Genomic DNA, 239,789 nt, shown 5'->3' with positions numbered 1-239,789 from the left:
ATTAATTTTCTACCTGTTCTGGTATTCTAGGGAGTTTCTGTGATAGTGTGTGTCTGTATGTGTGGGTGTGTGAGTGAGTGAGAGTGTGTGTGTGTGTGTGTGTGTGTGTGTGTGTGTGTTCTGCAGGTATTTTCCAATGGTTCTTTGTTAATAGAGCCTCCCTCAGTAAGTAAATCAAATCTAGTATGTTTACATGCAGACCAACACTGGGAGTAGTCATCTTAAGGCAATATTTCAGTTACATTTAGTAGCACAATTTCTCTAATAATTGGTCTACTGCTCAATGCTCCACTGTACTGCACCATGTTGTTTACAGCATCTGGGCTGCAAAAACTGGTTAAAAAAACAAACAAAAGGAATCAAAGGCGTTTCATGCCCTAATAAATCCATAGATTGAGTAGAAATCTGTGTGAAATCTGTAGAAATCTGTGTGAAAAGTGTGTTAATCAAGTTATAGTTAGTCTCATTATGACCTTCCTCTGATTAAAGGCGTTAACATGACAGTTTCAGTAGTCAGAGTAATATCAGTGTGCAGGTAAACATAGTCAAGATAATCAGATAAAGGTGTTTACATGACAGTCTCAGCAGTAGGGGCTGATCACACAGAGAAGCACCGCTAGGGAGAGACATGTTGCACTCCATGCATTTCAATGGAAGGACGCACCTGCTCACCTTATAGTGGCCTGGTGGGGTAGTTGTATGAGGTGCCACAGCACGGATCACCTGTCAAACTGCAACAGGCGACCAATGAATGACAAGGGAAGGAGCAGCAATGCGGCTAAAGGGGCCACATCTAAATTCACCCAATGTTTTCTCTTCGCTCAAGGCGACGACAAGGCGATGTTATCCTTTGTGTCAGGCGGAGTTTCAAACTTGTAGCAGAAGAGATCGCTAGAATATAGCTACCATGGTGCATCAGTCAACCTGCATCAACCTGCATCAGTCTGTGTTCACTGTTTAGTGGCTGGTTAAGTAGCTAACTAGCTATCAATTGACTCTGATTCTATGCTATTTGGTTAGCAAGCTAAAGTTAATTGTATTCAGTCTGCATTACATCAGCAAAACCATGAATGTACCATCTATATTATATAGTATCTTGGATTCCTCCATGTTGGATATTTTTCCTCAGAGGTCAACACGGCCAAACAAGTGTCCGGTTATGCAGTATTATTTAAAGGTGCTACACTTAGTATTTCAATAAATCATTACCACATTCATTTTGAGACGATCGACAAGACCATCTCTGAGAAGATCGGCAGCCTCTACCGGCCTCTACACTACATTTTAGATCGTGTTCCATCGGGTCGGATTTCATAGGAAATCTGCTGGATTGCTTTATGGCACAAAACAGTGAGAAGTTGCTGTTCTTCCAGAGCAAACAGAGCTAAAGCTTTCAGAGTTTCTGGCAGCAGATGGTGGAACAAGTGAAAGACCGATGGAGAAAACACTTCCAACAGGTTTATCCTCTTCAGTAAAGTGACGAAACACCAGGGAGGGGGAGGGGGGACAAGTAGTAACATCCTCAGTGTTTATTGGAAATGTGGCTTTCATTTTGAGAAACACCAGCAGTAACAATACCACTGGTGTGAGACAGAGGCTCCCAATTGTCTTCGCCATGATCTCATTTGTTTACGGTAGTTTCACCAAGGAATCACAATTGACAATGATATATTGATATTAAAAATGCAACACGTAGCACCTTTAAACAGCGACGCAAGACCAGATCTTTCATGCGGTCGTCATGCCGCTCAGTCACACTGGTGGACATTTGTCTTTTTCATCCACGCTGCCTCGCTGTAACATAAAACCGCTGCTCTCAGGACGGCGTCTGGGTGGCTTGGGAGGGCGTGGCGTAAACATTTGATTTGATTTCCAGTAGGAGGATGGCGGGACGAGGGCGGACAGCGTGTTTTGAGTTCCCAGGCCAAATTGAAGAGAGGGGTTCGCCGAAGCTGCACTAACAACAGAGCAAGAGAGAGATACTAACATTTACACAGGGAAACCACACACAGTCTAACACACACACACACACACACACACACACACACACACACAAGGGTATGCTGCGTAAGAGAAATCCTAACATTTACACAGAGAAACCAGATACACACACATGCATGTATAGAGAGGTGTACATTTACAACACAGGAAAGGAAAGATGCCAGCATTTATACAGAAAAAACTCACACACACACACACACACACACACACACACAGATGGTGGCAGCAGGGCAGACCCCCTAGTCTGGCCGCATATGGCTGCAATTGACCGGTGGGCTGGGTGGATAGATGGCAGTCGACCAAGCAGCAGTATAATTATCTGACCAGCCTCTTTATGTAGCCTTTAAATAGCGGCCTTGTTTGCACTAAAAATAAACTGTCATTTCAAACTCGGCGACCTTTGACCTCCGACGCCTGACCCCCGGGCCAGAAAGGACAAAGGTCGGCCATCTTGGACTTGCCGCTAAAAATAGCAGACGGGCCTCTTCATCCTTGAACCTGAGCCCAAAAAGAGCCATTCACTGTTGGACAAAAGTGACACCTCCTATTACGAATTAATTGAAAACACCTTTGTAGCTTAAGTCCTTGGAGAGGAGGTAACTTAGGTCCTTACAGACTCTGTCCTCTATACTTTAGATATACTGTATGGCATAAAGAAAGCAAAATAATATTATGTTTTTGTTCAAAAATGCTATATAGCACTTTGGAATACAAAAGTCCACATAATTGTTCAATACATTTGTGGTAAGAACAGGTAGGTGGCAAATGTGGATAGCGTCACAACTTTACAGATATGGGAAGTTAGGCTCTCTCTCTCTCGGATACATTGTGATCTCTCTCTCTCACCACACACACTCGCTGTTTGAACACCAGACCACCACCTGCTTGCTCTCAACACACACTCTCTCTCTCTCACACACACACACACACACACGGAGAGGAGAGTTAATGACCCTGACCTCTAATTATGGCAGCCTACGGCGTTCACCTGCAGCTCTGCTCCAGACACACACAAGCTGTGGCTGCAGAGACCCAGCAGACCCCTGACCCAGCAATAACACACAGGGCCAGATGTGGTAGCGAGAATCACACACACACACACACACACACTACGTCCCCTCAGAGAACTTGACATCTATGAGTTTAATTCCAAAATCAGGTATCATCTCCCATAAATGATGCAGGCAGTAACAAGATGCATCATTCCTCCAAGTTTCATCGGAATCTGATGGGTGGTGTAGCAGTTATGGCTTTTCGAAGATTGAAATTTTGACCATTAGTTAAGTGCCCCCATAAGGCCAATCAGCATATTTTTTAAACTTTTTTTAAACTGGAAAACAGTGCGAAAATGCATCATCCCTCCCAAGTTTCTTCAAAATCAGACCAGCGGTGTCTGAGATATTACTTAAGATGTCACTTTTGACACTTAGTCTCATAGCAACAATTAAGATAATCAAGCTAATCAAATTATGGTATGAGATAGAAGATATTAGGGATGGGACGATGTATCGAAATTCAATATATCACAATACAAAAATGGGACAATACGTATCGTGGGGCAGAAAAATGAATTGCGATATTAGCTATTGTAGCTAATATTGCTACATATTTATTCTGCTGTAGTAATCACAAATGAGCAAGCTCTACACCAAAATTATATTATATGAACTTTGTAAAGACATTTTTAAATTATTGTTTACATTCTACCAACTACCCACTGCTAGATTATGTAATTTCTAGATTATGGCAGGGTACTGAACTGGCCATCTGCGATTGGCTGATCTTTGGTCACCACCTGTTGTACTCTGTAGAAGGTGACATCACCTGGCACCAAAGACCAGCCAATAGCAGATTTCAGTAGCATGCTTTTTACCATTAGATGTCAGGCTTTACACAGATTTGGGTTTGAGGGTTTAGTTCAATTCAATTAAATTCAAATTACTTTATTTTCCGTGAGGAACTTCGTTCGCAGTGTACAGACAAGACAAATGGGCCAATCACAAAACAATCATGACTCAGTCATCAACATAATAGGTAGTCCTTGTCTGTGACCATAAAAATACTAAAAGAAACTAAGAATTTAATACACAATACTACTAAGAATAAAATACACACTACTGCTACAGTCGTAGGGGCAGTAATGGTGCAGTAGTCCACGGTGCACTAGTGCTAGTGTCTGAGTGGGCATGTGTGAGGGCGCAGGTTGTTCGCCAGTTACTGTGTTCAGTAACTGAATATTAACACTGGTAAAAATGATTGATAGTGATCAAAATTTCAGAGTAAATAACTGGCATTAGTTACCAGTTACTGTGTTACTGGCGAATGCCATTTTTACCAGCGTTAATATTCATTTACTGAATGGATAGCTGTTTCTGTACATCATAAACATTATGGGAATTAATTAAAAACACTGAACAGTTCCCACTTGCAGCCACAGGTGCCGCCAAACTGCAACACTTACAGAGCGCAGATTTAAATTATAGAAGGTAAAGTACTGTTGAGCTTTGGTAGTACCTTGGGTTGTGTATCTTCCTGGCCATAATATAACCCCATTATCAGTGATTCTGTTATCTGTTGCTCCTGTAGAGGAGGTTGGAGAATTGTGTTTTTTTCTCTCTCCATTCACTGCCATTGTATGGAGGAACAGTCTGAAAATCACACTTCTAGCACATAAACAAAAGCAAACAATTCAGATTCTGACAATATATATATAAAAAAACTAGTCCTGTCACTGAATTGTGAGTAAGTGAATCACTTTCTTTATGTGTATTAAACATTTCAGCTTGAACAAGTGTAACACCAAACTCCGTTGGGAGGAAACTATTGTCAGAATCTGCTTTGTCACAGTCCTGTCTCCTACCTTTTTGAATGTGAATATGAAGGTTTCTAGGGATAAACTTTTCTTATGAATGATACTTCACAGTTTCTAATCAGTTCTAAGAGAAACATGCTTTGTGCAGCACAGCAGCAGAAATCTTGAGAACCATTCTGTGTGTGCATATTTGGCTTTTTGGTGTGGTTTTCCACGTCTGTCCTCTGGGCTTCAAACAAAACACCTTTCCTCCTAAATATGTACTTTATATCGATACGTTTGGTGCGTCTGCTCTGTTCCACTCTGTTGTGAAGCTGCACTGGATGTAAAGCAGCCCAGACACCGGAGAAGGGAGCGGAGGGTAAAGTAGTCTTTCAACAACGTCACATTGGATCAAAAATGACATGGAAATTGCTCTTTACAGAATCCCTGCGCGGCCAAAGAGAACATTACAATACCACAATTTCAGTCCAAGGTTGAATATTTCTCTTTTTCTCTCTTCTTCCCTCTTTTTGTGAACCCAGCTCTCTTTCATTCATCTGGACGATGAGAGAGAGACAGTGTCCGGCTCCGATTTCACACACACACACACACACACACACACACACACACACGCACACACACACACACACACACACACACACACACACACACACACACGCACACACACCACAGGCAAGCACTGTTACAACTGTTAATGTAATTACTCCCCATTAATGTAATAAACCAGCTTCACTTTTAATAAACTTGTAATAACTTTTTTCCTGTCAATGTGATAATTATTACATTATTGGGTTTTATTACATTAATGGGAAATGTATTACATTAACTGGATTTTTACAATGTCAGTTGCAAACTGTTTTTATAATAATTAGAGACGGGACGATATATCAATATATCAATATATCGCGATACGAAAATGTGACGATGCGTATCGTGGGGCAGAAAAATGAATGGTGATATTAGCTCCATTTTATTCTGCTGTAGTAATCACAAATGAGACGCTTGACCATCACAATTTCACAAGCTCTCCATCCAAATTATATTATTGTCACTTTGTAATGACATTTTTAAATTGTTGTTTATATTCTAGCAGACAATGCCATCGCTGGAAAGACTTGTGACTCAGAAATAAACAGAATTCTGCACTGTCAGACTTTGTTGTCATTGAACTTTTATTTATTACACCGTATCGTGGTTGTATTGAATCGTGAACTGCATATCACACATTGAATGGTATTATGAGATATGCATATCACCCCATACCTAATATTAATGGTTTATTACATAAATGGGAAGCTATTACATTAACAGTTGCAAGATGCATATCCATTCATATCTGCTTTATTCCCTTTTTCTGGATGCACCTCCTCCCCTCCTCCATATTCCCTTCTATACTCTCTGACTTCCCCCTCTTCCTCCTCCTCCTCCTCCTCCTCCAGAGAGATATCCGCCCTCGCCACCTGCGACACAACTCAGACATCTAATGAGTCGATCTCCTAAACAATCTCCAGATTTGCCTTTATTTTATCTCCATCGTTTAGGGGTCACCTCGCGGGTCCAATTCCCCGCAGCGTGCAGACGATTGGTGCAAGGGGCCCCAGCGTTTGGGGACCGACACACACACACACACACACACACACACACACACTTAAGGACAGATGTCTACACACACACAGGCAAGAGGAAGCTGGGAAAGGAAAGGAAGCTATGGTGACAATCCATTTCCCCTTTTCAACAATTACGGACCATTCAACTCTGCACTGAGCCTCATTACCTCCAGGCCTGGAATGACATTTGGAAACGGTTGAGGGGCCCGTCCAGCGCCGCGCTTTGTTGTTGTTGTTATTATTGTCTCTGGTCAAAGCGGGGCCATTAGCACATATTCCATTCCTCCCTGTCCCGCTTTACCACCTGCACGTTTTAAAGAAGCACATGGAAGTCGTTCTCCCAGATATCTAGTCTTTACTGTACATATTGGAAATCCTGTTAGAGTCCTCAGTGCTATTAGAAATTAAAAACCTGCATAATAATGACATACATTTCAATACAAAAAGTGAAAGAGGTAAAGAAAACTAAATCAAAGCACAGTAAATGATCAAAGAAAAAATGAAATACACAAATTCCAAATGAGTCAACATTTGAGGAACCATATTTTTTGTTTGAAGATATTTATGAGCATTTAAATTGACTAGACTAAGCAACATAATACAATGAACAAGTGAAGAAAGGAAAAAAGTATGAAATAAATAAAAGCAAAAAAAACAATAAAAATGATACCCCATACAAGAAAAAAATCAAACAACTTTTATTTATTTATTTATTTATTTTTTAATCTATGAGGTAGAAATGTTTGGGTATACATAAATAAGATGTGTTATATTTGTACATGTACAGTTTCACCATCAAGCACACTAAATTGTTGTTTGTATGTGTATAAACTGTCCCGAGATTGCAAAAAAGATAGCTTTCCTTTGATGATGAATGTCAGTTTCTCCACAAACAATGTGGCTTGGTGTTTCTGTTTTTATTTTTATTTATGTATTTATTTATTTTCCATTGAATGGCAAAATATTTGGAATGTTTTTGGCCAATTATTTTTTTTTTTTTTACATTTTTACTCGCTTTATAGAGATTTATAGAGATATCTACATCACATCAGTTTAATGTAAAAATACTTTGAGTTCTTCTCCTTTCCATCTGTATGAAAGAGAGCTGGAGACAAAATCTTTCCCAGCTTCTCACTTTAGGAGAGATTTGTTCACCTTCACAGACATTAAGTCGGCTGTCTGAGATCATAGGAATAAGAAAACATTTCAGAACAGTTCATTCTTCATAGCAGGAGCAATAGCAGGAAACAATATCAAGTGGGTGAAAACCAAAGAACTCCATGCAAACAACTGCTTTGCAATACAACAAATTCTGTTTTAGGGTGGATTTCTTTCTTTCTTTCTTTTATTTATCTTTTCAAAGATAATCAGCTAGCAGCATTCCTGACTTCTGTCTTCTTACACACACACACACACACACACACACACACACACACACACACACACACACACGCACAGATTACTGACTGATCTAACTGCAAGGCAACATTTAGACAGTTAGGATGTAGATATATTAATAAAGTCTGAGAAATAAGACAGATGCAACCAAGGCCTCTTCAGTTCACCACTGCAACTGTTATCATTTGTGATAGTTATATTACATGAGGGATGATCATTGAACTGATTGATTGACACATAGTACTGTGAATAAAAATATTTGGTACTGAGGCTGTTTTGACTACTGATTACTTTGGGTGTGTTGGCTATAACATTTTCAAATTTGACATGGTGCAAAAAATGAAAAGACAAGACAAAGAAAAATGTAAGCAGCAATGTTCCAGCCCACCAGACCATCATCACTGCTCTGGTTGCTTCACATTATTATTCTTGGAGATACTCATCATTCTCCAAGATGTGTCTCTTGAAGACAAAACTGATGTAACTGTCCAGGATCTCAATAATATTTTTGAATTTTGTTGCGGGGGGAAAATATCCCTTTATGTTTTTCTTATCATTCTATATTTTATAGCTCATACTGCTCAGGTTCACATGAAAAACACACAACATGCAGCTATACAGACCATCATACAGACATTCAGCTGTGATATTGTGTGATGGGGAAGCTCTGGTAATGGCTACTAATGACTTGCCCAGCTGTTGAACTATAATTGACTCTAATGGTGATGATAGATTTGCATGGACAACTTCTTGAGGAGTCTGATGTGCAGATGGAAAATAAGCTTTTGGGAACTTTATTAACCCGACATAACTCAAAATCCAGGATTTACTGCTTTATTGTAAATGTAAATAAAGCTTTTCCAGCCTCAAGATACAGGTGTGAAGCATGACTTTCTGTCCCATACTGTCTGTCCTTGTATGAAAAACTCAGACAGTACATTTCAGAGTGAACAGAATGTTTTCAATCCAAAAAATCACAAGACAAACAAAGCCAGTATTTCAACAGGTGACAGATTGGGCTTTTAAAAACACTGCTGCTTGTTTCTTATTGCTGAACAGAAAGCATGAATGATACACAATCATAAAGACATGCAAACACGCACATTAACAAATACAGATAGCCTCTTTTTTTTTTTATTCATTCAAGGAAGATTGACTTAGTGAACACACCGTTACACACATTTAAGGTTCGACCAACATGGGTTTTTGAAAGCTGATACCAATATTTTTGTATTGAAGCTTCTTATACAACAATACTGTATGTTGTACCAGTATTCAGTATCTTTAAATTTGGTAATTTTTTAAATTTTCATTTCATTTCTCCCAGAATTTTCTTCTTGTCAGGGTGGAAAAGCCTCTGAAACAGCATTCAGACCATCATGGGACACTAAAACTCTCCACTGAAACCCAGGATGATGAAATTCATTTAGAGTTTGTTAGTAGCTAGATATTTGGTTTATAAGTCAGGGTGACCCACCTCACCTATTCAATGATAGAGAAACTCTGGGATACATTACTGATTTCAAATGAAGAATATTATTGAACAATCAAATGAATAAATAAAATGTGCCAAGAAAAAAAATCTAATTTCATTGCAGGTTTTACCGACTGTTTTAATGTAGCTGTGGTCAGGGAGGAACTTCCATCATATCAGCAATGGACAACACTGATTGGCCAATATCTGATATTTAATAAAAGGCCAATATTGGCAAACTGATATATCAGTCTAACCCTATACATACATTCACAGCTGGGAAATTCATGGTACAAATATAGTTTTCTACTGTTCTACCAGAAAAATTGGGGAGGTAAGTGCCTTGCTCAAGAGCACGTTAACAGTAGTTTCTCATTCATTTTTTCATTTTCCCTGCCTAGATTTTTCCAGTCAGCAAGGAATACACACATACACACATAAAGGCAGAAAATTCATAAAATATAGCACAATCGCAAAAAGCCATCAACGTAATTCAGTATCGATAATTCCTGCAGCAAACAAGAACGCAAATGGAGTCTATTCGGAGTCTGCATACACACGCACGAACGCACGCACGCACGCACACACACACACACACTCTCTCTCACACAGACAGGCCCAGTCTAACCTCAGGAGGGAGTCGGAGGCTTCCAGGTTTCACAGCCTCTTTTATGGAAGGAAAGTGTCAAAATTTCCCCCCAGCTCTTTCCACTGCTGACACACAGGGCCAAGACCGACCGCAAACACACACACACACACACACACACACACACACGCACACACACACACACACACACACACACACACACCTGCACATACATGCATGCAGACACACACACTTTAATATTCTTATAAGGCAAACACTGTTATCCATCCTACAAACCTCGCACCACCTCGATAGAAACTCTCTCTCACTCTCTCTCTCTCTCTCTCTCTCACACACACACACACACACATACCAGGCCTGTTATAATAGCAGCGGGAGAACAATATCACAGACACTGAAAAATCAACAACAGTTCGTAGGAAGACAGTAAATCTAGGGAAGTAGAGGTCGGAACAGCCAAGGTGTGTGTGTGTGTGTGTGTGTGTGTGTGAGAACGAGAGAGAGAGAGTGAAACTTTGGCAAGATGGCGGCCCGTGTTTACGTCTTGGGAACAGTACAGAACAGCTCCAGTTTGTTTGCTACTGCTGGTGAGAACATAAAACCTCACGTTCACATTTTTTGTTTGATTTATGACTATTAGATCTGGCCAAAAATGTAGATTACAGTTTCAAATGCTTACTAGTTCACACACACACACACACACACAGTAGGAATCAGCGCGCCACATCAACAGTAAACAGAGTGCACCGTCAGATCTGATCTGAACTCTACAATGTAGTTCTGGTCTGCTGACTCTATGGCCAGGAGGGATGTGTGTGTGTGTGTGTGTGTGTGTGTGTGTGTGTGTGTGTGTGTGTGTGTGTGTGTTGCGTAGTTTGTACTGTATGTCTTATGTTGAACCCAGACTGTGTGTGTTTGTGTAACCCAGACAATTGTTTTGCGTATGTGTGTGTACGGTATGCGTGTGTACGCATCTTTGCGTGTGTGTGTGTGTGTGTGTGTGTGTGTGGTGTGTGTGTGTGGTGTGTTCCATCTGGGTGGTCAGCCAATACAATAACCGGTCCAGATGTAAACAACAACCAGCTAATGAGGCACAGTAGCCAAGAAACTGCTGTTTATTTGTGCGGCGATATATCAGAATGAAGCCTTCAGATGCAGAACCATATTTTCTGTAACCATTTTTGTTTTTTTAATTTTTTTTTACATTACCTCTAATGTCAATAACTAGTCTAGAGGTTTGGCTTGTGCAGGTTTGTGACCCAAAGGCCACCAGTTTGAATCTCTAACCCGCTGGAAAAATCTGGTGATGGAAGGTGAATGAGGAATGTTTCCATTGCTGTGGTGTTTTTGCAGCCATGGTGGCTTTCACTGCTCATGCTAACTACCCAGTTCTTCTTCTTCTATTTATTCAAAACAAAGTGGAAATGTAAAACGCATCACTTCCTGTGCACCAGAGGATTTTTCTCTGGAAAGAGCTACCAGACACCGGCTGTTTAGAACAGACAGTGTAAAAGCTTTATGAACTGAGTACAGGTTGGATCACTGTTTCCTGTTGACATTTTCCGTGCAAAATGTTTCTTTGCATGTGAACTTAAGTTTTCACATGTGAAACAGATATTGACATATCTAATGGCATGTGAAAATGTGAAAAAAATATCACATGTGGAACAAAAACACTTCATCTATAAATTTAAATTTTTTACATCATTTTTACATTTTTACATCATCTAAAAACATGGCATCAGAATGCAATGTGAGAAAAATTGTTCACATGTGAAAACCAACATGTGCTTTGAAATGACATATGGGTTTTCACATGTGACTTTTTTGTGAGGGAGAGTAGATGCTAGCAAAATGGGCATTCAATTATATAAAAATTATTACTTTAAGGTGGCTTTAGCTTTAGGTTTAGCTTTAGCAATGACCGCAGAAAACCAAACCATATCCTCCAGTTTCACCTGGTTCTCTCTGATTGAAGAATCAGTTTAATAACATAAGAAATAAACAGGAATTATTCTTTTATCTTGGTGGTAACCTGCTTCCCTGGTGTGAATGTGTGTAATTGTGTGAATATGAAAAAAGGTGTTGTTTAAAAATAACTTGCATGTTCTTCAGTCAGTCTTACCTGGATACATAATGGATAAAAAATGGAATATAAACACAAAAAACTCAGAATTGAACCTCAAATTTTATGAGATCACATTATTATTTAAATCTGCTTGCATTACTTTATCCCCTGCTCTCCCCATTCATGTCTTTACATTACTTGTATACACATTGTGGCTTGATTGTGTCCAGATGAATTTGTGTATTTTGTGTAATGATGCAGCACATGAATCGTGAATTGCATGTCATCCTCTCTCTCTCTCTCTCTCTCTCTCTCTCTCTCTCTCTCACTGTGGTATAAACTGAATGAAAAATGGCCCAGAGAAGGTAAACAGGCAGACTGATTGACATGCATTTCCCACACCCAACTTCAATGAGAGAGACAGAATAAGAGAGAGATTGAAGGAGAGAGAGAAAAGGGCAGAGAGCAAAACAGAGCTTGAGGGAGTAAAAGCAAGAGAGAGGAAATCCTCTCTCTCTCTCTCTCTCCCTCTCTCTCTCTCTCTCTCTCTCTCTCTCTCCCTCTAATGTGCTCGAGTTAATCGTCAAATTAAAAGATTAGAGAAAGAGAGGTGAGATTACTGGAAAAACTCTGGGCTTAAGGTGCATGAAGATGAATGTTAACCAAGCTGAGGATTTATTGAACATCAAAACATTACTTGGCGCGTTGCACATAACCTTTCCAGTCACACTTGACAGGAAAACACTGTATATACAGTACATTTGATAGTTATACTTAAAAACTTCAGTGTAATAATAATTAACAAAAAGTACATTTTATTTTACCTTTTCTGGTAATTCAGAGAGACTTTACAATATATTCCAAAGCATTAAATCTCTTTGTTAATGTGTGTAAATTCCCAATCCAGAAGTTTTGTGTATCTCTTATGAGTATGCATGCACCGATATTATATATGGAGGGCATTCTCGTTGAAAATTATCAATTTGCATATACCAGATGCCGCCACAATTCAAAGCCATTTTGCTTACATGGTTACGAACAATAATTACATTTAAACCTCATGTTTATCTGTCACATACTGTCAATCCTTTTATACATTGATGAATCCAATAAATCAAAGTGTAAACAAAGTAAGCAGTGGGGAGACAATGACAATGCAAACTGTGTAGTGGGGCTTTAATCCTCACTGGAGCAAGTCCAAACATCTTTAACCCAGATGCTTCTCAGCCATAGAATATTGAATGTTGAATGTACATATGCTTAGTGATATGTAGTTTACTGTCCATAGTTTGTCTTACACTGTTCCTTTGTATTGTACAAGACTCATCAAAGAATACATCAAAACTATTAAATAGCACAAATGGAATTATGCAGTGACCAAAAAATGTGAAAACTATTTTATATTTTAGATTCTTTAAAGTAGCCGCCCTTTGCCTTGATGGAAAGGCAAAGGCTTTGGAAAGAAATTCATACATAGGCATCAACTTCACTATTTATATTTGACTAAGAAACACATTTCAAGCATAAGCCTTTAGATCAAAATGCTTTTAAGAGAATGAAAAACATAGTACATTCAATCAGGTGGGTCCAGTGTGTCTCTGTTCTATTATCATCAGGACACTTTTCAGTATTTCTTTCACTTTTGGAAGCTGTGATTTTGGTAGATTTTTACACCATATGGATAGTCCTTTATGTTGAACTGTTGCGTAAAATGACAGTAATGAGAAAGGGCAAATAGTGCACAGGCTATCCTCACTCCTAGACAGCAGGCAGGCTGAGTCTTGTCTCCCCACCCTTTACTTTGGGATTTAAAAGGTGACTGCTTCCATAAATTTTCTCACGGACACACAGAAACACTACTCTCTCTCACACACACACACACACACACACACATTAATGTATCCCGGCATTTCTGCTTCAGGGTACTCAAACTTTAAGCACATGACATGGTAACAATAACTCACACTAAAGAAGGTAGATGGAAGAATATGATGCGTGGATTATTCTCTTCCATGGAGAGTTCTTTGAAATCCTCGGCTTCTGGCACTAGAACAGTTGAAACCATCCGAAAATCGAATCATCTGTTTCTCAACCGCACAACTTGAAAGGCAAATACGCCGTCAGGTTTGTTTTATTATGAGTTGATCAATCACCATAACAACAAAAGCATGTTGAGCGTGTTAACAATAAAAGCGTCAACTGGAATTATGATACCGCATGCACATACACATGTAGTTGTGAATTACTCCCCCCCATTACATAGTCGATCTATTTCTATCAGTTGAGTTAGAATTATGAGGTGTTAGGTTGTACTGTACATAGGTGTTAGGAAGGGGTGGGTGTGTGTGTATGTGTGTGTGTGTGTGTGTGTGTGTGTGTGTGTGTGTACGTGCGTGGCTTTGATGTCATCTGACAGCAGAGGAGACAATTTGGGCGCTGTCAGCTAATGGATGCACTCATTCACTCACTCACTCACTCACTCACTCACTCACTCACTCACTCATTTATTCATCACTCACTCACTCACTCACTCATTTATTCATCACTCACTCACTCACTCACTCACTCATTTATTCATCACTCACTCACTCATTCACTCACTCACTCATTTACTCATCACTCACTCACTCATTTACTCATCACTCACTCACTCACTCACTCGTTCACTCACTCACTCGTTCACTCATCACTTACTCACTCACTCGTTCACTCATCACTCACTCACTCATTCACTCATCACTCACTCACTCACTCACTCATCACTCACTCACTCACTCATTTACTCATCACTCACTCACTCACTCACTCGTTCACTCATCACTCACTCACTCACTCACTCGTTCACTCATCACTCACTTCACTCACTCACTCACTCACTCACTCACTCGTTCACTCACTCACTCGTTCACTCATCACTCACTCACTCACTCACTCGTTCACTCATCACTCACTTCACTCACTCACTCACTCACTCACTCACTCACTCACTCCTGACAGCATGTGAGACAGCTTGATTTGTATCTGATCTGTGCGCCTCAGAGTTCAACTGTGGACAGGCTGATGAATGACGGCAATTAGTGCTTTCTCATTAATGTTGTTTTTAATTCGGTCCATCCACATAGGGTATTCATCATCTCCCTCTGGTACGCCGTGTGCATGTGCGTGTGTTTGTTTATGTGTGTGTGTGTCCGTGCATGTGAGCATGTGTGTTTTGATAGTGAAAAAAGAGACAGGGAAGAAGGAGACAAAAAGGAGAGAAAGAGAGAAAGAGAGAGAGATCAAGAGAAAGAGAGACAGACAGAGAGAGAGAGAGCGAGAGAAACAAATGTCATCCGTCTAACTCCTGGGTCTGTTTCTTTTGGCTTGATGTCTGTTACTTGAGTGGAGTGGGAGAGAGGAAGTGAAGTGTGAGGGAATTGCTCCATTTGAACAGACACACATATGATCGCAACTGCACACACACACACACACACACACACACACACACACACACCTGTTAATGTTGTGTCTGTGTTATGGTTGGAGGTTCAGAGAAGGAGTTTCTTTTTCTCCTTCTTCTGATAGGTTTTCAGCCATTTGGCACTCTGCAAAGGTGATCCATCTAAAAAGAACCCATCTGCATTCAGGAAGATAAAGTAAGTTCTTCCCATTTTGGTAGGACCTTGTATGATTCATAATGCATGATTATGATTATTATCATGATGGTTAAAGTGATGATGGGTGATGGGTGATGGTGATGATGATGATGATGATGATGATGATGATGGTGATGGTGATGATGGTGATGATGACAACAACAATCATGATCATGATGATGAAGAGGAGAAGAATGAGGGGATAATGATGATGATGAAAAAGAAGAAGAAGAAGAATGCATATGTATGTAAAATTTATGGTTATTGTTGTCATTGACGTAACAATATTAACAAGCATCAATACTTCGATCCAAGTGTGAGTTTGAGAATACTGCATAAAAACATGGGTCATGTAAACAAATTAATCTGATGATGTTTCTTCTATTTAGGTAATGTTTAGAATTAGAGAGTTGTTTGGAAATGTATAAACATCTTAATCATATTGTCCTCATAACAAAATGAAGGGCATATACAAGTAATCTGTGTTTAGCTCCACAACTACTCTATTCTGTCCGTCCTTTCCCCATTAGAACGCACTTGGCTGTGGAATGTCTTCTCCTCTTTATCTTCTCTTTAAACCAATTAACTAAATCTGCTCCACAAAGTGGGCACGCCTACAGCACCCCTCAGGCCGCGAGCATAGTTCAGAGGACAAACACACACACACCCACGCACGCTCACACACGCACACACAGACACACACAAGCATGCATGGACCCACACCTAAAAACATCAAAGCAAACACACCCAGAACCATACACGCCTGTGCGCACACACCTTGACACAATGAAAATGGTAGGAATGTGGAAATAAAATAAATATTTTCATACACTAAGCTGTGTGCTTAGTTTAAGAGAGGCAGGCACTGTGGGTGACTATATTACCTCTAGTTATTTTAGATCAGATATTGCTCCGTGACTCACTTGCCAAGTTGACAAGTTGATTGCAAAGGACATTCACCTAGGATGAGGTTTAGTCATTGCACTCCAGCCATGTTGACCCATGCGAATTTCCTCACATCGAGGAATCGCGACTGCAAAATATCTGGTTTGGGGGATGGTGTCCACACTGTTTCATTTCTGAGGGGCAGGGGCGGACATAGTGATTTGGGGGCCCTAGGCAAAGGCAAACATGGGACCCCCTGAGTCCTAACATTCACTGTTTTCAACCCATCCTTTCTATATCCATATTACCTTCAAGTTGGGGCTGAGCTCGCAGGCAGTGGTAATATTGCTAGCGGTAACACTGGCAACAGTTGGTTCTTTGATGAAAAAATGTGTCTACAAAACTTCTATTTTCCTCTCTCTTTTGTATTTCTGCACCACTTTGCTTGAATTTTTTATGTCTTTTGCAGCAACTGGTCCAGTGTTAGGAAACTCAAAGTCAAGAGGCAATTGTGCTAGAAGTGGAATAGTCCACTACCACTGTAGCCTGACTGAGTATGGGGGGTGGCAATCGCCTACCTTTGCCTAATGGTAAGACCGCCCCTGCAGCAAGGTGAAGAACTGAGGAGGGAAACCGCCCTTTAACTGGAAGACACGCATTCAAGCCCATGTGTCAGCAAGCATCCGCCCTGCTGAAGTGTCCGTGAGTAAAACACTGGAACCCTACCAGCTCCGCAGGTTCTGTGTAAGCAAAAAGAGGATTACGCCCTGGCCTCATTCCCAATACCACTTCAAAACAGTTTTACCACATTGGTCACAATGATGATTATGTGATATTTCATTGTTTTGAAATGGTATTGCAAATGAGGCCAGAGTTTAGTAGAGAGAATACACAGGCAACTCCTCTACATAATCCTGTGGACTGTTGAAGGATTACCAGATTCTCTGTGTACACACGCTCCTACATGTGAATGAAGAGATGCATAAAGAAGCAAACACCCATATGCACGTACACACACCGCAAAACAGGTCCATCTGAATAGTAGTCTTTTGGTATGTTCTAGTCTTCAAGTCTTGTTTTGGGAATTTTCTTGAAACAGGTTTCTTGAAAGTTTCATTATCGTGAAATAAGGCGGATCGCATCGCTAGTATCAAGACAATGTCATTTGATTTAAGAAAATTCTGGAAAAATGTTGATTTTTTATTGGAAACAACCCATTATCTGACCCCGCTGAAATTGTTTAATATACTGATATATTTGAAAGACTATATTACATTTTTTTCTAAGATTTTATGGCTCCATTCTAGACTGAATGACTTGGTAAGGTGGATTTTTATGTAGTGTAGAAAGCATACAGACAAAGAGCATACAGAGTGCATGGTCAGGCTGTACTATGGGTGTCATTTTCTTGCCCATGCTAATGAATTAAGACGTGTTGGCTGTAAATTTGTAAAGATGTCCTCCATGACATGACTGTTGGTGAGATGCCAAACATTATCAAAGATCAGCCGGTATGGAATGACAAGTAACTTGACAACAGCCAAACTGGCACGGGATTGCGGCGCTAACATGCCTGCCACGTAAAAGTAGATTGTAGTTTTAGTTATATAAACATTTCTCGGAGGCAGAGCTGCTCTGAAGGCAGAGATGGTCTCATTTGAGTTAAACAACATTGGGCGGAGCCAAAGAACCAGTTTTTTGTTGTTGTTGTTTTTTAGTTTTTTGAAGTTAGCTAACTGGCAAACTTGAATGCCAAAGAAGGAACTCTGGTCGAAATATAAATGGCAATGCCTTCATTGACCATGGCATTCAAGATCTTGGAAGGTCAGCTAACTAGCTTTCCTAGATAGCAACAGGCTTGTGTGGCTAGTTTGAACTTGGAGGGTCAGCTAGCTAACTAGCTAACCTAGATAACTTAGTATGGCTAGATTGCATTTTTCAGTTAGTAGCAGAGCGCTAGGCATCCTCCTCTCTTTTATCTCCTGTGTTTTTCACTGGGCTTCAGTCTAATGTTACTCAGGCAGAAAAATTGTGGTTCTTCGGCTCCGCCCACTGAGATTTAACTCAACCAATGATCTTATTTCTGCCTCCAGAGCAGCTCTGCCTCTGAGAAATGTTTGTGGAACTAAAACTCCAATCTGCCACTGAAAAAGGCAATGGCCAAGCTCTTTTGATCAATGGCTCGCTCACATTCGCAGTCAAAAAGGCAGTGGGAAAAGCTTTCTGATGAACAGCCAGCACGTCACGGTTACAGAGGCACTGCATCTGGTCCCTCTGTCAGCTGTGCACAAGGACAATTAGGACATAAGCTACATTTCCCCCCAGACATTTTTCAGTATTAGCAGACTAGTTTAATAGGATGATAAATACTCAAGGGTCAACTGGAGGGTAAGGGTAAGATCTAAGAACACAGCTGGTGAAACCGCTATCGTCTTTTCTTTTTCTTTCTCTTTCTCTTTTTGTAGAGTGTTCAGTTCAACCAGTGGTCATTGTGAAGGTCATTGAACGGACACTTTCAATGAGTCAATGCCCAAAAAGAGAGGAAAAACAGAAGTATTGCAATATCAGAATATCAGTGAATCATTGCCCTCATCATTAACTTGTGGTGGTTTGTGAATTTATTTCTATTTTCAAGTGGTGACACAGACATACAGTTCAACAAGCGAGCAAAGAAAAACTCTTTTTACATGAATTTGAGTAAATATTTTTTCTAAATATACACTGATTGATTTATACTAAAAAGAAATTAATACATTATCATTATGAATACAGCTTATAAAACTTGAAAGTGAATTGACATTGGACACTCATAATTGAGCTATCTAGCTTCTTTGTGTTATGTTAAATAATAATTAAATAATTTAAATGAAACAAAGCCAAGAGAACCCGCACATCGCCAACTTATTACATTGTAAAATGCAATCCATGAAATGCGAACACTTATTTTGTCGCATAAACGCCATCAGCTCACATGTTTCAGATCAGCAGCACTTAATGCCAGCCAGGTTTTACAGAATATGACTCTAAATAGAGTATAGGTTATGTATTGTAATGATGCATAATCCTTCACAGGGGAATTCACTATACATTGTGCCATTATGGTGGTGAGTGCATATTGTGGAATGAAAGAAGACTAACGTTGCTAATACTGTGCTAGGCAGATTTCAAGACTATTGTAGAAGTCCTTAGTGCAGAGATGAGGTTCATTTTTGGGGCGTTTTTTTGAATTTCCTGTCTTGTGCTGGTTTTGGCTGAAGCAAGGTTTTCACTCAGAACATAGTTTTTGTCATTAAAGCCCCAATCAGGAATTTTTATCCTGATTTTTCCAGGTATTCTCACATAGTTTGTCGAAGGATTTAACTTTTTGCAACTTTCAGAACCTTTAACTCAAAATTGAAATTTCCCTTCATTTTACTAATGGAAATAAACCTTTTGCAGTTTCAAAATACATGCAAAACTCAGGTTTAGCTGATTCATAGATTTTTCCAATCCTAATCCCTCCCAGGAGGTTTCATTACACACTCTGCCAGTGTAGTGGTGATTGCATTTTGTTACAGTTGACTGACATTGCTCCAGGATTGCAGTGGGCACATTTCAAAAGACGGCATTAGAGTGGTTGACATCTGACATCTCTGTCTTTTGCTGCAAAGTTTTTTTCACCAAATCAAACATACTCTTTGATTTTGTGTCAATTTTGTGTCAGTTATTATAATAAATAAGCACTCAAGGCTGATTTTGTATGGCAAAAGTATGATCCTCAAGTTACTCTGGTTTCAAGATTAGTTAATTAGTTAAGTGGTTACTGGATGAACATGCTAATCCATATTCACAATATCATAAAGGCATATAAATGGACTATTTGCTTTTCTATTTGCTTTTCCTCAAACCAATCTGTGGTGTGCTTTGAACCTTGAATTTTCTTCCAACTCTCTCTCTCTCTTTCTCACATACATACAGTACACACATGCACACCCATTACAGTCTCTCTCTCTCTCTTTCTCTCTCACACACACACGCTAGAGACACACGTGGGAGGGTTGACGCCGCGCTGTCTGCAGTGCGTTGAGGAGTATTGTTATTAACTGTGGTGTGAATAGAGGCAGCGGTACATCCCCTGCTCTCTGGCTGCTGCAGGGCTGCAGGGCTCGGCTTTGTTCTGCGCTCCATAATGGCACGCCATAATTACAGTCTTAGCGAGAAGACACACAGGCAGCGTCTGCCTGATCCCTCGCCTCACCTCACCTCACATGGTAACAGAAGTACACACGGGCACACACCTCTTTCATGTGCGCCCGTGTGTACTTACGTTAATACGAGAGTCGTCGATATGTCAATATAAGACAAATACTCAATGGGTTCTCGTAACAACGGTCATTTGGATTTTACGAAAAGTTACTTTTGAACCTTACTTACACATGGCTAGCCACATTACCTACCACTGCGTGTACGCTAAGATCACATAGAAATACTTACATATATACGTATATACTATACCATCATCAAAAATACTTTGATTAAAGGCATACTGAGCAGGATTTTCCCCCTTGAAATAGCATAAAGTCAATCATTACTTATGGCCCATTGGTAGTGTGTGACAGTGTGTGTATCTGCAGAGAGCCTGCCTTCTGCCTGGATTTTCTTATTCCTGAATGTTCGGGAAGTTTCTGGGCATCAATCTTTTGGCAGCAGGTGTGTCCTGCAACCAAAACCACTAAATCGTTTTATATGTAAAAGCCACGCTGGCTGCAGTAGCGGTCCTGAACTCTAATACAGAGTACCTGGAGTTCTGGTCAGAGCTAGTGTGTATCGTGAGCTGGCAGCTAGCTACTGTTGTTAACGTAGCTTCTTTGTAGTAGAAACGCTGATTGCTAGCTAGCTAGCTGAGCTAACCGGCACCTACCTGTCCCAACAGAAAACAGGTCAACTCTTCATCCCCATCCTCTCCTTCAATACTTGCCAACAGGTGAAAGCCAACACCAGATTCACTCTCGTTTTGGAACGAGGCTTGTCTGCTTGGCGTTTTGCCTCGCTGTATTTGAATTTTTTACTGTTCTGGCAACGGCGTTCAGGAGGCATGTGCTTTGTGTCTTGTTGAGCAAGAGAGGAGGGGTCAACTTTGAAGGTTGTGTTTACAAGCCACAATGTCTTGAAGGTTAGGCAACTAAAGCACTTTGGTTAAAAATTATCAAATCAAATATAGTATACCATAATCAAAAATACTGTGATTAAGGTTAGGCAATAAAACAACTTTGGTTAAGAATTGAGGACCATAGGACTGTAGAGCTTCTTGGAAAAAAGCAGGTGCGACTAGAAAGAAGGTTCTCTTTGGCAGAAGGTACAAATATTCCACTGTAGAGAATGAGAGGAACCAAGTCACTCAACTTGGAAGTGAGTGAAAAAAATTAAAATGCCTTTATTTCATTGGCAAGTTCTATGTACAGAACATGATTAAAAAACGAACTCCGACACTTTTTGGCGTCTTGCCTTCTTCAGGGACTTAAAACAAAACTAAATGGTAAAACATACCTGCTTGAGAAGTTCACTTTCGGGGAGTGGCTGCCTGTAGAATGCTAAAGAAGAACACCTGTTTGACCTTTGTCTTTCTTTTAAGTATGTTTTACCATTTACTTTTGTTTAAACTCCCTGAGGGCAAGACGGAGTTCGTTTTTTAATCATGTTCTGTATATAGAACTTGCCAATGAAATAAAGGCGTGTTAACTTCAAGTTGATTCCTCTCAGCCTCTAAAGTGAAACCATGGTTAAGGTTAGGTTTAGGTTTAGGTTTAGGTTTAGGGTTACCATAGGCAGAAATGTGTGTTGTTCCCAAACTAGAGAACCTAGACACTTTGTCACCTGTTATACCCATATTGTCTCTGCTCTTCTGACTCTCCTGTACTTTGAGCTTTTTCACACATCACCTGAAATATGTCAATACTACATTCATGTTCTCATTAGCGTTTGTTTGTAATTCCTCCTACTAAACACATATTTTCTCCAAGTAAATGCAAAGTGGGCTTTTCCTGCTAACTATTTAATGCATAACTCCGACCCATTTTCCCATCATTTCCTATCATACTGATCGACTGTGACCGAAACCTCATCAATTGCTTCACTATAGAGCTGCTTGTCTTGCTTGCCTGAAACTTTGCTCTGTCTCTCTCCTGCTTACATTATCACACTAGGCTTAATATGATATTCCTGAACAATAGTTTTACATGCCTTGGATTTTGTTTCTCATTTTCTCCTCAGAATGTACTTGGGCACCAAAAAGGTTGAGCACTGCTTTATCTTCATCCTAACTTCATGTCTTCTTCTTCCTCTCCTTCGTCACTCTCCCCTCACCCACTCTTGTATATCCCTTTCTGTCTATCAATCTACAGATGTATCCAGCACTTTTTATATGCGTGGAAAGTCCTGCAATATTGTAGCAAAGTAGATGCACATTGGTGGGGACAGTGCTGAAAATGCCTGAGAATAAGGGATAATTTCGAAGTCTTTGCGGAGAGGAAAGGAGTGGGAGTCAAAGTGAGAGGAGGAGGATTTGAAAAAGAAGCGAACCGGAGAAGATAGAGGTGCAATGAACATGGCTGAGGATTGGTTTTAGGTACCTCTGCTGCACAGGAGGTGATGCGTTTTATGTTTCCGGCAGCGGCAACAACGGTTTGTTTGGAATAAACAGAAGAAGAAGTGGGTAGTTAGCATGAGCAGCGATAGCCATCATGGCTGAACAGACAAAGAAAAGAGAAACTCAAACTGCATCAACAGAAAATCCAAGGGAGAAGACATCACAGTACTGGACACACTGTTTGATTGACAGGTGATCTCTGGGAAGAGCAGTGTGGAAATCTAAATCACAGATACTGAGAAAAGTTTTTGAAATGTACGAACAGATTTGATCTTTCTCTACCTCCCTTCCCATCCTCTTCCTCCTCGCTCAGACTATCCTCGCTCTCCCTGAAGGTGTAAACTGACCTGCACGTCTTCCCACAAGCCACTGGGTCATAGATGGGCTCTACCTGACGCTCTCAGGCAGTAACTCATCTCCCCTTTCATTGGTTGACAAATTGACTAATTGCATTCCAACAGTCACGGCGGTTGTCGGAACGCAATTAATGCCCTCCATTACGTGTCATTCAATCGTAGGTGTCAGTGAATGCAAGCTAATTGTAGGTCATCCATATCAGAGAGGTGCTTCCACCCATTTTTAACATTCTCGCTCCACTCCCAAGAAGAATTGTTTGGAAATGTAATGCAAGATGGACATCTACAATGGCTCACACTATTGCAATTATATAAAAATAAATAATTTGTATGGGAAACCAGTTGGTGATGTTGTGATTCAGCCATTGTCACAGTTACATGTCAGGGGTAGGATAGAATAGAATAGAATAGAATGAAACACCAACACAAGAAACATACTGTACATTTATAGCATAACATACAACACATCAGGCAAACAGTTAGAGGTCCTATGAAAAGTTGCAATTCCATAAGTAAAGAATATATTTTAAATGAACAATTCATGATTAACACCTCATAATAGTCTAGGCTGGTTATTTCTTCCAAGACTGGTGGGATTGAGATTGAGACTTGGAAATGATGGCTTCATTGAAAGAGTCATGTTTGCAGAAAGAAAGAAAGAAAGAAAGAAAGGAAGGAATCCCCCAAATGCCACACAGAACCATCAATTTTCAGACAGTTGAGATTTAGGAGAGTAATCGTTTGTTTTCATGTTATACCTCCATCCTCATGCCAGCTGACCGCTTAACCTTTCGGTTTGTGCTGGAAAAAAAAAACTGACGACTTGGCAAAATTGCCAGTAAATAACAGCATTCACCCAACAACAGGGAGGGTGTGCCCGCCCGCCCTCCTGCCCACCCGGTGGTGAGAGGTGAAGTCAGGGAGAGGAGGAATGTTGGCTGCAGATGAAAGAGGGAGACGCAGGCTGGGATGTGTAATAACTCCCGACACATCAGCCTGTCGCTATAATAACCCCCATCCTACAGGCCACAACATCTCTCTCTCTCTCTCTCTCTCTCTCTCTCTCTCTCTCAATTCAATTCTATTCTATTCAGTTCAATTCAATTCAATTCAATTCAATTCAATGTGCTTTATTCCCTAAGAATTAAAGTAAAAACTGAATCAACATTTAAGAAAATTAATCCTGTCCCTTCCCGTGTGTGTGTGTGTGTGTGTGTGTGTGTCTGTCTGTCTGTCAGTGGCTCAATACATGAAGGATCTAGGTTGATGCTCTGTGTGTGTGTGTGTGTGTGTGTGTGTGGGTGTATCAGTAGCTCAATATGAAGGATCTAGGTTGATGATCTCTCTCTCTCTCTCTCTCTCTCTCTCTCTATGTATGTGTGTGTGTGTGTGTGTGTGTATCAGTAGCTCAATACTAGGTTGATGCTGTGTGTGGATCTAGGTTGATGCTGTGTGTGTGCGCGCGTGCGTGCGTATGTGTCTCCCCTTCTCTCATTCCAATTACTGATATTCCTCTTTCAAATTTGTGCTATTTTTTTTTTTTTTCTTTTTAGCCAAAAACAAAAAGTTCCCCCATTTTAATGAAACTAAGCTCCATCAAGACAAAATGTGACTCGGGGCTAAAACCCAGCCGACATAGAAAGTCATCATACCAGTTTTTATTTCCACACAGGAAACGTCAAAGTCAGCCTAAAGGAGAGTTTTCACAGCCAAATAAACTTTTTTTTTCTACTTTTTTTTTTTTTTTACAGAGTGACAGCAGAGCCTTCAAAGAGATTAGCGCCGAAAACTTCAAGGCGGATCCGCGCGGGCCTCGGGGCGAATATGAAAAACCCGACATTGTCCTTACTGTCCCCTGCCTTCACCTCCAACTGACACCGTTAAAACCTTAAATAACACCAGTGTATCCAATAGGAAAAAATCAATAGGACCTGGTTGGGTTTTAAGAAGAGCCAAGTTATAATTTAGACTAAGTCTTGTATTCACTGCGTTTTATTTGGACTTTTCTGTGATGAAAATCAAAGGTCAATGTAATGGATTAATTGCTTTGCTTTGAAATATTTTGGCAATCTTGGTTTCTTTCCATTCATGCCAATAAAGCTACTGGAACTTAAGGGAATTTAGACTAATTTGGTGAATCATTAATTATTTAGAATATGAAATGAATCTTGAATATGAAGCTTGGTTATTATCCTCCATATACACTCAATGGTTGATTAATTGGTTGACTTTATTCGGTTTTTATGCCTCTCATCAAATTAACAGGTCACTTGAATAGTCGCTGTAATAGATGGGCATTTGTATAATTTAAGCCCAAGATACATAAATAATAAACTTATGAAAATACATTTGATTTGTATTGTCTTTGATTTTGTTGTTCATCATCCATGCGCCGACCTCTTTCATTACAGTCATTACAGTTATTGGTCACTGGTGGAAGTGTGTGTGTGTGTGCGTGTGTGTGTGTGTGTGTGTGTGTGTGTGTGTGTGTGTCCATTGGAAACAGTCAAAAACGCCTTTGAAATGACTTTACCTCGTTTTACATGTATTTTTGTAATTCTAATATGGGTAGAACAGGGTTTTTTTTGTCTTGTTTAGTTTAAATTTGTATCCGGGCCCACAGTCCGGGATTTCCACGGAGGATCGAGGGACATAATGAATTGATACTTCACTGTAAATTACAGTGTCGGACCCTCCGCTTTGCCAAAATCACAAGTTTGGAGTTACTTTAGAGAGGCGATGTTTATTGTAAATTGTCCCTCGGTTTGGACCACAGGCAGCGCGCTGTGTGTGTGTGTGTGTGTGTGTGTGTGTGTGTGTGTGTGTGTGTGTGTGTGTGTGTGTGTGTGTGTGTGTGTGTGTGTGTTGCCATTTGCACACTCCTATCATTTCTATCAAGTCAAAATTGAAGGTTCACGTCCAAAATTCGCGCGTAAAATCCAGTTGATTGAGTCTAGATGGGAATTTATGACGTTAATTTGGTTTGATCTGCCTGTAATTTCACATTTGGCAGGCGGGAATAAATTGATTTTGGATTCATGCGGTGCAGTCAGTGAGCCAAGCTGTGCGTATAGCCTCATCATCTGTTTTTAAATTCATACGCATTCATACTTTTTCCACTTATTTTACTCATTGTGTTCATCACAGATCAGGCAAAAAAAAAAATCAACCTTTCGATTAATTATGCATGGGAACCAGCTGGTATCTGAGCCTGAGTGAGTCCAGATTTCATCTTGATTTCATCAGATCCAGCAAAACATACCACAAATCTATTTAGATTTCTGGTCATTTTCTTTCTTATATTTCTGGTAGATTAGGAAAAAAATAAATCGGTGCATTCAGGACCAAGATTCCCTCTAAGCTGATATATAGGTTGGTGGTCTATGATGATTTATGATTAATAATATCTGGTCAGTCATAAGTTATTAGCAGAAATTTAGTCCGTTTTGGAAGTGTTGGTGCCAAATGATACCAGATGCATTGCTTTTAATTTAGTGAACTGACGCCCCTGAATTGTATTCCCTCTCCATCAGTGGGTTGAACTTTACGCTTTTGTCCAGAATCTGACACCTTGTGATTTATAGTTAAGCCTCTAATATGATTTCAGTTAAGATCCTTAAAAAAAAAAAACATTTGGGCCATTTATTTTCCGCCAAAAAACCCCAAGAAGAGCGAGCTCATTGTCGTGGAGCCGAACGTGATTTGTGTGACATGGTAAACCGCTGCAGCCAATGAGCGCGCCTCGTGCCAAAGTGGAGGCAGAGAATGGTCTTTCCATAACGCACAGTGCGCTCTGGTAGGGGGAGGAACACACACTCCTCTCTCGGTGCCAAGTTCCTCTTCGCAAACCTCCCCCGAAAAAAACGATAACAAGAGCCGACTTTTTGGACGAGGAGAAGAAATAAGAAAACAGCACGAATTCTGGAGGATATTAAATATTTGTTTCGGCTTCTTTTCTCCCGGAGCTCCTGTTTTCTGTCGCGGAGTGCTGGCTTCTCTTTTGGGGGATATCATGCGTCGGCTGCGTCTCTAGTTGGACTCCATGGTTGTGAAGACAGAGCGTCGCGTTTATGGACCCTTCAGCAGGGATGTAGCGGAGGCTAAACCCACATAAACCCACTCTACCCGCCTTTTTATTTTGCGGGAACAGCCTTTTTGTAGGGCTGCCATAAATCTTAATGAGGTAAATTCACAGTAAATGGTATCAAACTGGATGGAAAAACGGTCTTTTAAGAAAACAAAGCGTAAATTTAATGCTTTTCTGAACGTCTAATTGATACTTTTTATACCAGCGGTGGTTTGCCTTATGATGATCCCATAGTTTATTTCCCACCGCATCACCGCCCCTCACCCCAATGATGACTATGAGCTCAATGTCGGACAGCTTGGTCCCGTCCGATCCGTCCAAATCGGCGTTTCTGGAGTTCGGCGGCCACGGCTACCCGGGGCACCCCGGGCACCAGCAGCCCTCCCCCGGCTTGTCCCACAACCACTACCCGGTGCACGGCTTGCACGCCGTCGGACCCTCGCAGCACGACGGGCCCTTCTCGTCCGGGGCGTCCTCCTACGGGCGCCCGCTGGGCTACCCGCCCTACCACAGCCCCGTGAGCGCGCACCACCCCGGGGCCTACCTGCCCTACCAGCACGGCGGGCACGGCGGCGCGCTCGGACACACCAGATTGGAGGATGCGGGTAGGTGGGGAGAGGTTGTTTTGATATAAAGAGTGGAAAATGGAGCATCTTTCTATGGATTATTATTATGTTGGGGTTTTTTTTGTTTGTTTTTTTCTATTTTACCAACAGAATGATTATGATATGAATTCCTACAGTGAACAGCATCAGATTTATCTAAGTTGCACGGAAAACGTGTAAAAACCGCAAAATATTTATTTTAACAAGTCATTTCAGCTGGTATTGAGTTGAAAAAGCAAACAAAACAAATTTAAGAAATTCTGAAAGAAAGGAAAAGAAAAGAAAAGAAAAAGTCTTACATTCCGCCTTCATAAATTACAATAGACTATGGATCCCCTCTGTGCTTTAAACCCTGCACACGGTTTTTACTGAAATCAAGCAAAAAGGGAGCCGCTGTCAGCTCAGTGGGAAATCCAGACTCCGTCCACACTGTCACGGGTTAGTTTGATTCCCACCCGTGCTAAAAAATGTGTATGGGCCTCTGATTTTTTGGTATTGTAAGGATAAAAGCGTCTACCAAAGCGCCTAAATGTTATTTTGAAGTCCACGTTTACCTACGCATATCTGCTCTAGCCTACTTTATCTTACTTTGGATATGTAATTGGTGCAATAAAAAATAATGTTTCGTGTACCATAAATTTACAAGAATAATTTAAGAACAAATTTCCTCTGTTCAAAATCATAGATGCCTTGTTTGAAGGAGTTCAATAAGAAGAAAAACAACAACAAAGTTGGATTGTTCTCAGCTCCACTATAATCAATGGTTTGTTGGCAATGCACAATAATTGGATCCACACACAGGTCGCCCACAACATGATGTTCGCTGTGCTTTGGGGTTGGACGGAGGGATGGTTTTAAGGCCGATGGAGACTTTGGGCCACAAGAAAACTAAACTACCCAACATCGGCCCTGCGGTGTCCCGCAAGAGCCAGCGAGGAGGAAACTGCCTCCAAACCATATTTCTCTCATCTACACATGCACGTTATGACTTACCGCGTGTTTCATCAGTGGAGACTTTGAGGCCGATAGGTTCACCAAACGAGGACAGAATAAAATGTCCATTACCCGTTTGATTCCGTTAAAAGTTAAACCAAAGTAGTCTTGTTGAGAGTAAAAATATATACTAAAAGATGAAAGGTTTCGTTGCAAAATTAGATATCTACCAACAACAAAAAAAGTAATTTTACAAAAGCATCAATAGCACAAAATGATAATAAAAAATATAGGATAGTTGGGAGTTTAGTTCTTGATTGACAAATGTATAACATCTTTACCAACTGGATCTTCTTCTTATATTTAGGCTATATTATTTATTTTATTATTTTTATGATAATTATTGATTAATATCTAGTGACTGTTTCCCCCCTAATAATGGCTATATAACGTTTTAGTACTCGTCAAACACATTGCAATTTATTTGAATAGTCACACTATAGTTATATTAATAGCCTATAATAAAATGTTATAATTCAAACTAGGTCTAGAGAGCAATGTGCAGCCCCATAAATTCTAAAAATTCCCCATTTTGATTTTCAGAAATTGTTGACAAGTCACCACTATTTTTCCCGAGAAACATTAAAAGAATAAAAAGCAAACGTATTAAATTTGAATAGTCCATTGGATTGCTGCGTGATTCCTTCACTGCAGCGGCTCCATTTGCTCCCTGCATGGCATTATAAAGTGGAATATCAGATGTCCTGCAGTGAAGAAGACCATTCTGCACACTGCACTGTGTCAGCCATCACATGTTCCCATGTTACCAGACTGCACCACTCACATTATATAAACACTGGCCTGCACACAATCCCTCCATGTTGTGCTTCATTGTTGCAATTGGAAATACTACTACTACTTCTACTACTAATAATAATAATAATAATAATAATAATGATAGCCATCATAATCATAATAACATATCATTTAGACATGCCCTGAATTAAGAAAATAGGAGCAAACAAATGGTTTGCATCCCAGCTTTCTATTCAAAAACGTGTCCATTTTTTTCTTTTTCTTTCTTTCTTTCTTTCTTTCTTTCTTTCTTTTTCTTTCTTTCTTTCCCCCTTTTTCTATTTAGTATCTAATCTTTTCCTATATGGTTCTTTACTAATTTTCTACAGTCTAACACATACATATTACAGTTAATTTTTTTTCTTTCTTTCTTTTTTCTTTCTTTTTCTTTCTTTCTTTCTTTCTTTCTTCCTCCCTCCCTTAATTCCCTCCTTCCATTCTTTCTCTTTCCCTATTTACTTTGCAAGAGCCCACTCTTTTTCCCTATAGCTCCTCACTCAGTTTCTTCAGTCTAACACACACACACACACACACACACACACACACACACACACTCACTCCAGTCCTGGTGAAGTCCCAGTCTCCTCTCAGTTCAGCAGTGTTTCTGCCGGTTGCATCAGGATCAGTTATCTGAACGTCTTGTGGGGCCGTGGCTTGTCCACAGCTGTTCTCTCCTGCCACTGCAGGCTATGAGCTCATGTCATAACAAAGATCAGCGTGGGCCAACATACACAGTTGTTGTATAGCTCTCTCGTATAGAAAAAAAACTCACCGCCTATTGAAACGAGGCAAAAGGTTCCAAGCTTTAGAGAGAACAAAGTGGATAAACACTCATCTTTCTCTAATAGGCATTTCACCTGCACCTACTGCCATATAATCAGTTCTTATATTCTCATTGTATACACTATATTTATTCCAATATATACACTGTTTATACCATTCTAGCTCATGTGCAGCTTTTATTTTACCCTTGTAATGTTCAAAATGCCCAGAACTCAATGCAATATTCTCTAGATCTGTATATATTTCTGCTAATTTTTTCTATTACTTTGTTTTTTTATCACATTCTATCATTGCAATCAGTCAGGCTCAAACAGAGAACCATGTGCATGTTGTATAGAAAAGAGAGCTATTTTTGTTTTTATATCTTCTTATTCATTTGATATACTCCTTACTTATATAATACTTGCTTTTATGTACTAGGCTACTTCTATAAGAGGCCTATTCCCTAAATTCCTACTTTTAAAATGTTTTAAATACTACTTTTATCAATTTTGTGTTGTGCTATGTTAAATTTCTTTGTTTGTGCAAACTTGCTCGGCCTGTAAAACTCATTAGGAAAATGGCGTTAAAGGTTGGTGTCGTGCCGATGCAACAAAATGGCATTTTGCGAAATAAGGATGCTTGTCAAAAATAGTCAAATCTACATGAAAAATCCCACATAGTGAAGAAGACAGCAACTCCCAAGGATAGATTGCCACCACAATTGTTCCTTTTTTAAAAAGCCAAAGACTTGAGACAAAAGCCTTGAGGAAGACACAATGTCAAAACGCGTCAGTTCTAAACAATAGTGAGCATTATGCATTAAAAAGGAAGATTGTGGTCGGCAGTCTATTCTTGGGAGTTGCTGTCTTCTTCACTGTGTGGGATTTTTCATGCAGAATGACATTGAATATGTCATACATTCAGGGGTAGAAAGAGTACGAAAACATTCTACTCCAGTAGAAGTACTGTTACTTTGCTGATGTTTTACTCAAGTAGAATTAAAACTACTGGTGTCAAAATCTACTGAAGTAAAAGTAAAAAGTATCTCATTTAAAATGAGTAAAAGTCACTGAGTTCCTTTTTAGAAAAGAGAACGTTGTTAGCTGTGATCTTTTCCATGCGATTCTAAAAGGAGAGAGGACAGAGTTCAAACTAGATTCTTTTAATTTGAAAAATTAGAAATTACTAAATAAAGTGCACAAAAAAGCTGCTCAATTACAGTAACGTGAGTAAATGTAATTAGTTGCTTCCACCCTTGCATACATTTCAGATGGGCTAGTAACATTATGGATTTTGTGTCCAGTTCAGCTCAAGCACACATGGCTGTTGATGGACCACTGGCTAAAACAGGGATTGGACCTGTGAGCTTTAGGTTGCAGGACGGTCTCTCTAACCACTAGAATAATCTAAAGCCTTAGGCCCCATGAAATTCCCCATTTAACTCAGTAAATGACTATGAATTAACATTGTTGAAAGAACCCTAACCCAATGACCGGAGACATGTTCTTCCATGACGTTCACTCCCGCTCTCTCACTCCTCCTGACCCAGAGCACGACAAGCCCACGGCGGTGATCGAGAACGGGGAGGTTCGCCTGAACGGGAAGGGCAAGAAGATCCGGAAGCCCCGGACCATCTACTCCAGTCTGCAGCTGCAGGCACTCAACCAGCGCTTCCAGCAAACCCAGTACCTCGCCCTGCCGGAGAGGGCCGACCTGGCCGCCAAGCTGGGCCTGACGCAAACCCAGGTAACCCTAACCAAACATGATGAGAGGGATGGGAGGATATGCTTATCTCACCATACGATGCGATATACAATATAGGGTTCACGATTCAATACAACCACGATATGATGTAATAAATAAAAGTTCAGTGACAACAAAGTCTGACTGTGCAGAATTATGTTTATTTCTGAGACACAAGTCTTTCTAGCGATGGCATTGGCTTTCCAGAATGTAAACAACAATTTAAAAATGTCATTACAAAGTGACAATAATATAATTTGGATGGAGAGCTTGTGAAATTGTGATGGTCAAGCGTCTCATTTGTGATTACTACAGCAGAATAAAATGGAGCTAATATCACCATTCATTTTTCTGCCCCATGATACGTATTGTCACATTTGTGTATCGCGATTTCAATATATCGTCCCATCCCTACACAAAATAAACCGAATAGATCTATAATTTCATCAGTATCATGAACCCTCTTTATGGCACACTTTCCAATAATAACCCAATTTATTTTAGCCATTTTTTACATTTTAAGATGAAGCAGAGAGAGAGACATAAAGTCCTAAACAAACCCAAGGACAAAGTAATGATAATCAACGAACAAGGAAAAACATTCAATTGCTGAAGGCTATAATGATAATACCGGTAGTCAGGAACATTTCAAATATTAACAAATTGCTGGCTAATTTCTCTAATTGAGGGTGTGTTGCGCAACACTGTGCCCTAACTGCCAATGTCTATGTAACATATGAAACAGAGTTGCCTACAACATATGTGTACCTTTTTTTTTTTTTCACAAATTTTGGGGAAAATATCCACTTTTAGGGACTGCAACTGTGTTACAAGCATTCTTGTTCAAGCATCAGCAAAACTCTATAATCAGAATATATATATATAACTATTAGACTGATTGTTTCACTGGGTTTGTAATGTGAGAGGGCGATCAAGTCAAAATTATCACCCAAAACAGACACTGCCGCATTCTTCTTCACAGGCGTCACAGAGTGTTCCACTGTTGGTGTCAGCTATGTAATTAGATATTGTTGTTTATCGGGATATACTTTAACGTCACTTAAAGTTTATTTATAGAACGTTTGTCACAAAGTCTTTTACAGAAGACAAAGGAGATGAAACGGATAAAAACAAGGAGAAATAAAGAGGTAGAACAAGTATATCGCAAAGTGAGGCCAGAACCTGTGTGTGTGTGTGTGTGTGTGTGTGTGGAGGTGGCACGGCGTCCCCCCTTGTTAGCAGAAATGATTAAATACCTCCCCCTCTTGTTAAGGAGATATTTAAGAGAAAATGTAAGGGAAACGGTAATTGTCCTGCCTCCAGTTCCCCTTGCTGAGTATAAACTTTAAGTGGAAAAGTGAAGGAAAACAATGATTTACCTGCGGACCATTCCGCTCATTAAATTGGAACAAATCACCCTCTGTGTGTAGTGTGTGTGTGTGTGTGTGTGTGTGTGTGTGTGTATTAGTAGGGCCCACTGAATAACTGAGCCTTGATCTGGTGTGACTCTCGTGGCAGAGTGACAAGAGTAGAGGGTGGAGAAAATGGATCCTGTGTGTGTGTGTGTATGTGTGTGTGCTGGGTGTGTGTCTTGTTTTGCATGTCTATGCATGTCTAAATGTGTATTTATATGTACATTTATATGTCTGCATAGTTTCTGAGATGACTGGCTGAAAGTTAAGAGGGGCGACTGGCTTTGTTTTGGACGATCACTGGTCATCTCTCTCTCTCACACACTCTTTTTATTTGTCTCTTTTCTCACAAATGTACACACACACGCATGTACACACACAGAGTGGCAAATAAAACATAATGGCAGCCATTTTGTCTGTCAGATAATTGAAACACCAACTAGTGACATGCCTGAGGATCATAAGCTTTGAGTGCTTTGAAATTTAAAGTAAGAATTTATGACATTTACATATAAAATAATCCATTTTCTACTCTCTATGGCTGACTGATAGAACACAATAGTGATTCAACCTATTTCCATTGGCTGTTCTAAACAGCTGGTGTCTGGTAGCTCTTTCCAGGGAAAAATGCTCTGCTGCACAGGAAGTGATGCGTTTTACGTTTCCGGTTTGTTTGGAATAAATAGAAGAAGAACTGGGTAGTTAGCATGAGCAGCGATAGCCACCATGGCTGAACAGACAAAGAATGTATGTAGCAACGTCCTCTTTGCAGCAGGAGACAATGGGGTTAATTGGAAATGCTGTCTTAGTTTTGATTAATTAACTATTACTATTAATTAATAGCATGTTTAAGAATAGGCCCATCTTACATATATCAAAAACATACAGGGAAAGTTAAGTAGGATTGCGAGGGAACACCTCAGTTGAGATACAAATGAGTTGTGTGCAGTATGTGGTGTGTGTGTGTGTGTGTGTGTGTATGTGTGTGTGTGTGTGTGTATGTGTGTGTGTGCGTGTTTGCTGAGAAAACACACACCAATGATGTCATCAAATGTGCTACCCTAATCCCGTACGAATTTACTATCACAGCACTGTTTGCACTGGGAGTAAGAGATCATCCGTTCGTTTGCCTTCGCCTCTTGTAGTGGAAAAGTGGCTTTGAATGCGGTCGGCCCGAAGTCCTCCCCGCGTGTACAGTATGATTACAAAAGAAAAACACAGTCATTGTTTGCTTTTCCTTTTTTTTTGTCTTTTTGTTTGTCTTTTCAGTGGGTTGGTTTGGAGCGGTGAGAGCGGGCTTTGACTGATTGCATTACAAACTTTATGTAATAATAATTCGGTTGAAAGTGAGAGTGCAGTTAAAGGATGTCTTGGTACTTAGTTTCAGGACTGTGCGGAAACATTTTTGGGGAAGACTTTTTGGAGGAGGCAGGGTGCCTCTTTTTCCATGCAAATGTTGCCCTGTTTTAAGTTAAGATAGTAGTACAAAACACATTTGGAAAAAGAAGACATTTACCTACAAATTGGAGGTCATTTTGCCAGTGGCAAGGTAAAGACCTGCAGTATAAAGCCCCGTTTAAACTCGATGACTTTATTTGAATTTAAATACTCAATTCAAATATTTGTTTTGGTTCAGAACATTATTTCACCTCACTCATGCATTCTTCACATTGAGTGTTAACAAACGTTTTTGCATCCAGGACACCCAAGTGGATATTCATTCATTCATTCATTCATTCATTATGTTTTGTCCCAAGGTTTGGCATCTATGAAAATGTTTGGTTTTACCTATGATTTAGCGTTGAATTCTATAACTCTTTACACAGTATGTGGGGAGATAAGAGTGAGGAGAGTGCAACCAAGTGATCGGAATAGTCTTTCTAATTTATTCTGTCATTGGACAAACTGCTGATAAATGAATTAAGAGTGAAATGAAATTAATTCTTCATTTACCTGGGGACACGCTGGAACCTCCTCAATGTACTCAATGGTACTCAATGGTACTTTAACCCCACTTTGAGAAGAATTACCTTATTTTGAGAAGAATTACGTTATTTACAGTAATATGTTTTATAAGTAGTGGAAGTACAGCATAAGTAGTGGAAGTACAGCATCTTTTCAATTAAAAACTATTAATTCTATGTTCTAAAGTCTAAAGTTTTGGATCACGAGACTAAATTCTGATTGACTGCATTATAAAATATAAAATGCATACAGTCAGATTGAAATATATATTGTAAAGCTTTCCTAAGTGGATAGTATGACAGTGTAGAGCTTATTTTCTTTTCTGGTGGTGGCATAACAGCTGAAGTGGCTGTAAGTGATTTAATGTGCGGCTGTGAGTGGATGGAGACACAATGCAGCTTGTATTGAAACACACAGTCATGTGGCTCGCAGTCAGTGGTAATTAGGCTTTAGTTGCTGGCCCAGTGTGCGTGTGCGACTGTACAAGAACACACGTACACTCGCATTCCTCACATGCATGGATACCATTTTGCGTGCACGGACACACACACACACACACACACACACACTTGAAGATACCCATCATACACCACAAATTTATCCTCGCTGTGTTGCTCCTGCCTCCATGCCATTACACCGCCAGCCAACCAGTGACCACTTTCCCTCCAAGTCTCCTTCCTGCTGTTCCCTCCCATGGATGCAGCTGAGAAATGGCACGTACCACTTCTCCTTGGAACAATTTGACCACTCTCTCTCTCTCTCTCTCTCTCTCTCTCTCTCTCTCTCATATACCACCCACCAAATTGAAACCTCCTTTTTTGGGGGGGGAAAACCACTGTACGGTCAACTGAGTGGTTTCACCTAATATTCGAGAACACACAGACACACAGCAAAGCTTGGCTTGAATATGTGGCACTCTCACACACTCACTCACACACACACACACACACACACACACACACACAGTGGCACCTGGCCTGCCTCTCAACCATCCTCCTTCCCTAATGCCGGTGTCATTAGCTGAGCTCTCAGGCGAGCTGTCAGCTCCATGTTGCTGCTGGAATATGAAACCAATAATTACAGCAGAAATCCTCTCACTGAGGCTGCATTAACTTAACGCACTGTTGATTGACTACTGGGCTCATAAGCCAAGCTCCACATATTCACTTTGGTTTCCATGTGTGAGCTAACTCTGTGGTGAACCACTCCAGGTAATTATTGCACTGTAGGCTCTGCGGTTTGGTAACTGTAATTGTTATTACATTGGTATAGAGATTATTATGAAGAAGGGATGGCAATTTGGTCTCAAAACTGTAACTATGCCTATACAACTGGCTGTTTTGTTTCTTAGATATGATTTTCTTCAGATATGTAGAGATAATAGGCTAAATGAATTTGAATGGTGAATTTGGTGGGTTTGAATCTTATTACAGTGCAGCTGCAAGTTAATTGCTAAATAATAACATTATGAGCTGTAATTATAATGAACTTGCTCATTTATGAAGTGATAGTTCGGGTTTATGCGTTTGCCACCCTCCATACTAACTTCAAACAGGCTGTGATTTACGTCACCAGAGATTATTGGAAGAATCAAATGAAATATTGTCAAATGTTGCATTACTTATAAACTGAAAGCTGGCTGTGAATGGAATTGCCTTTTTGATTATCGGGTCGTTTTTTCCACATATTTAGAGTCAATTAAAGCAGGCTGATTTCTTTTTTTTTTTCTTTTTTTTTTTACGAGAATATCTTTTACAACACCGTTGTCGCAGTTCCATAAACCACTTCAACCATCTCCATAAATACCAATAAAATCCCAAAATAATAATTCCCAGGATTGTCGGTGTGATGGAGAAAACAACCTTCGCGCCAAGAGTGTTTTTCTCTCCTTTTATTTGCTCTTTTATCTCTCTACGCTGCCGGCCAGGCCTAGACTATATTTTTCTCCAAGCGGCACCAAATCCTTTGGGCGTTTATTTTCCTTTATAACGCGGTTAAAACCTGTTTCAGACAAAACTATTGTTCGCTGACTGTGTGTAATTATTTATGATTCATGTGTTCCCGCAAAGCTGACATGTTGCCCGAGAGGCATATTCGTGTAATTTGACGCTCAATTTGCAAGCATGCTGGAAACGCGGAGCATGCCAGTTATTGCAACATCAATAATATTGAATCATCTATAACCACAGGGAAAAAAATAATCTGACGGATATTTCATGCCAGCCTAATTAAGACTTAGAACTATTCTGAATATGGGGCTATCGGCTTATCTAAAATTGTGTATTTGCTTATAATTTCTATAGTAGCCTACTTTTGACATTATCAGTTTATTAAGCTGAGCCTCACCATCAGTGTTGGATTTAGGCTATTTCTTATAATTTCTCAAAATGTATTGAATTACTAATTTACCTACTGTTTGCTCAATTAAAAAGCAGTAATTCGTTACACTACTCGTTACATTACTTTTCCGTTGCATCTCTTACCGTCAGCCCTATCAAAAAATTATTATAATATTCCTATAGCCTAATATTCCTATAGACTAATAGTGGTAATGGTGAGTTTACAGTGACCTTATTGCACTTTATGGTATTTTTATCTCATGTGGTGTCACTATAATATTCCTATATGGACTTACAGTTTGTTTATGGTACCCAATAATGAGGTTATACTGACCTTGCTGATCTTTAATGTTATTTTATATCTGCTTTTTTGTATTACTATAGTTCCTATAATATTCCTATAATATTCTTACAGTTACTTATAGTGTGTCTGTGGTAGGCTAGCCTCATAATGACCTTAGTATTCCTATAATATTCCTATAGGGACCTAGTGTGTCACATAGTTTACATAGCGTTCTGTCATATCTGCAGGCCTATTCTAAAATTAGCTATAGGCCACTACAGTTCATTTCAGTTCCACTAGTCCTTACTGTGGAAAGTAATGGCTCTAATAGCAACCGGCACTGCTCACCATTAATCATCTGCAATTCTTTCCCTCTCTTGTTCCTCAGGTGAAAATATGGTTCCAAAACAAGCGGTCCAAATACAAGAAGATCATGAAGAACGGGCCCTGCGGACCTGAGGGAGACCACCTCGCCCCCCCGCCGTCGTCCTCCTCCTCTCCGTGCTCTCTGTGGGACATCACCATGGCCGGTAAAGGCGCGCCGGTGCACTCCGGGGGATACATGAACAATTTCGGACACTGGTACCCCGGACACCAGCAGGACTCCATGCCGAGGACTCAGATGATGTGACAGACAGGAAGAAGCGGGAAGCGACGCGTCCGGGACAATTATGGATTTATACCGCCGAGCTGATTGGCGTTTTAGTCGCACAAACTTTTCTCAGAGGCAGAGCCGCTCTGGTGGCAGAAATAATCTCATTGGTTGAGTTGTACCGCAGTGGGCGGGGCCAAAGAACCGCGGGTTTTCTGGCTAAGTAACTTTAGACTGAAGCCCAGTGAAAAAGACAAGAGGTAAGAGATGAGGAGGCTGATATGTAGGCTAAGCGATAATGTGTTTATTACAAAAAAAACCTTACAAGCTTCTGTCAAAAAAGTAGTTCAGCAGGACTGCAACCATAGAAATGGTTAGCCTAGTGTTTGTCTGCAGTAGGCTTATAAAGGAGTAGCCTAATGTCTTTTTGGCACAGGGTGTCGCTAGTTAATTGACTAGAAATCAACAAAATGGCTCTGACTTATTGACTGCAGTGTGATAGCTGTATGTGAAATGAGTCTGTAGCCTAATTCAGAAATAACAGACCTCAGAATTCATTGGCCAATCAGAATTGAATATTCAACAACTTTGTGTAGCCTAATAATATGAAGCTCAGCACTCTTGCTACTAACTGGAAATGTAATCTATAATTTATAATAAATAGGCCTATAATTTCTCTAGGTTAGCGTGTTAGCCTAACTAACCTAGCTTCCAAGTTCAAACTAGCCATACTAGCCTCTTTGTCTATTTAAGATAGCTAGCCTGCTGACCCTGAATGCCATGGTCATGGATGAATGAAAAAAATAAGTCATGGCCATTTATATTTCTTATTTATATTTTGACCAGAGCTCCTTCTTTGCCATTCAGGTTTGCCACTTAGCTAATTGCACTCTGAAAATCTGTGGTTCTTTGGCTCCGCCCACTGAGGTTTAACTCAACCAATGAGAATATTTCTGCCTGCAGAGCAGCTCTGCCTCTGAGAAATGTTTGTAGAATTAAAACTCCAATCTGCTGTAGCCAATGCCAGGCCCGCATCTCTGATTCTGGACATTTCAGGTTTTTCTGCTGCATTTGCATCATGGGCATCTGTTTGGTACACAAGGACAAAGAAGTGTTTTTTAAGGGTTCTTTGGTTAGGGTATAGTGGTTCTATATGGAACCATAATGATTCAAAGAACCCTCTATTTTGCTATAGTAATAACTGGTATATCAGAGGAAAGAACCACGTTTTTAAAAAAGTTCTTTTAATTTTGAGGATTTGGAGCATTTCATTCATTCTTAAAGGCTTGTAGCACCATAAAGACAATAAGGCCTATGTAGAACCATTGTTTTGCATGGTGCTATAAAGAAGCCTTATAAAACGGTTCTGTACAGCACCAATAAAGGGTTCTGCTAAGGTACAAGACTGAAGAACCATTTTCCGGTACTATATAAAATCCTTTTTGTTCTGAGTGTATGGAAAATGGGCCCTCAGCCTACAGTGAGTCCAAATTGAATCTCGTTGTTTTTTTTATTATTATAATGAAAGATCTAAAAGAGCTAAAAGATCAAGGCTAAAAAAAAAAATGCTAAAATTTATTTGAAAGATATCTTTAAAAAATAATCACATCAGGGGAACATTCAGGACCAATGTTCCCTCTATGCTGATTTGATGTCCTCCGTCCAATAATTTATCAAATTGACCAAATAAAAATAATGATCTCGTTAGTCATTATATTGCTCCACTTTTCCCCCAGAAATTTAGCCGACTGAAGCGAGGTTTGGAAGTTTTGGTGGTAAATCATATCAGATACACGGACTCCATATTATAGGGTTTAATGAATTGCAGTTCTACTCCTGATTCTGCACAACATTTCATTTTGTTCTCTCTTTTCGTTCTCCTATGGATTTTCCTGATGGTTTTTGGCGGGTTTTCTCTCCCTTATTGCTCAGAGAATGATCTCCAAACGTTTCCTCCCAGCATTTCGACTTGTTTTATTCTTTATTCTCTGGACTTTGTGGGCCTGAGGCCTTTTGAACTGAGACAGACTTTACAAACTTTTGTTTCACGACTCCTCCAGTTTACAATGTTATATAAGACAACTTCTGTTGACTAGAATTTATTCAAGATCCTAATAAAAAAAAAAAAGTATTTTGCCAATAAAATATTGGCTATGGGTCAGGATACTGTATGCTATTTGAAATAAATCGCCAGTGATCAATACTATTCTATTTTTCTATCTTCTTTTTTTTTCTTCTTTTCTTTAATTCAACTTACTATACACAGGAAATAATGAAATATCTGTCCTAGAAAATGTGATTATTTCAGAATAGCCTACATTTTACCTTTCAAGTCAAATTGAAAAGGAGAGAAAACAAATAAAATAGGCTATATATTTTTATATATTTTTTTAATCTCTAATCCAGGCTACAGTAATATACTGTATTGCTAAAGCCTGTTGTAACAATATATTATATTACTTTTTCCGGTTATGTCTCAGTTGCCCTGAGGCATTTGTGTTTTAAAAATCTCCGGCGTCGTAAATCAGAAGAAACGGGTCACGTCTTTCCCCCCTCAAACATCTGGAAAAGCGAAAAGAGTCGTCAAACATTGTCAATGATTTTATAAAATGACCACGTCAATTATAGGCAATTTGGGACACAGCTTGTTAAATAAAGCTTTCACTCCGACGCTGTAATTATCTGTAATTTGCAGACAAGGGAATATCCCTCTGCCACGGGACCTTTGAAAAGGCCGGGGAGTAGTGGATTACATGGAACTGGATTACAGCCGGCTAATCCTCTCACAGCAAATTGGTAACTGTAATCCGTTACATGAATATTACAAAAAAAAAACGAATTAAGCCGTTTAAGCATAGGCCTATTTCCAATTAAAATCCCGATTACTTGCTGGATTATTTCTATTTAAACATTATTTTACTTAAAATTGTAGCTGGGTAATGATAAACTAACGAAAAAGAATGTTATATTTTTATAGGGATTTATGGTGTGTCTGTGAGTTTATAGTGACCGTATATCGTATTTAATGGTGATATTTTAATATATATATTCATATGGTAGGCCTATAATTTCAGTAGTCCTTTAGGATGTTATAGTTCATAAATTCTGTATCGTATCCTTCTAAAATATATTATAGGATTACTATAGTTCCTTTCCGTAAGGCTAACACAATTGGAATTAATTGTCTGTTTAACTTGGTTTTATTTTATATTATTTTATTTTATTTCGTTTTGAAGCTAGTTAGATTCCATCTAATCCAGTGGTTGCTGGTTAGACTGGTCAGATGGACTAAAAGGACAAACGGACATTTGGCCAAATTACTTTCAGGTGTAGCAGCGCAATTTAGTGTGTGTGTGTGTGTGTGTGTGTGTGTGTGTGTGTGTGTGTGTGTGTGTGTGTTTTGTCAGTGGACTGAGTGGGATTAGTGGTGAGTCTATTATGGATTGTTGGGTGTTTTTAATTAAAAGTAAAAACGTACTTTTTAATTTTAGTTTTAATGACCTGTGTGTGTGTGTGTGTGTGTTCTTGATTTTGGAGACAACTTTTTAATTTTTGTGACAGATCTGAAACAGTATCCTGTGGGTGTGTGGAGGGAGAGGAGGGCGGTCGACCTCCCGATTAACCACCAAACACACACACACACACACACACACAAGTCGTTGAAACACCTAACAATCCATAATACACTCACCACTAAGGCCATTCAACCCACAGACAAAATACACACGCTAATCCATGTACACACACGCACACACACACACATTATCTCTCCACACACACAAACATACTCTCTTTCTCTCTCTCTCTCTCTTTCTCTCTCTCTCTCTCTCTCTCTCTCACACACACACACACACACACACACATTATCTCTCCACACACACAAACATACTCTCTTTCTCTCTCTCTTTCTCTCTCTCTCTCTCTCTCTCTCACACACACACACACATTATCTCTCCACACACACAAGCATACTCTCTTTCTCTCTCTCTCTCTCTCTCTCTCTCACACACACACACACACACACACACACACACATTCTCCTTTCCACATCTTAAACACAACGGCCAACTCAAATGTAATGGAGCAATCTGTTCCACTGCAGCAAAACACTTTGGTTACTATAGCTGTTGAGAAATGTATCTGGTTAATATATGTCGAATAACACACTGGAGTACAAAGTGAAATAACATTTTCCATTACATTTCACACATTTAGCCGGCAGGAATACAAGACCCATAATGCCCTGGTAATGGATGTAACAGACTATCCATGTGACTGAAGAATAATATAAGATAGAAAAGTGCCAGGAAAGTGCTGAAAATAGAAATAAACCCAATAAGAGCTGAGGAGAGAGGTAGGAAGGTCCTTTTTAACAAACATTCTCCTTTTTAAATAAGTTTAAAAAAAAATCGTCTGGCACACAGGAAGTGATGCATTTTGCATATCCAGAGTAGGGGTATAGCATATGGATGCTGAGAGTGGGCAAATAAAGAGTAAATGTTGATAACAACATGGAGCTTAAACAAAATACACATAACAAACACAGTAAGAATGCTTGGGTGAAATGTCAGGATCTGGTGTGGGGCATCAACAGCAGCTCAGTCACCATCATCGGAAGAGTCAGACAGATATAGTAGGAGACGCACCGGTACACATAAAAGATAAACTCATTTGGTCACTCCCACTCACACAGACACGACCAACATGAATGAACAGGTGCATGCAGACCGGGAAAACAGGACAAGCGAACCTCAGCTAGCACTAGTTAACTTGTCTAACTAGGTTTTATGCCTGGATTTAAAGACATCAGTAGTTGTCTCTCTTATTGCAACTGGGAGACTGTTCCAAAGAAAGGGAGCGTGGTAAGAAAAAGCTCTGCTACCTGCAGTTTTCTTTTTGACTGCTTGGATAGATTGGTAGCCAGTGTCTTGCAATCAGAGGGTGTGTGGCGGTATATACGGTGTATATATGGTGCAATGAGATCAGCTAAATAGCACAGTGCTAGCCCATGTAATATTTTACATGTTGGCAGAACCTTGAAGTCACATCTGGTGAATTGGGAGCTAGTGTAGGGTGGACAGGATAGGCGTTGTGTGGTCAAATTTTTTTGTTTTGGTCAAGATTCTGGAGGCAACATTTTGTACAAGCTGGAGATTATTACTGTAATGTTAGCCTTGGTTAAACTGGAGAACAGGATGGCGCAGTAATCAAGTGTCGGCGGTACAAATGCATGTTCTAAGGTTTCCATGTCTGACGTCGTTAATATGGGTCAAATTTTAGCGTTATTTTGCGAAGATGGTAAAACACAGTTTTTGTAATGTCCTTGATGTGCGACTCAAATGGGAGTGGGATTGAATGTAACAAGATTTTTGATAGCATTATCTATAATTTAGAGTAGTGTTCTCAAAGAGATACCTGTGTCTAGCTTGACTGATAACCAACATCTCTGTGTTGTTGGCATTGAGGAGCAGGACGTCTAGGGACATGCAACGTTTGACTAAGCACGCCCTAGGTTCAGGAGTTGGGAGCGGTCAGTTTAACAGGTATAGAGTTGAGTGTCGTCAGCATAGCAATGAAAGTTACAGTAATGACAAATTTATGGTTAATTTCGGTAGCAGTATCATGTAGGTAGACAAAAGCACCGGGTCCAGAACAGAGCCAGACCAGAGTCTACACTACAATACTTTGAGGTCATTCTTTCTAGTAGATAGGACCTAAACCATGAGAGCACTGATCCTTGAATACCAATGTAGTTTTCAAGACGATTTATGGTTGACTGTATCTAAAGCTGCACTCAGGTCAAATAGTAATAGCACTGAGGTTGAATCAGAATCAATAGCTTGCAGGAGATTATTGACCACCTTTGTGAGTGCGGTTTTGGTAAAATGAAAAGATCTAAAACCTGAAACGGTACAAATAAATTGTTGTTAGGTATTCAGTGAGTTGGTTGGCTACAATCCTTTCAAGTAATTTGGGAAAAAAAGGGGAGGTTTGAGATCGGTCTATAGTTGTAAAGGACTTTGGATCAAGATTTGTCTTTTTGAGTGGTGGCTTAATCATGGCTGTTTTAAAAGTGGAGGGCACAATTCCAGTAGAAAGTGACGAATTGATAATATCAAGCATTGAAGGTCCTACAATTGGAAAAAGTTCTTTGAAAAGTTTTGCAGGGAGGGTCAAGCAAGCAGGTTGTCTAGACTAGTTTATTTATATGAAATAAACTAGATTGTCGTAAGTTTAGAGCTGAGTACTAACTTGGAAAGAGTGTCTAGGGAGAACTGGGAGAGTATACAAACAGCCTGGGAAACACCAAGTGAGCTTTCCAAGGGGGGAACACCATTGTGATTGGAAAGTATGGTCATCTCTAATTAGAGTGATCTTACGAGTGAAAAAAATTGATAGCCATGGCAGACAGCCACTGCTACGGAAATGTTTTTGAGTGAGATTCATTACCAGGTCAAAGAGAAACTTTGAGTTTTCTTATTGGCACTGATTAGCTTAGAGAAATACGAAGTTTGCATTTATAATTCACTATCTATCACTATCATTCATTCAAGCAAGACGGAAAACTTCAAGTCTAGTCGAGCTCCATTATGCTCTAGTTTTCTGCAGGCCAGCTTAAGTGCACGTGTCATCAATAAACCACAGCACTGGTTTCTTAAAATTGTTTTGCTCTAGTTAACTATGCGACCGAATCAAGTGTTAAGTAGGGCTGTGTTTAGTTCATTAGTAAAATAATCAAGGGTGCCAATATGAACAGAAAATAGAGCAACAACTTTGGGCAGTTGTTCAGAGTGTTGCATAACGCCATGATTACTACGAGGACAGGTGAATTCAATTTGGAATTTAAGAAAGTAATGGTCAGATATGGCTGGTACACAGTGGGAGACCAGTAGATCAAAGACAGATCATCATGTTGCCGCTGTGATGGGAGGGTTCACAAACAAACTAACTGAGTAAGACCAAAGGTATCTGTAAGTGCTGAGAAAGCCTTGCCGAGAGGATGCTAAGAGGAAGTGTTCTTTATGGGAATGTTGAAATCACCAATGATAAGAACCTTATCAGCTTGAGCCACAGAAATTAGATTAGGGCCCCGGCAGGCTGTAAAGCATTAACAAGGAGAGTGATAACTGCAAAATATTGTGAATGCATAGAGTTATTCACAGCTGTAAAAGGACACAAAACAAGAGCCTCAAATGAAACAAATTTATTATTAGTGTTTGGATTAAAATGAATATTAGAGTTAAATATTAAGGCAATGCCCCCTCCTATTTTTGTTGTATGAGTGACGTGAGAACTGACAACCAAAGAATGTAAGGGTCTAATAAATAAATGTAGCAATCTGACAATAGGGTGTGACAAAAAGTTCTAGCAAGGCCTAAGGAGGTAGACTTTCGATACACTAGGCAGCGTTTACACCGGAAGCAGTCTAGAGCGGCAGGAGCTGCTTGTGATTATGGGATTCGCAAATATTGATGTTTTCTACTGTTGCACTTACCCTAAATTGCTCTGGATTAGGATGTCAGCTAAACGGCTAAATTGTTTGGAAAAAGGTTCAGCGTAACAGTGGAACCATTTATTCACAGTCGACCTCACATGGGAAAGTTGCTTCCTCTTCCTCTTAAATCTGGCAGAGAACAGTGTCTTTTTAAAGGGAAAGACATGGTGGGGAGCCTGAACATTTTGCCACAATACAAATATACCACAGAGAGCTGTTACTATATAACTTATTTACATATTTGCTGCTTTGAGGCAGCACAATGTAGCTTTGGTAAGAAACTATGGTTTATGCAATAATGATTTCTAAATTGAAGAAGTTCTACTCTCAAACAATGTTAAAGGGAACCATATTTTTTTCTTTTGGGGCACTTAGTTTATTAGTACTGGGTGAAGAGTTCTGTTGCAAAACACTACATATACATTAAAAAAAATAAATAAATAAATGAAGTCCTTCATATTCCTCATAATTTACTTTTTTGCTTTGCTTTGCTTTGCTTTGCCTTGCTTTGCTTTGCTTGTGTTTTTCACAGGTTCAAATATCCCTCCCAAACCCACACACTGGAATTTTAAGAAGCCCCTGATTTACTTAATGTGCTATGGGAAGCAGCATCCTGTTGCCCCTGGTGCAGTTCACACCGTATAGTTTTATGGAATACTTTGGTTCACAGACTTCAGACACATCGTATTGTCCTAATGAACTGATGGGAGCCCGCCTGGGGCTGAGGACACATTGCAACGCAAATGTCTGCAGAGAAGAGGAGAAAGAGCGAGAGAACAAAAGAGAGAGCGAAAGAGAGCGTGTTAGAAAGCAAAGGGCCACACACAGAGTACATTGCTCAAATGACAGGAGAGTAGTGGTAAAGTTAGTTTTTAACTTAAATACCCAGAAATTATGCAAGGTGATGTTTACCAACCCGGCCGGTCTGTGAGGCTTTATACCAAAGATACCAAAGGGACGAAAGAGGCAAAAGATCTAATGTTGGTGAGTCCAGATTTCTCTGGACGGAGCGCTGCTCACTGCTGTTTAGGAGACAGTTTGTTTTACGCTCTTAAGTTTCAATTTGTCACTTTCTGTGGCTGAAGAAGTGTCCATACCCAACACCAGGATTTAAGTTGGGGAAATTGGGTGGATCTAAAGCTCTAAATTCAAGGGGATGTGACGCTCTTGTCTAATTTTTCTACCAAGGGCGGACTGGAAAAGAACAGAAGAAATTAGTTTAATAGCAATTTTTACAGTTTATCACAGAAATGTTATTGGGGCTTCATGTTTCATTTTGTCACTATTAAAGAATTCAGGCTTGGTTATCCCAAAAACTGAATTCATGCATACTATTCCTATGATCTTGGACAGTAAACTTGATGTGTGAATGCTAATTTAATGTATTTAGTCATATTAAGGACAAGGGAAACCTGCTGAAGACAAGAACAACAATAAAAAAACATTCATGAACAAGTCAGAAGCCAGACATCAACTTATATCATAAGGTGAACTGCAGCCTTTGTGTGAATTTATTGGGTGTGGGTAAGTATATTACTGCTTTTATAGAATAATGGGTAAAAGAAATAACAACAATACGGGGAAAATAAACAGGAAATGGAAGAGCAAAATTGTAGACCTTGCGTGAGGACAAAATTTGACTAAAAACTGTGAGACCAAAGACTTCCCGGAATATTGCATGTAGCGCCATATAGAAAGCAGAGAGAGAGAGATACAGAGAAAGGGAGAGATAGGAGAAAGAGAAAGAGAGAGATTGAGAGAGACTGAGTAAGAGAGAGAGACATGGAGAAGGAAAACACATTAATTAAAACAAGTCCTAAACAGCAGGGGTCACTTTATATTGGCTTGTTAAACTTGACCCATGCGGTGTGAAAACACACACACACTTAGTTGTAAGTGCAACTGAGATATTGCAGAAACGTGCGTGTGTGTGTGTGTGTGTGTGTGTATGCGTGTGTATGCATGCATGTGTATGTGCACGGACTGGGATACTAAGTGTGTTTTAGGGTTAGACCGATATACAGTATATGGGATGGGGGGGTTGCCCTGCCTTAAAGAGCTACTAAACCTTAAAGAATTTCATTTGTATGAGTTTCAGCGGAGCTTTTTAGTGTCCCATGATGGTCTAACTGCTGTTTCAGGGGCTTTTCCACCCTGACAAGAATAGAATTCTGGGGGAAAACACTGAATTCTTGTTACTTTATTAGCATGAAAATGGTCACATTTAAAAACCTCTGCCACCATGCCGGTCTCACCAGTGGTTCCATCATTACAAACACTGTTGTTGTGTGGCCAAGCTTTGTCCAAACCGCAGAACTTTAATTTAAATTCTAGCCAAGATCCCAAAGTTTTCCCATTTGATGTAATGGTGCAGCCATAAAAAAATGGCATCCTGGGTTTGAATATTTCACTCAATATAAGCAGCAATAGCTCCAATGAAGCATTGGAATGAGCAGATACAGAATATGGATGTGGCATTGTCGTACAGTATAGAAATTTTCCAACTTTGAAACTGCTTTTTTAAGGCAAAAATCAGAGTTCAAGGGGTTAAACACGTTGAATACCGGCACAAAATATCAGCTATCGGCAGCTTCACTCCTACAACACTGGTATCGGTATCGGCCTTCAAAAACCCATATCAGTCAAACTGTGTGTGCGCAGATCATTGCTGGAGGCAGGGAAAGGAAAGTAACGTCAGCCACCGATCTTTCAAGACGTTGTTATAAACTTTCCTTCCGCCGCTGAGTTTTCCTCTCCGCTCCGCTCGCAGCAGTTGATGTCATCACCTCGCCTCGCCTCGTCTCGCCCCCCTCAGCCTCCCTCCTGCCTCAGAATACCAAAGAGCAGAGATGTAGCAGAGGGTAGAACCACCTCACCTCACTTTACCTTCCATAGACGTAACCCCCTTCTCCTGTTGATATAAATCTGCCATGCATTCATTTTCTCTACCCGTTTAATCCTTTTCAGGGTCAACAGGGAGCTGGAGCCTATCCCAGCAGGCATTGCGTAGAAGGCAGGAAAACACCCCGGTCAGGTCGCCAGTCCATTCTAGATAGACAGACACACACTCACATTCATACCCATGGGCAATGTAGAGTCTCATATCCACTTGATTTGCATGTCTGTGGAATCAAATTGATGTAAATTGCATGAAAATAAGGTTTTTCCAAGATAATGCATAAGTCCAAAAATCCGCTTTATATCCATTTTGATCAAATGTTTCATTTACTGTTTAGTCTAAAGATCTCATTCTATTTTTAGTTTAAAAGCATGTAGAGTATCACTCACTTGGCTGAGAGTCTTTGTTGAGGTGCCAGAGTTACGAGTCAAATCCACTGTGAAAAATATTTTCCGCACACTTGGATCCATGCAATTTACGTTTATTACGCCAAGCTTTAGGTAGTGTCTGGAAGATCTTTTTCACTATAAAACCAGTTTAAGAAATGATTGTTGTAAGGCATTGTCACTTGTTAAAAGAAAAGACAAGAAAATACAAGAAAAGACTAAAAGAATCCACCAATTGGCATACGTTTGTGTGTTTATGTATGTTTCTTTTCCCTGTAATCTGGCCTATCCTGTTAGATTGCCTGTTCAGTTGTACGCATAGATGTTGTTTACCGTAATCTGTTACCTAGAACCCACAGCAGCTTTGGTGAAAATCGTTTTTCCTGTATAGTGCCCTTTACAGGTCGTTACAAGTCCCTGTTTGCCCTCTGTCTGTTCCTCTGTGATGTTGAGGTGCATTCTTCTCTGACACCTGGAAGCTGAAGGCTCAGCACAGGAAGGTAAGAGCCTAAACACTTCTGAAAACAAACATGGAGCATGTCCAAGTGGATCGGCGGTTTAGGGTGCACACCCTGTACACTTGACTTTGTGGGTTCATATCTACTCATAGTCCCCCTACGTCCTTTCTGTGTGACTTTTCTTTCCAGACCCATTTCTTACCATGCTGCCCTACTTCTTACAGTTTAGCCTATCAAAGCATATTGGCACCCTTGCTTCAGAAAACAGGCTTAAATACCCACGAGATACCCTTTTCAAAGGATATACCATGTTTTTGGGAGACTGGCACACTGGTCAACTTATGTGTTAAGTGATGTTGAGAACATAGACACCGAAATCATCGATGTGTCTCCAGTAGATCATTGGCCCTGCTGCTCCATGCTAACACTTTAGCATACGCCATGTTGAGTGATAGTAGGCTCCATGCTAACACTTTAGCATACACTATGTTGAGTGCTAGTAGGCGACTAGCATTATCCAAGGTAAGACTGACCCTTTAGTGATGAAAAGTTGCAAAACTGCAAACTTTAACACTGTTCCTCACTGTTACTACCTGATTATGACACCTGACCTGACATGACCTGACATGTTCATGTTGTTTGGTATTATATTATGCTCCAGCGTCATATTTGGAATGGATATGCCTCTCATAAACCACATAACCCATATTTCATTGCCACCTAAACCACTGCCTGACCCCAATGAAGCGCCATTCATGTGAATGCAGTCGGAAATGTAGCAAGAGCAGTATGGATTCTGTTACAGTGCATCTGTTGAAATCATAACTTTTCTTTGGAAATCATACCCATCAATATATGAGGACATGCGTATACATTGATTTCAAACTTTAGAAAAAGCTTTCATCTATGTTTCATGTAGTTTTGAGTTATTGAGTAAAGTTTTCACATCTCTTGGAATCAAAATAATGTTTTCCATAAGACTTTCCATAACTTTTTACCTCTTTAAATTAACTTTTTTTACTTTAAGTTTTACTTAAGCCACGTGTAAACACTTACTTTGCATGAATAACTCACTTTTGACCAAAATATCTGCTAGAACCTAATTTCAAAGTCACAAAGAGAAAAGTTCACATCTTTCAAGTTAATTTTATGCCAATTTACGAGACTCTTATTCTCGTGTTTTGGTCTCTAACATTGTTTGAAAGTGTTTCTTTCTTTGTTATTCTTCCTTGTCACTCCCTCTTTTTGTTGGCTAACCTGTGGGTTTGGTTGGCTGTCTGCTTGAGAGCCTGGAGGGAGGGAGAGAGAGAGAGAGAGAGAGAGAACTTAAGATGGACAGCTCGTTTGTCACGCGTACACACACACACACACACACACACACACACACACACACACACTTCTCTCCTCCCCTTTCCAACTGTGTGCCACATGAAAGGAGTGTACACCCGTCTCTCTCTCTCTCTCTCTCTCTCTCTCTTTCATCTGCCGGCGGTGTGTTATTAGGATCCAGAGACTCCAGAGTGTCTGCTACACTGTCACCTCCCACAGCCTCTTCACACGCACTCTGTGTTTGTGTGTGTTTCAGCGTGTGTGTATATGTGTATGTGTGTAATATATAGATGGGCGCAACCTGCATCTGTATTTGTCTGACTCACTCACTCACTCACTCTGACAGGCACACCAGGAAAGCACCATCAGCAAACTGCCTATGCAGTGTGTGTGTGTGTGTGTGTGTGTGTGTGTGTGCGTGCGTGCGTGCATGGGTACACTTGCAGGAAATAGAATACAACAGTAAGCGATTCAAATACAAACATTTTATTTTTTTTACTCAAAATTACATATAGTTTTTTCAAATAAATGCTCCTAAGGCACCAACTGTCATGCCACTTTTGATCTACAGTTGACACTATAAATAAGACCTGAGTTCAGCACATATATAGTAGAATATATATACAACTTCTTTTTCAAATGTTTCAGCACCTACTCATTGTAGCACTTTTGCTCTTGAATGCTTTTTTTAATATACAGAAACTGAGATCCGGGCTGGGAAGTTTTTGTGAGCATAACCTAAGAATTCCACTCTCTATAGATGCATTCAGGGAAAATATGTTGGGGACAAAATGAATTGTGCGCCGCAGTTAAACATAACTGACTTTTGAACTGATTTGCATAGACAATTCAAAGAAGCCGCACAGACAGAATCATCATTCATTCAAATGCGTACCAAAGTTCTCACAGCAAAGCCTCGTGTCGACAGTTCAGACCGATTGAATTTCTTTGCTACGTTCACACCACAGGCCTTCATGCTCTGAATTGCTGCTCGTATCTGATTGTTGAATGACTGCTCATACCTATTCTGGGATGTAAATCATATCTGACAGTCACTGACAGTGATGTCAAAAAGACGTGTTCGCAGAGTAACAACAACAAGAGATGTCACGTCAGTTTTTGTACCTACGCTTCTCCAACTTGTTTCGACACATTTCGGTTACAGTATGCACCTTCAAGGCTATTTGGCTTTTTTTCCATTGATGTATCTCGTCATCCTCCATGCTAACACTGGCTCAGCCGAGCCGCTGTGGGCGCCGAAATTATGACATTTGTCCTAATTTGACAAATTCCCATTTGAGCGTTCAAATACGAGTCGCATGTAGGCCGCATACCTCCGAATCTGATTTTGTACCACATCTCCATGAAGTCCAGATCGGCACTGGAAGAAATGTGACTCCGTGAAGCTTTTTGCTGTTCACACTGATTAGAAAACATCAGACAGATCTGTGTTACATGTGAGGGAATAAATCAGAATTGGGACATTAAGCTGTAGTGTGTACGTAGCCTTTTGGGACCCAAACAAGAAAAGGTACTCTCACACCTGAAATCACTTTAGTAGAGGGACTCTGGTATCCTTTATTAGTAGGGGAGCTCTACTTTTATCTGCACCGTGTTGTGTTTTATGGGAAACGAAAGCCTTTATACAAAAACAATGCTTGGATGTAAACATTAGACGGTGCTTTGTGAAGGGCAGTGAAAAAGTGCTAGAACTACCTTTGGACCCCTGTTATTGTACGGCTTCTTAGAAAACACAGAAGATTCACTGATGTGTTCAGTTATGTTTTCTGTAGATTAATTCTTCATTAAAAGGCGTAATGTGTCCCAGAATTTCCCTACCATAGGTGTTTCATTAATCTGGGTTTCAGTGGAGAGTTTTAGTGTCCTATGATGGTCTGAATGTTGTTCCAGAGTGTTTCCACCCTAACAAGAAGAAAATTCTGGGGGGGAAACTGAACGTGTCATTCTTTGGCATGGAAATGGTCAAATTTAAAGATATTGAATATCGACAAAATATCGGCTATTAGCGACTTCAGTCTGAAAGCATTGGTATCGGTATCAGCCTTCAAAAACCCATATCGGTCGAACCCTAATCTCCATTACGATTTCTATGTTCTGACATCTTAATCTTGGGAGAATAAGTCATCTGCATCAGGTTTTACAGTCACGACTCTTGTCTGGTGATCATTGCCAGGTTTTTCTTTGGTCACACTACCACTCCAGATCCTGGTGTTGAAGCTCAGAACTCCAGTCAAAATGCTATGTAAAGTCTTTCCCGGGTGTTATGGCAGTCAGTAGACGGCTCCCATGCTCTGTGTAGACGGCGGTGCTGGTGATGACGTGTGGTGCGTCGGACCCGACTGCGTCAGTCCTAAATGCGCACCCTGCTGCTGGAACCAGTTCTGGTGCGTGTACTCGTCCATGTACGCCGGAGAGGAATCGACTTGCGGCTGATAGAGACCCTGCCCCCTACTGGTAGGATCCAGCACTGTGTTGTTTTTGTTGCTGCTGCTGCTAATGTTGCCGTTTGTGTTGCTGCTGCTGCTGTTGTTGTTGTTGTTGTTGCTTTTGTTCTCCCAAACGGCCGGGGATGGGGGAGAGTTGCAGGCCATGGAGTCGCTGGCGTCCGGGCTTTGGTCCACAGGGATTTCCCCGAGCGGAAACTCTCCGTTCTTGTAGAGCTTCTTGAACTTGGAGCGACGGTTCTGGAACCAGATTTTGACCTGGAGGGAAGAGCGTCATATGTTGAGAAAACATAAAGATGTTTCAGAAGACATTTTCCAAAGCCTACTGGCCTATTTCCTCAGCTGGATCCCTACGTGCTGTTACAATAGCATATAGCCAACATAAAAATTATTTAGCAATAAGAAACAAGGCAATAAGTGAGATTTTTACCGCTCCATAGCACAAAATGACAATAATTTTATAGGGTTGCTGATCAATACCAATCACTCAACGTGCCAGAGACTTGTGTAGGAGAGCAGTTCTTGCAGTTCCTACTGGTCGCCAATAGAGGTCACTAAAGTTCATAGATTACTTCATGCCCTGGTAAATGTGTGAGAGCTGTTCTAGGCCTTTTAATTCTATAAACAATATCAAGTCCACAAGGCTATCAAAACAAATGACTTATCACCAGGATTAAAATACAATAGCACTTGTTAGCACAACACATGTTATTTCCTTTTCCTTTTGTTAATGTGAACCAAGCATAACACTGAACAATGATTTGCTGCATCTGCATTGTCTCACACTACAGGTTTTGTGTTTTATCACTCAGGCGTCATAAAGCATGTGGCAATAAATCATTATGGCAGAGAAATCTGACTGACTAAACCAGACTGTCAGAACAGTGGCAACTCTCGTTAGGGCGCTGATCCAAAAAAGGTTGAGAACCACTGCTCTAGTATATTTGATTCTAGTGTATTCTATTATAGCATATTCTACTAGTTTCTAGTAGTTTTAGTATAGTGTAGTATATTCTTCAGCTAGTGTATTCTACTCTATTATACTCTATTCTATACTATTATAATCTATTGTACTCTGTCACCAAATGTATAACATTGTATTGTAATCCCCTTGTATTGTATTGTATTGTATTGTATTGTATTCATTGTACTGGATTGTACTCTGCTCCCCTCCCTCCTGTGTGTCCCACCTGTGTCTGTGTGAGGCCCAGCTGTGCGGCCAGCTCAGCCCGCTCCGGCAGGGCCAGGTACTGGGCCGACTGGAAGCGTCTCTGCAGGGCGGCCAGCTGGTAGCTGGAGTAGATGGTCCGGGGCTTCCGCACCTTCTTGGGCTTCCCGTTGACCATGCGGACCTCCATTTCCGGTTCCTCTTTCACTGGTGGAAGAAAAAAGTGAGGCTGAGTAAAGGACTACATGAATTAGGTGAAGAGTAGCTCCTAACTGTGGTTGTTTATCATTCATCATTCATTCTCTGGCAAAGAATATTCTGATAATATTCCTTATGGTACTTTGTGGTGTTTATTTTTATCTCCTATGGTGCCACTATAATGTTGTTATACTATTCCTATAGGGACTTAAAGTTTGTCTGTGATACTCTATAGAGAGTTTATAGTGACCTTATGGTAGTTTATGGTATTTTTATCTGCTATGGTATCACTATAATATTCCTATGGGGACTTATAGTGTGTTTGTGATGCTCAATAGTGAGTTTATAATGATAGTTTATGGGTTTTTTGATCTTCTATGGTATCACCATAATGTTCCTATAATATCCTCCTAAAATGTATCACAGCACTCATATGGCTCTTTTCCATACCGGTTGCCTGCTTCTCATTTCCACCAAACAATGCCATGAACAGCAGCTTGTATTAGGTCCACGCATGGCAGTTTGTGCAGAGATGTTGCAGCACCAAAATAGACGCGGCTGCTACAACCCGAGAGTTTCAAAGAAATTCCGGGCAGCACTCTGAACTTATAATTTTGGTCTGAGTGTCTCCCACAGACGTGGAGAGAGAGGGAGATTTATAGGTGCTTTTCATGTAGCCTGGAGGCCTGCTTGTATATATCTCCCCTGTTTTTCTTATAGCAGATTTGTTTCTTCTTTGAGACATAAAACCCACAATACACAAATATATATGTAGCCTATACACATTCATTTTAACATATTATGTATTGACATGTATAGAAAAAACACATTTGAAAGTCTTGTCTTTTAACCATATACACAATACATGAAGGAAATTGATGTCAATATTACAAAAACTGCCACTTTCGTACATCTTCTATATGCATGGTACAGAAATACCACATTTGACATGGATTATATTTAAATGCATTAATATATATTGTTTAAGGAATAGAATTATCTACTTATATTTTAAAATGTATGTGCTGATCACATTAGACATAAATTGCTTATATGTAGCCTACTTTGTTTACTATGTTTTCAAATAGCTTGCCATGTTATATTATTGTATATATTATATTATAATATATTATATTATGAAAGACATATCAGACTCTATATGGACTATACGGCCATATATGTAGTGATTGATTGATTGATTGATTGATTGATTGATTGATTTATTTGCTTATAGCCTATATATATTTATTTATCTATCAATTCATCAATTTATCTGTCTACCTGTCTTTTTATTTATTCAGCTAGCCTATTTATTTAGATATGTGTTTATTTGTATCTATATGTCTATTTTTGTTTATATCTTATTATTTTATTTACTTTATTTAATTTTACTAATTTATGTAGGCTATTTTTACATTGCATATTTATTTATTTGGTCGTTGCACGTATGACGGGCGTGCCAACAACAGGCATTGCGTGATAAGCAGCCGTCGTCGGAGCTGGATGATTCAACGCGCGAGACTGACTGACATGCCGTGACACCTGACGCGCGTGGCCGTGGGCCAAAGTCCCCCGGGGCCGTTTCCAGGAGTCAACTCCCAACTGGAATGTCAGAAGCGGTGCACCAGTCTGTCAAGTTTGTTTTTCTACTGTTGTTCACACCGAGACACCTTCCAAGCTCGGAAGGCAAAAAAACAACTCTTAAACACAAGTCTAGCTGTACAGAAAACAGCAGAGAGGGAGAAGAGGATATTACAATATTCCTATAATATTCCTTATGGTATTTTTTTTTTATTTTTTATTTTTTTATCTCCTATGGTGTCACTGTTCCTATAGTATTCCTATAATATTCCCATAGGGTCTTATAGTGTGTTTATGTTGCTAAATAGTGATCTTATGGTAGTTGATGATGTTTTTAATCTCCCAAGGTATCTCTATAATATTCTATAGGTATGCATAGTGTGTGTGTGTGTGTGTGTGTGTGTGTGTGTGTGTGTGTGTGTGTGTGTGTGTGGTACTCAGCAGTGAGTTTATAGTGACCTTATGATACTCTATGATATCACTATAATATTCCTATAGTGGTCCTATAATATTCCTATAGGGACGTTTTACTGTTTTATTTCCACAGCATCCTTCTAAAATGTATCATCACACTATAGCTCTGTTAACATAAACCTATTCGGATATGCTTTAAGGTCATTGCATGTGTGATGAATCACAACAGCAACATAATAAATATCCCATTGGAGGTGAAGTTGAAAGGTCACTGACTACAGCTGATATGCTCCAGTCCTATAGGCTGCCCTCGATTTCGTTATCAATAATTAACTGAGAAGGGAGTTATAAAGGACTATGAACAACAGGCAGATATAGGCTATATAAGTCTGTGTTTACCCTGAATATAAATGTGGCCATTAAATCCGCCATTAAATCAATAACTGGACGAATTTACCTCCATTGAACTTAATGGACTTTCTCCCCAAACTCCCTGTCTTTCCAGGCTGAAAACTCATCTCTTCAGGAATGAGCTCATGTCGCCTTTTTCCTGCATGAATCACACCCCCCTCTCCTATATCTTTCTCTCCACTTCTTTCTCTTATGTTGAAGTGAAAATCCCTTCTACCTCTCTCCAGAGCTTTTACTTTAGTATTTATCTCTTATATATCCACAGGAATACAGTCAGGGAACTCTGCTGACCCTTGTAACTCCTTACTATTGGTCGTCTGTAATGATGGTGATAATTGAAGCTTATTCTAAGTCACTCTGGATAAACAGCATCAGCTAAATGCCCTAAAAATGTAAATGTAAACCGAGATTTACAGAGAGTAAACTCATTTAAAGCGCGTCATGGGACAGTTCAGGGAACAGTGGAAAACTTTGACCACTGGCACAAAAGGAAAACCACTAAATTTTCCCGTGCGTAAAACTCATCGGGGACAATGGGTAGCCTATATATGGCAAGACATGGGCACTCAGCCTGAGGGAGTCCCGATTCGATCTTGTGGGTTTTCTCATTATAATGAAGAGCAAAGACCAAGGGAAAATGGCTGGGAATCTATAGACTGTAAAAAAAAACAAAAAAACAGCAGGTTGGCACTGCAGTGCCTGCTCGATTCACTTTTGCCTACAGAAGCGAGTTTGTAAGTTTTGGTGGTAAATGATATCAGACGCATGGACTTAGTGAATGGAAAACTTACCGACGTCTTGCAGCGCTGCCTGGACCTCCCTGCTGAACGGCCCGTGCTGTCTGTACGCCGCATGCGGGTACGGGTATTCTGCCTTGCCGACCGGGTAGGCGCCCCCTGCCCCCATCCCGTTCAGGTTATAGTGGTGGTAGGTGTACGGGTTCATGGGTTGAGTTGAATACGGCTGCTGCGCCTGGTAGAAATCCTGCGGGCTGTGGTGCGCCGTCTGCCCGCTGTAGAAGCCCATGTCGGTGGACGAGGACTCCGGGAGGGTCGGGGAGTCCTTGGCGGCCGCGATGGAGCTCCCGGCCGCGGGGAGGGAAGGCTTCTTCTCCTCGAACACCGGCACCGGCTGCCCATTCATGTTCACACTCTCAGATCTTGCGAGGTTTGAAAAAGTCAGCTCGAGCCCCGAAAAGCCTATCGGGAATGTGTTTCGCAGGTTCTCAGCGCGCAGGAATCCTCAAAGTCTGTAGCTGGCGCAGCCAAAGTCCCTTGACGCAGCAGCCAGGCTGTCCACCGTGGCGGCGCCCAACCCAACTAGAGCTCCTAATTACAGGGCGCGCCGAGCCGAGCCAAGCCGGGCAGCGCAGAGGGAGTGGATGGCTCTCTCTCATTGGTTCGTCTCCCCGCTCCCTGCCTCTGCCCCGGGGCCAAGACGGGCCCGACTGTCGCCTGTCTGGCTCCCCTCTGCTCCCCACAGAAACCTCCAGTAAACCTCTCCTCTGGCCTGCACCAAAGCGCATAAACAGTCGGCGAGCCTGTAAAGTCTCTAACTTTATACCCGGAGATATTTCTACGTTTTTGCGGACCTACACGTCAACATGCAGTGCAGTTGACGATTTAGATGAAGCGTAGGACAAGTCATGCATAATGGGGTTGTGATAAGGAGTGTTTACGCATTAGCTTTTGGTGCTGCCTCCCATTCACATGCAGATACACAGCCTCGACCCACGTTGCGACTTGTTTACAGTTAATCAAGACTTATTTAAAAAGGCTTTTCCCTGTTTACATGTGATAGAGACTTCGCCTTAGGAAAAAGACATGTAGTAATCCTATAATAAACTTAGATTGATACTATATCACAAAACTATACAGTATATCTAGCAATTAGGAATATTATAGGCTACTGATACCATAGGGGATAAAATTACCATAAGGTCACTATACTGAGTACCACAGACAGAAGTCCCTATATGACTATTCTAGGAATATTATAGTGATTTTTACAGTCAGCTCTAATCTTAAACAGGCATATATGACTAAATGAGGTTAGAGTAATTGACCTCTTTGTTAAGTAATATCAAGATGAACTAGAAAAGCACACTTGCCACAGGCAATGTGTGGGTGAGGTGAGAGCAAGCGTGATTGCTTCAGCTTGAAAGGTTAAAAAGTTGAATTCATTCCAAATGCAGTTTACAATTTGACCACCAGATGTCAGTATTCACTCTCCGCCGTTTATTTCTTAGGGAGAAAAAAAATAAAAGACCTCTTAAAAATGTCATAAAGTTGATTACATCCAATGCACCTCAGCATTTTATATTGTGAATAGCATGAGCTTGCAGCTAAACCACGAATACCACCAGTTGCAAGAAATGCACTCTTAAAACTGATCTGTCTTATGGTTGAAAAGTGATTAGAAGCGAAATCCAACCCTACAAACTCACCATGTCCTTGCAACGTCGTGATTGTGACGTTTCATTTATGACGTTAGAACGTTAGAAATGTTACAACTCAACCCCAAATTAACATATTGTTTCAAGCTGAGTTAAAAACTGAAGTGATGTTCTGATGTCTTGGCACAGAGCTGACCCGGTAGCTTTAAATATAAGAGCTGACTTAAGAACTACTTGATTTAATTAGCTTATCCTACAATACATTCCATATTGTATTGCACTATTTTGGTAATGCATAAATACTTTTCTCTGAAGCCTCTAATTGCGGGAAACAGAATACAAAAGGGCAGTTAAAGGATAAGTTTGATGACTTTGGAGCTTACATACCTGTAGTACTTGGACCCGCGGACAATATCGACTCCAGAGTCAGCTGTCAGTTGAAACAGCGAGCTCCAAGGCCTCAATAAGTCCAAATGGGGTTTGTCAAAATATCAACTAAAAAACATTTGTAGGCTCCACCGTGCAGTTGAGAGTAAACATGACTCAATTCCTCCATGACACACACTTTCACTAATCAGGAATTCACATAACTATTTTTCTCTAGCACAGCAGACTGCTGTGGGGAGAAAGTGTGTTACTGGCGAAGTGATCTAGTTTTGGACGGTCAGGTCAGATTGTAAACAGTAGAGTTTGGTAGAAGATGATCCACTGAGTGGAAATGGTGCGGTGCCGCTGCTTTCCGGGCCAAATACTTCAGTTGGTCGCCATATTGTTTTCACTTTTTTGAATATATTTTGACAAACCACATTTGGACTCAGCAAGAGACCTAGCAACAAACCTAGCCGTTTCAAGTGACAGCTTACTTAGGAGTCAATATTGTCTGTGGGTCCACCTACTACAGGTATGTAAGAGACAAATTATATATAGATCCAAACTCACCAAACTTAAACTTTAAATGCATTTCAAGTAGTGGAAACAGTAGCTGCCAACAGGTGGCGTTGAAGCCTCAAAGTTTCACTGATATAATCAAACCTCAGCTAGTGTGAGAGCATAATATTCCACCATTACTATCCATTAATCGATTCCAATCGTATCCATTACTATCCAGCCCAGCCTTTATAGTACTTAATCAACGCAGACAGAAAGATAAATCAAGGCAATAAGGGGGAAAACACACATTCTGATCACCCTTAAAATCACACACCTTCAGGTTTCAATTTTTTTTTATTAGCATTTGTCTTTCTCTATGTCATATATGGTAAACCCTGGAGTCCTTGCAAAGATTAAATCCCCGGAAACTTACAGCTTGATTTTTCTCCGGCGAAACCTGACCCCGTTCTTACACAACAAAAGCATCTCATAATGCGAAGAGTTCTCTCCGGTCGCGTCCCGTACAAACGGAGAGCGTCGAAAGCTCTCCGCGTGACCGACCAAGCTCTCTCGGCGGGGAGATCGACTCTGTTCTTTAGCATTATAAAAAAAGGGGGGGGGGCAGTGTGAATACATCGGGGCCTTGGATGAACGGAGGCGCTTGGCAACATTATATACAAACAGGAGGTGGGAGAGCAGGAGGAGGAGGGAGGTGGGGGTGTAACCCGACACGGTGACGGACGTCCTCCTCTCCTCGCCGTGTGGTCCCGGAGGGGACAGATGGGGCGCGTCCCTGTCCGCTCCACAAATCCCAGAATGCCTTGTGAGTGAGTGAGACCGCTGGAGGGGGTGAAAGGGGGGTGAGGGGGGTGAGGGGAAGGGCAAAGTTCACAATGATTTAGTGGTGAGGAGGGGATGGGAGGGGCTGATTTTCAAAACCGTTCTTCAAGGTGAGCTGGTTGACCAGCGGGAGGGTCAGTTCTTCACAACCGCAAACGAAAGGGAAAAAGAAATGCATAAAAAGGTTGAAGGGAGGTTGGCAAATTGAACAAGAACAGAACCGGCAGAGTCCAGCGAGAGACAAAGACCGACCAAGCCACCTTTACCCCCCGGTTACACTCTGAGTACACACCGAGCATGTGTTTCTTTTGTTTTGTTTTGTTTATCATACATGTATGTATAAGTACTGTATATGTATTCTTTATTGTTATTTTACAAGATTCCCTGATGGCCAGCGCAGAGAGAAACAGAGAAAAAAAAAGAGGGAAAAGGCAGGCTGCCCAGTTTTACATAGAAACCAGTGGTGGGAGAAGAGGAGCGCAGTGCCTGGATTTGTCCATAGGGAGGAGCACTTTGTGTCAGATCAACCCCAGTCAGATCTGAAGAAAGGGGAGGATGAAAAGGAGGGAGGGAGAGCAGAGAGGAGGAGGACGAAGAGGAGGAGGAGGAGCGGCGTAGCCCCCGCCAAGTTTGTTGCTCCGTCGGGTCATTTTCGGTGGATCAGCTGGTTTGTTTGCTTGCTGGGTTGTAAGAGTCTGTAATCCCCTCGGACCTCCTCCCCTCTTCTCTCCCAGGCTGGAGTGAGCGATCAAAAGAAGTCTGACTGGCCCACGTCGCTCCGGACAGGGGGACTGATGGTCAGCTCTCTCTGAGGGGGAGGACAAAGACACATTGAGAAGGGCAAATACAGAGAAGGGCTCAGATATTACAGAAACACATTGAGCTTTCAGCAAATAAACTCTAAGATCATCTTACCACTGAGCAAGTAGTTCAGGTAATAGTCTGATATTTTCATATAAATAAATGTCCGGTAGGCGACTCACTGTGATTGATACAACACAATAGTGATTCCTATAGCCAGTTCATTAAATCTTTTACATTTGCTGTTCTAAACACCCGGTGTCACGTTGGTCTCTCCCGGGAAAAATCATCTGGCACACAGGAAGCGATTATATTTCTGACAAGCAACAGTGGTTTGTTTGGAATAAACAGAAGAAGAACTGGATAGTTAGCATGAGCAGTGATAGCCACCATGACTGGAGCAGTGATAGCCACCATGACTGAACAGACAAAGAAAACAGAAACTCAAACTGCATCAACAGAAAATCCAATGCTAATAACACCACAGGAATGACAGCTTCGCACCAAAATGAAAATGAGAATCTCGAGGATTACCACTTTAAATAGCAGTTAGACCACTGAGTGTTCAATATTTAATGTGTTACGCTGGGTTTGCTAATGCTCAGCTAGCTTGTGCTGTTCGCCAAACATAAACAGAGTGCCACAGGTTAAGTATACACTTTAGCGTACTAAAATACTGGACCCACTTAAACTGCAACCAATCTTCTCATTGCTCAACAAAAATGTTACCAAGGAGCTTAATGAGGCGTACATAAAATATGTAATATATTAACACATAACCACTTGTTGATTATATATTAATATCCCAATAAATGGCAGAAACCAGTCTCTGTGGCACTGAGGGTCTTTGATGAATACAACTTCTAAAAGGGCCATCTAACATAAGCGTAGCACTTAAGCACGTTTTATGGTAATTATAGTTTCACAGGAGTTTCAGCTTGTAAGCTTGTATTCATTTGCAATGGAGACAATGACATGGAAAACTTGATTAAATTGGCTTTCCAATCAGTTGAAAAATAGCCAATGACTGTCAATTGTTATTGTGTACAACATAGGAACATCATCATTTCTGTCAGGACTGACCTATGTTAGCTTCTTGGCTTTGTTGTAGAGAGAGTCAACCACTTTGCTCATGTTCTGAATGGTCTCCAGGGCTGCCTCGTATGTCTTGTCCACCAGCGGCTCGTCGAAGATGATCAGCACACCTTCGCCTTGGTCCAAAATACCTGTGAAGGAGGGTGGGATGGTAGGATTAGAGGGAGGGAGGGAGAGACAGAGTGTAAAGTTATTGAAGGATCGTCAACTAAGAGCGCAATCACACCAAGCATGTTTGGGTTAGTGATTCATTTGAATTCTGGAGCGTTTACTCCTTTAGTTTGGGCAGATGAGAATAATGCCATTCGAACTCAGGTGGTGCCAAATAACCGCGACACCTGAAAATGAAAGTCTCGGTTGTCTTCCAAGCAAACTGCAGCGCAGTTCATGTGAAGTGCAAACATTATCTGAACCAACTACAGGAAACTACTCCAAAACACACGGTTTTATGGGTACAACGAGCGCTTATATTCAGCTATTTCTTCATGTGTTCTTAACTGGTTTAAACACCAGAGAAGGTTAATTATGTCAAAGAGCGCAGACAAGTCCATCACGCTTAACTCAAGTTACAAGAATTACAAAGTTGCAAGGTTTTGTTTGAAGAGTGTTTGAGATACCTACCGTGAAACTTCTCGTCCAGAATCATCTGTGATAGTTTCCTCTCCACATCTCCCTGCAAGGCAGAGACATAGAGATCTTAGGTCTTTTTATTCTGAATACTTCCTTACCTGTGTCATGATCTATAGCTTACAAAGTGAAAACCAAAAGGAAAACATTGAACGGGGGCAAAATCTTACCTTAGAGAGTTTGATGAGCGTGGAAATGTGTGCCATCTGTTAGGCGAGAAAGGGAGGAAAGTACCATGATTAGAAACACTAAAGTGACAAAGTTTGGTATGCTTCCATGGCAATATACATTATACTGAGACCCCAGAACAATAAAAGAAACTACTATTTGTGGAAAGATGCTGGTGGAATTACCTGGACCCTGGAGAAAGGTTCAATGACCCTGATGAGGTTCTGCTCCAGCAGGTTGTCATACAGCTTGGTCAGGTGGGTGCTGATGATGGGGTCGTCCCTCAGCTCTGCTTTGTACTCTGTTAGCGCCTTGGGGAGGGTGGGAACAGGACGTTTTCATTCAAAAGAGCGGATGATGTAAATGGCGGGCTAAAACTTTATCCAGATATGAAACATGCGGGAGACAGACGGTCTGAAACGGAAAATCCTAGATATAGGATTTCCTCAGTAATGCATTTCTGTGAAATTAGCTGTAATGACACATTCCCATCCTAGAAACAAAAGCAACTGACAGCAGCTCCAATGACCATTTTTGTACTTTTGCTGAATATGAATGGATGCACAAAACCAGTCAAAAACTATATATATTTTGACACAGCTGAAAAATATTGTTCAGCCACAGCTTGTCCTCAGTCTAAACCAGGTCAATATACAGCAAGATCATTACTCTGGACACCTACCTTTTCAAAGTCTGCAAGCGACCTGTTCTTGCTGGCTTGTGCCACGCATTTCAGTGAGTCTGTCTGTAAAAAAAAAAAAAGAGAGGAATGATAGAAACAACAGGTCATGGGTACATTCGACAGTTAGTGGATGAACAGTTTTTAACTATAAGAGGAGAGATAAGGCGGGAACTTAATTCCTGAAGATTTAGTACAGACACAGGTATTTTGTACGCCGTAAAAAAAACAGGGAAAAACCACCTCAGACAATACAGCTAACCAAAAACACAAATTTAAGGGTGCATGGCTCATTTTTCCTCAGCAGGACTAGTATCTGTAGAGTTCAGTGAGTTTGTGTTTCAGTGTGATCAGGGAATAAGGATAGATACCTGTCTGCCGGCGTACCGCAGCGCTAGTTTGCCACTGATTAGAGCCTGGACGTCCTCTGGCCTGAAATAGAGAAACAAGATACATCAGACCCGGCAGAAAAAAAAGCCCATGACCCATATTGGGTCCTGACCCAGCAGTAAAAAAAAAAGAAGCTTCCCTCTAGACTGAACCAATTTTCTCAAGTTCTGAAAACTTTTTTCGGATACAAAGTTTCTGAAGGACAATGTTAATTTGGATAAACATAAGCATTTGTCAAAGCAGGGCTGCAGGATCATAGCTAAAACGATCAATATGTCAAATCGATAAGAGTGTTGCATTACTTTTTTTTTTATATATTTGTATTTGAGTGGAGTACTGCTTACGCATTGAGCATGATTTTGCAGAGCAGCATGTATTTGAGGGCTGTGATGGCTCTGGGGCTGTCGATGGAGTCGTAGCCCTCGAAGGCCTCGTAAAAGTAGGAGTAGGCCGTCTTCCAGTCCTTCTCTTCTGCCGCGTGAATGATCCCTGGAAACACACACGAACACACACACACATGTTGACGGCAAACTTGGCAAAAACCAGAACACAGCAAATTCATCTTTCTTCACCTGTCATGTTTCTGTTCAATTTTTTAACAAAAATCTTGGTGTGTGTTAGAGAGCGGGATAATCAAGTTGTCAGGGACACCAGGCAATTTCACATGTTGGCGGCTTCAAATGGCAGCGAGAGATGACCGAATTGTAAGGACTTCCATACCCAGAAAAACTAAATTTCTTCTTATTATTGGCTGGTGGTGAAGAGGTTCAGACATTGTTGGTGAGTCCAGCTTTCTCTGGACAGAGCGCTCACTGCTGCTGTTTAGAAGGCAGTTTTGTATTTCGCTTTGAAGTTTGGATTTGTCACTATCTGTGCGATTTCCCACCAGTGAAAGAACCCGACACTAAAATAGTAATACGATTAATTTGGGCAAATAGGGCAAATCTACAGCATCTCTATTAGGGGAGATGGGACGCTCTTCTCTGCTGCAGCGCCACTACACTGCCAATATGGATTTATTTTTACATAAAAAATCGTGCCAAGTGCAACTTTTAGCGTCTTCATCCAGGGATGTCAACCGAGTAAATTCAGCTTCACTGTGGAACCCAGGGACAGTGAAACGTACTCAGCCTCATGAATACTTAGCACTGCCTATAGCTTTGGAGGTCAGTACATAATGTTGGTGGTAGCTTGGACACATCTGCCTCTGTAAGAGCTTGTCCTGTATCATGACTCAGTGCATGTCTGGTGAAGCCTGAAGTTAAAGAGGACACTGGATATCATTAGTGGTGATCTAATCAATGTGTTTGCGTATTCTATAGCTGTGCCCTTAATCCTACATGACTGCATATCTAGTGCCTGCAGTTGGGCAGCAGATATCGTAACAGCGGTTTGGGCGAGTGCGCGTCCTTATAATCCCACCTGACTGCATGTCTAGCGCTGCCTGTAGTTTGGGCGGGCAGTAGATGGCGTTGGCGGTGGTCCTGGCGGAGGTGAGGGCGGCGCGGGCCTTGGGCAGGTTGCTGAGGGCGTGGTACGTCTTGCTCTCCAGAAGCTGGACCTCCACCAGCAGGGCCTTGTCGTCCATCTTCTTCAGCTCCTGCAGCAACTGGGAGCCTGGGGAGGGAGGGGAGGGAAGTGAGCAAGCAACATGTTTACCCTACGTTTATTTCACAGCAGTGGCTCCCACTGGAGGAAAGTTGCCCCCACTGCTAGAAAAATGAGACAATTATATAAAATAAAAAAATCCCATCTATCTCACCAAGTTGTAGCGCCTCCTGGTAGCGCTTTGTGTCGAAATACAGTGAGATGAGACGAGCCTGAGGAGAGAGAGAGGAGAACATCAGCCATCGCAGGGCCCAAAACAAGTCTACAATTTGTTGACGGGCCTAAACCCGGACCACAAAAACTCTAACCACTGTTGCATGTCCAATGCAAAACTATTCATTAACCTTTCTTTACCCAGGGAAAGTTGACTGAGCACGCATCCTTTTTTTCAGCAATACTCTGCTTCACAGTCAAACCAGGGAGCTGCCCTTCCAAATCCTCCAAAATGACATGCACAACATTTTGTTTTCTTTGCATGAAGTTGAATGAATAGCATCTTTCCCACAGATCTTCTTGACAGGCTCCAATTACGCGCGCTCATAAAGTTTGTTGTGCACTTCAACCAATCACTGACACTGTGTGGCCAGGCTACATATGGCTAAGAGTAAGGCTATTGCTGCACATTAGTTTTTGTTGTTTTCTTTCCTTCACCTTGTCTTAATGTAGGTGGCTACTTTAACATCAGAGGAGACACGGAGCTGATCGGACCTGGGATCAAGCCATGCAGTACACACACAGTGAGGCTGACAAGAGCAGGGGTTAAACGCCTCACTTAAGAGCACTTCAGTGGCAGTTTTGGACATTACTCATATACCTCCTCCCCCTTCCTCCTCCTCCTCACTACAGCTGACCTCTAGTGACTATCTGAAGAAGGTCCTCCTCTCAGCCTTGACTCACTCTATAAACTCCAAAACAGCTTCTACTCTTCCTCCTCCTCACTACAATTCACTTCTACTGCCAGTCTAAGGAAGGTCTTCTTCTCGGCCTTAGGGTGCGATCACACCTAGAGTTCATTTGCTTTGGTCTGAACCGTAGTGGGAAAGTTTACATTATTGCACTTTTTTATTTGGTTCGTTTAGGTTCACACTGCCCCGATTACAAGCAAACCAGGGCTTGTAAACAAAAGTCGACTCACAAGCGGCTTGTTTATAGGACAGTTTTGGTGACCTGTCATCCGGCGAGATTTAAGCTTTTGGCAGTGTGTGTGCGTGTTAAGAATACATGAATGCTCCAGAGGTCAAATAAAATGCTCCAAACATGCTTGGTGTAAGCGAGCCTTGAGACAAACCCTTCTCCTACTCTAACAAGCCTTATCATCAACCTCCTCCCCCTTTGCCAAAACTCACCTCTAATGCCTGTCTGAGGAAGGTCCTCTTCTCAGCCTTGGCCCACTCTATACACTCCAGGCAGAGCTCCACCTCCTGGCCCGTGGCGGCCTCCATGTCCAGGAAGAGGTCCAGCAAGGAGCGGACCAGCCGGGCCGCCTTGGCCTTAGAGATGGAGTTGAGGAACGGGCGCACATACTTCAGCAGGCCCCCGAGCTCTGGGAGGAGGGTGGGAGGCGGAGAGAAAGATGAGGGGGGAAGAGAGTATAGTATAGATGGAAAAGGGTTGAGCGTTGGGAAAATGACTTTTTGGTCTATCTGCCACAGTGGCAAGTGAATCCAAAAAATTCACTAGTGTAAAAGAGATCTTCTATAGAAAAAAAAGGAACTACAATGTACTCTTCAGGCAAAAATGTAAAAATCTCTCAGATATCTCTCAATTTTAGATGACATGCTTCACTGTGACACACCTGATTCATAATGATTATGCAGGTAGAGGTTGTGTCCAGCTATGAGGAAGTTGAGTCAAGTTTGCAGCCGTGACTCAGAGACAGCTGACATGCGACCAGCACTCTAGTGCCAGTTCACTTCATGTGGGTCATGCTTTCTTTCTGTTCCACTGCTCTGATGAATCACAGCATTTCCACTCGTCCCAAGGTGGGGTAGGAAACTAACTTTTTGTCGACAGGCCGCTCCGGCTTCCCACAGGATATCCCAACATTCACCAGCCACTTTTACTATTTTCCTGGCAAACTTAATCTTGTTGTTGTATGAGGCGAGGTGTTTTTATAAGCCCATTGGATTTATTACCTCACCATCACAAATTAATAATTACATTTCTTCTTTTGATGTTTATCATTGTATTTTATCACTATGTGACTGAATAAACTAGACTAACTACATTTTTGGAATAGAACAGGACCTCCAAGGTTGTTGGTTACCTGCCAAAATGATGGGCAGAACAGACAAACTTACCAGCAATAGCTAAAATGGTGGTTACTCAACCAATGGTTGAAGAACCTATGCATTGTTGCTGGCAATGACATTTGATTGTTCTATCATTGCTGTCTTGTAGCCAAATAAACTAAAACTCCCTTATAATGAGGCTTATCAAGGAGGGATGTGATTGTTTTGTCCAATCACACTTCATTCAAAGATGGTGCTTTAACAATGCAAGTTGCAGAAACAATGCAAGTGTTCAGTTCATTCAGCAGGGGAGCGACAGAATTGAACCATGTCAACATAAGTCAGGATTCCTCCATTGAAAATGAGGTGCTCCAATAAAAAAAGAACTATGGAGAGTCTAGATATGCCAAGTTAAGTCTCACAACCTCATTCGACCTACAGCCTAAACCCAGTGACAGAAGTTTCACCCATGGGCCTGAAAATTTGAGTTTTGGATGGCCCCTCCAAAAAAGTAAGAGGGGTAAATATGTGATATTACATGATGTTCCAGTTACCTGCCGCCTGTCCTGTCTTGGCCAGCAGCCCACCCAGCTCCAGGATGCTCTGCTCTTTAACACGCACCGCCTCCTCATCACTCTCCTGGATGTCCCGCTTCACTACAACACACACACAAAATACACTGAGATGTAATTAGATCCGTACTGGCAGAAATCACAGCGACATATAAACACTGAAAATGCTGATGTTTTTCTCTTTCTCTCCCACACACTATCACTTTCTCTCGGGGTTAGAGTCAAGCTTAAAATCAAGTTATGTCAAGGCTAGGCTGGGGTGGATGGCAATCAGCCAAGTGGCTATCGAAGTGATGAAATATTGGACTTGTCAAAATAAGCGATGACAACTAGCTAGCTAGCTAAGCGTGAACAATCAATACGAACGATCATATGGCGCGTTAGCTAGACGTGGTGGCAAGGTAGTTAATGTTACACAGCCAACTAATGTTCACACTAATTTCCTAGTCGGTCGGCCTGGCAAAACGAGAAATAGCTGCTAACGACACTGCCTGCATGCTAACGTTAACTAGCCAACTGTCACCCAAGTTCCTGTCAATGAATGAGCCACGCTAGCTAACGTTAGCTTGGCTGGCTAGCCGGTATGCTGCTAGCCGGCTAGCCCACTGCTGCTGACTCACTGTGCAAGCAAGGAGAAAGACACGGGCCAGCACCGGGCTAGCTAACTTAGCTGCTAACTGGCTAATAGCAAAACTAGCTACCTCAACTGCTCAGCATCTGATGGAGAGTTTTTAGTGCCTGCGCGTCAAACGCATTTCTCTAGTACGGTACAGTGCCGACCATATTTACCTATTGAATGTAAGATATCAATAGAGGCATTCCGGTCTGTTCCGAGAAGAGACTGTGCTCTCTGAAACTCAGCCACTGCCGCGGCTGCCATCTTTCCTCTGCCTGGCTCCTCTGCCTCCGCTCTGGCTGGTTTTCCGGTCAGGTCGTTCACATGGCTGGAGCAACGCTGCCACCTGCCGACATGTCGGTGTGACTGCACGTGGTTCTACAGTCTATAGCAGTGGTTTTCACTCGCGAGGCTGTGACCAAAGAGGTTTTTATTCCAATCATACTACACCAGATGATTTCAGTAATTAATTGCCCCCTCTCTGGTTGAAGAGTGTTATACTAGCTAAGACATGACAGTCTTCTGAATATGTTCAATATGCCTTGGAAAACCCTAATTAATAGGTGAATTATCACAATGAGGTTAATAATCTTGAAACTCTGTTTAATCGTGATTGTTTAATCATGCTTCAAATTAACTGACACTAGCCTGCACTAGCCTACATATTTCTGTATATAAACCCCAAACACACATCCCTACCTAAAGAAAGAGCAGTTCCAGTTGTAGATATTTAAATGAGCAAATGCTTCAATTGAATGTTAGATTTGGCACTCATGCAATAGTTATGCAATACAGTGAATATAAACTTGCCTTCTCTGGCTGTTCATGTGAGCTTTGCATGTAAAAGCTATATGTGATTCAGAATTCATGTTGCCATATGGAGAAACTGTCATTAACTGTTAACAGGAAATCAATGTAATATGTCTACAAAAATATTTGATAAGACCGATTTCATAATACAATCCATCTACTCATTTGCCCTTAATTGCCCTATATTTCCATCACCTTTAATCTCAGTTGAACTGATTATAAATATAAATGCCCATGAAGGTAAATTTGAAGTAAACATATTTAAACGACATTTATTAGCATGTAATCATTTTTCCCCCCCCCCATTTTGTAATGTAAATATACTGTAATAGTGTAATGATTTATATACAAACTGAATTTGCTGAAAATACCATAGCTACACTATGACCACCAATAAGAAATGAAAAAATAAAAAAAAAAGGACAATATCTGTACATCAAATATTAAAAAAATAGCCTTTATTTCACAAAACATACAGCAAACATGAAAAGGACAAGACAACTCAAAATCACCCATGATGGCAGCAACCGCTTCTCACAGAACGATGGACAGGTAGTCACAAGCCTGAAACAAGAGACAGCAGCTTCATCACCCACTGAACATGTTATGACAAAGAGGCATTTCTATCAGCAAGGGATACACTGACATTGATATCACATATCAGGCCGGTAACCAGGCACAAAGCTGGAGAAAGGAGAAAGACGTCACAGTACTGGACACACTGTTTGATTGACAGGTGATCTCTGTGAAGTGCAGTGCAGAAACACCACAGCAGTGAGGCGCGTACGGACTGCCTGAAGCCTCCTTTAAATGACTCGACGGTGTTGGAGTCGTACCTTGCAGCTTATCAGCAGGTTGGCGGAGCCGTCTGTGCTGGCGGCTGTGGAGAAGACGGGGTTGTGGAGGCAGTCCTCCATATGCTCCGACACCCTGGACTCCAGAAGACAGCGCACCACCTCTGGAGTGACGTTCTGTTGCTGAACACAAGGTATAAAAACACATGTTGCATCGCCACTGTTGTCTGAACTAGGATTCTGGCCCTGAAATAGGTTGCAGACATGTTTTTTGTAGGTCCACACATAACACACGAATCGTAGTACGTTTTAAGGAGTCCAAGTATGAGACTAAGATGAGAGAATTTGGGAAGGTTTAAGAAGCCTTGTTTTAAAGCTGCACTAGGCAAGATTTTTTATGTAAAAATAAAAACACCAGGGGAAAGCACATACAGATGACGACTATTCATCAAGCAGAAATCATAGTTTAACAAAAAAACATTGAAGACATGGTCGAAATATATCGTATGGCTTTTTTGTTAAATAAATTAGGATTTACGCTTGAACAGTCATCTGTATGTGCTTTCCCCTGGTGTTTCTCTAGTGCTACAGTGTATTGGGAATTTAGCACTATGAACATATAGGCTATGCGCTTTCAGATCTTGACAGCGAGGACTATAGTATACAGTACTTATGTACAAATTCTCATCTTGGCAATGTAAATGATATGATGAGATAATTTATATTATCAAAATTAAAGATAATAAAGATAAATCAAACCATCTTCCCCCATTTGTGTGTCATTTTAGAGAGGAGCAGAGTTTGAAACAAACCCTTGTGTTGATGTACAGTCCGCAGGGGCAGGAGGTGAAATGGCTGTTGATGTTCAAGTTGTTCCTGCAGGACACAATCAGGTAAGTAAAGTTGAACAATTAAAAACATGTTAGTTATCAAAGTCCATGAATATGTTCTGTCTAGTGAACACCACCAGTTTTCCAAACATTAGCCTATAAAACTTACGGTATAACTTATGTCTAAAATTATAGCAAAAGCAAATGTTCAACTGGCTTTGGATATCTAAATAGTTTAGCATTAGATCTGCAGTTAAAAGTCACCCGTCATGTAGATCTACACATAGAAAGCCATCAGCCTGTTGTCAATATCCTACGCTGTGGTGGTCAAGTCTTTAGATTCAGTCTCACATGTGACATATGGGGCAAATAATTTGCATCTGTTCCTCTTCCATCTCTTCAACAATGGATGATATGTACCGCTCCTCAAACTGCAGGTTCCTCTCATACTCTTCGATGATGGACAGCTCTACAGAAGAAAAAAGCATGCGTCTTTAGTCAGGGATAACCTCTTTGTGTGTGTGTGTGTGTGTGTGTGTGTGTGTGTGTGTGTGTGTATATATATATATATATATATATATATATATATATATATATATATATTCAAATTAAGCTGTGTGGTTATCACACTGGCTGCCCCCATCTATTTCATTGGACATTTATTTTCATTCCTATATATATATATATATATATATATATATATATATATTCAAATTAAGCTGTGTGGTTATCACACTGGCTGCCCCCATCTATTTCATTGGACATTTATTTTCATTCCTATAAGCAGGAATTTCTTGGCTAGAAAAGAAAAGGTTTCAAAAAGTGTTTTATTCTATTTAAAGTGTTTAATTTTATTACCTTGAGACATGAGCTCCTGTTGGATTTCCTCCAGCACTGCCAGTTCATCATACTCCTTCATGACACTGAGCATCTGTACAGAAAAGGAAGATGCAATCTGATTTGTATTTGGCAATTTATTGAAAAATGAATTGGGAAATATGGTAAAGATGACCAGTAGAGCATCCACAGAGATTTTTTGGTGATAAGAGTGCATTTTATGGTTCAGAGCTGAAAACAAATCTTTAGACCAAAACTTGTTTGGGAATAAAACTCACATCAATATTTGTGGGTCTGCAAAATCACTCTCCCATTCAGCTCTATGAGGCAGCTACAGACATTACACCTGATGACATCACAGGTTCGAGTCTTTATTCTCTGATCCATGGCTTTGTGCACGCAAAATGTTCAAGTTCACAAATATTGACTGGATTGTCCTCGACCAGAGCAATGACAAATGCATGAGTATTTGACCCCTTTTATTGTGTGTAAGGTTAGAGGGTTAGAGAGTGTAACCGACCTCTCCCATGCCGTCGGCCCCCCACAGGGAGGGCAGTCCCCGGTCCTCTGACTGCAGGACGGTCCACTCCTCCTCCATCACCTCCTGGACGATGCTGGAGGCCCTGGAGCCACACCGCTGCTGACTCTCTCCAATCTGCCGATATTTCTCCAACAGCCGCGAACGGCTGTTTTTCAGCCTGTCTACACAGCGCTAGTAAACAGATAGAGAACAGAACAGCAGCATGATGAACATGAACGACGGACGTTATATGTTTCTCACAACAACATGAACATGACAAGCTAGCTAAAGTTAGCACGCTACCAAACTTTATATTTACATTCTCACATTTCGGTATGTTTCTTTCCATGGCGGAGTCGTTCCCTTATAAAGAGAACGGTGTCTGTGCAAAGCGTCCATTATAAAGTGCTATCAGCAAAAAATATATACAAAACACTTGTTCAATCAATCTCGATAAGGTTTGAGAAGTAGACTGCCAAAAGAAAACATTTCAGCTTTTAACCCCGCGCGCCGGAAGTTCATGCGCGCGACGCCGGGTTGCATGATGGGTTGTGTAGTTTAGCGCTACCGAGTCGGTCACGATAAAAGTACTGGGAAAAATAAGAGTTCTTCAAAGGTAGCCTACTTAAAGTATCGCCCTGAAGTTTACAAAAAGTACATGTTAGAAAATAAGAGTCTCTTAAAGAACTCCATATTTGGCTCTTGGAAGTAATGAATGCGTCAGTAGATAAACAAGCAAAATGGCTACATCTAGCCTATAGGTGTTAATCCCAATTAAAACCTGATTGAATTCCATTTTAGTGAACGCTTACGTGATTCTGCAGCGCCTCCTGTGGGTAAATGATTGAAATAGCCTACAGTACCGTTATGGCATTTAAGTGCCTCCTCTAGAGGTTCATCCATATCTTAACATGTGCATATCATCATCAATTATGTAATAATAGGCTACAGCAGGTAGTACCTTAATATATATGCACTTTATGTCTTCACAAATTCACAGACATCGCATTGGAAAGTCATTTTTATTCACTTAAAAACTATATTATCCTGTCAATGCAAAATTAATTCAAAATGCCATTTTGTTATATATGCATATAATGCATTAATTTGTATCCAAGAATTTAGAACCTCTATTTTGGGGTCCTTTGCCAAACGCCTATGCGTCCACAGGGTGTGTAACATAAAATGTTACAGAGGTCCTGGTCTACATGTTGCATTATAGTCCAGTCTCAGAGCAGTGAACCAACACATCTGGCTCAATGAACTGTACAGTGAGAGAGCACTGAATGCTTTAGAAAAGTCATTCACAAGATCTGAAGCAAGGCTTGTGAGTGGAAAATCAGGTTGGGGAAAGTGAATGAGGAATATTCTTCCCTCTCTCAATAACCAGGGTGGAAAAATACCAAAATATCCTACTCAAGTAGAAGTGATGTTACTTTGCTGAAACGTTTGAGGTAAAATTACTGTAAAAATCTACTGAAGTAAAAGTAAAAAGTAGCTCATTAAAGTGTACTCAGAGTAAAATGTTCTCTTTTTTTTACAAAAGAGAACATTGTGATGTTTCCCATACAAATGTAAAAGGCTGAGAGGACAGAGTTCAAACTTGATTATTTTAAATTGAAAAAATAAATATAAAATATAAAATAAAGCCACAAAATCTGGATGTAACTTAAAATGGACCAAAGTACAATAGCCTACTTCAGTCAAAACATAGTAAAAGTAAAATTACCAGTTTAAAAAAAAACTATTACATGAAAAAGTAAATGTGGTTACTTCCACCCTCGTCAATAACTACCACTGACATTGTTAAACCCCTCAAGATCTGCCTGCATCAATGGATCTAGTCTAGACACTTAACTTTGAACAGAGTTCCTTCAGCTGTGTTGAGTCACTGATTAAATGAATTGGACTAGCATGCAGCAGGTAGACCACAGGCTCTGTAACATTTTCATACACACTCTGCAGACAGGCAGGCATTTGCATTGGATCCCAAAATAGACATTTGGTTCTATACATTCTTGGATACAAATTCATTTATTATATACAGCAGGCCTACTGACTGAAATAATAACACAACTCTTCTTTTTTTAAGATTATTTGTTTGACATTTTTGCCTTTATTTGATCGTCCACAGTAGAGAGAGACAGAAAAGGTTTGGAGCGACATGATGCATCTCAGTCAGCTGAGCCACCAGGATGCCCCTATTGTTGTTGTATATTTTCCCTAAAAAACTCTCAAGCACCCTTGGGAGTCCCCAAATCACATTTTCAGGACAACTGGCTGATTAGTGAAATCCTAGCCCTAACCTGCAGACTCTTGCCCCCCTGGGGTGTAGATTTCATTTCAGCTTTGGGGGGAACCCACTCTGGATCAAACCCTGGGCAGCAAATCTGACACCGATATACTAAGGGCACAGTAGTAGCCTGAATGCAACTCCATGTTCACTCACTTCATTTGCAAATATTTTTCAAAAAAAGACACTAATTTACACAAGAAAAGCATGCAGGGATGAGAGAGTGAGGAGAATTATTAATTGGTCAGTGTGAAATCCAGATCTGAAACCCCGAAACCCTGATCCAAAAAACATATGGAACAAAATGTGAAACATGGCAGTCTGATTTATTGTTGAAATATCTTTAAAGGCATTAAACAATTAGGAAAGGGTTCCATTTTCATGTGACCAAAGCTAATTACAAAATATGTTTGGGTAAAACTCAGCTGTTCTTCTAAAAGCGCAGAGCGAGTAAAAAAAAAAAAAATCAGTAAGCTATATATGGGGACACATTCATCCTCCTAACACTGTGGGGGGCATGCCTCCCTGTTTCCCCCCTAAATCTACAACTATAGGCTCATATACTCGCACAATGGCACCTCAACACATCTGGCTGCTGGCGGATTTAGCACCAGAGCAGCAGCGTGTTAGACATGGAACTATGGGTCTATTCAAATTGATTCATAAAATCCACCCGCCTGGCTCTCCAGCACCAGCCCGCACCGCCTCTCCGCCGCATGGCCTGGGCGTACAGACGCTGTCACAACAGCCAACAGCCGACACATCTGGCTGGCTGCTTCAGCACCGCGGACAGCGCCGGCTCCGATAGGCCGGAGCCCGTCGGCGGCCAATGGCTTCTCCCTGCGAGGCTGCGACAGCGACCGGAGAGCGGCGGCCGCAGCCAATCAGAAGGCGGCGTTTCTCTCCCGCAACCAACCCGAATAACTGCAGATGCCCGCATCAAAGCGTCGGGGTTTTTTTCTCCCTCTCTCTCTCTCTCTCTCACGGGTTTGCTTAGCTAAGGGTATAAGCTGCTGTCTATTTTGGGAATTTGTAGTAGCCATTTTTTCACCCCCCTCTCAGTATTCCTCTCCTTTGTGTTGAGCTCAGTTTGAAGTTGCTGTTTTATTTATGTTGGAGGGAGGCTCGTGCGAGCTGTCATAGCGGGGGAAACGGGGCATTAACGGCCGCGACCGTATAGATTTTCGGGTTTTTCAATGGAAGACATCTTCCCACTCACTGCAAGTGAAGCACATTTCGCATCTGCTCCGCATCTGTACTTCCATCGACGAGCGAGAGACTTGCGCTGTTCATAGATGAAGATTTCAAAACGCCAGGTAGTATAGGGCTTTAACGTCGGGTTTTATTCTCAGCGCCTTTCGGAGGCTCCGTTGGACCGAACCGTTTTCACGCCCAGGACCGTGGACAGCTCCGAGCTCCACGCTTGCGTCGGCGGCCGCGGTGTGGGAAAAATCAAGCAGAACCAGGTCACATTTCGGCCACATTTGCCCGGCAGCGAGAGGTCAAGGTGTGATTCTACATGGATTTGACACGAAGACTCCATTGATTTCAAGGTAATTCGTCTCAAAGCGTGGAGGATTGTTTTGCTGCATATGGCAACAACCCTCATTAGGCTTTACAGATAATAAAAATAACAAAAAATACTCATCAAATACATAAAATCTAAGAATAAATCTAAGAATACAGGCATACAAACACTTGAGAGTAGCAGACCTCTCTCTTATTTTCCATTCTTATGAGCTATCACTTGTTTTGATTATTTATATTGCTCAACAATTGATCAAACAAGCTTTCACGGCAGCACCGGTGTATTTACTGACGGTACATTTAGGTTCCAGACTATATATGTGGAAGCACAGGCCTTTATTAGCTGATATTGTGAAGCTGCCTGGTGTGGAGGGGGGGGGGTGTTTTCAAGGCTTCCATTTTGAAGCTAAGATGGATGCTTGCGCACATTTCTTTCTCATGCCTCTGTGGCCTTATCTCGGTCCTTATATAATACTGATGAACAGCGGCGACAGGCCCGTTTCACAGTGACGTGACTACCAAATGCACATACCTATGCATTATGCAGGGCGAGCGATAGGAGCGATATGATTTGATTGCACACATTAGGTCTCGATTGGAGATGAAAACTTAATGGGGATTTGATTCATTGGTGTTTACGTCCATAATCAGACGGTTTTATTAGCTGACACCATGGAGATCTGAATTTTCTGGGGCATGAAAACAAGCAAACAGCCGCTTTATGTGGCCATTTGGGAGCATTTATTACACAGGTTGCTTGTTCAGACATCCATTTGGTTACCATACACCATGCAGTGTGAAGGAATGCCATTAAATCAGCAGCTATAGAGGATTTAATGGAGTTCTGTTTACAGTCATGTTGAGATCTCAGACAAGTAAACACATAATAAAACTGTTGATGGATGAAATATGTTCATTTTATAATCACATTGCATCATAGATATACTTTTAAGTATGCATTCTGACTGTTTAATGCCTGAACGTTTGATGTTTTCATTCTTTTTTGAATCACACATTTAACTCACATTTACCATACAGTTTGAATCATGAATTATTCAGTGCAATAAGGCATCCATAGTGCTTTTTGTTGATTGGCTTAATGTTGCATTCTCATCTTCTCAACCATATGTGATAATTGTAAACATTGTCTTTCTCCTTATGCTGTTCCTCATCTTTCCTCACAGGTTAGGCTTCCTCCCGAAGTGACACACCTCCGTTCCTCCGAAGCTCTTTGTTTGAACCAATCAAAGAGCTTGCCTCCCACCGCTCCCCCGCTCCACCCTTCCTCTTTCCTTCTGCTAACCCGCTGCCGCCAGGCATCATGGGTACGGTGCTGTCGCTCTCCCCCAGCTACCGCAAGGCGGCGCTGTTCGAGGACGGCCCGGCCACGGTGGGCCACTACACGGCTGTCCAGAACAGCAAGAACGCCAAGGATGCCGCCGCCGCCGCCGGCAAGAGCCTCAAGCGCCCCTCCATCATCAGCGTGCTGCCATGGAAACGCATCGTGGCCGTGTCGGCGAAGAGGAAGGGCTCCAAGAAGCTGCCGTCGGACGGCGGGGACGGGGGTAAGGGCAGCTCGCCGGACGGCCACGCGGCAGCCACCACCAACTCGGCCTCCAACAGCCTGAAACTGAAGAAGTCTCAGTCCTGCGCCAACCTGTCATCGTACTCGTCCGGCAAGGACCCCTCGGCCGCCACCACCACTACCTCCTCCCACCTGCCCACCTCCAAGACTCTGGCCAACGTAGCTGCCGTCGCCGCCAAGAAGAACTCCCTCACAGGCTCCGGGATCCAGCCAGCCAACGCAGCCGGAACGCCCAAACGCGTCATCGTCCAGGTACTGAGGCGTTTGGTCTTCTGTTTTTAAATCAGAGAGGAAATAGCTGCTGGATTCGTATTTTAATAACTGTGTTTTCTGTCTCTCTGCACAATTGTTTGCCTTGTCTGCCCTCCTTCTCTCCCCTTCTTCCTTCTACCTTCCCCTCTTACTTTATTCCCTCCTGCCCACCATCCATCCATGGATCCATCCATCCATGGATCCATACATCCATCCATGAATCCATCCATCCATCCATGCATCCATCCATGCATCCATCCATCCATCCATCCATGAATCTATCCATGAATCCATCCATCCATCCATCCATCCATGAATCCATCCATCCATCCATCCATCCATGAATCCATCCATGAATCCATCCATCTATCCATCCATCTGTTTCTGCCTCTTTCCCCCCTTCTATCCCATTTCTTTGCACTCAATCATCTATCCGTACATAAATCCATCCCTGCCTACCTCCATCCCCTCCATCCGCCTCCCTCTCTCCCTCCTGCCATCCCTCGCCTCCTCCCTCTTCCCCTCAACCCACCTCCCTCCCTCCTTCCCGCCCTCCTCTCTCTCCTATACTGCCCAGGCCTCCACCAGCGAGCTGATGCGCAGCCTGGGCGAGTTCCTGTGCCGCCGCTGCTACCGCCTGAAGCGCCTGTCCCCGACCGACCCGGTGCTGTGGCTGCGCAGCGTGGACCGCTCCCTGCTGCTGCAGGGCTGGCAGGACCAGGGCTTCATCACCCCGGCCAACGTGGTCTTCCTCTACATGCTGTGCCGTGACGTGGTGTCGGCCGAGGTGGCGTCGGAGCGCGAGCTGCAGGCCTCGCTGCTCACCTGCCTCTACCTGTCCTACTCCTACATGGGCAACGAGATCTCCTATCCGCTCAAGCCCTTCCTGGTGGAGGCGGAGAAGGAGGCCTTCTGGGACCGCTGCCTGGAGATCATCAACCGCATGAGCGGCAAGATGCTCCAGATCAACACCGACCCGCACTACTTCACCCAGGTGTTCGCCGACCTGAAGAACGAGAGCAAGAAGGAGGAGGAGAAGACCCGGCTCCTCATAGGCCTCGACCGATAAGAGGGAGCCGGGAGGTGGGAGGGGAGGGGGTGGGTGGGATGGTTGGATGGATAGAGAGATTGCTGGGGTTAATAGGTCGAGGATGGATGGACGGATGGATGGGTAGACGCTGCGGATGCAGTGTAGCACCACAGCGGAGCAGTGCTGTTGTCTGGCGTCTCTAATGGTTTAGGATTAACCAAATTTCCTGTGTGTAAAACTGGACGAAGAGCGTCTGGGCTTAAACGCGGCGTTTAAATCACTGCTGTTGGCTAATGAAGCACTTAAGCACTAACAGGCTATCAGACGGAGGCAGTAACCGATCTCCAGCGTCTTGCCCCGAGGCAGCAATTGGTCTCGGGGGCATTTTTACAACAACATGAGCAAGATCAGAATCAGGGCTGGTGCGGTGCTGGACACGCCATCAGCCACATTATCTGACATGATTGGATCTGATTAGGTTCTCAAGACCGAGAGGCTACTTGTTGATATCAAATGTCTGGCCCCCACTCGGCTTCAGGATGTGATAATAAACAAGCTCAGAGGGGGAGAGATACGATCGTCCGTTTCTCACGATTGGTGTAACTGACAATAAAGACAGAAGAGGTCATTTGCTGTCAAATGCCCGGCCCGCTCAGTTCACCATGCGACAATAACAGGCTGGTGGGAAAGAGATATGATCTTTATTATGTTTTTATTCTTCACCTCAGGCCGAGCGACACGCCTCCGTCCGACCCAATCCCAGTTTTTGTGAGATAAACAATGAGATCTGATCGTCCCGTTGAAGTAGCACGTATTTTTCTATCTTTGAATATAAAGGAAAGAGGTCGGAAACGCCAGACAACACGGCTGTAAACTGCTCATGTACATAGTTAAAGGGGGGGAATATAATAAATATGAAAATATGAAGATACAGATAGTAAAGACAGCAGAAGAGGCAGAGAAAGAAGCAGTCACAGTGTGGATCCAGGCATTTTCGCTAGAGAGAAATGAAATATCCACGTCGCATGACACCACTTCATATGTGAAGTCTGCACATGATCACCTGCATATTGCCAAATCCCTTTTACCTTACTCCTATTGTCCTGCCCAAGCTTGTTGCACTCACACAACACTGGCTATGTTGAATCTTTAAAACATTTAGGGAACATTTTGGGGGGAAAAGTAGGAAGAGCCACAGTAAGAGAATCCATCTTGAATTGGGACACCTGTGATTTATTTTTAGAGTATGAAATTATAATCCCTTGGGCGCTGATAAAGGATCAGTAAACACGTCCTAAGCTGTTTACGTTTACAAAAAACCATGGGAAAAAATGCAATACTGACCAGATCTTTAGTGGGGAATTATTTCATTCCTTCCTGTTCCCCTGCACTTTCTCCAGCAGTCCATATTGGTGCTGCCCATAACTGACCGCAGAAGAACATTATATACAGTTTCTATGTGGAGACAGAGAGACAAGAGAGAAAGAAAGAAAGAAAGAAAGAAAGACAGAAAGAAAGAAAGAAAGAAAGAAAGAAAGAAAGAAAGAAAGAAAGAAAGAAACAACTTCACACCCAAATTCCTTTTGCGGTTCGCCGGATCACCGAGAAAACAGATTCTCACCCACGCTTTTCATTTCGAAAAACACTGTGCTTATGTTGTGTTCTTCACACCGGGTGAATGAACGAGTGGTGCTGAGACGTGGAGGACAGCTAGATCACGTGATCCCTCCTGACCAATGAAAAGAAAACGTGATCATATTTCAGGTGCAAGAGATTCTAGCGACCGCTGTAGGCGAGGGCCGGGGGCGGGACTTTTCTTCCAACGCAATGCTTTCAAGTTGCGGTCGACACTTGACTCGAGGGACCACCGCTGCTGTTTGAAGTGTCGCCCCCCCACCCCCACCCCCACCACCTCATTATTTTACAGCAAACTGAACAAAAAAAACAAACAGATTCTCTCCATCCAATCCGGTCCAAACCGTTCCTGTCCGGTGCGGTCCAGTCCAGTCGTCCCGTATTAGAGACTTTCTGGTCCGCTGATCTGACGGCTTACTTATTCACTGAGTTGTGTTGACATGCATGTGTGCTTCTATAGGTTTCCTAGCATGCTGCTTTGTGTTGGGCACATCGCGCCACGCGTTACAGAAGAGACTGAAGCGGCCGCCGCGCCGAACTGCTGAAAACACTAGACTCAGTGATGTGACGTCCGAATGAGACTCAGAGGCTCTCTTTCGCTGCCTTGCTGCAAAGAAATCTCTAATGAAGGGAACATGCAGGGGTGGTCTTACCGTTAGGCAAAGGAACAAGAATAGAACTCGTGTAAATCCATTTCAAAGAAATTTACTTGATTTTGCCACTTGACTTGAAGCTCATTTTCCTTGCCACTGCATCAGTAGCTGAGAGAGAAGTTAAAAACATGGGCGAGGGGGTTGGGATTCAGGGGGGTCCATGCGTGCCTTTGCCTAGGGCCCCCAAATCACTAAGTCCACCCCTGGGAACATGTGAAAAGAAACTATCTTTACCAAAAGTCAGTTAAAGTCAGGATGGGGCTCATGCATCCATGCCCATCATGACCTACAGTAGCTTAAAGTGTAAAAAGTTGGGCTTCTACAATACACACAGGCAAGTATCCACTCTAAAGTCAAAGAAATGCATCACGAAACATGTTCCCAACAAACTCCTGCTTATGGATCCAAGCAAAATACAGTCAATTCCACTCATGAGCAGGGATGGAAATATGACTCGCCCACCAGCCCATACCTCGTAATTTTCAAACCCAGTTGTTCTTAGTTGGAGTTTGAGTGGATATTAATGAAGATGGCATGGAGTTAACAGGCAAATAGGCCTTGTGTCAGGACAAACTTTGTGGTCCTGTGTAGCAAAATGGGTACTATGGTGAACTCTGAGTGTCCACCAAATGACATACAGATAGTGTCAAGGATTGTTCACATCCTTCCCTGCTCATGAACATATTGCTGTTCAAGTCAAAACCTCAAACTTCCAGTTTTGGTGATTCTATGTTTTTTACATGGTTCTCTGGGTTGAGGGAATTTTTTATGATGTTTGGGTTTACAAAACCCTTTCAGAACCCCATTGTATTAGGTCAAAAATGCGTGGTTGTCAATGTAAAACGAAGGCTGTTTTTCTTAATTCCTGAAAGTTCTTCACCTGTCAGCAGCAATGCTCTTCATGTTCCCTCTGGAGAGATTCTTTGCCTTCGTGATGTCACATCACTGAGTCTGCAACCAATGAACTGTCTTTCAATTTTTTGAAAAGTCCCCGCCTTCTCAAAGAGGGCGGAGATCTTGTGCCATATCGTTCTAAAGACTCCATTTTTTTTAAAAACAGAAACCAACAAAACAAAATGAACCCAGAGCCAACAGGAGGAGTCTCTGACTGCTGAACAAGAAAGACTATCAAGCGATCACGCATAAGCTTTTTCACTACGTCGTTGCATCACGTGTCAGAGATGAGGACGGACAAAGGACATGGATGTGCCAGAGCAAAGATGGAAGGCTTGTGAATTTATTACACGGCGAAAGTGCATGCGTCACTTTGCGAAATGTAAACCAAAATTGGAGTCAGGTCAACGCTGGAGGCCTCATCCGCATTCTGTTAGCAACTGTAGAAATGTTGGAAAAAATCTATCAAAAACAACAGAAATTAAGTTTTCTCTAATTCCCAAAACATGGAAAATGAGCTATTGAGCATCTGCTATTGGCTGGTCTTTGTGCCAGGTGATGTCACCTTCTATAGAGTACAACAGGTGCTGACATCACCTGGCACAAAGACCAGCCAATAGCAGATGGCCAGTTCAGTACCCTACTTTTCACCATTAGGTGTCAGGCTTCACCACAGATTTGGGTTTTGGGTCTCGTTACTCTTTAATAGTGAACATAACAGAATGCATGCACGTCTCCAGTGATGACTGTGTGTCTCCAACATGCGGGTGATGTATTAACTCTGGTTGCGTTTAGATGATGACCGACTGGGCTGCAGTAGGTACTGTGCTGTAAAAAAAACAAAAACATGTAGCCTTGAACCAGAGTCAGACCTCATGAGACAAATATGCACCTGAAGAATGAATCCCATGGCAAACAAGCTTGTTTACACGTCCTTCCTCCTAGCTGTTGCTGATGGGCTGAACAGTAGACAAGTAGCATTTACTTGAATGGCATTCACAAGATGACTATTGAATAATTAAAATATGTTTTTGTTTTATTTTGCTGTTTATCCAAATCGTGAGTAGTGGTATCGGGTTTGGTGGTCGTTATATCGTTAATGGATAGAAGATCTGCTTCAACGTTACAGTGGAAGTTGTTCTGAACATTGCAACTTTTTGAGTCTAATTCAATGTCTACACATAAATCAGCGCTCGTTTCCATGGCAACATCATCCAAACTGTCAGACATGTTAAGTGAACTGAAACTGAACAAGGAATTGTCTTTTTATCTAATATACAGTGATCAGCACCCGAATTTAGTAGCTGAAACAAGCAAGAATGCCTATTCCATGTCCGTTTACAATCTACTGCAACTCAATTGGCTTGCAATGAATGGTAGCGTTTGTATAATATTTTTGAATAATCTGTTGAAACACAGTTATTAAATTGCAGGGCGTGGATTCTTCTACTCAACATATGTAGTAATTCTACTAAATTCAAATTGTACACACTCTCTTGGGATTGCCATGAGTAGAGAATACACACACACACACACTCAAACTTTTGATATTTTGATTATTCAAAGTTTAATACCATGTGGATGTCATGTCACTTACTAAAGCAGTCCATAACTGGTTTTTGACAGATACATACAAAGGAAGAAGAATAACGATGTATTTCTCTGTGTGAATCAAAAGAACTGAGGAGCAAAGTTCCCTCCACGTTTCCATGACGTTTGCTTCCGTCCGCTCCAGTCCTTTCAGCTGTGCAGGGACAATAACAAGAGGGAAGGAACCGAGGAGAGGGAGCTAGGACACTCGTCTTCTGAACGGAACTTAACCGGTTTCTGGAACTAGAGGGAGAGCTATACATGCTCTCATCTTGGATCGACTCATAACTATGTGCCATATTTTATCTTGCAACACATACAAGACAAAAACTATTGTGTAACATATGAAGCTTATGATGATGATGATGATGACGTTATTACAGTTTTCCTTCCTTTTCATTTGTGAATCATATTGTGTAAACAAGAAACTTTGTTGAACAAAAGTCAAGGCTACTAGTGTTACTAGAGTACTGATGCTGCAGTCTGTGACTATGTGGGTGTATGACTATGTATGTGAGAAGTAAGAAGAATTTGACCAACTGTTACAGTTACTTTATATAAAAACCTTTGCAAGCATGTTGTCTTTGTTGTTTTTTCAGATCATGTGATATCCTTGATAGATCGATAGACTTCACCATGGAAGTATTACATTAATTATAATTACATCATTATATTACTTTCCACCCCCTACAGTTATTAGATGTATCATTCATTAATCTGAGAGGTAGCTGCCTTGCTTAAAGGCACTTTGACAGTTTGTTCAGCACCTTAGATAGAAGACCAGCATCCACCCAGTTGGCAGCTCAAACTGGGATACATCCAAACCAGTGGCTCTCTGGCATCTGGTCAGCTTGTTTTATACCATGAACAGCCATTTCAAATAAATAGAACCTGATGTAAAATCCTCTGTAGAGTTTGAGTATGGATTTGTAGCAGCAGCTGCTACCTGGTCAATCCTGCTTTCCTTCACTGTTTGTGTGTGTGTGTGTGTGTGTGTGTGTGTGGGTGGGTGGGTGGGTAGGTGTTGGAATGGCTTGTGCTCATTTTTGAGACAGACCATCAATTTGACGTTTGTGAGACCCAATAGCCTTCTTAGATAAAATGACCATGACCTAGGTTATATTGGCAAGATGAGGCTCCTGATATTTGACAGCTTTGAACATGTTCACAAACTGGCTGTTAGGGCCTTACTGACTGCAAGTCTATCTAAAAACAGCCAAACAACTACTGGGTTCAGTCTCTGTAGTAACAGTTGCCTGGATCGCGTGGCGGAGACGATGATGATGCTTTCTGTATCCTTAAATGTTCTTAAGTCTAGTCTAGTTGTCATGTGAATAACATTGTATCTCCAAAATATCAACTTTTAGAAGAAAAAACAGCCTTGTTTTTTAGTTTCATCATCATGCATTTTTCAAATTTCCACTGGATTTTGAAAGTCTTTCATAAGCACCAACATCCATAGAATCTTCACATGATAACAACATGCAATTCCTGTATGATCATTTCTTCATTTTGCATTGCATCAATTCAAAATAAATGAAAACAATTGACTGACATGGACTGACTGCAATGCAGGACTGAATTTATTTTTTGCAGAGGGAATTTCAGTCCTTCTCTGTTTCCTCGGCTGCACAGCAGCTGCAGAGTGTTTTAAACAGCCGGCGGAAGAAGCATTGGACTCTCTTCTTCTTGGTCTTTTTTACCTCTGAAAAGTAAAAGAGGAAAGTCAATGTCTCAGTTCATCTTGATGGAAGTAGCCATTAGCTACAGTGTGAACAGACCTGGGTGGTCATTACTGAAACTTCTTAACTCTGAAATCCTATCCTATCTCAGCTTAGGAGGATATTTAAGATTTTTGCCATTGCAGAACAAGGTTTCCTAACTGCGTTTAGGATTTTTTTTTTACTCCAAATAGGCATTTAGCTATTACAGAAGCATCCTAATTTAAGAAAATCCTAATTTAGGAATCCTAATTTAGGACAACACAGAACCTGTCTTAAATTCAAAATATGCCATTATAACGGTTAAAAATGGCTGCTGCACAATTCATACTAGACATTGAAGAGAGAGAGAATCGCAATTTAATGATCTTAAGATTATTAAAACAAGATGATGATGTCCTTCACTTCCCCGATGAAGTTTTGATGAGCGTATATTTGAAAATTAAAAAATAATAACATTATAAGCCTGTCTCTTTTTTTCGTGGTTTACATTAATGCTTAGTGTCACCATAACGGTAATGTCAGCTATAAATTTGAAAAAGCAAATAAACCTCTCTTGTGCGCATTCTAAGTTGAATTCAGGCATAAGCAAATGATTGGCGATTCAGATATTTGTTGGATTGGAATTTTAATAAATAGTTAGTATTTCCTAAGTGAAGTTGAGATAGGACATGAGAGATAAGATAGGATACGACCATGAGTTTAGGACTTGCTTCTGTAATGGCAAAATAAGATTTTTCCTATCTTTGACATTTAGGATAGGATAGTACAAACACTTAGGATTTTTTTCTGTAATGAGCTGATGAAAAACTCCTGCCTGATGTGGTGTCAGAGGATTGTTCCACCTCCTGCTTCTGCTCAGTGCCGACCAGGCTGCTGCTCAAGCCTTCCTGGACTGCAGTAATGGTAGGAGCTTCAGTATGGAGGCTCGGAACCAGAGGAACTTCGATAGGGAGGGTCAGAGGAACCAGAAGAGCTTCAGTAGGGAGGCTCAGAGGAACCAGATGAGCTTCGGTCGGGAGGCTCACAGCAACCAGAGGAGCTTCAGTAGGGAGGGCCAGAGGAACCAGAGGAGCTTCACTAGGGAGGCTCAGAGGAGCCACAGGAGCTTCAGTAGGGAGGCTCAGAGGAACCAGAGGAACTTCGGTAGGGAGGCTCGGAGGAACCAGAGGAGCGTCAGTAGGGAGGCTCAGAGGAACCAGAGGATCTTCAGTTGGGAGGGCCAGAGGAACCAGAGGAGCTTCACTAGGGAGGCTCAGAGGAACCAGAGGAACCAGAGGAGCTTTGGTAGGGAGGCTCAGAGGAACCAGAGGAGCTTCGGTAGGGAGGCTCAAAGGAACCAGAGGAGCTTCGGTAGGGAGGCTCAGAGGAACCAGAGGAGCTTCAGCAGGGAGGCTCAGAGGAACCAGAGGAGTGTCAATATGGAGGGTCGGAGGAACCAGAGGAGCTTCAGTAGGGAGGCTCAGAGGAACTAGAGGAGCTTCGGTAGGGAGGCTCAGAGGAACCAGAGGAGCTTCAGGGAGGCTCAGAGGAACCAGAGGAGCTTCGGTAGGGAGGCTCAGAGGAACCAGAGGAGCTTCGGCAGGGAGGCTCGCAGGAACCAGAGGAACTTCAGCAGGGAGGCTCAGAGGAACCAGAGGAGCTTCAGCAGGGAGGCTCAGAGGAACCAGAGGAGCTTCAATATGGAGGGTCGGAGGAACCAGAGGAGCTTCAGTAGGGAGGCTCATAGGAACCAGAGGAACCAGAGGAGCTTCGGAAGGGAGGCTCAGAGGAACCACAGGAGCTTTGGTAGAGAGGCTCAGAGGAACCAGAGGAACCAGAGGAGCTTCAGTAGGGAGGCTCAGAGGAACCAGAGGAGCTTCGGAAGGGAGGCTCAGAGGATCCAGAGGAGCTTTGGTAGGAAGACTCAGAGGAACCAGAGGAGCTGAAGCAACAGCAGAGTCCATTTCTGGGCTTGGTGTTGTGTCCTCTTCCTGGCTCAAATCTCCATCAAGCTGGGTTGAGTCCATGGCTCCATCCACTACAGCTGGCTGGGTGGAATCATCTAGTTCCACCTGAAGAAGGAGAGAAGCCGTTTTAAATTTTTTTTACTCCACAGTATCTTATGCTGCTACTCTATCATACTTGTGCACAGGTCTTCTTACCTCTATGGTGCTCAGCAGACATTCAGCAGACATTTCCGTGTGTTTCTGGGGCTCGAACATCACACAGATTTCCCCCACCATGACGTCAACGATCCTGGTCAGCAGCTCAGGCTCAAAGTGGTTCAGCTCCTCCACCAGGAGGTCTAGAGTGTATTTCTCTCTGACCTTGTCCTGGATAGAAAGGACCTTCTCGTCCCAGATGGAGCGGGAGAAGGCAGCCTGACAGTCCATGGACTTCAGAGAGGAGGAGAGCTTATCCTGAACAGCCTTGGTGAGTCCCACAGCCAGGTCGCTGAGCCCCAGTGAGGGCATGACGCACGAGAGGCTCGCCGGATGAATCCAGAAGCCCTGCAGCACTTTGGGCACAACCAGCATCGCCACTTCCTCTGGGCCGAGGAGACTGGAGCCGGGCCGCTGCTGCTGCTTCTCCATCAGGCTCCTGATGGCTTTGTCAGCCAGACGGATGATCTGAGGGTCTCTGTCGATGAGAGGCGCTCAAAATGAGTTCAAATACACATTTTCTTTAATCTATCTCATTACTATTGGCTGCTGCAAAGACCAAATTTCCCTGCAGGAATCATTCATCTTATCTTATAAATGTGACTTACTGAAAACAAGGACTGTTGGCTTCTGGTGAGTTGAGCACCATTCGGGCTTCAAACTCAATGTCTCTCATTTTAATGCTGATGTTCACCTCCCACACCTGAAACAAGAAATGGGATGCACCATTAAGATTTGACATATTTACAGGATCAATCTAGTGTTGCGTGATAATTTACTTAAAACTGAGTCTTTTCATGATCATGGTCTTACCAATGTGAGCAGAGGCTGGACACTTTCATCAAAACCCTCCAGTTCAAACCCCCAAATCTTCAAATACAAAGAAAACAGAAGGGTCATCTTAACTGTTGCTCTATTTTCTTCTCATTAGTAACAGACTAGCTTAACATGAGCAGAGTTGATGATAGGTTCAGTGGTGGACTGTCTGTATATGTCTCAGTAAGTCTCACCGCCCCCTGAGAGATATCTTGCCCCGCTCCACCAGCCAGTCAGTCAAGTCCTCAGCTGTCAGCTCAGATGAGACCTGGTTTTGCTGCTGAAGCCTCAACAACTGCACCATCAGTTTTTTCTACAACAGAATGGACAACATCAGATGTCCTCATGTATAAGCACAAGAGACACTTTACCAGAATTGATCAGGTGTTTTGTTTTGTGTGGGCCTGAAAGAAAAGTGGTTCTTACTTGTGAAATATAATATTTCCTTTCCCAGCAGAGCTGTACAGTGTCTCCATATATTGGTGCATCGAACAATGCCTTTGAAGGAAATGAGATAATGTCAGCCTCATTTTAATTCATTCATTGCTATAATTCATTGCTCAAAGTCTTTACAATTTAACTGCAATAAGAAAAATGCTCACATACCTTGATGGGTCTATAGATGATCCTTTCTCCTTCCATCCAGTCCATGGATGTTTTGTTACTGGATGACAAATCAACAGCGGAGAAACAACAATCAAAGGTACAACCAAACTCACAACTACAGAACAGAGGTAAAAGCACTCAAACACAGTTGATACTGGTGGCTGAAATGAACTGAGGGTGTTCACTGTGTGTTTCTGTGGAGGACGGAATGGACTTATTGTTGAGTCACTGGGAGTAGAATGCAGCTCTTAATGACAGACAGATTCTGTTTTGGTTCAGCTGTTAAGACAGAGATGACCAGGGAAATGTCTTGTCAAATATGATGATCAAGATTAATAAAGAAGTTGCCTTAACATTGTTGATTTAATCACACAGGAAAATCTTTTTGCAAGGCAACACTTGAATAGATGTTACTCCTGTGTTTTCACTTAGGTTAGTTGGTATTGGGAGTGTTGCCCATTGCCCAAAAAACTGCCAGATGATGAGAAAATACTTTATATTGCCTCAGAAAGCTTCCCAAATATCATGGCCCTTATTCCTCCTACTAACATGTTACACTAAGTAGATTTTCTCTTTTATTAAAAAGCAACTTCTACTTCTACTTCTCAGCAAGGTAACAGAACATCTTGAGTAGAATATTTTGGTACTTTATTTTGGCACCTCAATGATGTATTCTTTGTCACGAGCCCTTTTATAATTTATTAACTATTTACACTGTATAGTAAAAATAGCCTAGGACTGCAAGCATGTTTATTCTGCAGCACCCAGGATTCAAACTCAGTCTCACAAGTCATGAACTTGTTGAGCTATCCGAGAAGTGGTTTGATGAGAGGAGTCGTCACAGTATGACTGAGGCAACCAGCAGGCTCCATGATAAGATCTGTCCATCCATACAAAGGCAGATTTCAAAGTAGTGTCAAATATTCAGTTTTCTAGACAAAATTCTGAGACTTTGTGTACTTTATCTAGAGAAGAGGGAAGAGGAATAAAGTAAGATAAAAAGTGATTAATAATGACAGTTATTTCCTGGGGAGCCCTTTCAACCAGATATACACAACAGTAATCCCTTAAAATAACCTTACATTTTCATTAATTTACATGAATTCACCTTAAAATTAATTGAGGGAGTTATTAATGGACAAACCTCCTTAAACACCCCCTTAATCTTGACTCCTTACTTTTTAATTTAATGAAAAATTCAGGGAGACAGGAGCTTTTCCATTAATTTCCACTTAATAACCCTGTAAACCATGCACAAAAGAAATGAAAAATCCCTTAATTACTAGTGTCTCTGTGAACCAACCCATGAATAAATCCCTTATAAACCCACAAACCTTACTTTTTTAATGATATGTTATTTTAATGGATAATTCATATTTATGTAATGGGGAAATTAAGGGCATTTCAAGGATACAATTAAAGTGGTTGGTTTCGTAGTGCAGAGAGAGGGAACTAATCAGTGAAATCAGCTGCTGTAGTGTTTGGTTGGAATGAAAATGTGTAGACTTACCCATCCCTGGTCTATAGCCTGACATGCTATAAACCTCCAGAGACAGTACCTAGTCTGCCCACAGCAAGGCAGCAAAGAGTTGCTCAGTTCTACAACAATTTTCCAGGTGTAATGCTGGATTTGGAGCAGAGACATAGTGGTGTTTGGGGAGCTTCGGCAGGTTTAAACGAAACGGCTCCCGACCAGGAGGAAGCCTCATAACAGGCAATCCAATTATGGCTTGCCGACTCTGTAGCAGCAGAAAGGGTAGTACGGTGTTGATGGATGGTGTTCAGGGGCTCCAAGAGAGCAGTCAAGGATGGATATCATGCCAGCTGTGGTGCTGAAATTTTTATGCTGTGTGCGGGAGAGAGGCGGAGGCACATGAGAACTTTAGAAACAAACCTCAACTCACACCAGTCATAGATATTAGATCATGATTTAGACTAAATGGGAGCTGGGAATGACACAATCATATCACAGTGATAAATGTATTTCCCAAATAAGGAGAGAGGTAAGAAAGTTGGGGAAAAAAAGAAATTTAACAGATAAACAACAAAAGCATCATTTGACTATATGGAAAGGCGGAGGGATCTATGCTGTTTCGTGTTTTCCCTCATCTGAGGTTAGTCCCTGTGTCGCTGTCCAGGGTGCTGGAAGTGATTTAAGGTCAGCCCGGATGGGCGGTGCTCTCCGTGGTGCTGAAAGTGTCTGATTTGCTATTCTATTTGATTGCTTTTACTATTTTAATTAGTTTATTATTTTACCTACTCCTATTGTTTCTACTTTGTTTATTGCCTATTTTATATTCTATTTGGGTGCTTATACTCTATTTTCTTTTCACTGTTGGATCCTATACCTATTACCATTGAGTTTAGTGCAGCAGCTCCACTCTGGGCGGCGGGCGGCGCTGTCCACGGTGCTGAAGCAAAAGAAACTGGACAAAAACATGGAAGGACCGTTACTTTCTCTCACATCACCTCCTGACCATAACTATCCCAAACTGACAGCGGGAATCACGCCCATATTTTGTCACACTCACACACACACACACACACACACACACACACACACACACACACACACACACACACACACAAAACCATCACCGGTTATGAGATGAGATGAGGCTTTATTTGTAGGGGAATTTGCGAAAAAAAAAAAAGCTGAAAAAAAAAGACTGCGTGCAAATGTGCAGGGAGTACAAAATGTGCAAAAGTGCACCATTAACTGCCCACATTTCAGGCGCGAGACATACAAAAACTGCATTCAAACGGTATTTCACCCACTTTTGTCTCATATTCATCAATCGCCTCTGCCACGTGAGCGTTCCGCACGGCAGAGAGGATCAATGGAGAGTTGGAAAGAGGAGTGATCTTCCTCCAGCACGCGAGCTAACAGTTTCCATCCTTATTGGCACGCTTCCGCTTGAATCGGCCAATCACAGAGAGATGCCATGCGCATGGCAGAGGCTTATAAACCCATCCGCTGCTCCGCTGTCCGCTCACTGTCCTCCCCGCATCCCTATGAGTTATTCTCCTGAGCTGCATCTCTAAGCTACCGCAACAGCGAAGATGGCGGCCCGGGTAAGATATATATGTTTTATTTATCCGAACATTTCCACAAATATCCCCGTTTGTCTGCGTTAACTCCCCGTCCAGCAAAAGTGTGTGTGTGGGGGGGAATTACGTCGGACGACCGTTAGCTGCATTCAAAACGCTAGCAGTCCTGGTACTGTTAGCGCCTGAATGTCACTGCGACTGAACCCTCCCGAGTGCAGAATTTGCTGTTTATTTCACACGGTGTTACAGCCGCTAGAACCGTGGCATGTGCCAGAAAGAATGTCCGCCAGGATTGCATAATAGCTCCGCCATTCAGCTCCTCAGGCTTGCTAACAACTGCATTAGCTGGGGGAATTGGTTGTTAATCCCGGACTCTGCTTGTCCTTGAGCCGACGCGGCTGCGTAAAACGGGGCTTTTGGAAGCTTTTTATGAGCTGTGCATTTAAATAAGCGGGGTGGACACTCGTGTGAAGGACACAGAGAGTAGTTCTCACATCAGAACGACGCGGCACACCGTGTACATCCGTGTACAAGCATGCCACACCACTACCGTTTGGTTATATTGGTCAAAACACCGTGGCTCAGTCTTGCTGGTTTTACAATCGAGCCTACGACCTGCAGTGTTTTTGCGCTGGTAAGCTGATTTTGCGGTGAGAGGAGAACAGCAGAGCGGTGCATGGCTGGCTGCTGGGTTGTGTACAATCTGTCAATGCACAGGGAGGATGATGTCAGCTGCAGGTAGCGCCACGACCAGTCTCAACCTGTCTGCTACCGTCCACACCATGCCCTGTAGTGAGACAGGTGGCGTCAGATTTAACACATGGGATGGAGGGAAGGTGCATTGTTTCGTACCTATAATTAACATGCAGGATAGCTGATGCTAACAAGAAGGATGCAGTTGCCCTTTATCCCCTTAGGTTTAGGCTGGATGGATCTTGGCAGGGTTTCCCAAAAATGTTGTGGCACCTATTTGTGTTTTTGTTGCAGTGACTCATAACTGACATCCACTGATTTACAATGGTACAATGTTAGGTAGCCAGGGTAGCGGCAACCCAGCATGTAGCTTGAGCACTAGGAATGCAAATGAATAAGCACTGCAGCAGATACATTTACATTCCAAATGGAAGCTGTTTTCCCAATCAATTTGGATCACAGTCAGGGATCATGGTTTCCAGCTGACGTGCTCCTTTCCTCCCACCATGTTTATAATAAATAGGAGCATCTTTACCTTCAAAAGGTTTTGGATTTTTGTTGAGATTTGCACTTGCAAATGATTATTCTAGGAGTCATTTTGTTCTTTCTAAAACTGCGTAGTGTAGCTTTAAATACAGGGCCGTAGCACTTCAGTTGCTGCAGGGGGCCTTAGCTCATAAAATCAGTGCTCTCACTCTGTCTCACAGCATTATGCTTTATATTTATTTAATTTATTTTATCAGTAAGTGGCCAGACCGTTGACACCGTGAAATCAGTGTGAATCATGCTGCAGGTTGCCAACAGTTGTAGCATTACGCAGCAAATCTGTCTCTTTAAACTTGTAACGGTGTCAACATGATGCTCGTGTTATGCCACAAAGACAAAGGATGAGGATATGCTTTTGTTTTGGTACATGCGTATATTTCAACAGGGCAGAGCAGAAGTCCAGATCTATGGTCACAGATAAAATCTCATTGATCTCCTCACTCGCCAGCTTCGCCTCTTAACTGTTTGTGCTTACTAGCCAACTGATATGGAGCGTGGCACATATTGACAGGCACCCCGGCCAGTTTGCTTACAGTGCTTTTGAAAAGCAAAACAGATTCCACTCACTCAACTGCTCAGAGATGCTTGATAAATATTGACCTGGGCACTGAGAAAATGTGAATGGTTGGTTGGGATACATTTTTCCACTGTTCCTCAGCCACTTGCAGGTTATACATGCCATTAGGTGGATGCTTTTATCCATCCCTGACTGTGCTGCATGTGCATAGATTTTCATCGTCTCTGTGGAAATGTAACACCTTACTCTGGTGGTGTTACTGCCACTCTCTACCACAGCCCCAGAGATTTGTTCAAGAGTCCTGTTGAAAAATAATGGGAAAGAAAAAGATTTAGGCTATTGAAGCTGGAGGGAAGCATTGACCTGCCAGCAGAGCATCAGAGAGTCTGTTTCCAGTGCAGAGCACAGTGACAGACAGGCTCCACCAGCAGTTTAACAGCAGTTTGTTAAGTTGCTGTTGACCACTGCTGTTTTTTTAAACAGTCTGACCACTAGCTGATTTATGGACGTAGCAAAACACCCCAGGGAGCTTGTACTGCAATGAATGACCGTGCATTTTCATTTGTCTGTTTCAAATGAGAAACAGAAACATTGGGGGAGCTGCAAGGTTGTGACAGATTTTTCACTCTGTACATTGCTTCTCGAATACATAGGAGTACAAACTGTATCCAGTGGAAAGGGAAGAAGGATATAGACAAGGAGGTGAATTTGAGACAATGAAGATAGTGAGTGTAATTACATGCATGTTAATATTTGACGCTGTGAAAGATAGTATTTCCTTTTAGAGTTGGCACATATGAACGCCATATCCCATCAAAAACCACCCAAATAATCTTATATCGCAACTCTTAGAGTTTGTGTATCCAAGGATATTGTAATAGGGATAAGAAGGGCAAATAAACAGCCTATTCTGAATTAGTCCCTTAGTTGGAATATGAAATATTAGAATCAGAATCATTTTAATGGCCACGTAAAATAAATGGGATCAAAAAGACTTTGATACTGCGCCTATGGTAGTGGTAAGAACTCAGGTGTGTTGAATGAGGAATTCAGCATACAGGAATCAAAAGTAGAGCAACCTGCACACCATCTATGTTGGGCAAAAAAGCCTTAATATTGAGATACATGCAAAAATACAGCAAAAACAAAATGTCCATACTGATGGACATAATACAAGGACAACAGGACCTCATATACATTCAAACAGGCAATAGAAGATGTACTATGGTCAGTAGACTATACATATAATACTTCATATGTACTTTCTCTATTCTGTATTCTCTATTTTGTGAGCTAATAAGTGCATATAATGCTGTATTGGTTTGTTAGTATTTCCACGTTTGCACTTGTTTCTTGTCTTAAATTAATAAACTGTTGACAATTTCAGAATTGACGTCAGGCCATTAGGGACATATATGGCAGAGGAAACATTTTCTGTAAATGAATAAAAAAAATAAAACGTTCTCCTCCACCACCCTAGTTTATTGGTTACTCATGACAAGGCACATCCAGATGCAGTCAATAGTATGTGAGAGGGACAACAACAGTACACCTGTTTTACATGGAAATGGAAGGAGAATATAGATCTCAACCTGTCTCCCATGTTGATATAACCGTGGATTGGTTTCTGCCTTGTGAAATAGGGAATAGTCAGATTCGGCAGGCTTTAATAATACATAACATTTCCGTTTAATGAGCCTTCATCTGTGTGTGTGTGTGTGTGTGTGCATGTGTGTGTTTGTGTGTGTGGATAGAGAGAGAGAGAGAATATGATGGTACATTTCGCCTCTTGGTCATCCAACATGAGTCAACAGTGTCCAGTGGCGTGTCGGTCACCTCCCCCTCTACTGACACACACACACTCTCTCTCTCTCTCTCTCACACACACACACACACACACACACACACACACACATTTCACCCTCTCTAGCCCAGCAGACTGTGCGCTGTTGCTGGGCATACTGCAGCTTGTCAGAGGGGGTAAAGGGGATAGTAACATTTCCACAGACTGTCAGCATGATGGACTCTGCCCAACATCAGACTCAAAAGAGAGAAACTGGTCATATGAACAATAACCACATATTAATGATACAAATATAACGTCTATTAAAGATAAGATTAATGATTTAATGATTAATATAATGATGTGTCAGGGGTGCATAGTGGTAGGTAGACCGCCCTAAAACCCCATGTTGGCAAGCAGATTGGAGTTTTAGTGATGCAAACATTTCTTTGAGGCAGAGCTGCTCTGGAGGCAGAAATAATCTCATTGGTTGAGTTAAACCTCAGTGGGCGGGGCCAAAGAACCACAGTTTTCTAGCTATGTAATGTTAGACTGAAGCCTAGTGAAAAAGAGGTAAGAGAGGAGGAATCTAATATTATGAAGCCTAGCGCTTTTCCTACTAACTGAAAAAATGCAATCGAGGTTAGCTAGTTATACTAGCTAACCTTCCAAGTTCAAACTAGCCATACTAGCTTGCAGCTAGCGAGGGAGTTAGCTAGCCTGCTGACCTTCCAAGATCCGGAGTGCCATGGTCATGAATGAAAAAAAGAAGTCATTAAAAAAAATGTCCTTCTCTGCCATTCAAGTTTGCCAGCTAACTTACGTTCTGAAAACAGTTCTTTGGCTCCGCCCACTGAGGTTTAACTCAACCAATGAGATTATTTCTGCCTCCAGTGCTGCTCTGCCTCTGAGAAATGTTTACATAATTACATTTGTGTATGCTCATAGAGGGGGATGTGTTTGTGCAAGGTCGCTGGCCCTCTGTACATATGTACTATATGTTTTTATCTTTCTTTGGTTTTTATTTTTTAATTTTTTAATACTTTTTAATACTTTGTGTTGCAATACTGCACTGTGATCGATATTCTTTGGTGTTGGAAAGAAAGGCGTTTTTGTCGACCAATTCTGTCACTCCCAAAGCATGTGTCAGCCTTTCATCTGCCTGAACATCTGTATTTGTCTCATGGGTTTCTCGTGGGTTTTTCATGGCCTTCATGATTACACTGTCAGGATAACAATGGAGCTTTCAGTGGGAAAAGTAAAAAGAAATGTTTGCATAACTATAAATGCAGTCTGTGTGTCGGCAAGCCCCTCTTTCATGTCCTTGATCAAGACACTGGCTCCCTACCTGTTCCTGGGTTGCTGTTCTTTATCTGATGCTGCCTGCATGCTGATTTCTCTGTGGAGAGGAAAGGGGAAAGCGAAAAGAGAATTTATTGCTTACACCTATTGTACATCAAAATGAAAAAAAGCCACAGTTTGCCTGTCCCAGTGTTATTTAGATGGATTACGTGCCGATTCATGGCTGGGTTGCTGCCTGCTTGGAACACGTAGCTGTCACCCACTGTCGATCAGTGTGGGAAGATGCAGAGATGCAGCTTGAGTTCTCCCGGCACTGCTTAACCCGTTGTTGTGCATCTGATAAAACAAACCATTTCATGATGATTGCATGATAAGAAAATCTACATGATCTTTCATTGTGAGACTTTCTGAGTAGCATTGTGATAGAAAAACAAATGAAAGATTTTTATATAGCAATTTACCTGCCTTAGCCTAAATCACAGTGAGGCTGCAACAGAGAAGAGCGTCCCATCCCCTCTAATTGAAACTCTGTTGATTCATCCTATTTGCCTAAATGAAATTCTGGTGTCAGATATGGACATTTCTCCATCCACAGGAAGGAGGTGTAGTGCCTTCAGTGTTTCCCCTAGGATGGAGTTGTAGCAGCGGAGGTGGGGAAAAAATTTTTTTTGCACAAAAACATTTTTGTGCACTCGCAAGGGGAATCTGTGAGGGAATCTGTCAGTTGTCTTTGAGATTGACAGCTTTCGCGCGTCACGGTGGCCCTCGCGCATAGTAAGGCCCGCCTCCAGGAAGAAGAAAACAATCGGTGCATGTGGAATACCTGCTATCTTTGTATCAAGATGGATCTTCCAAATGTTGTTTATTTCACAGATATGTGTTTCCTTGCGTATTCCTATCAAATGATTGCGTTTGCTGTAACGTTACTGTGCGATACTCATGTGAAGTTGCAGGACTGTTTTCCCTTCGGCGAATGATAATCCTGAATCCGTGATCAGCATTGCTTGCTTCATTGTTAACATCTACCCGGTGCTTGTTGTTATAATCGTTGTGCTGACATTATCAGGTAAGCGCAAAGTTTCTCGTTTATATGCTTTACTCACAGGTGTGTGAATTGACCTGGATATGAAGCGTCCGTAGCGCAAAATAATATAACGTTAGTTTCTAAAGAGATAAGACGGAGCCCTCTCCTCTCCTCTCCTCTCCTCTCCTCTCCTCTCCTCTCGTAAAAAAACTAAAAAATCAGCAGTGGTGGCCATATTTCAGCAGTGGCGTAACGCCGCTGCTAGGTGCATATAGGGGAAACACTGGCCTTCAAGATGGAGATGCAAGTGGATGATCAATGTGTTCAGTTTCATTGGTAGTCTTTATAGAGGCATGTCCTGTCTAGTATTCCTTGGCAAGTCATTAATGGATTATCGATCTGCTATTTTAACCAGTAATTTGACCTGGGGATTTACACTGGGATTTTGTTCCTTCGCCTATTGCCCTGAAGTAAACGCAGACAATGTTCCTCCCATGCAAACAGCGGAGTCAGAGCGTAAGGTCAGGGAGGAGCTGGGAGGGGTCAGTGTCTTGCTCAAAGACACTTGGGCAGACTCTGGCTGTAGTAAATCAGATTGAACTGCCGACCTTTTGTCCAATGGGCAGCCTCTCGAACCACCTGGATCGACACATGTAAACCTCATAACTGGGTTAGAACAACCTGGGTAAGCACATACTCCAAATATGAGAAACCTAATTAAGATGGCTGGTTTCAAACGGGTTGTTGTGGCATGGAAACATCTTAGTCCTTTCACTTTTTCACCATCTACGCAAACTCAGACTCTCATTTGACATTTGATGTCAACAAAAAGCACTTACTATTACAAACGAGGCCATCTCTTTGCCCTGTAGTAGAAGTAACCTAATGCTTAGTCAAAGAGAGGGAGTAGATGATGACAGTTGGACCTTTTTCATAACTTTATGTCAGACCGCTCTATCTGTGGACAGGAAGATTCTGTCTGGCTTATTCATGGCAACAGGGACACACAGTCACAGGGTATCAAAGGTGCATGTAAAGAGCTTAACCTGAATAAGGCCTGAATAAGAGTATGGACAATAGCCATGCATGTAAAAACATAGCCAGTGACACACCAATGTTTCGGCTCTGTACACTTATTTTTTTGGATTTGAAATGGCAGAATGACTCTGAAGCTAAAATGCCGATTGCCAGCTTTAATTTGAGGGTATTTCAGTTATAGATTGAAGTCCTCTTAATTGCTTCAAACGTTGGCTCAGTCTCCCAAGAGTACAGAGTAGGTGGTGTTTTGCGCTTCAAGGACAATCTGATCGATTCGATTGTGTCAGACAAGAGCAGTCCATCCCAGAAAAGTGACTGAATGAATGTGAGTGAATTCATTTTAAACAGTAATTCAATTGATTCAACTGCCTACAGATGTAGTCAGTGCAGAACTCCCACTTTTTCCATGATTACAATGGAAAACCATACTGTGTGTCTAACCAACTTTAGGCAGACTATACTAATAGATCACGATTGCTGTAATGTGTCAGTGTTCGGGAAAGCCCTATAATTTTTTTCCTAGCGTTATTGGTTATGGCTGTTTTTCAGATAGAGTGGGGGTTCTTTTGATCCAACAGAAAGCCGATGAAAAAAATTAACGAACGCCTACTTAGTGACTATGTGATGGAACAAGTGAGTGGGCGTTAGAAGATGAAAGCTTCAGGTCTCTCTCTCTCTCTGTCTTCCTCTCTCTTTTCTTTCTGTCTCTCTGTGCTTTATCTTCCTCTCTCTCCCTTCCTATCTCCTCTTTCCGTTTATTTCCTTCCTGATTTCCCTGTCCTCCATTAATCCCGTCAGCTATTTCTCAAGAGCCTCTTCTTCGGTTCCCGGCTCCCTTCTCTGTTTGTAGTTCCCACACCCAATCTAGGGACCAGCAGACTGCGTCGCTGAGATATTTCTATTAAACTGCCTGCGTCACATTTTGCGTTTGATACACATCCCTCCAAAAATAGCAGAGGAGCTTGCCGTCGTGTTTTTGATTCCCGATCAAACAACAAAGCCAGGACCAGCCAGGACCTGTGACCTATTTTACATACACATGCACCAACACTCCATGTCTCTATCTTTCTCTCTGTCTCTCTATCTTTGTTTCCCTTTCTACTTTCCTCATTCTTCTTTTACTCACTTACTCCCACTTCTTCTTCTCTCCATCTTTCTCTCCCTACCTTCTGTCTTTCTTTCTCCCTCACCTCACTTTCTTTTTTATTTCTCTTCCCTTTCACACACACACACACACACACAGATCAGAAACATGCTGTGCGCCTGTCAAATTTGTATCTCTGCTTTTATCACAAAGGCTTTTATGTTTTTGTTTGCGTGTATGGAGTAGTAGTGTGCATACAGAACATTTATATGTTCGTATGTGCATCATGTGCCTGTGTGTATCCATTATGCGTTCAGTATGTGTGTGGGTGTGAGTGTAGGAATGTGTGTGTGTGTGTGTGTGTCTGGTGGACTGAAAGTGTGTATGTAGGTGGGAGTGTGTGTGTGTGTGTGGGAGAGTGTTATCTGTAATCCCTGGCCGTCTTGATGCAGGGCCTTCCTCTCAGAGCTCTGAGCGGTGGCTATATTTAGAGACCTACTCTCTGCTGTGGGGCAGACAGCTAACACAACAACAACACACACGCACACACACACACACACATATGCACTCACGGAGACAACTGCATACACAAACGCACAAAAGCACACAGCAGTACAAACAGACATAGAAACATACATAAACGCCAACTAAACACGCAGATACATACACACACGACGTGTTTCTCTGAGTGTGTTTGTGTGTGAGAGTACTCAACAAGGACAGGAATGACCTTCAGTGTGTGTGTGTGTGTGTGTGCGCTCACTCAGCCTTCATACGACTACGCTGTAGGGGGCGTGGCCTTAATAAGCCATGCTGAGAAATTCGCTAATAGAGAAAAAACAGATGGTGGTGAATATACCGTTTTTAGGAGATTGGCCCAGTTGTCAATTTACCTGTTAATTAAAGAAAACATAGACATCACAATCGTCCATGTGTCCCCGGTAGATTATTGGCTCCAGTGCTGCATGCTAACACGTTTCCCGAAATTTTAATCAATTTCTTTAATCGACCGTTAACGACCAATTAATCGATTAATCATTATGTAAAAAACAACTTTTGACATAGAAATAGAAAAAACAAAATGCATGTTTTTACACCTGTCTTTAGGCCTACTCAACAAGTTAATAAACCAAGCAAAATTCAAAAGATCTTCCTGCATTCCCTGTCATTGTGCTTGTCGACGTGCTGTATTTCAGTTTTTTCAGATGTAATTCTCCTTCACTGGACTTTTCGCCCGCTTGCTTGGCTTTCTTCTTCCTCTGTATAAGCGGTGAAAGTTAAATTGCGCCTCATGGTGGTAAATCATTTCAGCAAAAAATGAGAAATAGCACATAGCCTACATTGTCGATTAATCAGTATATATATATAATATATGCTTGATCGATCAAATTCTTAATGGCGATTAATCGATTGTCGATTAATCATTAACATCCCTAGTTACCATACACATTGAGTGATAGTAGGCGACTAGCATTATCTCAAAAGTCAGAAAATGAGAACTTGTAGCAACTCTGAAGCTAAATGGTAAGTATTCTTAAAATATATGCAGTAAGCAGTTTTGTGTAGGAGATTGGTTAAAGTTACACAAATAAATGATACAAAAATAATGTGCTGTTTACGATGTGGACCGTGTACAGTGAAAAATCACTGTGCAGCAGATGAATACGTGGTTGCTCACCTGAAAAAGTTCCAAAAATACACCTGGCTACATCAGCTGTATTGAATTAATGATATTTTTTTTGTTTTTTTTGTTTTAGTTTTAAAATGTATGAATATACAGGCCACATAATAAAAACGACTGACAACTTTTTATTTCTAAAATGTCAAGTGTAAATGTAAAGTGCTAGCATGGAGCACCAGAGCCAATGATCTACAAGGGACACATGGATGATTTTGGTGTTGTCATTACTTAATGGGTAAGTTGACCAACAGGCCAATCTCCAAAAACTTGGTGTATTCCTTTAAGGTGGGGTAGTGGCCATGTCCTGTGTTTCCCCTACTCTGTAGTCCTCTCAGCTTTCCTACTGCATCAATAAAGAAATAATGCTAAGGTGAATGGACTGTCCACTCTTATTTAATAAGGTAAAAAATAGAAATATAAAAAAGGCTTGTGGGTATTGATTTGGAATGGTGGCAAATAGTTCGACAGCCTAGTCTCTGTTTGTGTGCTTGCGTGTGTGTGTGTGTCCTTGTGTGTGTGTGTGTGTGTGTGTGTGTGTGTGTGTGTGAGAGAGAGAGTGTGTGTGTGTGTGTGTGTTTGTGTGTGTTCTTCACACAGTGCAAGTATGAAATAGCCTATTTCTCAAAATGGATTGAAGCTTCTGAAATTGATCCAGCTGTTTTTTTCTAGGCGGTTCTCTCTCTCTGTTTTTTTTTTCTTTTATTCTTCTTATTTTCTTAGTGAAAAGTTAAAGTTAAGATGTCCTCACTATTGGTTTTGCTTTACAAGAAGCCCAATCAATTTTTTTGTCAACATTTTGCTTTTGTACTTTTTTATGCTTTGCAATCTTTGATGCTATGCTTATCAGTCCATAATGAATATTAACATAAAGTTTTGTTTTAATCCAATTTTCTGATGAGCTATTAAGTGCCTCAGCAACAACAGGTGCACCATCACACCATCACACCCTGTGTAGAAACTGTAGCACCATTTGCCCTGAAACCTCCTTGATTTAGTACAGTCTTCAACAGGGAAGACAGCCAAATAACTACTTAGTGTTATTTACCTAAATTAATTGGCTCCTATAGGCAGCATCTGAAGTTGATAATGTGTTCAGCTCTGGGTTGATGGCAGCTGTCGGATGTGTGGCTGTCGACTTGAAATGCCACCCTGAAACTGATCCAGGGGCTTCCATGTTGTTTCTGGGTATTTCCCTAACTTTTATTATGTTATAGCTGTAGTGTTCGTACACATTATTACACAAATTCCAAGGCACAACTGCGTTTTTATGAAAATGCAGACAGAGCCTTGTGTGGAAATGCAAGTGCAAACACGCTGATACAATAACTGCACTCAGATCAAATTTCATTAACTTGGAAGGAAAGGTTTGGCTACAATGTCTTCAAATTGAATTCCAAGTAATACAATAAATTTGTTTGGTATTGATTTTTATGATATCCTATGGCAGCATCTCAAAGCCAGACTGAGCCCAGTGGTTGAGAACTATTAGCTTATGTGAAGATTGGAGTGCTTAGTCAATTAGGCTATAGGAGTTTTTCAGTCAGTTGGTTTTAATCTTTGTTTGAGATATTGAATGAGTTATTAGAAACTGAAAAGCATTTGTTGTGCCCTTATAGTTGAGTGGTTTAGTGTGCTGCTTTGGGAGCCACATATTTACCCTTCAGGGCCTGTGATCAGATCCAGCCAGAGCTTTCCCTCCTGTGTAGGGAATTGGGATGCACCTATCAGTGTTTTTTTGGGCCGATTCCAATAACGGATTTTGTAACGGCGAGATCGCTGATCCAATTGCAGATTGAAATGATGCATTTTCCCCAGACTTTCTACTAACAACGGCACATCATGTAAAAGTGCACAATAAATAAACATTAAAATAAAATTCAATCTAGCACATTGTTGAACTGTGTTTATAGGACATTGCTGGTCTAACCAGGTGTAAATAAATCCTAGTTTTTATCTAAAGTTATTACATGTTAGTGTGTGCTTGAGGACTGATGTGCTTGTATGTGATGTGCATATAAAAAAAAAAAAGTTTTATATCAAGGCAGCAGCAAACATTTTCACATTGAATAGAGCTTAATACGTCAGTCTGCACCCATGTAAATAAATTGAAAGTTGAGACGACGTCCATAGTCAGGAGGACCTTAATGTCTGATATTGGCTCTAAACAGTTCCCAAAGCTGTTTTAATATCAATCTTTACCATGCCATAATATTATGAACATTTTGACGGTGAACTTAGCCACCTCCTGCATGTCACCATCCATGAAATACTTGCTGGGTTCTATCCAGCACAATAAACTGTTTGCAATCACATTCACATTCTGAAATTCATAACACAATATCAGAAATGAGCAAAATGAAATGACCAAGTCTGAATCTACACCCGCGCTCCCGGCACCTTCGAAATTAAAAAGCGCAAGGCCACTTGAGGAATGGATGGGTCCGTTCTCTATCAACCAAATTAAATACCGTATTTAATTACTGTCAAATGGCACGTGGGCATAAATAATGAAAGCAGGCCTGTTATGTGATGGGGCAGTTGAAGCGGTGATTGGCTGATCACCGATGACCTATTCAGGACATTGATCAGCCGATTGATGGTGGCTGAATGATTGGTCTGTCCCTACTCCTGTGCTTCCCCTAATAAGTCTTCCTCTCTACCCAACTGGCGGTAAGGATGTAGAAGGGATTATTTTGTACCTTCAAAATAAGAGCGGGTAGGCAAGGAATGGGTGAGGGGATTTGACTCACTGGGGACAGGTTGTGCCGACTTGAGCTACTCTCATATCTCCAATGTATCTGTTAGAGCACTGATAACATCTTCAAGGACTATTTGATAAGTCGGGGAAAGCCTAAGGCAGTCCTGAGAAAGTCGACTGAAGGTTTCTTTCGGGACGGCACCGGCGTTTCATTTCGGCAGTCCGGCTCAACAGGGGAACCGCAGCTACCTGCTGTGTCGGGGTCTGAGATCCACGGCGGCGATGCAGCAGGCTGCTTCATTAGCCATCGATTGCTGGGGCAAGACGGCTCACTGGATATGCCCCCCCGAGACACAGCATCGTGAATAATTTAGCGGGACACCTCGGAATAGAGGGATATTTAGAGTGAGCTAGAGCAGACGCAGGGAGTGGCCGGTTCATTATCCAGGTAGGATGCTGAGGGCTTTTACAGTTTTAGATACAGGAAAACACTCGAGCTCTGATTTGGTTGACAGCTTGAAAACATGAAATAAAATCATCAAGGCTGTCACAGTAAAGACAGAGGCTTATTTCCCCTGTGGTCCTCATGATGTAAGCAGCACTTTTTAGATGCAGGTCACTGCCAAAATGAAGAAAACGCTCAAGGTCTGATTTAGTTGACACTGAATAAAGTCATCATGGGTTGTCAGAATAAAGAGAGAGATGTATTTCCATGATGTAGAGATGGCAAGGCAGTTAGTAATGAGGATGAAAAAGCACAGTATATTGACCATACAGCAGAATAATTTTTATTGAGAGGAAATGGTTTGTGCTTTACTCCCTTTAAGTTTGTATATAGAGGGATAAGTGACTGAATATTATGTTCTTACATGCAGGTGAAGGACAAAGTCGATACAGTCTATTGAAGTAAAAACAGAAATAATAGCTGAAGACCGAGAACAAAATGGCTTTGTTGCCTCAAACCCAGCAATATAATTATAAGCTGCTAGAGAATTGTAGCCGGAGATAATGATGATTGCTGAAATGAAGGCAACAGCTGAGTGAATGAGGGCGACACAGTGCATTGAAGTCATTTCGCAGAAAGCCCTGGAACAGATTCATCTTTATTTCCACAGACAGGAGATGGAGGGAGCGGCGTGTGCGTGTGCTAACCATTCATACTAAATAATACAGAGAGAAGCTGCAGCAGCTTTTCACGTTTTCCAGTAGAGATAACTGAATAGATCAAGGAGACAGTTGAATAGTTGAATACACGGAATATTGAAATTCTTGAACAGGAGGTTTTTATAACAGAATGCTTTTCAGAGATTTTTATAATTATCAACGGCCAAAATTTCTTTTTAGATACAGGCTACTGCTGGAAAAAAAGACAAGAGTAAATAAGGGATGCAGAGTGTATTAAAATATGATAACAGGACTAAAATGATTACAGCCAGCAGATAACTGAGTGGCTGGGATAGACTTCTTCACTGTTTTGTGCACAGGTAACTGTCAAAATGAAGTAGACTTTGCTTATTTAAATAATTTAACAGGAGACTTAAGAGAGAAAACAAATTTTATAACTTCAGCTAGACAGAGGGAACGCTACAGCGACGGCCTAGAGGAGCTTTTTATCTTGATCCTGATAGGCATGAAATGAAAGAAGCACCTGAGTGACTAAAGGATGCGACAATAACTCAACCGGAGGCCTTGGAAAACAGATTTGTTTTATACCTGCAAGTCGGAGGAGGCGTAGAGAAAGTCTGAAGCTTTATTCCCTCTAAGTAAATAAAACAAAGAGAGGCTGCTGAAGCCTCTGAAATATACAAAACTTCAGTCACGCCAAAAGGCAGGGAGAACTAAAGGAAGGGGGGAAGAGGAAGGAATGTTCATCATCCTTGAAGAAGGACACTGCCTTATTTGATTTCTCACCTGAGTTCTGGGCCCCTTTTGTGATTGGACAAAAGCACATAAGGCTCATCGCTCATTGGCCAGTTGGAAGTGAATCTGGGCCTTGGTCTCAAATGACAGCCTGTCTCTCTTATAGTAGCCTGGGAGGTTTCAGGGGTTTAGAAGTAATAAACTACTAAAAGCTTTGGGAGATTTTCAGGTCACAGACAGATGGGGTTGATATGGATGTGTGGAGAAGGAAGGCACAATGCATGTTGGGTATTAACTTGTTAACTAACAGGCTATGCTGCCCCAAATGCCTACTGTCCTGTCAAATCAAAGGATGGCTGACAAACCACAACTCTTTGACTTCTGTGACTTCAGGCAAGGACAGCACATGATTGGTTCAAAGTTAATAGGTGGAATAGCACTTTTGTGCAGTGCACCCCCAAAACACACACACACACACACACTTTTCCACCGAAATTTCTTCTTCAAGGCTCCGCTCGGTTACAGCCATGCACTGATATTGTGGCAAAGGCAAAGTATTTCACAGAGAGTTCATGTAGAACAACTGTTACTAACCATTTGGTCAAAGGTTGTTCATGAATTTTCTTCTCACATTGTTCCAATACTTGTGATGTCTTGCCTGTTTGAGCATGCCAACTAATGCCAACTGACCCGGTCCTAGTAACAGCCATAACAGTACATCAGTAGACAGAGAACTAACATGACTAGTGAATGCCACTATTCCTACACCAGAAGGGAATTCAATTCAATAACGCAATTAATGGATTTTTAAAAGTAGTTATCCTTGATTGATTGATTAATTGATTGATTAATTTTACGTGTGAAATAAAATCACAAGCACATCTCAGGGGATAACAATGAAAAGAATAAGACTTATTCCCAGTATGGTCATCTTGATGATATTTTTTCCATTCATCCATTAACAATTAACAATCACTCATCCGAGCAACAAAACAGCTGATTCTGCTGTCTTGTGTCCATGACTTTTACCACATTAAGACAGTTGTCACCTTGTCTCAAATGTGGAGAATGAATGAAAGGACATAAGACTGTATGTTGTGCCATGCCAACACAGTCTTATGGATGGTGGACATAAGACTGTATGTTCGCATGGCACTCTGCATATGGTGGACATAAACATACTACTACCAGATTTGGGGTATCATTTATAAGTGGAAATAACATAATTTTGGCAGAAAAAAGAAAATGACACTAAATAGAAATTCAAAATGAGGTTTTCTGGTTGTAAATGGCTTGAATCCAATCCAGGCAGAAAATGCATTCAGTGTTAAAAACCCCAACTCTGCCTTGCATGCGCTTGGCACCATCCCAGGTGACCACTATTTCTGTGTGTGTGTGTGTGTGTGTGTGTGTGTGCATGCATACATGTGAACGCACCTGTCCTGAGCCCCCACAGCTTTGCACTTCAGCCTCAGCAGCTTGCTGCTCCGAGTCCCCCTCCGTCTCAAATACTGTCTTCTGTCCTCTCTCTCCCCCCCCCCCCCCTCTGCTTGCCTACGTTGGCTCCCCCAAGGTCGTAATATTTTTCAAGGTATGTATGGATATACTAACACAACGAGCCACCATCTTCTTCCCCATGTTGCAATATACGTATTTGACACTATGCGCTTCCCCACTACGGCGCGCAACCTTGCTAATAGCGACTGTCTGTGTCTGTGATTGGAGAGTTGGTTTTACACAGGCGTTAGATACTAACTGCTTTCAACCCCCCTGCAGCTGGTTGGCTAGCTGGCTAGCATCTCAGGAGATAGTCAGCATGTACACATCAACACTACAGTGTCTGGCATCATTGCAACCCAGTGACTGATTGCAGTGTCATGCCTGGTGTCATGCTGACTGAGCGGATACACTAACTCATTAGCATTCATTCATCAACCCCCCCCCCCCCCCCCCCCCTCACTTCACCCCACCAGTTCATGCTGCAACGAAAAAATGGCTCTCTTTCATTTGGAGTTTACCATTTTGATTCAAGATGCAGCATGTAGTGGAAATATACTGTAGATTTAACCTTTTAAACTCTACCTAGAGAGGTAGATTATTGGTATTATAGCACAATCAGCATGGCCAAGCTTTGCTAACATCTAATGTCCTAAATTTGAGATGAGAACAGAGATTCCAGATGCCATTTTAGCTAACAGGAAAGCTAATATTGAGGGTTTATTAAAGGACAATAAGGCATTTAAGACATCTCAGTTTTTGGCACTGCAATAACTAAATCCGTGCCTGTTTTTCCAGCTTGAAATGTTACTCAGCTAGATGCAGTAGCACAAATTAAATGTTAGTCAGCAGATATACAGTATGTTTATGGCAGTATGTTAAAGCTTGATATGTTCAAACAGATATGAAATTGCATTGCTGGTACACGGGTGAGGGAATAGAAAGTGCCATCATATCCCAACTTTGATCTCTTATTGGCAGAAAAAGATTTGAAAGTCTGGTTTCCAAAAGATATATTTCTGAACATACATAGGTAAAATCCAACTAGACACTGCTTAGATAAATCATGTCATGAAGCTTGACATTCCCAGTTTTCCAGGATACAGGCCTGCTTTCTAAGGTAGATGGAAACAAGTTTGCAGACAACCATGACCGGCTATTATTTGTAACCGTATTTCATCGTGCTTTTGTTCTTTACAGCCCTCTATATCATCCACATTGATTTTGTGCCACTTTCCTGTCCCTGCTGCGGGCAATATCCCCCATCTCCATTACCACAAAATATTTTTCACCGCGTATCACATTTGCAGCTACATTTGGCCTCTATTCAAGCAGGGAGAAATATTTTTCACCCCCCCTGTTTGTCTGTTAGCTGGCAGTGGGTAGGAACTGTTTGAGACCAGAGACACATTTTTAATTTATTTTGATGTGTTTATGCTTTAAGGGAGAGTACACAGAGATTTACAGGACAGATCGGAGAGAGAGAGTGAAGGAATGAGATGCAAAAGCTGATTAAGAGCTGGACTCAAACCCACAGTGTCTCAAGTACATTGTTCTGTAGAGGCTTACACCTTAACCCACGAATCCAGTGATTCTCAACCTTTTTCACATCAAGGACCCCTAATTTAGATCGTTTGATGAGATTTTGTCTCTTGAACCAAAATCAGAATATTTTTACTATTAGAAATGATTTTGTCCAGAATTCCATGACTATCTGTATTGTAGGTAGAGAGATAACAGTGAAGCTATGATCAAAACAGCCATTCTTCTACATTCTCTAATTGTGTTAACTTTTGTAAATGAAATAATGGTGAAGTTTAACAATTTCTTAATTTGCTTGGGACCCCCTGGAACCCCCTCGAGGACCCCTGGTGGTCCCCGGACCCCACGTTGAGAACCACTGCACTAAGCCATAGGGGCACAGGCAAAAAAGCAAAGCTGAAACATTATGCATATATAATCTGACAAATAACTGCTATCAGTTTTGAGAGATGAGTTTGAATGAATGACATTATGGAAATAAAAAACAAGCCTCAAGCCCCACTGGTTATGATTGGAAAAATATTTCTGAGCTTGTTTTGTATACTTTAAGTGCCGTGGATGGAACCTTTTAGGAATTAAATTCAAAGCATTAGAGCCAAATAATCTAATAATCTAATGACCATTATGAGATCCTCTCTTGGAGAATCAATGAGACTAAAGGGCAGGACAGAACAGAATTTTGATTTGTTCTGGGTGAAATGCCCCTTTAAGGCTCTCTGGACACATTTGGTCATGGTCTGTTTCACCTCTGTCAGGCCAGACTACGGGTGAGGATGTGAGTCGGGCGAGCTGCCAGCACTGCAGTGCTTTCCACCTGCCTCTCTCTCTCTCTCTCTCTCTCTCTCCATATATCCCTACTTCATCCTCTCTTTCTCACTCAAATGACACAGCCTAAGCATTTCTCTACACCCAAACAACATAAACCATCCAACATCTTCAACCTGACACTTGCTGCAGGTTATACTGAATCCTGAACAGCTTCATACATACATGCGAGACAACAGCTACAGCCAGGAGGGAAAATAAATCAATACATCTCTGTACAAAAGTGTACAAAATATTAACACCGTCTGACTGCCTTGACACAGTTCAGAAATGTGCAAAATGGGGATGGAACTCAATTTTCAGAAACTGCATTTTTAGGAAATATTTGGAAATTGAGTGCAGAATTTAGTGGAGAATGTGAGGAAGAGCATCACTTTACCTATCCACTGTAGCCATTTTAAATTTTATGAGAAAGTGCGACATGAATAGAGTACAAACTAGGGGTGCAATGGTTCAGAAAACTCACGGTTCGGTTCATATCACGGTTTTGGGGTCACGGTTTCAGTTCGGTACAGTATATAGGCCTATATCTGGTGCACTGGGCAGGGGAAGTACAATTGCAAATTCCAATTTACACAATGTATTTATCTTAAGTTTTCCTGAATGAAAACTTTTTCACTGGAAATTAAAGTCCAGTATAACTAAATCAACAGACTTTCTTTCAAAAGTAAAGTAAATACTACTGGCTCTTTGTTATTTTAACATAAAATATCCCTGCATTGCAAACTTCAGTGGCTTTACTCCAGGGCATCAACATAAAATGCAACTTAAATCATGTAGGCCTACCTACTGAAATCTAGCCCAAATAGTGATGCGCGGGTAAACCCGAAACCCGCGGCTCCTGCAGGTGGGGCGGGTTGGGTCGATTGAAGATAATATTAGGGCTGCAACTAACGATTATTTTCATTGTCGATTAATCTGTCGATTATTTTCTCGATTAATCGATTAGTTGTTTGGTCTATAAAATGTCAGAAAATGGTGAAAAATGCCGATCAGTGTTTCCCAAAGCCCAAGATGACGTCCTCAAATGTCTTGTTTTGTCCACAACCCAAAGATATTCAGTTTACTGTCATAGAGGAGTAAAGAAACCAGAAAATATTCACATTTAAGAAGCTGGAATCAGAGAATTTTGACTTATTTTTCTTAAAAAATTACTCAAACCGATTAATCGATTATCAAAATAGTATGGATGTTGGATGTTGACGCGTCGGATCAGGCGGTCGCGGATTAAAAAAAAAACCTGACCCTCGCATCACTATCCCCAATGTTTTAGTTATTGCTCTGTGCCTGTCTGAACTCGCACTGAGAGATCGCTGCTGCGGGAACAAAAAGTTGTTTTGGTCCTACCGGCTCTCCTCCTCTCCTCCTGCTGCGTGTGTGACATGAGTGACGTCGGGCACTTCTGCGGCGCACTGCCGCAATATCGACACGGAAGCCACAAAATAAAAAGTTGGTCAAATTGATCCAAATCTATCTCTAATGCGCCGATGTGCGCATCACGTCATGATTGTCATTTGCCGATTCACTGACCAGCAGAGCAGCAGCAGCAGAGTCTGAAAGTGAAACTTAAAATTCCACAATTTGCTCCATAGGCTACTCCTGTGTTAGTAGGCTAATACAGCTGTGATGTCATCGTAGATTGACATGTAATTCTGACAACTGATTGGACAGACACTCTCCAGGGAGATCAGACCCACGTGGGGAGTGGGGGGACACAGAACCGAGTGAACCGCGGCATGCATGCGCGACCCGAACCGTGGGTGGCGAACTGAACGGTTCGGATTTTTTTCGGTATCCATTGCACCCCTAGTACAAACTGAACATAACACCACAGGATGCAGTTATGTCTATCCGCTAGGGATGTAACGGTATGAAATTTCACAGTACAGTACGGTATCTACCAAAATACCACGGTATACGGTATTTCACGTTATTAATTTTTTCCCCCCTTTTAATTAAACGTACTATGGCCCATCGAAAAAACAAACAAGTATTTTGCTTTGAAGAAAAATATTGCTTTATTGAACTGAAACGTGTGTGCGTGCCTGTGCGTGTGTGTGTGTCTGTGTGTATTTAACTGAAACTCCCATGCATTAGCATTGTAACATTTACATAAAAATATTTAATGCAAGGGTCCTTCTTAGTAAGATAACGTTAATGTTCTAGCGCCCTGCAGTGCAACATCGGATAGTTCATTTTGCATTAAAGACGGAAAATACCAGTGTTTCCTTTAGGATTTTTTTTAGCAGCGGGGGAAAGGGTTTTGTTGTACCTGGGTGGTGCGCGCGCGTAGTACGCCGGCGGTCAGAGTGAATATCAATAGGTAATTAAAAAATATGAAATAAAGTGACACTTGACTGCAAAACAAACTTTAGAACATACTCCACTCTCCACTCTCCTCCTCACTTTCTGACCTCTCTCCTGCTCCACTCGCCTCCACTACTCCTGCCTGTCTACTTGTCTAATAAGGTTACATTTGAGAATCACAAATACTTGATCACGCAACCAGTAAGAACATTAAAATATTGTGGTAGCCACCACTAACGTTACATATTTTAGAACCAGAAGGCATTGCTTTCCCTTCAAAACTTCGGGGCACAGCTAAGAACCTTGAGCCCCTCCCTAGCTAAAGTAACGTTACCTGACTATCTTCCTCATCGACATCAGGCATCTTTCTCTTCTTGGAGAAATATTTTAACAAACTCATCTGAAAATGCAATCAGGAATATTTTAAAGTCGAGATGAAACGGCATTTCGAGAGTATCTAACTTCCGTATCGTGACGTATTTCCGAGTGAAACAGGAAAGACAGGCGGGACATAACGTTGGGAGGAATTTGATTTGAACGTTGAAAAGTGGGTGTGTCATAACACCCGAAGACACACCGAAGTACCATGCTGTTGCTAGCTAGCTAACTAATGAATCTTAGCCTCTTAGCTCTGTGCGCTAAAAGTTGAAGATTGATTGATGGGTGGATGTCATGATATTATTGGTTGAAATTAGTTACGGGCATGCTTACGTAAGCACACGGCATATTTTGTTTTACAGGAAGAAAACATGATTGAATTTTGATATAAGAATACAATGAAATTGATTTTTGGTATTTTTTTTGTTAAATAGGTGCACAGTATGACCGGGGATGTGATCTAAAAGGGTTAAAAAGGCATTTTTCATTTCATCTCGTCTTTAATACATAGCTTAAACATCGTTGGCAATTATTTTACCGACGTTTATTGAAGTAAGGCTGCGTTCACACAGCGTTTTTTCCCCAACTGCCAGCGCCCTTTTCTCATTAAAAGTAATGGGAAGCGGCCGCAAGGCGCACAAAAGGCGGCCGCTCCCGAAAAGTGCTGCAGCGGCGTTTTTTTCGTCAGAGCGGAGCTCTTTCAAAAGTTGAGAAATGTTCAACTTTTCAGAAAAGCGCCGGGTGACGTGAACCGCTTTTTCCCAGCCGACCAATCGCGATGACAGAGACGCCGGCCGTTTCCCATAGCAACAACAAATATGGAGAAAGTGAAGGTGCCGGTGGAGAAATGGGACGTTGTAATAAGTGAATTTCCATTACCGAAACAGCGATCTTAAAGGCAGTATGGATTATACTGGACATGTATTGGAAGTATCTGGTAAGCCTTTGCTTGTTGCACAACACTGTTCTGTCTGCTAGAAGAGCTAACCAGCTGGTTAGTGAGCTAGCAGCTGCTCAGCTAACGTCAGGTGACGTTGCCGTGATCCGCTTCTTATTTCTCCTCACAAAAACCGCTCCAGGCAGCGCTTTTTCCACATCAAAAAACGCTATGTGCGAACGCAGCCTTAATCTACCTTTCTCTCTCTTCTTTCTTTTTGTCTTCTTTCTCTCTCTCCCTCTCGCCCACTCTCGCCTCGGCCACTTCCTGTATCCGTCGTTTCAAATTAAAAGCCCTCTGCAGAGTCGTGTAATTGCGACTTCATGACATTTCATAAAATTATGAAGCAGCAGCGGCAATAATTTTGCAGCGTTAATTGTATATAATGGAAACTCTGAATACACACAACAGTCTTGTAATCTAGTGCAGTTTAATAATGTATATTAAATTACAAAGTCCACTGTTGCAATTCAATATTGCTAGCAACTTGAAGTGTGATGTTTCATGTTTTTTCCCCTAGCTGTCACGAGCGGAGCTGTAGATAGGTAACCCTCCATTGTAGTGGCATGCGGCGCTGTGCATATGCGCATTGCGCAACATAAATTTATACCGTGGGCACGGTATTACAGGGAAAGGCTTATGGTTCAGAACCGTGGTTGCTTGATACTGCGGTATACCTTAAAACGGTATACCGTTACATCCCTACTATCCGCTCTTCCACATCTTGATGACTGGTGAGAATTTCCCAGCAGCACCAGGTGGTTCACTTTATAGAGACAAGGGATGAGGGAGAAATGAAAGCTGCTCCAACCACCAACACAGATCTCACATCCACACTGTTCTTTTGTGTTTCCCAAAATGAGATACCCAGCACTTCTCTTAAAAAGGATTGTTGGCGCAGCATTAAAAGAAATTCTGGTGGCTTAAAAAAGATATGACAGTGTTTAATAGTGTTTGAAATGGAACTCTTCATGTAATTGAAGTTGGAAGGAGGTTGTGTTTTCACCCCTGTCTGTTCGCAGGATATCTCCAAAAATTACAAACAGATTTGGATGAAATTTGGTGGACAGTTGATTAGATTTTTGTTTAGACATTTTTTGCTATTTAGCTAAAGCTATTATGCTGCGTTCATGTGCTGGTGGGAAAGTCCGTCTTCCGGGACTTCCAAGTCGGCTACTCGACAGCAATGCCTTCGCTTGCTATTTTGGAGAAATTTTCAACGCTGGTGGAAGTTTGTGCTCTACTGAGGGACTTCTAGGGTTTTCCATGCAGGGTTCAAAAGCCTCTGAAACAGCTCTTAGACCACTGGACACTAAAACTCTGTTGAAACCCAGACTAATGAAAATCTTTGAGGTAGGCTAGCAGCTCCTTAAGGCGGGGTGAGGCAAGTTTCATTGCTGCCACCCCTGAAGCTGATGAGTAAAATACTCCAACACCACACTGGAATGAGTTAACAGCTGTGGTTAGGGGGGAACCTCCATCATATTGGCGATGGGCGACACCGAGTGGCCGATATCCGATTTTCAATAAAATGCCAATATCAGCCCAATATGTTGGCAAACCAATGTATTGATTTAACCCTAATTGAAACACTCTAATTGATCCAATACGCAGAACAAAGTGGAAACATGGAAGCACACAGCAAATAACAGCAGTGCTGACAGTATGTTGCTGGGAAACCACACTAAGAGAAAAGGGAAGATACAAGTCCATTGGGTTAGCTCTAAAGCCTTTGCTGGAACAAATAACCATTTAAAAATCATTTACTGGAGGGTGACCTTTGCCACCTATGAGAGACAGAGCAATTCAACCCCACTAAATGAGGCAGCAATGAAGCCTGGTTTTATCGCCGAGGCTCTCCCTGATTGATTAATGCAGTTACCATGGTTACCACTTCATGTGCTGCGGCTGCAGTAATGTGCATTGGAATTTCTCTATCTGCTGAACCTCGCTGTTGGTTCCACATTTTGTGCCTTTCCTCTCTGCCGCAAAGATGGTTATCCTCCGAAGCTTTTTGAATTTGTGTCAAAATGAGAATCTAAGCATGATTGAATTGAGGAATTCAATAGGATTTCATTCTGAAATATGACATACTGTAGGTAGAAATCAAATGAAAACTGAAAGATAATTAAACCAGTCAATTAAAGTTAGGGCTAGGAGGCTATTGAGATATAACCAAACCCTAACGCTGTGTTCCAGGGAAAATTTGTTGGAGAGCAAGAGCAATTACATATAATTATTTTCATGGCTACTGCTCTGCACTACAGACAAAACAATACACATTGAGTACAAGCTGAAATAGCATTGTTCTATGTTGGAAAGGAATATCAGAGTAAAAGCAAATCAGAGTGCACCGATGATCAAGAAGCATCGATGCATTAGTTAGTAAAGCACTAGCTTTACCTTGCAGTCCAGCCTAAGACAATTTGGCCTTTTTACATTGGAAATGTCGGCCACAGTCTTAAATATCAAATGATTAAAAAAAACATGATTTATTCTTCTGGTTTATGAGAGAGCAGTGCAGAGAGGCAAAGCCATATACATAGACAAGGACATGTACTGTATATTCCACCACTGATTTAGAGGGAAAGTTCAGTGATTTTAGAGACCTAACCTATCACTAACCATGTCAGCTATTATAACATTCAAAATATTTTTACATCAGAGATTTTGTCTCTGAGAAATCAGCACCAGCCTCCTGTTAGCATTTGCTAGTGCAAGTCAATATTGTATGAAACCATTGCTTTGAGTGCTTTGAGCAAGTTCTATTATATATTCTTACTATTACAGCTATGGAAGTATATGGAATGGCTTGCAAGTGATTTTAAGAGGTATGGTTTCATACCCCATTGACTTGTGCTGGCATTGCTAACAAATGATAATAGGAGGTGGTTGCTGATTTCACAGAAACACAGCCTCTAATGTAAAAAACCTTTGCCACATTCTAAGAGGGGGCTTGATTAGTAATTAATTGGGAAGACTTATAAAATCACTGAACCTTCCCTTTGGCTGCCAGCCATATCACATCTTCAGCGTATCACCCCCCTTAGGTAGGCCTAACGCTGAAAGGTTGCCAGCATCGATTCTTCGCTCACTTTTGCGATGAAGTGTGTGATACAGTGATATATTCTGTCTTCTGGCGTTGTCGGTTCTGTTTTTACTGAAGCTGCTAATTGCCTGATTGGAAGCTGCAGATGTTGAATCTTTGTTAACATGCGTCAGGGGCCTGTATATTGGTTTGATACCTCGTGATATTGTTTTATCTTTCAATACTGTCATCGAGGGGACATTTGGAGGGGAGTCGGAGCAGATGGCTCCCCTCCTGTTAACGGTTAATATGAAATTTCCACCTTGCTAACTGTAGATATTAGATGAAAACATCACTGAAATCCCCTTTGAATCACTTCCATAAATAATACAGTGACTGTCATACAATATACAACCTTTCTAATTGTAGATCCTACCGTAATTCTCTTTGATACATTCCCACAGCACTATACAATTAAAATATGATTCATCAATATGATTATAAATATGATTCATCCACCTTGTTAGCCATAGATAAATAGACTGTATGTCAGCGTTAGACGTCCCAACTGACAGCCTAAACAATAAGTATTATGAATGAAACAAATGTGTGAGAGAGCCATACAATTAAATACAAAAAAGTAAATGGCCATTTGTTCAGTTATGTATCATATTTTTATGAGCTTTGTCAGTGTATTTCAGTAATGTTAATATGGGTTACTGTATTGGGCATTTCAACTGTACATGTAAGACACTTGACAAATAGACATGAGTCTGATTCTGACTAGGCTGCAATGTTCAGCCTGAATCATCACATCTCGTATATAACACATAGGTCACACATTACCAGACGCCTCACTTTGTCTACACTTTGTTTCACTTGGTTGTGTGTGAGCACAGAGTGAAAAAAGTGTCACCTAAATCAGTTGTCAAGTAGGAATAAAGGTGAAAAAATCCAGAGTGGTTGTATTTCTTCAACCAATTGGCATCTTGTGCAGCCATCAAACTAAGCTTTACTTGTGCTACAGTTTAGGCCGACATGGCTTTTTGTTAGACAATGCAAATGGGTGGAAATGTGATTTAGTGTGTGGTTATTCATTTTGCCTTTGTTCAGATGAAATGCTTTAAAAGCACTTAGAATGAAAACTATGGGCCAGGTTTCTTTCTCCAGCTGGAGAGAGTGAATAAGACAAATTCTCCATTTCTTCAAAAGCTTTAGCAAAGCACTTAATACCCAACGGTCCCAGTGGAGCTACTCAGTGGCCAGAAGGAGAAGACTGTGGTTGCACTGGGCAGCTTCCAGGTGTGGATGTGTGGAACCTTGATGATGAACTGATTTCAAAGAAATAAAAAGCTGTGTATGTGTGTTGTCGCTTCTGGAACGTTCCTCTTGTATTTTTGTCCTTCTAGAGAATTCACTTCAAATGCCCTGCCTTGAAAATAAATTCTTAGTGACACACAGTATTTTTTAAACATATTTCTTTCTTCTTCTTTTTCACCACCACCCCTCTTCCTCCTCCTCCTCTCTCTTCATCCTTGGCAGACCATGCAAGCGGCGCGATGCCCGACAGATGAGCTGTCACTGACTAACTGCGGCGTGGTGAGCGAGAAGGATCTGCAGTCAGGACAGTGAGTTGTCATTATCACCTATTCATCCATTCCATTCGTCAATACAGGCAGACATTCATGCGTCTTTCCAGCCATTCTCTCATCTATCTGTCTAATCCAAACACCCATCACCTGTTCATCCATCATTCATCCAGAAGGTTAAAGTCAGGAGTTTGATGTGTGCAGCTGCATGGTTATGGTTATGGTAATCCATTTGATTTTGCTAGATACTAATGATGAGGATTAAAGCTGCACTAGGCAACATTTTTCTGTAAAAATACACTTTTCTTAGCAGTCAAAATCACAAAGTGGGGCTGCAACAGAGAAAAGCGTCCCATCCTCACAAATTGAAACACCTTAGATTCATTCAAATGAAATTCTGGCGTCGGGTATGGACACTTCTCCACCCACAAAATACAAATTGTCTCCTAAACAGAAGAAGAAGACATTTAGTTTACTGACGCTGCCTTACAGCATTTCTGGGTATAGGCCCTTTTCACAAACATGGTGTACTTCCGATTCGTCTTAGTAGGGTATAGATCAGTTCTCACCCTCAATCAAATCACTTTCTTGTAGTGGCGCAGTCATCTGACAACAGAAACAGAAAGATACGTCAGTGACAGCACCTGTATTGTGTTATACGCTAAATAACTGATCACAGACAGTGTTAGAGGAGACACATTACGATACATTTAATTTTCAGGGATTGATTGGCCTCATCTGGCAGGAAAGACAGATCTAGACCTAGTGCTGAAAGGTCTTGTCTTTCCCAGAATAAAATAAATGAAATCAAGCATGCATCCTGCTTTTAAGTGCAGATGATGCAACAAGTAAATCTAGCGTAATATCACAAAAGCAGCACAATTCCATCCTGTATATTATCCTCTTCAATCGGGATAGTGAGTTAATCCCTTAGACACAATGATCCCTTTCCAACAAAGCCGGAGGCAGATACAGTGGAGTTATAGAAGGGGTTAACCTTCAACACTTACGTCGTTTTTCTATAAAGTCACTTCAGGGCTAAGTGGATACAGTCCCATCATCCTGTTTGATTTCATTGTCGTAAATCTGTCTGTTATCCATAGTGGCAGACCAAGCCACAGTGACTTTAATCTCTGGCTAATTTGAGATTAGTTGGCGGTGGAATCCTCTTGAATTTACAATGGGTGTTTGTGAGTGTGCGTATGTGTGTGTGTGTGTGTGTTTTGTATGGAGTAAGATTTGTCTTAAAAAGAAATAAACGCACACAAGTTTCACAAATGTATATCATGACTTGTAAATTAATAAGGATGATCACAAATGTATTTTCCTGTCCACAAACAAATGCCACTCAATTTAAATAAATGAAAGATAAAAATGGACATTGCCATTGACAGGTGCCTTCTGTCTAAAAATATTGGTATCAGCCTTGAAAAATTTGTCAAACTCTATAAACCTAGTAGAGGGAAGCCAGTGTAATTACATATCTCATATCATACACATCTAGGTAGTGCTTTCATTTGGTTGTATCATACTGTTCACGAGCAAGGACCACACCATCAACAGAATGCGATTTGAATGTTTATTCAATGGTTATGTTAGGTTTTCAGTTAGCACAGTTTGTAGTGTTTGGCCATAGATAACTAGAGAATAGCGAGAGGGAGAAAGAAGAGAGGGAGGGCGGAAGGGGCATGGAAGAACGAGGACAAACATTGGTGCAGGGCAGGTACGCATATACAGTATAGGTTAAGGCTGGAAGAGGTGGAGTTGAGGCGTGGCCCTGTTCCTGAACCTCAGCTAGTTAGCTCCAATTCACGAGCAAGGACCACACCATCAACAGAATGTGATTTGAATGTTTATTCAATAATTATGTTAGGTTTTTGGTTAGCACAGTTTGTAGCGTTTGGCCATAGATGACTGCTTCTTCTCGGATATGGATGAGACATTGACTGCGATGTGGGGAAGGCTTCGGAGAAGAATCCGCTGTAGCTCCCGGGCTCAGCAGACCTTCCTGATGAAATAGAGGTGACTGTTCGGAACAAAGATATTTCAGCTATGATGGACTCGGGATGACCAACGACCTGTTTGACTCTGAGGAAGATGCAGGTGCATCGAAACGTCAGTCCTTGTACCTATATTAAATTTATAACCAGAGATCCGTGTGCTCCAGTGCCTTCTTTGGGTTGATTTCCAGAGACTTCCCCGACCCATGAGTTGGATCACGTGCTTCACTGCGGGAAGATGTAGTTAACGGCTCTGATGCAAAAGGAGTGGTCAGAGAAGTGGTTTGGTGAAGGAGAGTATGGAACCAGATGCATGGCTGGTTTCCGAGATGAAAAGTAGATCGGAAGGGGCAGCATTCTGAGATCTTCTAAGATGTAGGTAGTTTGCCAGGGTTTCGAAAGGCCTTAGGATTTAAATTTGAAGTTGAAAACAGGTTGGTTGGTCAGTTTGAGGTAGAAGACAAGAGTGGCATGGGAAAGAACGACAGGTCGGAGATGCAGGGGTGACAAGACTGATAGAATTCTATGGTTGGATCGACTTCGGCACGGGGCTAAGCTTGTGAACTTCTGAATCGAGTACCGGTAGAGAGAGTCGGCAATAGCCTTAACCTTTGGGCGGCACGGTGGATTGGTGGGTAGTACTGTCGCCTCACAGCAAGAAAGTTGCGGGTTCAAATCTCCCCCTCTTGTACGTTCTCCCTGTGTTTATGTGGGTTTCCTCCGGAACTCCGGTTTCCTCCCACAGTCTGAAGGAAGACTAGCCTAGCCTTAGAATGACCAGGAACATAAGCTGCATAAGGAATGAACTGATGTGTCACAACAACCGGGTAAGACGCCGCATGAAAGGCATGGCAGATGCTGAGTTGGAGCGGCCTTTGTTGACGATGTCCATAGATTTCATGAACGCAAAGTTGAGGTGACAGAGGACTGTGAGGAATTGATGTTTGGTGCAGCGCGGTGCGAGGAAGAAGTTGAAGAGCGGAAGGATGATTCGATTGAGTTTTTCGAGGCAAGGATTGCATCTAACAGCTAACTAGCTAACATTACCGTTATGTTACAAACTATTTCAAATAAAAATCCAGTCCGTTGGCTACTACTTGCCAGAAATGTTGTGAAGATAGAGGCTGTTTTATATACTAACTTAGTAGTTAGTATAGTTAGTATATAAAACAGCCTCTAGCTTAACTGACGTGTGGAAGTTGATTCCAGCCTCTCTGGTCTCTTTGGTCCTTTTAGTGCAGCAGTTAGGTATAAATCAGGACAAGTTACAAGTAAACTGGACCCAGGTAAGATGGCGGACGATTATCCCACGGTTAATGATGTAATGTCCCCTCTACTGTTTTATCTCTATGGTATCACCACACCCGTCTTCTCACCTTGGACAACTCCTGAATATTAGAAACCACCCCCTATATATTAGTTTGGTTCCACAGCTAAAACTGAGCCCAACCTCATGATAAGCCTCCTGTTCATGTTCACATCTGCAGCGTTCTGTAGAACAGACCAGCAGCCCAGACGCCCTGCCGTTATAGACCGTGATTGATGATTTCACAAGCCATTGACTGGAGAGTGATGTCATAATGGAGGTTTATTATGTCTGGAGGGAGTGAGTGAGTGACTCAGTGAGTGAGTGAGTGACTGACTGACTGACTGACTGACTGACTGACTGACTGACTGACTCAGTGAGTGAGTGACTGAGTGAGAGACTGACTCAGTGAGTGAGTGAGTGATTGACTGGCTCAGTGAGTGAGTGAGTGAGTGAGTGAGAGACTCTGCAAGTGACTCAGTGAATGAGTGAGTGAGTGAGTGAGAGACTGCGAGTGACTCAGTAAGTGAGTGAGTGACTGACTGACTGACTGACTCAGTGAGTGAGTGACTGACTCAGTGAGTGAGTGAGTGAGAGACTCTGCGAGCGACTCAGTGAGTGAGTGAGTGAGTGAGTGACTCAGTGAGTGAGTGAGTGAGTGACTCAGTGAGTGAGTGAGTGAGTGAGAGACTCTGCGAGTGACTCAGTGAGTGAGTGAGTGAGTGACTCGGTGAGTGAGTGACTCAGTGAGTGAGTGAGTGAGTGACTCAGTGAGTGAGTGACTGACTGACTGACTCAGTGAGTGAGTGACTGACTCAGTGAGTGAGTGAGTGAGAGACTCTGCGAGTGACTCAGTGAGTGAGTGAGTGACTGAGTGAGTGAGTGAGTGAGTGACTCAGTGAGTGACTGAGTGACTGAGTGACTGACTCAGTGAGTGAGTGAGTGACTGACTGACTCAGTGAGCGAGTGAGTGAGTGACTGACTCAGTGAGTGAGTGAGTGACTGACTGACTGACTCAGTGAGTGAGTGACTGACTGACTCAGTGAGTGAGTGAGTGACTGACTGACTCAGTGAGTGAGTGAGTGAGTGAGTGAGTGACTGACTGACTGACTCAGTGAGTGAGTGAGTGAGTGAGAGACTCTGCAAGTGACTCAGTGAGTGACTCAGTGAGTGAGTGACAGACTCTGCGAGTGACTCCTAAGCTCCTAGCTTGAATCGCTATTTGTCTGGCCCCCCATCTGACATCAGTTTGCCTTGGCTGGCTCTACCAGAAGCACAAGGCTCCCGACAACATTGCTGCCAGGGTCACTGAGGCTGACAAACCCCTCCAACAAGATAAGATTCTCAACAGGCGACTGGGAAGTGTCGGATGTCGGACCTGTTCACTAGCACGTGAACTCACCACACATTTGTGAAACTGCACCTCGGTCAGATTTGTCCAAAACGAACAAATAAATGCGACCAATCCGCATGTGTCTGGTGATTTGTGAATGCAGATTCGACAACCTGTAAATAGATGCCAAAAAAACCCTCACATGTGTTTTGGAAAAATAAACCTCCAACTTGGAAATATATACGTGATATGTGGTAAATATATATGTGGTATAAATGGTTAGTACTCAGCAGCATGCTAAGTATTCGGGCATTTCAGACCCAGTTATCCCATTCCCGCTGCATTTTCCTCTTCCTGCAAGAAATGTCACTAATGAAAAGTGGTGTTGTGATTGTGCTGCTGTTTGACAATGGAAAAAAACACTGTACCGTTTAATATGAAACTTGATCCCTGTGAGGAAATTAGGTCATTACAGCAGCAAAAGTAAAGCAGGGAAGAAAATACATAAAAATAGTTGTGGGGTTATATAAACATATGCTGCCAACAGTATGTAGACTATAAGAGTGGGAAGTATGGGAAAGAGTATGGATTACTTACATGTATGAGTTTACTTACAAATGTTATTTACAGTATTGATTGCTTGCTTAAAGGATGGTGTTTTTTAATGCATTGCTTACCGTCAACAAATCCTATGAAAATAACAAAATCAGCAATGCGTTTGTTTTGCCAACAAGTCTCGTCCATGTAGCTGGTGCCCAATGCAGCCATATCCCAGCAGCCATAGAACTCCATTGTATTAAAAAAAACGATTAAAAACATGTCAGAGAGCCATGCCGTTGCTCTGGGCAACATATTTCATCATCACGATGCACTGGGCCAGCCGACTTTTTCCTCAAACAACTTAATAGCCAGCTGTAAACACATTTGCGATCTCAGGAAAGCAGTTCCGTAGCACCGAAAATAGTCCCCGGCGTAATGAAGAATTTGTTCCCATTTGAATTTGATGTGGTAATAACTATAACAGCCTGACTTTTCATGGTAACAGTTAGCGATTTTTAAAATTGAAACTATGTCTTTGTGAGCTGTATTTCAAGGTTTTTAGCTTACAGTTGGAGCCAATGACTTCTGGGTTGAAGGCTAAAAACGGTACGTGGGAAGTCAGAAAGTAACGGGAGTAGAGCAAACGCATTGTTGATTGTGTTATTTTCATAGGATTTGTTGACGGTAAGCAATGCATTAAAAAACACCAGCCTTATCCTTTAATATGGATTACTAAATATGAAACGTGCTATATATGTGTACAAACATAACGTTTCAAAAATATAAGCATCTAAAAAAATAACATGTATACAGTCTGAAATAGTGGCACGATCAGTATATGCAATATGTGACAATGAGAGGGATATGGGAAGCTAAATGAAGCATATATGTGAATAGCAATATACATAATGTGTGTATTATGTATGCCTATTTGGATATGTACGTTAGTTGCTGTCCCCTGTTTTGCTTAATTAAGATCTACAGTTGAGGGTGCAGTCGTGTTAAGAACACTTCCCTTTAGAAACTAGAGCACAGCCAGCTGAAGGCTTCCTCTTGTGTACCTCATTAATGAAGGATCATAAATATGAGGTAGTGGAAGCCATCTAATTAGTCTTTAAGTTTTTCCTACATTTTTACTGCCATGGCAACTGCAGCCTATCCTTTCTCAGTCAGTGTATAACTCTTCTGTGTATGTTGCAAAAAGAACTTTCACGATGGCTATATCTTTATATATCTCTTTTAGTTTATTAGCTATATGTAGTGTAATATGTGCAGCTATACCATACGTCTTTACCTTTTTATTTGACCAATGATAAATTGAGACAGCATCGCATATTTTTAGTGCTCACAACACCAAAAACAAGAATGATAGTTCAGCTTTTAGCACAAGAGCAACACATTTCAAATGGGTTTTCCATAGGCAAGCCCAGTCCAGTCAGCTATATTTACAGTATATAACACTTTAAAAAGCAAAAGCAGTTTGTACTGAAGTGCTTCACAAAACAGGGAAAGGAAGGCCTGGAACACCAACAGCAAAAATTAAGATGTAAGGGAAATAATAGCAAGGTTAAAAGCATGAAATAAGAGCAATAGAGCATAGAAGAACATGTCATACTCAGTAAAAGGCCAGTGAATAAAAATGGGTTTTAAGACGAGTTTTAAAAATGTCAACAGATTCGGCTGATCTGATGCTGTGGAGAAATATAACAATGTATATAGTTAAAAAAAGGTCAAAAAACAAAACAAAAATGTACTCTCTTCTCTCTGCAGACACGTGACTGTGAAGACCTCGCCCAACCACAAGTTTGTGTTTACAGTCAAGGGCCACCACACTGTGGTACCTGGAACTATCGCTTTCAGCCTGCCTCAGGTACACACACACACACACACACATACACACACACGCCATTATTTACTACTTCTTGGCTCAATCTAAATGCTCAATCTCTCCTTATCTCTCTCTTGTAGAGGAAATGGGCCGGCCTCTCCATTGGCCAGGAGGTGGAAGGTAATATCCTCTGTTTGATTAATGCACTTGACGATTAACTGTAGAAACTGGGACATCTGTAGCTCTACTGCTCTATTTAATTACTGCTTTATAAGATTTAGAGAGGGAACGCGGCCTGTGCTCATCATGTGGCGACCTCGGCCTCCTCTTAAGACAATAATGCCTTTTCAGGTTACGAGCAATTTTGTCAACATTTATCACCGGCAGTGTTTTGTTCTGTGATGCACGAGGCCTTCATAGCTCGTTAAGGCAGCTGCATTAATTTTCTGGTAGTTCAATGCTAACCCCTGCTGGAGGAAATGTAGTCCTTCTCCACTGCCTCAGATTGCAGTCTATGTATTATCATTTTTTGCTTATTTAACCGGTAGAGCCTCGCTTCTGTTTTATCTATACATTTTGCTTCTCCTCTATTCTGTTCTATTCTTTATTCTAGTCTAGTCTACAGTAGTCTAGTCTAGGATGTTCTGTTCATGTTGCTTCTGCTTCTCTTGTGTTCTCTTCTAGTAAAATCATTTCTATGGTCATTCTAAATCTAGACAATAAACTTTGGACTTCACAATCATTCCTTTTTTAGTGTAATTTGTTTACTTTAATCGTGTCTGTCCCCGCAGTGTCCAACTACAACTTCGACAAGTCCAAGCAGTGCATCGGCGCCATGACAATCGAAATTGACTTCCTGCAGAAGAAGAGCACCGACTCCTCCCCCTACGACTCGGACAAGATGGCCGCCGAGTTCATCCAGCAGTTCAACAACCAGGCCTTCTCTGTCACCCAGCAGGTTAATATTCTCACACACACAAATACATAAACGCAAGACACACGTACATTTTGCTTTGCTGTTTGTTGTTGCTCAGGTTTTCATCATCCCCTTGCTTCTCTCTCTCTCTCTCTCTCCCTCTCTCAGATGGTGTTCAGTTTCTGCGACAAGCTGTTTGGCCTGGTGATCAAGGATATAGAGGCCATGGACGCCAGCATCCTTAAGGGAGAAGCACCCTCTGGAAAGAAACAGAAGGTACCTGACCGCACCCACAGCCCTCTATCTACATTTAGATTTGCCACTGTAATCAGCAAAGCCAGAAGTTCAAAATTGCACTTTTCACATTAGCCATTTGTTGACATAGGCCAGGGTTATTTGTAGGGCTGGGTATCAAGAACAGATTCCAATTTATTCATTTATTCCAAATTGCCTAATTCACCGGAATCGATATGCGACCGCATTAACGATACGTCTTATCAATCATTAAGCATTTTGAACAGCTGGATGCTTCTCCAGTAGCTGCACAACAACCTTTTTGACCCTTTCAGTGTGCTGTCAATCGCAAACAATGACAGAATTTGATGCTGGCGGGGCACGTACGTTCTCACCCTCATGTCAGTGGAAACCAGGCGCAGCTCTGTGGCAGTTTTCTGCAAAACAACAGGATGCTTAAATTCTGATGGGTTTCCCAGTTTGTCCCCCTGACACTGGTAGGAATTTATCGATTGATTGCTCATACATTTTCATTGCATCTCTGTTCCATTTCCATGAGTTTGTTATGTCTTGAATAACAGAAGAGAGAGGGGGAGCTGATGTTCAGTGTGGTGCTCTAACTTGTTAAACTGATTAACATATACTTAGTTGGTATTTTACCCATCTATAATTAAACTCCATTTAATACCTCATGCAGGGTGGTGTAATTAAATTCCTTTTTGAGAAATTTAATGATCAGCATTTAGGAAAATGATTCTAATGAATATCATCCCGGTTGCTGGCGCAGTCAGACGTTGCGCATAATGAGGCAGGGGACAGAAGCGTTTAATGGATTGTGGATACATACATTGTTAAAGAGTCCTTAGCGGCTGGCGGTGAATAATTAATTTCACATGTAAGAATCATTTTCGGCATCGCAAATAAGGGCAGTGCTTGGTTGGAGTGCGCAGTTTGTGACATTTCTTTCTACAATTAGTGAAATAATCTGCCTGGGCTCTTCTGTTGCGGTCATAACTTGTGGTCATAAAGCTGTGCTGGGCAAGATTTTTATTAAAAAATACACCGGTCTTATCAGCCTAAATCCCTAAGTGGGATGTAATATAGAAGAGCATCCCATCCCCCCTAATTGAGTGTCTTTATATGCACATTAACACTCTGAATATGAGCCTTATCCTGGCTAATGTCTTAGGATATGGTGTTTACATGGAATGATCAGTAACCAATTTTTTCATATACCTGTATACATGGAGATATTCTAACGTTTTATAGTTTTCCCGCTGTGTTCATTAGCTTGTGACTCCATGGAAACAGCACCTGCACTGTTCACTAAACCCAACAATAAACAGCATATGGTGTTTACATGCCAGAATGTACCGGTTAATATCGACATATCCCAGCTGGCATATTCAGGTTTTTCATATTCAGGATATGGGCTTATCCCTGTTATTGTAAATGGGATGTGGCGTTCACATGCACACCAACTCATAAACAGTATATCTGAATATAACCAGAATATTAATGTGAATGTAAACGTGCTCATTGAGACTCCGTGTTGGTTATGGACAGTGGCGGGAACTATGCTCAGTATGGAGTGTGTAAGTATGCTAGTTCTCTGAAGGGAAAACAGTGTGTTTACCTCTGTGTTGTCTCTGGCAGATCGACATCGGGCTGATGGTGGGCAACAGCCAGGTGATCTTCGAGAAGGCAGAGAGCTCCTCCCTCACACTAGTTGGTACGTTCCTTACTTCCACCCACACTAGTTGATGTTTTCCGAAATTTCATAACCTCATGTCACCTCACAGTTGGAATTTTCATGTTCCTCCCTCACATTAACGAATGTGAAAAATATAATCATAACTACTATTTTGTTGCGTGATTTTGAAAATCTAACATACAGAAAGTGGTGGTAGGAAAAGTCACGGAGAGACATTTTGAAAGCTGGGGTATTTCAATGCTAAAATTCAAAATAACAGTCAGTCGAAGGGTGACTTGGGCTTTCTAAGAACATTTTTAGGACATCTTGTACGCCTTTAATTCAACAATCTATACCCCTGCCTTTACATACTGTATATTCTCCCCTATTTGTTTTATTACTGGATTATTTGTTCAGTATATTAGTGGCTGTGCCTGTGGACTCTAGCATTCACCTCTGTCATGTTTTTTGCCAGTCTTTTTCTAAATCCAACATTGTTGCAGCATCTATTCTTTCCACAAGGTGGCAGTAAAATGTCACTTTGGTCCAGCTGAAATCCAAACACCCAAACTGATATACTGTAAAGCCTTTCAGCCCAATACAAAAACCTTTCCACACTCTCCTTTATTCTACATTACAATAATCTCTTTCACACACATTATGAATCGTCGTCTCTCTTACTCTCTGTCTGTTAAGGCAAAGACCAAGAAAGCAAACTAGGCTTATTTTTTGTATTTTTTTTTTTTTTTCATAATGTCCCTCAATAATCTACTCTGTTGCCTTTCTGTCCTGACTTACAACACATTAAATGTCCTCTTCCTACCTTGAAATATTATTGTATTATTATTTTAGTATTATTTGATGCAGTTTATGCATTTTATTACCATATCCTCATAAGTTTACATCAGTTTGATACTACTTACTATGATATATACCATGAATTTGGATCATAGAGGTTTACGGCAGGCTAAAAAGTTGGATAAACTATTTCTGCAAATGAAAAGGTGGTAAAGTGAGTTTTGGTAGGTTTACCCTCCGCTACATGCCTGGTTCTGACACTCAAAAAATCAGCTTTTTTATCAGAATTGCTGACTAACCAGTCCTCTATTCACTTTACAGGTAAGGCCAAGACCAAGGAGGCGCGACAGACAATCATCAACCCAGACTGGAACTTTGAGAAGATGGGAATTGGTGGTCTGGACAAGGAGTTCTCTGACATTTTCCGCCGAGCCTTCGCTTCCCGAGTCTTCCCTCCTGACATTGTGGAACAGATGGGTGAGAAACGACCTCTAGCTTCAATATTTCCTATCATGTCAAATAAATAAAATGTAATATTTTCACCATGATGGAGTGCCACGGATTTGTTTTGAGCAACGTACTGCTGTACTGAGAAGCTCTAACTTCCCATTATTTCTTTCTTTCGTTGTACTTCCGTTATTCTGTTATTGGAGAGAAATTTATTTCCAGCTATATTTTCTATGGAGGAAAGATGAAAAAATGATACATAAAAGATACACAAGAATTGACAGATAGAAAGTTGCAACTACTTTAATTAAAATTTTTGAAAGTCTCAGGTTATAAACGTCTCTTTCCCTGCAAACAGGAAATGTAACTATAAAAATATAGTTGATTGGATTACCTAACCTTACTTGAAATTGTATGTGCTGTATATTCCCTGTGGTACAAAAATGTAATATAGCAATAATACAATGGAGGAACCAGTTGCAGTTTGCTTTGCCAACTTAATGAACTCTTGAGTACTACAATCTCTCTCTCATTCTCTCTCTCTCTCTCTCTCTCTCTCTCTCTCTCTCTCTCTCTTACACACACGCATACAGCAATAATAATATACTTTTTTTTATTGCTTTTATCTCTAGAAATGATTTAGAAATACATTTTGATCTGGTCTCTTCTCCCCCAGGCATTGAACACATAACAATATCTTTAAAAAAATATTGCCCTCCTTAACGTACAATCTTCCTTTCTCTTTCATCTCTCTTGCCTTCCCTTTTTCTCTCCTCTGTCTTGACTTGTTCCTTCCTGCCTCTTGTCCTCTCTCCTAGGTTGTAAGCACGTGAAGGGCATCCTGCTGTTCGGACCTCCGGGCTGCGGTAAAACCCTGATGGCCCGGCAGATCGGTAAGATGCTCAACGCCCGGGAGCCAAAGATCGTCAACGGCCCCGAGATCCTCAACAAGTACGTGGGAGAGTCCGAGGCCAACATCAGGAAACTGTTTGCAGACGCTGAGGACGAGCAGAAGAGGGTGAGAGAGCAGCGCACATCCTTCATATCCTGGGTTTTATATCTTGGCTTTGTCTCCCACTACTTACTGTAAAGCTGTTTAGACTTCATGCCGGGCATTTTCATTGTTTATCTTATTGGATTTTATTTATTGTAGTTTTATTGTCTGTGAAGCATCTAGTAAGTCTGTTTTGAAAACTGCTATGGAAATAAAACTGCTGTTAGTACTATTACTACTACTGCTACTATTAATACTACTACTACTACTACTACTACTATTAATACTACTACTACTACTACTACTACTACTATTAATACTACTACTACTACTACTACTATTAATACTACTACTACTACTATTAATACTACTACTACTACTACTACTATTAATACTACTACTACTACTACTACTATTAATACTACTACTACTACTACTACTATTAATACTACTACTACTACTACTACTACTACTACTACTACTACTACTACTATTAATACTACTACTACTACTACTACTACTACTACTATTAATACTACTACTACTACTACTACTACTACTACTACTACTACTATTAATACTACTACTACTACTACTACTACTACTACTACCATTAATACTACTACTACTACTACTACTACTACTACTACTACTATTAATACTACTACTACTACTATTAATACTACTACTACTACTACTACTATCAATACTACTACTACTACTACTACTATTAATACTACTACTACTACTACTACTACTACTACTACTACTACTACTATTAATACTACTACTACTACTACTACTACTACTACTACTACTATTAATACTACTACTACTACTACTACTACTACTACTACCATTAATACTACTACTACTACTACTACTACTACTATTAATACTACTACTACTACTACTATTAATACTACTACTACTACTACTATTAATACTACTGCTACTACTATTATTAATACTACTGCTACTGCTACTACTACTACCACTACTACTACTGCTTGTACCACTACTACTACTGCTGCTGCTACCACTAGTACTAATAATAATAACAAAGTTAATTTGTATAGAACTTTTGCTGATTGACAATATCAAACATGCTCATGTTTCATTAACAACATAACAGAAACTGTAATAGAATAAGTGATTAAATATAATGAAAGGCATGAATACAGCTCCGAGGTTGAGTGTCCCTGTGTTAGTGTCGACCTTGGATAGTTGAATTCAGCTTTTCAATACAAGCACCTGTCAGATCAATTTTTGGTGTGAAAGGCATTCCTGAAAATTACAAATGGACCATGAAATGAGTCTTTACCTCGCCATTCCTCTCTGTCTCCCTCCCCCCTTTTCCTTTCTTTACTCTCTCCTTCTCTCCTATTAAGTCTCTCCCTCCTCTTCCTCTCTCTCAACTCCCTGTCCCTCTCTTCCTTCCTCTCTCTTCTCTCCTTTTTCATTCCTTCTATCTTTCTCTTCACCCCCCCTCACTCACTGCCTCTCTCTTTTCATCCTCACCTCATTTTTTCTTCTGTAAAATCTCCATCTTATTTCTCTACTTCTCTCCTGTCTTGTCTTTCCTTTCTTTGCCAACTACCCGAGCTCCCTCCTCTCCTTCTTTTAATACCCCTGTAACTCCCTCTCTCCCTCTCTTTTATCCTCTTTTATAATACAATAACATACAATACAGTACAATAAAACTTGATTTGAAGGCTTTAATGATGCACATAACACACACACACAGCAGGCATACTAACCCCCTCTGTCCTGTCCTTCACCTCCCTCCAGCTGGGAGCCAACAGCGGCCTCCACATCATCATCTTTGATGAGTTGGACGCCATCTGCAAGCAGAGAGGCACGGGCGCCAGCAGCACGGGCGTGCACGACACGGTGGTCAACCAGCTCCTGTCCAAGATTGACGGAGTGGAACAGCTCAACAACATCCTGGTCATTGGTGAGTCGCATTAGAGGAAGGTGTTTCATCACAGTTATCCCTCTAAGTGCCCCTTTTAGACTGATATATTGGGCTGATATTGGCCTTTTATTAAATAGTAGATATTGGACAGTCATGTGGTCCACTGCTGATATGATGGAGGATCCTCCTTGACCACAGCTACAGAAAAACACTGTTTTTTTGTACATTTTATTCAGTAATTACATTTTTCAAGTTTCCCTACTATTGAATAGGTTTGGTGGGTCACACTGCCTTAAAGAATACTAAAAGAATTTCATCAGTCTGGGTTTCAGTGGAGAGTTTTAGTATCCCATGGTGGCCTAAATGTTGATTCATAGGCTTTGGCACATACACTATTTGCATATTTGGAATTTTTTGGCATGAAAATGGTCAAATTTGGTAATCGCCACAAAATATCAGCTGTTGGCATCTTCATTATTCATATCTGTATTGGGATCAGCTTTCAAAAACCCATATTGGTCGAGCCCTAGTTATTACCAAATAAATGAAGTGTAATGAAATGAAATGTAAACAAAGAATTTAGACAGCTTGAGACATCCTCACTGATTTATTGGCAACACTGCCAAACCATCAATTGTTGAGAATTAATCTGTTAATTTGCTCGCTGTTGTGATAAACAAAAAATAATGATGTTCTCTCTGTCACCTCTGCCTCTGATAAACATGAAACCATGGCAAATGAGATCTGAATTGTTGAATTAACGGTTAACATGCCACTATGCCACGTGCCTCCAAAATGTGTTTAGAAATAAGCAGGTGGCATATCAATACTGCTCCATACTATGTTCTTCTTGCCTCCAGGCATGATCCATATATTGAGTATACATATGGTATAATATGATAAAATAATAACTTTATTTTGTCTATTCGTTATCCTGTTCTCAATATGCCTCTGCGCCAATGTCACCGTGACAAATTCCTGTAAATCTGTTCTATTTGATGATGAACGTGAGTCGGCAGCAATCAAACAGCTCTATCTTACACCTCCCCTCTCTCCCCCTCTCTTTCTCTGTCTCTCTCCCCCCTTCTTTCTCTCTCTCTCCTCTCCAGGTATGACCAACAGGCCTGACCTGATAGACGACGCCCTGATGAGGCCCGGCAGGTTTGAGGTCAAGATGGAAATTGGTAAGAGCCCTTTATCTCTCTCTCCAGCACAGTATCTTTCCTTATTAACAGCTCAACTTGACTTTCATATTAAAGTTAGAATCCCACATCCATAGTGGGATTCTAACTTTTTATCTATCTAATATTTTGAATATTTCTTTCGTCATCATTCCCACCTTGTTTTTCCCCCTCTCCTTTCCCCTATTCCCTTCCTTCCCCCTTTCCTCCTTCCTCTCTTCCTCCTTCCTTCCCCCTCTCCCCTACCTCCACTCCATCACTCTCTCCTGCAATCTCTCTTCCCTCGACCTCTCCTCGTTCTCACCGTCTCCACTCCTCCTCCGCTTATGTTTCTTCATCCCCGACCTCACCTCCAGGTCTCCCTGATGAAAAGGGGCGTGTCCAGATCCTGACCATCCACACCAACAAGATGCGAGGCTTCGGCCTGCTCGCCGGCGACGTCAACATCAAGGAGCTGGCGGCCGAGACCAAGAACTACAGCGGTGCCGAGCTGGAGGGGCTGGTCAGGGCCGCCCAGTCCACCGCCATGAACCGACACATCAAGGTCAGTCGCTGACCAATCATGCGAGGCTAGCATTGGTCAGACTGCGGTCAGACTTGCCAATCAGATGCCTTAAATTGACATAGTAGTCGGAATAGTAGGTCGGTGGTCTTGAATATTGATGCTGGACTTCTCAGATCAAACTATTTTGAGGTTAGAATTAGGGATGTTCCTAACGACTAATTTCCCTGTCGATTAAACGAAAATTTACATTTAGAATGGTCGACTAGTCTAAAAGTAAGAAAACACTCAGAAAACAGTCAAAATTGAGCACAATTTAATCTATAAGGTTAAAATTGTTTACGAAAAAATATTGCGTGTATTTAAGAGCCATTTGAAACCGTTAATCACATTCTTCAATAACTGTGGCACTTTGCGCCGTTTATTATGAACATTGCACATTACAAAACATGACAACTCACTAAATAAAAGTTAACAAACAGCATTTAAAATAAATAAATTGCCGCTGAAATGTGTGGCACCTTGCGCCGTGCATTATGAACATTGCACATTACAAAACATGACAACTCACTCAATAAAAGTGAACAAATAACATTTAAAATAATACACACACACACACACACACACAACATGGTAGGCCTACTTACTCGACTGACGAAACATTTTTGTTCAGCGAAATCAACATGTCAACATGTTCGGGTGAAAGACGAGACCTCAGTCTATTAACAATAAGTCCAGCAGCTGAAAAAACTCTGTCAGCTGGCACAGATCTTGCAGGCACACAGAGATAGCGACTTGCAAGCCGGCATAGTTTTGGAAAGCGTCGCGTCTTCCCGCACCACCACACAAGTGGATCTTCATTAGGTGGGATACAGGTTTCCATCCAGTAGCGCTCCAGCTCGTGTCATATTGGTTTGCCGAGTGTGGCTAACGTTAGCAGTGCTAGCACCAGCAGCCTGCTCTCTTTGCAGGTTAACGTCCACATGCCTGTGCTGAATGTGGTTACGCATTGCTCCGGTCGAGTGGTTATATGCCAGTTTATTCTGACACAGCCTACATACAACCTTATTTTCCTTTTCTAGATCAAAATACTGCCAAACCGCGCTGGTTTTACGAGGTGTCATCTCTGTCCGGTCCCACTTTCCACCTCGCTGGTTTACATCCGGGCATAACCGCCGGCATAGCGAGGGTAGAAACGTTTAATCGACTAGTCGACTAATCGCGCACATCCCTAGTTAGAATAGCCATTCCCATACCAATACTTATAATAAATTTTATTTGTAACACACTTATGTCATCTCAGCTAGACATGGACAGAGGGCAGAGATTTGTTGTTCCTATAGCTTCATATTGGCGGGATAAAACTTTGTATCTTCAGCATGTCAACTTTTCAGGAACTAAGAAAGACAGCTGTATTTTAAGCTTGAAGACCAAGCATTTCTACTTGGTTTTGAAAAGATTTCATAAATTCAAGTATTATAGAATTTTCTCAACACATAGAGGAGCCTGTAATCTTTCAGCTGAAGTTAAAACATTAAAATCACCAAAATTGGAGTTGCAAGGTTTTCACCACCCGACAGTGACAATATGTTAATTGTAGCATAATAATTCTGATGCAATGTGTGTACAGTAGATGGAGAGACCAGAGAGAGTTATTTTAGCTATAGCTGTACTTCGTTCTGATACTGCTGTACAGTATGTGTGTATATATGTTTTCCTTCCAGGCCTACAGTTTAGGTAGGCATGGGCAGGACAAAGACAGTCATTGTAGGGATGGGACATATCGGGATATTTTGAAATTCAATATATCGCAATGCAACAATGTGACAATACGTATCGTGGGGCAGAAAAATGAATCGTGATATTAGCTTCATTTTATTCTGCTGTAGTAATCACAAATGAGACGCTTGACCATCACAGTTTCACAAGCTCTCCATTGAAATTATATTGTTTGAACTTTGTAATGACATTTTTAAATTGTTGTTTACATTCTAGCGAGCCAATGCCATCACTAGAAAGATTTGTGGCTCAGAAATAAACAGAATTCAGACTCTGCTGTCATTGAACTTTTATTTATGACATCGTATCGTGGTTGTATTCAATCATGAACCCCATATCACATATCGAATCATATCGTGAGATAAGCATATCGTCCCATCCCTAATAGCTTTACATTGACCTGATGCTAGTGCATGTGTGTGTATTCCTCTCCAGGCTACATCTACAGTAGAAGTGGACATGGAGAGGGCAGAGAAGCTGCAGGTCAGCCGGGCTGACTTCATGGGATCCCTCGACAACGACATTAAACCAGTACGTACACGTTCTTTATGGAGTCTGTCTTTTAAACATGGGTCCTCCCTCTCCTTCACATAAAGAAAATAAAAGAACGTTAGATGAGGACCGTTTATATTTTCATCAGAAAGGTTCAAATCCCTCTAAGCACACTTTCATACAAAGAAAAAATCAGACCCAGTCCTTAACCCTCGTCCCCCTGTCCCTTTCTCCAGGCGTTCGGTACGAACCAGGAAGACTATGCCAGCTACATCATGAACGGCATCATCAAGTGGGGCGACCCCGTCACCCACGTCCTGGATGACGGGGAGCTGCTGGTGCAGCAGACCAAGAACAGCGACCGCACACCACTGGTGGCCGTGTTACTGGAAGGTAAGATGAGAAACCAACACACTGTACGCACCCACATTGTCGTAGCTGTTGTTGTAGTTGTTTCTGTGGAGAGAAACAGATGAAAACCACCATCTACTGCAATGCATCTGTCAAACAAGTTGTAAAATACATTCTGGCATATTCCTGTGAAGCGATCTTCTTCTAACATCCACTGATATTCCCTGTAAATTCTCATTTTCAGAGCGCTGAAATAGAAATAAATAGCATTGCATAAATAGCGTTCAAATGCCAGAGGCTCATCAAGGTTAAGGGCACTTCAGGACATAAAAAGTATCAGTTTCACCGCGCGGCTTGGCTGCCTGTTACACAGACACACACACATATAAGTGCCAGCCATTGAAGAGAGAAATCCCCTTTCAGGCATTTATCCTGCATCACTCCGGTGTTACTACTGCAGAAACGTCTTTGTTGACAGTTTTTACAGTAGTTTTATTGTCTCTACCCACCCTCCCACTCCCCCACCTCCCACACACACACACACACACACACACACACACACACCCCTTCCAAGGTCCACCCCACAGCGGGAAGACAGCCTTGGCAGCTAAGATTTCAGAGGACTCCCAGTTCCCCTTCATTAAGATCTGCTCCCCGGACAAGATGATTGGACACTCGGAGATCTCCAAGTGCCAGGCGATCAAAAAGGTGGGCAGCTTGTGTTTGTATCCCTCATTTAACCACAGCAAGTCGACAGAGAGCACACTTTCATTTAGAGCAATGGCTCATGAGAATGTTTATTCTTTTTATCTACTTTTATATTTCACCTTCCTGCATATGCATGAGGTTTAACTGTTGTTTTATTCAATTGAAAGCAATTGCATTTCTAAAAAGTAGCAAAGAAATACATTTGATTCATTAGTTGTTATTATAACACTGTAATTGATTTATATGGACTATGATATATGTTTTGCTTCCATTGCATGTATATATCTGTGGACTATAAATATCAATATCTCCCCCCATCCCTTCCTTTCTTCCTTCCCTCCTTCCTTCCTTCCTCATCCGCCCACACATCCCTGCTTCCTTCCGTCCTCCATCCTTCCTCTCTTCTTTCTCACTTCCTTCCCCTCTCCCTCCCCTTTGCCATTGCCTCCTACTTTCCCTCTATTATTTCCTTCCTCCATCCTGTCTCCCATTCCTTCCTTCCTTCCTTCCTTCCTCATCCACCCACACTTCCCTACTTCCTTCCGTCCTCCATCCTACCTCTCTTCCTTCCTTCCCCTCTCCCTCCGTTTACCATTGCCTCCTAATTTCCTTACATTATTTCCTTCCTCCATCCTGTCTCCCCTTCCTTCCTTCCTTCCTTCCTTCCTTCATCTCTCCTTCCCTCCCTCCTCCCTCCCTCTGCCTCAGGTTTTCGACGACGCCTACAAGTCCCAGCTCAGCTGTGTGGTGGTGGACGACATCGAGCGTCTGCTGGACTATGTCCCCATCGGCCCCCGCTTCTCCAACCTGGTTCTCCAGGCTCTGCTGGTGCTGCTGAAGAAACCTCCGCCCAAGGTCAGAGTTCACCTGCAAGCTGGAGTTATCCTATTTACATAAACCGCACATTTACATGCATGACACTCTTATCCAAAGCCATTTGTAAGTGTGAACAGTAGAATAGGCGAGCCAACATGACAATTAATAATCAGCACCATACGTTATATTACCCCTACTTTATTTTATTGCGTTATAATTTCATTGTTTTTATTATTTCTACTGTTTTATTGCGTATTTCGTATTCTGTTTTTGTGGTTATATTCTATTTATCTTTTTTTTCACCGATGAATCCTATTACTTTTGCTGCTGCAACGATCTAATTTCCCTGCAGGGATCAATAAGGTTTCATCTCATCTTAAAGTGTAGATAATTGAATTTTGATTGAGATCTAGACATGAGGGTTTCGTTTTTTCATTGAGTCTTTCGTTGTACCATCGCTGTCTGTGTCCTCACTACATTTGCTATTTACAATTTCAGCATTTGGCTTCTCAAGTAGAGCCACAGCAACTGGAACAGTAGATTGGTGAATCCTACAACCAGCTAACATAACTGCCAGTGTTAAACTCTGAGAGTGTAAAAACCAACACTAAGCCAGTGTTTATATCAGTCCACACCCATCAGAGTTCATTTAACACTTTAGATCGTTTTGAAGAGCTGCCCCGGAGGCTACAGTCGGCACTTTTCAACTCCAAATAGTGTCGCTGAAAAATCAATACTTGAAAATTAACACTTGAAAATTTGAGCAGTAGGAGGATGTCTGAACTCTCTGTCTCTCTCTCTCCCTCTATAATAACTAATAATAACAGAAACAGAAAAATAATTTTTGTCTGTAAAAGTGAGTTTTAAGACGTGACTTAAAAGAAGATACAGTTTAAGTTTTCTGTTTTTTTTATGATTTTCTTAAGTTGGAAAAAGTATGACTGCACAACTGTTGGAACATGCTTATCCAAGCTAAGATGGCTGTCAAAGACAACACCGAGATTTTTTGCAATGGGAGGCAAGATTATGGTACAATGGGCCAAGCTGGCTGGCAAATTGTGGCAGCTGATTTGCATCTCTCTCTCTCTCTCTCTCCCTCCCTCTCTCCGCAGGGCCGGAAGCTGCTGATCATCGGCACCACCAGCAGGAAGGACGTCCTGCAGGAGATGGAGATGTTAGATGCCTTCAGCACCACCATCCACATCCCCAACATCTCTACTGGGGAGCAGCTAGTCGACGCCCTGGAGGTACACACACACACACACACACACACACACACACACACACACACAGATGCTCACATTCATGTAGTCAAACACACAAGTCAGAAAAAGTCTTTAAAAATTCACTAAATTGAAAATGTCTTAAATATAGTTACAAGACATCTTATTTGTTTACCAGAAAAAATACAGAACAGGGTTTTCAGAACTTTCATTACCTGTGTTCAATTGGAAATCGTCTGTTTTTACCAGCTGCGTTTCTTTATTTTGCTTTTTAAATTGTTCGTAACTTCCAGCCAGCATTAAAAAGGTATTAAAACCTCTTGAATCTGATTTGTGAACGCTGCAGACACCTCGGTAACGTCTTTGTTGTGTGTCTAGCTGCTGGGGAGCTTCACAGAGAAAGAGCGGGCCAGCATCGCGCACCAGATGAAAGGGAAGCGAGTCTGGATCGGCATCAAGAAACTCCTCATGCTCATCGAGATGTCACTGCAGGTAGCTACAGCGGCGGTGACAGCACAGTGACAGGAGTAGCAGCTATTAAAAGCTCCCGATGTGAGCTGTGACAAACCTGACAGCCACGTATGACAATAGACAAGGAGAAGTGATAGTATCGGATCTACACCAGTGGACCCCCGTGATGGTGCCAGACACGGTTGCTAGGAGACTTCAAGGCCTCTCTGTATTGACTTTTACATATTTGACTGTTTCCTCTGTCAACAGACTGTTCAATCTCTCTCTCTCTCCCTCTCTCTCCCTCTCTCTCTCTCTCTCTCTCTGTCTCCAGATGGACCAAGAATACAGAGTGACCAAGTTCCTATCTCTGCTCAGAGACGAGGGGGCGTGAGTACAACCGCTCTGCACCAATCACCTCTACTGTCATGGCTGCCACTCAACCTCCACCACCCAATAGCCTCCCTCTTTTTTTCTCATCCTCATCCCTGTTTATTTACCTCCTCCATGATCACCCAATCAGCTTGTTTCTTTGACCATAGACCCTCTTACATCTCTACTCACAATCTACCATCATTTCCATAAACATCCTTGACAGAATACACTTAGAATGTGGCTCAGTAATGTCACACAAGAATACATACTAATGGCTGCCAATTAGTGACCTCTTCTCACCTTACTGACTCTTGACCTTAACGGCTTTATTTTGCAATCACCAGGTTGAATGAAGGCGATCAAATCCGCATTTAAGCTGTTGGTCACTGACTGTTCACTGGTAAGGTCAACAACACAGCGATAAGACTAGTGACTGTAGGTTAGGAGTAGTAGTAACACACCTGTAGCTAGCTAGTTAGCTATTAGGTTAGAATCCACACATTTATTTTCCATGCTATTGTGGTTGTAGTAGCAGTGGTAAATCTCTCAAATCAGTGATTTCATCATGTTTTAGTATCTAGTACCTTTTCACACTGAAAAGCACAGCATTTACACTGAGGGTACAAAATATTAGGACTGCTTTCCTAATATTGAGTTTCACATTATTTTGCACAATCCATGTTTTACTCGTCTCAAGGCATGAAAAAAGTCTTCATCCTGCCTCCTCCCTTCCATCTACATTTCCCTTTCATGCCTGAAAAGGAGGTGAATTTGTGATATTTTGTACACTCAGTGTATCTTATATGGTATAAACCTGACTACCACCCTAACCCTTAACATTATCATTCATAATTTATAGCAACTGCTGATTTAATATGCCTTTCATGATGATGCTTTGCCTAACATGACGTTGCAAATGTCATTTCATTTTTATTATTCCTGAATTTTATTTTGCTGTTCCGAGTATTTTTATGGCTCACAGCATTATAGTCGATATGTAGTTGATTCTGTATGCCTCTACATGGTTTTAAGATTTAGTATATTTTAACTTTTATAGTTTGAATATCATGAGACTCTAATGAAAACTCTTGTGTGAGGATTGAGGCTTGATCATGATCATCAAAAAATCTATTCAACACTCCATAGACAGGATCAAGAGTGCAATAGTACCAGAGGACAATGAGTGATGGTCCCACATGGTGGTTCTCTTCTTGTTTTATAGCCGGTTAAATCCTGCTGGTGGTTTTTTGTTTCGCTCCAGACACCGCCCAGCGTTGTGCTGGTGTTGTGTGAGTACTCTGGGGTTAACTGAGCGTCAGAAAGACTGTAAGTCTTTCAGGGGGGGAGAGTAATGCAACGTAATCCGCAGAAAACTGAAAAACTCTCCTCTTTCTTCCTCTCTTTCCTTTATCTAGTGACCGCAGCTTCTATGAGTAGAGGGAGCGGAGGAAGCTGTCGTCACGCCACCAACAGGCCCGCCGTGGGACAACAGGAGGAAGAGGAGGAGAAAGGAAATCTTCCTCCTTTCATCCATCCATCCAGCTGTCTCTCTATCTATACATCTTATCTATACACCCGGTCTCAGAGAGGGACACACGGTTCCTCTTTATCACAGCATGTTTCAGTAGCCGATATGCCCATCATCCGTTATCACCTTCCTCCTCCTCATCTTCATCCCGATCAGTGACACTTAACTGACATATCGCAGAAAATCGTACTGGAAATCGTACTGTTATAAAATCTGTCGTCTGTAAAGAAATTGCAATACGGGGATTGCAAACAGTGCTGTCTTGTGCATCGTGCGTAAAAAAAAAATTATATTTGCCATGTATGTTTTTAGCTTCACGTATTTGTTGTGTTCGTTGCATATCTTGCGTCCCGCTAGCTAGTTATTGTTAGTACAATATGTATACTCACAAACACAAACAGTATATACAGTATACATGCAAAAATGACACCAATCCCCGAGCTGTTTGAATATTAAGATGTGAATCTATGAGAGGCTTTTAGTGAGTGCGTAGTGGATGTAAAAAAAAGCTGTTCAGTGTGTAAATGTAAACCCTTTAAATGTATGTTACTTATTTATTTTTTGTAAATAGTATATATAGAAAAAATACAGTATATCATGAGAATAATTGAAATATCAGTACTCTATCAGTATGATTGTTCCCTCCCATCGCTCCGGAGATGTTGACTTTACCAGGTGACTGTAATAGTGAAAGTAAATGTTGGGTTGTTGGCCTGTCTGTCTGTGTTGCGTACAGTACAGTTCAGTCTAGCTGTGTGTAGGTATGGCATCGTCAGTGTTAAAAAAAAAAAATTCAGCACTTTTGACATGGAAACCATTCAAAAAACCTTTAGTACTTATCACATCTCGAGCTTGTGTTTTGCTTGTGTGGGGAACTAAATGCTGCATGTGTGTGTGCGTGTGTGTGAGCGTGTGTGTGAGCGTGTGAGCATGCGACTGCATGCGTGAGCGAGTGTGCGTGCATCTGAAGGTTTAGTCAGTGGGTGTGATTAATTTGTGGGGTTTTTCTCATGTCAACGTGTTCAGTACTTGTCCAAAAGCTCTTTTTATGTTCTGACCATTGACAATATGTGTGTGTGGGGGGGTATATATCAACATGCAGATGTATTATTGCAATAAAAAGCACTGATGCACAGGTCAAAGAAACATGCGGCTCTATCTGGTCTCATTCATGTAGATAGATAATACTTAACATTAAGTGTTCATTAACTAATGTTAACTAATGCATTTACTAACATGAACATGAATAACAACATTAACAGATTAATTCATGTTAAATGCACATGAACAACTGCATCAATTAATGTTATACATCATTGTTAATAATGTTATCTAATGTGTTTAATAACATGAATTAAACATGAATAACAACATTAACAATGTGAAATACACATGAACAACTGCATTAATTAATGTTGTTATACACATTTGTTAATAATCTTAACTGTGTTTACTAACATTAATTAAGCATGAACAGTGACATTAACAAAGATGAGTTCATATTGCACAATAAACAACTGCATTAAGTAACGCTGTTATTCATGTTTGTTAATGCCAATGTATTGTCTAAGTTGAAACCCTAACTCTTCATGCATTAAACATATCCTGGCATTAACTAAAGTGAATAAGCCACAACAAGCATTACCTAACGTGAATAGTGTGTTATTCATGTAATTTGGTATACCTGTTGTAAAGTGTAAACTCTTCATGTATTACTTAAACATATCCTGGCAATTTAGATGGGCTGCAATTGCAAAACAAGCAGTTGTGGCCCTTAAAGTCACAGATTATTCTAGTCAATCGTATAGGCCAAGGCTACTATTCAGCTGTTACAGCGAAGGATGCCAGAATACAGTAGGAACCTGCAGACCAGATTCCCACCCTAGGGTCCGTAACACCCTCAAGGGTCTTCAAAGATGCCAAAGAAGGATGTACACCTGCAGATTTGACGTTTTCTCTCGTAAAGCAAATGTCATTAAATCCCACTGCTGGTTTCACTGACCTTTTTCTGAGCTAAATGGTGAGGATGATGGGAGAAGGTGGTGATGATGATGATGAGGAGTGAGTTAATAAGGTCCTGTGGGGGGGAAATCACTGCTGGAGACAACTGGGCATAATGTCAGGGGTTCCCAAACTTGGTCATGTCAAGGAACCCCAAATAAATATGCACTGTATCAGCACAGACCCCCATTTGATGAGATTTTGTTCCAAGGAACCCCATCGGAGAAGATATTAGTTTTTCAATATGGCTGTAGGTAAGGAGGTAACAGTGGGGACAGTGACACTTCATTCCTCATCATTCCTCTACATTACACACAATACTACTACAAATCAAGTCCTATTCCAGATCAAGACCAAAATAGGCAATAAACAGTGTGCATGTCTTTCCAAATATAAAAATAATGCCTAGATCTATCTGCAGGAGCTCCATACTAAACCCTTCAACATCCAACTAATTCAAACATGGGATTTTGACTAATCAGTGCACAAAAGTTTGAGGACCACTGCATACCGGTCTAATCCCTTAAATTGTTTGTAGTACTGAAAATGAACGAAGGAGGACCAGGTGGAGAAAAACTTATCTTTGAACATTTCTAGATAGGTGGGGAAAGTGGAGTCAGCATCCAGTAGGAGCTGAGACAGAATCAGAGTCAGAATAGGCACCAGACTGAGGAGGAGCCTGTCTCACGATGCAAGTTCAGCATAGTCAGTGTGTCTTGTCCTCAACTACAATCCAGACAAATTAAAATGCTAATGTATTCCCTGATGTGAAATCAACCCTTTTTAATTACAAAATACTACACCAAAATTGATTTAATTTGATGCAATCTAGTCTTAATGTGCGTCAAAACTGCCTTGATAATTAAACTCATTAACTCATATGCATCCAGATTCCCATTGAAACTGGGTTACTAATTGTAAACAGTCTCATAAAACCTTACAGAACCAAAACCTAGGTTATTTGGGCCCCCTTAAGAAACAATAAATATGTAATTATCTTAAGATATTTTTTAAAGATTTAAACCTCATTTGGGTGCAAGAACTCACACAAAAATCTTATGTGTCGACAAAGTCATTGTCTATGAAGCAGGGCCACAGTTTACATTCCAGTGACATCACACATTCAAGTGTCAGTTCTCCAGTATGTAGCTTTAGGAAAGAGTGGTGCATGTCCTTAATTTCTCCATTACATAAGCATTAATTATCAATTAAAAATAACATAGCTTTAAAAATATAAAAGTTAGTATCATGGGGTTTTATGGGATGTATTCATCATGGAGACACTAGTAAGTAAGGGATTTTTCATGCCTTTTGTGCATGGTTTACAGGTTTATGAATGAGTTATTAATGGAAAGTTCCTGTCTCCCTGAATTTAAGTCAGTAGTCAAAAATTAAGGGGGTGTTTAAGAGGGTCTCGCCCATTAATAACCCCCTTAACTCATTTTAAGGGGATTTTGCATGAATTAGGGGGCGAATTCAAGTAAAACAGTGTAAATGTAAGGTAATTTTAAGGGATTAGTAGTTGAGGCAGCGGAAGAACACAATGTGAATGTTTGGAAAAATAGGTGACGTTCCCCTTTAATTCCGAGCCTCACGACTGTACATTACGCAACCTCGGCGGGAGCGCGCTTCCCCCGGTAGAGGGCGCTGCGGAGCCTGATGATGATTCATCCCAGCCCTCCACTCCTCCTGACCCGCATTCACCCGTACTGTACAAGCAGGGGGTGGAGCGACTAGAGAAACCTACTAAATGCTGTAGAGTTCCCCTGCCGACCGTGGCCATGGCTTTGGCAGTCCCGGCCGTACACGGTGCTCCTGTCTCCACATACCGAGAGCGTATGGAAAGAGGCTACCGGGAAGGGAATTAACACCGTTTTTAACGCCGAGACGATCGGTAAGCTTTCATTTTTACACGGTTTTCCCCCCCTGTCTCACGTGTTATAACCCCGCTCTGTTCCTTGTTTATCGGCTATACGTTGACGGTTCCAGGAGGCGGTTTCATATCCCCTTTAAGCTAGGCTTGGGTTTTTGAGTGTGAAATGTATTGCAATTACCGCGAGATACAGTGAAGAGTCAGTTGGGCGCTGTGGAGACGGCGGTGCAAGGTGAGTGCTGTCCTCACGTCAACCCTGGCGTTGCGCCGGCCTGCCTACTGTACAGCACAGGTTAATGCTATGAAGGCTGGCCAATGCCGCTCCGGCTAAAACTGTGCATTTCAGCAAGTGTGTCATTTCAGTTTGGCCTACATTAGTGCCATGTGCTCCCTATAGGGCCTTTTTTTTTAACTTTCGTTACCGTCGGCCTGAATCATTAACGGATACGGCGCGTGCTTATAATGCAAGGTTGAAGGTGTGGGGTGAACAGTCACAACAACAACAAACCTTTGTAGTTAACTTGGTGTTGCCGTTGCCCTCAAAAGGCTATACAGTATGTGTTGTTGCTGTGTGTGCGCGCGCGTGTGTGTGAGAGAGAGAGAGGGAGATGACACTGACAGTAGCTACCAAAAAGAAACGTGAAGAAGACATAGTAAGCCTAATATAGCCTACTTTTTGGCACGGGCCCTATCTTCCCCCTGTGTGTCGGCGGTTTGCGCGGTCACTGTTAACATTCCATTGCTGTGACATATCCATATTTCCATGCCATGAGACTGCGCGTCTGCAGAAGAGTGCCAAATTATGCTTTAAATGCTGCGGGAGCCGGTAGACTTGTTATGAATCATGCATGTACAGAACTGCATGAAATATGAAATGTGGTTCTCAGCCACTGATGTAAGTATTTTCCAGACTGGTGCGGGTTGATTGCTGCTTGGCAGATGTATGATTTATGATATTGCATGTAAAATAGGCAGGCAACAGCCTTAAATTAGGCTGTTGTAGCCCATAGTGTTGCAGGGCTGGGGTGTGCGTGTGTGTGTGTGTGTGTGTGTGTGTGTGAGTTCTTAAAGTTTTCAGTCAGGGTGAAGGTAGTGACCCACTAGCAGTAACCCTATGACTCATTTTGGGTGCAGAGGTTAGAGGTGGTGGGAAAAGGAAGGACTGACACCTGAGCAGGGGTCAAAGGTCAGGCAATAGACATAGGTCTGCAGAGGTATGCAAAATAATAGTTTCTAGGACTTGCAAGGTTCAGTAATCGTACAAAATGTCTTGAAAACATGATAAATATCACTCTTCAGCCTTGATCCATGCATTACTACACATTTAATATAGCTGCAGACCCACTGTCACTTTGTTGTAAGTGAATACTGATCTTGTCATGACATATTTGACATATGGCAAGAAATTCAAGGCTGAAACGTGTGATATTTTAAAAATAGAACATTGGATTGGATTTGTGAGAGGCGGACAACGAGGAAAACTACAATGTACTGTAACTGGCTGCAAAACGGGGACGAACGTGGAACTAAAACTAACATTAGCCTGGAGCACAGCAGCTACATAAAGTACAGAGGAAACACTGTTATAAGTCATAATGTTTACAGGAGCTTTGCCATGCAGTAACCCAGTTATGAGCTGGGTAGGCAGCGGTTTTATTAGTTTCGAGCAACCTTTCAAAGATTTATTTGTCTGTATCAGTCTTTTCCCCTCTGAATTGCTTTCTCGGAAGAGTGGAAAGAAAGAAAGAGGGCATTAATAGTCATAATAAGATAACGGTTTTGGAGCAAATTTCAAAGCGGAGTCAGAAAATGCTTTACATAAGATGTTGCAGGTATACGGGATGAACTGAACTGCCATGATTCCCCAAACATCATGGTTAAACTTAATTTTTAAGCATTATTAGTAGTAGTAGTAGCAGTAGCAGTAGCAGTACTATCATTTAATCATCTGTAATGCAAAAAGAAGTCACAAAGTGCCATTGAAATAAAAACCAAACCAAAGAAAGTACATTGTACACACATATATACATACATACATATACAAAACCAGACTATAACCGCTGCTTATGCCAGCGGCCAGACGTGACCTCTTTTGACGTCCCACCCCACCCCTCCAGCCCCCCACCCCACCCCTCTCTTCCCAGCGCTGCAAGGCGGCGTCCTGGTTTCCGAGGTTGAGGCTTAGTGTATAGCGGGTGGAGGGGGAGAGGGAGGGGGAGGGGGAGGGGAAAGGAAAGAAAAAAAAAGAAAAGCGGTCTCTCCCCGCCTGCCTGCCTCGGTCTGAGAGAGATCAGTTACATAACCGGGCTGCGGAGGCAGCTGATGTCCCAATCCCCGAGGTCCCACAGCAGTGTTACGTCAGAGAGAGAGAGAGAGAGAGAGAGAGAGAGAGAGAGAGAGAGAGAGAGAGAGAGAGAGAGAGAGAGAGAGAGAGAGAGAGAGAGAGAGAGAGAGAGAGAGAGAGAGAGAGAGAGAGAGAGAGAGAGAGAGAGAGAGAGAGAGAGAGAGAGAGAGAGAGAGAGAGAGAGAGAGAGAGAGAGAGAGAGAGAGAGAGAGAGAGAGAGAGAGAGAGAGAGAGATCGATCTATCCATCTAAGTAGCCAATCGTGAAAAATACATAGATGTTACAGTAGAGTTTGTTCCCAAAATTGAAGTAAAAAACATGAATAAATTTGACCCCACTGGCTACGTTCACATGTAAACCCAGCTGTTGGCCATACTCCGGTCTGTATTCAGGTTAAGCTGTTTACTTGAACCTCTGATACGGTGCGATTGAGTATCCATGTTGCCACGAATAAGCCAATATACACAATGTTCCTGTGCACAGATAGAGCAATCCTCCAGCAAGAAGGTATGGAAGGTGCGGCCACTCTCCCTCTTTGACTGAGCAGTGATAGGTTTCCTCTAATCCAGAGGGAAGAAATGATGATCGCAATGGCAATAAGTAATAGTGAGTGAGTGAGTTTGTACTTCTACTTCAGTTAGTGATTTCCTACGTTTCCCAGAATGCCTTTCAACAACCCCCAGAGTCTCCATGTGATGTCATGTCGTCTATTTGGCCAGTTATGTGCGGGAATAATAAAAATACATCACCAAACAACAATGTAGACCCAGAAATGCAATATGCATCACCATTAGCTGTTTTTTACCTCCGCCAAGGAGGTTATGTTTTCGGTGCCGTTTGTTTGTTTGTCAGGAAAAACTACTGGGCCGATTTTCATGAAACTTCGTGGAAGGGTGTAGCATGGGCCAAGGAAGAACCCATTAAATTTTGGAGCGGATCCGTATATTGGTTGTGCTTGCACATTTGCATATCATATGTTATAGGAGCAGCGTAGCCCCTTTATGAGAATAGGGCGGGGCGGAGTGTTTTGTAATTAGTGAGTGTGTGGTGGAGCGAGAGAGAGCGAGCGGCGGTGTGTGATGGTGAATGGATCCAAGCGGAAGGAAAAAGTGTAGCAGAGAAGTTAGCAAGTTGTAGCAAATAAATGTACGGCGAAAGTTACGGTTGTCATAAATAAAGACTGCAACGTCTCAAGGCCGAGGTGGTGTTCCTGTGTGCTGTTTTTTCAAACTGCTGTGAGAGTGAAGGGGGGTTGGTCCCGAAGTAAGTTAGACTTCGGCCCTGGAAGACAACGGCGATTCCCCTGTGCTTCCCGACTATGGTCTGGAGGCTGAGCAGGAAAGACCAACACATAGAAGACTGGACTATTGGCCTTGGCGGAGGTCTGCGCTCTCCGAGTGCCCTTCTAGTTTTAACAGTGTTAAAGTGTTTGAAGGAGGATTTTTTTCCTTTAACCGTGTTATTCTGAGTTATGACATAATGCATCAACCCAAAAGCAGGTTAGTTGAGTAACCAGGTTAAGAATGTGCGTGTAAACGTAGCCACTGATGGAAAAACCAAGCTGTTTGTTATAACCTAGGAGACAAGCTGGAAGAGCAACCCAAACACATCAAATTCTTATCATACCCCAGCATTATACAACATTAATTTCATGTTGCGCCCTTGTTCTTCTCTTGATTGATTATTCAATTTCTTTACCTTTCCCAACGGAATAATCAAATTGAAATATCGCTGCGTGTAAAATGTTTAAAGTTCAATCGATAAGTTATATTAGAGTGTTCTCTTTATCCATGTTTTGCTGTTTTGCTGACAGGAGGAGAGATGGAGAGAGAGAAAGGGATGAGAAAGAGGAGATAAAAGAGAGGATAGCCTAAAGTAGTAGCCTTGTATTTTGAGAGGATTTTCAGAAAGAGAGAGAGAGAGAGAGAGAGAGAGGAAGTTACCTCCTGTAGATAAGAGGATATACAGGTCATACATTATGCCTGACACACTACATGTGAAACAGGCTATACAGCTCTTAAGCATGCACACACAAGCGCACACAGAGGGCATTATAGAAGAGTCTCAGGGCGCTTCCTTGGTACAAGTTTCTTGGAATGTTCTGTTCCCTTCTGTTAAAGCCAGAACATCTTTATTTAATGCCGCCTCTATTAAATTAGTGCTACACACCAGATCAGGACGTGCATCTCCCACGCAGAAAATCAAACATCCATCAGTCAGCCAAAGGACAGCTCTCCCTCCCTCTGACAGGGAACAACCCAGACACGTAAGGGCGAGGATCACCACAAAGCTCCTAATATCATTTAATCATGATACTTGATGCGATGTGATGCACTAACTGATAGATAGTGCAATAGTATCGTGATTTAATACTGAACTCTAGTTGTGTGTAGTGGTTTTCGGTTCTATTTTTCTTTCATTGTCTGTCTTAAAGCTGTGTTTCCTCCTGCAATATAACAAAAACTTCTCGCTTATGGTTAAATAATTTAATTTTTATATTGGCTCGTGATGGTAAAGATATATGACACACTGTAGTTCCCTGTCATAAAGGATTACATGGTTTGATTGCTGCTGTATTTCAATGTACTCTACAATGTCCCAGACATCCTTGAAAAGCCAATTTCAGACAAATAGAGGGATTTACACATGAACACACAGGGTCACACAGACATAGACTGATCATGTATAACATTTGCTGTTTATTACCACCGCCAATGGAGTTGGACGGGGGTTATGTTTTCGCCGCCCTTCCGTCTGTTTGTTTGTCTGCTAGCAGGATATCTCAAAAAAATATCAATGGATTTGCACAAAAGATTCCTTTGTGGAAAGATTGGTCATAGGGCAAGGAAGAACTGATTAAACTTGTCAAACCTATTGGCCAAAGGGGGACGTGGCCATGGCTTAACTTATGAACGGCTTCACGAAAAACCTTCAAACTTTGTGGCCTATCAACAGACAGAAGAAGAGGCAAACCCTCCATTTTCAGGTCCAGTCATGAAAATGTGTGCATCTCCTGATGTGAAACAACTTGGTAATGGGGCATGGAATATTAACTTTTGGTGAAAATCCCACATGTGGAACTGGCATATCTTGATAATTGCATAGTGTAGGCGGAGGTACACACTCTACTGAGTTCCATCTAGTTGTCCATCTAGTGTTGTTGTTTACTGTTACTGGTGCATATCGTAGCTTTAAATGCTCGACTGTACATTTTATTTACTTGTAGACCCAATGATATTTCCCATGTTGTGGTATTAAATAGCTGATAGTAGTAGGCTATGTTGTTGCACTGCTGCACTTGGGCTCCACCCCCAAGAGACATTATTTGGCTAAATCAAGTTTTGCTCTCTTGTTAGTTGTCAGATGTTACAAGGAATTGTCTGGTAAGCAGTTACAACTTTGCTCTACTGTATACACATTCAACATTAATTGCCTTCAGTATTATTGCAGGATAAATCCCGAATAAATGGCTTCTACAATGGCTACCACTGTATACATTACTCATACAGGATAAATGCGGGATAAAAACACGAGGGGGGATTTAAACGGTGGCTCTTGAAAACCGGCCAAGGTCTTCAAGAAATTAAGGTCTGGAAAAAAAAAGTTGCGCAATTTTGTCATGGAAAACACGAACCCTGGTATTAGCATCAGGCCTGGCTGTCAGCGGTGAGATAGTTTGTGTCTGTTTTACAGGGGAACACCCCCTGTTGTTGAATGTGGTTCTTTCTGAGTACACAACAAGACGTAACCCTAGCCCCTGTCAAAGGGACTGTGATATAACTCAGTATCCTCGGGGTGAAAAATCCAAGAAACAACTGGCAGCTCCCCGCTATCATGTGTTCTCTGTCTGTCTCTCTCTCATGCACTCTCTTCTCTTTCTCTCCTCTCTTTTCTCTTTCACTTTTCCATTTTCTGCTTTGCTTTCTCACCACCCCTTTTCGTCCCCCGGGTCGCCATCCATTTGTTCGCTTGTTTGTTCTTCCGTCTGTTCGTGACGCGTGAAATCTCAGACATCGCTGATCAGACTTTAATGAAATTTCGGGGACACGATGCATCCCGCCACTGCACTCCACCACTTTCAACATTACACTGACTGGCCCAAGGGGGGGCGCTACATTTTTCACTTGGGGGACTGATTCATCTCATCAATATATTTTGACATTTTTAAATTATACTGATTGACCCAAGCGCGGGCGCTACATCGTTCGTTTGTTTGTTTGTTTGTCCATTTGTCGCACGCGATATCCCAGACACCGCTGATCGGATCTTGATGAAACCTGGGAGAGTGATGCATCTTACCGCTGCACTCCGCCGTCTTCGAAATTACGCTGATTGGCCCAGAGGGGGACTGCATCATTTCGTGAGGGACGACGTGTCTACTGTTGCCATGTTCACTGTGGCAGTCTCTTTCTCTTGCTCTGTCTCTCTTCTCTCTCACACACTCTCATTTTCTCTCTCTCTCTCTCGCGCTCTCTCTCTCTCTCTCTCTCGCGCTCTCTCACTCTCGCTCTCTTTCTCTGTCTCTCTGTAGCATCCCTCTAGGGGCTTGTATTGTTTTGAGGGGATAAGAGGAAAGACAGGAAAACCTGCTTTAGTGTGATGAGGAGGACGACTTCATAACAAGCTCTCGCTCCTCCAGGGAGGACTCACACAAACACAGACACACACATACATATACACACAGACACATGCATATATGCAACACACACACACACACACACACACACACACACACACACACACATACACACACACGCTGATCCAGCTCTCTCTGTCCTAGGGAGAAAGGAACCAAGGCCGGCGTCAGGCGTGGCCGCAGCAGGAAGTGGTCCAGGGATCACATTAAAAGGACGGACTCCCCGCTCGGAGTGAACCTCTGTCGGGGAGGTCAATGCCTTCACTCCTCCCCTCGGGGGTTTTAGTAATCCTTTACAGCGAAGCTCATGCGGTGACTTTTAAAAGAACATCCTGGCATCTTGCTTTTCTCGACATCTGAGAGCGAAGGGAAGATGAGAGAGACAGAGAGATGGGAAAGAGAGAGATCAAGAGAGAATGAGATGGAAATAAGAGAGGCGACATACACTAAAGGTCATATTCCAGACGTGAACCCGCAGTGCTTCAAGCATTTGGCATGTTCCCCAGTCCACTAAGCCACCACGGCACCCCCATGCAGCAGCTCTTAACGGGAGAGAGAAGAGCCTTTAAGTATTATGGTGATCTGGATGGGGTCTAATGGCTTCCCAGTGGCATTACTCACCACTGTTTTGCCCTTTTTTAACTTTATAATCTCTAGGTTAAATGTTTTATTGTGGTCAAACTGTTCTTCATTGATTTGAAAGCTAAAAAACGGATGCTTTTAATACATACTCTGCGGCCTGGTTATGGCTTTTGATGTAGACCTGAATTGATCGTGGAGATTTAATGAAAATCAACATATTAAATCCTCCCCTACCCACATGAGAGCCTGTAAAGGGCTCTTAATGTTTATCATGCATCTAGCATAGCCAGGCTTTGCTCACAATGCAATGACACATTTTTCCATTTCTGGTTCAATTACAATATCCTCTAATTACATATCCATCCATCCATCCAATATAATTTTATCCTGGTTGTCTGAGATTATTTATTTTAGGGTAAAAGGTAGGGATGTAACTCAATATATCGCAATACAAAAATGTGACAACACGTATCGTGGGACAGAAAAATGAATGGTGATATTAGCTCCATTTTATTCTGCTGTCGTAATCACAAATGAGACGCTTGACCATCACAGTTTCACAACTCTCCATCCAAATTATATTATTGTCACTTTGTAATGACATTTTTAAATTGTTGTTTATATTCTAGCAGCCAATGGCATCGCTAGAAAGATTTGTGGCTCAGAAATAAACATAATTCTGCACAGTCATTGTGGTTGTATTGAATCGCGAACCCCATATCGTGCATCAAATCGTATTGTGAGATAAGCATATCGTCTCATCCCTAGTAAAAGGTCTTTTACAGTATTTTGGATCGCTTTGGTAACCGTCTCTGAGCCAAGAGTGTCTTCTGCGTGACGATAAGTGAGTGTGAGTGGGGGGGGAAAGGGCAGCGTAAGGCAGTGATGTGCACTGTATGTGTCGGTGGCAACGGTGGGGTTGGGTTCGCCATAGGAGGTAAATGGAGTGGAAGCAACACGTAGCCGTGGTTCAGCCGCGGGTCAGCGTGTTGCTTGTTTTCCCGTTAACGTTGCGGGATCCGCTGCGGGCCCGATGGCTGTCAGCTCCGGCAAGGCGTCCAGAAGCCCTCTGCGCCTCCTGTCACATATAGGCTGCGTCATTAACACCCGCCGTTTCACTGCTTACAAGATTAACTGTGTTCTCAGTTTTCATTAAGCTTGCCGGGTCAAACAGGGCAACGGAGATTCAAGCGGAGGACACCGGGAATGGGTTTTGAGACGGATTAGAACATTTCTCTGATATCGGAGCCATGGGATTTGATTTAAGGCAGGAGTTGACCCCCTCATTAAGGAGCTGTTAATACGTCTGAACACACACATTGTAGGTAGACTTTTTTTTTTTTCTTTTCATTTAAACCAAATTTGCTTAATGTTACACACATCTCACGCACCCACACACACAAAGTGCTGTCCTGTGTACTCTTCTCCCTCTTTGTGTCGTTCAACTCGGTGCAAAATGATTTAAGGCTGAAGGAGCTGGTCTCTCTTGGCGAGTTTAAAGTGATAATGAAGGATCTTACGGCAGAGTCAATAAGGAACTGTCTAGGCTTTGTGTGCTCAAGATTTAAATAGGTTTGCCCTCTGAGCTTGCTGGTCTGCTGTTGGGCTGCTGCCTTTTTGAGTGCTTATATAGCAAATTTTGACTTTGCCTTTATCTTTGATGTGATGTTGATTGTATTTTTGCTTATGTAACCTATTGTTGTATATTTAATTCTTTGCAACTTCTATATTTGTCTTTATGCTGCTTTCTGGGCCAGTTGTTTTAAAAAATACATTCTTAAGGTGCTCTCTCACCTAAAGGTCTGTATCCTCGATCTAATAAGAGGTTGATCCATTGGTCCAGTTTTGGATTCCAGATTCCAGATTTGAAGACTTTGGTTGTTGTTCAGTGTAGTTTATACTGATAATGGCTGGGAAATCTAGGCAATGGTTCTCAATCCTGGTCCTCAGGACTCAGAGCCCTGCTGGTTTTCATTCCAGCCATCTAATCAGGGACTGATTTTACACCTGGGATCCCAGGTGAATGCAGTGAACTGCAATTGACTAGCTGGTATTAGGGCTGGGCGATAAATCGATTTTATCAATTAATTTGAATTTATGGTTTAGGACGATATGTAAAAATGAAAATCGAGATTCACTTTAACCTGGGTAAATACGGCATGGATCGCTCTCTGTCAATCAAGCCTCACCGCTTCCCTGAGCTTCTGCAGTCGACAACAACGCCCACCGAGATTTCCCCTCAGACACAAACACAGTATCAAGACGGCAGCACACGCTTCTACAAGTGAGGAGCTCGTTTGGAAGTGGTTCGGTTTTGTAACGTCCGACGTCGAGCGAAGCACTGTCCGTTGTAAAGTTTGTCTAAAGTCTGTGGCAACTAAAGGTAGCAGCGCGACAAATTTATTCCAGCATCTCCAACAGAGGCAGCAGCCGACTGGGAGAAGTGTGTGGCACTGCGACATGCACAAGCTAGCGGCAGCCCCCAAACGGCTGCTAAAAAGCAGGTCACATTAGCGGCATCCCATATGACAACAAGGAGCCCCGGTGGAAAGACATTACAGATGCGCTGGCGTTTCATATATTTTTCATACACTTCATTTGTTTTTAAGAAAAAAAAATCGATTAAAATCGTAAATCGGGTGTAGGTGTAAAAAAATTTGAGATTTTATTTTTAGGCCATATCGCCCAGCCCTAGGTGGTATGATAGAAAGCCAGCAGCACTCTGGGTCCCGAAGACCAGGCTTGAGAACCACTGATCTAGGCCACAGAACTGAAGACTGCTAGTCACAACAAATATAACAAGATGTGAATTTTAAAGTGGGTCAAAAACTACATCAATTGTGTAGTCACATGTGTATGTCATGACTGACTAACATTTCAAGACCTAGAAATGCAAAAAATTTATTTTCCATACTTTTTCAGACGTACCAGACCTGCGAGGGAACCCTGTACTACATACATTTGAGAGAAGACGCTCTGCCATCAGATGTTTGTGTCAAAGAAGAAGACTGGCTCACTTCTTCGTAGCTCCAGGTTGGTTTCCTGCCTCTCATTTTGATCACCAGAACCTATTGTCTCAAATCCCCGATGAATTTACCCAAAGTGCCAAATGCTCCACAGTTTCAGATTCAAGTGCACGAGGGTTCGTCCAATATGGCCCAATACCAAGAACGCTATTTTTGTATTGAAGCTGCCAATAGCCAATATTTTGTGCTGATATTCAATATCTTTAAAATTTGATCATTTTCATGCCAAAAATTACAAGGATTCAGTGTTTCCCTCGAGTATTTTATTCTTGGCAGGGTGGAAAAACCTCTGAAGTGGCATTTAGATGTGACACTAAAACTCCATTGTGCCTATTCAATGAAGAGGGATACATTGGGCCTTTAAATTAAGAATTAACTTACAAAAATACATAATTGAACAATTAAACGAATACATAATATGTGCAATAATTGCAGGTTTTATGGACTGATTTTCTGTAGCTGTGGTCAGGGACGAACCTCCATCATGTCGGCGGTGGATGACACTGTCTGGCAGATATTTAATAAAAGGCCAATATCTGCTCGATATATTGGTAAACCGCTATATTGGTCTAACCCTAGGCTGACTTGGAGTGTTTCCCATCACACACACCTTTCTTCTCCACTCCAACAGAGCCTCCTGCTGTGAGAACGAAAGTGAAGCTTAAAATTCCACAATCCGCTCCAAACTCGCATGTGTTTGTAACGGTGTGTGTAAAAAGTAGTCGACACTTTTTTGTTGTCGGAGATGTGTGAAACTGCTCAGCACTCGGATAGAGAATTAACAGTGAGTGCAGTGCAAAGACTGGTATATTACCTGTGTTTACTATTGGATTCTATTGGATTCTATTGGACACACTGCTGTCACTGCAGGTAAGGACAAGTAAGGCTGTGCCTACTGAAAATAAGTCGTCTTTGGCGGTAATATATGTTGTGTGAAAGCACCTTTAATCACAATAGGACTACCTGGTTAAACAAAAAATAAAATAAAAACACATCCATGCATACTCACTCTCTCTCTCACACACACACACACACACACGCACACACAAGCCCGCAGGCCAGCACGCATGCAAATCCAAATTCCTCGCTTATGTCATATGATGCAGAGTTTTTTTTCTGGCCTCTCCTATAAGTTAGATCAATACCTAGCGTTTTATTAGTCGGAAAGGTAATTGTGTTACGCCTGCAGGGTAGAACAAGCAGCAACAGGGCAGGAACAGAGCAAGAGGCCTGCGCTCCCGATCCAGCAGACAGGGAAAGCCTTCAGGCTTTTTGCTAAAAATGGTCTCCGATAGATCCTTTTAGATTAGATCGGGAGACATGCTTTGACATGAAGCCCTTATGAAGCTCGGCTTCATTAGCCTTTTGTTTGTATCAAGACATGAAGGCTTTTATTCTGAAACACTATAAATCTATTTTAGCATATTTTTAACTGATGTTCAGTGCTTAGCCTAATATGTAAAAAAATATATATATATGACAGGGATTTCTTGAATACTCAGTTCTGATTGGCCAATGAATGCATTTTGACATCTAATCATATCACTCCACAGTCAAGAAGTTCGGTCGATTTTGTTGATTTCTCATCCTGATTTCTGCTGGACTATTTTTGGCAGATGCTGGTAAATTGCTTTAGCTTGTAATAAAATAATTTACAATCAGTATTATGTGTCAAATGATTAACTTCTTTGATAAGTAGCTGTATGAAAAGCGTGATAATATTTCAAATTGTGCAATAATGACCAGCTTGCTGTACATTATACCTTGCATAACTGATTATATTATCTAAATTGTTACACAACTCTTAAATTAAAAACTTTAAAATTTTGGTGAGTGCAGTGCAAAATGAAAGAGCAGTTGCATAACATACAACATAAAGGCAAATAAACTCAATCACATTGGCCAGGTAATTCAGCTGGATAATTGTTCTTAAATTAAAACCCTTTGTTGACCCTTAGATAATAGTTTTGTTTTGTTTTGGGGTTTTTTTAGTCGCCAATCGTCCAGGTTGCCCCTCTCCTTTACATTCTTCCTGCTTTGTCCTCACACAGTCAGTGTAGTTGGAGGTATCAGGGCTCGTCTTCTACCTTCAGAAGAAGCCATTTACTGCCATTCATTCTTACACAGTATGAAAAACAACTTCCACAGAGCGAGAGAATCCATCACAGTAAACATGAAGCCTTCATTTGGTTTCGTCAAAGCCTCTGCCAGGACATAATCCCTCAAAAACATGTCACCTTGCAAACTTTATTGTGACATCCATGTCTTCCTTATCTGGGCTGACTTTGTTAGCAGGGAGAGCAGTTTCATTTCACTTTCTCAACCTCCAAACGACACTGGTGTTCTCCTTCCCTGTACGGAAATAAAATGTTGATGGGTTCACTTGAGTAATTGAAATGTGAAATGTGACCCTCAGACTTGGGAAAGTGGGTACAGCAGTGTTTCCCATGTAATTCTTTATTATTTATTTACGTAGTTAGTAGGAGTGGGTAATTTAGGATGCAGGACCCTGATTCACTCTTAGTTCTAATCCCTGCTCCCCCCTGCTCTTCTGCGGTACTTATATCATTACACAAGGCTTAATCATCCTTGGATTGCCCTATATTTGTTTGTTTTGGTGAGCAATAAAGGAATATGACCATTATCCAATGTCTTTCAATTTCTCTAGCAGCTGAGTAGGGGGTGTGTGTGAGTGAGGGTTTGTAACCGTTCACATTCAATCCGCTCGATTCTAGATGAAGCGTGTGTGTGTATGAGTTTGTGCGTGTGTGTCCGCCTCTGCTGACTGAAAGTGCTAGCTCCCCCGCTGTTGGAGAAATGTACAGACAATGGATAACAGTCGTACGCCCTTATTCTCCCCGCTGTGCCAAACTAGGGTAAACGGAACAGGGAGATTAGTGCGGCGGCGGGTGTCGCGAGATAGACGGCCCCGACTGGATCCTCATGGAGCCGCTCCCGTGAAACCTCCTGACGTGATCTGATGCGACGTGACGTGACGTACCGCGTCCGTGACATGATGGCTGATTTAATGTGACTTGATGTAATTTCATGTTTCACACACGCCATGTTATTTTTGCACTCTCGAGTCTCTTTGATGCAATTTCACAACACACACACATGCCTACTCCAGGGTAATGTTCACACTGCAGCTGAAAGTGTCCCAATTCAGATTTTTTTCCCCCTCTCATGACACACATATGTTTTCTAAACGGTGTAAACGACAAAAAGCTGCATGGAGTCGCATATTTTCATATCTGATTTGCACCATAAAATTGGATCCCGAGGCATGTGACCTACATGCGACTTGTATTTGAACGCTCAAATCACAATTTGTCAGCATTGCCATGACAAGTAAATATTAGGTCATTCACCTGAAACCGTTGTCATTACTTTGGGGCCCACAGCAGCTGAGCCAGCATTAAAGGTCCCATATCATGTAAAACTGGATTCCCCTTGCCTCTTTGATTATAAAGGAGTTGGATGGTCTATCTAAACATGGTGAAAGTATCAAAACGCACGGTCGGCAACTAAATCCACACAATCCATATTAGAAAAGCGAGCCTCTAAACGAGCTGTTTGGACTTCCGTAACTTTGTGGCGTCACAAAGGTCCGCTCATTATCATTTTTGTAAGAAATAATAGACTAACAAAGTGTTTTTTGATGAGCGGTTGTCATTGTTAATTACTGGGGGAGTTTTCCCTACCTGTAGCTGCCGGGCTGCGGTGTCTCACGTTTCACTCTTGAAACGGTTAGCCAATCAGAACAGAGGGGTCGTTAATATAACAGAAACAGCCTGTTCTTGGTAAGGATCAGAGAGATGCTGGAAAATGAACGTGTAAAAATTAGAGTGTTTTTGGTACATGACACCACACACACAGCTTTGAATGGACCTCAAGACAGAAAATAAAACACTGGAAAGTGGAGAATATGGGACCTTTAAAGCTGGTTCATGCTTCATGCAGACATGGACGCGACTGAGTGCGCGTGGCTAAAATGACGTAGTTGTGGGAGTCGTGCACTGAAATTTGAAACAAAATTTGAAGCTGCCGCACCTCTGTCCAGGATTGTCTGAACAAGGAAAAAACTGAGCTTTTTGCCGATGCTGGTGGGGTTATTTTTTCTGATTGGGGGATTTGGAGAGCTGATTTTTCCTACAAGAGTACTGGAGCTTTCAGTGAGAAGCATGAATACTGAGGTACATGGACTACGGTGGGTCCGCGGCTCCTGCACGTCCAGCCACACAGAAAGCATGAACCGAGCCTTTGCGTGGAGGACAGCGAGACACAAGAATGGAAAGAAACAGTTCAGTCAGAACTGGAAGGGACACACCGTAACGGAAACGCGTTCGAAACAAGCGGGAGAAGCGTAGGTTCATAAATGAGTGTGACATCTTTTGTTGTCGTTATTCTGCGCACGCGTCCTTTCAACATCGCTGTCAGTTCGTATCGGTATGGGATATGGGTTGCATCGTAGAATAGATATGAACAGTCATCCATAAAATCAGATATAGCAGCAATTCAGAATTGAGCATGAAGGCCTGCGGTGTGAACGAAGCCCATGATACACCGTGAAATTACACACTCGGCTTTATAAAGCTAGTCGTCGTTTTCAAAACTTATGGTTGAATCTGGAATATTCTTGTGCAACCTGGTTTTACCTCTTGTTTGGCTACAGCAAAGCATTTAAGAGTTAATTTCAGCAATCATTTCAATTGTAATTCTTCGGTTAATACACCAAGTGTTGCTCTGAAAGTGTCACTTTGCTGTTACAGTTCCAGGGTTTTTCTGTGAGAAGAAAAGGAATTGTATCCATGCTTTCAGTTCACTTGTTAGGCTCGATGCTTTTATAGGACAGCGGGTCCTATAAACCTTTTCAGAGCCACTGAACAACATTCACTGCATGCTAGATTATTAAGTCATTTTAAATGTTGCATAAATCATTTTGTGATGCGAGTACCGGGAGCATGTGCAAGTACACGCTAGACTCGAAGGCACAAAACGCATTAACCTACATAAACCCAGAGAAAATGTGTCATCAGAAGTTTGTTTGAATTTGAACAGAACTTTTATTTAACCTACCTTTTTCATTTTTTAACTAAATTCAAGGCCAGCTTTACCTCACTCTGAGGCAATATAATCTATAGCTGTGAAATTATCATTAGAAATAAGCACTTTCTCTTATTTCACCTCCCTGATTACATTACAATCAAACAAAATAAATCAATTTTCTTCTTCTTTTTCAAGGCTTCTGCTAATGGTGCGAGTGCCTTTTGCTTCATCAATTTGTCTGTCACCAGCTGCCTTGTTCATAGTCAGTCTAGTTAGTCATCCAGCACGCCAGCCAGCCAATCAGTAACTCTGCCAATCAGCCAGCCAGCCAGCCAGCCAATCAGTAACTCTGCCAATCAACCAGCCAGCCAGCCAATCAGTCAGTCAAAGTGTGCGGTGGGATGAGTGTGTTGATGGGCCTAACGGTTAAAGGAACATTTCTCGTCATCATCCATGCTGCCCCGGACCCACACATAATTACCAGCAACCGCCTCTAATGGCCCGCTAATGGAGATGCTTCCTGTTCAGCGCAGGGCCTCCTCTGATTGGTTTGTCTCCCCCGGCTGTGCATTTCTATAATGTTCTTTAATGCGTATAGGGGCAGCGTCGTGAGGCAATGACCACTTTCAGAGTGTTTTCAGCTTATGTGTGGTTCTAATGCAGGGGCGTATCCGTATTTTGCACACTTTGTCTCCGGATGCAAGACTAGAGTTGAGCGGCCTAACACATGCCATTTAGTGGGCTTTCTTATCCAAAGTGCCTCACAGTAACAAAATAGTACATTTTTAGTTTGGGCATCAAACCGCTGACTTCAATGCTCCACCCATTGGACTACAGAATCATTGTTCTTCTCTTACTGAGACTGCTGTTGGGTCCCAATCAATAGAAAACAATTTATTCTCTGATAAAACATTTTCTGTAGGCCATTCGCTTTTACTCATTTAGATCAGCAGACATGCTGATGGGGGGGACATGGGGGAGTTCATCCTCCTTGACGGTATTCGCCACTTCTGAAGGGAACCGCTTCAAACCCCAAAGAGTGCGTTGACATTCTTCATGTAATCTCTGAATAACACAGTATTCTTTTTTTTTTTTTTTTTTTTTTTTTCCCCCCAGGGGGATTTTAGTTGTGGCAATCACAAAACCCCATCTCAGATTGCAACATAATGCAGCCATAGAATTGCACATCAGCCTACGTACTCTGCAAAATTATCCCTGCTATTTCCATAGCGGTCGTAAACTACAGATCCAAGGGGAGAATGAGGAATACAAAGCGTTCTATTATTTTCAGTTCTTGCTTCATGCCACAGATGAGAGCTTCCGGGCCCCGGGGTAACATCATAACTCATAACGCGCTCCTTCAGACAAGAGATATGATTAATGTTTAGTCCCACAGATGCATGCTGTGCATCAGAATATCCAGTGTTAACACAGGCGGCCCTAGCTGTTAACCCCAGCATGCTTTATGAGCAGGGTGACCGTCAGCCAAATACCGATTTTGGCTGTGGAGTTTTGCTACTCCAACTGACTCATAATCTACTGTATAAGACTCTATTCTATTCTTAAAATCATGTTTGGCTGGTGAAAATAGCTGGAGAATTGTGTTGAGGATGGCACACTTCTCTCATATTTATTGGACTATATGAACATCAGCCATTGCCTTTATCACTTTTACACTTTTATTCAATTTCATGGATTGATGACCCGCACCTTAGTAGGGTGTGCGTTCTCAACCTTCTGAATTTCTGGAGATTTTTGTTCAGATCAGCTAGTGGATAAAGTTTATTTACAGTCGTGTAGGTAAACTGTTTGGGAACATTTACCAAGAAGCTACTCAAAAAACTGGCAGCTACTGTCAGAAAAGCATTCCGGTCAGAGTTTATACAGACTGACAAAGGCCAAGTGTTGAACACATCTATTTCTTGCTGCCGCTCTAGATTCTAAATCCTCGACTTTGATTCTCACGGTTGTAGTCGTTTCTCTGATTCCCGTGATCCAGATCCAGCCTCTCTGTAGCTTGTGAAACGGGCAACAGCCACTAAACACCATGACAGAGCAATACATATGGCTTCACTATGAATGATTTACAGTCAGCAGAGACTCCAGATGAGTGAAAAGGAAAGGTTGATCGCTGCTGCTGTTGGAGGATATCAGAAAGCTTGCTATTTCTGCAATTGACAGAACTCCCATTTGATATGTCCCTCTCAGTGGCGGGGCTCATTTAAATGATGGGAGCTGAATTCCAAAATGGATTCCAAAAGATTGGGTTCACAGTTAATATAAAACCTCCTTGATCTATCTAAATCAGTCACTCTCCCAGGGCTCCATCCAGCCATGAAGTTTTTCTTATATGCTGATCTGAGACCAGCTTATTAACATATGAATATTGGCCATCAGATGGGTGCTTTTGTCCAAAGCATCTTATAGTAACATGAGTGTATGTTTTCATTTGGAACTGAACCCCATGCTCTACCTAGAAGTCATAGTTAGAGTTTCTGATCATGTGACCTGACCCTCAAGAACTTGTAGAACCTTTTAAAAAAAATTACATCATCACCTACATACCCTTAAAATAGAATAGGACACGTTTTAAACATGCTTAAACTAGTCTAGTGTTAAATAAAATGGATGCTTACTGTTAATGCAATGTTTACTGGCATGAAAGTAAAGAACGTTATAGGTTATAAAAAAAACATATGAGTCATCTTAAGACCGTTGCTTATATAATAGCGCTGTTTTTTGAGGATATCATTGGAGGAATCATCTGTGTTTTACTCTGAAGACAAAATTTCAGGAAGCAACATTTTTCCAAAACAGATGGTGGAATGAAGCCTTTCACTTACTCTAAATAATCATTCTAAACACACTTAGTTTTAAATGGATTAGAAAAACCAGATCGAGATGTTTTCCCCTCCGTTTCGGTCTAATAAGAGGTATGAATGTAAGGGTTGTTTGTGTCAGGTCCAGCGGATCTTGTTTTTGAACATAAGTATTCTCCAGAGTGTACTGTCACGCTAGTCTTGCTATGTCTGTCTATTCTGTGAGTGTGTGAGTGTGTGTGTGTGTGTGTGTGTGTGTGTGTGGCCTTCAAGTACAGAGCCATCCATCATGCTGAAGGCTCTCTGCCACTTAGCTCCCTGACCAAGTCGCAGCACAATCAGATATCAAACGTATTAGCTGCTTCCCCTCACTCCCCTGCAAACACACATATGTGCATGTGTGTGGTTGCACATGTGTGTGTGTGTGTGTGTGTGTGTGTGTGTGTGTGTGAGAGGGATGGAGATTTTTAATGGATACGGGGTGAGTACTGTGTGTACTGCATACGTCTCTGCTTATGTGTGCCTGTGTCTTTCTGTGCATGCATGTTTGTTTGCGTGTGAGTTTCCGTGTTTGTTTGCGCTCATCAAACGCATCACGTCAAAGATTGCTCTACTCTGACCAGGCATGACGGAGACACTAAAGGCTCCCACAGCGTCACTAACACTCGAAATCCCCTCCAAAACAACATTCAATAGATGACAAAGCTATTAGCGGAGTCACTAACAGCACCCCACATCTTTCAGAAATGTTTGGTTATCTGTTGTTGTGTTACAGGCCTCAATTAGAGAACCATATGGCGTTGCTGAGTAGGCTTGGATAATCTGGCATGAGGCCCAGATAATATGCGGTGACCCCAAGACAAGTGAACCCCTGTTTTCATCCGAGCATCCCCCAACCCCACCACCACCACCACCACCACCCCCCTTATTATTCTCATCCTTTCATGTATCTTTAATCCCCCTCATCGCCCTTCTTTTGTCGATGCTGTGTGATTGATATGAAGGTCAAGCCGCTTGCTGACCACGGGATGAACTCATCACCGGGGCAGGGTTGGCGTTGCCATGGCGCCGTGACCTCTGTGTGATGACCCAATTTGATGTCCTCTGTTGTTTTTTTCCCATTGGGCAAAGCGGCAATGACAGCCACGGCTAAAGGCGACGATGCAGGGGTGATGTTTTGTGGCAACGTACAGTGCGAGGGCAATTTTGCCAGCAGTTAATAGGGAGGAGCTGAAGAATTCTTTGAGCTGGGTATCGTTAGGATTTTACCGATTCCGGTGCTATTTTATTTTCGTCTCAGAATTACTTTTCAAAACAGCTAAGGCATATTTGGCATAATGCCTTACTTGAGAGAACAAAATGCAAGAACAAGTGAAAAAATAATTGGAGGTCAACATCACAAAAATTGGCCACTGACTGTATTTACCACTTTATTGGGTTGTTCAAGTGCGCTCTACTCGTTGCAGCATCCGCTTGCTACTGTAGCGACGGTAAAGTACAGCAAAGTGCGGCAAATCAAGGACATAATGAGGTAAATATTGGACTTTTGGACCCACAGTGCAATCGTTTGGCTTCAGAACGCTTGGATCATGCTGCATGAGCTGTATGGAGAAACTTTATGGCCTTTTTATTTGCTGTTTTTGGAACTCTAGAGAAACGGTATCCAGCAACTTCTGTTGTTTTGAAGAGCTCCATGTGTGTGTTAAATGGACTTACAAACTTGACAAAGTATGTGACCCGCCAGCATCAAATTCTGTCATTGTTTGCGATTGACAGCACACTGAAATGGTCAAAAAGGTTGTTGTGCAGCTACTGGAGAAGCATCCAGCTGTTCAAAATGCTTAATGATCGATAAGAGGTATCGTTAATACGGTCGCTTATCAATTCCGGTTGGAACCTTGACTAAATTGGAACCGGTTCTCGATACGCAGCCCTACTCGCTGCGGAGTAGCAGGACTTTTTAATTAGAAGAAAATCTGCATGGAAGGCATGGAAGTCCAGATGGATCGTGGGTTGGTCCCTGTGTGATGAGTGTGTTTTTAGAAGCCTGGGTCGCAGGGTTGACGCTGGATTTACTCAATGTGGGTACCATGGTGAAAAAGTTTGAAGAAATCTAGTAGTGACTTTCCTGTTTTATTTTCATCTCGCCACACAGTTTCATTTGGCACTACTTGTTTTTAAAAATGCACAGTCTCTGAGTAGAAGAGTCTGATTAAGATATTCTGTCTTTGAGGAGACACCAGTTTCGCTCCATATGATATTTTATCTGGATTAGTGACTGTTTAACTATGAGGTGGGACCCCAAATTGGGTGCGGGCCTAATTCTGGTTGGTCACCAAATGAAGACTACATTTTAATAAGCCTAGGTACGAGGATGACACTTCATCTGGATGCTGAAAAAGTTGACTGACTTAAGAATATAGTGTACCAACAGTGAGAAATTCTTTTTCCGATACCATTAGAGTCTATACTTTTGTTGTCAACACTCCAACATGGTGGTGTGACCCTCTTTTGTGTGTGTGTGTGTGTGTGTGTGTGTGTGTGAGCGCGCAATGCATGTGACATGTTTGACAACTCTGTATCTGTAATACACTTTCTTCATGCGCCTCAGGGCATGGCAACGTAAATTTAATCCATATGCCTCCCCTATATAGGGAAGGGACACATTCAAATAATATCCTGACTTTCAAGTTTTAATACACTCATACAACCCCACATGTACACACGCACAAGTGCACACACAATTACAGAGGCGTGTGTGTGACTATTTTTGCTTGTGAATGCAGATACTAAAGAAGACTCATTTTGATGTGGTTTGTCATGTTTGTGGCTGATATGAAGTAAAGCTTGACTATGAGTTATGAAATTCTTTTCCCTCTGATGCAGTTCTCATGTTTTGTGAGTTTCTGTCTTTGTTGCCTTGCCTTGTGGGATGGCGACTGTTATTAAGTTCAGAACTGTGTCATCTATCAAAAAGGGTAATGCCATTGAAATCAGCAGGGCCCCATGACAGTATTTCCCGATAGTTTCTTACAGAACGTTCAGTAAACTAATCGCTGTTATCAGGTTGAAACCTCATAACTCAGATTTGAGTAATTTTCATGTTTTTACCTAGTTTTTATGTATTACATAGTCCTCCGCGGGTTGAGCAAGCTTTACAACCCTTGGGTTTATGAAACCCTTTCACGCCCCATTGTATAATTTACAAAATGAACATCATGCATCTAAGCTAAGCCTTTGATCCTTTTTTTTTCTCCCGTAAAGGAGTACACAGAGTTTTTATCTAGCTTTCTCTCTCAATGCAATGCAATTCAATTTAATGAGCTTTATTGGAATGCCATCTCTCTCTCTCTCTCTCTCTGTCTCTCTGTCTCTCTCTCTCTCTCTCTCTCCCCCTCTCCCTCTCCCTCTCCCTCTCAAAGTCAAAATTCGGTGTCAGACAACATTACAGTGCACTAAATACTGGACACACACACATGAAATTGCTACCAGTCATCTTATCGAACAATGGCAAGTTGACTAGAGAGCCTATTTGCCTAAAACAAGACTTGACTTGACCAATCTAGATACCGGGCTTAGACTGACCCGTCACATGTTGCAGTGCCACTGTGCATAGCACTAGGATAGCCTTAACCCTAGCCAGAATGTAGGGCAACATATATAGCTTGCAGAATAGCATGGCTAATAAGTAACTGGCTGTCTGCCCAGAACACTGGGTATAGACTTGCTAACTGGGTCATTGGCCCCTTGAAAAGACAGACAAACACTACACTGTGATCTATTGCTGAATTGTGTGTGTGTGTGTGGGACCCATGTGACCAGAAAGTTGCCGGTTTGACTCCCAGTACTGACTGGAAAATCTGGGTGGGGAAAGCGACTTGTCCCACAGCTGTATGAATGCGAGGCAGGATGAAGCTGAAAAAGCACATGGAGCTTAGTCAACTTTCCCCGGATAGATAAATATTAAAAAGAAAAAAAAACCTGATAATGTTTCAAAGATGAATGATGACATTTTTATGACATTATCTCAAATTGCATTCAGCACCTTGGAAACTCTGCCTTTTTAAACTCTTTGAAACCCGTCTTTGATCGTCAGCATTTTCCGCCGTCCATATTATCTCTGTTAAGCTGCACACAGGTCACCAACTCGCCTCCCACACTCAAAATTGTGATTTTTAAATTTTTTTATTTTTTTTAAATTCAACTGACTCCCTAAGCGACCAAAGGCGCGTAACAGTGAGAGAATTTAAATAGCACACATAAGAATATAATCACATATATTCTTGAAGAGGTTGACTTTGCATTGGGGAAAAAAATAAGGTTTTTGCAACCACAAAATACATGTGAAACTTGGGTTTAGCTCTCTTCAACACCTTCCCTCCTTCTCTTAGTCCTTTCCCCCAAAAGCTTCGACGATGAATTTCAGTGTAAATGTCGTCCCCGAACCAGAACAAAGCCATTGGTGGAGTGATAGCCTTGCAACAGGGGGCTCCACATTGCAGCGACACATTGGGCTCCGGCTGAAGATTTGCTGGAGAGGGATTAGCCCGAGACAGCCAGCTGATCAGTGTATTGTAATTAGTGACAGCAGCGCTATCAGGTGACTGGAGTGTCACAGAGAAAGAACATTTCAATGAATAGGTAATGAGACTAATGGCCGTGACTGTGTGTGTGTGACTGTGTGTGTGTGTGTGTGTGGTAGGGTTTGTAATAGCTCACATTCCACTCACTTAATTCAAAATGAAAATTGAAATTGCAGTTGATATGAGTAAGTAATACTGTGTAACCTTAGTTTTCACTATTTTATAATATTAATACAAGAGCCTTTTACGGCAAAAGATTGCCAGTTTTTGAATTGTGAAATCCAAGAAATCCACTGTCTGAATTGATATGAAAGTGGTGAGTGTGTGTGTGTTTGTTTATTTGTGCACACTAAACATGTTTGGGGATGCCTGTTTGATTGGGTGTTTTTAACACCATCACGGTCTCTCCTCTTGTCCACTTGCCATCTCTCAGCCAATTTAATCGGTATAATGGCCCTTTGATAGTGCTGTGTGTGTGTGTGTGTGTGTGTGTGCATATATAGGAGAGCGATAAGAGAAAGAAAGACTGAGAGAATAAAGACAGAGTGATTGCAGATACTGCCCTTGTCTGTCTGTCTGTATCTTGCAGATAAGTCACCTCAAGGGAAAATGAACCTGATCAGTGCAATTGTGTTTACTTTACTCACTCCTTTGTTATGCTGTGTGAAAGGAATAATGTGCAGTGAGCCAGTTATTATCGTCAAATAAGCTGATTTTGCAATATGTAGAATACTGGCTCCCCGTACATTATCTCGCTTATTAGCCTACATGGCTACACAGCAGACAATCATTTGACATGAAATATTTATTTAAAATTGATTTTATTACAAGCTAATGTCATTTAAAGACTTCTGATAGAAAGTAGTCCAGCAGCGTCTTTTTGGCACAAGGTGTCAAGAGTTAATTTGATTAGAAATCAACAAAATCCACTGGACTTCTTGACTGCGGACTGATATGATTTGATGTAAATATGTTTGAGTATTTTTCACAGTATTCACTTATTTTACTTTTACTTAACGTATGTTTTGATTGAAGTGTTGTACTTTGCTACTTACAGTATATCTGTTAAGGCTCCGTTTGCATGGTTGTTGTCCAGCTAGTTCGCTGGCCTTGCTAGCTAGTTGGTAGCTAATAGCAAAAGAAAGCGGTAGTTTAACATTATTGTATAATGGCAATGGACTTTTTTTTCATCACAGATCAAATCATGACATGAATTTCAAAAATCTTATTTTACACCACTCAACATAGTCTATGAAACGTGCAATATCACATATTAAACTCTGTCCGCTAACCCTTTTTGCTTTGAATGGGAAATATCATATGTATGTGTGTTTTTTTTAAATAAATGCATTTTAAATGAGCTACTTTTGACTTTTACATACTGTAAGTAGATTGTTACAGCAGTAATTTTACCTCTACTTAAGTCAAATTTCAGCAAAGTAACAGTGCTTCTATTTGATTAGGATATTTTGGTACTCTTTGCACCTCTGGCTATACGTGCTTTCAGCGATATTCAACTCGATACGGAGTGAAAGAGAGAGAGAAATGGAGAAAGAGTTAAAATGGCATCTCTCTGCAAAATCTAATATCATATCCTTGTGTAATTAAGGAAAAACACCTTTTAGTTTTCTAATTGCTTTCTCACTTCGTTTAGCCTGTATTTTTCACACAAGAGTTTGGCTCAACTCAACTCAATGCATCCATTCTCAGCTATTCCACCTGCGATTTCCTAATAAACTCCTAGAAAGGAGTTGATTGGAATTGAAAGTGCATTGTCATGCGATGTGAACCTTCACTGGGCTGACAACACTGGCAGAGGCGCACATATGGACGCCTGAGGGAGAGAAACACACACAGTAAATGGCATTATTAGGCGCTAAAATAAAAACTCGACGGGCTTTTCCGATACAGAGAAGCCTGCATCTCTTCAGCTGCGGTTCCCTCCCAGCTTTTGCCTCGATTCAAGCTGCTTGAATCGATGCCGCCGCATCATAGACATTAAGCTCGGCGCATCGATTCCAATGGATGAATTGTTGCACCCTACTCACTACAGGAGGGTTCGCCTACATACTGCACAAACTAACCGCTGCACATGAAATTTTGCATTGATTTGACAAAGCTTCAGATGCATTTCTCAAGGACATCAACCCGATTTGAGCTCAGCTGTCCCGGTCTAAAGAAGTTTACTCCTATTGTGCGAAATAGTCGAAGCACATTCAGCGCCTCATTGATTCGAGAGGTTTTTTTTCAAGGGCACTTATTGCCATTCTGTCTGTCGCAGTCAGCCGGCCAGAGGATCCATTCAAAATATCGATTTGAGTAAAAACTCCTCTCGAGTTCGAGTGGCCCGGAAGCACGTGAAAAGACATTCTCAAGGTGTCATGGAAGAAAAGGGAAATAAAGTTTGTCAGCGGATAGGTGAGGGAGTTAGTGCATAGGTGGGAGAGAGAGAGAGAGAGAGAGAGAGAGAGAGCGAGAGAGAGAGAGAGAGAGAGAGAGAGAAAGAGAGAGAGAATTCCAATAAAGCTCATTAAATTGAATTGCATTGCATTGAATTGAGAGAGAGACTGCATATAGCTGTTGTACCTACTGACCAAACAGGTTTTCTCAGAACAGTATAGACACACAAAGGCGGTGTCATGACATGAATACAGGCATTATCCTGTGTCACACACATGCACTCACTTGATCTACACACACACACACGACACAAGTCAGGCACACGGATAAGCATTCTAAAAATACGCATAAATACGTACAAACTAAATATCATTGATTTTAAAATGACACAGCGACTTACAATAGCTTTGATTCCTAATTCACCAGTGTAAGGAATCCTGACAACAGTTGACAATAGATGATAAATATTCCTGTGTCCGTGGAACAATCAAGCTCATTCAGTAATAATCGATATTCGACCTTGTTTATCCTCTCTCCCTCTTTCTGTTTTTTACCTCTCTCTTTCTCTCCTCTGCCATGCTCGCTTCCATCCCTCCGTCATCGTTTCATCTCCCCGGCCCTAATCGCTCCTCTGTTCCTCCATTGCCACTCGGTACCCACGCAGTCTCCGCATCCAAAAGATGTATGGATTTTCTGTACTTTTGTGTGTGTGTGTGTGTGTGTGCATAGATAGATCGGCGGAAGTGTGTGTGTGTGTATGTTGCACAAATGGGGGAGTTGTTGAGCTTTTGAAAGCCGTCTGAAATGCACAGAGTGGTACATTTTGTATTTTTTTTTAATTTTTTGGCACGCTGCACAGGGGTCAGCTTTCATGACTTCCCTATGGTTGCATAGCAACATGGCACGGCCGAGGCATGTTTGCCAGCAAAAGAGGCCTTCAGCTATTCCTCTCCCTCTCTGCCTCCTCTTCCTCCTCCTACCTCTTCTCCCTCCTTCCCTTCCAGTTCCTCCTCCACTCCCTCGCTCGCTCTTCCTCGTCTTCCTCTCCCTCCTTCCTCTTCCTTCTTCCTCCTCTCCCTCTTGCTCGCCCCCCTCTACCCCCCGCCCACCTTTTCTATCCTGGTCTCAGCTGTGCTGCTGGCAAAGCTTATCGGGATTGCACAACGGAGCAAGGATACACACACGCACACACACACACACACATATACACACTTACCCTCTGTTACCTATTTGAATGGTTAGAACAGCATCCAAGGTTACCCATGCTGTGCTCTCAGTCTGCCAAGTGTGTGTGTGTGTGTGTGTGTGTGTGGGGGGGGGGGGCAGCATATGTACGTATGAGGTATGAGCATGTCCCCACCCATATGTATTTGTGTTTGTGTCTGTGCATGAATGCATGTAATGCCTTTTGCGCGCTGATATTTGTACTTGTCTTTTATCTGTGAATGTGGGATATATAAGTGTATGTGTGTGTGCGCTTGTGCAATGTATGTGTGTGTGTGTGTGTGTGTCTGTCCTCGTATGTCTCCGTGTGTGTCCTTGCGTGGCCCGGTTGCATAACCATCCCCTGAGGTCATATAGGCGGAGATATACAGGAGGCTGTATCCTGTGTGAAACATTCATGTGGAAGACTGCGCTGCCTCCGCTGTCTGCCTGCAACCATTTTTTTGGTCACCTGGCAAATTATTGACAGACTTCTGTCACGCCGCAAAGGGAAGCACAAGAGGAGAAGAAGAAGAGGAAAATCACTGGGTTTATGATAGAGAAGCTGCAGTTAGGCTAGATTTTTATGTGAAAACACACCGGTCTCATCAGAAATCACTAATTGGGGCTGCAATAGGGAAGAGCGTCCAATCCCTTCCCCTAATTGAGACGTGTGTGTGTGTGTGTATGCGAAAGAGAGAGGGAGAGATGTGTGAGTTGTGCTTTTGTACTAACTCCCTGGAGAATACATAATGTGCTGCACTTATATTCCTTCCCCCCCCTCTCTCTCTCTCTCTCTCTCTCTCTCTCTCTCTCTCTCTCTCTCTCTCTCTCTCTCTCTCTCTCTCTCTCTCTCTCTCTGTTTTTCCTCTCTTCCCCCTCCAGGTTTCCCCCCTCTCTCTTTTCCTGTCATACAGTAAACGGTGTCAAACCTGTCCTTAATAATTTGTATGCTGAAGCTATAAATCTGTCTTTTTCCCTATTTTTCTCTCTCTCTCTCTCACTCTCTCTCTCTCTCTCACTCATTCTCACTCCCCTCCTTCTCTTTTTTGCCCTCCACTTCTTCTCGTTCATTAAATGGTGTCAAACTTGTCCTAAAAATTTACATACTGTAGCTATACATCTCTCGTTTTTTCTTTACCCCTCCAGACTTTCATCCTCCTGTCTTAATAATTCAACTGTACGTATAGATCTCTCTCTCTCTCTCTCTTTCTTCCCCCTCCAGACTTTGTCCCTCTCTTTGTTCATGTCGTACAATAAATGTCGTCAAACCTGTCCTAATAATTTGCATAACTGTATTTTCTCTTTTCTCTCTGCTTGCTTTGCTATCTGAGAAGGTGTTGACGTGTTGCCCTACAATAAAACTTTGATCTGTACATTGCTCAGTGTTCACACACAGCCGCCCTCCTCTAACTCCCAGACCGTGCCAAGCATTGTTAATATTGTGTTCAGGCAGTGGTTCTCAAGCTGGGGTCCAGGGATGCCCTGGGGGACTTTGAAGGGGTTTCAGAGGGCCCCCAGCAAAATGAGGATGAGTTCAATTTAACGGTTCTTTCATTTACTACAAGTTAGCATCATGAGGATGGATGGACTCTAAGAAGAATGACAGGTTTTTCCACAAAGTTTCATGCAAATTCATAACTATCCTGTGTCTTAGTTGTAGGTGGAGGATCAGTAGATGTGGAGTCTGGCGTCATTACAGCTAACGTTATCTTTTAACACGGTCAGCCGACCTCAACTTAACCTCAACTTCGCACCACCACCCGCTCCACCACCATATTTACAAAACAAGCACAGAAGCGGAGAGATGCAGCGTCGATAAGGGAGCAATTTTTTTTTCATCAATCACAGATTGATTGTAGCAAGAAATAAGCTGTTGGTAAACGCTGTAATCCTTTCTTAACCCTTATCGATGATGATGCTATGTGCTAAGCTGCTTTCTGGAATCATAGTGACATCCTTACAGTAAATCCTTCAGGTGTAAAAGGGCAGTTCCAAATAGGTGGATGTTATTTGACTGTGTAGATGAGGTGGAGGTACCTGGCTAGAAAAACTATTTTACTGTTGTAGAACCAGTGGAGGATGATAAACAGAGGGGAAAAAACTGCATTTTTCATTCTGACCCATACATTTTTTTTATAAAACACTTTTTTTTACAACTTGTTTCACCCGTTCATCGCATTAGATGGTGGTTTTCAGCCCAGCCGCAGCGGAAACCAGACTTTTTACCCAGTTAGATAAAACAACATTCACTAACCAGGAAGGAATAACACTTAAGGTCATAAAGTCATGGAATTTTACATCGGGTCCACCGCGGAACGGCGTCTGCGTTACGCTGTGTTTATAAATGGCCATTGCACTTGCCCATTCCTGCAGCTCACCTCCATGCTCCTATATCCTGAGTTAACCCATAAACAGATGTCCCGGCCCGGCCGCACTACATACTGTACCGCGGATCGGCTTTCCCCTCGTACCGTTTAGCCTTACTCGGCTTGTTCACATCATTTCGTCCGTCCCCCCTCGCTCTCCTCATATGTCACACCCCGCATACTGATTTCCCCACATCTTATTTACACAAGCTGCTCATGTGTCATATTGCACATACATGCTTGCACATATTTGGGAGGTCCCGCACGGCTTCTGAATTACGCTGAGTGGGTCTTAACGAGCCCGGGGGCCCCGGCAGCGCACGTCCTGCCTGTATTACAGCTGATTGATTTTTTTTTTTTTAACGTGTTATTTTTTGCTCCTTGCATTTTATAGCACCTAGTAACCCACACACACCATGCCATGAATGTTAAAATATCTGCACCTTCTTGTACTTTTTGCTATTTTGCACTGCAATATGTTGTCTATTCAGTTTTGTATCCCTTACATATTGGTGTTCACCTTTTTAATGAAAAAAAGGGAAATCAATAAGGGATAATGGCTTTTACCTGGATTTACTTCATCAGTGTAGGTCATATTTAATGTCCCCAAACTTCAGTGTATGTACCAGATCTCTTCTATTCATTCCATCATCTCATCCCGAAAGCAATTTCTATCGCCCCTTCTACAGGTTTGGACACGTTTTCCATCACCCCATCTTCCCGTTTCCATTACTGTTAGGTTGACAGGTGGGATTCTATTCTATTCAGTTCTACTCCCAGTGCCAAACCCATCCTGAACCCTCTCTAAAAGCTTAGGACTCTCCTGGATCATACGCTCGAAAACAGGCTTTGCCGGTTTCTGTTGCTCAACCTGCTGCCATATGCTGCTATAGTCCTATATATATATCTATATATATGTATATGTATGTAGTTAATTACAGCCAGTCCGTACACTGTGGCCCTGCCCTGCCCTGTCATCACAGCGTTCTGCACTGCCACCATTTTACTGCTCCCACAATTATAGCCGCGCTACTTACAAAACAGAAAAATATGCGCGCAAGTTGAGCTTCAAAGTAGGGAGAGGCATTTCAGTTATTTTCAGATTGTGCTCTTAAATTTTTATATCTTTGCTTCTGTCTTTGGAGCAAATGTGCTCCTTGGAGGGGGAAAAAAGGCATATTCCACAGTGAGCACTGTTCACACACATACTCTTTAACCTTGTGTGTGTGTGTGTGTGTGCGCGCGTGTTTGAGCTCCTGCCTGGTCTAGTTGGCACACAGTTGCGCACTCTTAGTCTTCCCTCACTCTGCCAAGGAGGAGAAAGGATAGATGGTGAAAGGGTCACAAAGACACACACACACCTACACACACACACACACTCACACACACTTTGGCTGAGTACCCACATTTGTTTCTGCGGAGAGTGCGTAGGTGTTGTGGTGGGCGGCGTGTTGGATCCAAATTCATAGGTGAACACATTGATGAAGAAAAAAAAAAAAGCAGAGGATACAAGTACGCTCTGACCTCATCGCTACCTGCTGCCAAATAGTGACACCGAGTCACAGCCAAGGAATTGCTCGCACGCGCACGCACACGCGCACACACACACGTGCACACACCCAGTGGTGAGGCTGTGGCCTGTTCTAGGTCAGTGTGCCAGTCTATTCGTAGTACTATCAGTTAAACAAACCACAGCCGGTTCACGGACGATAAAAAATAATAATGTGATTTTTTTTATTTTTTATTGATGCCTGTAGGGAAATTCTCTTTTGGCTTACCTGCTATATATATATATATATATATATATATATATATATATATATATATATATATATATATATATATATATATATATATATATATATAGATATATATAGATATATATATATATATATAGATATATATAGATATATATCTATATATACATATGTGTGTGTATAGATATATATATATATAGAGGTCAGCTACAGAGCATAAAAAGTATTACAGTACAGTAAATGAAAGTTGATTCTATTTTCATCTAAGCATAAAAACAGAATCACATTTTATTCTGGCTGTGGTTAGAATAGCATTATCACACTTATGCGAGTGTCAGACTGTAATGCGTTTCCAGTGTATTGCAAAAAAAAGACACTGCTGGAAGAAATGTGATATGAAGAAAATAAACTGCTCTCTCCTTCTCATTTTATCTCTCTCTCCGTCAGCCTACCTGAGTCTAATCTTCATGCGCGTCTCACCTCTGCTTTACTGACAGCACCGCATCAGACTAGACTTATAATACGCTCTACGTCAAATAACTCTTTCTCCCTCATCTTCCATCTCTCTCTCTCTTCCCATTCTCTAATTTTCTCTTGCCAGCAGCCAAACGGTGGTAAATTTTGGCTGCGGCCGCACGGTCCATTTTTCGACTTCAGCAGCCAATTTGGCAGGCGACCAGCCATCGTCTAGAGGTTATTTCCCATTCTGACACTCGTATTTTGCCTGGTAAAATACTGATAGCAGCCGGCTTCATCAGCCGCTGTAGCCGGTGGGGGAGTGCATTTCTTTCCCCCGCGTATGATACATATTGTTCAAAATGTTTTGCTCTTCTCTTGCTCACTCTCATCCCCGCTCTCTTCTCCCTTCTGTGTTTCTTCGTAAGATTAATCTTGATGTCTCTTTCATCTGTCGTTTCCTGCTGCCGTTTAATTAGCCTCTCTACAGAGGTCTCATTTGTTTGCCTGGGAGGCGTCTGTTTGTTAGTCGGCGAAAAAAGAGAATAATGGTGTGATTTTTTTTTGTGATTTCTTTTTTATTTATTTATTTTCGGTCATCGTGTGTGTCAAAAAAATAGGTGGAGGGAGGGAAAGGAGAGGAGAGGTGTGTGTGTGTGTGTGTGTGTGTGTGTGAGAACCTGGACTTATCACAACACAGTTACCACGGTAACATACAGGAAAAAATACAGTCTTTGCTTCCACACCCGAGTGGAGTTTTTTAACAGCCCCTCGTTAGCGTGTGTGTGTGTGTGTGTGCGTTTTTTTGCTTGTGTGTGGGTGGATGTATAGGTTTGGGCGCATCTCTGTTTGATTGCCTGTGTGTGTGTGTGTGGGTTGAGTGGGTTCGCGCTGGAGCACTTGTGTACTTTAGTGTGTGTGTTAGAAGAGTTTGCGAGTCTGTGTGCGCCTGTCCGTGTTCCTATTAGTGTGCAGGTTGGCAAGTGGTGCTCGCACTGTTAAGAGTGCTTGAGGCTGGTGTCAGGCGGAACGAGAGCGCCGGTATTCAGCCGCGAAGATAGAGAACGGCTTTGAATTTGTATAAAATATTCGCACAAAGGCCAATTTTTTACCTCTAGGACACGTTTTGACTCTTATGATTGCAGTGCCCCTGTGTTTAGAGGGTGAACGAGGTGTGTCCGCCGGTTACGACCACTTACAAGCCAGCAGAGCCTCCGTCTGTCTGTGTGTGTGTGTGTGTGTGTGTGTGTGTGTGTGTGTGTGTGTGTGTATTTTGTGTGTGCATAAGACAACGTCAGATAAAGAGATGTGCGTATGACAGAGAGCGAGAGAAACCAAGATAGACTTAAACAGATGGAGAGATTAAGAGGGAATGTGTGTGTGGTGTGTGTGTGTGCATTTATTTTAGTTTTTTGTGTGTATCAAAGAAAGAAAGTCTGATAAAGAGATGTGCCTGTGTGTGACAGAGAGAGGGAGAGAGACCAAAAGAGACTTACACAGATGGAGAAAGATTAAGAGGGTGTGTGTGTGTGTGTGTCTGTACATTATGTTCACTCCTTTGTTTGCGTTCAAATGCTGGTTGCCAACAATTGATTTTCCATCCAGTAGCTGCTATGCATTTTGGGCAAGTAGCTGTTTTGGACAGAGCGAGTGTGTTCACCCTATGCTTTTGATCGCTTGCTCTTTGTCACTATTACTAATGGAGCAGTCACACACACACACACACACACAAATCCTACCCAATACACACTGTTGCTTTCTTTCTGCTCTTAGGCATGAATCAGTGTACTTTGATAAAACTTCAGTCAGCAGCACACATGCATTGGTAACCGTTGTATAAAAGCCAGTATACGCTTAACGATGTTCTTTACTGTGATTATAGGCACTACTCCAGACAGTACTTGGCTAAACCTCTATATACCTATTGCATCACTGTTGTACCCATAGTTCCAGTAAAAAGCAGCCTTCCTAGTGGTGCTGTTATGCAAATGTGTTCAACTAAACTACAAAAGTTAATGAAGATAAAAACAGCTCCCTCATGAGGCCAAATATGAGAAATTGAAGGATTTAGTTACTCCTTTCTTTCTTTCTTTGTGTTTTTCATACTGGCTTATTTTATGAGTGCATGATGCAATGAGTGTATGATGTGTCATCTAATGGACTGAAGGATCATGACGTTGCTAATGGACTGATGAAGGACATGATGTTTCTGCGCTATTTTTTTGGTCTGATCTTACTTAAAATCATGTCGTAATATTGCAATGCTGGGATAATATTCTTACCGGTCTTTGTGCCTTGTCTTTCCATAGGTGGACCCACTGAAGAGCCCCACCTGTGCATGTGAAGAGGCAGCGGCAAGGAAAGAGTCTTTTTCAGACGGACACATTGTACCTGAACACTGGGAGAGTTCCAACAACATTTTTCACATAGAAGTAGAAGATAGAAGAATATAGAGGAGAAGAAGATAGGTCCACCGTCCTCGTTTTCTTTGTCCTTTTTTTTTTTTTTTTTTTTCGTTACATTTGGTCTCCAATCACCATTCTTGGTAGAGTTTATTCTGTTCTCTACCTCCAGGAGAAACAGACAGAAAAGGAAAAGCAGCAATTTATCTCGTTACCTGCCTCTTACCTCCCTCTTTTTCATTTCTTGGCTCGACATTTCTCCGTTTACCTCAGGGATTGTTCTCCCACTGCCTACCTCCTCCACCATGCAGCCAACCCAGTGACTGGAACGCAGCAAAAGCAACACACCTGTAACCTCTCACCGCCATGACAACCTGTATTGCCTCTCGACCTCTCCTCACTGCAGCCGTGACGACCAGCAATGACCTTTGACCTCATACCTACTGCCAGCTCAGACCTGTTCACTGCCTATGTTGTATAGATCCAATAAACCACGCCTGTAGCCCGGTCGACAGGTTAGCCATTACTGGGCAGGCGGCTACATACACTAGCCCCGCCTTTCCATAATATACCTGGCAGGCAACAATATACCTCAGCACACAAAGCTCTGAGACTCAGTTAGCGACAGAAGAGAACATCATTCACTAGCCTGGTGCTTCAACCTGCCTGGCAGGCAACACTGTTCACTAGCCTGGTGCTTCAAGCTGCCTGGCAAGCAACACTGTTCACTAAGCCTGGTTCTTCAATCTACCTGGCAGGCAACACCATACACTAGCCTGGTGCTTCAATCTACCTGGCAGGCGACACTAGTCACTAACCTGGTGCTTCAATCTGCCTGGCAAGCAACACTGTTCACTAGCCTGGTGCTTCAATCTACCTGGCAGGCAACACTATTCACTAACCTGGTGCTTCAATCTGCCTGGCAAGCAACACTGTTCACTAGCCTGGTGCTTCAGTCTGCCTGGCAGGCAACTCAGTTCAGCATCTTCCATTTGCCTTAGCGGCAGCAATACAGCAGCAGGTTCCAGGGAAGCATCCAGAGAACCAAGAAGAGACTCAGGAGTACCACCTGGCAGGCAAGATCATACGATAGCCTGGCTCTTTAATCTGCTCAGCAAGTAACATCATACACTAGCACTTCCATCTGCCTCAGAGGCAGTAGCATAAATCAGCAATTGCCCAAGAGGCATTCAGCGATCGCAGAAGAGACTCAAGAGAAGTGCTGCCTAGCAGGCAACACCGTTCCATTCACCCCAAGAAGCCTCCAGAGAAGTAAAGCTAACCACGGGGCAGGGGAGGTTCCTGGGAGCCTCATAAGTTTCCCTTTCCCGGAGGCAGCCAGAAGTACAAAGAGCAGCTTCCTGTCAGATATAACATAAAGAATGGTTGTCGTACACCTTGTCAAATAAGAACAGATAACGCTGGGAAGAAACAGACTGTGTGACTACGAAAGGAAAAGGAGGGAAGAGAAGCGGAAAGAACAGTCAACAGAAGAATACAGTGGTGAGTTCCTTTTTTCAGTTTTTTCCTCCTTGTATGTTTTTTCCCCTCTCTTCTTGTTTTCCTTTCTCTTTATGAAGGGTAACAGACTGTGGTGTCTTGGTTGCTTCACAAGCTAAGGCATACTTGCAGTGTAGTGGGGTTAAATCTGATGCACAAGTTTGTTGCTTGTCATCAGATTTCTCCCATCTTCTATGTCTCTGCCACTGTATACTAATGAGTAAAAGCTAGAGATGGGACGATATATATGGAGACTCAATATATGGCAATACAAAAATGTGACAATACGTATCATGGGCCCATCACAATCTCACAAACTCTCCATCCAAATTATATTATTTGCATTACATTACCTTCTAGCAAGCCAGTGCCATTGCTAGAAAGATCTGTGGCTCAGAAATAAACATAATTCTCATACAGTACGTTTTATTTATTACATCGTATCGTGGTTGTACCAAATCGTGAACCCCATATCGCATATCGAATTGTATCGTGAGATAAGCATATCGTCCCATCCCTAATAAAAGCTGAATTACAAGCCTTGGGTTTGTAGTTTGGAGGTGCGTAACTAAGCGTGCTAGGGTCCACGATATGTGAACTTATCGGTGAGTATTTATGATTTTCACCATTCAGTTGGTGCATGTTCATGATCATCGTGGTCTGGTATGACTACTGACTCGAAAGACAAACCTACCAGAGCATATGAGAATATCAGTAGACTGCGGAGACCCATCTTCATATACCTGTATAAAGTTCAGACCTAGTTTGTGTCCCTAACTAGCTTTCCTCAAGGTGGAAACCGCCGTTGTCATATGAAAACCTTGTAACTTGAATTTGGTGATTTTCATGTTACAACTTCAGTGAAAGGATTGCAAGGTCCTCTATAGATTTTGAAAATTCTACGACCCTTCAGCTTACGAAACCCTTTCAAAATCCATTGGATAAATAAAAAAATGCATGGTGATCTAGTAAAGTTTTTCTCGGATACTGAAAAGGTTACATTTTGGAGATACAAGGTTTTTTAACCGACAGGGACGAAATCTTGTCCCTTGCACTCTTCGACCTCGGGGCACCACTGAAAAAATACTCTGTAACAAGGAGGAGAAATATTAGAACTGAACATGGCCTAGTTTTTCAAAATTATTTTTAGCATTACAATCTTTGTTCATTGACTTTAAATTGGGGAATAGATCTACTTAGTCCTAAGAAGATTTTTGAGAAACCCGTCCTGGAGATACCGCACAGCAGCGCCGTTCCACATTAGCTCTGTTCCTCATTCAAATGCACTGATATAATACATGTCTCTATTAATATGCATCGAGCGCATGGCCACACGCTGTTCCCTTTTTGACAAAGTGAGGAGACAAGGAAGAAGAGAAACTGGGGGGGAAAGGAAAAGTAGATGAAGGAATGGAAAGATGAGAGAGAGAGAGAGAGAAGGAGGGAGGGTGGGAGGTAGAGAAGGGAAAGAGAATGATTGGAGAGAGAGATAGAGAAAGAGAAAGTTGAACACGTCCAAGCCTCACCTCAGAAACCCCCGTCTGTCCCCTCCCTCATTCCCTCCCTCCATCCCTCCTTTCTAATCTTTTCTCTCCACATATTATTCTCCCGAGTGAGTCACACATGTATCTTCCACAATTGATAGTCTGCTCACATCATAGCGCTATGGCTCTTCCCCGCCTTCTGCTTCGTGTTGCTACGGCAACGTACAGCCTTCCCCCACCACCTGTGGCTCGGATACCGGGTGATGTATAGAACGCAGAGCCTGGATCCACCAATCAGATCATCGCCTCGCACATGTGTGTGTGTGTGTGTGTGTGTGTGTGTGTGTCTGTAGCTAAGCGGCCCAGTCGCCCAGCCATGTTTAGAAACAGCACAAACTATTTTGACCAATCAAAGGGCTTGGAATAGTTTGTGTATGTGTGTGTGGTCAGGTATATGGCTAAGTCGCCCAATTGCTCTGCTGCCGCATTAAAGGGCATGCCAGGTCGAATGCTAGCCCTATGTGATCTCATTATCTGGTACTGTGCGTGTGTGTATGTGTGTGTGTGTGTGTGCGCACGAGCGTGTATATACAGGTACTGTACATGAAATTGGAACATTGGATGAGTCATCTGTGGGCTCTGGGACTATTGCCGCAATCATGGTGTGTGTGTGTGTGTGTGTGCGCATACGTGTAGGTGTGTGTTCATGTCACTGAGTGCATGCCGAGTTCAGTGAGGATAGCTCCACCAGACAAATCACTGTGATGTAAGCCAGAGATGTGTGACTCTCTCTTTATATTATATTATTGTATACAGGAGAATGTTGTTTACCCAAACCCTTCAGGAATGGAGGATGTGGAGGATGAAAAACATTCAAATTTACAATGTTTTTTTTTTTTTAGATCTATGAAACATGCAAGCCCACAACTTTCTGTTTAGATTCAGTTGAAGTCTTATGTTTCATCTTAGGTTTAGGTTAGTTTAGTCTGGTTTAGTTTGCTGTCTTCAAGTTTAGTTAAAGTGTGTGTGTGTGGGTGTGTGTGTGCAGGTATGTCAAAAATTTAAACATGGAACGGTTCGTCTTTGTCCTATTCCACATCTTCGTGGCAGTTTAATTGACATGGAATGCATGCATCTTAAAATTTAAAGGCGCCTTTGAATTTCTTGACAGTGGAAGCAGATGCTGGCAGCAATCTTAACTGACCTAGAGACATTCACTGACCTACAGTGAACATTTTTTGGATTATGGACAGTTCAGTCTAAAACCTTTTAAAACTAGTAGTAAAAGAGCTGTGCAGTGAGACCATCGAGAAACACTTTCTTGTTTCAGTGAATGAGAAAACAACTTTGTGACCAGTATGGAGATTATAGTACCGTAAATCCTCTAATAGTGGCCTGTAGTCCGATAATGGCCGGGGGCGTGGTCGACACGAACAAATAAAGGCCGGCCTCAAATACAGGCCGGGGGAAAAAACAAAGGAAACAAAACTAGGTCAAAACCTAGTATATAGCTGCACCGTGTCCGTCTCCTCTCTCCGCCGCTGTCCTCTCCACCGCGCCCACGGCCCGCATTGATCCTCCCGATCCAAGCCCCGGACGCCCGGTGACGCATCGGCATCGGGACCCCTGCCGAAATCTCGGTCGGATCACCGGGAACACATCGGCGCCCAGGTTCAGTTAACTTCAGTTAGCTTCAGCTTACATGCAAACAACGGTGGATACCGGTAAACTCCTGCTGCCTGTTTGTAACTGTAGTTTGTAGTAACGTAGTTAGTGCCACAAGATGGCTCGGCTGGCGGAAGTCTCTGGAGCATGCCGTCGTCGATTACCGTAATTATCGTAATGCATTACTTATCAAACAGAGGGAATTAGAAATAAAGGCCTGTCTCTAATATAAGCCTGCTTCCAATAAAGGCCTGGTACCCTCTGCAGTTGAGGTAAATAAAGGCCTGTTTCAGTGTAATTAAGAAAATCAAGGTCTGGGAAGTGTGGAATTCTAAAATACTGAGCATACTTGTCAACGCTCAAGGGCAACTTCACCACAAAGCGTAATGATCTTTATTTCCACAACAACATAATTAGTGTTCTCCCCCCAGACGATCCATCAAAAACATTCCGGATCGATAAATGCAGCTGTGAAAATGACTGGCAAGGAAAGAAATTAATGTTAACAATGCATTCCATCGCATGGATTTAGTAAATGTTGCAGTCAACTACAACTTGATCAATGAGGCTTAGTCGTGCCGGAGTCCCAGCAGACTCCAGCTAGCCTCTGATGGAAATCAATATGCCCACGAAGATCATGATATGAACTTGACACCTGAGAATGTTGCTGCGCTACAATGCAGAGATATTCTAATGCAGCAGGTGGTTCTGGACATGCAATCACATTATTATTTTAGGATATTAATGGACCAATGCCCGAATTGACGGGATGTAGTAATTGATGAGTGTCACTTGATGCTTGTATGGCGCACTGCAGGAGGCAGATTTGAAGCATCAGCAGCACTGAAACCTGATTTACTGCACCATAATGGATAATTTTACTGTATCATTTTCTTTTCCATGGCTTGTTCTCTTGTCTGATTTATTTAGAGATCAGCTAGAATCGTTTACATGTTTTCCCCATACATCTGTGGGCTGCGAGTTAAATGACCTGCTGAATTTGCAGTCCTATTACAGGGCAGTTTTGTATTTTGTTATTTTGTTGGCACTCCCGTGTTCATGTCTAGGCTTCCTGTAGCCTACTTCTCGACAACAACACCCTTGTTAAAAACATGAATGATATTTTGTCTCAAAATAGGTCAGTTTTCACAGTGGGTCCAGAATCCTCATGAAAAAGACTTTTTGCCCTGTTGTTGCTGCGAAATTAAAGCAGGGTGGTTTAATCAATGCTTCTAGTGCGGGTTAGATCATTGAAAACAGTTGGTGTGTTTGATGCTCCCAGTGTGTCTCTGCCTTAAACACGTAGCTGTGGTTAATTAAAAAAAATTATCTGACCACAGTACTTGTGTCTGCCATCATATTAGCCCACACGTCCTGTCTGGCTCAGTAGTGAGGCCATGACACCAGCTCTGCCAGGGTTAAAAGTGTATGCACTCGTATGCCATTGTATGCACTCACTGTAAGCTGCTTTGGATAAAAGCATCCACCAAATGTATGCAGGATAATCCCCACCAAAACAAACAAACAAACATATAAACACAATGACTATTTCAACAGATTGTTGCAATACAGTACAGCTGGTTTTAATGTGTTGGTGAAACATCAGTGATGGAAAGAGAGCATCCTAGCAAGTATCCTACTCAAGTAGATGTTACTTTGCTGAAATGTTACTTAAAGGGGCAATAAGTAAGATTTTTACTGTTATAACTGTTTCTTTTGCTTTTAGCTATCCAGCTAGAAGGCTAGCAAACTAGCGAGACAACAACCAAGCAAACTCAACGTTACAGCTAGTTCATGTTACCTCCACATGCTCACGCAAGTTTGATGCAGATGCATGGGATGATTGAATACTTATAGAGACAAACTTTCTACTCTGTAATGGATGCAATTTAAAATGTGGTACAAAACTCAGGTCAATACTTAAGTAAAAGTAAAATTAATGACTTTCAAAAATACTCCACAAAACTACTACTACTAAAACTGTGTCATTTTAGTTTACTTGCACAATAATAAAACCTAGAAGAAAAAAAAAAAAAAAGTGATAAAATACAATGAACACAGAAAGAAGAGATTCCAATTACGAATTTGTGGAGCTGAGATTAAAAACATATCACTTCAAAACAAACAAAAGCAACAAATAAAATCAAACTGGCAAGCAGATACACAGCTGGATTGGATAACAGAATGACAATGGAAACATGTCGGGAGTAGAAACAACATGGTATACATAACAAAACACTTGACAAAAGACCATCCTAATTTTGTGCATTATCAAATGACTACTCCCTCACAGTACTACAACAACTAGACAAACAGCAACCATTTACATAAGCCAAGAGCTCAATGTGCACATGTTGCTCCAGAGCAGTGCAGTTCACAGTGAGAGTATTCCTGTCCCTCTGGACACAATACCGATCAATAAGTCCATAAAGAGCTCCACATTAATTGACAAGAGCTGAACTGATGAGGGCTTGTCAATATTGATGATATACTGTAGGTCAAATATGTGACTGGCAGCTGGAAATTGTACAGATGATCAAACTGCAAAGATGGATAGATAGAGACTTTATTAATCCCACATGATTTTCACTTTACTGTGTCGTTGGACTGTGTGTTTAGAAGGTGTAACATCACTTTTTTTCTGTACAGTTTTAACACATGGAAGAATACTTTTCTGGAAATTAGATAAGTTACAGCATAGTAAAGATAAAGAGATACTGTGTCAGTGCAAAAAGCAATAAAACTATATAACTCAAAAAGTAATAAAAATATATAACTGATAAAGTACTAACGAGATATTTGGAGATTCCCTGATTTATTGGTTTTATACAGACACTGCTCAGCCCCTACTGACTGGCTAAGGCTATAAAGGGTACATGGAGAGAGAGTTGGGTCATGTGTACATTGCTAAGCAGTTCTCAACAGCCTCCCAGTCGACAAACTAATGGCTGAAGTGCTGCTTAGCACACCTCGACGGAATGAGCCGCTGATTGAAGGTGGCCCTGATGGCACGCCATGAAGAGAGTGGAGGCCCTCGTCCATAATCGCATATGATTTCGTGGACATCCTTATGTCGAACACCACCAGAGTTCCCACCGGTCATGGAATTTCCGGAATATCTTGCCGTTTTGAGAGGCGTATTCCAGACAAGGAAAGGCAGGGAATTTGATAAAGTCTTTGGGGACATCAGAGAATATCAGGGAATTTTACAAACGAGTCACTTTTACAGGAATGTATCAGAATGTATTTTCCAACAGTTGGCGGTTTTCAGCAGTTTATCTCCACAGCAAACCGAACTGTAGTGGAAACCAGATTGTCCACCCCTTTTAGAACTTTTTCTGAGCTGTAAAACAACATTAACAAACCGGGAAGGTACAAAATGTCTAGGTCATGGAAGCGCTCTGCCTTAGCTATGGGAAGTTCTGGAAAAGTCATGGAATATTACCCAAGGGCACGGTGAGAACCTTGCAGAGGGTAAAGGCTCAGCCCAGTAACGGAGCATGACTGTCTCACTAACTTGTTTAACCCCCTCTGTTGATGTTTTCCCCCCAGCACACAACAGTCTGAGGCATAGTCTCATACACATGCAGAGACGTTCGGTGCAAACGTCCAAAGGAATTGATCCAAAACGAGCCCGAGGGATTTCTTTTTTTAACTTTGTCAGTAAGAGACCCATAAGAGGATTTTAGATTTACCATGGGACCCGTAGCCCGTGAAACCATATTGCGGCTTTCATTCGGTGACCTATTTTGGGTCCCAATCCATAGTTTATGAACCAGGAACTAGCCTGGTTACTGTCTGTCCTCATTTTATAGCATCGGCGGCAGAAAAAGTGATGTTGATTTAAAGAGAGCGGTGTGTTTGTAAAATTGGCCAGGTTCAGGGGGGATTCGCGTTGAAGCAACTCTCAACGAGTCGTAATTTTTGGGAACTTCTTGGCCTCTCTCATCTCCTTGGACTAACAGATGGTTAGGTATATCACTCAGGAACTCAAAACAAGCCATTTTTGACTTCATGGAGTCTTGAGAGATGGCAGCGTTTTGTGCACACAGGAAAATTGGCAGCCAAGTTCAGGGCGAGTGAAGAAAAAAAAAATCCCTCCTTCCTCTCTCCCTGGCTCTTATTTCTTCGCTTTGCATAGCATTTCTCATCTGACATGATCATTCTACGGTCACCTCAACACATTAATCAACACATAGATGGACACATTAATCCATCTCAAGGTTGAGGTGACGTCCATAGCTGCTACCTGCAACATTTTGAGGATCTGGGGCCTAAATATCTTTCTGATATCAGATCATATGGTTTCCAAAGCTCTTTTATTGTGAATTTTTTACCGTGCCATGGGTATTCCACCCTTGCACTCCTATTGGTTGCATGTAAGATTGCCGAACCTAGAATTGAAGCTTATTCTACTTTTGGACTCACTCAAGTTTCTCTGGATAAGCCTAAAATGTATAGTAGTTCTAGTAGTTTTTTTCCCCAAACTGAATATGGCAGCAAAGTTCAGTGAGGGCAATGGTGACCATTTGTGGCATCAGACTCCACCCTCAGTGTCGCTGGAAGGCCAAGCAGTGTTATTTTCCATACATTCAGCCATTTATATAATTCATATGAGAGGACTTTGGAAGTGAGCCTGAACTGGGTCCTGCTGTACACAAGGAGGGCATTCGAGGCCAAGGAATGTGTTGTTGACCTTTTCCTGCCCTGCTTTCTGTCTCCCATCTGTCACCGGTGATGCCCAGTAGAAAGAACCAACACAGCGCAAACTAAACGGGCACATCTGCACACACACACAAACACGCTTCTCCAGGTTAAACACTCAAAACACATGCACATAGACAGATACACGGCCATGTGCGCACACACCTGGATCCACTTGTCAGCGCACACTCAGTCACACAAGTTAAACACAACAGTAACATCCTTGCGCCGACCTTCAGAAATCAATGTGGCAACACATTTTCTCCTGCCTTTTCTTGCCATCTCTCTCCCTCCCCTCCCTGTCTTTGCCACCCTCCTCTCTCTCTCTCCCATTCCTTTCTCTTTCCTCTTGTTTCCTCCCTCCACTCTCTCTATTTCTGTCTCTCTCATTCTCACCTTTCTCGTTTCCTCCTTCTACACTGTCTCCTTTTCTTGCCCTCTGTCTTCATTGCCTGTCTTCCTTCTCTTTCCCATACTCTCGTCTTTCTCTTTCTCTCCCATACTCTTTTTCTCATCCCTCAGCGTCTGCTTCATCCTCACTTTTCCTCTCTTGTCTGTCTCCTTTAGCCATTCTTTCTCTCTTTCTGTCTGTCTACCATCCTCTCCTATCCTCCCTGCCTTTGGCCTGCCTGCCGGCGCGTTGAGAGAAACTTGGATGGACACCCAGTCCTTGGCAGGCTTCTTTCCAGTGTGTCAGCATGATATGAGGCCATACTGTCCAGCTCTTCTCCTATAGAGACACTGATATAAATACATCAAGCCTATCAGACAGCTGCAGTACACAGCCAGGACAGCCTTTTCCCTCCTGGCTTCAGATTGTGTTTACTGTGGCCAAACTCCATAATGAGCGCAGGAGAATGTGAGATGGTTCAGGGAGTTTCTTCACTGTCAACCTCAGGCTTTTTGTTACCTGAACCTCAATTTTTTTTATCTAAACAGGCATTAACCTTGTTTTCCTTAAAGCTTTTTGGCCATAAGCTCTTTGATAAACGACTGCGGTGTGACGATAAGATTGGGAGCAGTTTTGCTTCTGTTTGTTGAGTATTTGGTGCACTACGGTGCTTTTCAGGTGATGCAAAGCTCCAGTGTGCCTAAGCATTAGCCTACACCGTATAGTGAACTAACTAAATAGTGGGCATAGAGAGATTAAATTGAACGAGAGCCACAGGTCATTTTATTCCTATAAATTAAAGATGTTTTGGAGATTTACAGCAAGGATATGCATAGACGTGATGGGGATATGCAAACGAGAAGCGATCTTTCCTCCCTCAACAGCTAGCTAGCTGTCTATATGTTTATCATAGCTGGCAAGCTAGCTTATTTATTAGTTTAATAGTTTAGTTAATAGTTTAATAGTTTATCTAGCTAGCTAAAACAATAACACAGCAAATTAACAGCTAGTAAGCTAGCTAGCTGTTAATTTGCTGTGTTATTGTTTTAGCTAGCTAGATGATACCTGGGCTAGGTAGGCTATATTTTTGGTATATTTGCTATGTATCTATCTGCCTCCCTGTCTATCTGTCTATCTCTCGGTCTATCAGTCCATCTATGTGTTGATTAACGTCTCTGTCCGTCACTCCTTTTGAGACGCCCCTATGTCCCCATCCAGCTATTTAGGGTTGAATATCGGATCTGTCTGGAACGTTCTCCGGTCTGCTGATTCCTGCAGCATCACGTGTCCCTCCGTCGCTCATCTGGTGTCCTGATGTATGTCACATATGTCTCCCAAAGCCTCCAGCCTGCTGCTCTCAATCAAAGCAATTTATAGGCATATAAAGCCATACGTGTGCCAACACTCGCACACATGCACAGCACGCGCACCAGTGGACGTTCGCACATACCGTACCACACACAGCAATGGACACTCATGCACACACATATACTGATACACACATAAAGACACAAACACATACACACAAATTTACACACCTATACACACCCTCAAAAACCACTTTACATGAGCTCTTGTCCCATATATTAATTTCCATCGGCAAAGGGCAAGGAAAGGGCAGTTTACCTCCAGTGCAGTTTACCTCTAGTACATATTTCACACATAACGCACTGTGTAGTCGTACATCTCAATATCCAAAGGGCAACTTTATGGTAAAATATAGCCTCTGTGGCTCATCTATCAAATAACACACTGTCAATTGTGAATAATTCTTAGCTGTTGTTTTAACCTTCTTGGAGTACAGATGGACGGTTTGCCTCATCAGAGTCACAGCAGTGCTATTGAATGTCAGTTCAGCATGTTTCTGAATGACAAACTTAACCTGACAATATCTGAGTAATCCTAACGCAGGAACCCCACCCATCTGGTACGCCTAGCACTGTAAACCAAATGCTTAGAATTACTGCAAATCCCCTGCCAGATCTAATCTGCATGCCATTAAGTTAGAAGTTGAGTTTAACCTGCATGGTATGATGAAGCTATTTAGATATGTTCTTGTTTGTCACCATGCTACATGGTATGTGGGACATTATGTCCTCATGGTGGCATCTGTCTGTATGTAGACACATTCCTGTGAACACAGTAACTCAAGAACAACATGTGATAGATACTTCATACTCGCACCGCAGGTTCCCCGTGTACATTAGATGATCTGATTAGATTTTGGCGCACCTTGCTGCATAACTTTGCATATTAATGAGGAAACACTGATTTTCTTTAAACTACTATAACTCCTTAATGCTTACAGATAAAGAGTTCATATTAATACCTCTACACCCTGAAGAAGGCTGTTTGTGCCGCTACATGTGGGTTGTAACCCAGTTCTATTTTAACATGCGCAAGCTTTGTCTATGTTTTTAACAATTTCACCATGAAATAGCCATCTGAATAAAGGCTTTTAAACTTTTTGCCAGAAGAGTGCCTTGGACCTTTCTTCTTTTTTCATATTAATACCGCCCATGTCTTGTGAAGACAAGTCTGTTGACATAGAAATATTTGCTAATTCATGTATTAATTGGCTTAATTAATGACCTCATGGTCATCATCATGGTGGTTATGGCAGGGTTAACATTTGGCCCTCCACAAATTCTTTTTGGTCTTCAAAAAGAATCCACTGTGATTTAAAAATAAATAAATAAATAAAAAAATAGGCCATTTGATCTATTTTGATGCAATTTAATAGTCATTTTGAGGTACTTTGGCTTACAAGGCACATTTACAAACACTATAATGACATAAGAAAAGCTAAGATATTCTTACCTTTTCAGGGGTTTCCTTGAAACGGCGCTTTTTTCTGTTGTTTTTTCCAGCAAAACTTTTTTTTACATGCACCCATTGACACAAATTGACACAAAAAATAGAGCTACGCAGTACGACCACAGTCTTCTACTGTTTTACACAGAGCAGCTCTACTGGAGCGGTTTGGAGTTAACCCATTCACTTTACCCACCCAGATTTTCACACTGAATCACCCATACTTCAACTATTGTTTCTCCATATCAGAAAGTTTTGCCACTCCTGGTTTAACTGTGAAAAAATGCCTATAAAGGATAATTCTGGGGTGTTTGTTTTTTTTATGTTTATACTAATCGTCTAGGTTGCCTCTCTCCTTTCCATTCTTCCTGCTGGTGTCTGCACACAGTCAGCATAGTTGGAGATATCCGCGCTTGTTTTCTACCTTCAGAAGCAGCAATTTGTTGCCATTCATTCTTGTACAGCATCAAAAATAACTTTTGGTCAAACTTTCTGTTTTCTCCTCATTTCATTGTGCTGAGTTGAGTGTTTTCATATCAGCGCTGCGTTACGTAACGCTCTGCTTCCTGTCAGTCACCTGACACCCACAGGAAGAAATGCCTGGATTTAATCCCTCAAAAACATGTCGCCTTACAAACTTTAATGTCTTCCATGTCTTTTTATTTAGGGCGTCTTTGTTAGCCAGGACAGCAGTTCATTTCAAGTTAGGTTTGACATTGTAAAGTTTAGATTTTAAAAATGACAATAAACAAGTAAATGTTAAAAAATGTAATTACTTATGACAAGCGTTGCAGAATGCTTGGGGGAAATGTAAACTAGACATAGACAGAATTAAATGGGCTCACATTCGAAATGACACCGGTGTTCTCCTTTAACCAGCGGGCTGTGCCAGACATTTCGCCAAGCTAGCATCCTGTCCTGCCATGGCTGCACACTTTGGTTGTAGAAAGGTGTTCCATTAAGAAAAAAGGCCCAATAAAAGACCAGACACTGTCCCGACTTTGAAGCTTTGCGCACAGCCACCGTACGGGATTATGCGCATAGTAAAAGGGATAAGAGAGGGCCTGCACCACACACACACACACACACACACACACACGCCCACCTCTAGATAAAGCCGAAGTGCACAGAGCGAGCCTTGTGCCTTAACTGCCATCCGCCCCAGTATACTGTTAGCAGAGTTGGGAAAGTTGCGTTTAAAAGTGTATTTAATTACAGATTGCTGCTTCTCTGATAATGCAATTGAAGAAAATGAAAAGATTCATTGAGCTAATAAAACTCTGTAATGTAATACAATAACATTTAGGTACTTTGGGGATTAATTTGTAAAAATATCGTTTAGTAGGACCCCCAGATCAAAAGCACCAGGACCGCTTTATTTATCAAGTACAGTGAACGTGCATTATAGGAGTTTTGACCAGTCCCTCTCACCCTCTGTTATATGTATATGTATATATACAGTATATGGGGTATATGTTATATGGCATATCTCTGGAACAACTGGGGATGAAAGAAAGAAAGTAAAAAGGAATGGAAGCTGGACATAAAGAGAGAAAGACGGGAGTGTTTGCATCTTTTATAGAGTGCTGATGAGATGTGACAACGGTTTTACTACCCATAACCCCCTATTGGCAAGTATGTATGCATGTGCATGCGCTCCACGTGTGTGTGTGTGTGTGTGTGTGTCTTTTGGCTGGGGGGTCTGGAAGGAGTTCCCCCCCCCCACCCCCCCATCGCGCCTGTCATCTTTCCTCATCTTCTACCCCACTTTAATCTTTCTTCACCGTCTTTCACTCCTCCTCCTCCACATTCACCTCTTCATTTGCGATTCTCTCTCATGTTACCTCCTCCTCCTTTTTTCCGCGCTCTCGGCTCCCTCATCTGCTCCCCTGCTTATCTGCTCTTCTTCTCCCTTCACTCCTCTACTCGTCCCTCCGTAGTGTACCTCCTTTGATTCGCGAGTGTTATTTGAGTATTGCGTCAGGTAAACCTTGATATCACTCGGAGACGCGCTGGGTATAGCCGTACAGTTCTAAGATGAGACGAGATGACGAGATGAAAGTTTCCTGTGGGAAATTGGGTAATTGAAGCAGCAAAAGAACAAGATATAGATAAGAATACAACAAATATAACCTATTGGAGATAATACAGCAGATAGAGCGTATATATTGAAGACAATACAACAAATAAAATATTGAAGATAAAGCTACATCGTTATGCCGAAGAAAGCTCCTATTGGTTCGAAAGAATTCCTGCTACGTTGGCTATTGACAGATTTACAGGCTAACAGATGTTTGCAGTTTACGATCTCCGAATTCGCAGCCCGGTGCAAGACCATATATGCAGGATGTGCAAATGGGATGTGAGATTAAATTGAAATGACTTACAGTAGTTGGGGTCTGATCCAGCTTTAGTGTTAAGTAAGCAGGGAAAAATATAGATCCAGATCATAAATTCTCATGCTCAAATGATAAGCGAAATACCACTGAGGCCTAGATGAAGAAGAAGAAGAAGAAATACATTTCATCAGAAGAAGAACCATGTCCAACCCACAAGTGCCAAAAAAGCTGCTGTTGAATGTGTTGTCATGTGAAAACCTTGTAACTCCAGTTTTGGTGTTTTTCACTTCAATTGAATGGTTCTCTATGGGTTGAGAATTCTGACCTCTTGAGCTTCTGAAACCCTTTCAAACACCCATTGGATAAACTCAAAAATGCATGATGGTCAAGCTAAAACCAAGGCTGTTCTTCTTAGTTCTTGAAAAGTTGAAGCAGCAAATGATATATCTTCTGTCCATAGAATCCTAGCAAGCATTTCATGGACGGCAGCAATGCAGGAGGTGGCCAAGTTCAACGTAAACCCAAACGAGCACAACAAATCTTTATAATAAGATATTAAGGCACAGTAACAATTTGTAATAAAACAGCTTTGGAAACTGTTTTGAATTGATATCGGAAAGATATTTAGGTCCTGATTTCTCATACAAAGTGATAAGTAGGTGTTTGAACTAAAAAGCTCACCTACAGACGTGCGTGAGTTCAAGACGGTGACAACAGGAGAAGGATTTTGAAACTCAAGAGAGCGCAAGAGAAATAGAGAGTGATTAAAGGAGGAAGGCTGTGTATCACATACAGAGAAAAGATCCAAAAAGCGAGGAGCAGATAAACAGAATCGGGAAAAGAGAGAAGGAGTGGGTAGCGGGAAGAGAGAATATAGCCTAACACACACAAAGAAACGCCAAACATGAGGAGTTTTCATAACAGCGGGGGGTAGGGATGCGTTTCCAGTACCTGTTGCAGCTTCAAAATGGCTTAAACCGATAATATCAAATATTAGATTGGGCGGGCGGGGGAGCCGAGGGGAGATTAAAACTAGGCGGGCTGCAATCACGTATGAGGAAAGGATTAGAAGGAGCAGAGGAAGACAGAGGAAGGCAGGCCGGCCGGTCACAGGTTGCATCCCCGCTACAGCCAGTGTGTCCTTCAACAGTTATCAGGCTCCCATAAGCGTATTTCTATATATCTGCAGCAGCGAAATGCCTCAAATGTAAATATGAAAAGGCAAAAGGAGATACTGGCAGGGAAGCAGTAGGGGGAATATACTGTAACACGTACTGAAACAACAGCGTGAAGGTTTTGCATCGCGGAGGCAGGCGTTGTTCTGGTTGTGGGGGTTGGAACCGTTTCAGGCTTTATTCCCAGTTACAGTAGATGTTGTAGATTGAAAATGGCTCTCAATCTGTAGCTACAGTATGAAACACTGGCACTCCACTACTGGCTTTGTTTACATAGTGATTTATTAGATTTAAGACATTTTTTCCACCCTGATTTTTTTTGTCTAAGTGTTTTACATAAGTACAGCTAAGCATCAATTAAGAAATGTTAGCTTGAATTTTATGTATTTTGAGCCTGTAAAAGGTCGGGTTGCATTTGTAATATTTAACACTGGAGTAAAGCAGACCTAGTTTAAAGGTGCTATGTGCAGCATTTCAACCTTTATAAATCACAGCCACATTAATGTTAAGACATTACTATAATTACCTTAAACAAATGAGACCATCACTGAGAAGACTGTCAGCCTCTACCAACCTCTACACTGCATTTTACATTGTGTGACACCGGGTCAGATTTCTGCTGGATGGCTTTACAGCACAAAGGGAGATTGCTTTATGGCACAAAAGAGGATGAGGGAGCTGAAGCTTCTTACAATGGCAACAGGTTTTATGGGAAATGTAGTCTTCATTTTGAGAAACACCAGCACTGACAATAGCACTCATTTGTTTATGGTAATTGTTCCCATCTACAAGTCAATATCCTCATGTTAAAATGAAATAAAACGATGCCGTTATATCCCATAATATCATGATTTACGCACCCCATTCCGTAGCTGCGGCCTCGTATTTGTTTGTTTTCGCTCGAGCGGTAAGACTAGGCATCGAATTCTCATTGTTCCTACATTTTTCCAGCAGCGGGGGCAATTATGCAGCCGTAGGGGGGCCGCCGCTTCTGCTTCTGCTGAATGAATAATATCAACAGTGGACAGAGACATGAGGGGGTGCGGAGTCATTCTCACACACGGACGGACAGAAAGGCAGAAGGGAGGGGAAGGGAGGCGAAAGGAAGGTCAACCGTGGCAGACTCGCATTCTTGCCAACCCTCACACTGGCTGAGATTGATAATGAGAGACAGAGAGCGAGAAAGAGAGAGGGAGAGAGAAAGAGAAATGATGGAGGTACAGAGGGGTGAGAGAGAGAGAGAGGTGGAGGAGTGCAAGAATAGATATCCAGACAGAGGGCAGAGAAAGCTATAGAGCTTTGATTTCTGAAGGTCAGGGTTTGCTTTTATGATGTTCGAGTGCGTGTGTGCGTTTTGTGTGCGTGTGTGTGTGTGTAAAAGATAGCAAGATGTAGAGAGAGGGCAGCTTGTATGTTGTCTATTCAAGAAGGTTTGTTTGATGGATAGAGCGAGGATGAAAAAGGTGAACGAGTAAAAGATTAAACGGAAAGGAAAATGTAATCTGTAAACTCTCCAGTGTGTGTGTGTCTTAGTGGTTGGCTGTGTCTCTGTGTATGTATGTGTGAATGTGTCTCTCTGTGTTTCTTTACCTAAGCTTACCTCCCTCTGTCCACAGCACAGTCATGAATGCGTACATTACAGCGGGGCCTTGTACTTTGCTCAGAGATCAGGTTAGGGCTTTGCCTGCTGATTAAACCTCCACTTAACTACTTCTTCTTACCACCAAAAGGGAAAAGTGAGGCATGCAACATGTGTTTTGCAGCATTTCAATACACATGGCTTCTGGAAGGGATTTCATGGAACTGCCCTATCCTTGCTTTAGGCATCAGTGGGAATAAATAGGTCTTTGCATCTAAACAAGTGCCAAAAAAGGTGCTGCTGAATGTGTTGTCATGTGAAAACCTTGTAACTCCAGTTTTGGTGTTTTTCACTTCAATTGAATGGTTCTCTATGGGTTGAGAATTCTGACCTCTTGAGCTTCTGAAACCCTTTCAAACACCCATTGGATAAACTCAAAAATGCATGATGGTCAAGCTAAAACCAAGGCTGTTCTTCTTAGTTCTTGAAAAGTTGAAGCAGCAAATGATATATCTTCTGTCCATAGAATCCTAGCAAGCATTTCATGGACGGCAGCAATGCAGGAGGTGGCCAAGTTCAACGTAAACCCAAACGAGCACAACAAATCTTTATAATAAGATATTAAGGCACAGTAACAATTTGTAATAAAACAGCTTTGGAAACTGTTTTGAATTGATATCGGAAAGATATTTAGGTCCTGATTTCTCATACAAAGTGATAAGTAGGTGTTTGAACTAAAAAGCTCACCTATAGACGTGCGTGAGTTCAAGACGGGGACAACAGGAGAAGGATTTTGAAACTCAAGAGAGCACAAGAGAAATAGAGAGTGATTAAAGGAGGAAGGCAGAATCAAAATCACTTAATTTCTAGGGGTGCAACTATTGTTTTTTTATTGTTTTTCTTTTATAATCTATCAAATCTTACAAAAAAAAACAATTCAATGTTTCAGTGTTAAAAAATAGCAAAAAATATATAAAATTAGATTTTTGATGCAATGCACATACTGTGTAATCTAAATGAGAGCCCAAAGAACCATAAGTATTAAACTTTTTAAAAATGTAAAAAATAATTAAAAACAAATGGACATACACTCACCGGCCACTTCATTAGGTACACCTTACTAATACTGGGTAGGTATCAGCTTTCAGCTCAGTGACATCCGCCTCAAGGTTGGATGTGTTGCATTCTGAGATGCTTTTCTGCTCACCACAGTTGTAAAGAGGTTATCTGAGTTACTGTTGCCTTTCTATCAGCTCGAACCAGTCTGGCCATTCTCCTCTGACCTCTGCCATCAACAAGGCATTTTCGCCCAGAGAACTGCCGCTCACTGGATATTTTCTCTTTTTCGGACCATTCTCTGTAAACCCTAGAGATGGTTGTGTGTGAAAATTCCAGTAGATCAGCAGTTTCTGAATTACTCAAACCAGCCCGTCTGGCACCAACAACCATGCCCCGTTCAAAGTCACTTAAATCACCTTTCTTCCCCATTCTGATGCTTGGTTTGAAGTTCAGCAGATCGTCTTGACCATGTCTACATGCCTAAATGCATTGAGTTGCTGCCACATGATTGGCTGATTAGATATTTGTGTTAACAAGCAGTTGAACAGATGTACCTAATGAAGTGGCCGGTGAGTGTATATCTTGAATCAATTGAACTGTTTTTAGTAATCCCACTACACAAATATGCCATTGTGTTTCAGAGACATTGTGCCAAGACAACTCGCCCACCGCACGTTTTGTTCATTAAGTTTCATTAAATAGTCCTTTGAGGGGAAAAAATAGGAACTTGAGAGAAGTGGATGAACATGAACACATTGTTATACGTTCATTGCGCTGTGTAGGCTAAGCTACCATTGTCTTTTTTTTTTTAACATGTCCAAGTACATTAAATGTGCCAAATTTTGTCTCTGCGGCATTGGTGCGGGGAAGTAAACATCGTTTCACAGGACATACTGACACACAACGCATTCCCACAACCCCATGTTAAACCCAACTTAGCCTCTTTAGAAAACTGGAGAAATACCCGCGACATCAACTTACAGACGGAGCGAGACGTAGGTCGGTGACTCTCCAATAATTCTTTGCGTTCTTTTAATCTGCGTAGATTACCAGATGGGTGAGGTTTACTGCATCAGGACAGCTCAGATTAGTGACCTGATGCAGGCGGTCGGGCAAGACCGTCATGTAACTGAAAGTTCACGGAGTCCGAGAACGTATGACCATCAACAGCCATGTGTCCTAAAGCAAGACGCTGAACCCCGACCTGCTCACACATAAGAGAATTACACATTACTTGTTACTTTAGAGTAATGAATTACTCAATCTAAACCCACATTACCAGCAGAAGTATCTAAATAATGACAGTCACAAAATCTTTCTTTTAAGGTTTTTAATGGAGATAAAGCCTACAGCATTACATTCCGTCTTTCGAAGTCGCATTTGCCACTTTCTTGGCTCGTCCCTGTGCGCTCTACTGTAATTCCAATATTTCTGACATGACTTGATGTCAGGATAAGACCAGGAGAATCTTTTGATAGATTTTAAGGCAATAAAGAGATAAGATAAGATAAGATGCACTTGTTTTTTTGTTTTTTTTAGGTTTTTTTGAGGTTAAAGAGGCTAAAGAATGTAACGTAACTAACAACTTATCTTAGATCAGTTAGATCAGTAACTGTAATGTGATTTATGAAGTACTGTAATTACTGATACTGAATGTTTTTTTACATGTAGGAAGCCAATTTATTCGCTTCAACCCAGCTGATGGAAGCACACCTAATTTACATTTTATTTTTTGCGACATTTCAAAAGTTTGCGCAAAAACGCACACCAGACTGTTGGACAGAAGGATAGCTCTTCTACAGTAAGAAACAATCAGTGAAACATTTGCCACAAGTCTGGATAGAACAGAGGGGAGGGGAAAAGGTGAGTTACAGTTTGAGAGAGAGAGAGAGAGAGAGAGAGAGAGAGAGAAAATGGATGTTATGCAAAAGAGAGAAAAGAAACAAATTTATTGTGCTGAAGAGATAAACAGCTAGACAGCTGTCCGCTATCTCAGCGGTACCGCCAAGCTCCCTCAGCACACACACACTCTCTCACACACACACACACGCACACACACACGCACGCACAAATTAAGGCACAAATGCACACACAAACACAGCCTTATTCAAATGCACTTGCGCATGTTTGCTCATAAATGCTCACACAAACGTGCACCTGCAGACACCATCACTCACACACACACACACACAAAATTGTACACGCAAACACACACAAATGCAGAACCGCATGCATGTTTACTCATTAATGCATACACGATTGTTTGCAGGCACACACCCACAGACGCAGACACACAGACATGCTCACACAATTGGGTGAAGTGCACTCATACATGCGTACTTGCTAAAAAATGCACACATGAATGCGCACATGCGAGCACCCACCCATCCACACACACACACACACACACACACACAGACACTCTCATCGCTTGGTAATTACAGTAGCTGGCAGAGAAATGACAGCCATACATAGTCAATGAGAGCAGGGAAAACAATGAACACAGGGACGAAATGAATAGAGCCGAGCAGAAGATTGCTGTAAATAAAAGAATGAAAGTGGAGCGAGGGAGGAGTGGAGGAGGAGATGATGCCGCTGGCACCAAGCGAGATGGTGATTGGGAAGAATGAGGGCGAAAATGAAGACGCAACGGAGTGAGGAATGGGAGAAGAGAGCTGAAAAAGAGGGGGGGGGGGGGGGGCACAGATTTGGAATTAACAGTTTCCCTTTTGCATTTCTGAGAGGTTTTGAGATGTTGGGTGTTAAAGTTTGCACATGCTCTATAGGAAAAGACATTTAGAACTCAACGTTTAGTGGGAGGAGATGAAAGGAAAGAAAGGAGTGTGTGAGAGGTGTGAAGGGAGCAGAGGTGGGGACTCTAGTCACAGTTTTAACTGCTTGAGACTTGACTTGATGCATTAAGAGAAGACTTGAGACTTGACTTGACTTGGGTTCTGGTGACTTGGGACTTGACTCTGACTTGTACTTTGATGACTTGAAAAGGTTTCTAAAGTCTTGACTTGAGATCTTGTGTTTGTGTAAATGACTTAGATTGAAAGTGATGAGATTTGTTCCAGCAGACGACTGAATTTAAATTCTGTTTTCTGAATTTGTATGGAATGATTGAATTTATTGAAGTTGAAACTGATTATAGAAATCAAACTCATGATGCTCTTACCAAGTTTTTATCCTATTAAAACCATATTGCAGTGAAAAGTCCTAGATATTTAGTTTTCTTTAAGATATTGATACTGGACTCTTGATTTGTTCTGACTTGACTTGCTGTTCTACATTTAGACTTGAGACTTGACATTAATGACATGGACTTGACTTGGTAATCTACATTTCGACTTGGGACTTGACTTGAGACTTGTGCCTCAAGACTTGAGACTGACTTGGGACTCGAGCAAAGTGGACTTGTTCACACCTCTGGAAAGGAGAGGCTAGAGTCAAATACTAATAAATTGCTATAGAAAAGTATTCTAAATTGACATTATATGACATTGCAGATGTAGAGATAATTGTTTTTAGTAGTTTCAGCTCCTTTTTCTACATGCATTTTGTTAGCAAATCTACACTCACCAGCCACTTTATTAGGTACACCTGCTCATTAATGCAAATAGCCTGCTCCTCCAAACAGCGAATCATGTGGCAGCAACTCAGTATATAAAGCATGCAGGCATGGTGAAGTGGTTTAGTTTTTTGTTCGACCAAACATTAGAATGGGCAAGATGCGTGATCTAAGTGACTTTGACCGTGGGCTGATTGTTGGTTCAGCATCTCAGAAACAGCTGTTCTCCTGGGATTTTCACACTACAGTCTCCAGAGTTTACAGAGAATGGTGCGATGAACAAAAAACATCCAGCGAGCGAAAACGGCTTGTTAATGAGAGAGGTCAGAGGAGAATGGGCAGACTTGTTTAAGTTAACAGAAAGACCACAAATGCTCAAATAACAGCTCTTTACAACAGTGGTGTGCAGAAGGGCATCTCAGAACACTGCACCCAGGTAGGCTAAAACAAACCATGCAGAGTATCTGCAGGTACTGCTTGACCCAGGTCTGCTTAATGACATATTGTGACTTCTTAATGGTCATTAACTGTTTAACTCTAATAAAATCATCTTAGCCCGGAATGGCCTAATGGGCTTTAACCTGACTTGGCCCACTAAGTCCGGGTTTTAGCCTGGTGTGGCCTCCTAGTCTGTCTGATTTTAGCTTCATTTATCATGCAGCAACTGATGAAGTCACAGCTGACACACATAGAGAGACAAAACCAGATGCACATCTCACGTCATCAAGTCATCATATACTGGATCATTTAGGCCACCCATGTTAAACAAGTAGGCACTCATGTAAGGTGTCCAAATGTCACATGATACATCACTTACATACTTCTAAACACATTTGGAGACATGCATGATATTCTATTACGCTAACCACCAGTTAACATCTCATTTCCAGTGTATTTTCCTTTGTGGAAGACAGAGGCAAGAGAAAACCTATTTTCTGAACAATGAAGTTGTCTCCAGTCGTGATGAGTGTCCTCTAGGAACTGTATTATTTTCCCAGGCAAATTGACCAAGAACGCAGTCTTATTTACGGCAACCCCTTGGGAAAGTTACATTCGCAGTGAGTCGTGAAAATTGTGCAAAATGAGAAAAAATGTTCAGCCCTCATTATTTTTAGCTTGCCTTTTAGGCCAGTTAGCTACACTTATGCTTTTTTTTTTTCTGTCCATGCTAACCGTTTTTCTGCTGATTCCGCTCTGCCCCGTCGGTGACTCTGCTGAGAGAGAGGGAGGAAGAGAGAGAGTGAGGACAGAGTGAGACGGAAAGAGCGATGGAGAGAGAGGAGGAGGAAACAGAGATAGAGAAAGAGATGGAGAGAGGGGGAAAGAGGGAGACAATCATCTTTGATCACGCTGTGCTGCTTCTCTCCATTTAATCAGCTTGGACGCCATCCAAGGTCTCCCTCTTCTGAGGCAGACTGGAGGTGTGTGTGTGTGTGTGTGTGTGTGTGTGTGTGTGTGCACAGTTATGAGCATACATGCGGGTACCATTGTACTTGTATATGAGTCAATGTGTGTGTGTACAGTTGCATAAGTGCACATCTGTGTATTTAGATAATGAGAGAGGCAGGGACAGACATTGCATGCATAGAAATGCACGCATATTTTTTTCCATGGCTTTGAATGTGTGTGTGTGCATGTACATGTCTGAGAGAATAAGATTATCAAAGCCTGTGAGGTGTGTGTGTGTGTGAGAGAGTGTTTTGTAACACTGATATATAATCTCTTAATTGCCAAGTTGTTTTTCCAGACAGATCGGTATGTACAGTATTATGTGCATTGATCGTTCTATAGTCTCTGTCTCTGGGCCCCACCTAGTGTGTGTGTGTGTGTGTGGCGGTGTCAAAGCGCGCGTCGGTTCATTTTCAATTCAATCTTCTCGCCACTTTGACTTCCTTCCCCCCTGAAAATCCTTCTCCATTTCACGGTTCTTACAGTGTTCCCCCGCCGCTCACGGAATTTCTGGAATTATCTTGGAATTTCCCAGACAGGGAAACCCGGGGAATTTGAGCATTTCTCTGGGGAAGTCAGAGAATATTAGGGAATTTTACAAATGGGCCACTTTGCAGGAATGTACCAGAATGTGTTTTTCAGCTGGTTTCATACGTTCATTGCATTAGCTGGTGGTTTTCAGCTGTTTATTTCAGGCCTAAGTGAAGTTTTCTGAGCTGGAACACAACATTGACAAACCAGGAAGGAGTCAAATCTTTAGGTCCTTGATGCACAATGATGATGAGAGTTTTTCATCAGGGCCTCAGTGGGGGAACCCTGTTATTAGATCCAATCTATAAAGACAATTTTGACGATGAGAGCTTCTCCTTATGTGTGTTTGTGCGTCTGTGTGTGCATGTGCAACTATTTGAATCGTCATTGGTTACTGAAGCATGTCGTTAAGTACAAGGTCCGTCTGATCCATCACACTCTCACGCCATCTACTGTCAGAACCGGAGAAGTGGAGCTTATCAAGCCAGATTTACCTTTTATAGGTAGTCTGAAAAAGTCTTAGAACAAATTATCTAAATCTAAGGCCGTAAAATGTATTCAAATGTGTTAAATACAGTTATTAGAGGTCTTTCAAAACAGTACAATTGCAGAACATGCTTTTTTTTTCTTCATATAGCCTATGCTTTACTAAACAAAATTGGACTTCATCTCCCTTAACAATTAAATTCCTGCTGTCTGTTTTCTTATATTACATTTTGCTTTAGAATGAGGCGTAGCAACCAAGTCATTTCACACAATCCCGTCCAGAGTTATGAATAATCGGCTGGTAAATAATTTAATCAAAAGGCAGCTGCTGCCAGACCTTGGTCACACTGTATTTGCAAATTATTTTTAGCTTTCGCTTTAACCTACTTGAAGCACCAGATGGGTCGGGGTTTGCCACAGTGGAAGGTTTAGACTATGTGAAAGTAAATTTAATGTACTTTTTCTATGATTGACAAGTTACCTGACGTTATGGTAATATGTTGTGATGTGGTAAACCCTCCTATCCCGGTGCATTATGTGCAAATATGTATAATATATTTTGAGCCAGGTCGGTCTATCATTTCACCCAATTATGTTCACTCTAAACGGTAGCAGTGTGACTAATTAGTTGGCAAATACTGTCATTTAAATTCTAACAATGGCAGAGATGACTGGTCAAAGTGCAATGTTCAGAATGCTGCTGCTCTCTAACATTTTACCTTGAACATTTTTTGAAGACATCAGTGTTATGTTATTTATCTATATTTTTTTGGTTATTCTGGTTGCAAGTCAAAAATTATGCTGCCATACTGCAACATTTACAAGTTCTTCATACTTATTTTTTGATTTGTTCTCATTACAGAGTGGAATATTTATAATGTTATTTAAATGTCTCACATTACAGAAAACAGGTTTTGCCTCATCTCGGTGTGGATTTAGCCGTCTGAAGTGTTACTAATGTGCTAAAATATGTGGAAAAAACGGTCAGAATTGGCTCTAGTACTGATGGAGTAGTGGGGGAGAGTCACAGAATAGATGCAGAATGTTGAATGTTTGATTGTGTGTGTATTGTGTGTGTAAAAATGCAGCTTTTCTCTCCCTAAACAAGAATCAGTGTATTTGAGCAAGGCACTTAGTTTCTGTTAGTTTCTTGTATTACATTACATTTACCACCTTCGCATGCACATACACTCTCATGTATATTCGGTGAATCAGCCATACTGAAATAGCAACCATATTATCATACCCAGTGGCCATTTTGTGTTGCTCCCAGTCAGCATGTAAATACCAGATGGTGTGAGCGAAAGCCTCCGCTCGCTATACGTTGCCCAGGAACCAGGAGGTCAGCTCAGGTCGCTTTCATATGCAGACCACCGGTGTTGTGGTGACTCTGGTGCCCTCACCTGGCACCTTGTGCACTTCACATGGTAATAAGCACTGAGCAGTGGTGGGCCAAAAATGTGATATAGTGTTGTAGAGTACTGCTTGGTTGAAAATAAGCTAGTTTTCTTTGACTCATCTGCTGAGTAAACACACTAGATAAATTCAATCCAGTGTGTTGTGTTGATTACTTAACCCAAATGCTGGTTCATATTGACTAGAATGCTGGGTCAAAAAAAAATGCAGAAGACAAGTAATCTTAAAATAGGTAATTCAACTCTCACATCCATCCATACACAAGCATAAATTTGCAAAGAAGTCTGTTTAATTCATAAGACACAGCATAATTTATCTAACACAGCTGTGCTTAAAAGCATTTTGTTAAAAAAATCAACACAGTGGAGAAGGAGTGGAAGAGAAGCATTTAGTGGCATGTTATCGTCACTGTCATGTGAAACCTTGTATCTCCAAAATGTCAACTTTTCAGGAACTAAGAAAAGCAGCCTTGTTTTTAGCTTGATGACAATGTATTTTTGACATTATCCAATGGGAATTTTGTCCACCCATAGAGGAGCATGTAATCCTTCAATTGAAGTGAAGACATGAAAATCACCAAAGTTGAAGTTACACAATTTTCACACAACAGTGTTGTTCCAATTAACTTGACTCCAGGAACTGCAGCTTCCATCCTATAGCCTTTAGCCACAATTGTTACCCCCAGATGGGTTATAATGGGCTTTTATAGCGCAGTAGGCAGTGGCACCCTTCCAAGTTGTCTGGTGCAAGTTTAGTGTTTGAGAATCTCTAGCAGATACCAGCCTTTCTTAAGTTAACATGAAAAAGTGTCTATTTGTCCGTCCCCAAGGACCGCTCGGTCCGAGGGAACGATGCCGGTTCACACACCAGCGCCTTTTCTGCACCACTTCCCATAAACTGAGCCAGCGGCAGGGTTGAAGTAACCCAGCGGCTGGGAAGGGAGTGTGTGTGTGTGTGTCGGGGGGGGGGGACTGGGACTATCTGTCTGCGTTGAAGGGCTGACCCAGACACAAACCCAGTGGCTGAGTCGCACAAAACTACCCAACATAATGGAACTACCCCAACCTAAGGCCCCAACAGGCTTAACCCAGAATTTGAGGTAGATAAAATAATCCAGTATGTTTTTTAAGGTGTGGTTTGTGCACCAGGAAACTTATTAAAAGCATCTAATATGGAGTTTCTTTAGACAAATCCACACTGTCAAGAAGTATCAAGGGAGTCGGCTGGCTCATTAAATAAACGAGTGCTTTTTTATTTCCCTTGTTGAAGTATATAAATTCCTAGGCTATTTCTGGTAGTGAGCTTTCAGGTAACTGTGTTGTTTTGAAAGATTTAATTCAATAGTGAGAGAAGCTATTTTTAACACACGCATGCAAGCTGCTGTTCTGAAAACAAAAGAAATTTCATCATGTTGAACTTGAAGGTACGGCGCTCAAAACATCTGACCCCTTGGCCCGCTTCACCCCTTAATTCCCTCGGAGCATGCTGACCACAGACTTCACAGAGCCTGGTCTACACTCACAATACCATTTCTGTGTTTCGTTTGCAATCCCTTTACCACAACAGTCCTGCGTCTAATAGGAGAAATAGGCTACAGCCAGACTTAATATACTATAAGCTACTTACAGGACCTCTGAGAGGGATTTAGGTAAATTGCGCTGCTGAATTTTCATGTGTGCTTTTTCAACTTGGCAGCGCTGTTTGCCCCTTGGGACAAAAGCTCACTTGAACCCTGCAAGTCTACAGTAAGGATAGTGTTTACAGGTAGTACATTTTATAAAGAGTAAATATGAAATAAGGATATATAGGATAGGTTATATATTTACAGAAAATAAGAAGCTGTCATCAACACCTTTTAAATCAACAATATCATAAAATAAATCCTGCCAAAAGTCTCTTTAAAAAACAAGGCGCCATAAATGTTCGTGAAATACAGACGGAACAGAGTGACAGTTGTTTTTAAAACAATCGTCTTAAGCTGTTTATTTCTTTTAATGGATCAATAAAGTTTTGCTCATGCTGTTAACGTTTGAAAGCAGTTTCATTGCAGTAAAAGGTTAAACTGCAATAAAATACACTTGCCAGACTTTTGAGTGACAAAAGGATGAAAGCTGAACTGTTCTTCAGTGAGATTGCGAGGCGATGATTGCCATTGAAAAGTGTTGAAAAGTTTGGGAACTGTGCAGAGACGTTTGGAAAAGTATGAAAGAATATTGTTGTTATACACATATGATGTTTTTGACCCACTATCAATTCACATCTTGTGAATCTTTGTTGTTGTTGTGAAGGATAGTCTTCCTTTGTCGTCGCTGTCGGGTGAAAACCTATCTCCAAAATTGATGCTTTTCAGGCATGATGGAAAACTGTCTTGTTTTTTTGCCTGAAGAACATATATATATATATTTGAATTTATCCAATGGGTTTTGAAAGGGTTTCATAAGCTGAAGGGTAGCAGAATTCTTCCAATCTATAGAAAATCCTTCCACTGAAGTTAAAATCTAAATTTTGGAGTTACGCAGTTTTCATATGACAACAGCATTAGAGTATGTCCTAGTTTACAATCATGCCGAGCCATTATGTCAGCACACACTGTACTGAACAGTATAGTGTCTTCAAATCCAATTTAGAAAGTAAAGTATGGAGAAACTATGGAATTCTGAATGGAAAATGTGTATATTTATGTGGCACAGCCTATTTTCAGTGCTGCGACCCATTTTTTGTTTTAGGAAAAAAGCCCAGGGGGAAAACCAGAGGGTCTAATACATTATGTAATATGTTATATAATAGTATGAATTTTCAATGTAATGTAACATTTAACCGCACGATTGTTAATCGTCTGTCTCTCTGTCTCTCTGCCCCTCCAGCTTTCTCCAGCTTCCACCGATGTCCCGCCCACCATGTTCCTCCCAGCCAATCACTGTCCAGACCGAAAGATGGCCTTCGACTGACGGGGCTGCCGGCGAATGCTGAGCAGACTGGCGAGGTCGTGGCCCGCCTCACTGTCCTGTGATTGGCTGCTGGATGGGACTGAGGCTGAATGGAGCCAATGTCCAACGAGCAGGACACCAACTCATCAGAGGGAGATGAGAAACGGTGAGAGAGAGAGAGAGCGAGAGAGAGTGTGTGTGGGGATGTGATGACATGTGCGTGTGCCTGTTGGTGTGTGTGTGTGTGTGTGTGACTGTTTGTGTGTGTGCACGCATGTGTGTTTCCATCTTTGATGTAAACATTAAAGGAAAGCAGGGATTAACAGCGGATTTGACAGAATTGACAGATGAAAGGGTGGCTGCAGGCATGGATGGATGGATTGATGGATGGATGGATGAATGAATGCACTCATGGATGGATGGTGGATGGAGGGATGTATGGAGGGCTGTCTGGACGGGCGGATAGAGGGAGGGATGCAGAGGAATGGCTGGTTACTGTATTTTTGGGGAGAGGTGAAACGCAAGGCGAAACGCTCAGTCACACTGCCATCTGTGTTCTGTCCGTTCCTCTGGCACATGAGCTCACGTGTGCGCGCACACACACACACACACTCCCCACACCCCTTCATTAATTCACAAAGGCCGGGTTCAGCAGACACACGAATGAACACAAACACTGAGCAAGGCAATCCCATTTTCTCCATCCTAGATGTTGGAGAGAGAGATTGTGTGTGTGTACATGAATGTGCGTATGTGTGTGTGTACTTATGCATATTCCTTTGATTGTGTTGGTTTGAAGTACCATCATCACATACTGTATATGGAGATCATAATATACACACCTCTGCAGCAGCACCTTCCTCTTCCTCAACTACCAGTACACCACTGGATGTTAGTGAATCAGACTTCATCATTCCCAAATGAATGAATGCTCTTACAAAATGATTTATAGCGCAAAATCAAAACAAATTGTGCTACTTTTTAAAGGACAGTAGGTGATTTACAACACTTTTAGAGACCAGATCCTATATATCATAGCAAAAATGGAAAAATTGGCGGGATCCAAGAGGAAATGAGACAACTTTGCCCTTGAGCAAAGTATCAAAATTCTGTAATCCAAAGATGATATAGGCAGTTGAAATATGCTGTGTGTCAAATTTGGTGGCAATTAATGCAACTTTGTAGGAGAAATTTGAATCGAATGTAGTCTGTCACACTCTGGGGTCCATCCCAAATATGTATCTGAAGTTTGGGTTAGCGTTCTGTCTGCGCGTCTTCGCCATCAACTTCATTCGTACACCATGGCCAAACAGTTTGGAGTTTCAAAACTCTGAGTTATAGCCAAAATCTTGGAAGTCCATATATTCTGTATGCAAAATTTTGTCGAGATTGGATTAACTTTACGGGAGAAATGGCGAAAAATTGGTATTGCATCTAATTCAAAATGGCAGAAAACTGTCACGACTGAAATGAAACCCAATACATGCAATACATATGAGTTATTGGCCAAAATGTAAAGTTGCTTTTTATAACGCCACCATCTGACCAATCAGTGTAAGTTTTGTTGCCTGAGTAGTGGGGGAGATCTGAAACCTATTCACTAAATTTGGTTGCTGTAGGATTTACGGTCTCTGAGGTACAGATGGGCAGAAAAAGAAGTAGTAGAAGAAGAATCCTAACAAAAACAACAATAATAGTAGCCTGCATATACTCACAGCTACAGCATGGTGTAGCAGGAGAAACAATGGCGTATGAGAGAGATGAGAGAGATATGAGAGTGCCTTTGTTTGTCTTGTTTTTAATTGGCAAGCCAACGCTTGATCCAAGTTGTTGCTCTGAATATCTGTTCCAACTCGGCCAGAGTTCTGGATGAAAGCAAGCAGTTTGGTCTGCGCAAACAAGTTGTTCTTGTGTGTGTGTGTGTGTGTGTCTGTCTGTCTGTGTCCATTTGTGTATCTGTGTGGGTGAGCGTCCATTTGGGGTGTGTGTGTGTGTGTGTGTGTGTGTATCTGTGTGTTGAATTTCATTTTTCATCACACAGTATTATGTTTATTCCTGCTGTGTTTATGTGATTGTATTGTATTTGTGTCTGGTGCTGTGTTGTCTTTGGTTTATTACATGTGATGGATATGAATGAGTGTGTGTGTTTGCATGTGCATACGTTTGAGTGTGTGTCCATGTGGGTGTGTGTATATCTGCCTGCGAGCATGTGTGTATGTGTACAGCATGCTCGTGTGTGTACGTGTGTGCATGAAGGTGTGTGCATCTGTCTTCCCGTCAGCAAGGATGTGTGTCTGTGTGTGTTTGCACCTATGTGCGTGTGTGCATTTATGGGTATGTGTGAACGCTTGCGTACTTCTACCCACAAGTGGACGTGTGCGTGTGTGTGTGTTTGTGTGTGTGTGTGTGTGTGTGTGCGTGCACACGCGCGTGTGTGTGTGTGTGTGGATTAGTGAAGTGGAGAGAGATGGATTAGGAGTAGTGAGGGCAGATGGAGCCTCAGAAAGCAGAGGACAGCTCAGGACACATCAATATGTGACGCCAACAGGGGATTGTCGCTGTGTGTGTGTGTGCGTGCAAGTGCGCGTGCGTGCGTGTGTGTGTGTGTGTGTGTGTGTGTATCACAGGATGTCATTGAGCATGCACGTGTTCTTGTGAGCGCTGCCTCATGCCCTGACCCCTCCCTCCTGTGATTTCTGAGTCACTGAGTGCTTGAAATACACACACACACACATGCACACAGATGCACATTCAGACATGGATGCAAAAATTCACCTAGCCTGGAGCTGTATTTGCAATGCTGAAATAGAACTTTGTGTGTGTGTGTGTGTGTGTGTGTGTGTGTGTGTGTGTGTGTGTGTGCACATGCATACGTGTGTGTTGGAGAATTAACTGCAGCGTGAAGCCTCTAAATATTCCAGGATATATTTGGTTTTCAGCATGGCAATTTAATTAGCAACTTAATGAAGGGATTCTTCCTCTCTGTGTGTGTGTGTGTGTGTGTGTGTTATGTGTACCTATGGTTCTATCTAAAGCTTATCAGTTGTGAGTATCATGTCACGTTCATTAGCCATTGCTATTGGAATTCAATTGCTGGCCCCTGTCTATTTTCTAGCTTTTCTAGCTAGAACTCCACCTGTTAACACCAAAGTGCTGTGGTAGCAAAGTGTGGGTGTAGCCAAGAGAATCGCTGACCAAAATAGTGAATTCCTGCACTGACTACTTCCTGGTATGTGAATGTACAGCGCACCAGCCTGCAGTAGGACGATGCTTGTTTGTTCTTGCGGAGTTCCAGGCCAATCAACCTGATTAGCCAAATTCAATGTAATTTGTTGTTCATAATCAAGGAGCTAATTATCTGTGAAGCTTTCTCTTTCCTGTGTGTGTACATCAGACCTGGGTGGAATATGTGTAACTCTAACCAGGCGTTCACACTGCGAGGAACTTGGTTGATGTGTTGTATTCTGACAGATTGTGGGCGGTGTGAGAGGCTCTAAGTGCATCTATTGTATGTAGCGGTCTGCAGCTGCAAAGTTTCGAACAGTCAAATCACACATTTTTCGCTGCTTTGGTGTTGCCTTTCATAGCGTTACATCGTTTTGATGAGTTAACATAGCTAGCATTAAAAATATAATAAGAAAATAACTAAGAAATAACTCCTTTTACCTCAGAGCTTACAATCGACTCCTGTGATGAATCCAGCTGTTCTCCAAGCATTCTTTTTGAGATATTTATTCCTGTAGCCTTTCAAATAAAAGCTGTAGAGAACTGGGAAGCTTTAAATGGCTGTAATAAATTCTCTTCCATTTTGCACTTGCCAGCCAGAACTATTGTTCATGAAACAAAATCACATCAGCAGGAAAAAGTACACAGAAAAAGTATTTGAAAGTCAATTCACTGCGTTTCTGTTAGACAACTTGACAATATCTGAATTGTCCTGATGCGGTAAACCCCATCCATCTGGCGCTCAAAGCAAATGCTAATATTTATTTACAAGTATTATGTGGCCCAGGCCTGGTGTACTCCACATTGAAGTAAACTTTTCAGACAGTGCACTTATATTGGATTTCAGAGCCAAAACGCACGTCATTCTCCTGGGTGTTTTTGGGCACTAATAATAATAATAATAATTGATTACATTTATATAGCGCTTTTCAAGGCACTCAAAGCACTTCACATATGGAGGGGGGGGGGGGGGGAGGGGGGTAACTCAACTCATCCACCACCGGTGTGTAGCACCCACCTGGGTGATGCACGGCAGCCAGTTTTGCGCTAGAACGCTCACCACACATCAGCTGTCTCAGTGGAGAGTAGAGGACTGAAAGAGCCAATTAGGTAACGAGGGATGATTAGGTGGCCATGATGGAAGGAAGGCCTGTTTGGGAATTTTGCCAGGGCACCGGGGTTACACCCCTACTCTTGCGATAAGTGCCGATGGGATCTTTATTGACCACAGAGTCAGGACCTCGGTTTAACGGTTGCAGCCACTGATGGTGGCTGCAACCTAGCTGCTTAGCAATCAAACCTATAATCACAGTAACGAAGACTTACGGGGGGTATTATCCCCATATAACCCTATAATCAAAGTATAAGTATCGCATTATCCCTCTTTGCCCATTTTCATACATTCCCCTCCAGTGTAATAGCTATCCAATTTAAATATATGTATTTGTGCACCGATTAGTGATGGCACATCACTAACTAAGCATTTTCCCTCCTGCAAATGTGTATATGTGTATTGTTAAGAAACCGATGACACTAACAGAAACAGCAAGGCTCTGTAGGTAGACAGATAGATAAATAGGCTGTATTCCTCCTCCACAGGCCTTTTTTCCCTCTTCTCCCTCTCTCCTCCGAGCCGTGTCCTTGGATAACCCCAGCTGTAGTTGTGCACTGAGTTCATTAGCCGAAGCAGCAGAAGCAACAACAAGAGCTACTGTATTCGTTCATAAGCCTCTTGGCCACTTGACCTGCCAAAGTGTGTGTCAAGGACAAGTAAGGAAAGGGGGATTTCATTCCATGCAAGACCTTAATGAATCCATTATGAGGTGGAAAATGTTGCCTGATATTTTATTTTGCCATGTTTCAAGAAAGAGGGATGATTGTGTCCTCTTAAATGTCGCTATTTTATTTATTTGATATATTATTAATATTATAATATTGAATCTGCTGTTTTCATTTCATTCTTTAATTGCTTTGTATATTTTATATCATTGTTTTATTAAACAAATAGAACAAAGGATTTCTGTTTTGCTTTGCTCTTCTGGTTTCCCTGCAAAGCTCTCTATAAACCAAAACAACAATATAAAATGTAATGTGATGTTCTTTACAAATTAAGTCTATGGTTATTATTTATCTTGTTACCACTGGAAATGAAACACAATTCAATAATCAATAATCTAATCACAGTGTGTCACTGTCAATGCACAACCACATGACCGCACTGCGCAGCACCCCTCCGCGTGTGCGCACACACACACACACACACAAGCACATCCAATTTAACCCCTGGCTACATGTGACCAGACAGCAGGATGTCATGGTTTCAGGCAGGGTTTCTCCCCATGGAGATATTGGTGCCAAGATAATCTTAGCATGAAAATTACTTTTAGTTCAAGTAAATAATGTCAAAAACCAAATTACTGAGTTACAAAATGTTTCATTCTTTAACAGAGAACAGCCAGTCCACTCCCCTCAGTACTATTATGCTTGTCAGAAGGTCAGACGTCTACACGTGCTGATGTTGCTGATATCACCTGTTGACTGTAGGATTTTCAGTAGGTCCTTGTTCAAATGTGCATTTCTGAAACGCTTGTGCTAGTAGCCATTTTCTTTGGGGGTATTTTCGGTGGTGATTTCACACAAAAGTGAAATAAAACATGGACCTGCAGTGGGATCACCTTTGGGTTATGTTTACAAAAAAATCTGACCTTGTTTTTGCTGTATAAACATATTTAGCCACTGGATGGTATTGTACTCCTCAGCAGGTCTAGTATCTGACAGCAGATCTGACCTAAGTTCAGTTACAACGTTTCAGCTGGCCTAAACGTTGTGTGGATTTTTTCCTTTCAAAGTTACCCCTGCTGAGTATTGTGTGTTGTTAAGCGATCTGGAGTGTATTGTCTCCCTGTCAGTCTGATAGTCAGCTGAGGTGAATTTATGCCAATGTACTAAGAGATTCAGCTGTGGACAGGTTTCTTAAGTGATTGCCAATGATGTGGTCTAAATCAATGTTGTTTACTGCCAACCTAATTGTAGGCTAAAGGACATTTGTGATTACTTCAAAAGGGGTATGCTTTCTGAATAGTACATTTGTCTGTTTGTTTTTTTCATACTTACCTCCACCAAGGAGGTTATGTTTTTGCCAATGTTTGTGTATTAGCAGGATATCTCAAAAATGTGTGAATGGATTTCCATGAAATGTGGCGGACTGATGGGCCTTGGGCCAAGGAAAAATGCAATTTATTTTTAATCCATAACTGTAAAAATAATGGAGATAGAGACTTGATTCAATATAAATCCTGTGGGTGTATTGGCAGGGTCAAGAAATCAGTTTCAATTAAACTTTAAGTAATAGGATTGACGTATTAAACCAACACCACCATGTTGTTTCTTGGACTCCTTCATTGTAAATGGGCTTGCCAAGTGTATGTTTGCAGTAATGGTAGTTTTTGTTAGTTGGTTATTATTGGTGATTTGATTGTATATTTCACTGTTGTGTTTTCTGTTGCCAAGACCTTCAGCTGGCATGCATGTAGCTAGCGCTAAGGTAGTGTTCACTTATTGTCCTGTATTTAGAAAGTTGTACGGCTGAAAGGGACGCAGAAGAGACACAGGAGAGCCGTTTCTGGCAGGATTGGGGCCCAGGGCATCTTGGGTACATGTGGTTCTAGAGGCAGTAGTCGTAACCACTACACCATCCTATGACACAGTGCTCTGAAAACGGATGCTTTACACATGACAGCGATGTTGCCCTGTAGGCTGTCCTGTGCTGTACTTCGCTCTGCTCCCTGCTAACAAAGTTCTGCCTGTAGAGCTGTGCTTCCCACCATGAGGCCTGGGCCCTCGGGGGGGGAATATAAAGATCTCACAATAACCACATGGTCTCATAAACTTTGGGACAAAAGAGTCGATAAAAAGGTTGACTCAAGACTCCTGACAAAATGAGACAGTGGTTGCATTTATGATTTGAGTATTTTGAGTGTTTGTTATGGTTGGAATGGGTTGTGGTTAGTGTGTGTGTGTGCGTGTGTGTGTGTGTGTGTGTGTACAACCACCTGCTTCCTTAATGAAATCAACTGACAAGGGAATCCAGATGAAAGCGACTCTATCACCCCTTTTAAAACCATTGGAATCGAACCAACTTTTTTTGCATAAGCTTAGTCATAGTAATAAAACTGTCAGTGCTTTGGTTGAGGCCTGACAAAAGGATGACATTGTCAGTAAAAAGGAAGAGATGAGAGGAGGAAAAGGGTGGGTAAGAGGAGATAAAAGAGGAGAGGGCGAGGAGGCAACGAACAAAATATCCACCCTTTGAAAAAAGTGTCACTTTCTCTGAAAAAAATGATTGCTTGCATGTCTGTAAAACTCAGGCTCAAGTTATTCTTGAGTCCTTAAAAAAAGGAAGATACAGCAATGGTCTGCTAACTAGGGCCTGATCAATATACAATTTTTAGGTCCAATACCAATAAATGGGTGTATATTGCCCTATATGAAATCATATATATACATTTACAAGTTTCCCCCAGACTATAAGAAATTGATGTTTCCTTTTGCGTCAGGAAAATGTCAAATCAATTGAAGGCAAAATGATTTCAGTTCAACTCAACTTATGATTCTCAAAACAATTGTATAGGTCATCTTGTAGACCTGTAACCTACTAGGCTTCAGTACTGCCAGTCCAAGAGAGACAGGTAATGAAGGAAGCAGAGTTTTTCTGCATTTTCCCCAGTTAGGGAGCTCTGTTTGTCATCGTAAATGTTTCCCACAGTGCTGAATACCCGCTCACTGGGGACTGACGAAGGTGGTGGGGAAAGGCATTTCCTTGCCTGCATTGACAAGTGTTTAAAGCGGTCACTGTTGTGGCTCCACCACTCCAGGGGGTTGCCAGTCTTTCTGTCAATTACAGGCTGCCTCAAGTATCGCTCCATTTCTTCTTGGATTCCTTCAGGCACTGCTGGCTGGGTCTGTGAAGACGGCATGTTGTCATCGAAGCTGTCCAGCAGACTGCGGGCCTGTTCCTCCAAGCTTTGTCAGCACTGCCATCATGTGATAGTGTGGCAGTTGCCTATGCGCCGTGTACTTCTTCTTCAAGCTAGGCTGGTGCTTTGTTTTCATCTGTCAGGGGGCGATCTTTAAGTCAAGAAGACATGCGAGTACCACCTCTTTTCTTTCTTTGATTGTAGAGAATCTCTTCTCTTCTCCAGCATTGTTTCCTCATGGGCTGGATTCCCCTACTCTTGGGTCTTTTTAGCTCAAGCAGACGGGTCAGCACTCCCGCTGAGGGTACAATGCATGAGAGAGAAGGATCTACTCTGCTCATCTCCAGACTGATCTCTTCCAGCGGGCCCAAGGTGTCGACTAGGTTTGACGTTATGTCCCACTCCTCTGCAGATGGACATGTAAATTGACCGTAATCACTAGCACATGCAGTGAGAGCCCTCTTCTGCTCAAGTACCCTCTGCATCATATGCAAGATGGAGTTACACCATGTGGCCACAGCCTGAATGATGGGATGTAAGGGGACACCAAGCTCTTCCTGATGGTTGCAAGTGACTGACAGAGTGGTGGAACTGTGTGGCACACCCCTTAGTTTTGCAACCAAGTCCTCCACCACCCTCTGTGACTCTTAATCTGGAGAAGGTGTGCGTTGCAGCTCAAGTCAGGAATATTCATTAACCTCATGCCCTTAATCATGTTGGCACCACTGTCTCAAAGAACCAAAAGCACATGCTCGGTCTCAATTTCCCTCTTCTCCAATATAGTACATCTGTTTCATGTACTCACTAGTGTGGGTCTCGACCATCGCCTTGACATTCAAGACAATTTGTACTCTCGTCCAATTTTTGCCAATAAAGTCAGCGGTTAAGCTCCTAAGTGTCTCAGTAGATCCTGACCAGCAGTCTTGAAGAGCTTGAACCTTGGCTCTGCTTTGGACATCAGCCCTCTAAACCCATTATTCTCTACCACATTATAGGGGAGGTTATCGTGGCATCATCTCCATGGTGAGCTTGTCCATTTCTTTTGGTTTTGGGTCATTGCAGGATCACTAAGCTGTCTTGTCAATAAACTGTTTTAGGCTGGGCCGTTCTTTAGCCTGTGCTGTGGCCTCTTCATATTGTTCCTCATGTTTTTCCAATTGTGCCCACAAATTGGTGGTATACTGTAGCTTTAGTTGATCCTTGGATAGTCATTGCCTCACACATATTGCACTTAATCTCACCTGAGACTTTGGCAAAATAATCCCACACTTAAAAATTATTTCCAACCTCACTATTGATGGCGGATACCACTGCATGTCTCTGAGTTTGCTAGAGCCAAGATGGGGAGAGGCTAGGCGGACACAATTGCCATTCATTTAGCCACGCTGCTGACGGGTCTATGAATCAATCATGTTAATTGAATATCCAAAAGTAACTGGGGCCTTTTCAATTCCTGGTCGAGATTACACGTGCAGCCAAAATGGATCAGAATCCAGTCTAATCTAATAGATGAGACACCGAGCATCTCTGTATCCTCATAAGACTTCACTCAGCTGTACAAGGGGAACTGCGTCAGCCTGCTGTTATGTAATCGAGTTAGCATTAAAGCCTAAGTGAGTTTGGATGTGGAGAGGCAAAATTTGTTTCTTGTCTTCTCCTGGGAGACAAATGAAAGGAGCAAAAGTTCTTTTCAAAGAGAAAAATAGAAGAAAGGGAGAGGGGGAAGAGGGCATAAAGAGAAAGAGAGAGACAGGAGTAGAAATACAATCTCAGGAGGGATGGAGGGTGACAGAGATGGAGAGAGAGTGCTAGACAAATAGAGGGAGGTAGAACGAGCGAGAGCCAGACAAAAACAAAGAGACGAGAAAGAAGCAGCCGGGCAGTCGGGGGCTTTGATGTTAAAAAAAAAAGAAAAAAAAAGAGGGGCAGAAAGTGAGACAGAGAGTGGGCGGGGCCGTGCAAGGTAGACAAGAGTCGGGGCGAAATGTCCTGCGATGACGGAGACCGTGTCACCAGGGGAGGGATTACACATGACAACACAGACGGAGAAAGGTAGAGAGAGAGGGAGAGAGAGCAAGAGAGGAAGAGAAAGTGAAAGCTGGAAGGGGAGGGCCAGCATGTGGACGAGAGCAACAGGAAGAGAGAGAGGGAGGGAGGGAGCGAGAGAGGGAAATAAACAGTGGAGCCATTCCTCAGAACAGTCAGTCTGAGGCAGAGAGCTACTATCGCCTCACATAGCTCAGCTGATATCCACAGCCCTTCCACTCTTCTTCTACTCTACTTCGCTTCAAAGTCTCACTGCTCAGTGTGGGGAGTGGCTGAGGGTTTATAGAGGATTATAGATCAGCGAAGGCAGCGGCCATCCACACGCGCAGACCAGCATAGTCTGCTCTTGAAGAACTGGAACTACTGCTCGATCAGCCGGGGCAGCAACACCGTGTGTTTGCACCGAAACAAGACTTAATGAGACTTTTGTGTATAGACTAAACTAGGAAAGGGGATCTACTCCTCAAATGACAGAAGCCTCTGCTGCACTTCTACTGCGCGTCTATTGAAATTACTGCGAAGGGACAGACATGCATATCTTGCAGCCGTACTGCATCAACAGGTCGGTGTGTGTGTGTGTGTGTGTGTGTCGGTACATAAGTGTGTTCATCTGAGTTTGTGTGTGTCTGTTTGTGTGTGTTTGCGAGAGTGTGCATGCATGTATGTTGCAAGTGGGTGTGTACCACTGCTGGCATCCATGTTGCCTGCCGCATGTTTACGACAGATAACGCTAAAGCATTCTGAATTACAAAATGTGTGTGTGTGTGTGTGTGTGTTGAAAGCAGTTAGAAACAGCTGGCTGCCATTTGAAGCAGCTCGGGTTTTCAGCATCCTTCGTAATATTCATAATTTTCTCCCCACTGTTTTGAAACAAATGACATGAGCTTAATTATCCGCAAATCCGCATTTTCCAGTGATAATCACATTTATCTGAATCGCCCGGTCATTCACATGATTCTTGAAACACTCTTTATGAACTAATTTGCCGGCGACATGCTTTTAATTGCGTTTATTAGCATGGAAATCACCCCCAAATCGAACTTGGTGTAGTCTGTGTTCACTTCACTGAGGTTTCTGCTCATCGTGCCTTTTCAGCAGAGTGTGGGGGGTGTGTGTGTGTGTGACATCAGTCGTTCACGCACATTACTGATTTCATAGCCCTTGTTAAGTGAAGAACAACCCTCTTGTTGAAGCTCTCACCCCCAGCACATTATCTCTCAGCTGACACAGGTACAGACTGGCTCCTGTGTCTGGAAGAGCTGCTTTTAAAGGATCATTTGTTGCAATTGCAATACCACATATTTCTGGTGTTCTGGATTTGAGAAACACAGCACCTTAGTGTATTTATAGTGCTACCTATGGTACTGGATGCATGTCTGTTACGACTCATGCGCACAAAGCCGAAGAGTCATTTCAGATGCAAGATTGGACAGTTAACTTTTCGATCTTTGAGGTAGAAACAACAATCTACCTGTCTGCTAATCCCTCCCTAGTAAAAATCTGACCAAATCCCTCATTGAACCTGTTAGGTAAACATTGGAGGTCGGGACGGGACAATATATTGAAATTCAATATATCGCGATACAAAAATGTGACAATATGTATCGTGGGGCAGAAAAATGAATCGCGATATTAGCTCCATTTTATTCTGCTGTAGTAATCACAAATAAGATGGCTTGCCAATTATATTATTTACGCATTTTTAAATAGTTGTTTACATTCTAGCAAGCCAATGCCATTGCTAGAAAGGTTTGTGGCTCAGAAATCAGTCAGACTTTGTTGTTACTGAACTGTTATTTATTACATCGTATCGCGGTTGTATTGAATCGAAAGAGTTTATGACTGTGTGGAGCATACCAAAACTCAATATATGCACCTTTTTATTTGGGAAATAGTGTCTCCCCATGTTTAATGCTGATATGTCTTTATAATAGTTGATAGTTTCCCACCATGTCACTGGTAAGGCCATGTGCGCCACAATAAAATGAATCGGTTCGCTCGACCGTGAAGAGCAGCGAGAACTGAGAGAGACCTCACAGGGTTTTAGTTTGTTTTTGTTTTGTTTTTGTTTTTTTCGGGTGGAAGAGGAGAGTGGACTTGACAGCCAGAGAGAAAGAGGAGGAGGGAGGGAGGAGAGAGAGGTGGAGCTGGTGTGGTGCTTTCTGTTACCTAATACTGCTGATGGAAGTAAAGAGAGAGGGAGAGGAGAGAGAGGAGGTTGGGCAGAGATTTAGGGAAACCAGGAAAGACGGGGAGGAAGTTGAGGAAGTGGAGAGAGAGAGAGAGAGAGGAGAGGGGAGGGGAGGGGAGGGAGGGGGGTTGACCAAAGAGGGAAGGGAGGGAGACATGATGGAGGAGAGGGAAGATGGGTGGGAGGGGGGGAGAGTATGGTAATCCAAATCTGCCGGCAGGAGCTGATGCAGACTATCCTGCGAGAGTGAGAAAAGAGGAAGGATAGAGAATTATAGAAAGAGATAGGCGTAGGGAAAGCGATTGAAGGAATTATCTGTATCCGTGAGTGAGTGTGTGTGTGTGTACTATATGTATATGTATGTGTGTGTGTGAAAGAGACAGTGTTTGTGCATGCACAAGAGCCATTCGAGTAGGTATGATTCATTGAGCTTTTGAGTAATCGAAAGAGACACTTAAGGCATCGGTTATGCTACGGTCTGAATTATCTATATTTTCAAAGTGGGTTGTGTGATTGAAAGCAAAAAAAAAGAGGGGCATTCAGGCACAAGGCGAAGAGAAAATGGATTCAGAATGACAGTGGCAGAGAAAGAAGAGATCATATGGAGGGGGAAAATCGAAAGAGACTGAAACACCCTCCCCGGCGTAGCTGTTTTGGAGACTATTTATCTTCAGCCAACTTGAACTGTGCACACACACACACACACCACCAGCAAGTCCAGACACCGTTTGCCCCCAAAGTCCATTCGTCTCCCGCAGAGGACACCGACCATGGTTTCCTAATTTCCTCGTTTGTCAGTGTGGAATAGTTGGCTGCAGCTGAAAGATGAGTGCGATGATAGTGGTGATGCAAGGAAGCACAGTTGGGAAGTAAATGGATAAAAGGAAATGAATTGACTACACCATTAGTTGCAGTGTGATAGCGAAAAAGTTGTTGGAGAGTGAAGTAAAGTTTAAGTGGGTAGTTTTGTAATTGTGATTTGTATTAATTACTGTACAGAGATCCTTGGTGATTTGAATCCCATGCAAATCTGCCACGTCTGTAATTTGTAAAGCAAAACTTTTGGCACTAATTACCTTCCGTATTTTGGTGAAGAGAGACGTCCCCTGATAATACTAATTCCATGCAAATCGAATTCTCAATCTTTCTCCTGTCTTGAAAGATGGAGGCAACAGTGGAATCGATAGAGGAAGGTCTTTGATTTTTGATTTTCGGCGCAAACTTTGCTAAACCAGAAAGTGACCCAATACAATTGTATCCGGGGCACTGCTGATTTCATTATCCAGTACGGATGTGTATTCTTCATTAACTGCATAAGGTCCACTCATAGTACTGGTGCCATGGAAAAAAAAGGGCTAAAAAGATGAATGTATCTGGGAGACGAACAAAGACTATTATTTTTTATCATGGGTCTTTATGTGGCCTCTCATAAAATGAAAACAATTCAACCAGCAAGATGGATGTGGTCTAAGCTGTAATCTGTTGTGTTGTTGTTGTTCTGATAGCTGAGGAATTGATGATTAGTTACTATTATCCTGTATTAGATCAGATAGCATCATCCTTCATGATCTTTCATAATCCACTACCTCTGAGTGGTCAGTAGCAGGGGAAGATTATGACTCTGTTCGATGCGTTTTCATTACACTGTAATCACTCTATTTTCTCTATTTCTCCCTCTGTCTCTGTCTATCTCTCTCTTCCCCCCACCCCTCCCTCCCTCAGGTGGCCAGATGGGCCGAAGAGGAAGAGAAAGAACAGCCAGTGTTCGGTGAAGAGTATGTCTGGTAAGAATTTACCGTCTCCGCCTTCGCCTCTCTCCTTTTGTCAACACCAACATACCATCCCAACACAATTCGAAACAGGTTGCTTTTAAGGCGCCCAGTCTTTTGATGTGCTAAAGGTTTTAGCCGGCCTACAATGAAGCCTGTCGCTCTGTAGCTGGCTCCCCTGGGCTTAAAATAGCATCGCAGGTACCACTACTACGATCATCTCTCTCCATAATCTTTTTATATTTTGTAGGTACCCATGCATTGAAATTCCTTTTAAAAGCCCAAACAGGAGGGTTATTTTGAGTGCATCATTCATGGCAATAGACTCTCAAGGGAAAGCACTGTAATGCAGAACACACATTACACATAACCAAAAACACCAGTCTAAATTGCTCCAGTGTTGATTTACAGTTTCAAAATACATTTAGGACTCTTTTGGAGCCAACAATTGTATTGCAAAAAGCTCCCATGCTCAATTCAAGATGAAAAATGTCTCCTGTCCAATTAAATTAAGAGAAAGAAAGCCAGCAGTGGGGCGAACTTCGCATCACCAGTAGCGCTGTACTCAGAATTGATTCTTATGTGGGTCTTGAAAGCGGAACAGATGGCTCATGTAAAACGCCAATAGCAACTGGCCTAGGAGAATGGATGGCTTCACTTTTAACTGTAGAACAAAGCAGGACATATCGGTACGAGTTGCCTTGGTGCTGTTTTTGGTTTTGTCCGGCCAAAAATAAGTAAAACAAAAAAATCGCTGTATCTTTGAAAATCCATGATCACAATTTGGTTGTTTCTATTTGAAGTCGGGGTTAGGGCGGCTCAAATCACCTCAAGATGTTGCTGTTTACCATTTGCGTTTCCTTACACATCTTGAGTCCGAATGCGTAAACCATCGCTGGAAAAACTTACATTAACTTAGTAGGTCTGTACTGATAGATTCCTAAGACGAGCACTTTACCCCTCTTCTTTGAAATACATTTATTTATTTTTTTAGCTGAAAATTATAACAAGGTCTGGCTCGGCAACTAGGCCAGGAACTAACAACCGTGCCGCCTCCAAGAGCGCGGCCATTTGTTCTGAGTTGAATCCAGCGGAGAGGGAAAGCAGGCGATGACAGCGGACAGGAGCAAACGGCTTTCAGATGTCTGGCTCGGCACCGCGGCCTTTTTTTTCTGTGGCCACAGTAGTATGAGAGGAGATGAAAAATCCACTTAATAAATGCCCTCCCCTGGAGTGCGCTCAGTTCTGCCTGCTTTGCAGAAGCCTCTAAGCCTGCGTGTGTGAGTTCGCGAGCATCTGTGAGTGGGTTGGTGGCTCATGGGTGTACAGTATGTGTGTGTGTGTGTGCAGGTGGTGGGGGTGTGCAGGCATGTCCATGTATGTGTATGTATACATGGATTTGTGTGCTTATGTGTGCGTGCAAGCATGTCCATGTACTTTGAAAACTCTTAGGTGGGCATAAGCGTTTATTAGGTGAGGGAAAGCACTGTCTTAGAATGCCAAGATGACTGTCAGTCCTAGTGGGGCAGCATCACGGCTTCGACTTTAGTTATAAAACAAAAGAAAGAGAAATAAAGAAGATACTAAAGAAGAGACTAAAGTGTTACATAAAAAAAACAAGAGGCTCAAAACATCTCAAACATCTCACCTCAACGAGGCAAACACAAGAAACGGTCATGATAGGGGTGGGTGATAATTCAGTATTATCGTTTATCGTCTTTCAGTGGAGTCGTATCGTGATGATATTCAATATTATCGTTTATCGTCTTTCAGTGGAGTCGTATCGTGGTGATATTGTGATATCGTGATGCACAATTCAATATTATCATTTATCGTCTTTCAGTGGAATTTTATCCTTGTGATATCGTGACACACAATTCTGTTATATGATTTGAGGATAACAACCAAATTTTATTTAAAAACTTTTTTTTGGTTTGACATCACAGTGGCTCCGGCAGCTGTAATCCTGTACGCACCGTGCATACATTTTTGTTATGATTTTGTTCGTTTTTTGTTTTTTTTAACATTCTATCTTGAAAATAAAATTGTGACAACAGCAGATCCTGTCTTTGGATTCTTTTTCTATTGAATAATGTGCTTGAGAATGCAGAATGAACTTCAAATAGGTAGGAATACTATTTCATTTTATTTTCTCATCTGGCTTTTCGGATTGTTTATTGTAGCAGCTTGGTTTGGTCTTGCTGTTGCATATTGTTGTTACTATCTTTAGGCCTAACTGTACTTATGATGATGCTGCTAAATGAGGGAATCCGTTGCTTTTGCGCTTAATGCCGACTTTTATTGCACGTTTCTCTGGGCTATTTGTAGCCTATTATTTAGCTGGCTGTTGTTGTTTTTCAGGCCTGTTGGCTGGTCTTTGAAATGCGTGCGGTAGGCTAATCAGAGTTTTATGGTGGTGTTGTATCGGTAACGTTAGTGCAAAAAAACATGAATCAATCTCTCTCTCTCTTGCTCGCTCACTCGCTCGCTGAGTAGACTGCGTATGTACGTGCATGGGAACCTAGACGTTAAAGGTAGCCTACAAGCGGGCGGGCGGTTCTTGTGCGTACTATGAAATAGAATCCTGCCGGCGCCATGTGACATCACACCAATATACCATATTGATATTGATTTCAACCATATCGCCCAGCCCTAAGTCAAGATGACTAACAAAAATGTTGCAGTTGAATAACAAAACAAAGCGCACCAAGGCAGAAACGAATCACATGGATAACAAGAAAAGCAACTACATTTCCCTTGTTTGACATGACTGATGGCGTTAGTATGTGGACATGAAGTCTAGTTATGTGAATATGACTGTAAATCCTCATATGCGGGCATGATGCCATGTATGCAGACATGACTGCCGGTCCTGTATGTGTTCCATCCTGTGTCATTGTCTGTTGGGGCTCGATGCACAGGAGCTTTACTGAGGCACCTGTGATAACACTTAGCCCCCTCCTCCTCCTACTCCTCCTCCTTCACCTCCTCCTCCCTCTGCTCCCCTCTTTCATTTCATCGCCTGCTCCATCCCTTCCTCCTACTCATCTTCCTCCTGCACTTCATCTCCTCCTTTCTCCTCATCCTCCTCCTCTGGTCTTCCTGTCCTCCCTCCTCCTCCTCCACTGCTCCCCGCCTCCCCATCTGCTTCCCCTTCGTCTACGTCCGCCTCCCGTTCTCCCTCTTCTTCCAAACGTCCCTTTCTCACGCCTTCCTCGTCTTCCTTCTTCCTTCCTGAAATCCTCCCCCTCACCTGTCGTCCTCACTTCCTCCCCCTCCCCCTCCCCCTCGCCTGTACTTCCCATTTGACCCTGCTCCTCCTCCTCATTCCATCCTGTCCTCCTCCTCAACCTCCTCCTCCTCTCCTATAGCTCTTAGCGTCTCTGTTCCAGGGTACATCCCCAGCTACCTGGAGAAGGATGAGCCGTGCGTGGTGTGTGGGGACAAGGCGACGGGGTACCACTACCGCTGCATCACCTGCGAGGGCTGCAAGGTACAGTAGGACACCTCCCACGCATTAATATGGGCTTAACACTACAGGACAGGACAGAGCACAGCGGAAGAGAGTAGAAATCAACCAAGAAGTGGTGATGTGACCAGATGTGGTTTAGCGTGACGTGACGTGACGTGACGTGACGTGACGTGACGTGACGTGACGTGACGTGACGTGACGTGACGTGACGTGACGTGACGTGACGTGACGTGACGTGACGTGACGTGACGTGACGTGACGTGACGTAATGTTACCTGTTGTGGCGTAATATGACATGACCTCACATGGTGTGACGTGGTGTGACATGACGTGGTGTGACATGACATGACGTGACGTGACCTGATGTGACATGATGTGACGTGGCATGGCGTAATGTGACATGGCGTGGCGTTACCTGACCTGGAGTGATATGATATGATGTGACGTGGCTTGATGTAGTGTGATGTGGCATAACCTGACCTAGCGTGACCTGCCGTGGCATGACAAGACGAGACGATGTAATTCAAACAACTGGTTAGCCGTGGCTAATTTCTTACTCAACAACAAAAGGCTTGGCAAGTGTTTTTTTCAAGGCTTCGTATTCATCAGGGTGGAGATGCACATTTACAGTTATCATTAAATACCTCAGAATATCAAGCGCTGGTTAGAGCAGGAATAATTCTACATGCAGAAATAAAAGTATTCTACAGTGGCTTCAGTGGCTTGTTTCACTACCTTCAGGTCTTCAGGTGTTCAGAGAAACAAGAAGTCATTTGAGCAAACAATAGGTTGACAAACCTGTAGGGGAAGTGTCTTGTTTGCTGTAATGCGCTTGTTGTAGCTCTAAAGAACCATCCAACATGTGAAAGCAATGGAATGGTTATGACGGAATATGTTCTGTAGGTCAGGACTCAAAATGATGGATCATTTTATGACAAGATTATTATTAATATTTGAATTTTGATATACAGTACACATCTGATTAGTTCTATCTGATTTCTATCTGTTTTCAAAACAGAACAATGAACACCAAGCAACATTTCCATTTTATTGCTGTTGTTTCCACAGTTGATGTGTGGTGGCTTTAACTCACCAGCCTTTGCATAGAAACATGAAGTCACAACATCAACCCCAAGATAGAATTAATCAAGCGCTGCCCAGGTTATATCAATTGGACATGTGTTCAACAGCTGCACTATTTGTTGTATTGGCCCGGCTGACTCAGTTTTTCCTGATCCAATTAACCAATTAAAGGCTACAACAGCTCCCTTGTATTCAACAGAATGGAATGTGTTGGCTTGTCATGTTCAACCTTTATTTAACCAGGTATCCCAATTACAGCAAAATACCGCCATTATTAAGTTGCGTTGTTTTCCTCATCGTTAAAATGTCCTACCTCTGATGTGTAATTCAGAGATGCGTTGCAATTTGCTGCTTTTAAGGTCCCATTCACTTGTAAATTACATCAGTCTGAGCTGAGTTTTTTATTAATAGAAATGGCTTGCCTGCTCGTTTCGGGCAATTACGTTGCTAACTGGCAGCGAGTTCTCAGATAAGTGGTTTTAGAATCAATGCACTCATCAGGATTATAGTGACCGCTTCAATTGATAGCTGTAACCTGATTTTAAATGTTGCGTGTATAAACACACACACACACACCGCCCCCTCTTCCACCCAGGACATGAAACACATTTGATGAAACTCTTCGACTCTTTTTTTTTTATGCTTTGTTGCTTACTGTAAAGTGTCATCCAGGAATTAAGCCAAAATACGAAACACAACAGTATATTCCTTTTTAAAAATAATTTCACATGTACTGTACCGTATAGCGATGACCTGGCAGAAGGCCTCCTGATGGGCAGGTGTTGGGGTTGGCAGCTACTGAACAGAGGTCTATTATCCAGCGATTAGAGTCCTGTAGAGCAGCCTACCCACGGCCTCTAAGAATGGCTCGAGTTGTTCCAGGTAGCGCTGTAGTCCTGTTCCCGGTAGAGCTAAATGCCCTGTTCACACTGGAAATGTGACAAATCGCACCGCATTTACACAGGAATGGAATGGGAATGGAAACGTGGCCTACAAGCTTACAGTCTTTTATTGTCTTTTTCAGTTGAACTTTTTCAATCTCAAGCAACATGGCATAACAATATTTGGCACCAATCTCTTACATTTCCTCTGGCCAGCCAAGTCTTTAAAAGATACTACTGTAAGGTGATTTGTATGAAAGCGTCCCCTGAATTTCATATATAAAAGTTGCTATTGAGAGCGTTTCAGGCCGCCATGCCATCGCACAACGTTTCATACTAAACCATTTTTGGCATGCAGGTCGCAGCCACCAGCCTGCCATGTGATGTGACCCATTTAATAGACTTGTTTGATGCTAATTAAAACGCAAGAACATTTCATTGGTGGATTTAATTTTGTGGCTATGCAGCTTCATATTTCATTTAAATACTGAATGCTCTCTCTGTTTCTCCCACTCTGTTTCTCTTCCACCTTGTCTTTCTCTCTGTCTCTCTCTCTCTCTTTTGCTGTCTTTATTGTGCTATTCCTGTCCTTCTCTCTCTTTCTCTCGGTCCCTCTCTCTCCCTTTCTCTCCCTCTCTCCAGGGTTTCTTCCGCAGAACCATCCAGAAGAACCTCCACCCGTCCTACTCCTGTAAATACGAAGGCTGCTGCATCATTGACAAGATCACCCGCAACCAGTGCCAGCTATGCCGCTTCAAGAAGTGCATCTCCGTGGGCATGGCCATGGACTGTGAGTCATTACAAGCCTATTGCATCTTCTGCTTTGTCACTTTGTTCAAAAACACTATACTATGTACAGCAAAATATGAGAAGTAGCAGTTAAAGGAATGCAATACTCATGTGGTAAAAAATGATGATAGCTAAACAATGTGCACATTGTTTTTGCTTTAACACAGTTGAGGTTTCTGTTGTATTCACAGCTGTAAACACAGATTTCCTGTCTGTGTTATTCTTGTGTAAGCAACAAGTCCATGCAAGAGCACCGCCTCTTCGTTAATGAGATGACCAATGGACTTTTCATTACAGTTGCTCACACACACAGTCGCACACACATTAGTGTTCCTTCTCTAATTTTACATCGGGGAATAGTATTAATTTCGCTCTCCATCTGTTCCTGTGGATAAAGGAAATGATTTCCTTGAGGATATTTTGATGAAAACACAAACTCAGAACATCTGGACTACTGCACTTGGGCTAAATTATGGTGTTATTTTTAATTTCACATTTTCTCTAGCAGCGGTGGTACTATGGCGGAGCCTCGCTGATGATTAAACACAGAAGAAACTTTGGACATGCCTAATGAACCACACACACGCACATAGAAACTTCCTCCCCCCCTCCAGCCAATAGAGGCTTTGCTGTTGCGTCACAAGTCCACTGGAGAATCAGCTATACACAAATAATGGCTAAATATGTAACAACAGAACAAGAAAAAGACAGATATCTGACAAAGATTGTTATGGCGTGGGCGTAAGTCTCATCCCCCTCCCTCCCCTCCCCTCCCAGTGGTGCTGGACGACTCGAAGCGCGTGGCGAAGCGCCGCCTGATCGAGGAGAATCGCGAGAAGCGGAAGAAGGAGGAGATGGTGAAGACACTGCAGACGCGGCCGGAGCCCAGCAGCACCGAGTGGGAGCTGATCAAGATGGTGACGGAGGCCCACCGGCACACCAACGCCCAGGGCTCCAGCTGGAAGCAGAAGCGCAAGTTCCTGGTGAGGGAGCCTCGCTTTGTGTTTCATTTGGTCTATCTCTTTTATCTGTTTGTGTTTACTCTATCTATAGAATATCTATCTATATTCTGTATTTAGCAGTGGTCTTTAACAGTTAATGTCAAGATGGACAGCTGAAAGTGAGACGCTACACAAGTTTTCTGTCCATTCAATAACTGTCCTCCAACATTCTCGCCAAAAAAATGGCAAAATAATCTGACATCCCATCACCTTGCCATTGTTAAATACATTTTGAAAGCACTTAGTTGCCATAGAAACTGGTTCAATGCCACTTGCAACAGTTAACTTGATGTTTTACAAAGTTTTACATGATACGCTGGAAACAGAAAGTAAGGGTGGAAGAACTATAGTTTAAGTCAGATGGGGCTTCCACAGTCTGACTTATATATTCTGCCAGTCTCTTTTTATATTCGTTATATAGACTACAGTTCTCTATAACTGAATCATCATCAGTAATTTGACCCAAATAGAAATTGAAATAGGTTTGACATTGTTGATTGTTGTAATTGTTATGTTAGTGTATTTTTTTTAATGGCCAACATCAGGCTACTGTTAGGGTTTTCAGCATGTAAGCCCTCATCAGAGTAGTTCAGATACCACTAACTGGTTGTAATCACACTTTGATATTCATTAATTCATTTTCTAACTCCAGCATTCATACAGTAGTTGATTCTTTCACTTTAAGTACCTCATCATTCCATGCATCTCCATACTATACGTCTATAGCAGCATTTCCAGTTCAAAAGAAGAAAATCAGTCTTCAATCTTTTTGAAAGAAAAGAAAAAAAAAGTTTTGAGCGCACTCATTTTCCTCAGCAACTTTGCCCACCGCCATCCCCAGTGTTCGGTGCCACATGCAGGCGCACATGTCTGCGCCGCCGATGATTACCTTGATGCAAAGGTCAGATGACAGTTGCCAGGCAACCGTCACATGCAGGCAAAGACAGAGGTCGAGTGAGCGGGATCCAGTTTTTGAGGGATTGTTGAAAAATCGACCGGAGGGCCGGCTGATTTGAGGTGAACAGAGGAGTGAAGGACACCCAAGAGAGAGAAGCAGACTCTGGACGCCATATTTGGCATCAGGATTATATTTGGCAGCCAATGAGACAGCAGTAGAGCCTGTCAAAAGGGCCGGCTGGCCCAATCACAGCCCAGATACTCTCTGTTGTTACAGCAACTTCAGTGCTGTGCTTTTGATTGGCTGTGATCTGTTAAAGCCGAACTTTGCAATGTTGCATCATAGGAAAAAGTCTTTGTTGTGAGAATTCAGCTCAGAAAACATTTAAATTGCATTCAGTATGCCAAAGACAGAAAAAAACAGGGATTACAACACAGCTACTTTAAAAAAAAAATCATAGGAAAAAAAACAAAAGCCACACTGTTTCCTACTGCATCATTTTTTCAGAGCAAAAGTTTCCTAAACTCATGGAAAAATAAGACACATTTCACAAGCCAGTTTTCCTAAGAATCATAATCAATAAGCGTGTTACATAACATGCTACAAACAAGTTATTTTTAATTTCTTCAGATTTTTTTACGTCTTTGTCTTTAGCTTAATATCCTACTGACAACACCCTCATTTTCCCTCCGGTGATGACTAAAGTGTCTCTTTCTATCTGCTGCTTTGCCTCAAGATGTTTCCTGCCTGTTACGGTTTTATAGGTTCCCATTGTGTCAAAGCAGGATAGAGCTTAGCTGCTTAGCTGCGGATGGAAACACGTTCACCGCGGGCAACATTTTCCCAGTCCTAACCCTAACCCCAGTTAGACAACCTCTTACTTCTCCGTGAGTCTCTGACGTGAGAAAGTCAACAAGTCATCTAACTAACTTTACATTACCCTATTCAGCTCATGTGATGCCCAGCCCAAACACAGAGAAGAATTTTAACCTCTAAATTACTCTACTCCCCTGTGTACTATCTCTGTCTTTTTATAGATCAGTGGGTTTTAAATTGGTTGCAGGCCTGTTTCTGTTGGGTGTTTTACAATCTTTTATTGAGCATAGCCTCCAGTACGAGACTGTGTACAGTATGCTCAGTTCCCAAGTTAAAAACTGTGCATACACACCACCAGCAACCCGAGGAACCAGTCAAACCAGTTCATTTTTTTTCCTAAACACAGAAAACATCAGCCAGTGTTACCGCGGGAAAACTCCACGCAACACAACGCCATCAGTGCATTCCCTCATTGGCTGATGGCTGAAGTGGAGCTTCCAGCATGCATCTGTCCTCTAGATGGTTAACTTTACTCTTGTTGTGTGTTGTTTCCAGCCAGAGGATATCGGCCAGGGTCCGCTGGCGCCCACCCCCGATGGAGACAAGGTGGACCTGGAGGCCTTCAGCGAGTTCACCAAGATCGTCACCCCCGCCATCACCCGTGTCGTCGACTTCGCCAAGAAGTTGCCCATGTTCTCAGAGGTGGGTTCAGCGAGAGGTGTGTGTGTGTGTGTGTGTGTGTGTGTGTGTGTGTGTGTGTGTGTGTGTGTGTGTGCGTGCGCGTGCGTGTGTGTGTATGTGAACTATTAAAAAACAGGCTGCTGGGAGGCGTAAAAATGTGGTTAATAGACCTTACACAAGGCATACAATGTGATTTCTGTGCACATTAATTTAGATCAAAGCCTTGTTAACCTTAAATAACATAAATGGATTATTTCATTGTACGTATATGTGTCTTCCAAAGTGATCCTCTCTCGTGCTTTTGTGCAATTAAGTGTGTGTGAGAGTGAGAGAGAGAGAGAGTCCCCATACTTCACATACTTCATATACTGATCTGCAGACTGGGTTTAAAATAAAAACAGGTAACAATACACACAATATTGTACAATGTTGTTTTAAACTTCCTCTTAATTTGTGGGTTCCAACTGCTCATCAGTTTTGGTACATGGTAGTGACATGTAACACATGGATGCTTTCATCCCAAGCGCCTTACAGTATCATTAGTACTCACATTTTTAGTATGCTGTATTATTTTTGCTGTACCTGATACCAAGTACAGTAAAAGTTTTCATGAACTGGGTATAGGCTGAATCACTTTTGGCGATAGAGCATAGCAAAACGGACATTACTTTATATAAAAATATTGCCAATTAGTGGTGTTAGTGTCGTGCTCAGAGACCTCAGAGAACAATCTTCATTTTCAAAACTGAAAATCCCCCCCTAGGATCCGCAGTTGCATGTCAGCTGTGTCCTCGTTAATTCCAGGCTCGTCTGACGAGTCATGCTGCTTGTCAGCCGCAATTACACTAAATAATAATCATCTCCTTCCCCCGTGATGCTCTCTCTTTCTCTCTCTCTCTCTCTCTCTCTTTCTCTCCCTCCCGTCTGTGGATGACGGATGACTCCCCACTCACTGATACCGCTCTGCACTCTACAGTAAATGAGCGGAAGCGATCTGTGTCTGTGCGTGTCTGTGCGTGTGTGTGCGTGCATGCATGTGTGTGAGTGCAGTGTCTGAGTGCAGTTTTCATGCATATTGTAGTGGGTCTACAGTTACATAAACCACGGCGAGGGATTTGTTGCAAGTACAAAATGATAACCCTTTCACTCTGAGGCAGCACTCAAAGATAACAATGCTGGAAGATATGATACTGCTCTGATGCATTTCATACGTCTTCCTGTCTTCAATTTTGCCTTTTTTTCTTTGCTTTTTGCAATAGTTGACAGCTGTGATTGTGTCACACGTATAGAAAATATGAAATGGCCCTGGGATCAAGCCACACTCAGGACATTACAGTGGAAATACATGGGCATCATTGGGGAAATAATCGGACCGGTTGGAGATTTGAAGCTTTTCTAGGACACTTGTCATTTATCTCAATCCGTCAAGGCTCAAGGCTGGGTTTATATTATCAGCTAACACCCGTGGTTCTCAACCCAAGTCCTGGGGACCCAGAGTACTGCTGGTGTTCTATCCTTCCAGGTAGTTAATTGTAGCTAATTGCATTCACTTTGAATCCCAGGTGTAAATCAGTCCCTGATTAGATGGCTGGAATGAAAACCAGTTCTTGTGCATTCTTGTACCCTCCATGACGCATTTGACACAATATCAAACAACTGAAGCATGACTCCAAAACAAAAGAATGCGAGGACGGAGGACAGATAAAGATCCTGGAATCTTCACGTGTGCAACGTCAAGCACACAGCCCATCTCAAACTGTAAGGATGCTTCTCTGTGCTTGGGAAGATCGTTCTCCACAAGGACAAAAGTATCGACTTGGCATTCTCGGATTTCGCCCAGGATTGAGAACCACTGGCTTACACAGATGAATGCATATAACTAGCCCAGGGGTCTCTAACCGTGAGCCATAGAGGGCCGAGAGTATGCAGGTTTTCATTCCAACCAAATGCTACACCAGGTAATGTCGCTGATCAGCACAACTTCAACCAGAGAGGAGGAACTAATCAGTGAAATCACCTGGTGTAATCTGCAGTTTGAATGAAAACCGCATACTCTCGGCTAGTCCATATTCGTCAATACACTGTAATGATCTCGATATTGTACTCCAATCTTAACACGGTGTGTATGGATGCCTTTAAATATGTGTATCTCACAATGCTGGGTTATTACTCGTCAACACTGCATATGAAGGGTTTTGTTCCAAAAAACAAACCATTTTGGAAAAATTGTGCTACCTGGAATTCATTGGTTCATACATTAATTTCACAGACACAGATGATTCTATCCTCAAAAATGAACTACTTTTGTTCAGTTCAGTAATGTGTTGCAGTTGCGGTCAACTTATTACTCCCCATGTCAATATTCATGCATGCATATTATTCACCGATCTCGTTTCCCCAGCTGCCTTGCGAAGACCAGATCATCCTGCTGAAGGGCTGCTGCATGGAGATCATGTCGCTGCGCGCCGCCGTGCGCTACGACCCCGAGAGCGAGACACTGACGCTGAGCGGGGAGATGGCGGTGAAGCGCGAGCAGCTGAAGAACGGCGGCCTGGGCGTGGTGTCGGACGCCATCTTCGACCTGGGCAAGAGCCTGGCGCAGTTCAACCTGGACGACTCGGAGGTGGCGCTGATGCAGGCCGTGCTGCTCATGAGCTCTGGTGAGGAAACAAGTTACGTATTATATATGTGTATCAGTTTTTACGAGGTTTAAAGGATAAGGCTGGTGTTTTTTAATGCATTTCTTACCATCAACAAATACTATGAAAATAACAAAATCAGCAATGAATTTGTTTTGCCAACAAGTCTCGTCCATGTAGCCGGTGCCCAATGAAGCCATGTCCCAGCAGCCATAGAACTCCATTGTATTAAAAAAACGATTAAAAACACGTCAAAGAGCCATGCCATTGCTCTGCAGCACATTTCATCATCGCGATGCACCGGGCCGGCCGACTTTTTCCTCAAACAACTTAATAAGCCAGCTGTAAACACGTTTGCGATCTCAGGAAAGCAGTTCTGTAGCACCGAAAATAGTCCCCGGCGTAATGAAGAATTTGTTCCCATTTGAATTTGATTTGGTAATAACTACAACAGCCTGACTTTTCATGGTAACAGTTAGCGATTTTTAAAATTGAAACTATGTCTTTGTGAGCTGTATTTCAAGGTTTTTAGCTTACAGTTGGAGCCAATGACTTCCGGATTGACGGCTAAAAACGGTACGTGGGAAGTCAGAAAGTAACGGGAGTAGAGCAAACGCATTGTTGATTGTGTTATTTTCATAGGATTTGTTGACGGTAAGCAATGCATTAAAAAACACCAGCCTTATCCTTTAAGGATACATGAAATGATATGCCTTCATATCAGAATCGGGCCAACCTCATAGCCCCGCCCTATGTGCTTCCATAATAGACCCAAGTGGAAGCGCTGTATAAATGTAACGGTAAATCTCTCTCTTCCCCCCCCACCCCCCCTCCCCACCAAGACCGCTCGGGGCTGACCAGCGTGGAGAAGATCGAGCAGTGCCAGGAGACCTACCTGCTGGCGTTCGAGCACTACATCAACTACCGCAAGCACAACATTCCCCACTTCTGGCCCAAGCTGCTGATGAAGGTGACGGACCTGCGCATGATCGGCGCGTGCCACGCCAGCCGCTTCCTGCACATGAAGGTGGAGTGTCCCAATGAACTCTTCCCTCCGCTCTTCCTGGAGGTCTTCGAGGAGCAGGAAGTGTGACTTTAAAAAAAGAACACACACGCATCGCAAACCTTGACACCCCCCCCCCCCCCCCCCCCCCCCTAAAAGAACCCTCGACATGGAAAGCAGTGGAGAGAAAGCGGCGCGGGGTTTGGAGGCGGAGGAGGAAGTGAAGACAAGAAAAGAAAAACAGAGGACAGGATTTTTTCAGGGGGAACGACATCCTGTATACTTTGTTTTTGTCCGACACGACGACCAACCACCTGCCACCAGCACCGACTCTCACACACACACACACACACGCTGATCATCACCAGAGAGAATCACATTGACAATCTGGTGATCTGTGTGTTTCCTTTGACGCTACATGTCTGCCCGCCTGCTTCCGCGTGGCGCCTCCTGCCTGTTGGCGGTGTTCACTGCAGGCCTCAGCGGGAAGTGTGCGCCCAACGGGTGTGTGTGCGGTCCACTGCTACGCCATTACACCCCACTAGGCAGGCAGGCAAACACTCAGGAGCGAGTTAGACGAATGATAAATAGTTGCGGAGGGCAGCATCCTGAGAGGCGCACATGCATCCATGCATACACAGAGAGTCGTAAACATTCATAGATTCCATGCGCACTGCCATGATTATATACTTATATGCAAACACACACGAAACCCCCATCATAAACGCAAGGTTTGCTCCTCCCTATCACGTCATTCTGGGCCTCCGAATTCGGCCGGACAGACAGCTGTACTCTCTCTCTCCCCCAGACATAACGCACCAATCGAGTTGCTTGGTTATGTGTCTGTGGCCCCCTCACACCCCTCCTCCATCCTCCAATGGGCACCGCCCGGCTCCTGAGCGAACACAGACCGATTTCTGCTGAAAAAAGGTCAAAAGCACACGCAGTCGTCCGTAAGGCCGCGGACGTAATCTGACAAACGTGTGGCGGCTCCCTCTTTGTTTTTTCCTCCCCCTTTCTGTGATGGACTCCTCCATCCAGGCATGCAGCCCAATCCTCCGTGAGTCCTTGTCAACCTACCCCCCCCCCCCCCCCCCCCCCACCACATACTGACCGTCACACACACACACACACATACAAGTGGACAGATAAACACACACACACTCATATGCACACAGCACATACCCCGACACTTTTACCTCATACCATTTAAAATGTATTTCTCTTTTCACCCCTTTGTTTTATGGGTGCTTATTTTATCAGAAAGCATGCATCCATGCCGTCTGAATCACCTGTTGTCCCTCAATTAGCCATGTACCTCTTTAGCAGTGTTGGGGAAAGTCATTAGTTACTTCATTACCTACCTTAAAAAATAACTACTTACGTTACAGAGTTACTCCAACAAAAATGAACCGGATATTTAAGAAAAATATAAGACATTCTAATTTTAAAAAATTTGTATTGTTAGTGTGTTACCCCCAACACTGCTCTCTACAGCCATATAGTTACACACACACCATTCTACCTGCATACATGCGTACCTCTGTCAACACCTGTACAATTACCACACATACTATGCTTACATAGACATGCATACCGTGCGTACACACTCATACGTACCTGTGTGTGTGTGTGTATATATCGTATACCTCTC

The 239,789-nt window shown here is 42.0% G+C and overlaps 7 protein-coding genes across 9 annotated transcripts; 4 read left to right on the top strand and 3 right to left on the bottom strand.

The window, feature by feature from the left end:
- The first annotated feature begins 27,449 nt into the window (after window positions 1-27,449).
- On the top strand, window positions 27,450-171,908 carry LOC139914740 (homeobox protein Dlx4a-like). 2 transcript variants are annotated; one of them, XR_013504972.1, is made up of 4 exons: window positions 27,450-28,163; window positions 32,266-32,462; window positions 38,847-39,461; window positions 171,854-171,908. XR_013504972.1 is itself a non-coding variant. In XM_071903124.2 (3 exons), exons 1-3 carry the CDS (start codon window positions 27,827-27,829, stop codon window positions 39,087-39,089), a joined length of 777 nt encoding a protein of 258 aa, XP_071759225.1. In that variant the 5' UTR covers window positions 27,450-27,826; the 3' UTR covers window positions 39,090-41,239. The 2 variants fall into 2 exon arrangements, 1 of the variants encoding a protein (XP_071759225.1); XM_071903124.2 differs by lacking the exon at window positions 171,854-171,908 and having other exon boundaries at window positions 38,847-41,239.
- On the bottom strand, window positions 52,088-59,145 carry LOC139914738 (homeobox protein Dlx3b-like). The gene is made up of 3 exons (XM_071903123.2): window positions 58,646-59,145; window positions 55,273-55,457; window positions 52,088-54,340 (listed from the first exon to the last, which is right to left on the bottom strand). The coding sequence occupies exons 1-3, from the start codon at window positions 58,995-58,997 to the stop codon at window positions 53,909-53,911; spliced, it is 969 nt and encodes a 322-aa protein (XP_071759224.1). The 5' UTR covers window positions 58,998-59,145; the 3' UTR covers window positions 52,088-53,908.
- Window positions 61,455-71,030, bottom strand: LOC139914734 (26S proteasome non-ATPase regulatory subunit 11A). The gene is made up of 13 exons (XM_071903117.2): window positions 70,920-71,030; window positions 70,113-70,214; window positions 68,674-68,870; window positions 67,482-67,539; window positions 67,142-67,336; window positions 66,064-66,208; window positions 65,701-65,761; window positions 65,333-65,395; window positions 64,836-64,961; window positions 64,653-64,688; window positions 64,477-64,528; window positions 63,844-63,986; window positions 61,455-62,767 (listed from the first exon to the last, which is right to left on the bottom strand). Exons 1-12 carry the CDS (start codon window positions 71,008-71,010, stop codon window positions 63,844-63,846), a joined length of 1,269 nt encoding a protein of 422 aa, XP_071759218.1. The 5' UTR covers window positions 71,011-71,030; the 3' UTR covers window positions 61,455-62,767.
- On the bottom strand, window positions 72,000-75,037 carry rpain (RPA interacting protein). Its single transcript, XM_071903130.2, has 7 exons — window positions 74,865-75,037; window positions 74,538-74,729; window positions 74,039-74,111; window positions 73,532-73,649; window positions 73,163-73,226; window positions 72,393-72,533; window positions 72,000-72,120 (listed from the first exon to the last, which is right to left on the bottom strand). The coding sequence occupies exons 1-7, from the start codon at window positions 74,934-74,936 to the stop codon at window positions 72,091-72,093; spliced, it is 690 nt and encodes a 229-aa protein (XP_071759231.1). The 5' UTR covers window positions 74,937-75,037; the 3' UTR covers window positions 72,000-72,090.
- Window positions 79,679-81,263, top strand: LOC139914743 (cyclin-dependent kinase 5 activator 1-like). Its single transcript, XM_071903129.2, has 2 exons — window positions 79,679-80,194; window positions 80,772-81,263. Exons 1-2 carry the CDS (start codon window positions 79,679-79,681, stop codon window positions 81,261-81,263), a joined length of 1,008 nt encoding a protein of 335 aa, XP_071759230.1.
- Window positions 120,620-142,922, top strand: nsfa (N-ethylmaleimide-sensitive factor a). The gene is made up of 19 exons (XM_071903126.1): window positions 120,620-120,702; window positions 127,613-127,712; window positions 127,811-127,850; window positions 128,462-128,628; window positions 128,755-128,862; window positions 130,477-130,552; window positions 131,633-131,788; window positions 132,577-132,776; window positions 134,544-134,709; window positions 135,780-135,854; window positions 136,208-136,395; window positions 138,568-138,663; window positions 138,861-139,017; window positions 139,550-139,683; window positions 140,392-140,538; window positions 141,612-141,746; window positions 142,101-142,214; window positions 142,507-142,562; window positions 142,892-142,922. Exons 1-19 carry the CDS (start codon window positions 120,620-120,622, stop codon window positions 142,920-142,922), a joined length of 2,229 nt encoding a protein of 742 aa, XP_071759227.1.
- A 10,796-nt stretch (window positions 171,909-182,704) lies between the features above and the next one.
- LOC139914990 (thyroid hormone receptor alpha-like) lies at window positions 182,705-238,225 on the top strand. Of its 2 annotated transcripts, XM_078284500.1 has the most exons (9): window positions 182,705-183,078; window positions 210,603-210,831; window positions 224,826-224,887; window positions 228,265-228,365; window positions 230,951-231,098; window positions 231,875-232,080; window positions 234,368-234,514; window positions 236,895-237,153; window positions 237,975-238,225. In XM_078284500.1, exons 2-9 carry the CDS (start codon window positions 210,776-210,778, stop codon window positions 238,223-238,225), a joined length of 1,230 nt encoding a protein of 409 aa, XP_078140626.1. In that variant the 5' UTR covers window positions 182,705-183,078; window positions 210,603-210,775. The 2 variants fall into 2 exon arrangements, with proteins under 2 accessions (XP_078140626.1, XP_071759565.1); XM_071903464.2 differs by lacking the exons at window positions 182,705-183,078; window positions 210,603-210,831 and adding an exon at window positions 221,367-221,474.
- Window positions 238,226-239,789: the final 1,564 nt, after the last annotated feature.

This window comes from Centroberyx gerrardi, chromosome 7, assembly GCF_048128805.1.
Source record: "Centroberyx gerrardi isolate f3 chromosome 7, fCenGer3.hap1.cur.20231027, whole genome shotgun sequence".
NCBI classification, from domain to species: domain Eukaryota; kingdom Metazoa; phylum Chordata; class Actinopteri; order Beryciformes; family Berycidae; genus Centroberyx; species Centroberyx gerrardi.
Note: the sequence above shows the minus strand (reverse complement) of the source record. Positions and strands in the feature narration are given on the sequence as shown.

Bases quoted from the DNA above. Each gene is read 5' to 3' on its own strand.
- LOC139914740 (XM_071903124.2), top strand. From the start codon at position 27,827: ATGATGACTATGAGCTCAATGTCGGACAGCTTGGTCCCGTCCGATCCG. The intron at 28,164-32,265 runs GTAGGTGGGGAG...CTCCTGACCCAG, and splicing joins CACCAGATTGGAGGATGCGG to AGCACGACAAGCCCACGGCG. The intron at 32,463-38,846 runs GTAACCCTAACC...CTTGTTCCTCAG, and splicing joins TGGGCCTGACGCAAACCCAG to GTGAAAATATGGTTCCAAAA.
- LOC139914738 (XM_071903123.2), bottom strand. From the start codon at position 58,997: ATGAATGGGCAGCCGGTGCCGGTGTTCGAGGAGAAGAAGCCTTCCCTC. The intron at 55,458-58,645 runs GTAAGTTTTCCA...TTCTTCCACCAG, and splicing joins GGCAGCGCTGCAAGACGTCG to TGAAAGAGGAACCGGAAATG. The intron at 54,341-55,272 runs GTGGGACACACA...TCTTCCCTCCAG, and splicing joins TGGGCCTCACACAGACACAG to GTCAAAATCTGGTTCCAGAA.
- LOC139914734 (XM_071903117.2), bottom strand. From the start codon at position 71,010: ATGGCAGCCGCGGCAGTGGCTGAGTTTCAGAGAGCACAGTCTCTTCTC. The intron at 70,215-70,919 runs GTAAATATGGTC...TGTGTGTTGTAG, and splicing joins TGATATCTTACATTCAATAG to TGAAGCGGGACATCCAGGAG. The intron at 68,871-70,112 runs GTAACTGGAACA...CCCTCCTCCCAG, and splicing joins CAAGACAGGACAGGCGGCAG to AGCTCGGGGGCCTGCTGAAG.
- rpain (XM_071903130.2), bottom strand. From the start codon at position 74,936: ATGGACGCTTTGCACAGACACCGTTCTCTTTATAAGGGAACGACTCCG. The intron at 73,650-74,038 runs GTAATAAAATTA...TTTCTTCTGTAG, and splicing joins ACAGGAGCTCATGTCTCAAG to AGCTGTCCATCATCGAAGAG. The intron at 72,121-72,392 runs GTACGACTCCAA...CTCTTGTTTCAG, and splicing joins ACCTGCTGATAAGCTGCAAG to GCTTGTGACTACCTGTCCAT.
- LOC139914743 (XM_071903129.2), top strand. From the start codon at position 79,679: ATGGGTACGGTGCTGTCGCTCTCCCCCAGCTACCGCAAGGCGGCGCTG. The intron at 80,195-80,771 runs GTACTGAGGCGT...TATACTGCCCAG, and splicing joins CCAAACGCGTCATCGTCCAG to GCCTCCACCAGCGAGCTGAT.
- nsfa (XM_071903126.1), top strand. From the start codon at position 120,620: ATGCAAGCGGCGCGATGCCCGACAGATGAGCTGTCACTGACTAACTGC. The intron at 127,713-127,810 runs GTACACACACAC...TCTCTCTTGTAG, and splicing joins TCGCTTTCAGCCTGCCTCAG to AGGAAATGGGCCGGCCTCTC. The intron at 136,396-138,567 runs GTCAGTCGCTGA...ATTCCTCTCCAG, and splicing joins CCATGAACCGACACATCAAG to GCTACATCTACAGTAGAAGT.
- LOC139914990 (XM_078284500.1), top strand. From the start codon at position 210,776: ATGGAGCCAATGTCCAACGAGCAGGACACCAACTCATCAGAGGGAGAT. The intron at 231,099-231,874 runs GTGAGTCATTAC...CTCCCCTCCCAG, and splicing joins CGTGGGCATGGCCATGGACT to TGGTGCTGGACGACTCGAAG. The intron at 237,154-237,974 runs GTGAGGAAACAA...CTCCCCACCAAG, and splicing joins CGTGCTGCTCATGAGCTCTG to ACCGCTCGGGGCTGACCAGC.